This window comes from Centroberyx gerrardi, chromosome 11 (assembly GCF_048128805.1).
Source record: "Centroberyx gerrardi isolate f3 chromosome 11, fCenGer3.hap1.cur.20231027, whole genome shotgun sequence".
Classification (NCBI taxonomy): domain Eukaryota; kingdom Metazoa; phylum Chordata; class Actinopteri; order Beryciformes; family Berycidae; genus Centroberyx; species Centroberyx gerrardi.
The window spans coordinates 17,700,375-17,988,732 of record NC_136007.1 but is presented as its reverse complement, the minus strand read 5'-3'; the positions used below and the strand labels follow the sequence as shown (position 1 = coordinate 17,988,732).

Here is a 288,358-nt window from a genome sequence, read left to right as displayed (position 1 = left end):
AATAAATACTGTCACCAAATGTATAACAAAATAAAGCTAGTATGTTGTTGCTTTGAGGTGCCGCTAAGTATAAAGTATATAGTATTAAGTATGCAATGCAGCATAACCCTCTTTCATCAGCTGATGAATCTGGCATCAAATACAGTGTTGTATGAACTTGAATTGCTGAAGCTAAATGTATGAACGTGTGGGTGTGTGTGTGTGTGTGTGTGTGCGTGTGTGTGTGTGTGTGTATGTGTATGTGTGTGTGTGTGTGTGCGCGCATGTGTGTGTTAAGCAAATAGCTTAGTTACAACAGACAATAGAGACTGCTATCATCAGTTGGCACCAGTCAAGTGACAGGTGGTTGCCAAGCAGTTGGCAAAAAAATTGAAAGTTGCAGAGGAACTATCTTGGTCAAAATCTGCAGTGAGCAAAGCACAACTAATATTTTAGAATAGAAAACATTAATTAACAGCAATATTGTTTTCATCTTTGGCATGAGGCCATTGGCTTTTGCATTATGCATTATTTATTGATAACCACACACCAGTAACCTCATCCTTTATCTTATATCCATCTGGCCAAGAGCTAAGTTCTGCCCCTGGTATGGGAATCAATTTTAATGCCTTCACAAAAAGACTTTGGTTTTATATTATACCAAGAAACGATTGTTATAGTAAGAATGTTTATGTGTATCCCCTTGGTAGGTTATTAAGAATGGTTCTCTGTAGAAAAACAATTTTGCTTCAGTGAAGCTAAATGGAATTTCTATCATTGAAGAGCTTCAACAAAAGGTATCTTTTTAGGTCGCACATTATTATTAAAATGGAATTAATTAAATATAAAGAACTAAAGAAATTAACCCCTCTCACTCTGTTAATATTCTGGCCTATTTTGATCTTGGTGGTTCATTTTTTAAACCTTAACCCTCTAGAATTTTCTCTTTTTTTTAAAAATAAATAAATAAATATAAAGCTATAAAATCTGTGCCAGAACCCTTTCTTGAAGGACTACACATGAGTTAGTGCATAGGACTTGTGGCACTGTTTGCAAAAATTGAGGCATTTGCCAGCATGTAATCAGTACATGGCCCCGTTGAAACAATGTCTGGAGACTGGGTTTTACACAACCACAGTCAAATAAAAGAACAGCTAACTGAATACAATGGTCATGTACTAAGGATAACTTCTTTCAACTTTTCTGGATGGAAATCCATCATTGGAAATCCATCATTGATAAGTCTTGATGTCCACAATACTGTATACATTATGGAGTTAGTGTGATTCCAGCGTTAGCAGTCCTATGTCACGATGAAAATGAAATTTTCCTCAACATTTTAGTGAAACAACTTTTAACGGTTAATTTCTCACTGACTCAACACTTTCACATTGGATCATTATGCTGAAGACCACTAACTTGCATGAGATTAACACATGTGGTCTCTGGTGGTAGACAGCATAGCCATAATATAAGACTTAAACCTCAGGATATTACACATAAAAGTGTTATCCTAAGTACTGCACAGTGTCATTATTGTTTCTTTTTTGAGCTGTTTGAGCAGATATTTCATCTGGGGGGCATTCAGCTCTTGGCTGAGAAGTCTATCCATTGTGCCTTGTCAAACGCACTGACAGGTTAAAGAGCACTCCCAATCACATACATTGGCTCTAACCTGCAACTTGTCTCTGTCTTCTAGGTGAGATTGGCTTCCTGACTGCAGTCCTGGACCTATCAGGAGCTCCCAAGAAGAAGACGGATGAGACCACAGAGTCTACAGTCTGAGGATGCTACCTACCCCACCGCCTCACCATGTCATGCTAGGAAAACACTGTTTGCACCTCTGATGTTAACCTGCCCCCTTCCACGAATCCTCTTTTTGTCTACTTTATCTCCCATAACCCACTGAATTTGTGATCCCTTTCTACACCCAGCTGAAGCCCCAGTGATATGAATAAAAGAGCCCTTATTTTCGACATGTTGTTTTTTCCCGTGAATGCTGCCAGCCACCAAGGCTATGGTGGGAAGCGACGCAACAGTCCTCAGCAGATCTCAGATCATTGTCTGGTGTGGCTCTTGGGCCTAGTCCTACACCTGGCCCTCTCCTCGTGTCAACGGGTTGACCTGAAACACCCCATAGTAACCACTGGCTACGGAAAGCTGCGTGGCATCAGGAAGGAGCTCAACAATGAGATCTTGGGCCCTGTAGAACAGTACCTGGGCGTGCCGTATGCCACCCCGCCTATCGGAGAGCGCCGTTTCCAGCCCCCTGAAGCACCAGGCTCCTGGCAAGAGATCCGTAATGCCACCCATTTTGCGCCCGTGTGTCCCCAGAACGTGCACGGCGTATTGCCTGAGATCATGCTGCCAGTGTGGTTCACAGACAACCTGGATGCTGCAGCAACCTATGTCCAGAACCAGAGTGAGGACTGCCTGTACCTCAATGTCTATGTGCCCACTGAAGATGGTGAGTCTAGCAGGACACAAAACTCTCATATTAAGGATAGGAGGGGATGAAATGACTCTTGGGTCTGTTAAACTGTTCCGTACCTTTTTAAATGGGACAGGGAAAGGTCAGGATAAGAGTCAAATCCCAGGTTTGTCAATCAAGCCTCCTTTGTATCAAACTGAGGAGCAGATTAGTTCTTGGCACTACTGTTTCAGAGTTAGAGGACAGTTTGTACCCTTTTGTTTTTGCTTTTTTATACCCTGGTGCAAATTTCTTTTTGTGTCAACATTGCAGTGCTCCATATGGAGTAGTATCATTTTGATCATCTAGTCAGGATATGTAATCAGAGGATGGAGAGCTCTTAACCTGGGCCAACAGACACCCAGGAGATTACCAAAGAATAGCAGCACTTGCACTCATGTCAGTCTCAATTACTATCGGTTGTTCAGTCAGAGGGTTTTCTAGATTTACATACTGCAGCACAGTCACAGCATGCAATCTTCCTTGTGCCAAAACGTCTTTACCCTATTAAGCAATTAGATACGCTACCACTCCTTTTATGTGCTCACATTTAATTAAGTTACAACACCCTTTCAAACATTTTATTAAATGCTTAAATTGCTTACTTAAATTGTTCTACTAATTAGCTACTGTTAGCTCACTGGCTAGCCACCTGGCGACTCGCGATGTAGCTTGACTAATACTAGCCTATACACAGACCTTTGCATTCAATGTGTTCATTTAGGGTCCGTATGGAGCGCCTATTCTTTTCTGTCTAAAGAAAGGCACACTCGCTGCTATAAAAAAACAGGGAAAAAATGGACAGGTCTGCACACACGTAATGTATGTACAACAATTACAGAAGAGTTCTTCCTCCGAACACTATCCATTCTAACGCTGCCACCACAGACCAGGAAGTGATTATGTCACATTACACGCAATTCAGGAGCTTGGTGTCATCAAAATAAAAGTTCCATGCTATGTCACCCTTGACTGTCAAATATTGAAAAAGCAATTGATTGTGCAAACATGCAAAGGGAACTACAGTGTGATGACTTAGGGGATAGTTTTGTTGATGATTTTGAGGCTTTTTAGCTACCTCTCCAGGTTTGCATTGCATGGATGCTGTGTTTGATTGCTGTAGTTAAGCTATACTAGGCTAAAATTTTAGGAACTCATGTTGGATTGGCAGTGGTTAGTTTAACATACAGCAAAATACAATACATCGGCAAAGAAAATAACCTTGTTTACAGTGTAGGCCTCCTGGGGTAAAATTAGTCTATCAAAGAAACCTCTTAGGCTTGAATCAATCTAGGCAAAAACTTCCACCTTTTCATGGGCTATCTTGGTGCACTTCTTGCATTAATGATCTTGTAGAGAGTATTTGAGAAAGCAGATGGGCAGGTAAAAGAACACAGGATCAAAGTCTAACTTTGGAGGCAAAGCATATGCTACTGATGATAGTAAGCAAGTCTAATGATAAAATGGTGAAAAAAGTCTATGATTAATGGGCACACTTGAGAGTTGCCAACTCAACCAACACATGTTTATGCATTATTGCTGCTGCCCAAGTATGGAGTGTAAGTCTGCACTGGCCTAGATTAGCCTGCTATCTCCCCAACAAAGTGACACATTGTTGTATTTTAACAGTAAAGGTGAGACCACAATCTACTTGGCTGCATTGTGTCAGGATTGTAGATTGTCTATTTCACTGATGAATGCTCTATAGCCCAACAAAAAGATGGAAACAGCTCAATTGTCAGTGGAAAATGTGGAGTATTAATATAAATGCAGATTTTGTTAATGATGTGAGTACTGGAATATTTATTGGGGGAATGATATGAGCAAATATATGAATAGCAAATGACAGTGCAGGTGAAATGTTGTATGAATTGGAAAACAAACCTCAATAAATGATTCTGTTTATTTGCTATTCTTCATCTAGTGAAAATTGGACAAAGGGTTCTTATACAGCAAAATTACATGTTGACTGCTTTACCAGCAGAACCTTTGTGTGCACAGACACACTTTCTCATGCACATTTGCATTCATTCACATACACACAAACACCATTGTCCTCTCTTTCTATCTTTCTCTCTCTGTCACACGCACACAAGAACACACATATACGCACACTCACACACAGATACACTGGGTAATTATCCCAGAAACGCAAGGTTTATGTAATTCCATGTGTACTAAAGAGGGTTACTTATGAAAATCTGTAGAATGAGATGAGAAATGAGGACTACCAAGAACACTGCAGAAATTTGATTCAAAATGGCCAACAGAAAATCCTAGATTAATTGCACTCAGTCATTTTGTTCGCCAAGTGATGAGAACTACCCGTATCATAGAATAGTGTATATCTATAAATAAAATTTGAGTTATGTAGGGCACCTCTCATCTAGCTGCAGAGGGGAGGGGGATATGAGTGAGGCGTATTTGAAGAACGTGAGCTCAGTTGTTATGCTATACCCTAACTACGTCACATGCTCACCCAGAGGATGCTGTAGAGTACCCTGCTTTATTCCTAGGGGAAAAGGAGTGCAAATGAGTGAGACTGATTTCACATGTAGCTTGTCTTCTTGTCAGAATCTGTCACTTATCGTAAGGGGTCACTGCTCACACAAGGCTGATGCTGTCCCCAAGGATATGTTTTGGCTTGTGTATGAGAGAGAAATAGAGAGACTGAGGGAGAGCGGTGTGCCCATGAGTGCCCATGAAATTCAACACACTACATTTTCCATGTATAACAGTTGTGGCAATCCCTCAAATTGTTTACACGGTGTTATGATTTCAGGTGGACTTGAGATTATGTCACATTTACCTGCTTTAAAATGCCTTTAGCTCTCCCACAAATGCAATTTTGTTTGGAAGGCTTTCACGGCTCATGCATATTCGCGATCAGCCGTTTGTGTCCCTATAGTTTCACATTCAAGGCATCGAGATGTGTCACAGAAAAGCCAAGCCACACAACCACCTTTCATCCTCAAGCTTAATAACGACATTCCTCTTGCTGGCGATGAAACTGGTGATTTCCTCAAGCATCTTGAAGAATCTGCACAGCACTTTTCCTCATGGCAAATAAGACACACTTTACACTCGATTAAGAAGTATTTGGTCTCCTACCTCTCTTGAAATTGTCTGCCCTCAGCATCAACATTGCTTTTTCAGCCTGGGTAAGCTTTTTGAGCAAGAAAGTTAGCTTGCTTGCTAGGTGCCAGTGAGTGATGGTCAGGCTGTTTGTTGTATGTGTGTATGTTTGTTTGTGTGTGTGTGTGTGTGTGTGTGTGTGTGTGTGTGTGTGTGTGTGTGTGTGTGTGTGTGTGTGTGTGTGTGTGGTTGTGCGTGTGTGTGTGTGTGTGTGTGCTTGAAGAGTTGATGGCTGCGCAGTGGTGTGCTCTGTTTTGCAACTGGGAGTTGTATTCCCACTTACGGCGGCTGCAGGTAGGTGGGACAGAATGAATTGACAACCCAGATTCATGCGCAGTGTGGATCAAAATTCCTGGTGGGCCAGATCTGGCTCACAGGCCTTGAATTTGACACATTTAATCTACAGGGTGCAGCATTACATGTTATCTTCCCTCTCTACCTTAAGTCATGCCGCTATCTGCTATCCCTATCTTAGGCCCAGAAATACTCTTGCTGAACATATTCTCTGCGTTATTCTTTGGACAAGAAAAGGCACAGCTCCCTTTTCTCTCTGCATCTGTTCACCCCTCCTGCTCACTTCTCCCTGAAACCCTTCCTGCCTCCTCTTCTCTCTCCTCTCCTCCATCTTTATGCAGATGGTGGTAGAGGGGGTCACTGTTCTGAATGCAAATTAGCTCAATGCCCTTCCCCACCAGGCCACGATGTAGCCTGCTACTTCCTCAGCTCAAATGAAATTCAAATAGCTTCTTAGAATAATGTAAATAAAAGAGACCTAATGTTAGATTGAACAGAGAGTTTTACGCTCCCTCTATATCTCTCTCTCACTCTCCTGCTCCCTCTTCTCTAGTGTTCCACCCTCAGTAGAGAGTCTCCTGTGTGACCAGGCTGCTAGGCAAGAGCACTGTGTCACTGCATTCCTATTTCCTCCAGACACTCCTCAGCCAAGGGCCTAAGATCCTTCATTTTTATTGCTGCTAGAGCAGCCATTTACCGTCCTCTTTATTAAAAACCATATTTCAGTTGGCAGGACGGTAGGAGGCAGGGATGGAGCTGGAGGCTGAGGACATGGTGGAAGAGATGGAGGGGAGAGGAATGGGACTGGGAGTGCTGGAAGCTGCTGCCTGGATGTTGGGGGTTGAACGGAAGCTGTGTCTGACACCTTGTCAAGCAGGCAGGGCACCCCAGACATGACATACTGCAGCTTCATCCCGTTTACTGCACTGAGGAAATGGAGAGGGACGGGAGACAGCTTGCACTCAGGCCACTGGCTCACTGAACCGAATAGAAACACTGTTGACTGAGAGAAGGAGCTGCATTAGGTCAAGCAGTACTAGGGCAACCGAAGCTAAATGATCCTGCGTAGCCCATTGGATTTCACTGAACAGTAGCCCATTACATCAAGTGTCAGTCAGGCACTACTGGCAGGTTTCCAAACTGGAACACGTGGAAAGCATGAAACAGCAGTGTCGACAAGCTACGCTAGATCTGCATGATGATTTTTACCCTAAAAAGTGTGTGTGTACTCTCTCTTTTGGCTGCATCCTACCTCCTGCATATGTGCCAAATTCACTGTAGTATTTCTTCAAGATTTGGGAGGACTCTTTGGGGGGGGGGATTTGACAGCAGGTTGATAAGGAAGAAGACAGTGATTTTTCCCATTTCACTCACAAATCTGAAGGTTTTAGGGCCTAGACATTCCCATGAGAATTTATTTGGATGCATATCTTTGGTACATGATGATTCTTCGGATCATTTAGCGGTTTTTCTTCCTCAGTTTCTTCTCCAGACGTCCCAAAACCAACAGATGATCTTGGCCAGGTTAGGCTACAGCAATGCTGACCTTGTCTATAGTAATAAGAGTGTGATTTATCAGTGTCTGCATAAAGCAAAGCCAACAGAACCTCCAGTGGTCATCTGAGATTTAGCCTCCTCTCACGTAACCAGTACAACGCCCATGTAGGGCCTCAAGCGGAAGTCTGGCGGTCCATTACAAGGAGAGACAGTATCTGTTTCATTGGAGCTCTTCCCCATGTATAGCTCCATCTCTTTATTAGGCATTAGTATGAAATTAGAGTGGTCTCCATTAAGCAGTGAGGTGTGGTTTTAGAGTGGTGCTAAGTGGTGGGGAAGTGCTGACTAGGCGGGGGGACTAATGTACCTTTCTATCCATTACCGGCCTGTCTACCTGTCTGCCTTGTTCTACCGACCCAGCCCACCACCAGCTACCATCTACCACTCAACCAGGAGGCCCTTACTGGAACAGGCCCACAGGAGCTCGGGAGTACTGGGAGGATGCAGCAAATCTATTCAGCATCGATCATTTCCCGTTTAAAAGGGAGATAAACATTTTATATCAGGAAACCATATTCATATAGAGGCATGGGGGGGAAATCCGATGTAGCATCCGCCATTTAGGCAGTGCAGTGTGTCCACTTTGTTAATAGATGCAAAGCATTTTAAGCACCATGTGACAAGAGTATATGTCAGTGCACTATGAGGGTGCTAGAGAGTGTGAGAAACAGACATGTCATTAGCACACGGGCAGAGTGATAAGACCCTTGGCAACGCAACAGAGAGTATTAGTTAAAATGGGAGGCTGCATGTGTATGGGGATGTTAATAAAATGCAGCAGCAGATGATAGGGGCACATGTTAACATGCTTTGTGTAACGTATGTATGTTTTGTGTGCGTCCGTATGTGTGTGTGTTTGTGTTATTCGAGCTTAATGACCTTATAGAAGGCAGAATAGCGTGTGTATGTGGAAGGTTAACAGTGACTGAGAGCGAGACAAAAAGCAGTGGTAATTGTGCGCTGATGGAGAGAGCTCCACTGACTGTCTGAAACCAAAAAAAAAAAACAAATTAATGGGATCCTTATCAGTAAGGCTTACAGAGGTTGGCGCACCAGGGCGTTGGTTGGTCACTGCGATAAATGCTTGTTATTGGCTGTACCCTATGGAGCGTTTAACTGGCGTTACCATTAAAGCTTAATGTGGGGCCCCTCTTTGACCTTGGTGAGGGGAATCCTGTCACAAGCCTTCACAGGCAGTATAAATATCGAAAACGGCACCTCGCTGCTTTCAGCTGCAAATGGGATAGGAGAGAGTCTGTACACTCACACTGACGTCTCAAGCTCAATGATATGTCTATGTATGATGTGTGTGCGTGGTCATGTGTATCCGTGAGTGTGTTTGTGTGTATGTATGTGTGTGTGTGTCTACAGTGTTGTTGTGTTTTGACAGTCCAGTCCCTCTGGACCCATCGTGGAGGGCCTACCGCCTGAGGGCTGCAACGCTGTCCTGAATTGGAACAGGCTACACAGTATCTTGGCATTCCTTTCCTTTTTCTGACCAAAAAGAGTGATGGCTTGATTCTTCTCATTGATTTTTCTTTACAAAGCACCAATCTGTCGGGAATGATTGGGAAAAGGGTTGAAGAGAAGTGCCCTCTGGGGTCATTTACAAGGCAGTCCGTGACTAGATCCTTAGCAGCAAAACGGATGAGTTTAGGCTGTCTTTTCAGGACGAGCTGTGTAATCCTTATTAACATTTTGTTTTTAGCTGCACACAGTCGTTTGAAAGTGAGAGAGCAATTATATCTTACGACTTTGCGATCTTTCTCCTTTCGTCCTTTCTTGCTGTGCTTTTTCTTTTTCTTTTTTCTGCAAATGCAATCTTTTTGAATTTTGTCTTTTGTCTCCCCTCCCCCTTTTTTTTTCTTAACCTTAGGTCCGCTCACAAAAAAACATGATGAGTCTACAATGAACAGACCGAGGGATGAAGGTATTTTAATTGCATGTTTTTTCCTCTTGTTGTATTTTTCAAACTCTTGGGGGGGATTGCTATGTTTATGTCTGTATCAATACTCATGATAGGCTCATCATTGTGCTCACACATTACATTGTCTTTCAGGTCCGCATACAGAGAAATAAAGCAGTAAATAGATGCACATTCAGCATTCTCATCTGGCCTTATTAGCATTCTTATCTACCTCCTCACACAGATCCCTCTCTCTGCTTCTCACATACACACTTAGAACTAAAACACATAAATAGCCACATACAAAACAATTGTTCTGCATTCCCCTTGTCACAAAAGCCACTTTTTAGGGCGCCTGCATCTCTGGGGAGCTAATTGACTTTCCATTCTTGGATGCTATGTGGTTGATCAACCACATGCTGATGTTCTGACTATCCTCTGTGGTGCATCACTGAAAATCAATATTCACTCTTCTTACCTGCACTTTTATTCTTGTACAAAAGTCAGTTTTTCTACAAATAAATGAAATGGACTGCTAATTTATTTTCCACCTTATATTATTGGGTATTCGCCAATTCTTCATTTTCAGAAAAAGGAACATTGGAGGATTTCTGCATTTTTCTGCTGTTGCTATAGATTTTCAAGTTTATAACAGCCAGAAGGAGTTACTGTTATTACTATTTGCCAATGCAACCAAAATCTGTTCAATTTTGACAGATAGTGTGCGCGTGTTTCTGTGCGTGAGTGTATGTGCATGCACATATACATTACATATCCATTTGTGCATGTGTACTCGAGCACAGTGCATGTGCATCTCTGTATCTGACTGCATGTGCACTAATTTGTCAATGTGTGCACAAATGTGTTTTTTGTATTTTGGGCTCTGTGCTATTTGGGTATTGAATTCCGTCTTCCTTGCATCTCTAATTGCTATGGTTTAAAAAGAGACAGATGTAGCTAATCCAATTGTGCGGTTTCTTAACGGTGAAAACAGAGGGAAGGATTCATGCAGGATTGTCGAGGAGAGGAGCAGAATGATAGAATAGAGATGAAAGAGAAGGAAAAGCAGAGCACTGCGAGAGCACAGGGGAGGGCAATGAGGGGGAGAGAAGGGAAAAAATAGTCATAATGAAGACAAGTGCATGATGAAATGACATTTATAGAGCTTTGAAAGTGAGAGAGATGTAGAGGAAGAGAGAGTGAGAGGGTGGATGAGTAGGAGACTGGTAGAGCTTGACATTTATGCCGACACCTGATGGATCTTGACTGGATCAGAAGGGCTCGGGTAGGGCTGAATTTCTCACTTAATTGCTCAGGTATGGATCGGGCACAGGTTCCAAAATATTGTTGAAAAATACTATTATTAGCAATTCATCATTAAAAATTATTAGCAAATTTAGTCAGGTTTAGCCTCACAGAAACTATACCCCTTGGGTTTGGGTTTAGGCAGAAATGTTTCAGGTATGTGTCGGGTCAGGCTCAGTCTTTTACAGAGCTTCATGGGATAACTAGGTTGAACTCGGTAGAACACATATTTCCACCAATGCTATGCAATTGTCAAGATATGCCAGTTCCACACGTCGGATTTCACCAAAAGTTAATACCACATTACCAACTTGTTTCACATCAGGGGAAGCACACATTTTCATGACTGTACCTGAAATGGGACATGAGATATGCTGGTTTAAATTCTATCCACTTGTAAGCATTTTAACTGATTATCACAACACCACAGGGCCAATCAGCTCTACATCTGTTCAGTAGCCATTAGGGCTGCACTTCTACCACTGGACCAAGTCTTGGAAAAATTGGCAGGGCAGTTATGTCTAAACTGGAAATGAGCTCTCCAGTGCCCCCATGTTGTTTGATTGGGCCAATAATGGAGGGTTTGCCTCTTCTTATGTTTGCTGATAGGCCACAAATTTTGATGGTGTTACATCAATCCGTTCAGAAGTTATATGCTTTGTAGTGAGAAGCCACACCTACCACCACGCCCCCTTTGGCCAATTGGTGTGAAAAGTTAATCAGTTCTTCCTTGACCCATGACCAATCTTTCTACAAAGTTTCATACAAATCTATTCATAACATCTGCTAACAGACAAACAAACAAATTAACTCCATCGGCGGAGGTAATGCATAAAGGAGGAACAGAGGAACGGAAAAGGACAGAGTAGGCAATTTCTAGTGAGAGGTGAGACATTACATTGACAATGGGGGCAGGGGGTGGTAGATATTGAGGAGGAGAGTATCAGGTTAGGTGGAAAAGAGAGGAGTGAATAAAGTGCCAGTGTTTTGGCAGCAGGCAAGCCGGACAGTGAGGTCCTTGTTGGCCATATAGGCCTTGGATTTGGGCTGGGGGGAAAAACTGTCACCCCCCGAACCCTGCACCCAAACTCTCCTCCGTTTGTACTGAGCACCTTCCAATCGCTGTCACCGTCACAGGGGCAGCAAAAAGAAAATGCTCATACACAGATGGGCATGCAAACACACTAGAGACTTTTAGTTCTTTTAAATATACATACACTACATGCACATTAAAGACATTTAGACATTAAAGTACTTTCTCACACACTCATGCACACCAAACTCACCACCAAAAGAATTTATGTTGATTTTTATTTCAGCTACCTTAGTTTTGGAGGCAAAGATCATAGTTTTTGCATGCTAGTTTTAGTCTTAACTTTAGTTTTAGTTGACTATAATAACCTTTACCTACTGCAACACAATACTCAATATGTGTTATAAATCATCCATTCTCAGAGGTAGAACAACCTACATGCATGAATCCACATGAATGCAAACACACACAGACACACAGACACTTAATTGTGAGTGTCCCAGCTAGGGATGGATATTTTTACAAGCTCACTTGCCTGTGCCAAGGCTATTATTCTTTCACCTGGCTAGTGCACTGCCCATACCCAAATAAGCCATAATTTGAATGGGTTCTAGTGAAGGCGGTATTAAAATGGCAGCTAAATATCGCTGCCGGATTAAAGTGCCCAAAATTCTCAAGTTCCTTCTCTGCCATGGTTTTATTTGTGGTGTGAGCGTTGTCGTGAGAGTGACTGATGACGGCCTGCTGATATGTCACACCCCTCTACTGGCCTGGTAATGCTGGGATAATTGAACATGTTTACATCTCCTGTGGGAAATCAGCAGAGCTTCACAATACACCAGAGAGGAAAAGAAAAGGAACAGAGGGTTGGAGTGTATCACTGAGAGATTCATTTTTAGAGAATTTGCTTATCACATGTATTGTAATACGATCCATAAAAGATGACTGCACGTCTGCGAAGGCATATGTGTCATTTGTTGTGTTCACTTGTGTCTTTTAGCGTGTGTATGTGTGTGTGACTGCGAGTGACGCACCCAAGTGCATGTGTAACCTGAGATTCAGGTGGTGATGCAGGCGGGTGTGCAAATACGTGAGTAGAATTTGTTACCACGGCAACAGGCATTCAGTGAGTCGGTGCAATGGAATGGCTGGTGCAGTTCTATTAGCGAGAGGCAGTTTCCATAGCGACTCGACATCGCAGCTGCCTATGCAAGAGCGTGTGTGTGTGTGTGTGTGTATGTGTATGTGTGTGTGTCTGTGTATGAATACGGTGTGAATCCTGTGTGAATTTGAGTGTTCATTAGCGTACCTTGCAATGTATGACTTGCTTTGTCACATTCTATTTCATGTATTTCATCCGTTCCATCATTTTTTATGGTATGAACCTCCCATCCTTATCTCTACCCCCCTCGGTTCTCTCACGCTGCCCTATTTTCATCTCCTTCTTCTCCTCTCTCTCTCTCTCTCTCTCTCCTACCCTCTCCTTCTCTCTCTCCTCCTGTCTCTCTGTCTCTTTCCCCATCTCTGAGTGCCGAAGCTCATCAGGGTAAACAGATGCTGTGGCTGTTATTTATGTTTCCACTTGGTCTGGCTTTCATACAAATTATCCACAGGCCCTGCACAGCGCAGACGCTCAGCCTAACTGGGCTGCACTGGCAGCTCTCTCAGCCTTATCGCCACGCAGACACTCAGACCATACCACAGACTGTCGAGAGAGAGGGGGCACGCAGGCTGACAGAGTGTACCATAGCAACACACTGTGGGATGGGCACAAAGACTCAGTACCAATAACAGAGAGGGCACAGGAACTGACTGCACCATTTGCTCCACACATGGAGGGGAATAACAGTTTGGGAAGGTACCATCGTAGCGCAGGACAGATGACGGTATCATAACAGAATAAAATATAGAAGACAAGCCCAATGGGGCAGACACATACGTGAAATACTCGCTTCCAACTAAAACGCAGCCTTCTGAAAATGTACCATAGCATCTTCAGGTCACTGGTTGTAGGACAGCAAGGTTAAAAAAATGCTGCATACAATCTCATACTCTGGAAACTGCCATACTTGTAGATATCTGGAGTTGTCTAGTTTAAAAAGGGTGGACTACCTGTTGCCTCTATACCCTCCAGCAGCACAAGAACTCAAAAGATTTGTGTGGAAATAAAGAATTTTATCAAAATGAGACCAGAATGAATGTAAAAATAGTGGAAATCCTATTTTGCTTTCCATGGATAAATAAAAAATTCAAACTGTATTTTTGCAATAAAAAATTCCCGAATTTGTAGGTGTGCTGCTAGCTTTTACCTATGCATGTCTCTGTCTCTCTGTCATGCAGATATCCGTGACCGTCGCAAGAAGCCAGTGATGCTGTTCATCCATGGAGGCTCCTACATGGAGGGCTCAGGGAACATGTTTGACGCCAGTGTCCTTGCCGCCTATGGAAACGTCATTGTGGTCACCATGAACTACCGCCTCGGGGTGCTCGGTAAGTTTGGCGCGTCAAGCTGCGACATCACATCCTGCCGGCGTCACCAAGGACCGGACGCACCGGACGTAAACGATTGACAGACATCGTTTGACGTGCGCTGTTTCACAAGTTTCAAAACCACTGGTTAGAATTGCATTTTGTCACACTGTGTGTTTTTGAAATAGCGGTACAATCCATATATAAAGCCTGCACTATGAATAATAGATACTCTATGAATAATTCCAAATTGAAAGGCATTATGAATTTTGTCCCCTTCAAAATTATAAATCACTGCTGAAATATAACAAAACGCCCAAGGATGGAAATTAAACCCTCTCCTGCTGCAGCCTCCTGTAGTCCATATCGCCTTTAGCCTAGCCTGCTCCAGCCTACTGTCACAAGTGATTTGAATGTCAATTTACAACTGTTTGGCAATATAAAGAGGCACTTTGAATTTTCGACAGAGAACAGTCCTTCATCTAGTAAATTCTTTGGCCGGGGAAAAATATTTTATGTGCCACACACACACACACTGTAATCATTTAAATGTTAAATTCATGTAGCAATTTTTGACATGCTTGTGCATAGGGAGAGAGAACGCATAAGGGGAAGTGGTGGCAGAGTAACAGCGTGCACAAGAGAGGGAGAAGCATGAGTGGTGAGTATCTAAAGGGGCCTATAAGATAGTCCACTGTGCAACCTAAAGAACAAAACTCAAAAATACAAAACAGAACCATAGGCCAATAGGACACAATACCCTGTATTCATATGCTATTGAATATATCAGAAAACCAAATTTCCTACTTGAAGATTTCACATGAACACTATTCAAAGTCGGATGATGAAGTCAAAAAGTCGGACAAAGTTTTGCTGCCCGAGTTTCCGAGTTATGAAGCAGTAATAATCTTTCCACACTGAAAAACTTTTTTGAGTTGTAAACTGGTATTTAGTACTATTTAGTTATGAAATGCAACAACGGCGGTCATATTGTCAACATTTGAGCACAAATGTGCCGGTGTCCTATTTATCTCACTAAACCTGGCTCAGTTCGCCCTCCAGTGGTTAAAATGAGCAGCCGGTGTTCAGTTGGAGATGCAGCCGTGTTCAAGGACATTAGTCCTGAGATACGTCATTTGGTAAAAAGATTTTACCACCCCGAGTATAAAGGTAGATTTGAGACACTCCACCTTGTTCCTCTTCTCACCAACCCGGCCCAACCCCAAACCCTCCTCTCCCTCGCTCTTCACGCCTACTTTCTTGCATTTTTCAAAATCATGCAGTAGGCGGAGAGAAGCTCAACCTGGGTGCAACATTATTCTTTAATCTTCTCAACATGGTGTTGTGTTGTGTCAATCAACTGCAAGAAAACACTTACATATTACACTTTTATAGTTGGCCAGATCCACATCATTCTTTTCAGGACGTTCATTTTTGTTTATCGTTGTCTTCCTGGTTTGATTTTCTGAAAAACAGCATGTGAAAGCAATGCTGTTCAGCAGCTGACTTGGAAGTCCCAAATGTCGGACCTTCCCACCAGCATGTGAACGCACGATAAGAGCCAATGCGTCCCCAATGCGCCCCCAATAGGCAGATAGTGTTTTCTCACATTGTTAAAATTATGATGAAGACCATCACCATGCACATTGAGGTCTACTTAATCCTGAGTTCTTTTCTGTTATCAAAAATGCTAAGACTTTACCAGTTCTATCCTTTATCCGCCGGTATTCACCTTTGCAGCTGGTGGAAAAACACAGATAACAGCTAGGATTTGATTCATTGCTTCAGAAATTCTACACATCACTTAATTCCTTTTGTGTACATTTGGCGATTAAAAACAGAAGGTGCATTTGAAAATGTGTGTCTGTTGCTTTCAGTGTGTTTTTAGATTAAGGCCTATTCTGTTTGTCCATTCTGTTGGAGCTTCACAGTGCTTATATGGCCTGTGAGAGTGGGCTGAGCTGTCTGTATGTATATCCAGCCCTTGTGCCACTGGAAATCAGTGGAGTCAAGTATTTACCGACGCTGTCATCTTTTGGAGGTGTTTGCATACAGACTATCTGTGTCATTCATTGTGGTTGCCAGGTTGGGTAATGTGATCTTGTTTATTGCACCACGCCTGTTTCAACATATCAGAATAATGATAAACAGAGAAATGGGAGTACTTTAGGATGCAGTCCAAGAATTGCAGCAAGCATTAACAGAGGGTAACATGATCCAGACCGTTATTGACAGTGCCAATGGAGAGGCACAGAGACAAGGACAAACTGAGAGTTTGCGGAACGAGGAGCTGAACCTGCAGCTCTATCCTGCCTGATTTGTGCTTGTTATGTGGTGTTTTTCCATGTGCTTTTATAATTTTTTACAGCCCTCAGACAAAGCGGGACCATTAGTGACTTGAACATGAGATTCAATTCACGATTTGAATTCAAGTTTGCTTAATGCACTATTTAGTCATCACACGGCCGGTCCAAAAAAAAATCCTCAGCGGTGTCTGTGTTTGTTTCCTTTCCAGACATCTACACCATGTTTCCAAACAGTAACCTGTCTGATTTACATCCAATTTGTTGGAGTGAGTGTGTAAGAGAGAGAGAGAGAGGCAGAAAAAGAGAGATGTGCTGTTTGTTTGTAGTGCGCTCGTGCATTGTACAGTATCCATGAAATACTGTACATGCACATGCATGCATGCACGCACACACACACACACACAATCACTAAAACACATACAAATAGAGGTACAGAGCGATCCTGCTGAGTGATTATGAGGGATGACGCAGTGTCCTCGATTCCTTTAACATTGTTGAAAATTTTGGTATGTGGGCGAATAGACTGTGCTCTCTCTCTCTCTCTCTCTGTATCTCTCTCTCCCTCTCTCTCTCCCTCTCTCTATTTCTCTCTCTCTTTCTCTCTCTCACTCAGATATGCTTTAAATGGGTTACTGTACTAAGGCGATTATCTTTGTGTGTGCGTATGTGTGTGTGGTGTATGCATGCATGTTTGCCTGTGTGTCCTTGTGCATGTGAGAGTGTGTGTGTGTGTGTGTGCTATTCGATTGTGTGTGGAGCGTGATACATATGAATAATGTACCATCCATCCAAATTTTTAATAGGAGCCCTCTCTGACAGTGTGAATTTGAGTCAAAATGAGAAACACAAGCATACCATATTTTAATAGTTTTATGCTATAATCTTTAGTATTATCCTGTACTTACACACACAGAAGCTTACGCACACCAACCTCATTTCATACTCTGCCTGCGCCTTTAAGAGAGTGATAGGGAGTCAGGAACGAGGGAAGAAGAGAGAGCGGGGAATAGAGACAGATGAGAGAGGGAGAATAGAGAGACAGAGAGGGGAAGGGAAACAGAAGGGGGAGATGGGAACAGTCTAAAAATAAACCGTCAGAAGTGCTTTTTAAATCTGCAGTGATGCAAAGTATTCATTCAAATAAATGTTAATGCAATGTGGCCGCAGCACCCTTGCATATAGGTTTGTCGGGTGCACCTTTAATCCGATACAGTACATTATCGTGCGGGATTCCGGCAAGTTATATACTTGCTGGATTTTCTTATTGATTTATGATATGCCTTGTCATTGTGGAATAAAATGGGTGAATGAGAAGAAAATGTCTGCTGTACATTGAAGGGTTCAGAGGTTTTGGTGTCAGCGAAGATTTTAGATTGCTGCTCCGCTCACCTTCTCCTACCTTCCTCCTGCCCCAGGCCGAGAGAGCCTTCTGATTTGTGTTGCATAGCCATCTGTTCAGACTAATTAACTAATTAACTAATTAATGAACTCTGGGGAAAGGCCCACCATCGTGGGCTCTATGAGAGCGAGAACATTTTTCACCTCGGGAAGAGAGATGAAACGCTTCTTCTAGTAATGTTTCTCTGCACTTTCTAGACAATTTTCTATTTTTATGTGTAAGTAACAGCAACTAGTACTCATCCAAAAGTAACTACTTGCTATTTTGATTAAATCTTCTCTTTTCTGTTGTTGGTATTCACAAATTAAACAGCTTTGTCACTGAATGCTGTGGAGCTATGAATTTAATTTTTTTTTTTTACCATTTACTAGTCTCTTATTGAATTTCTAAAAAGATATATTTACAATCTTGCTAGATAATCTTTCGTGACTAGTTAATATATTTCCATGACTGTTCTGACTCAGAAACAAACACAAGGAAATCAGTCATCACCTAGATTTATTTGTTTTGTGTTTTTACAAAGGAGCTGTTTAATTGTTAAAGCATAATTGCTGACAGAAAATGGGATGCAGACACATGCAGTTTACACAGCAGTATACTGCAGTGCTGGAATTAAAAGGGAAATAGTCAAGGAAAAACGTCTAAAACCATAGGAATTCAGATGATATTGTTAAAAATGAATAGAGACATATTGAGATCATATAGTGTCTCAAGAGATCAGACATGCCAGTTCAATTGCCAAAGAAAGGTTTTGTTGAAAAGAGACGAGTCTTTTACTTCCCTGTGAATGCTGCCTCCTCATCTATCTGACATCTTGAAAGGTTTTGGCTTAGGTTGATAGTAAGCCTCACAAAATTCAAGCTTTATAAATACTTGTTTATTTTTAAGCCTTTTACTACCATTTACTCTCCTCCGTTGGTTCCTTTTTTTTGCAGGAATTCAATATTACTACTACTACTAATACGACTACTAATAAAATAATATTAATAATAATAATTAATAATCTTATAGTACTTTTCTTACAATTACAAAATACCAGGAAAGTACTTAAAGAATATAGAAAGATATGTCAAGGACTGTGCCAGTGTCACAGGCTGATTTATTACATTCTGCTGTAATTTTCATTACACAAGACGGTTGTTGTTGCCTAATCTTGAATAAATGTATTGCCCCATCAAAAACTTTGCAAAATTAATTGTCATAATTGTCTTTGCTGTTGCACTGTTTGCATCCGTTTCCAAGCACAAACCAGAGATTCACTTTCTTTTTTCATTCACTTTCTTTGACAGGTTATTAGCTCGTTGGATTCTGAGGTACAATCCAGTTGGCATGCCCACCAAGTACAGATCAATCAACTTAAAAGGCAAATATGTGCCTATATACCCCCTCGTGCTTCTGACTCTCACAAGCAGCAATTTGTTAATTATTAGAGAACAAATCATTGTACATTTAAAGGGCCATGAAATATTTTTAAGCACAAGTCTATAGGACAATATTAGTAATTATAATCATCCACAGATCTTTAATTCTTCTTAATGGGCCTTAGGAACCGGTTCAAATCGTGGTGCCAGTTCAAAACATTGTTCTCAAAAACAATCCAGTAAGTGTGACATATATTTTCAGCCAGGACAGATTGTCAATTAATTTTAGCCTGCTGCGTCTTTACAATTCAGCTGTCCGCATGTACAAATCAAACACACCTCCCACTCCCTGCCCAGCATTGCAAACTCCCCGCTCTGCAAACAGTTCATGTGCAAACTTCTTTCCCTCTAGTTGCCAATAGTGTACTCAACTGCACTGGCAGCATTGAGAGAACCAGAATGATTTTGCTTTTGTGTCATTCTGAGAGTGACAAAGCAAGGTGTTGGTCTTATTTTGGGCATCAGTCGTCATTTTTCCCTTGACGACTTCCCCAGAAATAGCTATGTTGAAGATGTACTATCATCTGGTCCATACTACAAGGCTGACTGTGATCAGGTTGAACATGATAGACAATATAAACATGCAAAATGAGAATCTAAAAAAGGGTCAGTAACAGAGGAAAGGTTTTCAGCCAATTAGATTCACTTGCAGTTAATCCTATATTTTATGCCTAGTAGTGGAGTTAAGAGGTACACCTAAGATCTGTTTTGCTTAAAAAGATACCTAACCATATGGGGTTTATTCAGTTTTTCATATTCTCGTAACCCGCAGGATGTCTGACAGGTGTTAGTCTAGTGAGAGACATTGCCAGTCTGATAAGAATGCTCCAAATCCACTTTATTGTATGGGTTGGAGATTTCAGGCTCATCAGTGCAAACAGTTGGTAGCCAAGGACAGTTGCTTCCCACACACAGGGAAAGTTCACCTTGAACAAAGACTTATCGGTATATTGACTGAAATTGACACAGATCAGCCTTCCAGGCTGACAGCCAGATGCACAGCTGTACCAATCAAATACAAGGCAATTACTGCATGCACCAGCCAATCAAATTCCATGCTCAACACCTTGAACACTGCAAATGGTGTGCAAACCAAGCCCAAATCGTTTTAATGTAGTTTGATAACTAGTTGAACATCATAATCCCATGCACAGTAGTTACTTTACATACATTCTTGGAAGGCTGGTCAAGGTCCATAGAAGGCCGAATCTAACTACCTTCCACACAGCTGTATGCTGCAAATGTCTGATTTTACTGTGTTTCTGTCTCACAGGCAGATTTTAAATTGAAATAGAAATTCAGAATGAGAATGAATTCTACTGCCTTCCACACAACTTGATGCTGCAAATGCCTCTAAAGTTTATCGTGATGACTTCTGGCCGGATGACTGTGAAATAATTGCATGATATTCAATGATTAAACTGTGCCAGCTGTCTGTTTGTAAATCATCTTTCAAGGCAAACTTTATGTGCTACCTTCTGTTGATGAAGACAGCTTCCCATTCCCCCTCAACTGTCGTACACTAGCTCAGAAGCAGCAACAGAATAGGTGACTGTGCACTTCCATTATCATTTGATAGAAGCTGAAATATGTTTTTATAATGTTAGTTATCCTGTCAAATGCTGTGTAACTTTCAGGTGAAAAAAATAAATCACTTAATCTTGAAATGAAAAGCGGTTTACCTGAAAGAAAAAAAAAGCCCCAGTAGACGAATTGAAAAACAGAATTGCTCCAGCCAGACAACAGTTTTGTCTGGCCTGATTTCTATGCTGAAAATAAGGAGGCTCTTTGGGTCACTGCACAGGGGGTCTGTGTGTTACTAGAGTGTGATTTTTCGGTCATATTTCTAGCTTGTGGATTTTCACAAAGGGCTGCTGTGCAAGCTACTTGCAGGTACTTCATTTAAGCCTATTTTTTGCTTTTGATCAACCGTGGTCCACCTGATTTGTCACTGCATTTTTACATTTTACATTTTGGCTGAGAAAGTATGTTAAAGTATATTTTTGTTTAGTTACAAACAGAGTTCCAGGAGTGTTATGATTTTATAGTCAAATGTACTGTTTTTAAGGACTGAAATTATGCGCTTCACAACGTTTTTTCAAATAAATATAGCTTTGTTGATAGCGGATTTCTCGAATGAATTTGAAGGATCATTTCTCACATGCAGAGCACTTGTAAATGATTGACAGATAATATCCACCATCCCAGTTCAAATGATGCACACCTGATGAGTGGAGGCATTTAACTGCATGTCGACACAAATGTTAGGAACCTAGCTGACTGGAAGGATTTAGGGAGAATGACCATGACCAGAGGATCTATTGTAATTAATCACCATCATTCATGCTAACATTCACTCGTCTAAGCCACAAACTACAGACTCACCAATGTGACTCACTAATGACCTCTACTGTAACCAATGAGTAGAGGCTGCCAGTATGACAGCCACATACAAATCAATGTGCTCATATAATACAATTACTTTGCCAAGATTGATGTCACCTTTTGCTATCACTTGACGAATTAGTATCTAGAATCAATACCAGTAACATCTATATGACTAACAGCTAATTAACAGCTAGCAGCTAGATTAATAGCCAGATGAATAGCTATGTGTCTGTACATATATTAGGATTTGTGGTTGTAATGTAATGTCTGTAAACGACCCTTTTAACTAAGGATGGTAAATGAGGCTTTCAGAACCTTTCAATGAAATGAAGGAAGCATCCAAGAAGCCGCTGAACTCTACCAAACCCTATCCACCTAGTCGAGTTAATAATTGAGTACAGACCGTCCCACTGCTCCCACAATAACTTCACTAAGACTGTTGAACGGCACATAAAATGCTGATGAGATTAATGTACCAAAGAACACAGTTTGTACCACACCAAAAGTAGACAGAAAAGCTATGGATTATTTAAGATTGCAACTGATTTAATTGTGTCAGTTTTTAATATCCTGTGACCTAATGAATGATCATAACTTGCTGTTAACTTTCTTGAAAACCTTTGAACCATCATAGTGTCAGTGTGAAGCATTGTTTGTCAACTTTACATGACAGCAAGGTTTTGTTGCCCAGCTTGGTACCATTTGAATGGATTTTGAGAGTAAAAATTAAGAGAGAGATGAGTTAAGTAATAAATACAATGGAATTGGAAGTCTATGGGCAGTGTACTGAAATCACATTAGTTCAGCAGGAGTAAGCCCAATTACAGTATAATTTCATGTCTAGGTATAGTTGACATGCAGAGTGATACAAAATTGGAACGTACCTGCTAGCAGGTCTTCAGAGTGAACTTCTAATGCCAACAATAAGATTCATGTGAACATTTCTATAATCTAACAAAAATGTGCAAGAGCTGAAGAATAGATCTGGGAAACCACTATCAAGGAATGGAAATGATTACTGAGCATCACAGTGTGACCTTCACAGGACAAACTTTGAAATCATCTTTGAGGCAGTCAGAAGATTCTGGTGAACCTCAACGGACCGAAATTCATGTTCTCAAAACACTCAATATACCTGGAGAACTGAAATTGTGAGTTTCCAGGTTGCAAAAGCAAACCTATAGACTGACAGATGACTGATGTCCTTGAAAGTAAAAGCCTAGATAGAAATGTTTTTGAAGCCTGTCTTGATGTTAGTGTGTGTTTTATGTATTCAAACCTGATCTTACTTTCACCCCCTCCCACCACAATAAATGTTTAACTTACATTTCTGTCTGACTGACATTGGCTGAAATGGATGAGAATTTGTTGGACTTAAACTATATCATTGAATAGATATAAAAGCACAACTAACTTTGTTGTTGATCTGAAGAGTTCATTTAGTATTTTTTTCAATGTATTCTCAATAGTTACTACTCTTTGTTTATAGTATTTCAGTCAGTACTTGTTAAGTTGATGCCCCATAAGTTCCAACTTTTTTTCCATGTCTTCAAGTCCCTTCAAGTCCTTTCCAGGTAGAAAAAATATTGAATTTGTTGAAACATGTTCTCATTAAAACTCACAGTAAACAATTGTTTTAGTACTTGTAAAACACTGTACAATTTAAATGATGGGTTTTTTGTTGTTGTTGTTGTTTTAGCAGATTCAGACAATATTATCGTGACAAATAATCTTAGTGACATAAATTGCAATCTTGTACGCCTCTTTGTGGGATCATCCATTACACACGGATTTGCTAACCTAAAATTTAGATTTGCTTTGGACAGATGAACAATTTACATAGCCTACTATACTGACAGTTATGGGGTATATTCGTTATTTGGCTTGCAACTAATGTAAGCAGGGACTGGGTAGCACTTAGATGCATAGTGACAGCAAATCATGTTTTTTTGGCACTGAGGTCACATTCATATATTACACAATTTATAGAGATAATCTCAAGGTTGCCACACAACACAATGAGCAAATTAACTTAATCCCAGTTTCATGCTATTAGATACAGGCTCATGTTTGGAAGAAATATGAAAAAGAACAGACTGTTAGTCTTACATGTGCAGGAGACAAAGCATACTCTGCGTCATGCACCATCTGCCCCAACAAATATCTGTTTTACTTATACACTGCCTCTCCTTCTGCTTAATTAATTGAATGATTCATATACAAAAGTGTTCTGCTTCTTATCTCCCCATCATTCATTGCTGTTTTTTTCTTTGTATATCAAAAGGCAATCTGTTTCCTCTGTTTTTTGACATATCACCTTTTTGTGTGATGTGGCAGTGAAATTACATAATATGTCCTTCACTATATTCATTTCACCTCTCCATCAGTTAGGATCTGACAGTAGCTTTGAGCAATAATCTGTTTAATACCGGTCTTATGTCTCTGGATGCTTTAGCCCTCTCCTCCTCCCTCTCTTCTCTGTGCTCTGTTCATAGAAATATCATGTTCAGTGAATCACTGCAGTCATTCTGTTCATTCCTGGAAATGTTCCCTACAGATGCATGTTCCCATCGAAGTAGTAAAGCTATCAGATGGCTGACCACGCTTCAGTTCTTAACTGGGGATCAGTGAGTTGTACAGAGACACTATGGTGGACAACAGAACAGCCCAAGTATTTATAGTATGTTTTGAACATATGTGTGTGTGTTGTAATTTCAGGATTAAATGAAATACACCTCAATATTTTTTAAGTATGTCAAGGAGGGTGTGTGGGAGGAACCAGCAGTTTTTTATTTTCAGACGGCCTTGACGGACGACTTCCTATAATATACCGTAATTCTTTTTTTTACGGTTTCAAATTTCCCTCAATCTATTGCTTACTACCCTTCCATTTTCTCCCACCCATTCACTTCCTTCTCTTCACCCTATATCTTCACTTAGAGGTTGAAGACTCTCCTCACAGTTCCTTGGCCGTTACCTAAAGCAAGTGTTGAATATGCATGAGTTCAGCCTCATAAACTGCTGCTCTCAGCGCTAAAGTCAGCAGGAAGCCCAGCTCAGCAGATGGGGAGAATCAGAACGAAAACTTACTGAAAGAGAAAGGAGAGGAGAGGAGGGAACTTGTTTGACTTATCTTCAATGCTGGCAGATAAACCACATTTCCTCTCTTCGTGTCGCCCTTTCAAAGAGAATGAGAGCGGGCGCTAGCTCATGCTAGCATGCTAGTTCGTACGCGCAACCGACATGAGTACGGATTTGAGCGTGTGTGTGTGTGTGTGCGCGCATGCAGTTGTTTGTGTACTTGAATATGTAAGTGCTTGAATGTGTGTATGCAAGTGCTTTTGTGAGTGTGTATCCATATCATTTTGCCTGAAGCTCTGGACAGTTGCCAGGCAACTGTGGCAGACAGCTCAGCGCTCGGCTGGGCAGCTATGAGAGCAGACACTTCCTCATGACGGTGGTTTTGATAAGCAGCCCAGGTCAGCACCGACACATGAAGAGGTCAGATCCCCTCCCTGCGATGATCTAACGACAGGACAAGTCTCACGCAGTACGCATCGACTGGTCAACCAGCCAAATGCAGAGATTTCCAGAGCTAACAAGAGTGAGGCCTCTAGAGGAAGACCACTTCATCACTGAACACACACTGCAAAACATCTCTAAGTCATTTAGTCTATTATTGAGTCCTAAAATCACAATTTTCTTAAAATAAGTGAAAAAAAAAATCTGCCATGGGGTGAGATAATTTCACTTGTTTCCAATGCAAATCAACTTGTTTCAAGAATTTTGTAGAATCAGTTGTCATTTTCTTGAAAGCAGTACAGTGATCTGCCTTATTCTAGATAGTGACATTGGCAGAAATTTTCTCTTGGTTCAAGAAAAATAAGATTTGGAGGCTGAGTATGAGACTAAATGACTCGTTAAGATGGATGTTTTTTGCAGTGCAGATATTTCGTTTTGAGTATTTTTTATTTTACATTACATAGGATGCAGGCACAACACCAAAGCAGACAGAAATAAAGTCTCATGAAGAAGTGTCATGAAGAAGATATATTGTTTTTCCCTTATTTTAAACTTTTATCCCAATGTGCCTCTATTTTGTCATTCCTCCCATTTATCTCGCCTATTCCTGAGCAATTATCTTTGGCAGCTAAAAAGCATTTATTTTATGTCTAATTATGTGCTGCATTTTGTGTTTCTGTTCATTAAATGTGAGTAATGATTACAGGCCAATGAAATGAGTACAAAATGTACTTTGTTAAATAGCGTTCTGGTGTACTTTTGTGATGGTTTAGACTATAGGGACAAACTTAAAAAAAGAAATAACCACCAGTGATAATTAAGGCAGTTATCTCCTTCTCTTATTTCTCAGTGGCGTGCGTTTCTAAACATTTTCCAAACTAGCATGTGATGAAGCGTGAACCAGAGCAAACAACCACCTTGAAAATACAGTTATGATATAAAATATATTCAGCAAAGGATTTGACATTCTTTAATATGATTCTTTATTAAATCAGCCCACAATCAAACACTATAGGCCTTAAAGTGTTGTTAACTGCAGTGTGAGTAGTGGACATATTTGAGTGTGGAATGGGATGTGTGTCACACTGATTGTGCTAGAAAGGTCAATTTGGCAGGTTATCATCACCATCATCATCACCGCCGTTATCATCGTCATCATCATCACCATCACCCACATTATAATCATCAACAGTAAAACTTAATTTGCTGTTCAACCCACTGTACAACTTGCTGACTGCCCTCTTCTACCATCTGTCCCTGTTACCTACTCCCTATACTTCACAGCTCATCTCCATTGTCCCACTTCTCTCCGCCCACCCTTTTGAATACCCTACTTAATTCAGCAATGTGTGTCTTTATCTCTGTGTCAATGTAAATCTGTATTGCGGAAACCTCAATGGATTGAAAACTATCCTGTTACCAATATAAAACACATACAGTATGTTCCCACACAAGCAAATCCACTGAACCGGAATCACTTTATTTGTGAAACACACAAGAATTTGTCCCCTTGGGGTGCAGAGACATAAATATCAACAACTTACATTAGTAACACAGTACATGCTGAATCACACACACCTCACGCACAGTTCAAGGGGACAGTGCAAGATAAGGATAGACAGTAGGCTGTACATATCAAAGCACAAGTATACATTCATCGTTTAGTCACTATGCACATTCAGTCAGCATGTTTACCATCCAGGCTTTTAGCTGGAGTTAAGTATCCAGTTCAAACCACCTTCTATATTAAAGGCCCATTCCACTGAAAAACGCAATTTTCCACCTTTCTGTGTGGTTATGAGGCATTTGGGCTGTAAATTGGTATGAATGAATATTGAAAATCAGGGTTTCTCATATTTTAAATAAACATTGTAGAACCAAAACCTGGATTTGCTCCTCGTGGTTTCAAAATCATTTTAGAATTACGGTAAATATCACTGGTTGCATTTTTTGTCCCCCCTTTCCTAATCCCAGCAACCTAATCACACCACCCTCCTTCTCACCACGCGAGTGTAACGGATCTGTTGTGGTTGCAAGCTAGATGTTATTTTTGAGAAGCTAATGATTTTGTGATTTTACTGCCAAAATCACTAATCAAACATGGCAATCAAAATTTAGGGTGAGCTTGGCTATTTTATTGGCAAGTATCAGTCAGCTCCATTAAGATTCAGTGTCCCTATGCAGTGGACTGGACTGAATTTCATTCAACAGTTTGTGGGTTCGCCAAGTTTGCCAGGTTGACACCTGATGCCATTCCTTCAAACAAATAAGCAGCAATCTGCAAGAAGCCACAACTTTTTATCCCCAATCCCCAATAATATTAGCTTCCACAGGCCTCGTCTCATATGCTAGCGTCCAACATGTTTAACACTGTTTACCATTTACCCAGTGTGTGATTGGCTGTCAACTTGTGAATCAAAGCTCTGTTTTGAACAGAAAGGATACACCCACAGTTACCAAGACAGGCGCTAGATGTAGTGAAAATGCATAGTATTTCTTTAAGTAAGCAGGCAGACAGGTTGTCTTGTGTCTTGCAGGTGTCTGAGTCCAAAATACCGAAGTACCTACAGTGGGCAGGTCCTTATGTGCTGTTTGAAGACACAAACAATATCTATCAGCTGTTAAAGTGGCAATAGGCAAGATTTTTTTGTAAAAATACACTTGTCTTATCCACCTAAATTACAAATTGGGACTGCAGCAGAGAAAAGTTCCCCATCCTCTCTAACTGAGACAGCATAGATTTGTCGTATTTGCCAAAATGTAATTCTGGTACTGGGTATGGTCATAGGTGGGAAATCTGCTCCATGCACAGAAAGCAACAAATTGAAACTTACAAAATACAAAACTTGCTCCTAAATAGCATTGAGCGAGTTCTCAACTCGCGGACTGGCTGGATTAATGAACAATGGGTGAACCTGCTGCCAAAAGATTTTATTTTCCAAGGAGTGTGTAGTTTACTGACATCACGTTACATGATTATTGAAGTCATACAAACGTTCAAAAATTCAAACAGTTAAATCTTGCTGCCACTTGGGGCCGCCTAAGTCCGAGTTTGCCTTGTGCTGCTTTCTACATTGGCATTGCAATTTTCAATTATAAGTGCAAGAGATATTGTGTGTGTGTGTGTGTGTGTGTGTGTGTGTGTGAGAGAGAGAGAAAGAGAGAGAGAGAGAAAGAGAGAGAGATTTTGTAGTGTTTGTATTATTGTGTTGTGGGTGTGCACCTGCTGTGTAACTGTGTGTACTGGAAGTAGGTGAAACATGCCTTCTCTTGCTCTCCGCTGATGAGCTCTCTTAACTGTGCTGAATTTACAGCGTGGGTATTAAAAACGCGTGTCATTGCTGAGTAATTTGGCAACGTTTCCATGAAAGCTCCGCAGGCCTGCAGTGAGTTGGAGCTTCAAAAGTTCCTGACAATGACAGGATACCATCTCCTGTTTGTGGGGGATATTAAAAAAGCAAGAAACGCTTGATTATGTTATCCTGCGCCCCCCGAATCTCTGCCCTGCTCCTCCATTAGCACATAATCTGTAAACTTTCTCTCTCTCTCTGTTTGTTCTGTTCTACCCTGCAGGGTTTCTGAGCACAGGGGACCAGTCTGCTAAGGGGAACTATGGCTTGTTGGACCAGATCCAGGCCCTGCGCTGGCTCAATGAAAACATCGGCCACTTTGGAGGAGACCCAGAGAGAATCACCATCTTTGGCTCTGGAGCCGGTGCCTCCTGTGTCAACCTCCTCATCCTCTCCCACCACTCCGAGGGTAAGGGTCTCTCATTGTCACTGTCATGTTAGTAGTCATAAACCCTGTCCAAAAGGGATTAGCATTACAGGAAAGTGTGGGTAATGTATTTCTTTACATTTCATGTTAGTAATTTCTATAAACAGTCCCCACTGCATAAATCTATAGCAAAAGGAGGCGTTAAGTTTTTAGAATTTTGTCACCCACTCCTTTCACCTACAACGTTAACACAGGAAAAAGTAGTCAAAGCACACAACTAATGTGGAGGATGCCTTGCTGGCAAGTATACACAGCAAAAGCCAAAATGTTCAGTTTTGTTTTGTTTTTTTGTTTTGTTTTGTTATGAAATTACTGTGTAAAGTATAGGTAATTTGGAGCAAAAAAGCGACTGTCAATCTGGACGCTACTAGAATTGACAGATGGAGGAAAACAATAGGTTATTTGTGCTGTAAGTATTACTCACTGGGGACACTGTAATAATCCCAAATAATGTCATTCCACATGGGACTAAAATCACTGAATTGCACCGGCAAAAATTATATTGCCTGACCTTCTCCAGTAAAACTAATCCTATCTGGACAAGGCCATAGACATGGATATTGACTTTGATATCTTTGAATTTGACTTAAAATGAAGAGCTATCTTTAGCATCTCCCGAATTTATCATCACTGTTGTGTGTAGCCTGTATATACTATATATATATATATATATATATATATATATATATATATATAAATACAAATATATACACACATAGAATTATATTATTGGGTTTCACCAATGTATTTGACATTTTTTTTTTTATAAGATTTGAATATTATATAAAGAATATAGTGGTTTGAGGATTGAGTTTTCAACCAAAAACTCAATGAGGTTTCGTCTTATTTCAAAATAAATAATCTCAATTAGAGGAATATACCCTTTAATTGACGGGCAGTTAATTATATTGTGCTCCTTCACTGCAAGCACCCAATGACTGTGTAAAATATGGATTCTTTGTAATTTATGCATGCAAAAAAAATGTTTTTAGTCAAAGAAACCACTGTCCTGCCTCTGTATTTAGCCCATTGTGGTCAGTGATCATGCAATATGGAGTTGTAGTGTAAAATATAAATCACACAGAGAGGAGTTTCTCTGTCTTCACATGTCAGATGTTCCACTAAGCTCACAGGCAGCCACCACTGCTGCAAGCATTCGAGACGCTGATGGAACCTAAACAAGATTTTAAGAGGCACAGCATGACAAGTGTGATCTAAATGAATACGTTGAATATATCATGAATTCTGTTTGGGTTTGTTTTCTTCGGGGAATGCAACAAATATGAGGCTTTTAGGAGATCCCATCTCCCACTCCAAATCAGCCATAGAATTTGATGTAAGGACTTTGTTGAAATCCCTGCTTGGGATGTTTTATACAAACATACAAAGGAGAATCTTGTTAAAATGCAAAAGAATATGATACAGTTTTCTTTCCTATCAAAAACAATCAAACCTGAAGCAGTTGAGGAAATTGCTCTAATAGAGCAGGGAATTCTCCAAGGAGGAGATCTTCTCTGACAGGAGCTTGAGCACAACACTTGAAGGAGGAACGTCAGAGCTTGATCTAGGTCAGATTAGCCAGGTTGTTCCACCTTTTAATAACAATGTGGTGAAAGTGTATTTTATTTTAAAGTTTGAATGGCAGGTCACATCCCTAAAATACCCGCCAGATGTTTGATCACTAATCCTTCAATGTGATCTGGTTTGAAAAGCTCAGAAGATGAATGGAACGGCTCTTTGTACCTTACCTAGAATTCAGATTATGTGATTATTAAAACTGTTAACCTTCTCACTTATAATCTGACTAAAGACGGATAAAAACAACAGTTTTGTAAATTGCATAGAGTCACAGAGTTTGCAGAGGAACACGCGTGTCTGTTTCTCCAGTGGTGTGCTTCTAATATGCTCAAGGACTTTGAGAGTTTGAAAAAGGTAAAAAGGTTAAAAAAAAAAGTAAAACAAGGAAGTGTTGTTCACACATACAGTACATTCCATCAATCACAACAAGAACAGAGTGTACGCCACCAGAGAATAACAATGTACAGCAACATTATTCTTATCTGTGATGAAGTCCTCTGATGAGGACTACGCACAGCTCAAAATGTTTTGTTTTGGGTTTTTTTATATTAAATGTGCTAAGAACAGTTTCTTAGCTATTCTTTGACATCATAACAATAAGGGAATCAGGCAATAGCAGGAAACATGGGTGAAGGAAGGACCCAAGTTCCTTTGGGAAAAGTTCATCTTACATTTAAGCTAAGGCTAAGTTTTTAGATTAGCCCTTACCCATACCTTAAAGGAATAGTTCACCCCAAAATGACATTTGAGTCATTATCTACTCACCCTCATGTCAGGAGTTTCCGTTTGTAGGACCACCAAACACAAAGCAAGTTAGCCGCCATTGTTCAGCCTGAGCCTTCTCCTAGACTACAGGGACATCTTTTTACAGCTCCAAAAAATACATAAATATCCACCAAATTTCTCCAAACAGCTTGTGCAACATAACCCATGTGTTTTGTACCCAAATGATTGCACTGTGGGTCCAAAAGTCCAATATTTACCTCATTATCTCCTGTATTTTCCTCAGTGACAATGCTCTGGTTGTGTGCACACCCTACAGCACTCCGGCAGAAGACTCAGCTTGTTACTGTAGGCTGTGATTGTTGTCTGGAACAAAGCACTGTCAGTAATTCTTGATCTGGTTTCATTTGCACAACCTGGAACTGTCGTATTAAAATGTGTTGAGACAAAAAAAAGAAAATAAATTTGTCAATCAAAACTGTGCTATCCAGAACACAGAAATGCTTTAAGAAATAATGTAACACCATCTAACAAAGTGCACATGATCATTATGCCATTCCTTTTCCCCATATATATGCTCCCCTGGGTTATATAATTTACAAACCTAACACTGGACAGTTAGTGATTCATTCCATGAGTGGAGACCGGCAATAGCCAATAAGAGCCAGGTTTACAGCGAGCTGAGTCTGGCTGTCCGCCTCCATTGTTGTTTTGTTTGCGTGTGATTTACCATCCTTGTCTAATCGTCTAGTGTGAGCATATATGACTGAGAGACAAAAAAATCTGTGAAATCCGCCATTATGTGTGTGATGCAATGCGTTTTGCAAAAGTATTCTATTGTGTCCCCGGCTTAACTCAGTTTGGAGTGTCACTGCAAAGAGGTTGAATACTTATTTACTCAAAATATTTCAGCTTCTCATTTTTAATAAAAAAAAATAATCCACTTTTACATTATGGATTATTGTGTGTAGATTAGTGACAAAAAACATTTGGAATTCAGGCTATAATACCACAAAGTGCAGAAAAAGTCAAGGGGGTTGAATACTTTCTGAAGGTACTGTATCTGTGTGTAGAGGAGAGATGAGATGAGATGAGGAGTATAGCTGGAGCTGCAGCTGAGAGGCTTCTTAATTGATTTCACAGGGAGAGGAGCGGGGGTGGGGCACATGCAGAATGGGGGGGGGGGGGGCTTAATTATTAATGACAGAATCTGCAGATAAAACAGAGGGACAGCAAGCCACTTTACATAACAGTGCAGCAGTGCGTTGTCTCTCTCTCTCTCTCTCTCTCTCTCTCTCTCTCTCTCTCTCTCTCTCTCTCTCTCTCTCTCTCGCTCGCTTCTCTTTATTCAATACAGCCACCAAGCCCACCAGTCATTGTTAACATCCTCTGATGCTGTGTGTAGAGTTGTCACCATTTTATTTATTTTTTTGCTGCTGACTCTTCTTGTATGTGATAGAACCACTTCTTTTTCCAACCCTAATGTTAATAAAGATTTTCTCAGGCTTTGGAAAGCAGCAGGGTATCTAGATGGCATCTCGCTCCATATGTAATACACCACAATTGCTCCTCCTCCAACATATGCATTATTTAAAGTACTCACTCTGGAAGGCCTTGAAGGCCTCATCAGCTGCTAGCAAAAGTGTGTCAGAAGGAAAAAAAAACAGCACTAAACTGAGAGAGAGAGAGAGAGAGTAAGTGATCGTATGCTTTCTGTTGAAGCAATACCCATATACACATATGGCCCTGGTGTCTCTAGGTCTGTTCCAGAGGGCCATCGCCCAGAGTGGCTCAGCCATCTCCAGCTGGTCAGTCAACTATCGACCCTTGACGTACACCAAGATCCTTGCCAAGAAGGTTGGCTGCAGTCAGGGGAACATGGCTGAGTTGGTGGACTGCCTGAGGAGGAAGAGCTTTCGGGAGCTGGTGGACCAAGACATCCAGCCCGCCCACTACCACATCGCCTTCGGACCTGTGGTGGACGGGGACGTGGTGCCGGACGACCCCGAGATCCTCATGCAGCAGGTCAGCTTTGGCTTCGCTCCATTTTCGGAGAAACTCAACCAGCCCCATGTTGCTCATCTTGTAGTGTTTGGTGTGTGGACAGTGGCCTAATATTACTGCTGCATTCTCTCCTGTCCTGACATGCTGTGTGTGTGTGCTGTGCCACCAGGGGGAGTTCCTCAACTATGACATCTTGCTGGGTGTCAACCAGGGAGAGGGCCTGAAGTTTGTGGATGACAGTGAAGGAGAGGACGGAATATCAGCGGCATCATTTGACTACACCATCTCCAACTTTGTGGACAATCTGTATGGATACCCTGATGGTCAGATCCTTCTTTTTTTACATGAGAAATTATTCATTTCACACAGGTCCCAGGTCGACCTAGTGCTTCAATTAACCATGGGTGCCATCATTGCATACATACTCACCTTTATTTCTTGTTTCTACCTAGGTAAAGATATCCTAAGGGAAACTATAAAGTTCATGTACACCGACTGGGCTGATAGGGACAACAGTGACATGCGTAGGAAGACCCTCCTGGCTCTGTTCACAGACCACCAGTGGGTGGCGCCAGCTGTAGCCACTGCCAAGCTGCACGCTGAGTTCCAGTCCCCCGTGTACTTCTACACCTTCCACCACCACTGTCAGACTGAGGCGAGGCCGGAGTGGGCAGACGCAGCCCATGGAGATGAGATCCCCTATGTTTTTGGGATTCCCATGGTGGGAGCAACTGACCTGTTTCCCTGTAATTTCTCCAAGAACGATGTGATGCTCAGTGCTGTAGTCATGACCTACTGGACCAACTTCGCCAAGACAGGGTTAGTATAGTGCCAAATATAGGAGTTTCTTAAAATATCAAGTGCAAGCTTATTAAAATAGCAAGGGATGAATTTCCTTTGTGTGCACTATGCAGTATGTTTTGTCTAGTATGCAAGCACCACTGATTTCACTTACATATTTTTGTACAGTGAGGTTTCCGAAATGCTGCGTGGCCCGTTCCTTTAGCCTGGTGTTGATGATTGGATGAAATGTTGTTTGCTAAGTGACTTTAAGTACTGGTACAAAGTCGGGGTAGTGTAGGTGGATATAGTATGTCTGATAAATGTTGTGAGTAGAGGTGGAGGGATTGATTCCAGAAGTGTCGGGGCCTATTTTAACAAAACATCTGTGTTGGGAGGTGCACAATGACATACCTGCTTTCACTCTCTTCCTCTAACATCCAAGCCAGATTTCTACATAGGTGCTCACCCCAAATAGCACATGGGATAGCTACATCAGATCCTGTGTATTGGTATATTGAGTAATTAGCAATACAGGTAAGGGTAAGTTCATAACTTAGCCATGATTAATAATTCTCAATATAAAAACCGAATAATGTTTTTGTTATTTCTCTCTCTCTTGCAGGGATCCTAACCTCCCAGTTCCTCAGGACACCAAGTTCATCCACACCAAGCCTAACCGCTTTGAGGAGGTTATCTGGACCAAGTTCAGCTCCAAAGACAAGCAGTACTTGCATATTGGCCTGAAGCCTCGTGTCAGAGACAACTACCGGGCCAACAAGGTGGCCTTCTGGCTGGAGCTGGTGCCACACCTCCACAGCCTCCATGAGGAAATCATTAGCTCCATCACCACCCGTTTGCCGCCTGGAGGCACCAACCGCTGGAAGGGCCCTCACAGCCCTGGCGGCCGCACCACCCGACAGCCTGTTATCTCCACCTATCCCCCTGATCCCGAGCCCGATGGTTCAGAGCGACCCCGCTACTCTCCCTTCCCAGGCGAGACTCGGGACTACTCCACCGAGCTGAGTGTGACGGTGGCTGTGGGCGCCTCGCTCCTCTTCCTCAACGTGCTAGCCTTTGCCGCACTTTACTACAAACGGGATAAGCGCCACGAACTTCTGCAGAGACGCCACCGCCGCCTGTCCCCACAACGTGGCACTGCGATGGGCATGGGAGTCGGCATGGGAGTAGTAGGGGCCCCGCCGCACAATGACCTGGCACTGAGCCAGGAAGAGGAGCTTATGTCACTGCAGATGAAGCAGCAAAGAGTGGAGCTGGAGCACGGCACGCCTCTGCCTTCCCGCGGTGTCCATGGAGATCTGGAGCCCCTGCGGCCACCCGTGTGCCCACCTGACTACACGCTGGCCCTGCGGCGGGCTCCGGAGGACGTGCCACTGATGACAGCCAATACCATCACCATGATCCCCAGCACCATCAGCGGCATGCAGCCCCTCCACCCCTTCAACACATACCCCCCTGTCCCGGCCCCCTCCACTACGCCTGTCCCCAGCCACAGCAACAATGCGCTACCACACCAACACTCCACCACCCGTGTATAGGACCAGGCACAACCTCTGCTACCCAACTCTGGGCTTACAGAGATGCACCACACAAACTGCACCACACAAACTTCTCCTCTCCTCTCCTCTCACTATCACCACCCTCTATTCTTTACTGTTCTCTATATGTCTGTCTTTTCTCATTAAGCCCTCAAATAAAGCTGCAGTTTGTAAGATTTTAAGCAGTGAAATACCTCTAAAATGTAATCATGAATCAAGGGGGATTGATTAAAAACGCTCCTTTGCCAAAAGCCTGTCATCATTGGTTACTACTTTGCCCCATTAGAGCACTTTCAGTATCTGGTGCTGAGGTGAGACACCAAAAATGCAGCTTTAAGCTTGTAGCTCTCTCTTAAAGAGGTACAGAGCTGATCACAATCAGGCAACTTGTGTGTAGCTCGGTTGCTTAGAACGCATGTGTTGTTGTGTCAGTGTAAAACTATGTTTAACATGAAATACAAATATTCATTCCCATTCATCGTTTAGCGAAAGGATGATACAGTAGATAGCAGCTTTGTAGGAGGCAACATATGCCCAAACAAGCCGTCTGTCATAAGCGGTGATTTCTTGAAACTTACAAATTGCAGCTTTAAAGGCCCAATCTGGAAATGGTATTTGGTACCCTGTGTTGAGCGCTAATGCCCCACAGCTGGCCTTGTGTTCTGACTTTGAAGACTTTTTTATTTTACTGTGAAATGTACTGACTGAGCTGTGGATACAAGGACTAACAGTATCTGACAGCTAAGCATGAGTTTTAAATGTATTTTAAAACGTAACATTTCTTGTTTACATCTGTCTCATTTACAAATAAATTTACCTGTGCTTTGAGTTACGGCGGGACCTGCGAGTTGTGATTTTCCCATCAGCTAGTCCCACCTTTGGAAAAATTTGTATACCCATAGTTGTTATGTTCAAAACATTTCCAGATTGGGGCTTTAACTGTTGGGCTGTACAGGAAATGACTGAATCATACTCAGTCTGTGGGATGCAACCTGGAATCCAGGCTGCCCATTAGAACTCACTCCATCTCTGCCACACAGGCTCTAACCGTGTCCATCACTTTATTTGTTCCTCACTCACTATCTCTCTGTCTGTATCCCCATCTCAGCCCATACAGCTGGTTCTCCTTTCTCTGCCTCACACTCTTTTCTCTCTGCATCTGCTCTTGTAGCTCTTTTTTATCACATCGTTAACATGATCGCTCCAGTTTCATTTCCATCTCCACTTCTTTCCTCTTTCTCGCAATCACTTCTAGACTCCTTTTTTCCTTGTTGGAGTCTTTTATACAAAAACACAAATGTAAATGATGTATTATTGATAAATTGTAAGGATATGAATGAAAAAAGTGATATTCTGATATCTCGTTTTTACCAGCATTCTTGGTGCCAAGTACTGTGATAAAGTTCCTCTCTCACTGGGGTCCAATGGACCACCTAGAGAGGCCCATCCTGACTCTATCTTACAAAAGGAATTACCATCATAAAAAAGTGCCAACCCCTTCATCTTTCTTTTTGATCCACACACTTTTTTAAAATTACACTCAGTGTTGCACTGTGGCTGGTCTCTTCTTCAAGGGAAATCAGATTCAATATATCCTCGTAAAAAAGAGAATATGAACATTTATTAACTAGTTTGCTGTCTGGGATATTTGCATGATTTTTTTCTAAAGAGTGTGGACAGAGAAGTTTTTTTGTTTTGTTTTTTGTTTTTTTTGTTTTTCATTTTGATTTTCATGTTTTGCCTTGTTTGATCATTGATTTTTTTGAAAATCATTTTCATTTCCTTTTTTTAATATCAACTGCACTTTGTGGTACTTCAAAAGGTATTAAAGTATTAAGAGATGAATATTGTGTAAAACTATGATATAACAAAGAGAGTAAATATTTCCTCTTTATTTTTTTCATTTCCTAACACTGAGGCTGTGCCGCAAACAACCACCAGAAAGACTGATGAAAGCCTTCTTCTTTCCCCCTCTTTTTGCTCTGTTTCTCTTATCTTTGCAGCTGTGAAGTTTGCACAGTCATTGTCTCTCAATCTCACCTGAAGATAGCACTTTTTTTAGTTCTAAAAAAAAAGAAAAAAGACTACTTTACATGAATAGTCTCAACGGTAAAAATGAATAGAATTTTATTCTCCCGAAAACAAGGTTTATGTCTGTGACTGACATTAACCACATGCTTCAAGTGTTTGAAGACTGCCTGACACTTATCTTTTTGTCTGCTCTTTTGTTGTTTCAAGATTCTCCCTTCTACTAGGTGGGAGAGAGGGTAAGGGTAAGCTAGACCGAGGACGATCAAACGGGGAGAAAGCCTTGTACGCGCGTTTCAGATCTTTCGCACAATTGAACACAGAGACGGGTCACACTCTGGACAATAATGAAACAACACTTGATACGAAAGTGACATTAGGACAACATTGGAGAAATGCCGACAGTGATCCAATGGTGATGATGAAATAGCTCCTCAACAGTGATCTGTCAATGCACAGAGGATGCATTCAAAAAACCTGAGTAAAAAAAGAAAAAAAATCTTTAATGACAGACATTACTCATACACCATATACTACAAAACCAAGGCTAGTGGGATTCATTCCTCCTCCTTGTCCTGTTCTGTATCCTGTCTACTCAGGATAATAACACTCTGGACCCAGACTGCCATCCCTCACACTGGACTGGAGAGAGCTGAGAGGACAAAAGAACAAAACCACACATGAAACAAACTGTACATTTTTTAAGTGTAAGAGAACAAACTGGAATTTGTAAATATTATGTTTATTGTTTGGTTCGAGTGATTGGCCAAAATCTTTTCTTTGTGACAACAGGTGCAAGTTTAGACGATTTAAATGATTTTAGCACTTATGTGTATGTTTGATTCTCTTTCATTTTCCTAGATCTCAAGGGCAAATTCCAACAGGTTATGGGCACATGCATACATTTATTAACATACATGAATAATCTGTCAACGAAAAATCACAGCATGGTTGAGGTCAACATAAATATGAGGAATGCTTATGGCTCAGGTTAGCCTAGATATTGTGGTGAAATAAATGCATACGGCTCTTATTGCATATGGCTGTCTAAAGCATAACTTACACATCTGGCACTATCCCATCAATCATGAAGGCAGCTTTTGAGTGAAAAGAGTCCTTTCATTGGTTAAAAAGCCAAAGAACAGCTACAGAGAAAGCAGATGTAGGAAAGGAAAACAGGGAGGATGAAAGAAATGAGGCAGAAAAACAGAGACAGAGCCATGGTTTAAAATGTGCTCAAAACAAACCACAAAAAAAGGAATTTTACTTGTGATGCTTTTGAAGGTACAGTAATTGTTAGTGTCTCACATTGTCTTGAGCATTGACATACAGTGTATAACCCATAATTGGGAGGTTGTGAAATCCTTTGTACTTTTTAGTCTTATTTCAGACTCTATTCATTGTGGTTGTTTTGCTATCTTTTACAATTATGTCTCATGCACATTCTGTTTAAGTCATTTTCTGGGATTATCGACCCACCTGTTTGCTGTAAATTTGAGTTGCCCAGGCTTCCAAAAACAGTGTTACAAAGACAGTATTTTTTGGAAACTATAGGTTTGGGACAGCCAACAGAATATGGAAGCACACTCACCAAGTTTACATGTTTACACTACAGTTTTGATGTTGGCTTAAGGTAAGAAAAAAAAAGAAAACGAACAAAAAAAAAAAAAAAAAGCATTGCAAGGATCCAAATATCTTCTTATTCCAACGTTTAATGCTGGATTGGAAAAATAAAGGCTTGCACCTGTTTGTCTCTATTTTCATTTAGTCTGATTCAGTAACCTGCTTGAAGCTCAAGATACTGTGAGAGAGCATAATGACCAGAAGGGGTTGAAAGAATGAAAGTTAATATTTCTATTTCAAATAGAGGCTATTACACACTGTATGTTGTGTATCTGAACTGGAAAACATTAAAAGACATTCTTAAACAAATACCACCATTGCTTTGCCATTACTGCTCTTACATGGTCAGTGATGTAATGTTAATGATGTAATGTGATGATGATTCTTTTTCTTTTTTGTTTTGGTTTTGTTTGTAAAGAAAGAAACAGTTGATACGGCTCATTAGAATAAGATGTAATGGTCCACATGGGTAAAGAGGGACAAAATGGGGCAGTACTGATAGTGGTTGTTAACAAGCCAATAGCTTAAGAATAATAACAAAAGACAGCAGCTAACACCAAGATCCCTCCATAAAACACATCTGTCTTGGCACAACACTCCCTTACCAGTCATTTGGGTTCATAATTACAGATTCAAATCCTAGAGGGGCTGAAGGAGTAGTGTAGCGTTGCTGTAGTGCGTCTGGTACCATGGTTGTCAATCTAGTCATGAGGATGTTGCATACTTGGTGTTTCAAAAGTAGGTATATGTTTTTGTATACATTATTAATACTCACTGTATTATTCAATATTTTTCCTGTTTCCAGGTACACCTATTATTTGCAGACTATTGAATGTTGAATTATTTTGTTAAAATGGCTTAAGTTAAAAATGACTAAAATTATACAACTTTATTTTTCATTATTATTAAAAATTGTATACCTGCTTTTGAACTTACTGTATAGAAGCAGGTGGTGATAAAGTGTCTTTAAATGTGCGTGGGACAACTGGACTGATGTAGAACAAAATTCATATCAACACATGCTGGGGTGGAACATGACTAATATACAAGCTTCAATCAAAGGGACTGCCAACAGTTGGCAATGTAATATCAATAGTAGTAACAACAATAGCAGTAGCAAATAAATCCAGTAACTTTGTCAAGGTCTGAGGCATTTGAGCAAGACTAAACTCGGTGCTCTGTTACCTCTGAGGATGATGGGAGAAGGTTAGAGAGGCATCCTTTGCAAAGTGTGCTACAGTTCATGTTCAACACCATGTGGCTGGGATAAATCCACTAGACCAATCAATTACCTAATCAAGTGTTAGCTGTAAGCACATTTAGACTGATTATTAACAATGCCCTTTTGGGTTGTCTTTTTTTTTTTTTTTTTTTTTTTTTTTTAATCTAACAGACAATGCAAAGTAAGGGGTCATCTGGATGTTTGAGCCAAATAAAGGGAGTAAAATCTGGTTCATTTTGGACTTTTTCGCTCATCAGGAAAGCTCCCCCAACGCTCGGGTGTTACTCTTTGATTCACTATTGATTGCAGCAGGAGTGTTGCAGAGATGATTGAGCTGACTGACTGTTGTTTTCTGGATTAATCCTAAAGACATCATCAACTCATTAAAACACTAAAAGATTCAATCAGCACCACTCTATGGGTACGGTCGCGTTATAAATACAAATGCATTCATCCCATCCCTTGAGTATGTATGGCTACTCTTCCACTCCACCAAATGGCAGCGAGAGGTAACTGTTTGAAAAATGTGAACTTCAATACCCAGAAATCATGTAATATAACTTCAGTAAACTGCACACAGCACACTCCTGTTAATCAACCTGGCCAGTCAGTGAGGCTTTATACCAAAGTATACTAAAGGGACAAGAGAGGCAAAAGATCCAGTGTTGGTGAGTCCAGCTTTCTATGAACAGAGCACTCACTTGCTGCTGTTTAGGAGACAATTTATTTTTCACTCTTAAGTTCATACCCAACACCAGAATTTCATTTGGGTAAATAGGGCTATTCTACAGGGGGGACTTCAGCATTGCAGCCCCACTTTCAGATTTTATTTTGATATTGTAGCTTTAAACAAGAGTGACAAACTAGAAGATTGTAGTAAAGCCAAACTGATTGCACTCCAAATCCCTCAGAGTTTGATGTATGCCAGTTATACAGCAATATTTGACTTAATATATGCAAGTGAATGTTGCCAGATGATACTAAGTCAACAGAGTAAACCCAAGAGATTTGAAGAATTTTATTGGAACCAAGCATGTGAAGCTAGATAACTAGGAAATGGGGTAAGCATGGCTCACAAGTAGTTTTTTCTTTGTTTAGGAATCAAATATCTCAATGTCCACATATTGATATATTGAGATATTTATTATATATGTTCAATCTAGTCATGCTACTCTTCATTTGTAACATTATCTGCATTGATGTTTGACACACTGTAAAGCACTGACCGATATTGCACACAGTGAAAGGTTACCATTGAACTTTGCTTGTATTGGCTGCAATACCAAATCTAAAAACTACACAAAACATGCTGCAAGCCCTATACTTTATTGTAACATCATAAAGAGAGCATGGTTGGAAACTTGTGTTTTCAAGGAGCACATTTGCCTTCATGTGTGATGATGTGAGAGGTCCTGGCAGCCTTTTCAAAATGCTAACACCAGTTCTGCAGTTTACATCGCTGTCCAAAATAACCTACTGTGCCGTCTAGGACAATGAAAGCCTCATGAAACTTTACAGCCAGAAACTAGAGACCTGAGCCACTCAGAGGATGTAAGGGTTGTCAATGTAAATTCAAGATAAGAGGGGTCTATGTGGGCCATTTACTGAACACCGCAGAAATGGATGATGTTTCCAGGAACTTATACATATCAAAAGTTTTGTATCTTGCAAATGTCATATTTTCTTTTTCAGAGCCACTCTCTGATTCCATTACACAAGGTGTTTAAGTTATCAAAAGAATCATCATTTTAAAGCCTGCAATAACTTGGCAGCACCTCAGTTTTATGAAGGCAAACATCCACTGATTACGCTGTGATCACACAGCTGTTGTACACATTAAATCAACATTATAACAGTACAGCAAATATATTGGGATAAACTGATGCACCCGTCCTGTTGGATAAAACATTTGTGCAAATGCATGACCTTCCATGCATGCAAGCCCTAATGTGGAGATAATTTATTTTCTCATTTGAATAAAATGGTTTGCTACAGATAAATCTATCACTAACCTGTCTTATCATTGGTAAATAGGCAATTTGAGACCAGATTATACCTCTGTTTCACCTCCGCATGATCGCATTTTACACTCCAAATGGGAGATTCATTCTGCAACCTAAATCAACAATTGATTGTTCTTCTAACCTCTTGTTCTTTAAATGTCACAGGTAGGCTACAGATAATTAACATAACAATACAAGTATTTTATAAATCAAACTTGTAAATCAGCTGTGTTTATTTCCAGCAGTCTTGAAACTTCTTTGCAGTTATTTGGATAATAAACGAGACTCCCCTAAAGGAAATATGACAAAGCAAAAATTCAGAATATTAGGTGCATACATATGTTGATGAATTGTTTTATTTCTACATCAATCAGTATACTCTCACAAGCACGATACTGTTAGGCTTATAACAACTGTCCTGTGAAAAACATTGTTTCAGCAAAATGGAAGAATATCTGCACGCTAAATTTCAAGCTCCCAGCAAGTTTATTGCAACGTTTCGACCACCAAGGTCTTGGTCAGGCACTCACCCATGTGCAGGAAATACAAGGTATATAGTCAGACAGGCAATGACATCACCATTACAGTCACTCAGGACAATTAAATGCTATACAGGCTATATTACCCGGAAATGAAGAAAACTATGTAGGCTACAAATATACAATATGTAATATTCTTCAGAGGCATACAACTTCTCAAATTCATTATTAAATTACATATTTCACTTGCCAATGGTTAAGATATGTTACTTAAATCACATGGGACATGCAAGTGCAAACATGGGTCTGGACACCAGGGGGAGGCACATATGCAGACAGGGCATTATCGAATTCCTCATTCAGACCATTAGGAGACATGGTATTGAGATTAGAAATCCAAAAAGTTTCAGGTTGGAGAAGCATTTTTTCTAGGTCACCAATGCACCTCAGTGCATTAAGCCTTTTTTATAATGCTCTGTCTGCACATGTGTCTCCCCCTGGTGTCCAGACCCTTGTTTGCATTTACATGTAAGTGATATACTGTAAGTAACATAATATAACCATTGACAAGTGGAATATGAAATTTATTTTATTTTCAGAAAGTGTGTGCCTCTGAAGAATATTATGTATTGTGTATTTGTACATTGTTTTCTTCACTTCTGGTTAATATAGCCTGTATAACATTTTTGATTGTAATGGTGATGTCATTGCCTGTCTGACTATATATACACCATATTTCCTGCAACTGAGCCTGCTTTGGGTTGGACGTGCATACTCTTCTACTTCTATTTTAAAAACTTTGTTTCCACCATGGTTTTTTTCAGGCACTAATTACACAAGTATAAAGCATTTATAGGTTTCTTTGTTTTTTGTGTGGCACTCATAAAGTGTCTTCAAACAGGTTGCATCCAAATATGTTTTTGTTTTTTTTCCTTAACATTCTTTAATTATTGGGCTAATGCACTACTGGGCTACAGGAAACAGGTTTGAACCCCACTGGGTGTAATAATTGTTTACTCATTGTTTACTTATCATGAATGATGAGATTTATTTCAAAGACACCATTGTTTAATGACTGATGGCTGACAACATTTTTCTTCTGCACTCCACCGAATGACTTCTGCAGATAATATAGCCTACTGTTGGTTTCCCCATATGCAGTGATCAAAGAATAAACTGCCTTCTCCTTCACTAGATGGCAGTGTCTACCTGTAAACTATATAACCTGCAGAAAAAGCCACCTGCAGAAGAAAATCATCCTCTGGTTGTTGGTCGTGTGATGTGTTGTGTACGTCATGTGGAGGGACACTCATATCGAATGGAAGTTAACAAGGAGGAGTGAACCAGAATAAAAAGGGGAATGCAACAGCGTCATACCCCTGCCACTTCATCTTCTGTTGCCATGGAGAACACTATGAAAGAATCTTTGCTATTCACCAATCCAGCCATGTGTTTGTGTGTGTCAACAATTTGTATAAAATATACTTTAAGAGGAAAGATTAAAATCACTTACATTTGTGACAGTTTTGCCTCCACCCATAGAGACAGGAAAATATATATTTTAGGCCGTTTTCTACCTTTAATTTCCAAAGAATTGTGGGAAATCCAAAAAAAGAAATTGGCAGCAGTCTGCACCTGAGCAGATTGGCTGCCAGTTTGGCACAGTCACTGACGTCAGTACTGTATCTTAAATTCAATGTGGCTCAGAAAGCATTTTCCCTGTAGACCCATTGTTTTTTTCTTCACATGTATTTTTTCACTCTCAAAGTCAGCTCTACCACTCGGTTGAGATGTCTGTTAAAGGGTTAAGTAGCACAAATACAAAGTATGCCAGTGAATTTAGTTGTTTTATTCAAAGAACAATTACTCACAACTTCCCACACTTCAGTGTTATAATCCCTCTGTTAACAGTTACACCCCTGTGTGAAATATGAGTCATGGTCTGAAGTTTACGATCATTTGTAGAAGGAAAAACCATGAAAAAAATACAATTTATTTAGAGAACCTAAGTTGAAGAGAAAAGAAGTCAGTACCTTTACAGTGATTGATAGCATCTTTTTTTTCATGGCACAACCAATCATATTGCTGTTCCTTTCAGAATGTATGAGTTGCAAGTGAAACTAGAAATTAAGTGAAATAGAGAATTATAATAATATCTGCATATTTTGTTATGTCATTTTGACCATGACTGGTCAGAAGAAAAAAAATAGCACATGTCATTTTAGTGAAAGTAAATAGAATGTGCACACAGAAGGAGTAAAACCTGGAAAGCTCTCAGATGGTGTGGTGGAGGTAAAGAGGGAGGGGTGAGGGGGAGATGCAGTTATCATAGAAGATCTGAAGGTTCTGGTCAACATCCATATGGTTCTTCAGAAAGATCTCCAGTTCTTGGACCGGCATCTCCTGAACATTGTTGCCTTCCTTGGCATTCTTGGCCAAGGCACCCTGGGAGGGGAAGCGAATGCGAACATCATGAGGTGCGTTGCGGTCATATTCGGTGCAGCAGTAGGCTGACCACACGTCTTCGGGAATGGCCACGCGGTCCTGGTTGTTGCGGCGGATCGTGTTGCCTGTGGTGGTCACTCCAGTGACGATAAACGCGGTGCCGCGGCAGAAGTTGTTCAGGCGGATGCGGATCCGCTCCTCATACTCACGCCAAGGCCCGATGTTGAACTCCCGAATCTCTGGAACCACGTTGGTCAGGCTGTAAGTGGCAGCGCGGTCATGTGCGTCGGACTGGTGCTGGTCTGGGTTCAGGTGACCTCTCTCATAGAGAACCACATCAGAGTAATCATCCAGGACCGCCTGGCTGTCCTCAAACTTCATGTGCAGGTAACCAGTGGGGAAGGGCAGCATGTTCCCATTTCCATCAACTTCTGCCAGCTGAGGAGACATGGAAGAGCACTTAGGATATGTTGGCAAACACAAAGCCAGTATGCCTATGAGTTTCCCCTTCTCCAGTTGCTTTTAGACTGTGTCTATTGCTCTCAGCTGCTGAAAATGCCACCCTACAACCACACAGGCGGTAGCATTAAATTTGTCTCTTAGAAATGACTTCAATTGACTTATTTGACCCTAAAACTCAAACAGAGCATGGGAAGAAAGCCTTTAAACTAAAGGAACGGGTGACTCTTGATGAGTTTAAAGCAATTGTCAGGTCTAGGGAAAATGAATGTATCGGAAATTGTCAGTGTTTTAAGATAATGACCGTGCCTTTTAATTGTACTCCACCACTCACTCTCTCTCTCTCTCTCTCTCTCTCTCTCTCTCTCTCTCTCTCTCTCTCTCATCTTCCTTCTCTCTGTCTCTCCTTGCTTCTCTCGCTTTCACACTCTACTATTCACTATTGTATATTGTCTTATATCCTTGTATCCTTATGTGCTGTCATGTCTGTCTGTAACTTTCTGAGCTGCTGCTGTCTTGGCCAGGTCTCCCTTGAAAATTAGATTTTTTTTTTTATCACAACGGGACTTATATGGTTAAATAAAGGTAAAAAACACTGTCATCAATATAAGCTAATGCATGAAACTTTAAGAATATAATTTTTTCCACATTTGAAAAATAAACTCAAACAATTTATCAAAGGCGAGTCTCTGACCTGTGGCTCATACATCCAAGGGTAGTCCACACGTCTGTCTCCCTCTGTCTTCTTGAAGGTATACGCTGAGTAAACTGGTATGCGTTTTTGAGGGTCATAGAGGGTCACATATCGAGGCTTGTCTGCGTAACGCTGGCAGATCTTCTTCAGTCTGTTCTCACTGATCCCCCGTGGCGGTGTTCCCATGTACAGGGAGTCCTTGCATCTTTCTACATGGTTGAAATCCTGAACAACCGTTGCAGAAGTGTGAAGCACAAAATAGATTAGCGAAAGAGCAAAAACCAAACAACGCCTTGAAATGTTCATGGCGTAAACTTCTCCTCAAAGGCTCCTACTATTCTGTCTGCAAAACATCAATGATAGAAAAGGTGTTCAGTTACGATTTAAATGTAACAGGGCAGATATGCAAAGCAGGGAGAGTATGGCCAAAAGACAGGCTACCTAACCCATGTGGGCGTGGATGTGCAGGGACTCGCATTGCTCCATCCTATTCAACACTTTTAAAATGGTATTGAAGAATAGAGAAGAACTTATATTTAATCCTATATAGAAGAGAAGATAGATGGTTGCATTTATTCCTGAGAAAATCCCCATTCATTTTCCCATTGACAAAAAATAAGACTTTTTACCAGGCAAGAATAAGGCTTAATATCATGGAACTTTCCTATGTTTTTTTCCACAATATGTTTCAGCCGTACTGTGGCCCTTAATAGCAAACCCTGTTCCTTCAGAGGCTGATTCGCTAGAGGTGTTGATCCTTGTAAGTTCGGGGAAATCTTTATTCTGTTTCTCTCATCCCATTATCAGTGAGCTACTGGTGTTATTAGAGTCTAATCTTGAAATAATGAATGAGGAAGGACCTTATTCTGCCAATGAGGATTTGTTCTCTTGACTGCCCGTAATACAATCTCAAATCAGATTATTTCATGTTTTATTGTTACAAATTGCTTGGACCTGTTCTGGTCAGGTTAAGTGCATCATCTCCCTTGGCATTTAGGATCCATGACAGTTTTAGCCCTCAGAGTTCTTGATGGGGTTATAATCTGGCCTTTTGGTTAGAGGCCAACTAGGGTGGCTGGTGTTATATTGATGGTCCCCACTACAGTTAAATGGTGAGGGAACACGGCATTTAATCCTTGACTGCTCAAGGGATGCAGCGCTGTAAATTAAATCTCAAATAAAACACTTGTTCTCTAAGTGTGAACTTGTACCATGTCTTTATGTTACATTTTTGCTTTAGTACCACATGGAATTTGTAGCAATCACTATCTCACATTTCTGAACACAGAAAAAGCAACCTTCCCCAACAACTTGCCCCTGCACAAACATTTTGACCTTCTGGCCTTCTTGCAAGCTCCTACTCCTGCAATGATGTAAGTGCATTAGTTTCCTGCTTTATGGCAGGCCATCTTCTTTAGCTATAACTAGCAAACCACTCTCATGGGACCCTGAAATCTGCTGTGTGGGGCGATTAAACATGGGACATTGGAATGGAACATTCAGGAATATGCCATCAGCCCTTTTTTGGCTTGTCAGTCTCTATCAGTCTCTCTTCCAATTACAACTTTCATAGTACACCGTATCACTACGACTGCTAGACTTCCCTGTAAACTGTAAAACTGTCTGTCACATAGACTTTCATAAATGTGTGCTGTATCAGTGTGGTTGATAGAGCTCACAGTAAAATGTAAAACTGTCTAATCTGTCTCACTGAGGAACAAAAGACCTTCAGTGGCAGGTGTGGTTCAGAGGTGGATAAGCCCATAGGCAAAAAAAAAAAAAAGATAAAGCACAAAGGTTTAACTATGTATGGGCTTTGAACAGAGGCAAAGATTGTATGTGCATATGTGCTGCAGACATTTTCACATCAAGGTGTGTGCATGGCTGCCTGCTTGTGTGCATTGCTATTACATCATCAAAGGCAATAGTTATAGTTACAGGTGTTTTCATTACAATGGAAGCAAACAAAAAACACATTGTTTGTTGATGTTGAAGTTTTATTCAACAAGCAAAAGGCCGATACACAGCAAGGCAAATATATCAGATAAAACAAATATATTTTATGGATTGTGGAGATAATCAAGAATATGAAGATGGAAGGAATCATTTAGACACAGGACACAAAATTGACTACTAGTGATACATTGTTGTATGATGCATCACTTTCAGTTGCTAAATATATGTATACATTGTATTCATTCAATAAACTGATAACAATAATGAAAATGAAATTGCAACTTACTGAAGGTCTTTTATTCAAAAATAAATAGAAAGCTACTGTAATAGTAGCTTTGTCACCCACACAGACCATTTTTCTCACTTCTCTTTCTGTGTAGAACCCCACCTTCCAAAGCTGTTATGAAGTACAAGTACTTTGACTTGCAGAGACGTGAGTGCTTGACCTCTTTTGGCAGAGAAGAATAGAGAGCACCCCCTCATTCCGAAATGCACTTATGTGCTTCATAACATCTTGGCCACATTATGCAAATTCTTATCTCTTTTAGATTAAACATATCGTCTACCTTTATTTCATGGCTGTAGCCACTATTGAGCACAGTGAGGACATGTCCTTGCAAGGACTGCAGTTGAGAATTGAGAGTTTTTTCAGGACTCAGGCAAATAATTTTCTCAGTGTTTTCTTGATTTGGCACATATCAAAGTATCATTTGGCTGGGGTCGAAATCCCGGGCGCCAGGTTGGCCTTGTGGTTACAGCGACCGTCCCATAACAGAAAGGTCACACATTTGATCCCCACAACAGCCAAATGTCCTGTCAAAGTGTCCAAGCAAGACGCTGCTCACTCATTGTCAGGTGCTCCGGATAACAGCGTCAGCTAAATGCCTGCAATGTAAATGAATATCAGTCCACTGGAGTGTCCGGGGAGTTTTCTCTGCTGCTGTCCCATACTGCCTTCTGGTCAAGCGCTCTCTCATGCGAATGGAAAATTGTTTGTCAGATTAGCTGGAGCAACAATCTTTCTCTGCCCTAATAAGTCAGTTTGAGTGATTGAGTGTTGTTATTCATCGCGGGACCAGCTTGCCTCACTGATTTAATCTTGAGTTATGACAATCATAACTTATATAGCTGTGGCTAATGGTGCAGTTATATGATCAGACATTTTTTAGCTGTCAACATTTCCTAATTAAAATTATGCTAACTTGAAACCAAGTGCACACCCACTCAGCTGCCACTTGCCGCTTTATCTTCAACAAAAGAGCAAGAAAGCATTTTACCACTGTTGTCATGTGCAAGGTAGACCGGGCCAATCAGTGTGAGTGGAACAAGGAGCTTATTTATTTATTTATTTATTTATTTATTGAAAATGTATCTTTATCCACAGAAAAAAAAACTACAGTAGTTCCAAGTCTCTGGTTTTTGGTTTTGGAGAGGAATCGTTCTTGTTTCTACTTATTAGACTATCCTAGAAGTTAGGTATATACATAGGATATGTTAAATTATGAAATCCTTTTTAATGGAACAGTTCTTCACAATACTCAGGTGAGTCCTGTGGTAGTCCATGTGACAATAGTCCATGAAACAAGTGAACTTATTTCTATAGCACATTTCAAACAATGATGCAACTCAAAGTGTTTTACAAACATGATTAAAAACATCAAAAGAGAGACATAAAAACAACTGAAAGTATAAGTATAAAAGAATATGTATAAAATGTAGGCTATATTTTAAAGTATAATTATATGGTTAAAAGAATCTAATCACATGCAGCAGTAAGTTAATTTTCTCTTGCATCCTAGAGTTGAATAGTGTTTTTGGTTCTCACTGTAGAGATGGTTAAGCAGCACATGATCTATAAGACATCTACTTAGCTGAGATGGAATGAGTATATCAGATAGGTAAGTAGGTAATTTTAAAATTAGTTCTCGAGCTGATTGGGAGCCAATGCAGTGATTTCAAAATGTAAAATAAAACAAAATAAAAATGTTATTATTATATTTTTGTTGTTTGTTTTGTTTGCCATGTACTCATTAGATGATAAATTGAACCTGCCTGTTAGAGCTACTTCATGGTCTGCACATTTTGAGAAATCCCAGTATTTCTACCTGCAGTATTGTATATCACCCACTTGGAGGCAGTGCAGGCTTGTTTGTTGCATTTGGCTGGAAACTTGGAATATGAGTAACACTGTTGCTCTATGATGGTAAATGTAATTTTTTTTAATCCAACCAAATGTGTGTGTTTCAGGAAAAAAATAATTCTATTCATTTGTGTGTTGTTGAATTTCTATTAGTTTGATGTCTTTAAAGCAGTATAATGAATCCAGTCTTGTTAGGGATTTTTATGACGATAGTCCGGTTGTGCACTTTATGATAAATGGATCAAAACGTTGTATATTCATCTGACAGTATTATACAAGTTTATACATTATTCATCAAGAGTACATTTTGTATTTACAATTCACATTGTGTCTTCGACTTTTTGGATGGTCTGGGCTGTCCAACAGTTCATTTATTTACTTATTTATTTATTGAGAAAACACTTCATTATTTACCACCACATAACTTCATTTCTATTGTCAGAGCCATAATTGAAAGAGTTACTGTGGAAAGAACTGTTAACACATGATTAGTTATTGCTCACTGAATGAGTACTTAATTATTGAACTATAATGTTAAAGTGTTTGTAATGTAAACCATTAGGTCAGCTAACTGTTGCCAAAAACACATAATAGTATTTAGAATTGCTACTAAAGTGTAGGCACTAAATGTTAAAACATCCTGACCACACCATTTGTTCCGTAAGTAGTAGGAAATGCCAAGGATACCAAGCTATTCTATGTGTAAACTAGGAAATATGGAACCTCTGGACCTTCATTTGGCCACCAGGTGGCGTAATTTAGCAGAAAGTCTGGCCTGTGTGAATCTGTCCCCACTCAGTTCTGCACCAAAGCCTGCTGATTGGTCTAAATACCCACATGGGGCTGTGCAGTGGCCAATAGGGTTTGGGTTGAATAGGGGCTGTTGCTATGGCAAGTGAGAAGTGAGGGGCTGTAAGCAGGCTGGTTCGACCATTTCCCTCTCACACTCTCATTTACTCCTCTAGTGTGTATGAGCTCTCTCTCTCTCTCTCTCTCTCTCTCTCTCTCTGCCTTTCTTTCTAACCATGTATCCACTGGCTGTCAGCGCTGCCTGCTTGTTATTGGTCGGTGATGGGTGAAATGAGCAGAGGAGTGACTAGTGGGTTTGCATTTTGAGTCACAAAGACAAGGCCCTCCCTCATGAACCCAGTGCCGTAGCCCCACCTCCCCTGGTTATCCTGTCACCTGACATTTAGAGGCCTGGTGAGCCCAGCCAGCACTCAGCCTGTCTGTCAGCCCTCCTCTGATAGCACTCCCACTCACCTCTCACTTCACCAGAAACATACTGTAGCTAGGTAATTATTTTGTTTTACCAAGGTCCATCAAAATGGAAGGTTCCGCTTTATCAACCAGATGGACGAGGATTTTGTGCATCTAAAATATGGATGAAGGTGGAGTGCAGAGGGGTTTTTTTGTTTGTTTTTTACTTTTAACCCATCAGTATGTATCAATATCAGTAATACTGGGAAGCATATTGGGATGTGGCTATTAGAAAGTTATTGCCTTAGCACTCTTTTCCTTCTTTAAATTATTTTGTTAAACAAGTATGCCAGGCAAGTTTACAATGTCAGTGAATAAATTTAGCCACATTACATTATTATTTTATCAGTCACTAAGTCACTAAATAGCCTAACAGTAATTGTTTCAGCAAAAAGATGAGAGGTGAAACAGAGTTAAAAAACAATTGACAACAGGATTTGAAAATATATAAACAAATACTGAATGGTAAACAGATTATTGTAATATTACAACAGATACTTAAGGCTATAGACAGGCTACATAGAGGCACTGTTATAGGATGTGATCTTTATTTTACTCAAGTGTAGTATAGTTTATACCGAGGTCATTGTTGCAATGTATATTTTTTGGGGGGAGAATATATTTAAATAGAAAATGTTCAGCATTGATGGAAAACATGCCCATATCTGCTTGAGAAAATGGATTCTTTTCCAGCTGTGTCGAGATTTAAAACATCTCTTTTACTGTATTGGCCATGTTCCAACTCTCTCTTACTCACTCATACACACACACACACACACACAGCAAAAGAGGGAGAGAGGAAGGGAAAAAAAGAGCCTCTCCATTCTCCATCTCTCCGTCTGCTGCTTTCCCCTCCTCCTTACTCCTCTGTATACTGCAAAATGTGATAGATAAGAGATCCTCTCCTCTCATTGGCCCGTGCGATGTGATTGGCGGCGTGTTGGCCCGCCCCGTTGGTCTCTGCACATGGATCGGTCTGCTGTGAGAGCCCGAGCATCAGAGAGTGGAGTGGAAACAGGAAGAGGAGGAGAGGGGAAGAAAGGAGACAGAGGAGAGGATCGGGTGAGACAAGGTGGAGAGGAGTGAAAGGGAGGAAAAGGGGCAAAGGCGAGTGGAGGGGTGTGTGGACCAAAGAGCACCAAGAGAAAAAGAGGTAAAACAAGACTGCACATGTGCAACTTGATATGCCATTTTTTCACTGACTGAATTGAAATATAGCCTACTGCATGCAGTGTGTGGTGTGGTGGTGGTGTATACTGTGTGTGTGTGTGTGTGTGTGTGTATTGTGTATGTGTGTTTCTGTGTTTGTGTGCATCTGTGTATGTTCATTTGTGTGTATTTTTTAAACATATCAGTGTGTCATTGTTCTGGACCATCTGTCTTGGCTGAACATGCTGCAGGATGTGTCTGCAGACTATGCTGCACATTCATGCATGAAGCACACGCTGGCACACACACACACACACACACACACACACACACACACACAGAGACACAAGCACACATGTGTACACACATAGTACACTAACACTAATTCGAAATGATGAATGTTGTGAAGAATAACAGTTGTGTTTAGACTCAATTACGATTTGTGGTTGTCTGCAACAGCGTTTGGTCAACATTTGTGTGTGTGTGTGTGTGTGTGTGTGTGTGTGTGTGCACACGCGCGTTGGGAGGGTTTATAGTATATAGTAGTAAAGAGCTAAAGTGTGACCAAGTGCATTCATCCATCCTCATATAGAATAATGTGTTAGATGTGTACTAAGTTATACACTTGTGCTTCATTGAAAGTTCAGCTTGATTCGTTTAATGTATTTTATACAGAAATCACCGGAGTTTTTAGGGCTTTGTTGTGTTTTTATGCCTTTACGGCTCAGGAGCCTTGTGTTCTCCTTGCATAAAATCACTGCCTCAAGCAATTTTGACTGTCTTGATTCAGAGACTCACTCTTGAGTTGCTTAAAATAGGATGCGTAAAGGACATCCTGGGTTACTATGACTAACATACAAACTGCTTCCACTGTATGCTCTCCATAGATATTGGGCAGCTTGGTTAGCAAGAGGACAGCTCAGGCAACCACCTGGACATGCAATTCTAGGTTAACATTCAGCACACAAGCCAAGTGTCTGGCACACACACACACAGACGACATACACACACTCACACACACACACGTGCATCCAGTGCCGTCTTTGAACCTGTTCACCTGGTCCATTGGTATTGTTCACAAAATACATCTTGTACTGTTTGCAAAAGACCCCCCCTCTCTTTTTTTTGACCTTGCCTTGGTACATTCCAGTACCCCTCAGAGGGTTGTGCTTTATGGAGCATACACCGGGAGAAGCCTCCATTATGGAAAGGGAGAAGGGGATGTAGCGGAGGGGAGCGGGGCTGCAGGGATGATGTTATTTTTAGAAATGTGATTGATATTCAGCTCATATGTTCTTCTCTGTGATCGTGGAGATATTCCATTTCTTATTGCTACAGTGTGTGTCCATGTCTGTGGGGTGTGTGAGTGGGTCCAGCTACTGTCTGTCTGTATTGTACATTACAGGTTGCACTGTTGTGAGATGCTTTGTCCCTTTCCCTCCATCTGTTCTCTTCATGTTCCTCGTGTTAGCTAGCCTGGTTGTGGAAGCCACCAGAGACAGGCCTTGTCTGGTGCAGCCCATCCTTCCTTTTATGGTATAGGATCTGTATCCTTCCTGACACACACACACACACACACACACACTACACACTACACACTTAAGGTCTCAACAAGGGATGCACATCTGCAGTGTTTCACTGCAGCTAGCAGGGAGCTCCAGATAGAGTGTGAGGTGTGCTAGAATGTGACAGACTGGAGTTATGCCCAAATGAAAACAAAAATTGGCCTCGCAGGGTATTTTTCTGTGAATTATGCTCAAACAGAGCTGGGAAATTTCACTTTGCATATCCTGTCCTGCTCAGTGTTAATGAATAGTGTTTTCTCTTCACAGAGTTACTATATGAATGCTCCTATTGCAGGCAGACTGAGAAGAGCAAGCAGAAAAGAAAGAAGATAGATAGAAATGTGAAGAATTAGTGAAATTGCCTTTATTGATTATACACTAAATCCTATATACTCTCTCTCTATCTCTCTATCTCTCTATCTCCCTCACTCACACACACATACACACACACATGCAAACACTCCCCTCCTTGCTTGAGGCCTTGCTCCCAGCTCTGGAGTAAATGATATCATCGGTTGCCAAGGATACAAGGACACAGCGTGCAGAGAAAAAGGGAGGGTGAGGCAACGGCAGAGGCATATACATGGACTGAAAGAGAAAGGAAGAGGCTAGGATATTAGGTGTCGAGAAAGAGAAAAGGAGCCTTGTTGAAATAAGTAGTGAAGATAGCAAAGGTAGCAGGGGCAAATGGGGCGGGGCCAAGAAGAGGAAGGCAAGAGAAAAGAAAGCCTGCTGGCTTGTCAAAGGTTATTGGCCCATCCTCCTTCTCTGCTTTCTCTCTCTCTCTCTCTCTCTCTCTCTCTCTCACTCTCTCTCTCTCTCTGCTTTCTCTTACTTCACCTTTCATTCCCCTTTCTTTGTCTAGAGGGGCAGAATTGTGAGAGTGCAAGTGTGTGTGTGTGTGTGTGTGAAAGCATGGGTGAGAGGGAGTGCAAGACAAGGAAAGAAAGGGAGAGTATGACAGGAATAATAGAAGGATGGAGGAGAGATACTTGCCTCACTTTGAAACAATAAAACCTCCATGTCTTGTACATCTGTGGACCAACTGACTGTGGTATTTCCTCACTCTGTCTGCTGTGCTTGTGCGTGTGTGTGTGTGTGTGTGTGTGTGTGTGTGTGTGTGTGTGTGTGTGTGTGTGCATTTGCCAGCTAGCAGGGGGTGAAGATGTCTATTTAAAGGGATCTGAGATTGCACAGGACTGTTGTCTTTCTCTTCCTGACTGACGGCATCATTGAATAGGGACCAGAGAGTCTGTCTCCCCTATTCTCTCAGTACTCATCCACAAGGTAAGATTGGCTATATGGCCACTGTAGACACATGCACGCACAAACACACACACATGCTATTGTTTTTTCATACAAATCTATCCTATCCACACTTGAAACAGGATTAGAATATTTTTTGTCAGGTTAGTCAGCCACACACAGAGGCACAGACAGCTGTGAATGCGAGACATGGCTATCCCTCCCTAGTGACAATGATGACCGGGGTTTCCTTGGTGACAAGAGGGAGGGAGCAAGGCTTGCAGAGCAGATTGAAGGGTGCAGAGTGCGGGTTGAACCAACTAGTAGGTGTGAGCTAATCGGCCACCAGCATTAAAGAATTTAAATCTGTATTTGAAGACCAAAGTATCTTAACTAACCCATCTGTGCAAAAAATAGCTGGCAAATGTGAGAAACTGAATTGTAATTTTTTTGTACTACTACCCAATTTTTAGAAACAAGCTGAACAAAGAAGGATTACATTATGCCCAAATTCTATTTTGTCACATATATGATTTTACAACTACCTTCTATAACACATTGTATTTGTTTTGTCAAATGGACTGAATTTGGGATACTTGACTTAAAAAAATTGGCTCAGCACATTCTTACATACGTGTTGTTAGCGTGCACATACTTTGGCTAAAGTTATCTTACTGCAAAGCAAAGACCAATTTAACCTCTTTTATATTGTATCAGTTGGCCTTGGACTAAATCCAGATGTCTCAAGTTGATCCTGCATAGTTGGGAGTAATATTGGAAGCACACAGCCATTGTGGGGTACAGTCTCTCACTTTAGCTTAACTACTGCTGCAGCAGATTGGAGAAGTAGCCTGAATGCTATTTTAAGCTGCTGTTGATTGACAGCTCCACAACAACTAGGTAACAAAATGGAATTCAGACGTGCAGAAATGTTGTAAAAACACATGATCCATGGTGCTTTTTGCATTATGTCGCTGCAATACAGGACTAGCTAGCTAAGGGTTAAAATTGGGGTGACCGTCTGTTCTTGTCAAAGAAAACAGGGAAATTGCAAAACAGTCTCTTAAAATTTCATGAAAATACAAACTACGTTTTGTGGACACAAATTATGTGAACATTAAGTTCCTCAACTAGCCTACAAACTGGATTATGTGACAATACCATGAATTGAATTATGTGACATGAACATGAACTGCACACGCCATTTTCACCTGTTTGTCACATGAAAAGATTAGCTAACGGTTGAGTTAGCCTAACCCCAACCCCCAACTAAAACAATTTGGTTAAGGTTAGGGTAAGGTTTTGATCATGGTTAAATAAGAAACATTTTATATATTTTAATATTTTCATATTAAACCTTCACTCACAGTAGAAAACTTCATGAGTTGATAATAGAACTTGTCATCAGAGTTGAAGGCAGAGTTATAGGTGACACCCATCCACCACTCCGACCCCAACACCCTTACTTACTTTCCACCACATTAGTTCAATGTCGAATTACTGCCTACTTCTGGTCGTGTCTCCTTCACATAATCCTTTCATGGTGAGAAAACATGTTTTTCTCACTTTTCATGCACAGAGTACATATTTGCATTTTAAGACATCGTGCTCATTTCAACAGACCAGGCTTGACTGAAAAAGTGTCACATTTTTGGTTAGACATAAAGCCTCATTTCACTTTGGTAGATTTTTTTTTTTTTTTTTAGCAAATATACCTTTATTGGGGGTATTTACAAACCAAATAGAGAGACAAACACAAATAGAAACTGGGCACATAGTTCACATATTACCAAACTATTACAATCAACAAGAGATCTCTATCAATACCATTTCACAGTATTGGCCAAAGGTTGTAGCTTTAAATAAGAATATGAGGAAAAAGTTTATGAAGGGTTAGGTTAGGGTTAGGGTTAGACAAACTCTAACAGGCAAGGAAGAAAATAAAGTATGAAAACCAAGTAGCATCTCTACTGTTAAGGGGAAACTATCAAACAAAGGATTCTACATTGGTGAAGAGGCAATTTCAGCGATATCAGAGAAGCCTAGATGCTTAGGAAGATGGTATGATGCCAGCCATATGGACAAAGAGCAGATTTTGAGGTTTTGATATGAGGATTAAAGTGGATATTACCAGTTGTGTAGTGTCTACCATTCAGCTTTATGTGGCAATTGACAGTGTACTGTATGAGATACCCATTGAGAAGTTAGAGAAGTCAGAATTCACTTGTATATTAGGAAATGGCTTGGAGTCCAACACTATCTTAGCAGTGTGACACTGTATGGGAAGGGCCTTTGAGTTACCTTTATCTAGCCTAACAGAGGGTTTCAAATGCACAATAATAAAACTTGACTCTAATACAGACTGAAGCCGGAGCAGTAAGAAGTGTAGCATCTGCTCTAGCAATTGGACGGAAATGGACCCTGAAGAAGTAGTTCACTTAGCTCAATCAGCACTTAGACTCACAGTAAGGTTATTATAGGGCAGCTGCAACAGAGTTGTGAAGCCCTTGGTCTTGGCACAAGCAAACCTATATGGAACAAAGTAACACACTTAGAAAAAGAAATTGGTAGAAACTGGTAAATATAACACCAGGGGGAAGTGGTAAAATGTGCCAAAGCAGTTTTTCAAGCTAAACAGGGACAGTGGATGAGCTGGGAGCGTAAGTGTAAAGAGGAAGAAACATATTTAGAAATAATTATGGAATATGGAGGTATGTAGGATTAAATTCATTAGTTCTACTATCACCCTAAAACAACCAGACCAGAGGTGGAGACCCCATGTCCTATGTGTTTAGATACAAGAATAGATACAAGAAAGAGCAGTTAGGGGACGCTAGGAATTGGAAAATGCGAGCAGACATAGACCAACAACTTACAGTTCTTCCAGAAATAGTCTGCACCAGCCTGACCTGGTACTGTGGTCCATACCCAGTGGGCAGTTTGCTTCATACAGTAGAGCTCACTGTACCATGGGAGGATACAGTAGATGAGACAAATTGAAGGAAAAAGCTTGAATTAGCAGCTAATGCTGAGCAGTGAGACTGGATGGCCAGGAAGCATCTCTGTATAAGATGGGTGCTGTGGCTTTTTAGCCACATCCACTACCAGGTTCCTCAGGAGTTAGGGATTCATGGTCAGGGCTGCGGCACAGGGTGAGAGAAATGGTTCAGCAGCACTGCCCACCCGGTTTTTTCTCCCTTCCTCTCTGTTCTTAAAGTGAGATTGCTATGGTCCTTCATCTTAGTGCCATGTTTTTTTTTTTTATCATTGGTTGGCCACTGGCTGTGGTGGCTGCTGGGTAGCAGTGATTAGAGAGAGGCTGAATGCACACTGCAGCTCTGGCTGACTGATGATATGACCACTAACCAGACACAGTGCAGCGGAAAATACAGCATGAGAAAATAATATCTCTTACAGATAGACAATGTGACACTTTTGTGTGGATGCAAATCACAGACCCATGAGGGTATAAAGCTAATTTATTGTGAGGCCAGCACAAGCAGCAATTATTGTGTAGACATGGTATACAGCGGCCCGTATGCATGTCATTCTCTCTCTCTCTCTCTCTCTCTCTCTCTGTATGTATGTACTGCATAGAGCAGCAATGCACAGAATGTATCACTCTACTCTGTCTGTTGTCCACAGGTAGTTTTTTTTTTTTTTGCTCTTTCAGGTGTGAAGTGGAGGGCTTCCCAGACACAGACCAAGACTGGTAAAGACAGAGCATTTGTATTTGTCTCTGTTCTTTTGTGTGTTTTGTTTTTTGTTTCTGCATGCGCTGTGCCCACCATGTGAAAGTATCCATTTCTATAAACTACATTATGCATGACAACAGAGCTATTTGTCAGCTGCCCAGGAAACCAAGAAACTATGGATGTAAATAGCGAGTAATTTTGTAACCGAGCACTTGTTTTCTCTAACTGAATAGTATTCGATTACTCTTTTTCCCGGTGTGTGTGTGTGTGTGTGTGTGTGTGTGTGTGTGTGTGTGTGTGTGTGTGTGTGTGTGTTATCTGGGTGTGGATTGTGCAAAAGGGGCTGCAACTCAAAATCGGAAGATGTCCCTTTGTACATTCAGTACCTTTTCGTCCAATTCATCCGCATACTTTTCTTAATGAGTCACATTCCTGTCTTACCCTAAGTGACATTCATACAACTCTAAAACAGCCAGCTCTAACCTTTTTAAGGCCTTTTTTAGAAAGAACAATTGGCCACCTTTTAGACTTGTCTTGAAAGTTTACTCTCCTACAATCCTCTCCCTTTCATTCATTTCAAGCACTGTAATCAGACTTTCATCCGTTCCCTGTGAAATCTTGACATGGCAGTAAGATGTAGCAAAAAGAGAGGGAGGTAGAGATGAGGTAGCGATGAGAGAAGACACTGCAGAGTGGAGGAGAGGATATGCAGAGGAAAAGGGAGAAGGGAAGAGGAGACCCTGAAGAAGAGAGCAGGGATGCAGGTTAGAAAAGATATAGAGGAGAGGAGACAGGAGAAAAGAGAAGAGGAGAGGAGGGGAGTGAGGGAAAGAGCAGAGGAGGCAGGCAAGATAGCTTAGCCAGCAATAAAAAGGACAGATAAAATATGACTTCCTACCACTGTACATACCCTGCATTCTTTGTAAAGAAATATTTATCCAGCCTGCACACTGTTTCTTCCTCATGTTTTTTAAACTGATGTTCAAAGTTTTGCTCACAGCTATCACAGCTACCACAGTCACTCTGTGGTAGTAGCACAATTGCCAGGTGTGAAATACAAGAATATTGTATAGTGAAATTATTTGATGATCAGAGATAACAGATTTTTTAAATTATTGCATTTTTACTGAAATACATGGTAAAATGTTGGGAATGCAGGAATGCACAAGAATATGGGTTTGCATGGCAAAAATGTCATTAAGAACCCTTAAACATGCATGAATGAGTCGCTGCATGCAACTGTCGAAATTGTATTTCTGTGTTGCGTTCACTTGCTGCCCCACAAGAATATCACACATTAGAGCACGCAAGTGATTGGGCGTAACTTTGATTGGAGGGCTCTTACTTTAGACCTCAGGCCATGTTTTCCAAATTAAAATGTAACTTCATGTAATGAATAAGCGAGTAGACTGCGAGTGCTGAATCAGCATCCAAGAACTGGAGTCACCTTAGCTCTCAAACAGCTAATCACAGCCAAGGTTTGGTTGTGCTTACATTTAAATTGCAAAATTATTTGGGTTTTCTGAGTTATTTGATCATATATTATACAGATGTGAGAATTATTCAGAATTCAATACTTTGCAATGCAGAGTAGTGAGCATCGTCATTGCATAGCAACAGCAAATGAATACACCGAGGTCTGATTGGATGAAATGGCCAATTTCTGACAATACTCTCTTCCATTTTGTTATCTTGTCTTGTCTTTTTTTTAGTCGTAACAACATCTGTGTTAAACAACATCTCCTTTTCAGGCTGGATGTATCACCCAGCAGAGCTGTACTCTGGCCGTAACACATGGGACTCCTACCAAGCTGGAGGACCTAACAGAGGACAATGGGCTCCCATGAACAGCCGCCCTTGGAGCCACACACACAGGTCAGCAGCACTCTCACACACTTTGTGCTTCTTTATATCACTGTACCAGAGTATTTTTTTCTGTATCTTTATTGTTTAAAATTCCCATTCTTTACTTTTTTGACATTGACAATTCTTGTCATATCAGAGACATTCATACCAGCAGATATGATATCACAATATTTATTGCATGAAAGTGTGAACACGATACTGTTAGGGTGGGACCACCAGTGCTATCAATACAGCAATAATGGACCACTTAGCTGGTGGTGTTGATACCCCCACCGCCGCTCTCATGGGAGAGCCATGTTACTGATGAGGCTGGTAAGGAGTAGGGTAACAACAACGCAGCAACAAAGAGTGAAGTCCAAGGCAGGAGATATACTGGCTGCTTTGTGATCGCATGATACAGAGCAGGTGCATCAGAGGAACGCTTATTTCATGTTTGAGTTTCCTTGTTATAAATTACCCGTTCAACACTTTCATCACCAAGGCTCGGAAAAAAGTGAATACATTTTGACATGTTGTGGCCCTGATGATATTTGCCATTGCTATAAGCCGGTAGGATCAGAAAAGGATGATCCATCATACTACCATCAGCCTACATTTCCAAAAAGACCCGTGAAACTGCAATCAAAGGCGGCATCTTTGGCTCTAACAGATAAGAAAACAGATAAGATAAAAAGGCTTTTGACGCCCCAAGAGTTGAACAATTGACAGGAGCACGCCCGGGGAGAAATTCAAGCCTGGCAGTGTGGAGAAACCAATTCGACCGTGGCAGTGGTGAGCAGGACTCTGCTGACCAAGACTGCGACCGCTTGAACTACTTCCATGACAAGGGTCATTCCCGCAGGTGCGACTCTGCAGCCTTTCTTGCTCAGTGTTGATACAAGATAAGCACCACTCTATGCTGACTGATTAACATCAACTGTGATGAGCATGCTTCTGAAAAGCTCTGACTCCGACTGCAGCTGGGAGCATGAATGCATCTGCAGTTTAATCAAGCAGGACTCTGGTGAATGTAACCATAGCTTCTTGAGCTGCAGCTGAGACGAGCCTCAATCTGGCTTCTCAGGTGCAGCAGTTATGATCACGGCTCTAACGAACATGATTGTGACTGTAGCTTCAAGTGTGTATCTGGTTGAGGCTTTTGGCGAGTATAACAAGTGTGACTCTCATAAAAGAGACAATCAGGATTGGTAAGAGATTCAGCGACTGATATTAGAGCCAGGATGAGGCCAACTTGGTAGCGAGATGTGTCATTGATAAACTCTGAACCCCTAAAGATTCCTCAAAGAACCTTTTCCTCTTAGAGTAGAGCTGTCTTTAAAACCTTTCAAGCGTGAGCTCTGCATATTGCAGTTTTTGCACTTTCTGGAACCCCTTGAAGCTTGACTATGTGCATTTAAGTATAGAATACGTGAATTTCTTAATATGCATTTACTATAAGTGCTGTACACTGCATATTGACAAGCTTTGCATTGAACAACAATCTAGGTTGGTCGGATGTATGAAAAACAATGATACAGCTGAGAAATAGCACCAGCATTTCCCTTTAAAGTTCAAGATTTGTCCTTAATGGGATAATGGGATTACAGCAAGGCATACACATAATCATGTTCAATAACGAAATAAAATACAAAAACATGCATGATTCATTAAATAAAACAATTGAAGAACAGTAGAGTGAATGAAGGGGATAGTGGGGGCATGGAGTGGGGATTATATGTTACAGTTAAGCAAGGTTATGGCATATAGGATAAACTTCAATCTGTTTTATTCAGCCTGTTGTCACGTGAACCTATGACTTGAAGGAAGTGGTTCAAATTCTCACCACAAAGTGTGACCAGGGCGGTGTATGGTGCTCTGGGCTTCTTGTATGCATCAGTAAAGATGGTCTTCTGCTGTTGAGTCAGTTTTTTGTTTTTCCCACTCACATTTCCAAACCAGGCCACAATGTAAAAAGTGAGGATTGCTTCTGTAAGATGTTTAGAACAAACATCAACTCACACCATTCCTAAAAAATATAATCTCTGCTGACCCTTCTTACAAATAGCATCAATATTAGCAAAAATATATTTTACAGTCATTAATAGTTCCCAAATACTTCTAAGTCTCCATGAATTCAATACTCTGGTCATTGATATAAAGTTGCAAATGGAAGTAGGGCTTTTTTCCTGAGATCAAATGCCATAGCTTACTGTATGTTTTGGATAAATTGAGGGGAGGAAGTTCATCACAACACCACTGCACAAACAGCTGGCTGGAATGGCTCATTAAAAAAAAAATCAACAATGCAACATAGAAAACCTGGATCTAAGTTAAAATGAGTCAACGCTTTATTGGCTTAAAATATGTGGCTGTATTTGAAGCAGAAGAAAATTCACCAAATAAAAGCCTAGCATGTGTTCTTGGATTATCCAGATGCTTGTTCAGAAAGCTGAGTAGGGTCACAGTGACCTCTGTGACCTCTCTGCATGGGGTCGAGTGAGCTCTCAGCCATACTCACAAGCTCTTTATTAACGAGCCTTTCAAATGACTTCATGGTCAGTGAGGTCAAGGCAGATCGTCTGTGGTCACTGAGCTCTCGGGAGGATCTTTTGCTTTAAAAGTGGATCTGTTTTTTTTCTATACTGTTAGACTGGCTCCATACAGAATTTTCTGTTCTTGTCTTGAAAGGTTCATCACAGTTCTTGTAATGAAAGGCTCCAAAAGGAACATTTCCTTTTGGAGTGTTGATGTAGGGCCCAAGAAAAGTGATAGGACTGGGTGAGTGACATGGAGCAGCAATAGTTGAAGAGTAGGGAATGGCTAACCTAAAAAGAAAATGTCTAAAAAGAGTCTTTTATTCAAACCAATACGTTTCATCAGGGTCCTATTGCCGAAACGTGGTGGTTTAAATAAAGGACTCCATATTCTACCAACAAGTGTTGCTGGACACTTTTCTTCTGGTTCATGCTTTTGTTTAAGCACCTTGAAGAGCAAAGTAGCTGCAGATCTGTTCTATATTTTGAACCTAAAAATCTGGGAAGGGACAGTGAATGAAACCTCCCCTCCTAAACAGTTATTGTTGAGGTACTCTTGAGTAGACAGTTAACCCCCAATTGCTCCAATGCAATTGCTCAGTAAAAGACTTTGGTTGTACTGGGAAGATCCCAGGTGTGAATGTGTGTAACTGTATCAATGTGAAGTAGCGCGTTGCTGAGAAAGAGTGTACGTGCTCAGCAAACCATACAGTTTAAAAAGAGGGAGCTCCCAGACTTGTTTCATGCTCGCTTGTATTTCATTGCCAAAAAATATATTCTCAGCTCTCACTTGAGACAGTTATATAGAGGTTTTCTGTATGATTGTTACTAAAAACAATTGCCATTTCCCCTTTGCTACAGATGTCAAGGAGGGCGCAATCAATCACATCATCCAACCTCAAGTCATATTTATAGTAGGTGAGTGAAACACCTCAACAGCCCAGTATAAAAGTCCTTGTACTGTATTCTATCTGGTCATAGAACTACTTGAATGGATAGAGAGAGAATGTCCATTAAAATCAACTTGAAAGGCAACATAGCTGGTACCTTGAAGAGCAACAGAACAATAGAACACTTGATAATGCTACCATGGAAATAAGTATTGGTTTTGTGCACAAGTCTCAGATGTGTTATGCTGTGGCATAATGTGTTCAAAATTCCAGAGGCGTCTGAAAGTGTTATGCACTGTCCACACATGAGTGCTCATTTCTCTGCCAGCATGATTAAAAATCTGTGTGTCTTAGATGTGCCAAGTGAGATTACCATGATAGATACTTTTTGCTCATCCAGGTTTTGTGTGTCTTGCGCTTAGGGGGGAGAGAACAGCCAATCATGCCCAGGAAAAGGGTCCTCCGAAGGGGCACAGACTGCCACTACGACCTTGGGACTGCAAGGACCAGCCTTATGAGGGCCAGAGCTGGCACCACAACTCCACACGCTCATTCCACAACCGAGCTGGCAGCCACAGTGATTATCCAACAGGACCGGGAGAACGCTACATGAACTGGGACAACAATGTCAACAACTCCACGGTGAGAGTTGTTGGAATATGGCATACCATTAGGTTCATATTAGAAGGCGGATGTTTTTGCAAGTAGAAGTCTATTATCATTTTAACTTTTTGATAATAACTGTGTATGTTTCAGTATGGGGGTCCTCGCCCACATCACAACAGAGAGCTGCTGTCCCCACCGGAGAGGTGGGCCCCCTCAGACTGCCGCAGGACCTTCCCAGGCAGAATGATAAACCACAGACCAGGGCCCTGGAAACGGCCGGCCCTCCACCAGCGGCGAGACCAGCTCCACCAGCACAGTCCACCCCCCCAGCACCCCTTATCCCCTCGGGAAGAGTGCCCCGCCAAGAGGAGAAGGAACTCTGGCCCTGATCAGGTGATGTTAGTTGACTAAGTACAACAAATCTTGATTCATTCAAAACATATCTGAACAATAGCACCACCTAATGGCAAAAAACAATCCAGTTCAACAAGATATTTTCCCTTGTGCTCTGTTTAGTCATCTCACCCTGGATCAAAGCATTTAGCTTTACTCGCCCATGCCCCATCACCACCTCGTTACCATCGTTGCAACCAGGATGACTGGAAGCCTCTAAATGACAGGGCAGGTCCTTGCCACCACTCTGACCACAGGACCTCACCAACACAGCAACAGGTAAGCTTGTATAACCTGTTACTGACATCAGTAAATTATTACTAAAATTATCATTGCCAGTGATAGAACTTAAATTGACCAAGAAGATTGCTCATGATTGATTTCTATTATATCCTCTTGATTCCTTGGTCTTGAAAATCGCAGGAAACCTCTAAACTGCGAACTGGAGGACAAGGCCTGTATAACAGTAGCCTATCAGGTCAAGGCCAGAGCTGTTCTTCCTCTCACCCTCATCATCCACCACTAACCCAGAGCTGCAGCAGCAGACCACCACACCATGGCAGCAGAGGGAAGGTTGACCGGAAAATCCCGTCTTCACCAGCAGACCACACCCGTGTGCCTTACAGCCGCCAAAACCATCACTACCACTATCAACGGCACACAGGCCACCCTAGAGCCCCACAGCACAGCCCCCTGCTGCACCCTCTGGAGGGCAGGGACAGCCGGGGCCACCACCACAAGCAAAGCACAGTGAGGAACCATTTAATTAAAGAGCATGAACACAGAAAATCATATTGGCAACTGTAGGATGCATAACGTTTTCTATTATACTTACTATCCTTTTATTATCTACAGTGTGTATGGCATGTTTTAAAGTCCCCATGAAATTAACTCCCATTACTTTTACTTCCTGGAAAACTAATTTCTTGGTGACCTCATGCTGCACTAGTAGGCGTAAATATACATTTCTAACCAAAAGAAACATACGATTTTTGAACAATCCCACCCCTCCGCGCCCCTCCCATCAAATAAAATTGCTTTTCTCTCCCCGAATTATATTCCATTGTTTCAGACTTTTGAAACATCAACATCAAAAGCTGTTTCTGTGACATGTCACCAGTCCCAGATTGCTATTAATATTCAAGTTAGTATCATTATGGTTTTGTGTTATTGAGTGTTTTAGTCCAGAGGAGATATCTTGATATATGTCATCTTCACTCCATAGGAAGTTCAGCGCACTAATGTAAGGGGTAAGTTAAGGAGTCCGCCCCTCTCCGAGACCTCTGGTGCAGACCCTCCTCCCTATCCGTCCCTCCACTCCAGCCCCAAAGATGGAAGTTCTACTGCCATCAGTCCTCGTGCTCCTTCCAGTCCCTCTACATACACCACAGCCAATGGGAGAAAAGATCCATCAGTCGTTCATCAGCGGAACCCTGGCCAGATCGCAGGCACTGCTACACTGCAACACAGAGGACAGCAGAAACTCCAGGGAAGCCCCATCCATACTCTTACCCCTAGTCCTACATCTATCGCTTGTCTAACATCTTCCGCTGGTCCAAACTCTGGGTTCCTCATCTCAGAGGTCAAATTCAGGAAGACCTCACAGCCCCTTGGCTCTCGACAGTCCCCACACAACAGCAGATCAAGAGTCAGCAAGCCTGAGAGAGAGTTCGGAGAACACAAAAAACCTGAGTGCAAACATAAGGATAAACAGGGGAAAAAGGAGAGAAAGGATGAAATGCGGAAGATAAACAGAAAAGGTGAGGAGAGAAAAAGGCGGAAGAAAAAAGAGGCCAAAAGGAAGGATGGCTTGAAGATTTTTTCATGTAAATTGGAAGAAGAAAGCTACAAAGCAGACAGAAAAAAGAAAAAGGAGAAATTAGCGAAGGAGGGAAAAAATGAGTCAGGTTCAAGAACTAAAATCACAGAAAAAACACAAAAGCAAATGTTTACATCCCCCTCTACATGCTACTCAGCAGGAGAGGCCAAAACGAGCCAGACTAAGATTCAGACTGCACCTCTGAGGCCAGAGAAGCAAGGCCAGTCTCTGCAGACACCACCCACCCCATCCAAACACAAACACAGGCCGAGGAGCGACAGAGCAGAGAGGACATCACACAGACATCAGGCACCTATAGATACTAAAAATACTTCTGAGAATCTCTCATCCCCTGGTGGAGCTCCTCATCCCAGATGTATTTCACCACACCCATCAGGAAATCACAAAATGTCAGAACAGCGCTGCAGCACACCCAAACTCCCTGTCAAGGAGAAACTAATACGGCCTCTACTCGCTAACACCAGCCCCAACCAGACCAGCAAGAAGCGCCCCATCATCGCATCCCCATCAGAAGGCAGATCAAAAGTAAAGCCAGATGATACACTCCCTCCCCTTTCATATAAAGCCTTAGCACCTCTTAGTACAGCGAGTTCCATTAGCTTAGAGGAGCCCATCCATGGCAAAGCAGGCGGACAAGGAGGGGTCCTTAATGCCCCAGACCTGCAACCTGCAGCTGTGATGGGGAATGTGCTAGAGCTGGGAGACAACCCTGCGGCCAGCCCCCCTGTGCTCAGCTGGCAAGGCTCTCCAGTATCCACTCTGGGAGAAGATGAGGATGAGCTAGATAAGGGAGTGATGAGACGACCCGTCCTCCAGCCCAGTCCCACCCATTGCTTTTCTCCTCCTCATGGAGACAGTGAGAGGGTTGATGACGCAAATAAGGAGCTCTGTGAAGGTAGAATGTCAGATTTGTGCCGTAACGACATGGCTAAGCTCTGCGGTCTACCTTATACAGCTAAACAAGTTTCTGAGGAAGAAGAGGAGGAAGAGATGGACAACAGCACAGACACATCTGGTTCACTTCTCCTTCGTCGGCTTCGCCACCATAAGACGGGGTTGGATGACGTCTTCAAGAGCCTGGCCACGTTTCTGGGTGGCCAGAGGGTCACATGTCGGGGTGGTCCATTTGGACGCCCTCCTGCTAGCACCACAGGAGGGGTGAAGTACTCCTCTTCTCTTGCGCTGGGGCCAGAGATCCAGTGTCAGGAGCATCAGGATTCCTCTCCCACATCAGATCCCACAGCGTCCTCTAAGCCCACCAACCAATCACCAACCCACACTACCTCAGACACACTATTGAAATCCCACAGTCCCACAGATCTCAGTCAGTCTGTCACAGAGAGTCTGGACCAGAAGCAGGAAGAGATTGAGAAAGATATAAGAGAGAAAAGGGAGGCTAGGGATATGGAGATTCTCCCTGAAAGAACAGAGTCATCTCTTTTGTCTGGGTCACTGAGTGCTGAGCTGAGACTGACCACCACACACACAGCCTCTATCACTGGCCTCCTTCCTGTCCCCACCAAGCAAGAGAGAGGAAACAGTGAAAGGATGGGACAGAATCGCGCAGACAGAAAGAGGAAACAAATGATTGAGGATGGGGGATGGGAAGGAGAGGTCAAGATCAAGAGAAAGAAAGAAGAAAGCAGTGTTGTCTGTCACCATCATAAAAATGGAGCAAATGAAACGAAGAAGTTGGGAGAAAAGACTGAATGTAAAACAACACCTGTTTCATCCTCAGTGCCATTCTTCTCTAGTAACTCATCCAAACCGCTCAAAGATAGTATGAAGGACCAGCTTCCTCAGGAAAATCAAAGCCCACAGGGCAAAGACACCCAGAGAGAAAAAGCGCACATAGGGACTGCTGAGCAGGTGACACTAGTAGCAGAGAAGAAGGAAGAGGTCAGTGAGTCAGAAAATAAGATATCCTCACCAGCTGGAAACACAGATACCAAGACCTCGAACTCAACCCCAACCATAACAATCAGTACATCCAAATCATGTGTCCCCACACCAGCGAGTAAACCTCCCTGCTCGTTACCTCCAGTTGACCCCCTCAAGCTGAAGGCGTTGTCCATGGGCCTGTCTAAGGAGCTGAAGATCCACTTGATTAAAGTGGAGAGTGGAGGCAGAGAGACGTTTATCACATCAGAGATGGAGGAGCGAAGAATCCCACTGTCCAAGATCAGCATCGAAAACACAGCCAGCGAACTGATCAGAGCTTGCAAGTGAGTACTGTAGGTCTGACGAAGACACTCTTAGTCCGGGTGTCTCAGTAGAAATGCTGGAGTTATGGATGGAAAATGTTCAAATGGAATTTAAGTCCTACATCTTGATGATTTTTTTTTTCTTTCTTGCTTTGTCTTCTCTCTTCCAGGGGGGCAAGGTTGAAGGGGAAATTCAAGGAGTCATACCTGCTCCCTGCCCTCTCTGTCAAGCCTAACATTAACATCGAGACCCCGATCCCTCGAGACAAGCTTAACCCACCCACACCCAGCATCTATGTGAGTCCACACAGACATTTAATATAGTCATTTAATATAGTATTGAGTCTTAAAATCTTTTTTCAAATCTAAAATCTGCCAGTGAAGTGAGATAATTATCTTCTTTTCTATGTAAATCAACATTTTCAAGAAATTTCTTAAATACAGTTTCTTGATAGCAGCGATCTTCCTTATTCTGCCTTGTTTCTGCATAATTATTGATATAACTACATTAGAAACAAGCGTGATTCCACATGCTCACCCATTGGCAGAATTTTTCACTTGTTTTTGCAGTGTCACATATGTTTTTTTTTTCAACCTGTGTGTTGTTTCTCCAGTTGGAGAGCAAGAGAGATGCCTTCTCTCCAGTTTTGCTCCAGTTCTGCACTGACCCCAAAAACGCTGTCACTGTCATCAGAGGCCTTGCTGGCTCCCTCCGCCTTAGTAAGTTTACATACCACACTCATCCCAGCACAACACATTCATTTCCAGATATTAGGAAATATTGCCTTCCAACATTTTCAAAAGCATGCTGAAGTTAATCGATTCAACTGAATTTATTAAATTCCAGTCCAAATTTTGGGAGGATTAGTAATATGCTGCCATTATTTAGGTTTGTTTTTTGTTTTGTGGAAATTGTGGCCCAAATCGTAAAATCTGAAATTCAGACATAAATGCAGAATATATAAATGCAGAATATCATAAACTCGTTGGTTATGGGGGAATTATTATAGAAGTAGTGAGACATTTGATATTTTGAGCAATTTCTATCATGAAAAGATATCACAGATATCATCACAAGAGGTGTGAGGAGAAGAGCTGGCTTGTACTGTATATGTTTGTGTGTGTGTGTGTGTGTGTGTGTGTGTGTGTGTGTGTGTGTGTGTGTGTGTGTGTGTGTGCTTGCCTTTTCAAGTACGCCAGAAAATCTCATGGATTTCATATATGATGATGAAACTAAAATGCTGAAGAAACAACATATTTCATTTTGCCTTACACCTTTTCAGCAATCGATGTGAGAACGACCACTTTAGAACGAGGCTCCAGATATTTTCCAAACTAGGCAAAAACTGTCTGGGACTGGTTCTGAGCAGTGTTATGTCTTGAAAACTGTCTTTATAATGTAGAATTGGGAAAATTAAAGATTTTATAGGGCCGATTTTATAGGGCCCTATGTCATCGATATTTTAATGAAAACCATCATCTCTGCTCTCTGCTTTCTTTTTCCCTATGTGAGACCTAGGTCTGTTCTCCACTAAATCTCTGGTGGAGGCCAATGCTGAGCATGCAGTGGAAGTGAGGACTCAGGTGCAGCAGCCTGCTGATGAGAACTGGGACTCCAGTGGCTCAGCGCAGACTTGGCCCTGTGAAAGCAGTCGCTCCCACACGACCATTGCCAAATACGCCCAGTACCAAGCCTCCAGCTTCCAGGAGAGCCTGCAGGTAGACATTTTCCGTCATAGCACCCACACGCGCGCGCACACACACACACACACACACACACACACACACACACACATACACAGTACATCTGTGTAATTAATCGAGTATGTAAGTGTGTATGTCAAATTCACCAGGGTCCACCTGGTGAATTTGACATACACACTTACATTCTTCTCTCTGTGTCACTTCCTGACACCAGTCTCTATTTCCACTCTATTCCTAATAGCATCAAAACATACTAGCAGAAAAAAAGGATGCAGAGAATGAATACATTTATCTATTTGAGGGTGTAAGTGCTGAAAAAAGTTCCCATAAGGGATGCTGATATTAGCATTTTAAGTAATGTTCAACATACTCATTATCTGCCTCTGTTGTTTTTGATGCTGTTGGAATAGAGTGGGAGAGAATGGCATACAGTAGGCATAGAATGTAAGTGTGTTTAGCACTTTTTATTTTCTTTGGTATAGCCCATGGTTAACTGTCCTGTTAAGTCTGGCCTAAGTTGTCTCTTACCTCTGTGCTAACAGGTGTTTTACATATTATCCAATTCCAAAGTGGGTCACCCCCAACTTCAACACAGGGTTAGCTGGTCCTGCTGCAGAGCAGAGTTAGCCATGACTTTTCGGGGATATCTCCTGAAAGTCGGGTAAACCCATGGCTACGTGTTGCCAATGTGAAACAGGGTTAGAGTTCTGAATAACAAGTCAAAATCTTGTTGTATATGGGCTATAACGAAATACACACATAGGCCAGGTAAATAAATGATGGTCTATCTCAATGATACGTTTGTCTAGGAACAACCTGTAAAGAGAAGAATAAAACTATAAAGAGGTGATCTTCAAGAGAGAAATGCCCCCACCAAAATGCCTGAAAATTACACACAACTATATACATTTCTCATAGTTTTATTGAGGAAATCATTTAGCTATTTATTTTTTTGCTAAAGTGAGTTCAGTGTCAAAAATAAAGGTACACAGAAACCTTTTTATTTTTTAGCACATACTGTATATTAAAGCCACTTTTTCAATTCAAAAACCTCAACATTTGTTCATGTTTTCAATCCCGTTATTATACTGTGTGACAATTTCCCTTGTCTATGGATTACTTTTTTGGAAAGTATAGACTAAATTATAAACTATGATGGAAATAGATGCCAAACAACAGTTTTAGCAATTCACTTCAATCAAGGTACAAGTGAAATACAGTAGGACCCACATGTCCAACACGTTATGGTTCTCTAAGGCCAGATTTGTATTGCTTTTTAGCTTTGGCCAACCTCTCAGCTAAGCTCATGTAGATGTGTTTATAGGAGGAGAAGGAGAGCGAGAATGAAGAGGAGGGAGAGCAAGTCAAGTCCCCGGACCCATCAGCCAATCCTATCCCAGCCACCACAAAAGCTGGTCCTACGTTAGCCAACAGTAAAGGCAGTCCTACCTCCACTACCAGTAAAGCCAACTCTGCCCCTGTCTGCAACAAATCCAACCCCGTCCAGGCCACCAGCACACCCAGGTCAGTTCATTATTCAACTGTATAAAGAATTCAGTGTTATGAATCTGATGGTAATATTTCTGACTTCAGACTGTACTTTGTTTCCTGTAGCCCGGAGCTGAAATCAGCAGGGAAGATCATTAAATTTGGGACCAACATTGATCTCTCTGATCCTAAAAGGTGAGATCGGTGTGAATTGTTTGATATTGTTAATTTCTAATATCTTTGAGAGCCCTTGTCATCTCACGATGCAACGTGTGTTTTTGTCTAAGGTGGAAGCCCCAGCTACAGGAGCTGCTGAAGCTGCCAGCTTTCATGCGTGTGGCATCCAGCAACAACATGCTCAGTCATGTTGGCCACACCATCCTAGGCATGAACACTGTCCAGCTCTATATGAAGGTGCCAGGCAGTCGCACACCAGGTCAGTGTGTGTCTGACATCACCATCAGGCGTGCAATAGGCCCATTGTGCCAAAGCCGCTGCCATGAATTGAGTCTAATCCTCTACTGAGTCTTGGTTTAGGCCAAATTTCCTTTTAGGAAAGTGTCCCATGGTATATGTATACCTAATGTAGTCTGATTCTAGAAACAGTTTTGGCTTAGAGTAAGTAACTATTTGCAAATGAGCACACATCTTCCTGAATTCATTAAATTGTCTGTGTGTATTTCCCATCAGGTCACCAGGAGAATAACAATTTCTGCTCAGTCAACATCAATATCGGGCCTGGCGACTGTGAGTGGTTTGCTGTGCATGAGCACTACTGGGAAGCCATCAACAACTTCTGTGAAAAGTGAGTGAGGAGGCTTTCAGTGTAATGAGCACAAAATCACTGTCAACGGAGATGCCATTAAGCTGTGTGCGCATGCTAAATCACATTATTGCTGCAAATTGTTTTTCCTCAGGCATGGAGTAGACTACCTAACAGGGTCCTGGTGGCCAGTCCTGGAAGACCTCTATAGCTCCAATATTCCTGTGTACCGCTTCATACAGAGGCCGGGAGACCTGGTGTGGATTAATGCAGGGACTGTACACTGGGTCCAGGCAGTGGGCTGGTGCAACAACATTGCCTGGAATGTGGGACCGCTCAACTGTAAGTCACTAACTAGGTCCAGTAGAAGAAGAGAAGAATAGCAACATAAAACTTGATACTCAGGTCTTGTTCTTTATCTCAAATTACAAACAAATCCATACTAGAAAAAGCAAGCTCTGTTATATTCTCAACGTTGCTTATTGTGCTGCCTACCTTCGGCCGCACCGCTGTCTGTGTGATGTTTGTCCTCTCAGCCTACCAGTACCAACTGGCCCTGGAGCGCTTCGAGTGGAACGAAGTCAAGAAGGTCAAGTCGATCGTTCCCATGATCCACGTCTCCTGGAATGTGGCCCGCACCATCAAGATCACCGACCAGGATACCCACAAGATGATCAAGTGAGATGTCTGTGTGTGTGTACATGTGTGTGCGTGTGTGTGTATGCGTGTCGGCATGCGTCTTTCACAATCCACTCCTCTGTCTTTCTCAGACACTGCCTCCTGCAGTCCATCAAGCACATCCAGATTCTGAGAGAGCAGCTGGTGGCTGCAGGGAAGAAGATCTGTTACCAGAGCCGCGTGAAGGATGAGCCAGCCTACTACTGCAACGAGTGTGATGTAAGTCCCCCTTCCTGCTGGCCTCATTGTCCGTCTGTACTGTAAACCGTCCATGTGAGCGCGAGCGCTGGCGCATGAAGTGTGGACACGTTACAAACAGGATATAAACCGCTGTGTAAAAACTGTGTTTGTGCAGGTAGAGGTGTTTGACCTGCTGTTTGTGACCAGTGAAAACAGCAGCAAGAAGACCTATGTGGTGCACTGTGAGGACTGTGCCCATGCTAAGAGCCCCTCGCTGGCAGGAGTGGTGGTGCTGGAACAGTATCGAATGGAGGAGCTGATGAGAACCTATGACAGCTTCACACTGGTCAGTCTCACTCTCTGGTGTTGCATGGTGCCGGTAATGGCAAAGTATTGCAGTAACTTTGTGAGCAAAGGTTCTATACCTCAGGGTTTTTTTAGAACTGGTACCTCTATCACATTGTTCCACCTCATATTTTCTATATTCAACTTACATATCCAACGTTACAATCACAACGTTTCACCCTGCATCAATCTGCATCATCTTGATGTCAGGTGACTGAGCAAAAAGAGAACTTCCTTATGCATAATAACACATACCACACATCAGAACTGGCCAAACATTTTACCAGAAAATCATTATACAGAGGACTTTAGGTGGGATAGCCTCTTGCCTAGTGGCTGCAGCAAAACCTGTTTAATACATATATAATCTCAACAGTATGTATCCATACTGACCACACTGTATACTGTAGCATCCAGTATGTGAAAAATATCAACATGTATCATGACAATTTCACTGAGGCCCAAATATTGATTCATGCCTGGCGTCATGATGTTTTCATTTTTCAAGATTGGTTAACTTTGCCATCACACAGCATTATACTGTAGTTACTCTACTATTTTCTAATTAGTATATTGGCTATGTCTACTCAAAGCGGGAGAGCAGTGCTGTATAACAGCGTGATAATTTCAGTAATAAATAACTTCTCATCAAATAACTAAATAACTTCTCATCAATCTGTTTAGCTTACTCAGCATTTACAACTAAAATATAATAAAGAATGCAGAAACAATTGGTGTCTTGCATTGGAAGCTGTGCAATAGTGAAATGTCTTACAGTGCAACACTTTTCATAATATCCTTTACTTCAACAGTACCTTCATTGATCTGTTTTAGTGAAAAATGATCTAATGGTTTGATTATTGTTTTAAAAATATGTTGTTTATTATTCATAACATTGTTACTTCAATTTGGCTTTTTTTCCCATGCTATTGCTTTGTAATAAACCTGTAACATTTGCTGTGATATGCAGGGCTGATATTGATAGCACCACAAATATGAACTAAACACAGCAATTATTCACAAATATAACCACAAAATGTTAAACATGGCAAACCACCACAAAGAAAACCAAAATACCACAAACATCTAGGCAAGCAACGACTGCAGAACACCACAAGCAACCACAAAATACTTCAAATAACCACAAAATGCCATAAACAACTGCAAAATATCACTGTGATTGTGGCTGTTTATGTTGTTTAGGTCTTTTGTGAAGTTTTGTGGGTTTATTTGATGGTTGCTTGTGGTATTTTGTAATCCTCCGTTTGTTTAGTTATTAGTAGTGCCTGTACAAGTATAGCCAAGAGGGGTTCTTTAGTGAGATAAACACTTATCATCAGAATAGAGAATGCCCTCAAGCATATTATGGGTTTTTTTTAATAGAGGTTAACAACACATGTGTACTTACTAAAAGGTTTTGGTTTTTTTTCAAAATAGTGCTTTATTCATATGTATAGTATGTAACATAAGAATATAACACAGGAGAACACAAAGAAGATCATTAACTAACTCCCTGGTTACCACAGCATAGCAACCAGCTCTATTTTTCATAAAGCAGGGCTAACTCTGCGCACACACACACACACACACACACACACACACACACACACACACACACACACAGCTTTTGCAAGCCGCCAGCTGAGCTCTGTCTCTGTCTCTCTGTTTTTCCCCTCAGGCTCCATCACCCTTTTCAAAGTGAGGACTCCTCCCTGTTGTCTATCAGCCATAACCAAAACTCCTTCTTAATGGCAGCACAAACGTTGTCTTCAAGGCAATCTATTACTGCAAACACTTTCTGAATCAGCCAATCACGTTTACTCAATATTGTTTACATCACACAATAAGGTATGGACACTCAGCCAATTCAAATAGCTCACTGTCTTCCCCATACCAGCTGCTGATTGGACTTGTGTTTTGAAATAGAATGACTAGACTGGTACTACTCATGAAAAGCATTTCAGATGCGTACAAAAAAAAAAAAAAAATGTGAACACTCCTAGCACTGGGAATCAGGTCATATGTTCAACGGACACTGCTGTGATTCAAAAGCGTCAAGTAGCCGGTTTTGTGTGTTAATTCAGGTACTTTTATGCAAATCCAGTAGAACTTTTTATACCAATCTAGTTATTCTATATGTCCATGAATTTGCTGTGATTCTTTGGTACCAGCAGGGGAATCGCTTCACAGGCGAAGTAGCTGATTGTCACAATGGCATTGTACTGGTTCCTGTTTTGTTTGGTATTCAGGTAAACTCTGACATTTGTAATTCCTGTCTGTATACTCTTTGAGGTGCTATTCCAATCTTATTTATTCTGACTTAGATATTTCAAAAGTTTTACCAGCCTAGAAGTACACCACATTGGCCTTGTGAACTGTATTAAGAGGAGAGGTAATTAGAGGATCAAACAAACACAAATAATGTTTTATGTAAGTATTAAAAATAACGATTCAAGAACTTTTTCAGTTTCTCTAAAATACGGGTTTACTATAGGACTAATATGGTTTCATTCTTAGTTGGAAATCTAGTGTGTAAATGGTGAATTAGGTTTTTGTTTGTTTGTTTTTTTTCATAAGTCCAGCTAAATTGAAAGACCTATTGTCATTTTACGTTTCATTTTTGGAATGGGAATGCCTTCCCAGTTTTATACCTCTTTTTGTTCCTATGTCCTTGTTTTGTAGATTGCAGAGAAGATAAAGAATTGTAAATTGTGAATTAATTTATACAATATACACTGGTGTGCATAGGAGGGGTGCGGGGGGAGTAATTGCCCCTGCCCTTTTTGCTGGAAGTGGCCAAATGCCCTTGTGAGACTGAACAAAAATTTCCAAAAGGGACACACAATCATCTAATGCAAAAGCCAAGGGGGGCAAGAGGAAAACAAATGACCAGACTGCAGGGCTCAATACTTTAATTTCGCCCAAAGGTCAATCCTGACGAGAACTATTATCGGGCCGGGCTGTGGGCACAGCACTGTGCGCTGCCCTGGGGTTTAACATGCTGCCAGTTTAACATGTTGAGGGGCGCACGCCTGGAGGCGGGACCTGACAGCACAGACATCACTACAGACACCTCGTCTTGTTGCTTTTTCAACATATGGGCACATTCATGCTTTGTTGAGGCAGCCTTAAGGGACAAAGGGACAGTCAAAGCCTGGTCAAAGAGGCCTCATTTGGTCATGGCCACATAGTCCAAATTTGGCCTTTAAATGCATTAATTTGTTTGCAGAACATGTTAACTTTTGTTATATACACATAGATTCCTCAGAGTAAGGCTTGCAGAACCATTTCATGGTTACTGAAAATGCAAATCTATTTTACTCTGCTTTCAGTTTCTTTAAAACATTATACAATGGCAGCAAACCTTATACAGCTTCAAAATATATTAAAAAGCTTTGATTGTCATAATTTTCACATACTATATTTTCTTCAATATAATACTTTGGTTTCATATGGTAGGCATAATTTTTATTATAAGATTAAAGATTGAGCCTATATGCTGTATGATCATCATAATCCTTCTCTGAGTCCCCACAAATGAGTACACACAGGTTTCCAAGTGTCTCTTCCTGGGGAAGTCTGACCTCAGGAAGTACCCGTTTTCAGATTTCCCCCTGCCCCTGTAAGTCTGTGCACACCGCTTAATGTATATATTTGTTTTCAGTTGTACTAGAAGACTAATGTAGTTTCAATCTCAATCAAAAATCTAGTTTGTATATGGTCAGTTTTGTTTTTCCACCTCAGTCATCTTTTCTGTTGTTGCTACAATACACCCTTAAAAATATCCTGTTACACTCTACATTTAATTATTGCAATGGGAATTTCTTCCCTCTTTTATACCTCTTTTTGTTGCTAGACCCTCTTTTTGGATTACAGAGAAAATGAAAAATTGTAAATTGTGACTTTATTTATACTGTATATGGTTGTTTTCTTAAATATATTTATTGCATATCAATGGTACTTCACTTGATAAGGGGCTACAAGGTATTTTAAAAATGTACTATGGTCATAACATGTGGATAGGGGAAGTGCAATCAGGGGGAGGTTTAATTTTCATGGTGCTAGACCCCTCCTTGCCTCACTGCCCCTCATTAAACAGCTTATAAATGATGTATGAAAATAAGTCAATGAATACAACTCAAACCAACTGGTTGGTGCTTAGAACCATTTCAGTACAGTTTACCGGTTACATAAATGGAATGATGTCTTTGTACTGTATCTAACGGATAAACACAAAACCTTTTTGAACTTTTTTCCATTGTATGAAATTCATAAAATTGTGAGGCATTAGTGATTTTCTGATGAACATTAGCAGTAGTTGTAATTCTTGACACTTTTGCAGAGACTTTTAGGGATGTGACTTTTAATGGCGTTGAGGTTTAGTTTGTTTTGTGTCTTGTCCTCATAAGTATTATTTGAAGGATGTAATATTGCTCTTCTTCCTCTTGACTTTTTTTATTTATGCTGCACTTATTGTTTCAAAAAGATCTCACATAGAAGAGAACCTGAGCCAGACCTGTCTTAAATCCCTCTGTGATTTTTCTGTGACATATTGTATTGTTGTTCAAGAAAATAAAATGTTTTGATAAATTCTTTGAGAATGCGTATTACCCTTTGATTTCCTTGCTTTTGTATTCTCACCATTTGTCCTCTGGTGTGGAGAGGGCTTGTTATAATTGATTCAGTCCTATCTGCAAGTATTCTGGCAAACACTCCACCTAAATGGAAAAGGTTTAAAACTGAATTTTTGAGCCTCAGGGTCAGCAAGTCTCCTGAAAAGCAGCGGTGGCTGAGTACATTTGCCTTTGACTGCAAAGCAAGGATGTGACTAAAATTTTTCCTATTGCATATGGCTCTCTCACAGTTACATTTGGAAGTCTTGTGCTGTATCGTGCATATTCATGATCACCTTTTTGCATCTCTGTGGTTTTTCACTCAGTGCACTGAGACACACTGTTCTGTCACACAGAAAAAACAATATCACAAAATCAATAGCTCAATAATGGCTTTACCTTTGATACCCATGAACCTGGCTATTCTATGCATCTTGTAGAATTATTGCCTAATGTAAAAATCATTTTGATGGCATTTTGATGGCAGTCACTGTCTCAATGTGAAAATGTGGCCATTTAATTGTTGTTAGAGTAGTCTATCTTGCAGAGAGGGAGAGACATTCAGTCATCACTTTTGGGTTTATTGCCTGGCACTATTGAGGCTCTTTTGGCCTTTCTATTGTTAAGCTGTTTGAAAGTGTATCGGAGGGGGAGAGCGAGCTTGCATACATTTGGCATGCAGTGTGCATGTGCTCTGTGTAGCAACCTGTGTTTCCACCAACAGTAGCTGCAACTAGACAAGCAAGAACAAACTGACAATTCGTAGATTCTTGCTCTTTTCCAATGGCATCCTGCTTCACATTCACACAGTTAAAACATTCTCACCTGGGAGCTGCCAGGTTAGTCTACTGTTGGCCACTGAGAGGCTCCACTGAACCAGTTTGCTCAAAGGTACCATGACAGCAGTTGCTAAGGGAGGGGAGCGCATTACTCATTCAGTTTCCTCACCAACATTTCCCAGCCTGTGGGAAACAAGACTGCTACTCTAGGCTCCAGGCTGCCACTGCTCCTTTACTTTGGTAGTCCAGAAACTGAAAGTAATCAGATTACATCAATCAGGTGAAATCTCTAGTAAATTGGAGGTTTTTTTCTTTCTAGCACAAGGAGAGTGGGCCTTGATCATCTCTCATAATTTTAGGCAATAATGTGTCCCAGATGCTTTGAATGGAGTGACCAAGGTGGGACACACACTCATGTGGAGCTTACAGCCTATATAGAGGGTAGCCAATTTTGAAAACCGCAACTATCAACCTGAAACAATATTTAGCTTACACAAGCAGTCAGGCTACCTCCTGAATTACTCGTGATAGGGATAAACAAGAATATTTTCTCCAGGATGCTATTCTTGCCTGGTTTTTCTATCTCGGGACAGGGGGTTACAGGACATGAGAATGCCAAAATTGCGGAAGCAGGGACACCTCATCTTAGACCAGGGATACAGCAGCGGATATCCTGGTTCCAAGGACAGGAAGACCGTTCTTCCTCTACCAACCCCCCAGCCATTGACATACACACATACTCTCCATGGCATTGGTAATGAAGAATTGACATCCACGCTTACATAAGAAGGAAGCTTAGATTCAGCTCTATCAGTCTTGTAACCCTCTTTTGTTTCCCCGCTCAACAGCACATTCATTTACCCAGAGCGGTAGTGCCATGGGCTATTTTACCACACTTCATTTTTTTCTATGTCCCCACTATTCAAATGCCCCCATTCTCTCCAGGGAGTACATATCTACCCCAAGAAGAAATAAACAGTTACCCAGACCGGACTGAAAAAATGAGAACGCATATCAAAATTTCACTAATTTCACTCTTTGAACTGAGCCCCTCTGGTTTCTTATCAGTCCCATGATAGCCTCTTTTCCCTGCCAAATTAGTCACTGTTCCCCCCATCCTCATTTCCTCATTTTCTGAATGCGGAGTTCTGTTTTTCATCAAAAGGTCAAGGGCCAGTCCTCTGTCATTCCTGCTCCTAAAACAAATCTTCAGCAACTACGGCGTGTACGACCTAGCTGCTGCCCTCTACCTTCTCATTTCAGAGCTCTGTGTTGTGTCTCGGGTTGTGGAGGAGCAACTGGGTGCCGTCGTATCTGAGCGCACTATTGTTCACACCCCCATCATCTATAAGACATGATCTGATGGATGCGGCATGCAATCCGTCTCACCTAACAGTCCATCTGAGTACTTCATGCCTAAAAACAGGTTTATCAGCAGTTTTTAAGCCTTAAACCCCAACGCAAAACAATCTAAGTTGTTTTGAATTTTGGAACCTAACCTTATCAGTCTTTGAAAGTGAAAGACAGAAAGTGGTCAGTGGTTGTGTAAAGTCTTGGGGTCTGGGCAGCACGCCCTGACTCCTCTAATCTATATAAATAAACACTCTCTCTCTCTCCCTCCCCCTGCCTCCCCACTGGGGTTGAGGGCTATCACAGCAATCCTCCACTGCCCCCCTGCCCAAACACTAACACCAGCCTCTACCACAGCCCAGCTAGCTCTCTGTGCGCTCGCATTAGCAGCACACTGCGACTACAGGAACTGAAGCTGATACACACTCACTCACACACACACACACACACTCACTCCTAGCCACTTACACACTCAATCATATCTCAGTCTGGAGTTAGAGTGAGGAAACAGAATGTCAGGAAAGGAAGCGCTACAGCCAGTGGGAAAGCCAAATTTGCCTCAAGTCTACACAGCTCTCTTCTGACCCATTCTCAGTGGTCTAAGGTAGAAATCTGGACTTACAACATCAGGCAAATACCTGATGATTTCTCTCTAAAACTGGCCACAGCACGTGAGGAAAAAGTGGAGAAAATTGTGCATTTAGTTCAGTAGTTAGAAACGCAATCTAAACTTGAATACCGACCTCAAGATCTGGATTTTCACACAGAGAAGACATACATCAAGAGGAAATTCTTGAGATTCTCTTTGTCTCTGACCGCTCACCGTGCTTCAGGTCTTTCAGAGCCTCATCATTTCTAGACGCTGTCGAAGTCTACACAGGAGGAGAGGGAAGAGAAATCACCGGGTTAATCACGCGGTGAGTTAACACACTTCATTGTATTTTTGAAGAAACGCATAGTGAAGAAACACAGGAAAAACATTTCATCCTGATCCTAACTGAAGGGGTTTGTGCCAGCATTCTCATTAAATGTTCAGTTTACTGAAAAATGATGGCATTTTGAATACATTTCTTCACATATGTTATCCCTATCATCTTGGATAGTTAATTTTGATTTTTGAGATTGGACATGTATCTCCCATATCTAGAAACAAGAAAGCTAAAGCTGCCCTGGTGTCACCAAAAGGCAAGTCTTGGAGCTGCTCAACTGACAGTGAATGGGACTCAGACTTTATGTACACACACTCTGAACAGTAATGGTTCTACAAAGTATAAGAAAAAGGTTGTTTAGGCCTGAAAAACCCTTTTATGGTGCTGTAAAGAAGCCTTTAAAAAAACAGAAACCAGGGTTCTTTATTCTGATTTGCCTGTTTATTTGTGTTATTTTCTGTGTTCAGTAACAGAATCCAAGGTGATTTTCTAAGATTTTCTGATTCATACTGGTTACCAGTACAATTGATGAATGACGAATGATGAAGCCCAAACATTAATAAGTTCACAAAGTCAGCCTCCAAACCATTGTCAATGAAGCAGCTCCAGCTTTTGTCTTCTGATGGTATCACATCCTTAGTTTTCTAGTTTCTAGCACTGGGAGAAGTTTGTTCATGTTCTAAAATAGTCTTGTTTATTTTATTTTATTTATTTATTTATTTTAAAATAAATGTTAATCCAACTGTCTAAAATCATATAATATGTATTTATTCTGTCTTAGGCTAGACTTTTTCTTTATATAGCTTCACGATTTAGTGTGCTGATAATGGAGTGAGGCTCTTGGGCTTTAGTGACTGGAAATTTCCTTCAAATGCTGTACATGCTGATGGACAACAGTAACAGGAAAGGCTGTATTTCAAACCCATGAGTTCACTGGGCACTTGGCAAGACTGCAGTCACTAAAACAATCAAGAACAGAATGAAATAGTGGAAGTTGCCCTGTTCTTTTTCTCATAAATTTTGATATATGTGATAAGGAAATGTGTGAAATGAGCGATCATAAAATAATAGTGAGATGAGATGGGAAAATGGGAATGAGAGCTGAAATATAAAGTCCGAAGCTCCTTTCCACTCCTAACATCGTGTAAACAAGAAGTAAATTTATGAAGCAACACCCAGTACGAAATTTCTTCAAATTCAATGTCAAAACATTGCATTGGCACTTAAGATTAGTTGGCTTTATTAGAGTCAGCCAGCTGTTCCTGGCTCATTGTTCTGGGTTGTGGTTATCCTGGAGTTTGGAGGTGGGGTCAAGGCAGTCCATTTCCTCCCACTTAGAGTAGTGTAGTTATCTGTGTTGACTTTCCACACCTTTCACCACATTATTTTAGGAAACCATTACTTAATGGATCAACATTCTTAAGCTTTTCATGATTTTCTTTTGTGGAACTGGTGGGCATGCATGGACAGGGTTTCACTGCAACAACTATTTTAATGCGATGGGTATTCTTATCCTGTTTCAACACCAGACATGAATAGTAGCATATACTTGAAATACTTGGTTCTCCCTTATGAAAGCATAACATTTAAAAATTGTGAAATACAAGTTCAGTTTATGTAGTATTTCCCCAGCTGTACCCCGGAAATTAATCTCATAACCGTTTCAACTGTATGGTTAAAATAGGTCCAGAATTATTGGGTCCATTGTTAATTATGGTGATATTACTATCATGTTAAAGAGTAAGAGTATGTTAATTATAGAACTGCAGAAGCTAGATGTTATTGAGATCAAAACATTGTTTGTTTTCCTGCAGAACAAGACACAAGCAAGATGAGTCTGCCACGGAACGGGACGTTGGAGAAGACGGTATCTGAGCCGGGCCACTCTGAGCCAGGCTCTCCGGGGGGAGCAGGGTCAGGGTCAGGGGTCGTGGTGCCTCCCCCATACTCCCTGGGCAGCAGCGAAGCCGTAGACACCCCTCCGGAGTTAAGGGGCTCTCTGGACTGCTGGGCGTGCTCTGTGCTGGTCACCGCACAGAACCTGATCATAGCGCTGGTCAACGCCGGGTTAGCCAGCATCGTGTTCGGCACCATCCTCACCCCGGCTCTCGTCATGATCATATTCGGCTTCCTGTGCCACTCCACGGTGAGTCATTCAGAAAGGAAGCTTGAGTAATTTTTTTTAATTAACCCTGCAATAAGCGATATCAGACCTTATAACCAATCCTGAAACTATGCGTGTGCTATGTGGAGATTTCACTGAGACATAATGATATAAACCAAAATCCACACAGCAGCCAGCTGTGTTGCTGTTTTCACCTCTTTTCTAAACCTTGTTGTCAAATTCCGCTCCGGAGCAAAGTTCTTCCCGGGCCATTCAATAGCTTTTCAAGTTTTTAAAGCGACCCTCACCCCCTCCCATTCCTGAAAATATTCTTGTAATGGCAGAATCGAAGAAGTGAGATAGTAAACTTAGTAAACTAGTAAACTTGCCACCTACCTCTTCACTTGTCATTGTGGGTCATGTAACCTTCAGCGGGAGAAAGTTCTGGCAAAGCGAGAGGTAACTGGCGACACTTCTCCTCAGGAACGTTTAGCTTTCCTATTAGCATTTATGCACGGTGCTTTGCAATGTTTGTCCTTGATAGGCCTCCGTAGTGCAGTGGCTTTGCTGTGTGTTATTTACAAATGTGTTGCGCTTTCTGTCGCCCTCTACTGGTCAGAAAATGTTGCTTATTTGCAGCTGAGAGATGAGAGAGAACAGATGCAGTGTGAAAAGGAGTGGGTCAGACTAGAAGTTTTGTATGGGGAATAATGAATAGCTGGGAGTAGTTTTGTATGTGTGTGTGTGTGTGTGTGTGTGTGTGCACTCCTTGATATCCATGCCACTATTCATATTCATGCTTCTTTCCTCCTGGTGGTTTCCAGGTGCAGCCCCATGGCACGTCTCTGTATTGTTCAGACCTGCTGGATGACGGCGGCTGCGTGGCTCTGTTGGTTGTGGGCTTTCTGCTGCTCACCCCTCTGCTGGTCCTGGCCCTCGCCGCCTACTGCCGCCTGGCCCGACACCTCCAGCTGGGCCTGTGCTTCATTCCCTACAGCCGCGCCGTCTACAAGAACCTGCCCGCCTCGCACCACCGGGGTGCAGGTGCAGGAGGCTGCTGCGGCCAGCAGGGGGCGGCAGAGAGAGAGGGGAAAGGCAGTGTATGGGTGTAGCAGAGGAGAGGAGAGGAGAGGGGAGGGGGGGTGTATTTGGAAGTATTAAACTGATTGTCAGAGAAGAGTCACATGTCAATTGAATTGACAGGGACTATGTATCTGTTTGATGTCTAGAGTTGGGTTGATATTGATCTGAGTCTCTTTTTAAACAGCAAACTGCTAAATTTAAATGCTGCATGAAGTACTAATAACAGCCATTGTAAAAATTCATTGTATTTCATCATTCATATTGATTGTTTCAAAGTGATATTGCTTTTTTATATTCAACCCTGATATATTTTTACAACTTTCTACAATAAAGTGCATCTTGTACTACAAGTTCAGCTTTGTGTTTTGCATAAAAAATAGCTGGACCCCTAACAAGATGGACTCATAATGGAGACTATTTGATTTAAGAGAGAAGGACGTGGAATTAAAAGAGGAGAAGCAGCTATGTTACTTTATCTGTTTTTGAATAGATTTAATAGGTAAAATATTTGTGCCAATTGCTGATGACTTGTGTCCCATGTTGAGAACATCAATGAATGTAGGCTTAAAGTAAGTCAGTGTATTTTCCAATGGATTGCAGTACTGCTAGTGGTCAGAGTCATCAGAATACCAACAGATGAAATGTTACATTTTGGTCTTGCTCTTATTCCTCAGGCACTTACAATATGGGACAATGTTTCTACAGTTCAGTTGTCCTTCAGCTCTCCAAATAACAGCTTGTCTGCAATGTTGACATTTCTCATTAAAACTCATATGTCCCACTAGTTGCAAGCTGTTTTAGCCAAGGGCAGTTAAATCACTTTGTGATTTTCTCTGACATTTTGATCACTTTGTAACATAGATGTACAATCTGGTTCCTAGATTATCATTTTACTCACATTGCCCATATGTAAATTTCACTTAGAAGCTGCTGCAAGCTAATTGTTTCAGCAAAGATATTACTGGTTGATGGACCTTTTTCAAAGGCCACGAATTCACATTAAACGTGATTGAAATCAGTGATCTGGCAGTCTAAAGTTCCCATTAATTGATACAAATGGTCTCAGCCTATTCTTTGGAGCTGCAGTGTTGAAAACAGTGGACAAACTGTAATATATCCAAACTGTGGAACAGAATTGGTAGCACAAATGAGATCAGTCTGGCTGATGATTTGGTTTTTATTCTAAAACACTTAGATCATGATGCAGATTCTTCATTATAATATGGACCAGTAGTCCATTTTCCCCATCTGTAACTGCATATATTATCCACATAAAGGTATACATACTTAAGGTTTTTGTCCAGTTTTGTGCAGATCATTTATGGTCAGGACATTGTACTGAGTCTTACTCCCATGGAGTTTAGATTTAGTTAGCATTTAATTTTCCACTCTTGACATGTTCAGTTACTATCAGTCTGTTACTTACAGTGGTAAAGGTCAATGTATAGCACAGGAATGACAGATGCCAGTTATTGAAGATTAAACAGTGACTACATTTTCTGACTTTTGCCCATTTGATACATCAGGTCTATTGGAATAACCACATGGTGACACCTTTGCCTGTGAAAATGGGTCTGTGCAAAAAATAGGTCACACAGGAGGATAATCTTCACACTTATGAACATAAATGAATGAATGAAGTGAAATCACATCAATTGGAACAACAGCAGGACAATAGGTGTTGATTTATTGTAGGGGAATATTACCCAGTTAAAGAATTGAGAAGCGTTATTCCTGAGATTTAGGACAGCCCAATCAATATTTGTGAATATTAACCAGATAACTAAGGAAGTAGCCTGCAGATATCAACATGCAAAATATGGAGCAGCTCTGGAGACAACGAAAAGAGACAGGGTCAATGTGAGTCCGCCCAGGAGAATCGTATGAGGATAAGAGTACATTTTGTGATTCAGAACTAATAGTACAATGTCAGAATAAAACCTCAAGCAAGCTGTGGTTCCACAAAATTAGTTTCCCATTAAGATTTTACATCTTGATGGTAGACTACATGAGTGATGGTCAGCTGCTGTTACGAGATCTTGATGTCATCACAGGCTTTGGGAGAGAATTGTTCTTGTTAACAGGCATTGATTTGTCAGTCCGTGACCACAGGGTTAAAAAAAATAATAATAAATAAATAAAATTTGCTATTCCCCTTTAAATCCACTAGGTGGAACCAGAGACATCATCTGGCATCTGAGTCTTACTAGCAAGTAGCACATTAACTTAATTCTGTTGCCAAAATTTTATTCACCACTGCTTCTGAAGGGAAGGAAGTCACAGTGGTGGAGCTGCAAGTATATTTCACGCAAATGAATATGCAGTAAAACCATTTGAAAGAGTTATAAATCCTTTATTCATATATAAATTACACACAAAAGGTCTGGCATGTGTTTGGATAAAACAGAATAATGAAATGTATTCCTTTAATGTGGTGGATAAAACTGCTGGTATGTTTTAATATAGTGCTTTAATAGATCCTTATTTCACATTGAAACTTTGGTTGGTATGACTGTCTGGATTTCTTTGCTTTGTATGGTTATCTGGAATTCCTGGCCTTGATAGAGTTTAGTGTGAGGTTAACAGGGCTGGTTGTTGATATTCATTAATAATTTGTGATGTGGGGCTTTATACAGGGCTGTGAATGCACCAGGAGCCAGGGTGCCACGTCCATCTTCATCCACTTGGCCCATGATTATGTAGTTGAAACCTGATAGAAAGAAAGATTGACCCAAAAGATTGATCAGTGTTATATTTTTGAGCATTTTGGAAACCCTAATGCAAATTGATTTGTGGCGTATGAGTGCATGTGATCTGTAAAGCCAAGAAATCAATACCTCTGCGCAGTAATGGACACTTCTTGCATTGTGACAACAGCTTGACCGACATGGCTTCTCCAACTTGGGTGATGGTTAGTCGACCCGCCTTGTAGGCCTTAATGAGGGAGACACTAACATGGACAGTGCCCCGAGGCCCAGGGGTTAGAGCTGTCACCTTCCCTGTCACCACTGGGGAAAAGGAGGGTTCAGTTAGTATACAACATTTAATTGGTTATGGCGTCAGTTGTGGGTGATTCTTTTGTGAATGGTAGGGAACTCACCGAATTCACTGGCACAGAAACTAATCTTGATAGTTCCATCTCTTTTACATGCCTTGGCACACAGTGGATTTTGAGGGACTAGACAACACACAAGTATACACAGTTAGTATGATACATATAATGACCACACACACACACGCACGCACACACACACACACACACAGACACAGCACACACATAACTTCACTTACCTGGCCTCTTTCCATTTGGCCTCGTGACTACCACCCTCCTGTCCTGGCCTGTGGTGCCTGGTATGCGGACTCTCGTTGGCTTGACTTTTTTGGGTCTGTCAGTGGGCTCTGGGGCAGGAGGAGCCTTATGTGTGGTGATGGGTGGCTGGGTGGTGGTGGTGGTGACAGCGGGACGTTTCGGTGCGATGGGTTTGACAGCAGGTTTTGAGGGGACTGAGCGCGCACCGGAGTCAACAATCTGTGTCCCAGAACCACTTGGGATGCTGGTGTAGCTGGCAAGGAATCCATCAGACGTGACGCTGAGGTCAGACACAAACTGGACCAGCATCACATTGCCATTGGTAATAATGGGCCTGTGGGAATTAGGTAGGTGAAAAGGTGGGAAATTATTAACAGTCAATTAAGAACTAAATGCCAAGAAAATATCAACAGCCATAAAGAAATCCATTGTAGCGTAAGTTGCTGCTACTTACTCAGGAGCCCTGTCGCCACAGTATTTTCCAATTAGACGAGAGTCATCTCTCTCTCCACCGTTAAAGAATGCCACATAGTCAAAGCGGCAATAGCTGTCGGCCTCCAAGACAAACTTATCAAACTTCACCTGAATTACCTGGTACCCAAACATAAGGACAAAAACACAGATATTTGAACTTTAATTGGAATGAATACTTCAGAAACTGTCCTTGTATGGTGTGTGTGCACAAACTGTTTGAAAAAATAACATGTTTGCATGCTGGGAGTGAGTGCGCCGGTGACCGTATCAGGTTCCACAGTGATAAGCCAGGAGCAGCTGATTCCTGGTGGGTATTTCTTGTCTGGCCAGTTGGGTGTTTTGATTTCTCCCTGGGCCTTTGTTATCTTCCCCCCGCAGAATTCTTGGTCTGAAACAAACACATGCACACTCCATTAGGAAAATGAATGAAGATATCAAGTGATTACACTCTAAAATGTGACAGCGTACCGTCTACGTAGGGTTTGCCTCCGCTGAAATAGGCCACGAACCCTCTGCCCTGCGTCTCTGAGTCAGACACCATCTGTAGCATCATGGTGTTGGTCGTGGAAATGAGAGCGCCGGGCCGGAAAGTCCCACAAAAGCGACCCAGCTTTTGCACCATGTTGGAGTTGCCGTTGTAAACATCCAGATAGTCATAGCGACATTGTGAGTCAGCCTCCAGGTCAAAAATGCGGAAGGAGAGCGTGACCACGTTGCCCTCTGGGACCTGGAAACCAGAGAGTTCCTGTGAGTCTGTGGCTGAATGATAGAGTAAGCATTTAGATATGTGGCGGCCGGGGTAAGTGACTCACGGTGATGTGCCAGGTGCATTTGCTGTTTGTTTTGTAGAAGCTTGGAAACCCTTCACTGCCAACAAAGCCAGAGTCTGCAACCAGGTCTCCTCCGCAGTGGAACACAGGTCTGCAAACCAGGAGTGCGGACAGTGAGACGGAGGAGAGGAAGCAGTTATATTAGGCAGAGACAGAGGATATCATGGAGAGTACACGGCAATGACTACTGTATGTCAATCAGACAATGCAATCTTCTTAGTGCATAAGCACATTAAGATACTCGGCCTCTTACAGCCCTGCCACAGATACAGTTTGAGTATTTTGCTTCACTTCCTCAGCAGATTGTATCTAAAGCTCTCAACAAACATGCCTCCTCTTGGATTCCTTGAACTGGTGTCCTCAGATTACCGAGAAGGGATTTGTTACTTTTTCTTTTTGTATTTCAGTGTATTACTTTATAAATTTAATCCTCCTTTTGCCTCTGAGTCAGTATGAAATATAGCCTACTGGAGTAAATCAGTGTAAGTAAACAAGGGTCTGAGTAATCAGACCATCATGCACATGCAACAGAGTGTAGAGATTGTTAACTGGGTATTTTTTTCGCCAATTGAGGTCTGTAAGTAGAAGAAATTTTGCAAGAAGAAACAAAACTAGAAATCAAAGCTTGCCAGGTCAATCCCTAAGCTCTGTAGCAGAAACATGATTTCAGGATGACTTATCAACATAGACCCTTGCTTACTCATACTCATTTATTATAATCATGGACTCGATACTACCTCAAAATAATTTTAATAGCAGAATCACATCTGAATTAAAAAATATACAACAAATTAATGATACAATGAAATACAAAAAGACTAAAAAAAAAAAAAAAGAAACCATAACAATAAATATGAAGAGTCTGGTGATATTAATGGGTTGCAGACATCTAGAGGTTTTGGGTAGGCCTACATACTAAGAATGACTACTCATGGAATAATCTTAATCCATCGCAATACTTTTGGGGACACGGAGGAAATGGAGGAACATGAACAAACAAGGGCTGCAGTTCTTTAACTATTTATTTGATGTGGCTGACAGTACCCACAAATTAAAACTGACAGCTATTTTTAACCTTATAGTTACTGTATCACTTCATGTGGGGGAGCAAAACAATGAAGTGTGTTGCTTTCCAAATACTTGGAGCTCTCTCAGTCTCAAAGCTCATTTCACAGAATGGAAAATTCCCTAGTTCAGACTATTGCCAGCAGAGATACATCGGGCCCATCAATGTACAAGTGGGCCAATAACAATATGCCATTTTACAGTTTGTTGGCAGTGATGACAGCATGAGTTGAAATAACAAAAACATCATAACAGGCCCCAACAATGCAAAATATATCATGTTGTTCACCACCTCTCAGTGTGTATTTATACTCTTATGGGTAGATATATTTATATGCTGTCCTTGTCAGCTGGTACAGGTGAAAATGATGTACCCCAAATTAACTACATAACACTTTGAATAAAGCAATAAAGCTAGAAACTGGGATATATAAGAGAATATCACAAGACCAGAAAAGTGAAGTGATATCAAATGTATTCATCCTCCATGCCCCATTCTTAAGAAAAGAGACATATCATTATTGAAGAAAGAAAACAACAGCATCCATGCTCATCAATATCCAGGAGATCACAACTCAGATTCAATGGAAAAATCAACTCTTTTGCAAAATAAGAGCTCAGACAGGAGGACCCCAGCAGAGTGAGACCTACTGATCCGAGCCAAGATGTCCAGCCAGAGCCAAGCCATTCTGATTCGACCCCACAGGCAGAACCAAAAGCATTAACATCTGTGGCAGCTCTGCCACTGCAGACTCAGCTTGCCTCACATCATGAGCCAGAAACCAACAGGACAACTCGGTGCCCAAGCAAACACTGAGCTGGAAAGAATTCACTTACTGAGAGAGGAAAGAATTCAGAGCATGTATTTTTCATCTTAACGTTGCACACTCGTATGAACTAAACGACTCTATTTTGCTTAAAACTGTCATGAGGAATAGTATCCTGACTAAAAACATCATCACCCAGTCACATGAATGAACACTGTAACTCATGTCAAGAAGATACTGTCCATGGCAAACTTCCCAAATGCATACATTCTGCAAACAGTACTATCTCACCTGGTGTAGTTAGTCTGCTGTTGTTGCCCCTGAGCCCGCGCCCATCCTAAACTCAGACACAGGAACAAGGAGAGACCCCAGATGCAGCCCACACGTGTCATGATGCAGCAGCGTGCACACAAAGCAACAGACTATCACCGAAAAGGGGAGATGGTAGCGGGAGGCGAGAGGTGAGAGACAGGGGGAGGAGGCCACTTGGGAGGGGCGGAGAGAGTGAATGACCGGGGAAGAATGGGAAAAAGGAGTTTGGGGAATGGATAAAGAAACAGACAGAGATGCTGAAAGGACAGCAGCGGTGAGAAAGAGCCATGAGGGGGGATGACGTGAGTGGGAAGGGAGGGGAGAAAACGCTTTAATTAGAACCAGATGTCTCCTCTATAATAACACTGGTTTCAATATAACAGAGAGGGCATCGAGGAAAAGAGGGTAGAGAGGAACTAGCATCAATAGCTGTGGTTGAGTCTTTCTGCAAATAGATTTGCAGAGTTTTTGGTGTGGATTGTGTTTTTTGACAGCAGAAGTTTCTATTATGGCCTTAACATTGTTGTCAGATGATAGAGAAACTCTGAAGTAGTAGTAGTAGTTTGGATAGTGATCAGCTCTAAATGTCTCTCGTCCATCCTTAGAGCCTGGCTGATCGTTAGGCCGGGTGCACAGGTGGAGGCAGAGCCTGAGGCTCTAGAGGCTGTGGCACTTAACAAGTAAGGCCATGCCTCTCCACATTCCAGTGCACAACCTTTAATTAAGTAAACCGAATCATTCTTAATAACATTATTGAGTCGTTTTTATTAATGCACCGTAACCAACAATATATAACGGATCTAATAGGAGCTCTGTGTATGGACTAGACAACAAGTATCACCGGTATCGTAAAACTAATAATCTCCTTCCTCTAACCATATTTCCCTAAGCCCCAGGGGCTCCTTTGGCTCCGTAACATCTGAGCCAGAGAGCTTCTATTTGCCCCCGCAATCCACCAAGGCAGGAATAACACACCAGAGGGGGAAGTGTTCTCTGTGTGTGGAGATTTGCTGATGAGCCAACCCTTTGGCCTAGATTGCTGGGGCCTGTAGAGGGGGTGCTGTTTCAATTATGCTATAAACCGGGCCACATTTAGGGACTACAGAGCTGCAGCACCTTGATCAAAGTCTGGAAGAGGCAGACGGGACAGCCAAGAGTTTCACGTAGCAGCGTTCCTAACAGAGGGATTTTGTTTCCAGCTACAGGTGGCCTATGACTTTGTCTGAGGTTTCCTTAGTTAAATCACCTCAAGGTTTTATAGCCTGCTTGAAATAATGTTGCTGCCACAGGCAAAGACTTGAAAATACATTGATGGGCTTGCTGCTCCTGGTGCGCTGGTGAAATGAACATTCCCTGGTCCTGCTGTGGGGTGTTTGTGTAAAACTTAAGCCCTGATAAGAGGCAGCACAAGCAGGAATGTGGTGACGTGCGCTGTCTGCTGGGGGCGGATGGCGTCTGAGTGCGCGCGACTGCGCCGCTGCAGCCATTATGTGTGGGAGTAACAGTGACCTTTACACTCAGCAGGAATCCAAGCCAAGGGTGTAGGTTTCTGCCACAACTCCTGAAGGATCCTTCAAGTTGGACACACATTCCTTTTTGGAGAGTCAAATGGAGAAGCAGTGGGGGAGTGTGGGGCTGGGTAGAGGCGGAGAAAGACGGGTGAGGACAGGACAGTTTGAGGAAATGTGACAACAGAAAACAAACTTAACAGAATTTGATAGTTGAGAGAGACAGCTGAACAGTTTTTGTAGACAACATAGTGCAAAGTTCGGTGTTTTCACATCTTCCTGATCCAGCAGATCACTGCACTATTACTGTACACGTTACTGTGCAAATAGCTCTCCTATTATGTCTGAGCTAATCTCTCCAGTTTATTACAACACTAATCAATTTGACGTGTGTAAACATGCAAGAGGGAGCAGCAGAAGTGGAAAGCAGACTGAAAACTAGCCCCCTAACGCATGCAGTTGTGTGAACCCATCTGAGAAGGTGACGAACCGAAACTGATGATTTCATAACAATCGTACACCCATCTGTTCTCTGTAATTGTGGTTTCTCTCAAAGGCACTCTCTCCAGTTTGAAAAAAAAAAAAAAAAGATCACAGTCTTCCAAAAACACACATAGGTCGATTTTCACGTGACCTCAGAAACGAGCAGAAACATATGCACAAAAATAAAGATTTGTCAAGAATAATAGTGTCCTGCTATTAATCAGAGAGATCCTGAAACAGCATAACAGATGGAAGCAGGCACCAGAAGGCTCCAAACTGAAAGCATGAGGAGGAATGTTGAGTACATCTACACTGAATGTATAAAACATCAGGGACATCTTGATATTGAGTTGCAGCCCCTTTTGCACAACCCACATCTCAGTTGTCTCAAAGCTTAGAAATCCTTCTCCAACTCGTCTGCTTCTCCTCACCTACATCTCCTCCTTTGTGATTGGTATAGATTTAATGAGAGAAATCAATAAGGGATCATGGCTTTTACCTGGATTCACCTCATCAGTGTGCTTCATGAAAAGAGTAAGTGTCACTAATATTTTGTACATTCAGTGTATGGGTGATGCTGCTCCTGTGCCTAAAGGGCAGGTCACAACATGCCGTCTGGGATTCACTGGACATTGCACTGAAGTCTGTAGACATCACAAGGAAACAGACACACTGTGGTTGCATGTGTTTGATGTTAATCAATAGCTAAAATTCAGCACAAATTTGAACATTTGATCACAACTTAAAGCTATGAGCCGTCCCTGGGTTTTCATGGCAACTGCTCAGGAGACACATCACCATTTGCCTGTAAGTCCAGGGACGGAAATGACAAAGTCTTAGTGAGAAAATCGTATCCTGTTCACAATGGAAACAGCAACACTTAACGTAAAAACATCTGTTTTCCCCAAGTATTAGACAAAAATGTGCTCTCTATTCTCGAATATGAAAAGCACAGTGGAATTGCTCAACTCATTTATCACTGTTGCATGGTTGTTCCTCATAGTTGATGATTTGGTCATTAAAGTTTTAGTGAAAGAAGTATTGTTGCTGCATTGTTGTACCTCACTTTACCTGCGGTTTATACAAGAGCAACAACAACAACAAAGTAATAGTAGTAGAAGCAGTTGTAGTAGTAGCAGTAGTAGTAGTACTGTTATTGTATTATATAGTAGTGATATTGTTGTTGCTAATGTTATTATAAATTGTATTTATATAGCACATTTCAAAACAGAGTTGAGAAGTGCTTTACAAACAATGAGACAGCTAAAAGCCAAAAAGACAATAAAAATGCCAGACATGAATCAAAGACACGGTTACAGAAGAATAAAGGAAGCAGATGCAAAGATATAAAAATAGGTAAAAACACATGGCATGAAAGCCTGTCTGCCAAAATGTTTTCTAAGAAGTGGGTTGAAAGATGACATTGATTTTGTCTAGTGGCCTGGATGGTAAAGGCCCATTAATCTCTAAACTAGACAGAATGGCCAGGAGGGCTCTTAAGGGGTTAAAAGATCTGAGAAGTAGCTTGGAGCGAGACTTAGCCTGAGCCTGAAAAGGTGTCAGGAAAATCTGAAAGTCTTTTCCAAAACTAACAGGTAGCCAATGTATAAAAGCTAGAATACTCTCTACATTCATTTATTCTTGTTCAGGTAAGATTTTATTAGGAGTAGCCTACCTGTAATATTTACATAATTTGTGACATAGCAGTGGGAGCAATGTGTTAATATGAGCAAAACTTTCAAAATAAAACTCCCTCTGGAAATTGACATTTTTAACTGAATAACATTATATAGCTGTTTTTCAGATGTGTGCTGTTTGTCATACTTCATCTCTCTACCCAACTTCAGTATTAATCAAGTATGCAGCATTTAAATGTTGTGGAGCTCTTTGTTCAGGCAATATGAATGTGTTATAAACAGCAGTTCATGTAGTATTAGTAGTGTAGTAATGTAGTATTACTGAACCTTTTCTTCAGCTAGTCACATTTAATTACTTTTAATGTATTTCTAAATCATTTCCAGGCAAATTAAGAACACATCACTCTGAATTGTTGTTTGAGATGTCTTTGGGAAGAGAGATGACAAGCTTTGCCCTTGTGCTGTACAGCCAATCACTAAAAAACATCCCAAATACAAATAATCTGACACTGCGCCAAGGGTTTGAACTATGATTGGCTGACACTTTTATAGCACGGATTAAATATGTGAAGAAAGAGCTTAGTTTTGCCTTGGCTGGCCTTCCTGACATGCAGTGAATCTTCATTGGTTTGGATGTGTGGGTGAGTGGCAGCACTGAAGATGAGCCAGTGAGTGTATTTAAACACAGACAGTACTCTGGCTAATAGTTCATTGCCAAGTTAAAGATCTTGTTCATGCTAAGCTGTTTATATCTTATGCATTCATGCTTCACATCCCAATCACAAATACCCCTGTATACATGAATGAAAAGAATATTTTTAATATTACCATGGAAACAGAACGTCCGCAAACTTTTTCTGCTCAATCCTCACCTTTACCTTCCTTTGCTTGGCTAGTAAAAGATTTCTCATGCATTATTCTGCATTACCCATGTCACTCTGCATACAGAGAAATGTCTGCAATGAAACGATGATAATGAAAAGTAATGTTCATTATGCAAGGCAAAACCCATGAGGCAATTTAACAAGGCACTCATGCAGATATGGAGGGAAAGAGAGGAAAGAAATGCTCAACATAATCATTTGATCCACAAATGTTTGGTTTGTATGTTAAAATATTTTATCTGTAATTTTGGGAACATATTGTAAGTGTGATGATACAATGTATTATATCGGTAATATAGAATATAGTATAAATGCACCATATATTTTTGAAGATGACAATAGATCTGTTCATAAATATGCATTCACTCATATTTATCCATCATGATGTGAACTGGTCAACATTTTTTAACTTTCCATCTTAATGCTGTGCACAGGTAAGTCTAAATTGTTTCTGTGTTGATGGCATCGGTCCACATTCATGCCCATGCACCATAATTGAGCCCACTGCTGTCGTTGTGTAGAGGTGACACCTGGTGGTGAAAACATGAAACTACATGTTGGGTCGTGGCGCTAAATGGGAGGCGGGGTCACACGGTTTATGAGTTAGAGGAGATTGAGGCTACTTGTTAAACGATACACTCTAGTAGTTAGAATGATTACTGTAATGGCGACTGATAGAAAGTGAAGAAAATTAATAAAACGTGGCTTCTTTTTTTTTTATCTTATCACCCTTGCTTGAATCAAATCTTGAATGATTCACCAAATCACTTACCATTTTTTCAGGGTTTGTTTTTTTTTTGGAGGGGGGGGGGCAGTTTTTTGTTGTTTTTTTCTCCAGTTCACTCAGTTTCACCACTCCTTTTCAGTTCACGAGCATTTTTGTCACATTTATTTTTTCACTTATTTTTTCTTATATCTACCCCTTATACTGCAGGCTTATGTATAACAGTGGCAGCACGTAATTGCACGTTATACGCAGTTTTATATTGACAGCATGAGGTTGTTGGCACTTGCAGCCCATAGCATTTACTACTGTAGCTTCTCGCACGTTGACCTCATAGACTGTAAGAGTATTTTATTTGTATGCAGTCCCGTTGTGAATCTTGGACCGCAGGGAAATGCAAGGAAATACAACGAAATGCCAAAGTGGCTCCATATCTACAGTGTGTGTGCTGTGTTGCTCCGTCATCTCCAATAGTCGCATAGTCGCCAGTGCGCAGAATATAGTCTATACCGTATGTTTGTATTTCGTAACATACTTGGTATTTTTGGCTGTTCATACATTATTATCTACGGTCTATGGTTCATACAGTGAATGTGAACTAGGCAGGAAGAGAGAGGAGGGCAGTACATCGCCGTTGGGTTGAGGGTGAGTCACTGAACTGTCCAGGGAGGAGGGAGTCACTCTGTGACAGCCTGGCGTACTACAAAATAAAAGCCCCCTGAAGCGACACACACTGGTGGTTTGTTTTACAGCACCCCGTGGGTCCCAGTATTGTGTGGATTTGTGGATTATATAATAATGTAGTCCAATGTATGGTGTACTACTACTACTACTACTACTACTACTAGTAGTAGCAGTAAAAATAATAATGTAATGTCAGAGGACACTAGACTGCTACAGCCTTTTGCATGTCAGTAGGGCCTAGGTCTAAATCCTAACTTTGGGATAAGGATCTTCTTATAACCTTGGCTGCAAATCAATTTGACTTAAACATTTCTGTGCTCATCATGAATTCAAGAAAAAAACTGTTTAACCACTGCCACTGAATTGGTTTGGAGGTCTGGCTTGCTCTAGTCTAGTATGTAGAATACTGTATAGAATGTCACATCACTTAAAATGAGAATGAATTAGTCCCAATAAAGGATTACTAAACTGAATGTATTGTGTGAGCTGCATGAGAGGTGTAATGGTGCTGCTCTGTGGGAGCTGCTGAATACATTGACATGCAAATCCTGCATAAACTCTCCGGTACCTAAATATAGGCTGTACACACCATCACCATTAAATTGAAGCTGGTGAGTGTAGTATAGATTTTTCTGACAATGTGATTTGAAAAGCCTCATTATTATTGTGACTTCCAACATAACTTGCTTTTTTTGTACTTAATATATCATAGGATTATAATCTTTATGTGGCAAAAAGATGGGAATGAGCGCACGCACATACCATTTGCATTTGTATGGAGTCCTAAGTGGTTTTGTGTGTGTGTGTGTGTGTGTGTGTGTGTGTGTGTGTGTGTGTGTGTGTGTGTGTGTGTGTGTGGTAGGTGGGGGGCAGGGAGTGGGGGTGAGAGGATCTTGTAGGCTTTGAAAGGACCTATTAGCCCCAAGGCCTACTGTAGTCTTAATCGACTCTGGACAAAATGCAGAAGCGTGCCTTTTAATGGCTCCAAGGCTCCGTGTTTTCATCACATTTAGGTGTAATTAGGGTGAATTAAAGAAAAGAAGTTAATCTTTGTACTGATAATAAATTTATGCTTATTCATACAGGTCACATAAGGTTCATAAGAGTCCCAGAATCGCAGTCAAAATTGCATCTGCCCATTGCTGCACACCCACAAAGCACATGAAGCACACACAAAAGTACAAGTTGTCATAATTACTGTTTTTCCAATATACATATATTTCATGATGTTCATCAATATAATAAGACATTGATAGATTTACACTACAATTATTTTATGTACTTCTGTTTTTCAATCAGTTTCCTCTCATTTACGTTGAATCAACCTTGTTTAGTTTCTAATCCCATACCAAATGACAGCACAATAAATCTATCAATAAATAAAGCAAAGAAAAACCAAAGTAAAACTGAGCACATTGCCCATGATCCTCCAGTCCTGTCCCTCCTGTAAGGCCAGACGAACAGGGGCAATATGGGCCTTCATCCCGGAAACCCCAGTCCCAAAGAGAAATCAAAATCTTTCCTCAAAAATAAACGGATTTAAACAAAAAATATATATATTGTAGATACAAACGGCAAATCTGATGTAAACCGTAGAATCATTCTAAGCATTCTGGACATTTGAAGGTAAAAATACTTTTTTCCATTAACTTTTCATTTTCTTGACCTTTACCCATCAGTGCTTACACACAAACAATTCAGTGACATCTGGAGTTATTACTAAATTGATACAAAAGAAAAACACAATATTTGGTTCAAAAATAAAACAAGTTAACGTGTATTAAATAGAATATTGTACATTTATAGCCATCCAGTAAAAGTTCAGGGTCTCAATAGGGTCCCTCCTATTGCTGCATTCACTCCATTTGGGGGTAACAGTCAGTTTGACTTAAGCTGGACCTGGAACTGTGTAGCAAATATTAGGAAGCATTCACCCCTCTGTACTTAAGTGACTGTTGAAGGTTTGGAGTTTTATCCTCATTTAATTCACCTTCTGTTGGTTTTCTGCTTTTTTCCTGCAAAAAATCTATTGACAAAAGCCAAGTTTACACCTCGTAATTGAAACTTGGAAGAGGGAGTGAACGCTTTTTCCAAGTCGGCAACTTGCATTTAGGATTACCGCCATATGACTTGAACGCAGCGTATGTTGAGATCACTGACCAATTCTTGAGGTTGACAATAAAACAATATTCTCCACCAAATCATGTTCCCATCCCACCAAATTAACAAATTACAACAGAAAAAGTGCCACGGTGTTAAAATATGCGCACTTCTTTTCTTACAGACAGTAAAGCAACAGAAAAAGAGAGAGCGCTCACTTCATTTTCGCCGTTGCGGCCAAATTTGTTGAGCACCCTCAGGACAACAGTTTGATTCATGGATAACACAGAAGTCCTACCCCAATCAGTAGTGTTTTTTCACTTCAGTCCACTGTGATGATAACTCCTGCCGGATGGTGAAAATGACCACATTTGAAACCCTACGATATTTTTATATTGCCAGAAAGTCCAATTTTACAGTTTGTTAATATAATTTTTGTCCTCATATATATGTGATAAATTGCTAATACCTTGAACCTGAGGATATAGGACCCCCTACCCCCCAAAACACCCCCATATTACAACACCAAACAATACAGATTTTTTTTTTTTGTTAGGTTTTTCTTGGTTTTTGTCTAACAGCTATAGTTAAAGTTTATATGTCTTTTCATTTTAAAACTGTTGTCAGCACTACGGAGACAGAAAAAGAAGAGTTGTGCTATTATTAGTTACAGGATCATGTGTCTAAAGACTTGTTACAGATTAAAGTAGCTCTTCAGACCTGGATACACACAGCCTTATGTGGGGGCACATTGTATTTGAGTTTTGAAGCATGTTGTCTTTATGTTTTGGTTCACCTTGCATATGTTAGAATGGCACACTTACTAGCCACTATGACACACCGTGTACACAGTGTGTAAGGGTTAAAAGGGCTTGTAATCACGGATATTTGGGATAAAGGTAAGCTTTGAAAACAGAGTAGGATGGTTTCTTTTCATATGAGATTGGATAACCTGTTTCTTTCCACTTGTTTTTGATGGCAATTGGCAGCATAAGCATGAAAATCTGGTCTTTGGTAATATTCTGTAATTTACTTTTGCTCTACTTGGAGGAAATACGGGAGGGGGCATTCTAAGGCAGGGGGTGGGGGTGGGGTGGGGGGGGGGGTGCGGGGGGGACATGGTTTGGGCCCTTCACCTGTAAAAATGCTTTTCTAGTCCTCCCTATTAGAGCTGGTTGGCAGATCGGAAACCTCGCTGCTTGTGTACTTAAGTTGTCATGGAAACAACTTGCCCTTACTTTGAGATTTAAGCGGCCTAATCTGTCAGGATAAACAAGGGATATTCCCAAGACAGGCGGAGCTACTCTAACACACACACGCATGCACGCACACACGCACGCACACACACACACACGCACACACACGTGTGTGGATTCTGAACCAGTGAGTTGAGCAAAGGGGAGCATGCTGCTCTATACAGTTGGTGGGGAAGATAAAAAGTCATGTTGAAAAGAGACAAGGCTTCTAAGGCTTTACACACACTTGCAGGTTTTAACTTTGTTTTGAAATATTTTAGTTGGTTTAGTGGTTCCCATAGCTTTCCAGTGACTGCAGCCTATATTTTCACAAGATGCAAAAGCTATAGAACATACATCATTGGAATGCTAGTTGAAAATTTACTTTCATAAAGCATAGAGGAGAGATTTGATTGAATTGCTGAACTAAACTTGCCATAGGATTGTTTAGAATTGTTTGTCTGTTCTCATCCATTGTAGGCAAGTCTACATGATGTGATAAAAAGGTCCAACGTAAAATGGTTTCACAGTTCCTGAAAGTGCTTTTTGCAGTTTTAGGGAACTTGCAACGTTTTTATAATGTTGCAGTTTGCTAATGTGTACGAGGCCTTAGTGTGACAGAGGATTTGAAAATCCACAAAGCAAGTGCATCATATTGTCCTGCACTCCTATTCAGAAAGTAGCCAAAAAGAGTAGATTGCACAGGAATAGATGCCAAAAATAGTAAAAGAATTGTTTAAGACCAAACCAGTGAGGGCACCAATGAAGAAATAACTGCAATAACAATAAAAGCCTCTCCCTAGTTGCTTGGCAGTGTATAACGCACAGAGCTGAATTACAAAAAACACACAAGACAGAGGTAAAGAGGAGCTTACCGCCCTTGGCAGCAAATGGTACTGATTGCACTCTCCTCTTTACCTATCTGTTTCACACAAAAATATACTATAATATAAATATAATCTATTATATTTAAAAAAGAAAAAGGCCTTAACTATAGGGAGAAACATCGAGACAGAACCACTGCGATAGCAAAACACTCTGGCTAGTTTGTTAGGAATGCTACTATTGTTTGAACAATTGCTTCTCCCATTTCTTGGAATGCTCACTCGTCAATAACCTTTAACTGCTAATCTCTGAATCTAAGAAAGACCCCAAAGTTATCGGATTGCTGTACTAAAACTCTAGCCAACTGTGGATTTATGCCATTTTTCCTCATTAGCCTCTGTCCCTGTGCCTTGATTTGCAAATAAGGCTGAATTGTCTGTTTATGTGCTCTTCATGTGGTGAGGTTTTGCTGCATGAGGATCTCCTTTGGCCAGGCGGTCGACCGGCCAGACAGCGCCATCAAAAACAAGGTTGTTTGTGCATTTTAAACAGATTCCTCTTTTTCAGTCAGCCTCTCCCCCTACACAAACGAAAAGTGTAAGTGTTTGACTGGAAATAACCTTTAATAGGCTAGCTTTTGAGTGATTGGAGACTAAGGCTTTTCTGTGTCCATGTAGGTTATGGACCAGTGAGAATTAACCCCTTACTATATGGAAATTAATGAATAGTCAATTTATACAACAGTACCATTTTAACTCCTGGCATAAGTATTGTTTTTCAAGTCCATATCTACATTATGATAGTAATGACATCTCCGTAGTATAAGTGTAATGTTACAGTAACATCACAGATATTACAAAAGAAAGAAATTTGGACAGATTCAAATTCTAATCCGGTCTACCCAAAACTAACCCTTACAGCTATAAGTATCAGTATTTTCTCTTATGGTTTGTATGACCGATATTGGCGACACTATTTTCACCTCAGGTTTTTTTTTTTTTTTAAAGATACTTACACTTACATGTGCTACATTAAGAGCATTTGCACTAGACTGCAATGAAGGAATGTTTTCGAAATAAGACACTAAGTAAAAGTTTAAAAAAAAAAGAAACATCTACAGACATTGGTCCAACTGTACTATGGCAGTTTTGAAATCATCAGAAGAAATCGGGGTGTTAAAGCATGCTGAGAGAGAGATGAGGGTGGGGTGTTAGAGCAAATATGGCTGAAAGTTAGAGAAACAGAGAAAGAGAAATGACACTCAGATGAAGATGGAAAGGGGTGGGAATGATGATTACAGGGGAATACCTCTTAATTTAACAATTCATGCGTTATTTGAATCAATATTTGTGAGCATGAACAACTCTCTCGGAAAGCCAGAAAGAAGCCAAGACTTGAACCCCTGACAGCATCAAGATATAAAACCTGGAGCTGGAAAATGTGATGGAATAACCTGGGAAATTTTCTAGGGCAATTGAATTTTTGTGGCCCAGAAGTGATGACATTAAAATAGAATAAAGATAGAATAAAGCTCTGTTCGGTATTAAAACACAAAGAAACAATGTGCGGATCCACAAAATCAGTCCTCCATTCACTGTCTATGAAACAGCTCCAGATTTTACAACTGAATGACATTTCAGGTTTCAGTTCTGTTGTTTCTGTCTTATTTTGGACTGTCCTAGATAGGAATAACACATATGAACTCTAAAAATCGATTGGTATTCCCTTGAAGTACCTTAGTTAGTGGAGACCAACTCCATTGTGCAAAGATGCACCAATACTCTATGAAAGACAGAGCAAGAAAGAGTAAGCAAGGGACAGACGGACAATGAGAACATGCAAGATACACACTTTAAATAGGCAGTAGTTAACGCTGAAGCATACGTAAAATTAATACAAAAATTAAAAAATACAAAATGCACGCACACACACACACACACACCTACAAAAACAGTATATATCAGAATAAAACTCTACAAAGAACTATATATCATATCAGTTATGTAACAATTATCGCCAGTCATTGTTTCCTTTTCTATTGTTGCATCGTCACAAGTGTTTGGTTCTCAGTATGGCAGATTAGAAAAGCCAAAAGTACCTAGAAAGGAGACAGGGCCACAGACTCACAGGACAAATATTGACAGGGGTCCAGAGGCGAGGTGGTGGAAGTGGGGGAGCCATGGGGCCCCGAAGGGTTTAGGGGTTTTATATCAAGGCTAATTGGGGGAGATATATAATAAATTCATCATCAGTGATTAATTTTGTCATCAATTTGAGGGTTTTTCTGTTGCAAGGAAGTTGGGTTGAGACTGGGGTAGGAGCAACTCTTCTTAGGTGCTGAAGTACACTGCAGAGAGAAAGAACAGAGGAGTGGTGATGAAAATATGATGAAAATAGGAGTCTAATGCATCAGAACTCACTGAGTGATAAGTCAGAAAAGTGCAGTGCAGCAGTAAAAACATTCTTACATTAAAGGCCCAATTGAGAATCGAAGTAGAGCACCACCTATCAAATCAAGATTTTCCAACTGCTGGCTTTCTTATATTTATTTTGTTGAAATGAACACATTTTTGCTCTCAAACTGATTACCTTAGTTTTTCATTCAATGACTTACAGTATATGATACATGTATTGAATCAGAACTAAGAACTAAGTCATTCTATTGATTCAATGCATTGGTACTGTTTCCAAACAGTGGTGCTAAATGTTCCTGTATTTTGAGTTATGGTGTGATTTTAAATTAGTGGGGAGATTATTTGTCATCAAGTCCTAATCTATCTATAGAGCAGAAAAACATATATATATAGCGTATAATAATGCTTAATCTATGTATGTGTATGAATATAGCTACATTTGATATACACATAAAACAATCATTGACTCTTACCAATAATGACGATGAGGACAATCACGCATATCACACCCAGGATAATCATCATCTAAAGACAGTGGATGTTGAGAAAAAATGTATTGTTAGAAAAGGAGTAACATCTGTGATTGTTTTAAGCCTTTTAATCAATGATGTCATTTTCATCATATAGGTAGATCATCTCCAATTCACTATAACAATACTTACATTTATGTTGTACCATTTAATTCTTGAAAGCACAAATAGCCATCAACCAGGCCAAAGGCAACCTTAGACTGTGTGATGTCAGAGCCAGTTTAGCCCAGAGAAGGTCTGACAAATTTTCAGCATCACATTAAAATGTCGCCTATCTGTATTAGTATTATTCATGTCCACACAGTGTGAGATGGTCAACTGCCAGCTAACCCTACGGTTAAATAAATCACAGCCGGCTCAAACTCTAGCGCTGTCAGAATTTTTGGCATCGTTCCATAGCGTGAAGTGGAGGAGGAGTGCTGGATTCATGAGGGGATTTTGTAATCCAGTGACATCTGACCAAGTGCATATGGTATTACGTAGAATTTCTATCCAAAAAAACCCACTAATGAGACTTCCAATGATAAAATACAAACAACCAACGACATTGATAATGCGATGTCCTAAAAACACGATCCTTGTGAGTGATAAGGCCTTTGTGTGTCCTCACCTTGGCATTCTTCCACCAGTATTTATTCTTCAGTTTTGCAGCGCTGGTCTCAAACTGAGAGGCTCCAGCCTGCAGGGCATCGGCCCTATCATCCAGTTCTGACAGCTTCTGATCACGCTCCAGAACCTTATCAACGTTTACACGCATGATATCCACCACCTGGGGAATGACATGCAGAGCAATGTAGAGATGAGGCGAGAGGTGTGAGAAAGAAGCAGTGCAATCAACTATCAACATGGGAGGACTCTCTGCAAGGATCCGGCAGAACAGTGCGTGATATTTTTGCTTTGTAGTTTAGACACATCTGCCCCAACACAATGGCTACACATTTTTAAAATATATTCTAAAAATATGCCGCAACAATTTTGCTTGCTTAGATGAGGATTAGTTAGGTAAAACCCTCCTAAGGTTTGGAAGTTTTCATGTCCAACCATGGTTTCCATGGCATTACCATGGCAATTTTAGACAAACTTAATTCGAATCAATTTTAGACAAACTCAATTCAAATCCATTCTTAACCAAGAAATATTGTTTTCCTATTGTTTTTATGTGAGCAAGCAGAAAGGACTGAGTTACCAGTAGGTGACTCATGAACAATGTTAAAAACGTAAACATCTACATCAGAGCCCGACAACATGTGACTTTGGGTTTGCAAGGACGTGGACTCACCTCATCCACCTGTGCCTGCGTCTGTTGCAGGCGACGGTTGCTGGTGAGGTTGGGAGGCTGATTCCCTCCCTCTGCAGGGGCGCCAGCGGCTGGGGCAGACCTGACAATGAAAACACAAATACTTAGTAGTTATATAAAACATACCAACCAAGAAAAGGCTTAAAAAGCTGCGATAACACACCATTATAGGCAGAATGATGCAGGATGCTATTCAAGAATTTCATTTTTTTTAGTCTATTTACGCAGCTGCACCTCAGTAACAAAAAATCACCCCACTATTACACAAGCTTTTCATATTAAACAAAAATGATAGTACATAATTTATAATATAATTAAATTTACACATATTCAGCTGAATGTTTCACAGCATTTAACTTTGAAGATAAATGTATCCAATTTTTTCATAATTTTTCAGATTGGAGGACACAGACAAAAAAAGAAGAAAATTTAGCAGTTCATGTATTCACAGATTTTAACATATTTCAGATGTGTAATGTGCTCATAAAAAAATTTGAAAGTAAGTTTGTTCACGTCTGTCTCAGTCCAAAGATCATAATGGCATGGCAAGATCACTAAGTGGGTCACTCATTGTCTTTTTTGTTTGATTTCCAGAAAAGTTGCCAGAAGTGTTGGGAGGCATAGTAAACTGCTCAAATGTATGAATACTGATTTCTTTTGTTCGGTCTTAAATATTTCTGACACAAAATGCAGTATCCCCACAGGTAATTAATGGTGTCTGTCTACCTTGTCCGACTCCTACACAGACTGTTGCATGACATGCTATTATTATTCTATAGAGGGCATTCAAACGTCGGATGTGAGATTCTATGCAGCAGATATTTCATAAGCAAACTTCCACCCTGCTGAAGTGTACTTGAGCAAGACACCAACTCCCTACCAGCTCCAGGTACACAGCAAATTGTGGCATGTTTTCAGTGACAATTATTTGGAGCTGACAAGCATTGGTTGGAGAGTTGTTTGTCCTCTCATAGAGCTGATATGGCTCTGGGCCAGGTGTTCAAATCTATCTTAAAGTGTTAAATTGCCTCTGATGGGTGTGGACTTATATAACCACTGGCACAGTGTTGATTTTCACACTCTTGAGTTAAATTAACACTGATGTTTTTGCTGTGTGGCCGACCCTGCACTGTGACCTCCCTGCATGTGGAAGGGGGCAAACAAAAAAGACAAATTTGGAGGATCAACAGAGCATCGGTTTTGTGATTGCATCCAAACTCTAGTGGCTGTCAGAATGTAATGTAATGTAATTTCAGAAACAGCCTAAAAATGCATCCTCTACTCAACAACATAATTTCTACATTTTACACAAAATATGATTAGATGCTTTCTATAAGGGTGGAGCACCTCTTGAAGAACACTGTGCCGTGTATCATGGTAATTTGCTTGCTGCTTGTTTATTGCTCATTCTTTGTTCACTCACTTGTTTATTGGTAAATTTCCTCACAGTCTGTGGAGTTATGCTGTGATGTGAACAGTACTGGGAGCTATAGGATAATGTTATGGAGACAGGACAGTGTCGGTGGTATAGTGATGGGTATGTTCAGGATGGAAAGCCAAAATAAGTAACATTTCATTGGTTAACTACAGAGTCAAGATATAACAGACTGCCAATGAAGATGCCTATTACTGTATTAACCAAACCTATACCTTTTCTGCTGAACATCGGTAAAGACTGCTCTGCCAAACAAATTTAGGGGTGAGTATCGAGAATCTGGTATAAAATCGGAATCAGAATCAGTTCCAATTTGTAGGATTTGTAAGATTTGTGAGGCTCCAAGACAAATAATTCTAGCTGTCGATGCTGGACAGTCAGGATGAATACATTTCATCGCAAAATAAATCAAAATTATTGCTGATTTGTCATGTCATGTTGCATTGTAGCCTACATATACCTCCCAGTCTTTTGGATGCACTTTGCCTCAATAATGGCTTCAGTGAGAGACTTAACTGAAAGTGCGATTCACCATTGGAAACTGAAAGCTCTGTGAAAAACGCCTCCCTTGATGTTAACACGTACTCTCTGTGCAACAGGACAGACAAATGCACCAGAAATATATATATATGTAACAAAAATAGAGAAACACTTGAATGTGCACTTGATTACCTAAGAATTGCAGTGATTCTGTGTTGGAAATTGAGATTTTTTTAATATTTACCAAGAGTCCATGTAGGTCAAATGAAGCAAAATCACTTTTCCCTTAAAGCTGCATGCTAACCCTGTTCAATCATTCATGCCACTGTTGTTGCTTGCTTAAATCCTAAATGAATCATGAATGAAAACCTTTGAGGGAGTCATGAGAGACAGTTGCTGTAGGTTCCACAGTGAAAACTATAGACCTAAAAGTCTATTATAACTCATGCAGACAAGTCACTGGTGATTTAATCAAAAACACAGAGCACAATGTCATGTAACAGCTGGGCCTATAAATAAATAGACTGGGATATAGATTCATATTTACTAAAAACACATGTATACTACTATAAAGCTATTCTTTGATCATTAGTGTAGGCTATTTTCTTTGTTTTTCCAACATTACAGAAGGAAATGCATTTTGTTATATATGTTTTTTTATACCTGAAATGCATTAGGCTGTAGTTGTATTATCTGAAAATTCTTGGGATTGATAAAAGATTAGACAGATATCACAATTGGCATCGGTATCAATAAAATTCAATCAATGACCATCCCGAAACATATTAGGTATTTTGAAGATCCCATCCCAACCTGCAAGCACCTTACATGTGCTACTGCACTTGTTGAGTTGATTTTATTGCTGGCTTTTTTGTGATTCCCAAAGGAGATTTGAATGATGCAGGCTTCTCCAAAGTAAAGATTATAATGGATATCATCCCTGAAATGCAAAATAGGTACATGTGGTCTGGGTCTTTCATTGTAAGCACCGTTACCACCACACAAAGCAAGCAGAAAAAACAGTATGCTGATAATTATCATAAGAAAATAATAGGAAACACAATCACTTAATTGATTCACTTAATTTTCAACTAAGACATCAATATCTCATCCTACTAATATCACTTCGCCTTAATCTGTATCCATATCAACAAATTAAGCAGTAGTATGCTGATCTGGACTGATCAACTGATCAAATGACCCACAAAGAACATTAAATCTTTAATCTGAAAAATGAAAAAAAAAAAAAAGAAATTTAAGAAATACTTAAAATAGGCATAAATAGGCATATATATTTAATTTTTCATTCAGCATAGAGTAGCTGAGCATGCTTGCTTCAGCATCCCTTACTGCTATCTGGCAGTCCCAGTTAAGAAAATGCTCTATGGAAAGTGAAGTGACTAAGTGATCATTTGAGAGCTTTTACATCTTCCTCGTACGCTTATATAATATAGCTAATGTTGTAGGATCCTTTGATAAGCGTATCATACTTGTGACTACGTTCCTGTACTAGTGTGAGACAAAACTCTGTATAAAGGTCACCTTTAAATGTACACACACACACACACATTACTAATCCTCAAGTGACAACAAATCCTTTAGAAATAGTTCTCTTGATGGTGTTGTAGGTCACTGTCACTTCCAAACCAGCCCGAACACAAATTGGTTACGTAGGCGAATACTCTACTTGTGATATGCGTCACGATGCCTTATTATGCTTCTTTTACATAGATACATCATTGTTGTTAATTCTAACTTAGAAGAAAGTGATTATCATTATACCATTCTGTTTATAAATCAGTCTTCCATTCATCATTAATAATGAATCAGGATTTATTTCCTAATATTACCATCAAGAGTCTTGAATCTCCTATTGCAAACTTTGGGACAGACTTGTCTATATTCACAAACTAAGACTAAACTATTGAACCTCAAAGAATGGATGTATGTAATTATGTCTTAAAGTGGAATCTCTTCTTGAATCTAAGTTTATAATCTCCACTTAAAAAGTGTTTGAATATTCCCAGAAGAGATACCTTACCAAAAAACAGCAATTTGGGGGGTTCTTTACATGATTTTATTATATTTGAATGATTGATTGATTGATATTGATTGCTTTTTCAACAACTAGCCACTGTTAATGCTAAATGAATGGGAGTCACAGGGCCAAAGGGAACCTGTTTCACTTGTCTCAAAATCTTCTTTGTGCAGCAACATGACACTGTTGCCCCATGAATCCCACTCTTTTGACAAAAACAGTCGCTAAATCCGGCTACTGGTTTTGTGCGTGGTGATAACTAGAGACCCAAAATCATTTTCATCCTGTTGCCAGATCACTTTCAGGCCAAACAACTAACTGAATATCACAAAAGTAACAGTAATTAACATTCGATACCAATGACATGAAAGGGCACCCGATGACAGCGCTATGTCACATAATCTGATCTGATATAGACAGTGCTATGGTGCTCATTGGGTCCCTGATTAGGCGTAATAGAGTAGCTGCTAATAGACTGAGCTGGCATGTTGGGTCGGCAGGGTTTCGCATTGCTCTCACTGTGACTACAACGTAGAAGTAAACTAACTGAGTCCACTGCCAATGTCAAATATAGGCTATGACAGCTAAATATATTCAACCCTCTTTCAAGACAGAGCCTATAAAAATAGTCTAGCCCAGTGGTTCCCAAAGTGGGGTCCAGGGACCTCCGGGGGCCTTGACTGGGGAGTTCATGGGGTCACCAGCAAAATGAGCAATAGTTTAATTTTGTCATCATTTCACTTACTAGAAGTAAAAACAATGAGGAAATGTGTAAGGATGACTATTTTGATCATAAGATTCACTGCCCCCACCCCACCTATAGTATAGACAGCTATTCTTTTCTATATTTAATCAAAATTAACAACAAAAATCCCCTCAGATGGGGTTCCTTTGGACAAAATCTTTTCAAATGGGGGGTCCCCCAGTTTAATGCGTTTCTGTTTGGGTGGTCACTGACATGAAAAAGCTCGCTGTGTGTTTTTCAGCACTGGAGAGCGACGTTTCAGCACTGGACAGCGCCACACCAGCCTGGACCAGAAATAGTCTCTTCCCAGTGTCACTACCCGCTTCCCTTTGAGGCTGCAGGACTGTAACCTAACCCACACGGTTGACTATTTATTTCTGACGGTATATCCTGACACAAAGGGCCTATATAATGTCTTTTAAAAGATATGATTGAGCATGACTCGACCGGGCCTGTATAAACGGTGTGAGCCTATACCATGTCGAGGGCGGGGAGGTTCCTTATGGGGAAGATTAAGAGCAAATGCTGGTGACAATTTTACGTTTAGCCCCATTGAGGAAATATCGTTGTCAACAGTTGAATAACATGTCGCGTGTCGAAGCCTGGCTGTTTCAACGTTTAACCGACTGTTGCCTGCTATAGAAAACCTGACAGAGACGAGGTTGTCACGGCCATCTTTCCTGAGCCTATACACTTACACACTTGCATCCTATACAGTCGAAACAACAAGGGACGAATACAGCAATGGGAGATATACATTTTATAGCTTTTAGATGTCCTTGAAACAGCAAACAGCCTAAAATATAGCCTGCTATGTAGCTGTCCGCCCTCGCACGACAATCGACGACATACAAGGCTAGGCTATCCCCACCCCCCGCTGTAGGTTACAAATATCGCGTAAACTAGGCCTAAGCCTAATTCATGGCTAATAATATAATAGTCTTTATGAAGGCCAATGGAGGACACGTCGAAAAAAAAAAGAAAAAAGTTCAACAGGCTGTCTTAATAGGCTGTCTAAAGCTTTTGAAACAGCTCATAGGGCTTGTTCAACATTATGTCCTTGCTGCCTCTACAAATTAGCCTAATCGTTGCCTACGGTGAAGTAACGCACGACTAAAGGGCCTAAAATTGTTTAGTAAAGACTAACGTTAACATCCTTTTTTGTATATGATGCTTCAAATGTAAATTTAATTAGCCTGTGGGCAATTTCACAGACGGCATCCCTTTCAAATCAAACCAGTCCAATCTGGAAAATGCGTGCGTGTTGGCTCCAGTGAAAAGCACGAGGTGAAAAATGGAAGAGACTGGCAAAAACACGGCAAAAAAACAACAACCTTTACCGATTGTTTACCGTGTAAACACCGCAAATAAGGCTTATTTCCTTGACAAGAATAAATCCGATGCTCTCGCCTGCTCCAAGGTTAGGCCAAAGCGTTAGCCTAACGTTACGTTTGGGCTATTCATTATCCAGCAGGCAACTAAGGCTACGAAATTAAATTCAGCATCAACATAGTAACGAGATGGTATTCTTACACCAGTACAATAACCTCAGTATTTTACGCCAAAACCTCACGAGACCATTCCGTTGCCATAAATCCTGAATAACACCTGTCACGAGGATACGAAATTGCAACTCATTAATAACACAGGGCCCCACAAAAAGAACATAAAACGACGTGAAACTTACATTTTTCCTGGTAGAGTAGGCTAGGCAGTAGTGCTGAAATCCGGACTGGAAATGTTAGCGCGTAGTAAGTGGCTGGTAGATTAAGTGGATTGCCTTCTGCGCTCCTCTCTACCCTCTGGCACCCTTTGGTAGGTTATTGTGGCGTTTTCCTGCCTATATAGCCTAGGAGGACTCGCTTGTATTTGCCGCTGAGATAGATAATGTCCCCTCTCTAGAAAAAACCTTTTCCCCTTCCTATATCTACTGTGATGCTGCACCTACAGGCTATTATAAGTGCCCGGTGCCGTCGGAGTCTCTACAGTAATGAAGGTGTAATAAACAGTCGCCTGGATTAGGGGGACAAAGATGGCTCGGTGACGTCAATCGGCGAGTCTCATGTTGAAATGGGTGGCCAGAGACACCAAAGACACCATTTTATTGATCACGACAGCGACGTTTTTTGTCTACCGACGCCGTCATTGTGATTATACATGTATGTTTCTTTCATATGCACCGCGCAACATGGTCACGTTTAGGCTTAAAGCGCTCGTGAGGGATCTTATTTTGGCAGCAAGGGTGCATGTCAACAAAATGGCGTTCTTTGAAAGGGGGTGTGGCGAGCTTCACACTAGGTGCCTGGTTATTTCATAGTAAATATATGGCCAAGGGATGTAGTGGAGGGTAAATCCACCTAAAAACAGGTTACCCACCTTTTTATTTGAGGAATAGGTTTACTCACCTGTTCAGACTGGCATAAATCTGCATAAATTCATAGTAGATATTACAGTAAATGGCATCAGTCTGATGTAGCCTAGTTTACATGAGGATATAGGGTCTTTTAAGGTAGTTCTCCTTCAGAGGGGGTTCTAGAGGTCCCTCTGCAAAATAAGGAATAGTTTAATTTCATTGTTAATAACTCAAAATTATTCCCACAACAGAATAAGAATGAGTGTTATCATAGGTTTCACTCTCACCACTATTATCTCCCCATGTAGTGACAACATAGACAGTAGCACAATTCAATACTAAACTGATAACATCTTATATGGAAGTCCTTGGGACAAAATATTATCAAATGGGGGTCGGTGGACTAATGTGTGTCTATCTTGGTGTCCATGACATGGAAATGTTTAAGAACCCCTGTTTTAAAGTAGAAAACATAAATGAATGCTTTTCTGAAAATATAATTGCTTTTTGTTCATAGTGGTAATGGTTTGTCTCATGATGAGGTCATACTTTACCCACCTTTTTATTTACCACTACATCACTGGGAATGGCATAAAGTACTAGTCTTTGGGAAAGATGGCCTATAACTTATTTTTTAGCTGCCTCTGTAGAAGTATAAGCCTATGCCTTAAGAAAGGATATACACGTTCTTGCTTTTTTAATAGTGCTTTTAGTAGGGTTCTTAGTTTGATAGTGAGACTTTTTTTCATTTTAGCCTGAAGAAACCTTTTGGCAGAGAGGATTCTTAACAGAAGTTTCAAAAAGGATTTTTGTTGCTCTATTCATTTGCAGAGACATTGCCAGAAAGATTGTATGAGTAAATGATGATAATCAGGCTATAGCCTATCTCTGTTCATGTTTTATAGGGTTTGTTGAACTATCAGAAAGCCTTTCATGCTCAAAGAGGCAGAATATTAAATCCCCAACCAAAAGGGTGGCAGCACCTATCACCATAATACATAATCCAACTGGTTTTATCTTACTGCGTGTTATGCCTCGCTTATTTGGAAAAGTTTCATGGACATGTCTGTAACAGGAATGAATAAAATTAATTTAGGGTCTACTGCAGATCATTGACTGGATTATGCTTAGTAGTGAAGGTCACTGCTGCCCTATTGGTTTATTCCGCCCCTTTCTAAATAGTGGGATTTGCAGATGTTTGAATGCTATTTGGGTTTTATACAGTATACCTACTGATAATGGTGCACTATGACCGTGTTGATGATGGGGGAGATTTTTTGTTGTGTATATTTGTAGCCTATAGGTAGCCTATATTGGTCGGGGTGGTAATTGACACTCGAGCAATCCCTAATCAAGTTAAGTAATTGCACTGTGTGACCTACTGGTGCTGTTTCATACCCCTCCAGTCACTCAAACATCCATTGAGGTTCCCCTGACACCCACTATCAGCTTACTCCACATTATGAGTCCCATATGAGCAGAGATCTCACTTAATAAAGTCCCCTCTTAAACCCACAGCTCATCCCTTGCTAGACCAGGAAAAGCTCAGCTCGTTCAGCTCTTTTCTGGGAGTCGTGATTTCAAACTTGTTCAGTGGAAAGTATAATCTTTTCATTCATCTCATTCATTTCATTCAGTTGCCTAACACCCAGATTTCATTGGCAATGATTGATTTGCCTCTACTCTTGGCTCTTATCAAGGTCATGTTTGATCATATTTAATGTGGTGAAATGGGAGTGGGAATGGGAGTGTGTTTGTCATTAATATTAATATTACTATTACTGCCACTGCTACGACTACTATTATTATTACTACATTTAAATATATTTGTATGGGACTCTAAAAACAGTGTAAAAACAATGATAAATAAAAGCCAATAAGTTCAAATATAATGTGTGTTTTTGCAACAATAAAGTGCTGACTTTTTGTAAAGGTACTTATTGTTGTTAGGCCTGTAAAGAGATGCAATATTCCTTTTAATATTTGATAAATTTCCACTTTAGTTTTTTCGGATTTTGAAAATTCTTAAATAGTGTTAAAAACAATCTTGCATATAAATTGTATTCCTCTACAAATATCCAAACTCTTATGAAACCATGGTAGGTGTGTGAACCTTAAGCTCACCTAAACTGATGTATTATCCATGTATGGTTGTCAGGTGATGAAACACTTAATTTGTTTGGTGTGCAGGGTAATCAAACATGTAATCTCCCTGTGTGTATGAGTAATTTCCCCCTCAACCCAATTAAAGGGATAATTAGGGCCAGCTGTTTGAATGCCTTAGATAGCAATCAGGCAATTTGGCCAGCCTTAGTCAATATAAATGTGACAAACTTTGGGCCTAGAGACATATCATGCCATAATCAAAAGAAATTGCTGAAGACCTCTAGAATTTCTAAAACAATTTCTAAAAGTGGAGCTAGAGCTCTACACAAGAGACATGCTGTCCAAATAGAGGAACTTTGACACAGTAGGTCATCCTACTATAATATTTCCAAAGACCTCTCTCCCTCAGCTATGGTCAGTGTTCATGACTCCAACACCAAAAAGACACTGAGGAAAAATGGGAAGGAAAAACAAGCAAGTCTGCATCAGAATATTTGGTTGAAGACCAAGAAATTTAAGGCTTTGCAATAGCCAAGTCAAAGTCCAAACCTTCAGTAAACTCAAGTGAGATGTTGTGGCAGGACCTTAAACAAGCAGTTCATGCTCAAAAACCCACAAATGTCACTGAGTTGAAGAAGCTCTATATGGAAGAATGGGACAAAATTCCTCCATGGTGCTGCGAGAAACTGATCATCTATTTCAGGAAGCATTTGGTTACAGTTATTAGTTAGATAAATAAGTATCCAAATTTGTGTAGTCTGTTCACTCAGGGTTCCCTTAATAGATTTCGGTTGAAGGTTTGATAACCTTCACTGTCAAAATTTTTTTTAAAAAATGCAGGAACTCAGGTGGGAACTACAGCAATGCATATGTTTATGAGATGATAGATAAATGTGAGTGGCTCTGGTTGTGCAGACTAGAGTGCAGACTACACCACATGGTGGTGCCATGGGACAACACCCTCTTTAGTGAAGAGGAACGTTTGATCACCTCTGTGGAGGCATTGTAACTCCCTGTCACACTCTCTGGTAGCTGTTGTGTTGCTGTTCTCCTTCCTGTTCTTCTCATGGTCGGGACCTGGATGATACTGTGGAGGATACACAGTTGTACAGTTGGCCTTCACACACAGATCAACCTCATACCACTACATCCACCACATAGAAAAGAGAATTATGATCCTTGAGTTTGTCTTGTCTGCAGTTTGTCACTCCTAAGAGTTGATTGTAACTATCGTTGCACTGTTGTAACCTACAGTACAGTAGAGCAACCATTCTATGATGTCACTGTGTAAAAGGTGGCACACTGAATTAAGTTTAAAGTGAAATGAGATTTTTTTTTTTCATTTTGTGAATTAATACTGTGGATACTAGTACAATATGTACATACAATGCCATGCTGTTGACCTTTTTTTTCTTATCTTGAATGTCCTCAAGTTCCTTGGAGATGATATTTAACTTCAATGCAAAATGTTCAGCTTTTTTCTTTTTTTGTGTTTCTGATTTCCTTGGCTTTTGTTTTACTTTTTTATTTAATGTGTGGCATTGATTTTTAAAATGACTACACAAACAATATGTTTTGTTAGTCAGAAGTCTTTTTCCACCTCAACAAGCACACATGCACAATTAACTTGTTTATTTGTGTTGGTCATATGACAAATTGACCAGTTTATAGTATTATTATTTATTACTGACATCCATGTGCTTTTTGCATTGTCCTCCATTAACTTATTTTCCACTTCAAAATGCATAATAATTACAGCTAACTCATACATATATAAAAAGATTTTATGTTTGTCTAACATCAATGACGTTTGTATGCATATTAAACTCTGCCATGATATGATGGTGATGCATATGAGACTTGTAGTCTTTCGGTTAACACACAAAAAATATGTTTCAGATGAGATGATGCATCTTGATCTCACCAGGTGAACCAATATACAGCCAGGAAATTCTACACAGCTGTTGTGGATGGAAGTTGTGGACCAATTCATTGTCATGTACTAAGGATGAGGGACAGAATATTAATGTGGAGGATGTGCTGCTAGTAGTGCACAGTTCAGACATGAGTCTTGATCTGGAGGCCTTGAGCCATGACTTCCTCTGAAAGATTAAGTTGAAGACGGACATGAAACCCTTGCCACCGTAAATATTCTGCTCCATGGTGGCCATGTTGATTCTGACTTCAATCATTAATGGGAAATGATCCTAAACAAATGGCTGCTAGTCTTGATTCTTAACAGAGGACGACAAGAAACAAAAGGAGACCCTGCAGAGATTTGAATAATACAAAAATTCCACTCTGACAGGATGAATTGGAGCCATGTAGACAGCTAAGATAAAATAAAGGAAATAATAAATTGGGCAAAATGTCCACATACTGCCAATTTTGCACTGCAGAAGACAAAGCATTTAGAAAATGTATGTCTTGGTTTCATACAATAAAAACAGTGGGTTCGAATTCCAGTTGCCACTTCGCTGTTCAATGAAGTCACTCAGATTTGCTCAACTAGGATCGTTGTTATGTGTTGCTCTCTCCCATGTGGATCTAGTGGAAGGAGGCTTGATAAAGGTATGTATGCAGTGAGGAGATACAGGGGAGCCTGAGCAACACTCTTCCATTTGCTCAACAAGGGCCTGCGGTAAAATGACATTTCTCCTCCAGGCCTCTGGAGATAAGGTTGCCATACGAATAATAGTCAAAGAAGCAGTTGCAACAGAGCAGGGGAATTTTAATTTTGTTTAAAAGTGCCTTTACAGTATCCCATGAGGTATGCAATTCTGATGAGTTGAGACAACTGAGGTTGTCAATGATTGACTGAAAAGTTTTGTGTAGTAGACATTACCGTTCTCTGTATTTTCACATACCACCAACCAACACGCAGAATCTCAATTTCATAACACAATCTCATCATTATAGAAAACAAACAATGAATCCAGAGTCAAGGTCATACATAATGAAATCCTGTCAGTTAAGAGTGGGGATTTCATTCACAGTTGTGGTCCTATTTTGCATTTGCTCACATTCCAACAATCACAAAAAGGTGTGTGGCACCCAAAGTGTCGCTCAGCCACTAAAAAGCCTGAAGCATAAACGTCTTAACAACCAAGTAAAACATCCCCTGGTGAGGTTCTCAAGAATTTGAAATAAACTATTGCTTTTTTTTTTTAATGCATTTGTGCACAACATCTCAGTGACAATTACATGAACCGACAGTAAACCCATACACACCTGGGACATCACTAACTCAGAGGTCTGGTGTAAGGAGTGATATTGCACTGCTTTTCATCAAACAATAAAGGTATTACATCAGGGCCAGACGACTGTCAGTACACCCATGACACAGGCACCCACTGTGGGGTGGAGGTGGCGCGCTCGATGGCCTCTTCCACTCCTTTCACACTCTCATCGACGTCGTTGTTGACAAGAATCACGTCAAAGAAGTGTCTATATGTGGTGAGAATGGCCTCGGACTCCTTCTGGATCATCTGCAGGGATTCCGTCTAAGAGGCAAGACACAAATGAATTAGTGGTTGTGCTGATGAAGTTTGCCGTTTTGGAGATTAATGCTTACCGCTTAAGTATATTCAGAAAATGAATGAATAAGCACCTGGGCAGCTGTGTTGGTGGGCGCGATGAACACCACGAGAGGTGCAAAATCAGCAGTTCTCAAGAGTTTCAAGGTCTGCATTAAAAAGTTAGAAGATTTTATGTTAGATCGGGGAGGCACACTAGACTGAAACAAATAGCTTGCAGAGGGATCTAGTTTTAATCTGATGATGTATGCTTGCAAAAGAAACTGCGGATGCCAACCTGCGGTTCTATATCCAGCAAAGCGATTTTGCCTTGCTCATGGATCTTCTGGATGGTTTCAATTTTGGTGCCGAACATACTTCCCTGGAAGCTGCCATATTCCAGCAGCTCGTTCCCAGAGATGCACTTGGTCATGGCTTCGTTGGAGATGAAATAGTAGTCCTGTCCGTTCTCTTCATCCTTACGCTGGGGCCTGGTGGTGTCTGCGTAGAGACAGAGGTATACGTAGCTCAAGCTTAAGACTGGACAATTCAGCAAATTTTGCTGCTTTCTATAATTAGTAAAGATGAAGATGATGAATCTACTTACGTGGTGCAGGGTAGGCAAATTTCTCAGGGTATTTGGTCAGCAATGCATTTTTGATATGGCTCCTTCCTACACCAGGGGCACCTAAGTGAGGCAAAATTTAAGAAATAATACAATAAATGACATTTTAATTAAATCTGATCACATAGGGCTTAAAATCGGAACCTTTGGTTGCAGTGAAGCACCATCTGTTGAACCACTCTAGCTTTCATTTTTTTCCAGTCTCAAACTAATTCTCTGACTTTTTCATACAAAGACTGACTGTCTGTTACAGCTAAACACAAGATTCACATGTATTTTGAGGCTGTAAAAGAATTCTGTTTATTTGTATGGTTTGGGAACATTGGAATAAAATACATCTGTAATCCAAAAAAACTATTTTCTACTAAATAGTCAAATTCATCAAGAACATGAACTTGATCCTACTGATAAATAAGGTAACTAACAGGCTAGGGAGCTTACCAATAAGCACCAGTGTTTTTCTGTTGAAGGCGGGGAGCCGGACAACCTCCTCATAAGAAATCACATCCAGCTGGTCGAAAACTGCCAAAGGGAGAGTTTGTTTTAGAGAAAGCCATATGAGAATACACTTGAGAAAAAGTCTAGGTAAACACAATTACAGTAATATACTCACTAGAGCTGTGTTTGGCCAGGTACTTGTCTTTGCACTTCTTCTTCTTTCCAAAGGGGCTGCAGGATTGATGGCCCTCTTTGGCTTTGCTTTTACTTGCCAATCTCCTGCAGGGGAAACAGGGGGTTCGGTTGAGCTGGGCCCGGTTCGTCTAAGTCCATCTGACACTTAATATCATCCAAATCAAACATTGCTGGTATTTCATGGTAAGCACAAGCTTATAAAGCAGGAGCTAAGCATCAGACACGGTATGACTGAGCGGCGTACCATTCTTGGAGCTCTGGGGACGGTATGAGTCCAGCGAAGTCAGCAGCACAACTTTCCACTCTGCCTTGCCACCAGTTAGGATCCTGCTTGTTGATGATCTGGATGATGTTGCCGGTTTGAAACTTCATGCCAGCCTCTTTGCATGGGATGAGGTCATCCTTGGCAGGGTCGTAGTCAAACTGGGCCCTCATGTACATCTGCAGGTGAAGAGCACATGGCAGCCAAGAGGAGAGTCACGTAAATCCCCATGTTAGCAATGAACTAACACATGTATATGACAGCTACATGAGTCTTCATTGTAATTTAACAGTTTGCTTACATTTGTAGTTTTTGTAGGCAAAACAAATCACACCTATATTGTTATGGCGGGAGCTAAAAGTTACGAGTACATTTCCATCAGCAAATGCTAACATAAATGACATACTCAAGGAAATAAAAATCTGGATTGGGGCCTCAAACATTTATCTTTTTTTCTATAAATGTTAACTAGGGAAAATCACCCTTAAACAGAATTTACGAGTTCATGTTATGATCTTGGACAGCTCAATCAATATTGTGAACATGAACAACTTTCTCCCACAGCTAGAATCCAGAGAGCGTAGCCTCTAATCTGTCACGTCATCAATCCACCTTCTGGAGCTGATCTGTTCTCAACTTGTCTCAACAAGGTTTTTAACCCAAATGAGGTTAATTTCTGTTCTGAAACAGAGAATGTAAAAGATGTCAGGAAAATCAACCCTAGGTACTGTCCCACATGTCCACAAAGTTGGTGTCTTATTAACCGTCAGTTCAGCAGCTCCAGGCAGTATTGTTTGTTGACGTGGCAGATCAGAATCTCAACTCTTCCAGTGTTTTCCATGTTTTGTGTGTGTGTGTGTGTGTGTGTGTCTGTGTGTGTGAGGTTATGTACATACCTTGACTAAATTGTCTAAGATCATAGGAATAACATATGTAAATTCTTCTCAGGGTAGATTATCACATTGGTTAGTGATCAATTCATGGGCACTCCAGTGGTATCAGTTCACCCAGTGGAGGGGTTTGGGTCGCCAAAAATGATGCTCTTTGAACATAATGGGATTAAAAGCTTTCTAACTACTTCCTAATGGACTATAAGCTTCAAATTAGACTGCCATCACTGACCACACCAAGACAGCAATTATTGCTTAACTGTATTATATATTATTGATAAACTGTATAAGGTTGTAAGATCACTGAATAAAACAAGATTAAAAATATTTTTTTCCATGTAGTCATTTAATTAACACATTCATTTAACTTATATTTAATACACTGTAAACAATAAAATGTCCCAATCAAATCTGAAACGTGAACTTTTATTTTGTCTAATCAATGGCAGTAATCAAGCCAGCAGCTGTTCATATGCCACAGAAAACCATATGAATGGCTGCTGGAGAAAATAATATATTGTGGCCAGCAGATGGCAGAATGAAACACACTAGCAAAGTGTTTCAAGTCAAATTAGCAAAGCTAATGTGAGTGATGATCTTTAAATCGGACCACTAGAGGAAACTAATTTGATAGTCACCTGCGTCTTTCATTGACTTATGGAAGATTCACCTGATAAAGAACAAATTCCTTTGAACAGATGTTTGCAGAAGGAAGGATTGGTAGAGAGAAGTGCCATTCAATCAAGGAACAGCGGATTACTTTGAAAACTTTTCACAGAAGCAAAACGGTCACACCATCAAACTCATCTTTTAACAAAATATATACCAATTAGAAGAGATTATTAGGTCTGAATGGAAAGATCAAGTTCTTGGATTATTCATGCAAATGAACTTGAGTTTGGAAAGAACAAAGAAAAGGAAAAAAAAACAAAGATTAGAAGAAAAAAAAAGAACAGAATAATCATATCGATACAAAAAGGCACCACAGGACTCCACTATGAGTAGGAAGTGCATACTCTGTCGGTCATGTGTTTACCTCACAGGCCCGGGAGCGACTCTGCAGGTTGGGAATGATCTTCATAGTGACTACTCCATTACTTTCTTTCTGCATGTGAAGATGACAATCATTTTACTCATATTTATCCATATACATGCAAAGATTTCATTAAAAATTAGTTTTGTTGACTGTGTTGACCACAACACGTTGTTTTTTAAGAAAGTCAAGATATAGGGTACTAACTTACCAGGATCTTTTGTAGCTGGTCAACAGATTGGTTGGTCACACTTTTCCCATTGATTTCAGCTATTTCATCCCCTTCATGTAAGGAACCTGTAGAGAAGCAGAAACCAGAAGAGGTCTAGTAACACCAAACAGGGCCTTGTTTGTTCCAGTTCAATTTCTATACTGATATTATTAGTGTACTTAGTATTAATAGCTATTGAGGTAGCAGCAATTCTCCTGAGAGATAAATCAAAGGCAAAAAAAAAGCCTTAAAACTTGCTTTTTAAGTTGCTTTTTTTGCCTTTGATTCATCTCTAAAGAGTTAAAAGGAAAAAAAAGAAACAGAAGAGAGATCACAGGGGAAAGGGCATACAAGACAACAATGTATTAAAAGAGGCATTATGATAGGAATAGAATAATTAACAATGATGATGGTGGTAGCAATGAGCACCAAGCAGCAAGGACGGTGATAGCCTGAAGGTCAGCCCAGACCAGCTGGGGAAACCTGGCCAGATAAAGTGAATAACTCATTCTTTCCCTTCCCTTAATAACAATCGTCACAGTGCTGCTCCTCAGCAAACTGCTGGACCTGCTGTAGCTGCTGAAGCTGCTCAATAGAAGACTGGTGGTACTGGGTGAAAGTGTTTGCATGTAAAACACTTGGGCTTTATGTCTCGGGCTTAGAGTCTCCAAGTCTCTGCTGACGTTAGTTGCCAATGTTGCTCAAATATAACACTTTGCCCATTGTTGCTAAACTGGCTGGTGGCCTCAGATATGTAAAGCATTACATTGTATTCTATTGTATTCTATGTATTTTGCAGTGTCCTGCTCAAGGGCCACATGGCTGCTGCTGAACACACTTGCTGTAGCTGGGATCGAACCGATGACCTTTTGGTTACAGGATGGCAACGTCCCGTTGACACTCAAGACGTTTTGGTGCTTAGATTCCTTACCTTGTCTGTGGATCATGCCCCCATGCAATATTCTGGCCACAGTGCACCTTTGCTTGTCGTTCAGTTTCAGAGTCACCCCCTACAGACATAGACCACAGTCATTAAGGAGGAAATTGGTAACACAAATCTGCACAATACTGACAATATTAAAACTGTGCGTGTCTGTGTGTGTGGAGAGAGAAGGACAGACAGAGAGGTTGACGTACCATTGGCTCTGAGGGATTTTTTTCAAACTCTACTTCTCTCATCTTGGTCAACTCTGCGCCGTTCATGTGGCCCGCACTCCCATTGGTGTACACTTCAGCTCCCTTATTCTCATAGGTTTGCATAGCCGCCTGTAAAAAAAAAATATATATATATAAATATTATTATATACTATTTTGTTTCCCACAAAACAAACCAGTTTTGCTCAAAGAGGAACAAAAGAAAACAAAAACAAACTTTGAACTGTTCTTACAATATGATCTGCAAATAATTGTAAAAACACTGTTCCAATGGAGCACAGTCAGATAATGCAGACAGATCAGATTATTATGATATTGGTACTTCCACTAACTGCAGCAAAAGCTTTTCGCTAATGTGTGCCAACAGCTATGTTTCATTTGCAGTTTCAACATATGTTCAAGGTTGAAAATTAACCCAATGTTATAACACCTCATTAACCATGTCCAGTGATCTGCTCCACCCGGTTCATGTGGTCATGGATACCACCACTCTCATTGGGGGATCACATTCAAAGAATAGCATTGATGTAAGGAAACAAATTCTTCTCAGCAAGTATTGTAAGTGATCGATCTTCTGCAGTTCAATCTAGAAACCAAAGACCCAACACATGCGATGTGATGTAATCAGGAGACGTTTCTGGGCCGGCTCCATTTCCGATTACCAGGAGGTCGACTTTGTGGATTCATACACTGTTTGTGCTTTTACACCCAAATGAACCCAAATGAAGAGTTCAAAAGCAGGAAATCCGTCTCTCCAGAAAATTTCCATGGTACTGCCATAATGTCAACAAAGTTGGTTTCCAGATCACTGTCAGTGGAGCAGTTCAGAGAAGAGTCTCCGACATCCCCAGATTAAGAGTCTTACATTTCTCCAGCTTTAACAGAAAGAACTCCTTTGACTAATCAGGACAATGCTGCCCAGTCAGAGGCGTGTAATGTGATTTCTGTTTTGTGGTGGATTTTCATTCTAAATGGATAAATGCATTTACATTTCTTTCATAAATGAAAAATGTATGTAAGTAGATAAGTGGTATCATTGTGTTTCTATTATCACATGTGACTTGCATTTAATCAACTTTCATTTTTAACTTTTTCTATTTCATTTTTTTCGAAGACAAATAGCTATTGTGAGTTTTAGGAATCACTGGGAAGATACAAACTTTGCAATATTCTCTGAAATCATTAGGGCAAGAGAGTCAAACAATAGCAATATACAGTATCTGTCCAGCTTGTCAGATCACAAGCAAACAACCTCACAGGTTGAACACAGCACAAGACCAGTCTGGCAAGCTGCCCAGAATTTGCTAAAGATAGTAAACTCCAAACAACTGGATTAGGACTAAACTGGGATAGCTACCTCTCACATAAAATATGGAACAATAAATGCACAACATCAAAAAGTATAAAAAATAAAAAATAAAAGCTCACTGCTGACATCAGAGACATGATTATCTGCATCAGCGCAATCCTTGAGCATGACTATACAATATCAGCACAACTGCCTCAGCACAAAAATACATTAGCCATTTTCCAGCATCAGCACTACAATAAACTAATAAAGATCATCATCGTCCTCCTCCTCCTCTCATGTAGTCTCACTTGTTTAACTGCAGGCAGTAGCCTAATTGTTTTATTTTCTATGATTCTTTATGGAAATTTTAGCAAATCTTTGGGATTTGTTTGTTTGCTTGGGAGGTGTTTTTTTGGTGAGATAATTGTCTTTCACTATAGTTGGCATGTGCACATTATTGTGACTCCCTTCACATTAGCCACCACACATGTACTTCTAACTTCTGGAGAAAGTAACCTTCCCTAGTAACCTATTTGGAAAACCAGTGTGCTTAGTCATCATTTGGTTAATTGTAGGCAATAATTGTGGTGGAGAGTAGACTCATTTAGACCACTTCAGGAGTTGGAGAGGGGAGTTTACTGAGCAAAAAAAATATATTTGTTAGTGGTGGTGAGTCAAGAGATGACTAAATGAAGGAGTCATAAAAGTCAACAAGTTGTTTTGCTGTGCAACATGATACAGTTATTTACCAGCCACGAGCTAGACAAAATAGACTCTGTCATATCTTGGGACTGTACCAAGCGGGACTGTTTGGACGGGGTCCCTGCTGAACAGATGACATTACATCCTCTGCGTCATAATCTTGCTGCAGAGAAAATCACAGCACTATCTTAAGACACCACACACTGAGCTCCATCTCCTTTGAAATTCAAAGATTTCTTACATGCTGTTCCTAAGGTCTACGGCAGCCCAATCAAAGTCTGTGAACATCAAGAACTCTCTCCCAAACCACAGAGCAAAGAGTCAAACTTTGTTTTCATCTGTCTGAAGTTGCTCCAAAGACAATGAATGGGAGAGTGATTTTCTATGTTTGTGTTTTCATGACTAAATTAACTTAGTGGTGAAGCACAAAGGCATGTGAAAGTACCTGAAAATGTACCATCATCCCCTGAAAATCCCCCTGGTTGATCTCCCAGTAACATTTATCATGTTTCTAAATTAGGACAGTTGCCCATTTTAGTCCCTAAGAATAACAACATCCTTTAATTGAGGGATGTTCCCCTGTAAGCATTATAAACCTCAGCATACAGAGCGAACCAGTGGGTTGTGAAAAGTGGATTTATGCTTTCTTCCCCTCAGCAAAGTGCTGACCCTCAGGACCGAGGAGGAAGTCACATGGTTAAAGGAAACTGACTAAGGTTAAGTCTGAAGGTCAATTAGTATCACTGGGATAATGAATATCTGTTGTACCGCAAAAACAGCTGAGGCCAGCTGAAGAAGATGTAATGTTGGCATATTTCAAACATATGCAATAGACTATATCTCCTGCAAGTTGGTTAGATCTGCAGAAACGACAAAGCACTTGGTTTGGTGTTGTATGCTTTAACAAAGTGATTAAAGGGCAAATTTCAACAGTAATATCTGCTGATCAAGTGTACTTCCATTAAATACACTTGCAAGATGGCCTACAAAAGCCCACGCACAAGACTGTATACTAGCTCAAAATCTTTACAGTAAACAAGCTGCAGCCCACTCAATCAGTCTAACAGAGAGATTACATCAACCCCAAGGTAAAATCCCCCGTCTTGTTTGGATTAGCGCTAAAAGGTATTTTGATTAAACTGATCTCATTATTCTCACGACAGCCTTTGTCAGTTTCAGAAGTTGGGAGAGTGCTGCGTAGTTTGAGGTGCTATCTGGGAAAAACAGCCTCATAGCGTGTCAGAACAAGTCGCTGAATAGAGGAAGACCCTGGCCGGCCCTCCCTTTGTGTCTCAGCAGAAAAGCGTGTTCCTCTGTGGCTTCCCGGTTCCTCTTCACTCACTTTAACAGAGTGTGAAGAGATAAACACATGATTGAGGTGGGCAAAAGAAAAGGTCTTACAGGCAGTTTGGGTGGCTTTGGGTGGTCATTGTCTTTCGAACATGGTTTCCTGATGTTATAAATACTGACCAATGAAAACAGTCAAACTCTGTTACTGTATGAAGCCATGAAGCCCTTTCAGAAGCTCCGTTATAGATTTTAGGTGTGGGAAAAACAGGATAAACAGCAAGTCAAATTTAGGATTTGATCAAGCAGCATGTGATCAATACATTTCAGAATGCCAAGTAGTATCTCTGGATAAAAATAAATACACTGTAAAAAAAAGAAAATCTATACATGTATTGTTCTATCTTTGGCTGTAAATATAGTGTAACCTATCACGTTGTAATCTTATTGATTACATTATAATGCTGTCCCTTTCTTATCCTCTCTAGATAAGATTGATCTGTATCTGCAGCCTAGAAATATTAATTATTAATCCATTTCCCCCCCTAAGGTTTAGGGTCGATCTCCTGCCAACAGACAAAGAATTATTGATCTACCAGAACATTGAAGGGACACAAAAGGAGACCCTCCCTTCATCAAATTACTGTGCGGGTAATGTAAAGACAGTAGGATTTAACTTTAGGCCTTATCAGATGAACTGTTAAACAACTATAATGCTTTTTGCACATGCACCTCCCAACTTTGAGTAAGTATTTGTATAGACTTTAATTAAGTAGCCTAGTTTAACGGGCTGTCGGTGTTGCTAGTGTTGTGTAAAAACAATGATCAAACTTTGGCGTTTTTGATGAGATTAGAAATGATATTAGAAAGCCCCCCGTCGCTGTGCAGTGGCTCAAACATCTGGCACGCCTCCTACTTCCTGTAAGTGGGAAGATGTTAGATGGCCGTCAGCGGCGTCCCGCCTCCAAGGAGCTTTGACAGCGAGATAAGACGGCGAACCCTCAATCTCATGCCAGGCCTCATCTGCCAGCAGCCTGATTTACCTTCACTTTCTGGGATGCTCTTAATGTTGGGACTGTTTTTGTTTTTTTCTTTGAAATTGAGGCTGAGGTCATGAGAAGGATGAGGCACTGCTGAAAAAACATATAAATCACAGTCACCCTTTAGTTGAACTGCTATAGGGAGGGAAACATACACAGGCATGGCTGACTATCTATTTACAGCAGTGTACAGTTCTTTAGCCTGAAATATTTGGGGTGTATATTCTCCAGAGGAGCATAACTCAGTGTGAAGCAGTGCAACACTCAGCCTGCACACTAAAATGGCACACATGCACAGTCAGACTTACAGGGGAAACAAAAACATCCATCAGAAGAATGGGCCTATTCATTTTGTTTATCGTCATGACCAAACTCAAGATGAAAAAACCATAACATAAGTCATCCGAGACAGATTAGCTCCTCTAACATACACACTCCTACACCACAATCAGAAGTATGTGCACTAACAGCACACACACACACACACACACACACACACAAAGTGAAAGACCAGCATTCTCCACTTTCTATTCCCTGTGAGGCACTGGACCAGGTCACTTCACTTACGACACCGATTTCTCAGATCTGCATCGACTTGAGGAGGAACAGTTGGGCAAGACTGGAGCTCAAGGTTACTGAACTGCAAATTGCTGATGTCAGGAAAGGAGTTTCCTCACAAGGCCTCCCTTCTCCATTTCCCACAGTCGCTCAATGCTGACTTATCAGTTTCAGAGAAATAGTTTAGCACATAAAATTGCTATATACTGTTGGCTTTCAAAGTGGGGCCTGGGGATCCTCAAGGAAGGTCCAGTGTAGCTTACCTAGCAAAATCAAAATGGTTTAGGCTATATTATGAAAGAATGGACTGAAAGAAAGGTTAGGTTTCACCCTACCAATCAGTCTTGAACATTATTTGCCGAATCAAAGCCTACCTTATGGTAAATGAGTAAGAAAGTAGCGCTTACTTTGAAGTCAGTTCATTATTTTGTGGTCAGACATGTACAAGGCTTAATGTTTTATTTTAAAACATACCTTCTCATACACTGTAATGAGATCCTTACAATCAAAGTCACTAAACACTTGGAGTTAATTCCACAATATATTAATCTGGCCTTAAAGTGAAAACAAGTCATACATCAATACTTAAAATAACACCACAATATGATGTAATAAAAAATCTGCCCAGGCTCTCCTGTTTCACCACAGTGAGGCCTGGTGACACTAAGCCTTCAGCTGAGGCAGAACTAGTGAAAATGTCCCCAGAAGTACTTTAGAAAATGATTACTTTATTATCAGAATTGAGGCTAGCATTAAACATTTTGTCACTGATACTATAGGAATTGTGCAAAATATTTTCAACTTCTAGGGCTGAATGGCATTTACTATTTATAGAAACAACATCTTATGTGATTAAAGCTGGGAACATCATGGGCCTTCAGGCACGTGATGTGGCCAGCTTTCCCCCCCATCAGTCAACAGATGTCTGCATCTTTGATTTCTTTTTTTGGGGGGGGGGAATGCAGAAGTGAATCTGCCAATGACATGTCTACTGGACTCTACTCAGACTGAAGCTGACCAAGCAATACCGAGTAATGCAGTGGTGGTGGCTGCCTGAAGGGAAACACACAACCCGAGTTTACAGGACTTGACATGACACGGCAGACCTATGCGGCGCACAATTCTTTGTTTGAGGCATGAACATATTAAAATGCTACAAGCTACATTATGACAAAACATTTTACCTGTAGAAATCTTGTCGCACGAACAGAACAAACAACAGTCATGTGTCCCTCTGCAATCTTACCCTCTGCTTCCCGGAAGCAAACACCAAAAGATTTCGGGGGGAAAAACAAGGTAAAACGACACCGTACCTTTTCAGACTTTGGTTTGTTTTGGAGAAGCTGCTCCAGGTACAGATCGGAGAGGGCTGTCCGGACACTGTTGGTCGACTCCAGTGTGACAGCGGGTTCGTTTTTATTGGATTTTAACGTCATCTTTCCCTCTTGGCAAAAAAAAAAAAGAAAGACGAGTGAACCCGATGTGCCCCTGCTCAAGGTCCACCAGAGGCCGCCGGCCTGATAATGCTGAAGGAGGAGACGACGATAAGAGTCCTGACGCTGTGATAAATCACCGCAGCGGGATAAAAGTCCAAGGTTTTGATCAGTAGCAGGTGGGGTCCGGCCACTATCTGCTGCGGGGACACCGCTGACAAAGCAAGTAAACACGAGACTGCCGCTGCTGCTCGGAGGGGCAGGCTCGTGCTGCCTTCACGGGCTCCTCGTAAGCTCGTACTTCCCAGAACGGAAGTCGTAACAAAGTGGACCCTGTAACAAAAAATGTTGTTGTTGTTGTTGTTTTCGGTGGCGGTTGTTCTATTTTAGAGATAAAGCAGTGCAGAGCTACTTTGTGCTGCAGCAACAGAATGAAGAGGAAAATAATGTGCATCAGGTATGTAATTGATGTTTCATGATTTCTGCATATTTCAGCACAGTCTGCACATATCAAGTCAGAACATATGACACTTTTCCTGCTCCATGTGTTTATACATGCTTACATTTATACTTTATTTTAATATATATAATAATATATAATATACACATATTTCATTACATTTCGATTAAACCATATTTAAGTAAGCAGTCGAGACTCTTCAAAACTGTAACTAAATCCATACAAGAAAATAATCTATACTTGCTAATCTATTTTATTGCTTTTATCTATTTCATTTTTTTTTTCATCATTCTCATTATTTCAACATTTTTATAGCTGATTTTATATTCTATTTGTATGTTTGTATTCTATTTTCCTTTTCACTGATAAATCCTATCATTGCTGCTGCAACAACCTAATTTCCTCATGGGGATATAAATAAATAAATACATAATATATAAATAAAGTCTGATTTGATCTTGAATCTTTTCCATAAGCTGTTGAAACGGCTTCCATGCTCTCCGCCCCCTAAACATCACTCGGGTCGAAAATGTTCACTTTCGCCGTCTTATTTACCGCTTTAATTGAACCGTTCATTGACACTCAACATGTAGTCCCATATTTCCGACAGCGCCTGAACGCAGCATTACCGCAGCGTTCTGAGCAGAGCTTACTGTACTAGTAATAGCGTGACGTAGCTTACAGAGCTTACAAGTGGTGAGGAAGCAGGATAATATGTAGCACGACGGAGGTCCCGACTGGCGGTGTAGACCCAAACTGCAGGATAAAGGTGAATTTATAGCTACTTCTGCCATTTGAAAGACTCAATCGTGGATCTCAGTAGAGATGATAACTGTACTCCTCAGAAATGGCGTTTCCTGGATGCAGTAGCAGACAACTCCACTTTGAAAAACAAGCGCTAGTGTCACCCCTTACGAAAGAGAACTGTCCTCTGAATAGGAATATATAGGCTATAAGGATAGCTACTATACAAATTAATATAAGTCACTACAGAAATATTAAAGGAATATTGGAGCGATACTATAGGAGATGTGAAAAAAATGTGATTATGTAACCCATGATAAGGACACTATAAACTCACTATTGAGTAGGCCCAACCTACAGACACATAGGCTATAGAACTAAGTAGCCCAAGAAAAGAGGTAATAAAATAAAATAAAGGTAATGTAAATAATCTAAAAAGATATAGAGACAGTGCAAAAAAATGAAAAAAAAAATGCAAATAATAAATGTAGTTTGTTTATAGTCAACATTATCATTTAACACATTGTGTCTTGTATTTAAGCCATATTCTGACACAAACACACTGTGTGCTATTCCTATCATGTTTTATATCTTAGTTCCAAAAGTATGGCACTGTGTGAACTTATGTTGAACATGCCCCCACTGTGTGACCGTCTCCTGCATCTTTAATAAGTCTGCTGTTTAATTCAGACTGTCAGGCCAATCCTCCTCACTGCTGCCCACACCAGGCAGTGTTTGCTGCTCTTCTCAGTGTGCCAGGTCACAGAGGGGGAGCTGGGGATTAGTGAACAGGTATGGGGCCAGGTAAGCTGCTAGTCCCCAGTGTGAACTACAGAGGGAGTCATCAGACAGGTAAGCAGCAGCCATCCACCACTATTCCCCTCAACACCGTCCTGGGGCCTGTTTCACTAAGCGGGGTTCTTTGGTTTTACGAGCTAACTTTGGGTTTAACCCTGCCGCTCTTCAGTCTCATGACCGGCTCACTTTTATGGTAGGCCTACATCACCCTGTTAACGTAGGCTGCACAGCTAACCTGCTCTGGTGCAGGTTATGTTCAGGCTATTGGATCCAAACGTACAAAAAGCCTGCCTCCATACCAATGGAAAGTCTGGGAAAATGGCATCACCACTCCTAGAGGATCCTGTGGACTCTTTTTTAAATAGCCTAAGCTTTATTGCAAAAATGCCATTCATAAAACCAGATATACTGTATGAACAAAAATATTGCATTCAAGCGGGAAAATGGCTACAAACATTTATTATATCTCTGATACAATAAATCATCAGGGAAAGCAAAGGGCTTCTGCGGTCTCTAACCCTTCTTACTATCTGTTACTTCAATGGTATACCCTTATATATTTTTTAAATCACTCACTCTGGCTATTAGAGAGGGCTTCTAACAGCAGGTAGTTTACATTATTTGACTTGACTAGGCTATATATCAATAATGAATTTAATTTACTGTTGCATATTAAGTGCACTGAAATTCTTTCATAGGATTCCAGAGAGTGATTAATGCATTAGATTGCAACTATAACCCCATAGATAAGGTGGACTTTGTGAATAGAAAATCTTTTCACAGCCTCAGTGTGACCACACAATATTATATCAGTGGAAAGTATATGCCCACTGCACCAATGATGAGGCAGTGCTAAACCTATTTAGTTTTTTGCTGTTATATTTTTTGTATTGCTCATATTTATTCATTATAATATTTTGTTCTTCTTGAGGAAAAAGACATAAGCAAATGTTAGTGATCCATTTCTTTACCATACTTTCCTTTTTTTGTGCTGGAATTGTGGCAGCAAATGTTTACATAACCTCACAATCGTTTACAGTCTACTGTTTTTATTGTGTATTTTTATGTTCTAGTTTATGTGTTATATTGTAGTTCCTCCATAGGTCCTACCATAGACCGTAAAAAATAACGGAACCCTCGTAGCATGGAAAATAGTGCGTCCCTCCCAGAATGCAATGCGCGAAAACATAAGCGCTGCCGCTAGCTGGTCGGAGCTCTTCTTTAAAAGGCTCTTTGGAAAAGTGAAAATCATACCCGAGTAACTTAGCTGACGTCCTTTAATAATTAACCTCGGACATCATCTATAGGCCTACATTTGACCATTCTTTATGAGATCGAAGGATACGAAGTCTAAAAAAGCGACTGCTCTCTGAGTGAAGCGATACACGAATCTACTAGCCTTTTGCAAGTTCTACAAATTGCACGAAGTGACGTTTCTTTTATTCTAACGTTCAGGATTAAGTTAATGCCCGTACAGAGTATGTTTATGGCCGGGGTGTTTCGCTGTTTAAGTGGAAAGCTGCGACCTGCATTGAAACAGGCTCACTGGATCTCTGGACTTGGAGAAACCCGGACACAATGCAGACACTTGCAGAAGATGCACTACAGCAGCGCCACCCATCCAACAACCTGCCAGTTACGTGAACATTGCCTCGGTGAGTTTAATTGTAATGACGACCGTGTTTGCATAGTTGTTCTTTATTACATTTTGTGAGACACATAGCTCGGCTTTTACACCTACTCCCTGCATTTAGAGCTCAGCCATGGAGGCATGTCGATGCGCCTGGACTATGTGTGGCTTCGGGATCACTGTCGTGCCGCCTCCTGCTACAACGCCGGGACAAATCAGAGAAACTTGGATACAGCAAGTGTAGACCTCCGCATTCGTCCGGCCAAAACTAAGGTGGACGATGGCCAGCTCTTCCTCACATGTAAGTCATGATTTTGATTACATGTACACCAAGCCATTCATGAATTGAAGTGAGAATGCATGGTAAAGTCCAATTCAGTTCCTGGAGTTGGAGTTGGAACTGGAATTGGAACTGGAATCGGAATGTCACCCAGCTCTAAGGAAGCAGAATTGGAACTGAATTGGAATGACAGGAAACAGAATTGAATACCATGAAATTCCACTTCTGAGAGGTTGTCTAAACATTATAAATCAAACATTATGAATCAACTAAAAAACAGTTAAACAAATCAAATACATTCAGTCATAATGAATGTATTACGATTACATGTTATGCATCAAATACCACCTGAAAGGTCCCTTAAACATTTTATGATGTTCAGTATTGATGATATATAACACTGTGTAATCTCAGATATGTGGTAAGAAAAAACAAAGAAAACATGGAATTTCACAGAATTTCATTGATTTAAATTCAACTTCCTGAAATTCCAATTCTGTTTCCTGAATGTTTTTTCCTATTTCCAATTCCAATTCCTCAGTTGAATTGGAATTGATGAGTTAATTCATGAATTGAGCCCAACCCTGCTGTACACTCTTGCATGGAAGGTGATGGGTGGGTTCACTGATGCTGGGGAGAGCCTCAAAAACAAACTGTGTTTTTAAGTGTTTTTATAATGTCAACAACTTGGTTTTCATGTTGCAAAACTATATTTCACATATACCTCAGAGTATGTGGAGGGATGTTTCAGAAATAAATAAAAGGCTACACAATAATGAATCAGTAATAAACAAATTTACAAAACTTGGTAAAACATGTATTGTAGGACCTGTAGTACTGTCGTAGAATAAAAACAGCTCCACTTCATTTTTATAATGAAATTATTCAAATAATTAAATAATAAATATTATTTAAATATCTGAAATTATATAAATCATTTAAATGATTCCCCTGCAGCAAGGGAGTATGTAAAGTTTGTGCATACTTAATGATTGTAGTAATATGAGACACTATTTTGTTGATAGTATTATAGAAGAATGGAAAAGTACTGAGTTATCTGCAGCTGTGCTGTAAGACAACAGGTTTTAGAAAACAGGTAACCTGCTCACTTAGAAATGAGGTAATAATCCATGAAGCAGAGTACTTTAACATTCTTCTACAGTACAGTATGTTATGCTCAAGTACTCAACAGCAGAGCATTGCTAGCACTTCACCAAGTATAAAAAATAGGACTTCCATCACAACTTTATGCTATACATTAACATTTGAAATTTTTTGAGGCATGCAAAGTACAGAAGAGAAACTAAAGAGTGCATTTAAGGGGGAATCTGTAGTAAATTAAAATAGAATTGTTGTTTTTTGTAAAATGTCCTTTTCACAACATAGATTAACAGCCATGAAGTCCTATGCAAACTGGAGGTTTTTGCATGCCACCCTAATAATTATGGACTAGTTCTGTGATTATTTATTATTGACTATTTAAAGCATACATTAATAAAACCAATTATAAAACAAGTAAAATAAGTTAAAATGGTAGTTAAATAAGTCACTTTGTAAATTAGTAAAATTGGGACTTGTGTCAAAAGTCTCAATTTATTTGTTAATAAAGGCTTAATCAAGCACAGTATGGAATGCACTTCTCATTCCTTCCACCTCTTTTATAATATTTCTCATTTTTGTATCCCAGGGCCTGATGGTCATGAATCAAAATACGACCTGAGCTGGCTGGCGGAGAACAGCTATGAAGGAAGGAAGCACAGCACCGTACAGCCACGCACCCTGTGGAATTCTGACATCTACATGAATTCAAACACACCCTCTGCCAAATGGGACAAGTTCATGAGCTGTGAGGACGAACTGAAGAAGTTTCTTCAGAACTATCTGCTCTATGGGATCGCTTTTGTCGAGGACGTCCCAGCCACTGTTGAGGCCACAGAGGCAGTTACCCAAAGGGTAGGCCTCATCAGGTATTGAGTCCTGCTTTGTTTGGCCTATGTCAAAGTTGGGGAACTGCTCAGTTTGTCTGAAGTAATGATCAATTATTTTAGATATTTACCTTTACCTTTAAGCTTTATTCTTTCAGACGCTAAATATACTCAGTTTTAAGTTCATAAACGTTGACTCGGCTTGTAGAATTTTGTGCAAACATCGATGAGCCTGGCCTCTGTCCTCTAGATGTATCCTAACCTGAAGAGTTGAAGCGTCATTTTGTTTTTCTCTGCGCAATTTTTCATTCTGTTTTCAAAGTCAAATGTGAAATGCTTCAGGGAAGTAAACTAGAGAGAGCTGTTGTTTTTGTTAACCCAAAAGGAGTGTTCTTTAAATACTTGGTAGGTGATGATTACTCTGTGTGAATGTTTACTGATAACCACTTTTTTGGACAAATGATGGTGAAATGACAGGCCAAAACGTTGCCTTGTGTTACTCAATTGTTGAACAAAAATTGATTCTGTTCAACATGTGCCACTGCTTTCTTCATGTCTTCATGTCTTTCTTGACATCTGCTGTTGGTGCTGCTCATCAACTTTGTGTTTTGTGTGTTACTCCACCCACCAGAGAGACATTGTTTGGGAGAATGTGGTGCTTCACTTCAGATTTCTCCAGAGGAGACACTGCCTACACCAATCTGGCCCTGGACCGCCACACAGACACATCTTACTTTCAGGAACCATGTGGGTTAGTATGGGGACAATATTTATACTCAAGTGGTTATGAATGATCACGTTGACATATTTGTTTGAGTCTAAATGTATGTTGGTAGCCATAAAAAAAATTAAAAGATTATTAAAATAAACACTTAAAATGCATTATTGCCATCTAGGGTGATATTAATGTCATTATTTTTATGACAATTCCAGGACAATGTATTCTTATATTTAATACTTACATACAATATGTTCTTTCATTGACAAATTAGATAGCAAATAATACAACTAGAAAATGTGCTCAGTAGAGCACAGACTTTACAATTACAGGATCATATAGAACATGGCACAATGTTAAATGGCATATGTCACAATCACTGATTAACAGCAGCAGGCATAATAAAAGCTCAATAACTGATTAACAAAATGTGGAACATACACTTACCTTCATGAAACAACAAGAGTAGATAAAGGGCAAGCCTCTGCTTCCCTGCTATCACTTCAGCTGTCATAACAAAGAAGAGGCTTGTTTTACATGAATATGCCACATAAGTTAACTTTTATCCAAATCCCTCAAAAATGGAAGTCATGTTTGAGGAAATGTATCTCTATTCAAATACAGTGAAATATCAGGCTACAATAGAATATGTAACACAAATACATGTAATTTGCAGGTAAAATTCATTTAATGTATCCTCAGAGAAATCCCAACACTAGTACACTATTTTTGTTCTCTTTTTCTGCACACATACAGACCTTGTACAGCCATAATAAATATAATTCTAAACCAAGGTGTTAGAAGGTTGGAGCTGCTCATTTGACAATGAAAACTGTTTTAAGTCACATAAGGTTTGCCAGAACCTTTACATTTATCAGTTCCAGTTGCAAATCAAATAAAGTGAGCTTTGCAATAGTGTGACATCAGAGTTAGGGGGCTTTACAAACACTTTTCTAGTGTGAGTTTAAGTATTGGACACAGTCATCAGATTGAATTGTCAAAAGAATAATATGTATATTAGTGGTCGACCGATATGGGTTTTTCAATGGCCGATGCCGATATTTAGAGAGCAGGGCGGCCGATGGCCGATATATAATGCCGATATCATGTTGTTGTTGTGTTTTTTTTGCATCTGATAAAATACAACAATTTAATAATAATAACAAATGAGACATAAAATTGCTGAACTTAAATGAACATTTATTTAACACTAATGTTATTGTCTGCATTGTCTCTGTTTGCTTAAGTAGATCTGCACTCTGTCTGCAGTGCACTTATTTTAAATGAAAAAAATGTATCAACTAAATAAATGTCCACAGGTAATCCAAAAACTAAACTAACTTTTTCACCACCTTCCAAAACTGTCCCGAAGCATATTTTTGTATGTTTGTTGACAGACTCGGTTACAAGCCAAATAGCCAATCTAAGTGATCAAAGACATTAAAAAATAATAACTTTGTTCACTCGCATTGCACAGCCTGCTCATATCATCTACCAAGTGACTAGAGGTGACAACAATGTGATAGAGCGGAGATTCTGTCCCACGAATCCACTACTATCTCTCATTAAACACTGTGCCAAGTTAGCTTGGTGTATTGAAGCACAGACAAACACACACACACACACATGCGCGCAGAGGGAGAGAGACACACACACAAGTGCAGAAACGTTGTGTTAGCTAGAAGCCCATAACGTTCGTTCCCCAAAACGTTGTTGGCAAGTTGATAACGTTAACGCTAGCTTTCGGACTCCTGTTAACGTAAGCCCACTTGTTGAATCGAGGCTGTCTCTAGCCCATTAGCAAATGCAACCGACTGTAACTAACGTTGGGTATAACTATCAAATCAATCACTTACGATAGCAGATTGTTGACTTGAGACGAGAGGAGAGGTTCATCAATCCTGTCTTCATCCTCTGCCTCAGCTGACAGCAGGTGCTGCTGGCTTTGCCCACTTGAGAATAGTTCTGCTAGCTGGCTATTAATGTTACTCTACTGCTGGCAAACTTTGCGTATGTATATGAGCGCCATTGATGAAGAAAATATGTTTATGTTATGTAACGTGCTTAACAACGGCAGACCACAGGCTCACCAACAATAAAAGGCTTCACAGTTACACTTGCTTACCGTCCCACAACCATCCCAAATGACACATCGAATAAATGTTTTATGACCCGGGCTCGTCTGGGGAGTAGGAGTGGGGGCTGGGGATGCCATACAATAGTTTTTCGAGCCCTGTAAGCTAGTTTAGCTGGTTGAAGGCTTGCTACCGTTACAATTCTCAACTAACGTTATTCGCATTTTCTCACTAAAAGATCGGAATCAATCTAATTATACAGACAGTAAACATTGTATATGTTATTAAGAGTGGCCAATTAAATATATTGAGCTTTGAAAGCTAGGAATTTAAGTCTTACCGTTTTCTCTCAGGTAACGTTACATCCAGCATTGGCACGTTTCCCACTGTTCCACAGCACCCACCACTGACGTTCTGCCCGTGGCGAAATTGACACAAGGGGGAGCGCTAACATTGTTCCACAGCAGCCACACTGACAAGGCTGCCTGCAGATGTGTCTGCAGACATTTTTTGTTTATCGGCCTCGTGAGCGCAGGCATCGGCCGATGCCGATTATCTCAAAATGCCATTAATCGGCCCGATTAATCGGCCCGATTAATCGGCCGACCGATTAATCGGTCAACCACTAATATAAGAATCTAAGAAATATGCACATTTTATTGTCAGTATTTCTATCTAACCATGCAGTTACATTAAATTAATTTTATTTATATTTATACTGACTTTATCACATCATTTATTAACTCAATGCCATTGATTTTTGCCGCAGAGTGCAGGTTTTCCACTGCCTCAAGCATGAGGGGACCGGAGGGAGGACACTGCTGGTGGATGGATTCTATTCTGCAGAAAAAGTGCGGCAGCAGTCGCCTGAAAACTTTGAGCAGCTGGCCCGGGTGCCCATCAGACACGAGTACATTGAGAGCACAGGCAGCCACCGAAACCACACGATTGGAATCGGCCCTTTGCTTAACGTGTATCCTTGGAACAATGAAGTTTACATGATCAGGTATGACAGTATTTTGATTTTGAATGACATGTAATCTTGTGTCTGTGCCACAACGTGCCACATTGTGTACGTTGTCCTTTTGTCTAAGAAGAAAACAATTTTGCAAGAAGTTGAATACTACTTTGAATGTATCTTTTCCACAGATACAACAACTATGACCGTTCAGTGATAAACACAATCCCCCACGACGTTGTTCAGCGATGGTATGCGGCTCATCGAGAGCTGACCAATGAACTGAGGCGGCCAGAGAACGAGCTGTGGGTGAAACTGACACCAGGGAAAGTAAGAAAGCAATGCTTCTTAAAAAGGAATACCACTGAATTTCATATATCTCATTGCCAAAAATCAGAAAGAAGGCGTTGTCCCAAATCTTATGTCAATTTGAAGCTTCAAGAGAATTGAAAACTAATCAGAAAAGATGCAAAAGGTAACTTATCCATAATATTCATGGTAATTTTCTGGGCATAAGGCTGCGTAGAAACTTTAAAGAAACTTATTGTGGATTCACAAAATCAGCTACACATTCATACAGCAGCTCCAGCCTTTACATATTGATGACATCAGACAGACAATTGAGCTTTGATTTCCTCTTTTTTTTTTTTTTAAGAGAAAGTTGTTGATATTCATAGATAATGATAGGGCTGTCTGAGACAACACCTGTGGGACTTTTTACACTCAGTGACACCCCCCTTTTGAATTATTAATTGACCAGCTGTATCCATAACAGATTCTTCACGACAACCAATTAGCTATTAGAATATGATGCAGTTCATGAGACAATACACCCAACATACACACTGCTGTACATCTCTCTCCTGACTATAAATAAGAAATTGTGTCATATTTTTATTAACCATTTATAACTATATTCCACACCTTTAACTTGCACACCAGTGTTCAAGCCTATTTGCAAGCCAACAGAAATGATTTCAAGTCTTTTAAAATTACATTCAAAGATCATTCTTTATGTACTTCTCTCTCAATACTGTTTGCTGGGTCAATGCACATTTGTCTAAGGATTCTCCACTCTCCTGTTTCCATGAGGTGGTTTTCATAGACAACTGGCGCGTCATGCACGGGAGAGAGTCTTTCACGGGCCTGAGGCAGCTGTGCGGGTGCTACCTGACCAGAGACGACATCCTCAACAAAGCTCGCTCCTTGGGTTTGCAGGCCTGATCCTCGATGAGCATCCCTTCACCTCTGTGCCTTTATATACTGTCTGGGGTTAAGCCCCAGTCGGGCTAAGAATCCTCTTCACTCAGGACAATCAACCAGTTTCACTCCTGTTGCATACTGTGTCTCACTCGCTCCTCCTTGTTCACGCCATGAAGCATTGCACTTTCCCCTTTTGTAGATGAAACAGACAGTACAGTCTGCAGGTATTTGGACAGTGACACATTTTTTGTTGTTTTGGCTCTGTACTCCAGTACATTGGATTTGAAATGAGACAATGACTATGAGGTTAAAGTGCAGACTGTCCGCTTTAATTTGAGGGTATGTACATCCATATTGGGTGAACCGTGTAGGAATTAAAGCCCTTTTTATATATAATCCCCCCATTTTACAGAGTACAGAGCCAAAACAACACAAATGTGTCACTGTCCAAATACTTATGGACGACACTGTATATTTTTAATAAGTAATAATTGCTGGGAATATAGGATTGTTGCTAGATTTAGTGATGCATAAAAAGTCAGGTCTGTTCTCAACTATGCATTTCTTATCAGGGTCACGCAGAAAAACCAATCATATTCGGTAAGAAGACTTTGTCAAAACATTTTGTATGTTTTTTGCTGATTTTCGTAGCATTTTAAAGTTTAATTCAGAATTACTTATGAATGAAGACATGAACTTGAACTTTTAAACAATTAAATGTATACATTCTCTAACAGCTTTCCCATTTTTGCTTGTTATTGTTGAGCTCATATAAATATGTGTTCATATGCAATGATGTACTGGAGAATTGGATCACACAGGTAGAAGTCATACGGTGCAGGTTTCCAGGTAGCTTTTCCCATTTTGCCATATCCTGTGACATCATTGGAAACAATCACATAAATGTGTCAGTAAGATTACCCTCCAGATATAATCATTTCAGTACATTACAGTTATGGCCATTGGATCACGTTGAGAGATTGGCAGGCAGGTGTATTAATTATGCATGGGTTGAAGGTCTGTGCACATTCATGCTAATGAGGTTCATAACAGTAACTGGAAGAAAAATAAATCCTAATGCTTTATTCAAAGGTGACTAACACTAAGGTGACAAAGTTTAATTATTTTCTCGGTGACAAATTGCAGAAAAGTTACCGACACGCTTGAGTTGAGCAATATGCCCGACTTTTATGGCAGAAAGTGACAGAGCAATTAAAAAAAGAACTGCAATGTGATCCGAAGTCCAGTGGCTCCAAAGATACAGGTCCAAAGTGTTATGGTGCTATTCAGTAGTGTGGTGTGGACAGGTTTATATGTAGCAACTTCCACCTCTCAAGCTGAATGCACACCTGCTTTTAACATGAACCAAGTGGTGGCTTGATGAATATTTTTAGAAGCACCCATCTACAGATATGATGTGGTTGTAATAAAATTTGCTGTTATAAGTACGTACGTATTTACTAATTCATTGATTCACTTATCTATGTATCTCTACCCATCCATTTATTCTTTCAAATTCTGAGAGAATTGACATCCAGTCTACATCCTGCAAAAGAGTCATTATGACATTATTGTTTGTTGGAGAATTTTTTATACATTATTTTAAGATCTCAGATTGTATAGGCTAAACAAATATTTTTGAGACTATTAGAAATCATAAAGGTACAGCACGGTGGCTCAGTCATGGATGTATTAAACTACTGAAGGTATAAGAGTCTGCACTGCCCTCTTGAGCTGCCAAATCACCATAACTTTGTGGCTACTTGCTCTGCATTGGCAGAAGAGTACCTAGTTTGTTCTGCATTAAATTTATGAGATTAGCAGTGCCAAATATTTGCTTTCATTAAAGAGGAAATAAGTAAGTTTCTTACTGTCCCATAGCACAAAATGGCCATAATATATCTGCAAGTGGTTGATAAGGTTGTTGATCAATGCCAATGAATTACTTGGCAAGGCGCTGAGATTTTAAAACTCACTTTCTGTCCTGTACTACAGAACAAAAACTTTGCCCATTGCAAACACTCAAGACACAATGGTTAGAGGTCATAGGTTACTTAATACCCATATAAAGTTGTAAAAATGTTACATCCAACAGTTTATATCTGCAAATCACTTGAGGTTTTCAAAGCAGTTATGGATCCCTGAGTTTTTGAGGCAGATATAATTGCATCACTGAAGTAACAACAGAAAGAGATATTGTGTTAACAGTGGATGTGGCCAAGTGGCAGCATGTACAGGGAGCAGTGAGCTGTGTGGAAATCCACAGCTGATGTCTGTGGAGCATAAGGATGAATTTCTTTGTAAAAGGAGAAGATGGGCAGTCTTCTCTATGCTAGACAGATTGTTCCTGTACCATTTGCCGGCCACTCATGGACACCAAACTCCTTGGCCCCACTGTGAGTATGCTGCCACCTATCTAGATACGTTATATTGGCATTTAGTGTCCATGTGGAAGAGCCACATGACTGATTGAATGCTGTGCTGGAAATAGGACTTGTAGCCTAATGTCCATCACAAATAGGCAATAATGCTTCATAAAAATACAATTCACAACACAGAAAACCTTTTATTTAATCAGGATACGTGTCACTGCTTGTATGTGTTAGTAAACAATATACTCATATTTCATCCACAATTGCTTGACCGTTCCTATTATCTATCCACTTGAGTGACATCAAAGATATGCAATCAGCGACCATTTCCAACCCTTTCTGGATTGAGACAAGTTAGTTTGTGATTGTCATTAACAGTAAACAAAGCCAGGATTCTATTTCCTATTCCTATTCTTTCAACTATTTTATAATTTGAAAAAAAGATATTTAAATGTATGTTTTTATAATTGGGTTTTATTTTCCAAAAGACCTCGTTACTAATTCAAGAAAACAAAAAATTGTCTTGAGCTTGTGGCACAATAATATTAGTATAACTGTCAGCATTAAGAGGACGGCAGTGATCAACTTATCAAAATGAACCTTTGTATGAAGCAAACTCTCTCCAATTGTGTTTAATTAAGAATGAATGAGTGATAAACATGGTTTGAATGTTACACTGAATATGCAATGGACAAAAAGACTACAAATAGAAATACAATTCTTGGTCTAACACCATGTCAGATTTTTTGCATGCTATCTGTGCTATAGCGTAATTTTAAGTTCAGAAAGCAAATAACTTGACAAATGTCTCTTTACATAAAGGGGAAAAAAAAGGCAAGCATCACAACTTTCTTGATTAAAAACACATGTAACAATAAAATGCAAATTGAAAAAGAAAAACACCAACATTAGCTATGTAATATTGATTAAATTTGTGAATGATACATCTTGAACATCTGTGAACAGTGTTATTCAGACTGGTGACGTTGCCCCAGTTTAAATACATGTTTTTGACGGGCCTTTTTTAAGCTTGCACCTCATCCTCCTCAGCATGGAGGTTGCTGGATGCAGTTGCCATGGGAACCCCATCTGAAGGTGCAGGGGCCTGATGAGTGCTCCTCCTGGTGGAGGGAGAGAGAGTTGATATCACGCCCTTCAACATCAAATCACTGCTATTTGTCACATGCAGTGCAACAAAAGAGAAAATCCAAAATCTCACTTCATCTCACGCGTCTCCGCTGCCTTGACAGGTCTGTACTTCTGCTTCTTCACTGTGTGTGCGATGAACCACACAACCAGGATGATCAGCACACACCCGAGCAATGCTCCGATAACTGCACCGGCAATCACCCCGTCTCCCACCTCTGTACAATGACACGTTTTCACGGCAATGAATGCAGCCTATTTTTATGCTTTTGTTAAACACAGGTGCATTTTTGCATAGATATTCTCAAGAAAGAAAAATGTGACCATACCAGCACTCAGCTCTAGAGTACAAATGGAAAATCCCACCGCGTTTGTGGCGTTACACTGGTACTCCCCAAACTCAAACTGGGATATGTTTCTGAACTCCACTAGTCCAGTTGTAGTAGCTGAGGGGGGAAAAGGACAAATGTTTCTAGAAGGATCAATCAGGGTTGGGGCCATTCATTAATTGAATTGAGAATGGCATGGTACATTCCAATTCAATTCCTGGAGTTGGAATTGGAATTACTGGAAACAGAATGAAATTCCATTAAATTCCATGAAATTCCACTTCTAGGAGAGGTTGTCATTATAAATCATATTCAATTATCAATCAATTATAAATGAAATAAAAGACAGTTAAACAAATCAAATACATTCACTCATAATGTATGTATTACGATTACGTGTTATGCATCAAATACCACCTGAAAGGTTCCTAATATATGATCATTTAGAACACTATGTTTAATCGCTGATATGTGGTAAGAAAAAAGCAAAAAAGCATTTTACAGAATTTAATTTGATTAAATTCAATGTCCTGAAATCCCAATTCAATTCAAATTATTTTTCCTGTAGGTTTCTTCATACACACACTACTCACCTCGTCCCAGTACAGGCCTCCTTGCCTTAGCCTGGTCCAGTTTGATCCAGGTGTAAGTGGGGGTCGGACTGCCTCGCTCACTGTGGCAGGTCAGAGTGACCAGGTGGCCCGACTCCACATCGCCATGGACCGCACAGAAAGGAACAGAGGGCTTTTCTGACAGACCACAGGGACGATACAGTGGGTTTATGATGTTACTTTCTGCAGTAAAGTTAGTCTGGGATATACTTGACATTATGACACAAATATCAACAGTTGAGATTGTTAACATTTTACATGAATTCTGGATTATTACACATTCATAATACTTGAGCAAGAGCTTCATAACGGCTACATGCCATACTCATGAATGCTGAAGCCCAACATTGTGTCAATTCAAATTTTCAAAATAAAAGTCATATTGATTTAATTGAAAAGCATGCCTCAGCTTTAGCCATGAACATTAGTGATGTGGAACTGTTTTTAGAGACTGTTTGTCATGCATACAAGTGATGCATAAGAAACACTATATTGTCTGGAAAAAATTGACTTTATGTACCATGTTGCCCAGAGACCATCAGTCATTGCCATCCACAACTAACCAGTATGAGTCTACTTCAAGGCAGGCTTAGGCTATATGTCGATTACTATACAACAGTCGGTTTCAGCTGAGCAATCTGATTGGTCAAAGGCGAATTCACTGTTCCCACAGTGCTGATGATTCCAATAAAGCATGATTATTAGTTTCTGCCAACTCTTGTGATAAGCAGGGATCTACTTAGTGATCTTTCTTGTTTTTTCCTTATTAGTGTACTCTTATTGAAGAAGACCTTTCAGACAGCACACATGCCTTGGAAGCCATTGTATAAAAGCCATAATACCCATGAGGACGTTCTTTACTGTGATTATTGTACTTAGGTGCTGCTGACGGTGCTCAGCTGTGCCTGGTACCTAGCCCCGTCCTACCCATAATCACAGCAAAGAAATTATTGCTATAATGAATCACATCAGAGTAGCACTTCCCACTGTATTTTAATAATAGAATATTATGATAGTGTATGATGTATAAAGTATCAGTGACGATCAACACATAAAAGCTTACACAAAACAAGTCACAAAAGTCAAATCAAAATGGAAAAAGATTACCATGACAGAAATGTGTCTTATAGCAATGATGATGCACTTTGACAGTTTGATGTTAGATGTTTGTTAGAATATCTGCAAATTGTTAGTTCATTCTTAACTGAACAGGACATCATGTGTCTCTCCATTAGAGATTATAAAGTGCAGGAACGTTGTTGGGAGTGGCCTTGCACTCTATTCCTGGGTTATAACTGAATAATTTCCCCAGTGCTTACTGATCAGTGGGCTTTTCAGTATACTGATTTGAAAGTTGTGCTAAAATGTCTTCTGTATCTGTATATCTGAATTTTTCATAAAGTATTCATTGGGAGAATACTGCTGTATGCAGGAAGTAAAGCTATTCAAATTATCTGTGATTTATAACGGACTGACTACTCTCCTTAAAAAAATTAACACGATTCCATGTAACAGACAGTGATGATGACAATCATTATTGGCCCCATGATGGAGCATGACAGCATCCATACATGTTTATATGGTACTTAAGTATGCATCAGATTTAATCTGGTTAAATTGTCATGTCCGGCAAACATAAACCATAACTCATAAAGGTCCAGGTTCTGAAATACAAGCAGTACGCAGTAGATACTGTTATATATTCTGTATGCAGTACAAGGATTCAGTCACAGTCCTACTCTAATTTCTAACACTGACAATGAGAGACTGCTGCAGTTACCATGGAAACTACTGTGGATACTGAGGCCTGCAAGGTTGTCCTGGTAACTCTGTGAATGGGAGGATTCAGACAGAATGTAATTCCCTGATCACACAACTCAGGGTCACTATTTTAATAGATTTGTTTATGTTACGACAGCGGTAATAGATACAGGATTCTCAGAGGTGGAAAGAGCACTGAGATATTTTATTGAAATTTAAGTACTGTTGCTTCAGTTCAATTTTGCTTAATTCACACTGACAGTTCTTGTTTAAAAAAATGCTCAAGTTAAAGTCAAATAGTAGCTCACTAAAACACTACTGAATTTCTTTCACATAAAATATTTAAAGAGCCAAAAAGACAAATGGGGAAGAGGAAGGGTGTGTCTGGTATATACTGTATCGAGAACAACAAGTGAACCAAAAAAACTATTGCAGCATCAATCCGTTTCAACAAAATGACACATATGATTTTGAGTCTCACTTCAGGCATCTACAGATCTTTGTCAATATACATTTTATGTTACTTTGTGTGCCGCGCCTATAATGAATGAATTCACAAGACAGCAGTTTGTGAGTGATGGCTCAATACTAACCTTGTGTTTTGTCAGTATGCTCTCTCTTTATGATATTAAAGGTCCCTCATCATTCAGTTTTGCATTTTTTTCAATTTGTGTGTTTTCAAATACTTTGTCTTGTGTGACACTATATGGATCATCCACTGTATTGATGAGATGGATAAGATACTGCTGCAGGAGCTACATCAGTTTACATAAAAGAAGATATAAATAATTTGCTTTATCATAGAAACAAATGAATATTGATTACCCAGTTGGTGAACCTCCCTTCCTAAAGCCTTTGAAGTTAACAAAACTTACCAAGAACATGTACAATGATATTGGCCTCAGATTGTCCTTCAACATCAGGGAAGTTGTGAACCTCACAGGTGTAGAGTCCGGCATCTGATGGCTGCATGTTGCTTATCATTATTGAGGCATTTCTGGTTGTGCTGAGGTCAGAGGGGGGCTGAATTCTGTCCTCGTAGGATTTTCCAATCACATCCTTCCCTGATTGATAGTAATAGACCTGAAAGCAAAGGGTCATACATCAGAATAGCTGACACAACCACTAAAAGCCATTTAACAAACACGTATTTACAGTGTCAGTTCTATACTGTTAACTTTAGGCAATATTAAAAAGCCTTCAGTGCAGCTGACACTGTGGTGTGTGAGATGGCTGAGTGTTGCCTTTTGGAAGGGAGGAAACCACTGAATAGAATCTGTATTGATTCAAAGTTGGCTGATTAAAGTTAAAACGTTAGTACATTACAGATCAGACAGCAGATACGCTTTCCTGTGAAAGTTATTCAAATTCAGGAGAATAAACAGAAGTGCTCAAAAATATCACAAACCTAGTAAACTCATCAAAAATACTGAAATTGTCAAAATAGGAAGAGAGCCATACCAGACTTACTTCAGGTACTCTTGCGCAGAGAAGGAGGGTAAAGTTTAAAAAAAAAAGGCATTATTTCAAATTAGGGCAAAAAAAAGACCGGTTTTGACCATGCAGGTTCTTCCTCAGCCTTGAGGAAGACTAAAGGCTTTTCAACTTTACCCTCCTCCTCTGTGCTGAGTGGCTGATGTAAGCCTTGTATGGCTCTCTTCCTATTTTATTCAAATTCAGACTGGTTGTGCTTAACTCCGGACTTGGCGGCACATCAGAAATATTTTAATAATCTCCAGCTCCTGCTTCCTGGGTTGCTAGGTTTTATTATGGTTTAGTTTTGGGGATTTTATATGCAGCTTGTACATCCCCTTTAAAAAGCACCTGCCTTTAATTGTATGAAATTGCGCAGATATAAGGTATCTGCCATAGCCTCAATTAGCATTGCAAATAGGCTTTCAGAAAAGAGATTTGTAGCATCTGCATGTGAAAAATAATAATAATAAAACTGATAATAATAATAATAATACCCATTCTTGACTAAGTGCTTGATTTATTATGTTGGGAAAAATCCAAATAATAATTTAAAAGTAAAAAGTTTAAAAAGACAAGAAAACTTATTTTGATACTTTGTTAAAAGTGAATAATAATCACTCATAAATATCCAGAATAAATCTGAGATATGAATAGGGTTTCGTCAATACATCTCTCCTTATCTCATTTCTGAATCACAGCCTTTGTTGTCTTACCAAGGTGTGTCTGCTAGCAGGCTCTCAAGAGCAACCAGCATATTGAAAGAAGAAGCCAATCTGTTTTTTTCAAGCCCTCTGAAGCCTGGTAATGAAATGTCTTGTTTTATAAACTTTTCTGGGAGTAAGTTGAAATCCTAGATGACATTTTAAACTTTGAATATCCTCACAAAATATTCAATTCTCTCATGAGGTTTCACCCATAAATCCAACTCTAACTGGTGCAATTCCATAATTAAGTTGAATAATATATGGATGCCTGTGAACTCAGTGAGACTGTAGTAAAGATCAGTGATTTGGACCTTTATGGTGCTGAGGCACACAAAGTTACACACCAAGGTACACCAAATGACAATTTCACACAAAGCATTGCATGATCATACAACAAACTGCTGGACTTCGCCCAGATTGCTTTAACCTGGAGAATAAAAGATTTGTTATGTGCTCAGTAAATTAATTTAAATAATTTTGACATTGATTTTCTTAGCATTTACGGAAGAAATCAAGGCATATACCATACCACTGTATCTTAACATGAGGGTTGATATTATGGTACATAGGTTTTGAGCACATCAGAACAAACCTTCATTGAGATGCAGAACATATTTGAGTAGAAACAGCATGTATCTACCTGCTGTGGAGACATGGAGGACGTCGAGACAAAATCCCACTGGGCGGTGAGGCCGGTGGTCTGTTCAATGGTGGAAAAGGTGCACTGGAGTAGGACACTTCCACCCATTGTAACGTTGACAATTTTATGGGGTGTCCTGACTGTGATCAGTTCAACCCATCCTACAAAAAACAAGGAGTTTATCAAGCTCTCGTTATGCTTTGTTTAGCCTAAAACCAAAAACGGATACATAGTTTGTTAAAAGTGCCATGGGTTGAAAACCTTGCCTTACACTTAAAAGAACTTCCTTAAATTAATAATAACAAGAGGAAGAAGCAGAAGAATAGTTACCCATTATGCTTATCAGCACCAGTAAGCTCAATGTGGAGCGCATCTTCAAGTAAATGTTGGTTTACACTCACAGATCTTCTAAAGAACTTAACTTTCCCCACTCTTTGTCTCTGAATCCTTAACGCTTGCAAGCAACACCCAAAGCGCGGACAGTAATGTTACAGTATGATAGGCAAGGTTACAGTATGGTCAGCTAATGGACTGGCTGATATTGTGCATGTAGATAACACAATGTTTGCATATCGATGTTTGCCAGACTGGGTGTGTATACTCTGTTGTTTTTTCAAACCTTTGATTTCACAGTTTCGATTTTTGTCCGTTGGCGGATGAAAATGAAAAACAATCTTGGAGTGCTTGAGAAAACACTAAAGAAAAACTCAGTGTGTACATTTTATATTACATAGATTGGAGTTTCAATCTGTGCAGCCTGTGCTCTGTGTGTGTTTCTGGTTGTTGACTTCATATGGCGGATTAGGACCACAATGTATTATGACACTGATGCTTAATTCATTTTTCAGTACTTTGGCAGTAGTTTAGCTATTGCTCATCTCTCCATCCTCCCTGCCTTGTAAGTCATTCTGGGTCAGGGCCTCTGGCAAAGGAATTAATGTAATTTAATCTCCACCTGGCCTTTATCACTCGCCTCAAGGAAGTGTAAGCCAGAACACTGCAACACTCTGCTTATCTTTGGGGAGTTCACTCCCTGGCGCTGCTTACTTATTAAAGGCAGTTTCACCTTTGTCATTTTGGCGCGCACAGTGTGGAGCACAATGCTGATGGAGAGACAGTGAATCACACATGATTAATTGCCTATAATTACCAGAAGCTGACACAAGTAATTAACAACGTGGAAAATGTTGATCAGCGGCGACTGAAGGGGCGAGGGAGGGAAGCCGGGGATAATGTGGAATCTGGGGGGAGGATGAGGAAGGAGGGGCGCATAGCTCATTAAACAGAAGACATTTACGTGATAGGTTACATGTTAGACTATCTCAGTGTCTAGAAAAGATTTTCTCTGGTAAAACAACACACTTTGGCACCGGTGTGTTTCGGCAGAACTGTACGGTGCAAGAACAAGAAGCAATCTTTTTGTAAATGAAATCTTATCAACAGCATGACTCACACCCATACAAATGACCACATGAGAGGAAACACTCGTAACTGAAACTCCTACAATCAACTCTCAGGCTTTGGTATGAAAACCAAAAAAGGTAAAATGATACCTGTCTGGCTGAGGAACATTTAGGACGAATCAACGCCCAGAAGTAAGTAAATAAGTGATGAGAGAAGGATGAATTGATGTTGTGTTTCTGTTCCGATTCCACAAATGTCAAGCAGGAAACAAAAAGTGAATAAAATCATAAATAATGCATAGATTGTGCATAATTGTAGTTACATTTCGGAGGCAAGAATTATCCATTCTGACATCAACATCAGATCAAAATAGTCTAAAATGACTGATTCCATGGAGAACTCTTCCCTCTTTGTATTGCATGACCAGAGCAATTAGTGACACTTTTGATCAGGGCTGCAGTGTATTCCCATATATATCACTGTATAACCTTTATAATCATATTCCGAAAACATAAAAAAAAAAAAAAAAGACAAAAAAAGACAGACTGGCATATAGTGAACACAGAGCAAACACCATTATTTTATCTACAATTTTAAATGTCACCAAACCTTTAGTGGATGTTATGGAGCCTGTGAGGCACCAAGTAATATAGAAAATAATCTGTAATAGAATCTATCACTACAATTTTGTGATTTTAGCGTTTTCGTGTGCTCACACAAAAACTATAATAATAACTAACTCGCTAAACAAATATTGTGCACACATATTACAAATTCATTATCTCAAAGTAGAGATTTATCATCTCAAAATACTGTCCACCACCTAATTGGACATGTGAAATAGTACAGTAGAAACTTTTCCATCTCATTCTTTGCAATCACCAGCAATCAATGAGTTTCAGCAAGCTTTGAGCATTAATAACTCTTGGTTGAATTTGTATTTGTGCATTTGATAGAATTTGTAAATGGTGGGCATGAATTTCTCAGAACAATGTGAATAAAATGACAATATGAAAATTTAACTACAGACATGGTATGACAAACCACAAAACATACTACCTGGCACCTAGGATTATGGTAAATTATTTGCCATAATAATTGTGTATTTCTGTAATTACAAATAACCTCCATATGAACAGTCATGTACAGTAAGTTGTCATTCTCTGGTTGGTTTATCACTCAACATATTGTATTTACCCTTATTTTACTCATACTAGTGACTCACCAGTTACTATTTTGAATGTGACTGGAGGGCCTATGACCAAGCCGGCCTCCAGCATGCACAAACAAAACAGAAGTTGGTTCCCAGAATGCAATGGGGGTTGTTGGGCCCTCCCAGCCAATCCTGGGCAGAACTGTGTCCTCCTAACAAGGTTTCACCTCTGCCCGTTTTAATGGGTAGAGTTCACACGCACAGATTATTCATCCTACCCCCTAGAACCACTGTGTCCCACACTGTCAACAGACTGTGAGAAGGTTTGAATTAGAGCTGTTGGCTCAGCAAGGGTGAATACATGCTTAAGGTTTGGTAAACTTAACTACAACCTAACTACTGTGTCCTGTCAAAGTCTTTTTTATTGGAGCACCTTGACAGAAAACTGTCTGAAATCAGTGATCACTTGAATTTCCCTTATTTTTTGCTTTTATGGAAACTGAACTTTCTCCTAAAATTTCTTTTTTGTTTTTTGTTTTTTGTTTTGTTGTAGCAGTATAGTTTGGTAGACTATGAGACTGCTGCTGTTTGTCAAGCAGGGCAGGGATGTAATTTGGGAGTTTGCCACCAGATGGCAGGCCTGCCTACTAAATGTTAAGTGTGTGTGTGTGTGTGTGTGTGTGTGTGTTTGGGGGGTGGTGGTGGGGTGGGGGGTGCAGGGAGCTTGAGGCAACCGATGACAACAGAGACAAGAGCGCCACACTCTGTCCTCAACATGCCTCACTCCTCCTCACCCTCCTCCCTTTCTTTCAGCAGCCTCAGAAAAATAGGCCAGACATTTAGCATGACTTCACACTGTCCCTACAGCCACAGAGCATACCACTTACAAAAATAGGGATGGTACACTGCCAAATCACATGTGAGAATAAGAACGCACGACCGCAAACAGTAGTGTGAAACATCATCTGACTTGCACGGAGGAAAAGGTCTCCTTTGCATAGCATTTTTCCTCGCCACTAAAAGCCAAATGCAGTGACACTGAACTATCATCTCGCATCGGCATCAAATGTAAGCATAAAACACTGCTTTGCGCAAAGATTGATGCAGTTGTCTAAAGGAACCTTAAAACAAGTGCGGCATAGGCAGAGTCAGAGGCAACAATTCCTGACATTCTTGTCATCTCTGCCGTTCAAAGTCTGTTATTGGCGAAGGTGCATGCATTGTCTTAAGGAAGGAAGAATGAGACGAGTGGCAGAGAAGGGATGGGGAGTCAATGTACATCAGCAAAATTCCTAATAGGCTTCCAATAGTAGGTTTTAACTTTGGAGCATAACATTCAGTAGGTATCAGCAATAAAAAAGGAGCAAGCACATAGCTGACCCTCACTGGCATGGAGAAGCATTCTGCCTCGCTCTCTCCACAAAAGTTATGACACATTATGTTCTCATATCCACTTTGCTCAATGGCATTTTTGCTAATCTAAAATCTATCCTTCAATGATTGACACTGTCATGGCAGGGAAAATGTCATAATAAATTGAGAAGCAGGCTATTAAGCCTTGGCAGAAAAGCATAATGTTAGCTCTACATATATTTGAGTCGTGATCTCAACAACATTTAACTGAAAGATGACAGCTGGCTAGAATAAGTCTGTATTTTTCAAGCAGCAACATTTCTAAAGTGATTCCCATGGTGCTCTCTCTACCTCTAATAAGAACACTGGAGGGAGAAGACTTTAATGGTCAACACCTCCAAATAAATTAGTTCTTGTGCATTGATTATTATTCATAGGATAATGCAAATGTTGGAGGACGATGACAAGCTCAAACATGGCCAATGTTAGCTATACTACATCAATTAATTGTAATAATTGACTGAGATTGACTGCATGTTTGCATATCTTCTTAGTTCTATTCATTATACATTGCATTTTACATTTTCTCTGGCTTCTGCATGTTAGGGTAATCTCACCTTTAACCGCCCCCACCACCACCCATTTGCTATACCCTAGGTTTTACTAAATGATGCCCCTGGGGGGGTGGATTTAGTGGTTCAGCGATGGTCACATTGCATAAAAGAGCTGTGTCTTAATATTTTATTAGACACATTATGTTTCCACTCTTCTTCATCTCTTCGCTCTCTCTTCAACCCCCAAACAAGAACTCCATAGCAACTTGGACGAACATCCTGAAAATGGAAAATAGATGGACATGCTTGTGCAAAAAGGCCTACCTAAGGGGGCAAGAGACACCAGTCTACAAGAGGAACACGGCTTCACTGGGTGAATAAGAAGTAGGGACATTTTATCATGCCAAAAATGATCATTCTTCTACACTAAAAGCATTGTGTTACTGGTTTATGGTAAACGGCTTACAGATATAACTCTTGTCTGATCCAATGATTGATGATTTTAGTGGACATTTTCCCTCCAGTCTCTCCCAGAAAAAAACAGTTTACAGTAAATCCTTTGGAAACCTTGAATTTGTCTCATTTCTAACAAGGCATATCTTTTCCCTGGAGCAGTCTTTATTCAAAAGTCAACTCAAAGGGATTCCCAAGATCTATCTACATGATACAAGCAGCACAGCTGGTATCTACACCTTTTGTTTTGTGTTATGAGCTCTACAACAATGCAAAACCTTGACATTATTACAATTTATGCAGTATTTCAAGCCTAGCTCACATAAAATATTGCATGATCATGGCAATGAGTGACACTTTTGATCAGAGGTACAATATATTGCCACCTATATAGTTTGTTTGTGGAAGTATAACCTTTAAAATGATATTCCAAACACCTTAGGTTAAAGCTCAATCTCCATGCAGAGTTATGGTTAGGTTCAGCAAAGACAACTGATCAAAAACACGTCCGCGGTAGAAAGCACAAGAAAGCATAAGCCATGAAACTAAAGCATCCGCTGCTTTTTGACCATTTTCCTCTTTTCCTTTTTTTTTTTCCACAGAGGAGCAGCCATCAATTCCTGACCCATGTTAATGCACCCTTTCAATATTTGATGTTTTTATATGGAGTGCTGACAATAGAACACGGAAATGGAGGGCACATTTTGCCGAGCTACTTCAGTGGCTCTGTAACCATATTCTTAACAGAGCTATGCACTCCAATCCAGCGAGAGCCTATCCATGGGAAGACAGATGAAAATACAGGGAAAAGCAGTGGTAGCATTCCTGCCGTGAGGTGTGGTGGACATTATTGTGGTTATCTTTCCTCCATGCTAAACATAACTGTAAAAGATGGCCACAGAGGCGGTGGTACACATTCTTACTGTAATTTTCAGGTTTTTACGTTTTTTCCAAGCAGTCAAAAAGTCATAATGGACACATTCTGATTTTGATTTTCCATTTAAAACAGAATATTTCTATATATCTTTGCAAGCTGGACATATTATTTATATACTTTAGCAAGGTCAACTCACTTGGCAGCATAAGCAAGTGTTGAAGTGCCAGCGATTGAGAGTACATTAAAATAAATCAATTAGGAGAGAGAACCCTGTGTATTAAATCTGCTTTGTATCTGAAGGTGGACAAGTCAGGAGAGAATCATTACTGAACTGGCAAAAGTCAAGGCAGCTAGGGGAGGCTAGGGATCGTGAAATACAAGCAGGCGTACAGTAGCCGAAGACCTGAGCTGATATCGTGTTGCCTCTTTGTTGAGCTTACTGTGGCATGGAAAGATGTGATAGATCAGGTCAACGAAAGAAAAAAGCTTAGATACACTGAGTTAACAGACGAGACTCGAATTAACATTGATAATGGAAATCCAGTGTGCACCCTGTGGAATTTGAGTGCCATTGATCTGTAGCCACATCCACTTGAAGTTTACCCAGGAAGTATGTGGTCAGATTTTACCTCTGGCCATGAAGGACGCTTCAGAACAGAAGCAGCTTCAGAAGCAGCCATGAAAGCAGCCAGTGGCCCTGGATGACGAGAGAGCACAATTTGGGGGCATTTGGGTCCCAAAGCATGGGATCCAAGTATGGCTAGCTGTAACCCCAGTTTATCTGTATGGTGGTGTGTTTTAAAATGCTTGTATTGAGGGCGGTTTCATCACACTGCCTTATAGCCATGATAACGCGGCTAACAAGCAAGTAGCTAGCTGGAGCTGGCTGTCTGTGCTTGGACCAGGGGCATCAGATCTGTAGACATCTGGAATAGAACCAGCAGTAAGACATATAAAACACATCGCATCAAAAAATCCAAACTAACCCTTTCAATGTAAGAAAATCCACTTCATCTGCTTCCTTTCAACTTGCATCTCTATATTGAGTGATAAATTCAAGCATGAGGCACCACTTTGTTAGCATTGCCATGACATCAAAATTAAAAACTGTGATGCTTTAAGCCTCTCAAAAAGGAAGACCAAACTCAGAGATCATCCAAAGCATTGTTTGGGTCAGAGATGCATCAGCTTTGAACTGCAGCTCCATCGTCTCTATGGATCTATATGATGCTGCTGCAGTAAACTCAAAACAGCTGCTTTTGTACCATTTTTTTTTATCTGCTCACAAATCAGTGGCATTGATTCTGTCTAAGTATTAAGGTCCCCTCGATATTGATCAGGTAATTCTCCTGGAATCAATCGTTGACCTTTGACCTCGAATCAGTCCTGTAATATCTAATATCTGTAATTTATGATATTAACAGGGGGCCCAGCATGGATCAAAAAGAGTAATTTTGGCCACTGATCAATTATCTGATAGTAGAGGATAATAAAATCTATACATTTTAAATTTAAATATGGACAATCAAGAAAGAAAGAAAGAAAGAAAGTCAGTACCGTACAAATATTTTTCAGTAGTTTTCAGCTCAATATTACTTCACTAACAGTAGTATTATTACTTCAGTAACAAGAAATTTGTACCAAAGTAATATTTCAATTTGAGCTACAATATTGCAGTTTACAGTCAAAAAAGTCAGTTCTTGTTTGTTGTCATTCTTCCCAAGTGTCATAATTTAAATTCTCTAAAATCTGTACAATTTGCTCTCCTCCTCTTCTTCCCTTTGTTTCCGTCATACTGGGAGGCCCATTATTCCTGCCTTGTACTGCAGTGGCACTTCTTTGGCTGTTTGTACAAACTGCTTTTTATTGGGACTGTGGAAACACATATGTCAATGGAACTCATCCATGTTATCTGGCTTTTTTGAAAGGACATAGCAGCATCTGGCAATGGAGTCTTGTAATAAAGTGTCATGTTGATTTGTTGTTATTGTGTGACCACCTTGTGATTTTTTTTCACACTGTCTCCCGAATTCCTTGGGGTTCCTCAGTCTGTCCCCGGAGACATCTGAATTGCCTTTTGTATCTTACTACTGACAGACAACCCAGGATTCCTAAAACACTTGAAATTGGACTAAATGATACTTTAATTGCAATATTAGGTCATCGTGCTTTTTAGAATAAGCACGAATTAGGCTACATCGTTCTGACTGGCTGCATAGCATAAGGCTACAGAGAAAAAATCCTTATGTGCAAAATGCATTGGTTCATACTGTATGTATACACAGGAAATTTAGAAAATTATTCTCTCCCCCTCTTAACTGTGCTTCAGCATGCCTTTTCTTGTCCCTATGCATCATTTATAGCTAAATAGCTATGTCTCAAAAAAGAACTGATATGGAGCAGAAAAAGGGAACGGGAGAAAAACAAGAGAAAGGTAGGCTGGAGCTATTACTTTAATGCACGCTGCGTGGCTGTTTTGCATGTTAGAGTAAGGCCTACAGTTGCTAACCTAGCTTTTGGCAACCTAATATGTTTTTCACCATTATCGGATCATAAACAGGAGAGGAAAGAGTTAAGTATTTAAGCATTTGAAAAGAAAATATAAAAAAGCAATTATTAGCTAGCTGGCTGGCACAGAATGGAGAAAAGCAAACAAGGTAAGCCCACGTTTGTTTGTTTTTTGTTTGTTTTGTGTTTTTAAGATTCACAATATTATAAATGGCCATATCTGAATTATTTTGGGTTGTTCTGCATTGGTGCCTAACTGTTATATCGTTAGGATCTGGTGAGTTTTATGGGCCTTACACTGTGTGGGGTTGTGATTTGTTTAGGATTTGTCAGGGATTAAGGCTGTTTTTGATACAATACTCCCATTATTTACTGTTGGACATTCCTCCTTTCCTTGCATTCATCCCATAGTTTCCTGATTTAAAGCCTTGTTTTGATCAGATCCTTTATAATGGATTAATACAAATAAAGATTGTCTTATTAAAAATCTATTCCTTCATTTCACAGGACAGGAGGTCCATCAACTACCACTACCAAGAACACAATTGTTATCATACAACAACACCAGAAGCCTCGTGTATAATACTCTGCATAGATTTACCACTACAGAGCTGTGTAAACAAAAAGGGCAAATGCACTTTTATTCTCAGCTTTATAAAACAACCAAGTGTGCAAGTTTGTTATTATAAATGTTGTGGATTATTGTGCATGAACTTAACACCCATACCTCGTCAAACCCTGATTAGCCCCACATAGCTGTTGAAACACCTGAAATATTTGAATACGTTGAAAAATGTATCAGTTTAGCATTAAATTTATCTTTCAACTCATTCAGTCTTGCCAAAAAAAAAGAAAAAAAGAAAGAAAAAGCCTATAGCGATAAACTTGAAAAATCACAGCATTGCCAACTGTGAGGTTGATCACTGGAATGACTGGAATAATAAGTCCAGAAAATTATTATTTGGCACTGCAAGTTAGAGAAAAGTTGGCATTGCAAGTGGAAGAAAACTTAATAAATTGTAAGGAATAATGGCAGCGGTCATTATTGCCATCAAAAGCCAGAAAATCAGAATGGTCATTTAATACACTTCCTCGCCAAAGTCTGCCATTGTCTTCCAACCATTCCAAATCAGTGGAATCACATTGATTTTAATGTTGCCACAAACGTTAGGGCTCAATCCACTGTGGTAAAGTAGGTTAGTTGTAATCGTTACATCTCCTGCTGTCCTGAACAGAAGGTGCAAGGAATGACACATCTTCACTAACATGTCGCGCTGCAGCAGGAACATCAGAACAACTGTATTTCAAATGCATGTAGCTCATATGAGTCAGGATTTCTAAGGCAACAGTCTGGGCAGTAAGGCATGCTCTTATTCAGTTGTATCTATTTTCTCTTGGGCTCTTATCAGTCCATTGCGTATTGAAGCAACATTTCCAACCCTTAGTCATCATAAAACTCATTTGATCTATAATTTGGTGATATAATAACCACTGTAAATTACATCAATCTGAGCAGGCATACAAGGCAGGTGTGTGTTTCAGCCTACATTTCTTACATTAGTCTACTTTTACCATTCGGCATCACCAAATCCTGCACCCAAATCCCTTCAAAAACCTGCATACTGATGGTGTGGAGAATGTGCTCCGGATCACACACCCTCACATCCACTTTGCTTTTTTTATAAATCCCAAATGTTGTGTGCATGCGCATTGTTTATACATGGGGCCCCAGGTCCTGCTCCTGATGACAGCAAAGTATTAGTGTCCATGACTGTCACTGCTCATGAATCATTAATCAAGACTGAGACTGAGGATTAATTAAGGCCATTAGAGTAGGCAAAAAAAAAATTAATAGGACATTCTGGTACATGTTGATTTTGGTTAAAGACAACTTAATCAGGTCGTTGTTTCACATGGGAGTCAAAAGTGGGACAGGGGGCCCACCCAAAGTGATCTTTGCCAAAGGCCCCACAAACCTCTAGTGCTCCAAGTCTATGTGACAAACTGCTCTGGATTATAGTACATTGTTTCTTCCAAAGCATCATCAATGCTTAGAGGAGAATGTGGAAAATGACATTTAGAATCTCTCAGCGGATCATAACTGTTCTGTGTGGTTCTATACAATCTAGTTGTAGTCCACCATCATCCATCTATCACAAGTCTTTGCCAAGTTTAGTGACTGTACTCTGCATGTGTTCACGTCACCCTCACTACCTAAACATTCCCTGCAGTTCAAGACCAGAATGCATCCAGAAAAAACATCCAGAGATAATAACTGCTATACCTTATATAGAATCGTGTCCTGGACCACAGGCAATTGTTTATAGTCTCAACAAATGGTTTCAACTTCATTTGCCCTTCTGTCACAATGAATTAATGATCTAGTACTTTGTAGGTATAGGACTCAAAGTAGAGATATAAGATATAAACTGCCTCAGACGGACCACAAAGCTATATTGTCCAGCCTATACTGTAGTATCTCCTTTTTACTCATTTTATATTTGCCAACAGTGTAAACAATTACCATTTAAAGGATAAGTCGGCGATTTTGGACCTATATATAATTTGTCTCTTACATACCTGTAGTACTTGGACCCACAGAGAATACTGGCTCCTGAGTCAGCTGTCAGTTGAAACGGCGAGTTCTTTTGTCTCTTGCTGCTAACAATGAGTTCAAACAGGGTTTGTCAAAATATCTCCAAAAAAGACATTTGTAGGCTCCACAGGGGAGTTGAGAGCAAACGGAAAAGTTGTGAAGTACATAAATTAATATTAGCTCTGATTTCATGACACAGTTCTGTGTCACAGACTTTCACTAATCAGGAAATCACAGAACTATTTGTCGCTTCCGCAGCACAGACTGCTGTGGGGTGAAAGTGCATCAGATTGTACAATTGCACATGGAGCATCAGTTGGTCGCCATATTGTTTTCACAGACTGGATTTTTGGAGATATTCTGACAAACCCCATTTGGACTCATTGTTAGCAGCAGGAGGCCTAGCAACAGGAGCTCGCCGTTTCAACCGACAGCTGACTCTGGAGTCAATAATGTCTGCAGGTCCAAGTACTACAGGTATGTAAGAGAGAAATTATATATAGGCCCAAAATCGCCGAACTTATCCTTTAATAGTGCCTGAATTGAAAAAGGGGCAAATATTACACTTCTCAGCAGGAGTCACTTTGCGTCTTTATTCAGGAAATAGGGTATGAAAGGAGGTATATTCTCATAAACGCGCAATGTTTTATAATCAAATTAAAAGAAGACACTCTTGAGTTTTCTTACATTTTGTTATCGGACTGTCTTCATATCCAAGTCCTTATCAAAAGCAAGACACCAACTAAGAGGTGAGAGCTCTGACAACAACCTGGAATAGCAATGGTAAATACCTGATTTTATCCTCTTATTTTGCAACATTGTATGCTATTTACCTTTTGGGGACTAATATGACAAAATAAATTAATAAAAAGTCAAATGAAACAATGTAGTATATTAGTCCTCAAAGGGCAAATGAAAAGACATTAGCATTCTTTACTGTATAAGCCTTTATTTGTAAAAAGTCTGTTGTTTGAATGATAACCCTTTTTATACCACATACTTGAACACCTTGTATTTGTAAAAAACACATTTTGTTCAAACACCTAAAAAAGCTGATTGACACTATAACATTAATTTGCACTGACAAAAAAAATACAACTTCATACTACACAAATGTTGATTCCATGAGTACTGATACTCCAAATGAAATCAAACACCTTATTAAACAACTGAATTAAATAAGCGCCCAATGTGAACAAAACAATTACAGTACAAAAACCAAATGCATTTTTCTTCCAGTGCCAGTATATCAGATGAATTACATTTCCTTCGTATGATAAAACAACAACAACAGTAAGAATAACAATCCATAACAAATGCAACAAATACAATAAATCAGAAATGAACATATAAATGAATAAAATAATTTACTAATTCATATTTAAAAATAAATGGGCTGTTGGTCTTGTGTTTTTCTTTCCTTTTTTTTTTTTTGCCAATTTTAAAGTATTGGAAAATCTTTCTTACCTACTGGTTTAACAAGATATTCTCCCTGGTAAAGGCTCTTTCAAAGAGGGAGGTATACTGATGTATAACTGGGAATCAGCACAGCTTCTTGCAAGTATCATCATACAGTAATCGACAACAGACCATAACCAGAGGCAACTTATTAAAGAGAAAATGCAGGGAACACCCACTCAGTGTGCAATCACATGGCTTACGTTCAGATGCTACTGGTGAGCATCCTTTACATCCTTTGTAGTTGAAGGGCGATTGATGTTAATGCTTATGCTGAACCTGATAAAACTACAGCATGCACTTTGTGCATCTATTCCAAATTGCGTGATTTACAGTAAGTACATTTTATAGAGGTACATACTCATGATTCACACGAATCATATAATGTACGTTCTATGTTTACGTTTTTCCTCCAGTTTTACGTACAGTTTGTTTCACAAGATTTATTGAGCTGGCTGTAAAACAAGTGCAATTTGAGCATGTAAACACTGGATCTTTCTTTTTCCTGGCTGTGGAGATGAAACTGATGGTGTGGAATAGAAAAATATGAAAATAAACCTTTCAAAACTTAGGTCATGCAAAACAAAACCTACAAGGTATACAAAATAATGAAGGCGCCAACAAAACTTCTTCCAGCAGCGAGGAGTCTGTCAGCTCTGTACCGGTGTGAGGTGGATGAGGGTTTCTTGCATGGTCTGGTTCACCCTTCCATTAGAGGTCAGCTTCAGCGCTATTAATAACTAACATAACAGTTTTGTGTTCTCATTTTCATCCCATTATGCATGTCTTTTCTGATTGGGAGTGGTGTAATCCAGGATGAAATGCCCGAACATGAATGCACAAGCCATCCACTTGTTTGAAAAGTGTACTAATGATGTTAGAGGATAACATGGTTTGTGACTATCACCAGATTAGAGCCCAGCTGGTAATTATGGGCGGGTTATGGCATGGCATCTGACATAAACATCAGACGGTGTGTTTTGGCTACCGTGAGTCACCAAAACAGCTTCAATGTGCTACGGCACTGGGTCTAGTTTACTACAGAGGCAAAGGATGGCCGAGGAACTGACGAAAAACTGTGAATGTGTGACAGAAAATCCTCTCCTGCCAAAAGCACTGTCGGTAAAGAAGTGGATGTTATAGTTTAACTGCTGACGGTCGGACTGTTTATACTGTTTGGCTTTGCATCAAGATCAACAAAAGGTCATCTATGGTTTTTATTTATATTTATCCAGGGAAGGTTGACTGAGCACATATGCTTTTCTCTAGCAGCGCCCTGCTTCACACTCACACTGTTAAACTTATTCACATCTGGGAGCCGTCCAGTACAAATAAAGTGTTGACTGTTGGCAGCTCCACTGGGGCAACTGGGGGTTAAGTGCCTTGCTCTAAGGCACATTGATGGTTTTTGTTGAGGGAGGAGAGAAAACATCCCTCATAAACGCCATCATGTACTTATCAGTTCTTTCATATAGACAGTATCTATTCTTTATGTACATGGCAATAATTGACAACTCAATTTTTGATAGTTGAAAATCTCCCGCAAACCCCCAGATAAGTTCAGATATGGTGATTGGGAAAGCCATGCTAGATGCCTATTATCATTATTATACTTTTCAAACCTTTTGCCCTGCGACGGGGGGGGGTTTCATTCTGGAGGACACCATCCCATTTGTTAGAGAATGAATTAGGGCATAATCCATAATCTTTACGATAGCAGCGATTAGCTTCAGGGAACCGACGCCATGCTCAGAAATGTGACTGACACCTCCACAGGGCCAACCAGCAACGTCTTCACTGTGGGAGGACTTTATGTTGATGGTTCCATTGTTTTGTCCGTACCATGTATTTCTTGTGTTTCATTTTTTAGAGGTTTCGTTTGCAGAAGTATGCCAATGCTAGAGAAGCTGTCCATGCCATTAGCAGTGAGGCTAGCTGGTATTACGAACTGCCATGTTTTTGTTCATGCATTAAGAACTATTAAGTGAAAGATATCATATTTACAGTACAATTCACATGTAATTACACATATACACTAGAGGCAAGGAAATTCACATTGAAATCAGTTCAACAGTTTTTTTCTCCTCCTCTACTCCTTGAACATATGTGTCAAAAGAAATGTATTTTCACTCTCCTATAAGCAAATATCCTAAAGTAAAGCATAGAACATAAAATCCTCATAGCCTTTGGGATGAATGTGCCAATTTCATGTCCAAAAAGCAGGTAATACATGTTTTGAGTGAAATGGGTTGTGGATATATTTACTGCAAGCATGCAAGGGCTGCTAATGTTTCTCCTGTGTATGTGTTTGGAGTTCATTGAAAATATGCATCAAAATACCTCAAAAGTAAGGAAATATCTGAATAGGCATGTTTGGATTCATTTCTGGGAATAAACTAACCTGAATGAGAAATTTGTACTTGTTTTGTCTTACGTTTAGTTTGTAATATAAAATGTTAGTGCACTTCAGCGAACCACAGAATAGATGGATTAGGCTTCCTTCTGGTCGAACAAATTCCACTGTTTTAATTAAAATAACACTTATGGTTGCCCTATGTCTCATATTTTTACAAACAGTATGTGTGCTCTTCTTGCACTGGAACAAATAGCATCCTCTGGCCTCATAGACTGACTTGATCCTTCATAAAGATCCATCATATTGCCTTTGAACAGTTTGACAAGCTGTTTTGGTCTAAACCAGGATGAAATGTTGCCTTCTCAGAAAGAAAAACCTACCTTTTTCAAGTGTATTATATTATTTTTAGGAACTGAAATTCATTATCCACTAATAGGTACCATCTTCCTTCAGTTTTAATTAATCAAACAGTACTACAGGGCTAGGTCAGCTGAAACGTGAATGTGAATGTGCTGGCACACTGGTAATCACCACCTCACATCTGAAATACACAAAAGTGCCTGAATATCCCTGATTCAGACGCCACTTATTATCCACCAAGATCGTAAATCCTTCTACAAACCACGGGGTATTATATTGTAACTATTGATCTGTGGGAACTCAATCAAGATCTATTCTTCATCTGATTGCAAAAAGCAGATGGCAAAATGAGAACCAAATCTAGTAATGACTAGATTGGAATCTGCCCACTTCTATTAGAAGCTTCCATTACAGTGTGTTCATGTTGGAGTGTCTCAAATGAGCATCGCTTTCAGCTCTACCAGTGGGAAATGTGATGCACGTATTATGAATTAAAACTGGTGTTAGGCATTCTTAAACATGGTGTGATAGCCTACATGTTCAAACGACTGATGCCATTTCATCCCACTTCACGGGAACACACAATGCATACAGTTATTACACACTTTGATGTATGCATTTCAACCACAGCTAACTTCCATAAAGCACCTTATGAAAACCTACACAACATTTGATATGTCAATGGTCATGTGCTACAAAACAATTTTAGCCATGTGTGTGAAGGTTATTGACTATGATGTATGCCACTGTTTCAATTCTCTCTTCCCAGTCACCTATAAGATTGTATGTATTTTCTGTGTGTAACTCAATTGGGTGCAAATTCAGATTCAGTCTTTTCTTACAGAGGGGAAAACATTTAGCCCAGAAACCAGTTTCACAGAATATTTGTCGCTCAAGTACTTTGTTGTGCCTCTTGTTGTCCCATGTTCACTCCTCTCCTAAAACAACACGTTTATTTTCTTCACAATTAAGATTGATTATTATGTATTGGTTATGTAATGCTTTTGACTTTGAAACTGACAGAGAGACAAACAACAAATGACTTCAGCTGCAGACAGAAACATAGAACAGCTCAGTACTTCCTTCTGTTTCTTTGCTCATTTTAGATGCATACATCCCCTGATCATTCCCTTTTCAAAGGTGATCAACTGTTTTTGTTTCCATATGACTAAAATGCATAAAGCATATACAAAAAGAAATACTGATATAGGATCACATTACTATATGAACTTCACTTATGACTTAAAGAGACAAACTGGTCTCTGATCAGTATTCCTTTTTGAAGACACTTTATGCATACACACCCTGTGCTCACGAAGGGAGTGGATATGCTGTATGATAAATTGTTTTGTCTCCTTTACCATCTTCATCTTATTATCCTGCAGCCCCCCTCCGTCTCCTTTTCCCCATGTGTGTGTAAACATGACAATCCCTCTTTCTCCCTCTTAAGTTCTATTTCCCAGCACCACACTGCGCTATTATAATAACCCAATTGCTTTTTCTGCTGTGGGACTCGATGGTATATATGTTGTTCTGTAGGTCTCCCAGTAGATCCTGTCTATGCCTGTCTAGTGGAGACTGAGGTGAAGGCAGAAGATGCTGAAACTCAGGGGAAAGATCTGCACTTCAGCTGCTTTGGCCTTTTCTCTTTCCTCTCTTCCCTCTCTCCTAGATCGTCCATCGGGCCCCACTCCTTCTATCTGCCTCCATTTTTAACTCTTTAACTGCGCTGACATCATCCCCCCCTTGCTGCATCACTGCTGAATCTAAAGCAAGCTAGTTTGAACAGAGGAACCCAGTGCATGTGTGTGTCGCTGAACCTATAAACACATACAGCATGATAATTCAGTCTGCTTTTAGCTCATGCCCTGTTAACAGATTGACAAAAATCAAGGTCCTACAGGGGATGAGCCTCGCAGAGAACAAATGTGTTTTTCTGAATGAACCTGAGCACTGGAAACGCAGCGTCTGGAAGAGCAAAACAGAAAGGTGATATTTATGGATTTATAGGCCTTTTGGTCGTCATTTCAATTCATGGCTATTTATCACACGTGTTGTTTTGTTCCCGAGACTCACCGTATCGCTCCTGATTACACTGATGTTACTGATCCTTGGGGATGTCAACTTCAAAAACAGAGTGTTTGTGGGATGGGATTGATTGAGCAGTTTGTGTGTGAAAGGTTGAACCCCTCTTCCCCCATCTTCTATTACTATCCCAACTAAATAATCAGAATTGCAGCGGGACTGTAATGTCAACTCCAACATTCAGGAAATACTTAACCGAGAGAAATCGTATTCTGCGTGACAACTGGTCAAACTGTGGGCTGATATGTTGACTCTTTTGAATAAACATGTTCTTACATCTTCACTGTGGAATCATCTCAAATCAGTCATGGAAGCATCCCCCCCTTTTTCCTTGCCAAACACAAAGCAGGATATGATGTCGATGAATACTGCATCTAAAGAGCGTGTGAATCAATAGGAGGAAATAAACAAGTACAAGTATACTTTCAAACTATGCCCATGAGAATACCGAATGATAAAATGTACAGAATATGTCTACTTTTTCAAACAATCAAAATGAGTAATGCATACCTTTGACTCTTTATCTAATAATGCCCTAGCTCTAGAACATGTTCTGACACTCTCCGAAATCACAGTATTTTTCAAGACAAAATCATATCTACAATAATCAGCATTTGTTTTTAACCATAATGAAAAATACCCCCCGAGGACGTGTTCTAAAAATAAGATGAGAAGAGAAAAGGAATAGAAGTTTGCGTTGACTCTGGGGCAGGAACGCAGCGGTCTAACATCCCATCCACGAGGCCTTCTAATGGAGACCATTAGGCCAGAGCTGATGTCTGATAAAGAGAACGATATCACTTCAAAAAACCCAAGGAACAACACATAATCCAAACAAGGTTGCTGTACATAGTAGAACCGGAGATTTCCGTGCATGTTATCCATGGGTAATGGGGGTGGGGGGTGGGGGGTGGGGGGGGGGGTGTCAAGGATCTCACTCAGCTGATGCCTGAACAGACAAGCCACCACTGATTTCATGAGCTGCAGTAGAGGATTCTGATTACAATAAGTATCAATAAAAAGTCAATGGGACTCTGAGACATCTTTTCTCTCTCAAGAGCTTTCACTTTCTTTTTTTCTTTTTTTCTTTTTTTTTTTTAGCAAAAATATCATGCAGTCTTTAGTTCCAAAAACCCCATGGCGGGATCTCATGTTTGTTTGTTTGTTTGTTTCAGGAGGAAAAAGAAACTCAAAGCCTTGAAATTCTTCTCTCACAATTATTCTTAAACATTCAAGTCATCCTATTAATACTTTGTACAGCAGAAAGGTCCTTCAGATTTCACACGTGTATATATAAATATAATATATAGAAATATGCATATACATATGTTCAACTTGTATATGTGTATACATATTTTGGAACTGTATCAAAGCCAATTTAATGTGCTCTCAAAATATGGCCCATGATTCCTAGTGGGATGCACATCAATTCACATAGTACAACCAGTAGATTAGGTTGAAAAATCCAAAGGTGATGGGGAAAATGACCCGGGACCACTTGTCAATGGTGCTAACATCTGCCAGATTTGGGATTTTCAACTTGAGCTTGGAGGAGCGTCGTCGTAGCCGGCAGTTGGCCCGGCTCCGCATGGCGCTCCGGTCCAGCGAGTGGTGGCTGAAGCCGTCCCGGGGGGCCATGGGCTTCCTGAATTGGACCCCGGAGCTGTCGAAGGACATGACCGAATTCCGAGAGTCACTGACGCTGCTCCCCACGTCAGAAGGCATCACTTCGTTATTCATCTCCAGCGTGGTGAGGAGGATGTTTCCGTAGGCATCCACCTGTTGGGAGAGAGGAGAGATACTGGGGGTCAGGGGTGAGTTAAATGTCTCGTGATAGCCCCAAATTCCCTTTACTACTGAAGCTTATATTACCCCTCCCACCCCCCCAAGGCTTTCAAGCTAAAGCAAAATGCAGGGATGATATGGAATGTATTTTTTTTTTTGCATGCTTCTTTCTAAATAGTTAACTCATATTTTCTTTTTACAGAAATCTAATAGTGATTTTTCTCTTGCATTAAAGTGACACAAATAATCTGACTTTATTTTGACCGCTGTCCTACAGCTCATATGATTTCTAAATAAATGTACCCCAACTTTTCTTTGTTCCTCGAGATACAGATTTCTTCGCTGTGTAAATGACCTGAAGGTGTTGGTTTGAAACGGCACGGAAATGGAGTCCTTGCAATGTGAAAGAAAAATGAAGAGAACATTAAAACGCCTATAAAATACTGGCAAATAAGCACATTTTCTAAAAATTACACAATGCATAAGACATAAAGTTAACAGGAACAACTTTGAATAAGCATAGCATTTAGTACTTCACACACAAAAACATGGGGGCTTCATTCAGTCTGACCATTTTAGCTTCTACCATTGAACATTTTCAATGCCTTCTCCTGTATTTTGATGTTTTGTCCAATTGAGATGAAAGTTGGAAAATACATGTTAAAAAAAAAACACAAGGTAGCAGAGTGAGAATGAATGAAGCCTACAGCATTAACGTAGACAACAACCTAAATAAGAAATGAGAATGTTTACACCACTGTTGAACTAGATGAGTCGCTATCTCAATGAAAAAGGCTATGCTCAATAAAAAGCAGTCAGTGCTTGAGGGAAAAGCAATGGATGATGGGTGGTGAATGCATATTTGGCTGTGGTGGCATCAGTATGCTTCTGGAAGATTACTTTGGGGACTATATGTGTCAGGCTTTGAGCAAAATGACTATGGCTAGGAATCTGATATGAAAAAGATAGTTGTTTTACACTTGAACTCTGATTGACATGGAGAAGCAGAGTGGAAGAGAGAGGCAGCAGATGAAGATGCAAACCTGTTCCCTCAGGCGCTTCTCTTCGTATCTTGGGCGCTCGTTGTTGGCTTTGTTCAGCCTCTCATTGATTTTCTTCTGTTGCTGGGGGCCCCGGCCAAAGAACACGTAATTTACAAAGGCATATTCAAGCAGGGCCAGGAACACAAACACAAAACAGCCCATGAGGTAGACGTCGATGGCTTTCACATACGGGATCTTTGGGAGAGTCTCCCTAAGGTGGGTGTTAATTGTTGTCATGGTAAGCACCGTTGTCACACCTAAGTACGGCACACACAGAAACAAAGAATTCACAATGAGACACATGTTGGCACGGGAAGTTAAGTCAAAGTTATATTTCACTTTGGTAAAACATTTATTCTTTTTAGCATGCATTCATGAATGAATCATCATCTGACCGAGGTTAGTCCAGTGGTGGCTGCACTATGAAACTCACTGTCATCCGTTCAGTAAAAGGCTGATGTGCCAGAACATGCTCGCTTCTCATAGTTAGGCATATGATCTTTGAATCTGCCACAACTCCATATGGCCAATAAACTATTAATAAGGCTGTATTGTACGATGCATCATAGTCTGATTCAAGTTTTCATCAAAAGAGCTTCAGATGCAGAACTGTAAAGCCTTGGAGAGTATACATATGATTTACAAACATCTTGTGATGGACAGTCAGGTAACTCAAAAACAATAAGAGTTTGCATTTTCCACTGGCATGAATGTATCTCAAAGTTTGATTTTTGTTTTTATTTTCATTTTTACAGAGACAATGCATATTAATCAGCATCATTGTAAATGTGCCAGTATTAGCCAGACGGCTAATTTTCAATTGTTGTTCCTGGGCATTATGTTAAAATAGCAATTAAATATTGGACAGGACACTGTGACAATACTGCAATTACAACATGGGCCATGTAAACACATTAATCTAATTATGTCAATTTGATAAATGTCATAAACATTATAAAAAATATTCAGATTGTGATTGAATCTTGTGGAGTAGTGTGACATTAGTTGTATTATTTGATGGTTGTTAGGATGTTTACATACTGTATATATATACATATATAAAAGGAGTAAGCATGTCTCTCTGTTCTGGGATTGAAACTCATCACTCAACTTGTTGAACTGTCACTTTCAAAGTTACTTTCAGTGTTTACACTCGGTCTTTATGCCTCTCAAGCATTAGAGCTGGGCGACTTCCATAGGCGCAATATGACCAAATGGAAATCATTAATGCTGCTTGTAGCCTATGGGTGTCTGATTGATGCAGTCAGTCAGTAATCACAGTACGAAAAATGCATGAAGGCAGGAGTATTGACAGACCATTCATTTTCCCCTGCTAATGTAAACCGCTTGATGAAATTTTAATCAAAGTAAGGACAATAATTTGACTATTGTGTGCATGAAAATGTAGTCAATGTTCAGTGTGACAGCAACACACTTTAAGTTACTGTGACAATGTGGCAACTTTAAACAACACAGTGGTGTCTGAGTCTTACCCAGGGCCACCCGAGCTGCAGAGGCATCATAATTGATCCAGAAGGAGACCCAGGAGAGGATGGTGATCAAGATGGAGGGCATATATGTCTGCAGGATGAAATAGCCGATGTTCCTCTTAATCCTGAAACTCAGCGACAGCCTTGGATATGAACCTTAAAGGAGAGAGGATGGAGTGATAGATTGGAGAAGTGGAAAGCAGGGAAAACACATCAGTAAAAATGAGAGAAGGGGGAAATGTTGCCACAACTTAAAGAGTTCCAAAGTCTGCACTTTGACAACGCGCAGGGTAGTCATTTCTCCATTTGTTCAGATGGAGCACTTAATTTCCCCAAAGCGATGGATTCCTTTCCAGGGACAAGTTCGATTCCAATTAAACATGGCAGAAAGTCGCAAACACGGCAGATTTTTCTGCAACCCCCTATCTCAGCAGGCAGCTCCAGCATCCCTCTGAGAATTGTCACAGAGAGCTGCTCTGCTTTTCTTTAGCACTTTCTCTGTCCTCTAAACATTACCAAAAGGGCATTTAAAAAGGTGCGTAATTGGAATGCGTGTCTTTACAATACACGAGTAAGGAGAATATATATGGTTGCGAGGTGCAGTAAGTCATTGTACATTTTGCAAGGAAAAATGTCAGCTGGTTGTGGCAAGACATTAATTGGTCTGTTGAATATACTGTAATTCAAACAAGCACAACAATAAGATGCTGATGCAAAAAAGCAATATATATCCTCAAGCCCGGCTCTCTCTGCTTCAGCTATAGTGAGATATTTACAACTATGGAGACAATATAAATTGCCATATATATATATTGTTATATTCCATTCTATATATTCTATCTAGAGTTTTCGTACATGCCTAATTCATCACCAAAAAAAAAAGGCTTAAGATAAGCATGATGGTTTTAATCTAAAAGGCTATCTCCTATGAGGAACACACAGTGACAAATGACCTCATCATCTCCAGGATCCTGTAAATCTTTTAATGAATCAATACCTTAGCATACATATTTCATCAAGTCCGTGACAAACAAACAAGAGCACACCAATACATCCCAGATTAATGGTGGTTAACATTACTAAATGTTAATAAATTACACCTAACTGAAACATGGGAATGACGCTTACATTTTATTTTTGTCTCCCTCTTGGAATTGTGAAGTTATTTATGGGGTAGTAAGGGTCGGCTGAAATGAGATTACTGCTACATTCACCTTTTTCCCCCCCCTGAATTGCTTGCACACTGCTTTTTATTGTTTTTTATAGCTTTGTAAGCTCTTGTGTTCGGGGCGAACTTCCGACCCCATGCAAGATTCCTAACCTAATCAGTGTATGAACAATATTGCTATGCCATTGTCTATGAAATCCGACTATGACAATTCTGCGATTAAAACATGGATCATAGAACTGCAACCATGCTGCATACCACCATGCTCGAACACACACAACTATAGACTATTGAATGCTGAATATATAGAATGATATGTATAGTCTCAAGTAAGTCTTGCACAGTTCCTTTGCTCTGTATGTGAGGTCCTGTTATCATTGTGTGTCAGTTTGTGCTGTAATCCTTGTAAATTGTCAATATGTCTTGGTCACCAAGTCCAATTCCTGTATGTTTATTGTGCATGGTAACTGAAGTGGGTCTGATTCTGATAGAAACGCCTTAATCTAATGATGCTACTTTCAGTGTCTTTCACTTCTGTTTAAACAGTCTGAGTACAAGTTTACCTGTAGTTACTGAGAAATGTGTTTTATACTTCAGTTACACTTGTCCATTTCTTATGAACATGGCCTATGTGGAAATGGCCAGCTACAATCTGCTCCATTAAACAAGCAAATTGTCTTTCTATACTTTCCAAATATAATAATGTTCCCAACACTGACAATGATGGATTTAATGCCCCCACTCACGGTGGAGAGACAGATGCAGAGGTGTTATGATTTATAGAGCGAGTACAGTAACAGTAATTTGTGAATGCAATGGACACGTTCGACCCCGTTAGGTTTTACGACTGAAGGCCTTACCTGTAGTAAACCTGACTTCTCTGGACACCAAGCGGATGTCCACAATGGAGAACTGAGGTAACTCTAGCTTGTCAACCCCCGTCACGGCGTTGTCGCCTCCTTGCCAGAAGAACACTATGTCATCTGTGGTATATCCATCTGTGTCAAGGTCAGGGGGAGTTGGCAGAGGAGTAGAGAGGGGAGTGAAAACATGAGGGGTGTAAGTTCAATGGCAAAATCAGTAGGCAGACACAACCATTAAAGTTAACCATGTTTATATTGAAGCTCTGCTGCAGGAGCATCATGTGTGGAGGTCGGTTTCACAAATCAGAACCTTGTTTACATCTATTCTATATTGCCTATACATTGCCTATTCTATAAGTCATTCAGAGCTCAGCAACCTCACACAATATCAAGATACTTGTGATCTTTATAGGTTGCATACTTACATCCTAAGCAGAAATGAGGGAACCGTGAACAAAAAGATCAGCAGTAAGTTTAATTTCTGATAGTTTTAAATACCCGCAAATTAAAAATGACACTCTGCCCTTTAATGTCACAGTCACTCTATCAGTCCACATAAAAAATAATAGAGTATGAAGCCAAAACATCATACAGTACGTCGCTCTCCGGCACAGCTTGTGAGCAGAGCAAAGCAAAATGAAACTCTGCTCCCCAAGCATGAGGCTGCGCAAACACGTCACTCTATCAGTCACTCATCTTCCTCTCGTCCGCAGAAACACTCTTTGCTCCAAAAAGGAAAAAAAAAAAAAACAACAACTCTGTATTTGCTTCAGGTTTTTTTTTTTTTTTACTATACCAGCTGTAAGAAATATGCCTGTTAACTTCACAACGAAATCCATGCTAGGTATAAGCATCATGTTGGCTTAGGGCAAAACAGCACCAGCAGACATTATCATCATCACGCTATTATTAGACGACCAAGGAGAAAATGTAACTTTCATCAAGCCATCTAGCTAGCTTGATGCTGTCTAACTGGCCTATCTTTGTCTTTACTGCATATTCGTGCAGCACATCGTGATACAGTAGGGCAATACATCCCTTTAGATTGTAGAAAGAATGCTGCTGTCTACACTTCTCTCTCTACTGCCTGCTCATCACTGTTTTTCAGTAACTTTGATTTAATATCTGCAACTTCTCAAATCAATCCTTGTATTTGTCACATGGCAGCTGCATTTGGGGCTGCAGGCAAGCAGGGGATGATGGGAGGAGAAGGGGTTTTGGCAGGGGGGGTTCTGGGTAATGTTTCTGTCAAAACATGCCCATTTGCAGCTTTGAGGGTAGTACTGCAACAAACCGGAGCAATCGTTGAGTGATTCACAATCCTACATACTCCAGACTCAAGTTAAAAGTGTCTGTGCTCCCCACTCCGCTGTCCAAATTCTTCCGGAGCTGCATCACTGCACGCTTTATGGAAAAAGTTATGCATGAATATTTATTAACATGCGTCACTTCGTATTATTCTCCTGCACATTCTCAAGAGGTACAATATAACTGGCAATGGAATTAAGTGTGACCTCAGCGGTAGATTTATGTCAATAGGCTAGTTTATGCATTCACTGCAGAGCAATTTCTCAGTCCGAGAAGTGTTACTACATTTCACATTCTACTACCCTAGTTCCAGACCCGGATGACATTACACTCACTAGGGGACCAGGATTCATTACCTTTAAATCTCTCTCTGAGGTTATAGGGTAAGGAAACGTGACATTGTCCATGAAATTGAAACAACCGGCTGGTCCTTAATCAATCAAATTGATAGTTAATGTGCTCTATTCCCAGCAGCGCAGGGCGTTCCATGAGCATAAATAGCAGATATTCTTGCAACTTTTAATTCACAGCATATCCATATTTCATTCCTTCCTGATGCCCCAAGGGTAAAGACTCTGCAGTTTTATCATGAACAACAACAGCAACAACTATGTGGTATATTGAACGGGCATGTTGATTGATGGGGTGGTCAATGAAAATGATCAAGCAAATACAATTTTTAATTATACCACTAGCATATAATTCTCCTGGACATGATTTATCTAAATTAAAGCCTTTGAAAAATTGATGCAAATCTTTTTTTTTTTATTTATTTAAATGATATTGTTTAATATCATGTCACAGCGGAATGGCTTGTTAACTATTCACCCAGAGTTCAACAACAAAAAGCGGCATTATCTTAATTATACAACGGGTAGGTTCAGCCAAGCAATCTGACTGCGCAAAGATGCGTTCCAGCCATGCTGTTAATTCCCATGAAAGCACCACTAGCCATACTTTATTGGTTTTTATGCCAACAACTTGTGATAAGCAGGGAGCTAGTCAGTGATTTCAGTCACAAATTTTTCCTGTTTTCTCCTTTTTTTATTCTTATGTATGTATACCTCTTGGAAGAAAACTTTTCAGACAATACACCTGTTGGTAACAGCATGAAAGACATAAGTAGAACTACTAAAACTCAGCCAAGTCTCATACCTGTAGCATCACATTATGGTCTTAACCATAATCACTGTGAAATATACCCTCTCAGGTATTATTGCTATATTAAACACTGTTTCTTGAAAGTAAATTCAACAGTGGCTCTTGGTCTAGAGAGCCAAGACGCCTAACTAGCAGTGTTGTAACTCCAGAACAAGTCAAATTTGTCTGCATGAGACAAAAGAAAATGAAGAGGCGAAACAAAATCCCATTCTGTCCACAGTGTTTCAGATTATTAGACAGAATTGAACTTGTTGATCAGTGGGATAGTCTTGCATGGGTGGTGTTACATGAGCAGATAGCTAATACTGTTCAGTGAAAGCCCAGTAACAGGAATGGAATGGAGAAGAGGAAGAAAAAGCAGAAAAACCTGCAGTATGCAATCCTGTATGTGGCTTTTACCTATAAGCCTCCTTTGTTCTACCTTCTCTGATGTTGTTGTACCTGCAAAGATTGCAAACTAGTTCTATTGATTAGAAAACAGAGATCTGAGTTTTTTATAGTTTAAATACACTACTTATTTAGGAATTTAGAATATTGTTCAGTGTTGTCAGCAAAACTCAAAAGAGATGCATCTTCCATTCTTCTCCACCAAACTGACTGAAATCACTGACTATACCATTGTAATTGATTTTGACTTTGTACGTGGTTCTCTATTGTTTTAATGTCTGTGAAGCACTTTGTAACTGTTGTTTCGAAAGGTGCTATGCAAATAAAGTTATTATAAAGGTTATTATTATAGTGTCACAAAACCTTTTTTCTGTTTCTATGACAAAGATCATCTATGTGGCGGCCTTTTTTTTCTACACAAATAATGCACTGCATGTACAGTGGGGCCCATCTGAGAACACCTCAGCCTAGTCATATCAATCAGTCCTCAATGATTGATAGGATCATTTTTGCTGATAAACTTAAAACAATTCTATCCAAAGTCATTTGTGCTGATTCCAGTGAGTTACAAAAAGATGCTATGAGTTTTGTGTGGGGCGCATGAACATGAGTCAGTGTAAATGCTCACAAATATATTGATTAAAAATGACCATTGAAGATAAACATGTGGTGAGTGTGAGCAAATATGAAACTATATCGATTTAGACAACGCATTAGGCCCATGTGATTTATGGGTTCAGAACCATGGCTATGGTCAGGTGAGGGCCCCCAGAATTACATTTTGCTTGTGCCCTTCAGAGGTCCAGGGGTGGCCCTGTCCATCTGTCAGGCTGAGGGAACAGTAATCAATACACATCACCGAGCACTTTGAATGTTTTCTTCATTTGTCAAAGCAGTCATTGGCTTTGGAGTTAACACATGTATAACAAATGGCACACATAGGGACGAGGATGCCAATAATTCCACAAATGGCTCCTTTAAAAGATCTAAATGATCACCTCTGCCGACACATGGTGTTTAAAATGGCTCCAGAGCCGCAGATCGCAGCTTCGTTTCATATTCCATGATGAAATGCTTAGTAAAAAAACACCTAACTACCTCTAATTTTCAGAGGTACCATGCTGTGATTTTAAGGCAGTGATAACTAGTATAAACGTCTCTCTGACGTTCATGTTAAGATGCTTTGGAAGGCAGCTGTAAGTTAAGGGAAGAGGGGTGAGGAGGTTCGTTTATGAGTGACGCATGGGGTGTCCAGAATAGATTCGTTTGCGTTACTCACAGCTTTCGATTTCCAGGGTGCAGTTCTGTTCGTCAAGAGGATACCTCCTCAAGTCCATCATGCAAGCAGCGGTAGTGGTTATTCTGAAAAAAAAACAGGGACAGCAGAGACTTAGACAGTGCCAAAATACATGGGATGAGGACATACGCACTGTTGATAACCTGTCTTTAAAGGCAATTTTATGGCATTTCTGCTTAATTTGATGGTGAAAAGTAGAAGAGGCAGGGAAAGGGCAAGAGAGGGACATGAACTGGATCCAAAAATGCAGCAAGAGGATGGCTGAGCCAGCGGTATAATAAACTGTTATAAAACTTACTCAAGCCATAGCTCTTTAAAAGTCATTATTTTGCAGTTGTTTTGTGAAAACATGGAAGGGGGAGCGGTAGTTCAATAATTCACTAACTAGATTTCTCTTTGTTATTCTGAGAATATTTTGGCAATACCACATTTATTATCTCAATAGGTTTCAATGGAAGTAACGCTGTGAACTAATGCTACTTTGCTGAATCCATTTTGCATTAGGTGTGCTCAAAGACATTTGAATGCAAAATTAATGTAGCACATTAATTTTCTCTACCCGCTTAAACCTTTTCAGGGTCATGGGAGCTGGAGTCTATCCCAGCATGCATTTGGCAGAAGGCAGGGAGACAAGCTGGCCAGGTCGCCTCTCCTGTAAGTTAAGGGAGGGCCAACACAGATAGACAGATGATCACATTCATATCTATAGGCAATTTAGAGTCTCCGATCCACCTGACTTGAATATGTTTGAAATATGAATGAATATGGAAGAGTCGGGCCAGGGATCAAACCCAGGTCCCTCTTGCTGTGAAGCAACACTGCTCACCGCTGAGCCACCAGGATTTAATGTTAATACAGGCCTTGTGACAACCAAATTCATGCTGCAAATTTGCACCCAAAAAAACTTGATGAGGCGGGACCTCAATCTCGTGAAAAACTCTGGCCCTACCTTGAAAATTAGTTTTATGTTCATTTTTATTTTCTCACTGTAGCTTTATCTAAACAGGGTTGCCTTATGATAAAAGAATTTTACATTACTTCCAAATCCTGTAAACATAACACAAACATAACATTGGTTATAGCTGGTTGCAAGTTTATAGTTTATACTCTTTCCAAATCTGAAGAAAAAAGATACCCGTTTGCTTTCTTTAATTCATGCAGGTTTATCCTACTGTATTAGGGAGGCATGAGTTGATGAAGTCAGTGTAAGCCACAACAATATCACCCAAAAGCCCTATCAGCTCTATGCATACAGCTTGGTGATGTTCTGTTTTTGAAAAGGTGAAATAATGATGATTTTGATTATTTGAGTCTAACATTCTTGGGGAGCAATGTGGAGAGTTATTGTCTTTTATTTGGATCACTCTCTGCTCTGCACCTGTATGAGATTTTCTGGATGTGCGTTTTTATTGCTACTTCCTAGAAGTGAATTTCTGCCAGGTAGGTTTATAAATGATGTATGCATAGCAGTATATTCAATTTCAATAAATCCAGTAGCCCAGGAAAACAGCACTGGCCACAAATTATACATAGGAGTCTTTGGCATTTAACGGAGATATTTACTGGTGCAGCACATTTTAGTAATTACATTTGTGCTGTTCATACCAGCTGGTATGTGTTCATCATACCAGCTTTCACTCGCTTTCTGCCCTCCTGTGTAAATGAAATAGAAAAATTAATTTTCAACTCATCATCTCTGTGTCAGAAGCCACCAGCATATTCACAGGGGAAGCTCGATGTGCACAGTTTATGTTGCAGTGCATGTTACAGGATGACGCGAAGTGGTATAAAGATTTACCATTTAAAGCACATTTTACATTTTGGATAAATTATGTATCATGCTTTGGCCAATGCCACCGATGCTGCTACAGTCTGCTGTGTAACAGATTTACATCAACGTAGCGAACAAAGGCACACAAAAATCTACGCGTACAGAATTAGTAATAGATAATGAGCTGTTTGCATTTTGAAAGATATTGCTTAAAGACAGAGAGCGCTTGTAAATTGGTCATGGTGGGGTGAACAAAGTGCTGTCTGAGGGTAATTGGAAAACAAAATATGGTCTACTAAAGTCGACTGGGTCAGATTAACACACAGGCATGTGGGGCTCCTGGGCCCGTGATAGTAGAAGGCACCAGAAGGTTAGAGAAAAAAATAAATAAATAAACAAAATGTGTCACAGCTACATATTTATTATTCGCAATGACACTGAGCTGCATTCTGCTGCACAAGCATTAAGCTGCCCAAGCTGCATTCTGTTCTGCTATACTGTACGTCTCTGCTGTCTCAAAACGCTCCTCTACTGAGAGTGTACAGCAGGGCTGCTACAGATACACAGTATGAGCGGACAACACCATGCTTAATTACATTAATAGGAAATGTCACTTGGCAATCAAGTTTAAAAAATGCATTTACAGCCGATTGCAAACTCAGCTGCAGCTATATTTTTCAAAAGTAGTTATAAAGTAGTCAAACACCAGAAATATCACCAGCAAACATTGTATAGGCTGTATAATGGACAAAGTTGCTAAATTTGCTATGCGTAGTAAAGGTCTGATTTGTATGAAGTGTTGCCACGGCAGGTTAGTCAGTCACATTCTCAGCAGTGATGCAATTAAAGTAAAAACTGCACTCAATAAGCATTTCTTTGCACTGGATATTTCAAGTCAACATTAATGACATAGCCATTAATAACATCTATATCATTCAGAATTGATATGCATATTGGGTGGTATGCAGTTACAGTAACTACTCAATAAGTCTAATCACAACAAAATGTAATATAATGGAAGCTATCTGTCTACCAACACATTATAACCAGGGCCCATCATGCCTCTACCCTACTGTCAATAGAGACTGCATTTAAACTGCCACAAAGGTTCCTAACCAACCAGGATCAAAACGAAGGCATGCCATTTTGGTGTCATCAAGCCGTGATTCCAACTTTGTTTTTTGGGGGTTTTCTTGTTTGTCTTTTACCTCAGTACTGTGTCATGAGAGGAGGTGTTCACAGAGTTGTCAGTCTACACCTGGCTCAATACTTATTCGAGCTGTGTAAGGCCATTTCTCTACAAATCGTACATTCGTTTGACTCGGCACCAAAGAAATAGGATGTGCTCAAGGACTATTAGAAATAAACTGTTATATATCCACTTTGGGGGAAAAAATCACCTTAAATTTGTCATTCAATATCTCTAAAGAGATGAGCCAGCCAGTATTATCATTTTGTCAACCAAGGACTTAACTTGTTGTACATTGACAAATAGGCAATTCCAACAATATAGGAGAAGCCAGTGAAAAGTTTAGTGGGATGGTATAATAGAAAACATGGGAGAAGCAAATAATCCCCACATCACGGCGGAGAGCAGGAGGAATTCAAATTCCAAATGGGAAAAGGTCTAGAAATAATTCAATTTTGGCCCATGCGCCTCCTCAGTGTAGAGAGAAACAGTTTCTACAGTGTGATAGCGCAAAAAATCACAAACTACTCAGAAAAGAACCATCTAATTGACACTTCAGTGCAAAAAGCAGGGATGCCAGACTTTCACAGAGTTTAGAACAGACAGTGATTATTTTGAAGACAAAAAGCAGATTTAGGGGTTAGGACATGGTGTGATAAGAGGTTTAGAGTGCATAGAGAGTCAATGTTAACAGACAAACTCAAGTGGTGGTGTCTACAGGCTCATGTGGATTTTGAGTTACCCATAACAAAGACAGAAGTTGGAGAGAATGATTAGCAAGAAAATGGCTAGGAGCGCCACGCTGCCTTAGCAATGCAGCACTGTATGAGAAGGGGTGTCTGAGGTACTATCTTGTCTCAACGAGAAATTCAAATGTAAGACTGCTAACAAAATCTAAAGACAGAACAGTTACAGGTGCAACACAACACCTGTTGCTGCAGAAATGGTCCCTTAAAGAAGCTATAAGTTGTGCTGACAATTATTTTTTAAGAGTGGGTGCCACTTATTTTTTTAAATAGCAGCAATCTCATTTTGGAAACACTTGATTTTATCATTACCGTATCGGCTAAATCGCAGAAGGTGCACTAAAATGGAGTAAAGAATACTTTGGGACACATATAATTCACTGGAGGTCAAACAACATTGGAAGAATCTCCCTGTCTGCCACCACCGGGCTACTGGAGTGGTTGATGTCATCACAGCAATAACTAACAAGGTAAAGGGTATCAGGAGAGAGAGGAGGAAGGCAGACTATTGGTACAAGGTGCCACGAGGAACTTGAGTTTGAGTTGAAAGTGTGTAGAAAGGTCTGGCAAGGCAAGACAAATGTATCAATAATACTCAGTTTATTTGAATGAGTGAGTATTTAACCAATTAGAAGTTCATGTTTCACTTTAATTCACATGGAGGGGTGGAGCTAAGCAACAACAACATTAAAAAAATCCCATCCAACACGTACCATGTTTTTAGCATTAGTGAACCAAATTGGAAAAAAGGGTAACTACATAAATCTTAACAATGGAGTAAAGATCAACACAACCAACTATCCTACATGAAATGCATGACTGCACACATATTACATTCTCTTGTTTAAAGACCACTAGCATTGTATTGTGGATCTGTAATGCTCCAATGCAAGCTAATGTAAAAGCACATTACAATATAATCCAGAAGATAATTAATGAGAACTTGAGACTGATACAATTCAAATTATTCAACAGAGTTTATTATTCCCACCCCACCCCACACCATAACATTGTGTGTGTGTGTGTGTGTGTGTGTGTGTGTGTGTGTGTGTGTGTGTGCTAAATGTTATTGAAGTGATGCATCTATTCAAACAGCAGTCACCATTAGTGTGTGGCTACAGGTGTTTAGCAGCAGAGCTGTTTTTAAGTCTTTTGGTACAAGTCCAAGTCAAGTCTTAAGTCACTTGAGACAAGTCTCAAGTCAAGTCACAAGTCTTTCAGGGCTTACTGTAAGTATTCATAATTGCAAGTCAAGATGCAAGTCTTTCAGGTCTGTGAATGCTGACCATGCCCATTACAATGACATGGGACCAGTTCTTGTGTTTTGTAAGTTTTCCTTTCAAAGCTTTATTCTATTCTTTTTCTTTGTCGCAGACCTGGCTAGAACATGACATTAGACAGTGGATAACACCATGATAGCAATGATCCCATGTACAGAGATGGAGTGAGCGGATTATTTTTCCGGCTGCGTTCTAATACTACCGTCCCTTGCAGTTGAGGGCTTTTATTTTACAACTTTAATTTTGCTGGTTAACTTGATGCCCACTCACTGGGTTCAGAGGTATCTAACACAAGGCAGAGTCCAGTTTGGGATGAGGTTGGGATATGATTGGCATGCCTGGTGATTGATGACATATGTGGTTTTGATAGTGAATGTCCCCTATCACAAACAAACTGAATGAATGATGAAGTGGCGTATGAATTTGGCCGAGCGTCAGGATACTGTGAATCAGCTGTATAGGATTTAGCAGACATTGATCTGACTGTATTTCCTATTGCAAATGAATATAATGACTCAACTTACATTGGCCAGAATGCAAAAAGACAATCAATTGTTAAACTGAAGATCCAGATTCAATCGAAGCTGTCAGACGCGACAATCCATTCACAGCAACCTCCTGGGTGTGTGTTACATGTATCCAAGCTGCTTTTAAGGATTGCACAATTGGGAAGGACAATAAGAAAGGGAGAGAGTGTGACGGCCGCGGAAACAGGAGACTTACAGGGAATTCTTCACACAAATATTGCAATTATTTCCTATCAGACATTGTTGGACAAAATGGATTACTTGGACAGCTTAACTTTATTCATATACATTTATTCTTTTTTATTTCTTTTCTTGTTTCTCCTGTTCGCCACTTTCATCCCGGTGCAGCTGGACCAGCTGGAGGCTTGGCGGTGTGTTTATGCTTCAAGGCTGTTAGACAACATTTAGGCCTATATCACACACACACACACACACACACACACACACACACACAGACACACACACCTAAGAAGCATGTGACATCCAATTGCACATACATTTTGACTTATTTTACATACATTAGTCTTGAAAAGTTTGACTTGTAAATGCATGCATCTCCAAATAGAAAAAAAGTTCTACGTAATAGGCTAAATATCATTTAAAATGATCCAAACTCATTTTTCGCATTCAATCGGCGGCTTGGCCCGCCGTTTCTCCTCCACCAATTAGAACACGGCTTCGCTTCGCCATTCTAACTCATTATGACCTGACTGGAGGGAGCTGGACTCTACTCTACCAATCAGAGCCTGTCTCAGCTGCACTGATGACATCACAATCAGAATTCCGTGTTTGGTCGCAGCAGCTCAGGGCATAAAAAGCCCCGCTGGAGGTCTTGAGCTTCATACCTTACCACACTGTGTGGTAAGGTATGAACTCCCCTGGGCGCTGGTACAGCTGTTGCGTGGACTGCGGCAAGAGGCTCTCTTTGGGAACCTTTTTACATAGTCGTCATTTCACATCAGTAGCTATTGGACGCTTGATGGGCGTGTTTGGAAACTTTGTCTTATATTAAGTTAATAGTTCACTGAAATGTGTTTCTGAGAGAAATGAGGACCCTGTGAAAACAAGCCTTCAAATGATCGCAATCCTGTCAAAACCGGCTTTTTAAAAAAAAAGTTTTTATCTTTTTCTAGTTAATTTTGATAGTTTGGACCAGGTGGCGTGGCGGCTAGCAAATGCTGTTCGTTGAAGAGTTGGTGGTTGATACGAAGAGGTGCTGTTCACATCCCACTGAAGCCAACCTGCCAACCACTCCAAAGGTGTGGTCTGGCGGTTAGCGATGGCGGTTCGTTGAAGAGCTGGTGGTTGGTATGAAGAGACGTGGTTCGCCTCCCGCTGAAGCAAGCCTGCCAGCCAGTCCAAACAGTTTGTGCTCCTCGTTAGTATAGTGGCTAGTATCCCTGCCTACCACGCAGAGGCCAGACTGGGGTTCAATTCCCCGACAGGGAGGCAAGCTTCCCTGAATTTCCCCAAGGGGATTAATCAAGTGCTATCTTATCTTACCTTATCTTATCTTATCTTATAAGGTTGTAGGCCCTTGTCAAAGTCCACAGTAAGAGCTTTACCAGCGGCTCCAGGGAATGTGGTGGGTGCTGCCGCGGCTGCTCCTGCTGCTGCAGCAGTACCGTTAAGCCAGGTGGTATTAGTCAGTAGTGGCAAGCAACAACACTGCTGCTGCTGCTGCTACTACTACAGCTGCTGCAGCAGTACAGGCCTAGTAGTGGTAGTTCCAGTAGTTCTCATTACAGATATCTGAAATATCTTAAAGTAGCATTTTGGCTAGTCATAATGTAATGAGAGATATTGTAAATTGGCATTTAAGATATCTCTAATTACATTATGACCTGTCAAAATGCTAATTTAAGATATTTCATTTCATTATGACCAGTCGAAATGCTAATTTAAGATATCTCTAATTACATTATGATTAGTCAAAATGCTAATTTAAGGTATCTGTAATTACATTATGACTAGTCAAAATGCTAATTTAAGATATCTTTTATTACATTATGACTAGTCAAAATGCTAAATTAAGATTTCTTTTTTTACATTATGACTAGTCAAAATGCTAGAGGTATCAAACACAAGGCAGAGTCCAATTTGGGATGAGGTTGGGATATGACTGGCATGCTTGATTGATGACATATGTGGTTTCGATAGTGAATGTCCCGTATCACAAACAAACTGAATGAATGATGACGTGGCGTATGAATTATACAAGAGTACGGAGAATATCACCGGTAGATCCTGGACCCTCGTTTGGATGGTGAGTGATTCAAGGCTTATTTCAGGCTTTCAGGCTATGTGACATGCGGTGCGCTTGCGGGTTCCAAAAAGTTGAGATATTTTTATCTCAGGACACCATGGCCTGAAAAAAAAAAAGATGCCTCGCAACGCCTGCGCACCACGACCGCGCCGCTCTCGCTTTTCAGCGCGCCTGCAGCGTGCCCACATTGAGAATAATGGATTTGCCAGATTAATCTCACAGAAAAACGTGAAATGAACACGACATGTTAACAGCAAATTACGTGTTGGTGGAATGTAAAGTGTTACATTTATGTTTTCCCAGCACGAAACAGTTACGTGAAGGAGACACGACTATAAACAGGATGCTCGTCTCTGTACTCTACTATAGCTCCAACCAGCTCCAAAGAAATCTAATGGTCAGTACACTCAGTCACTGTAATTTCACAAACAAAATAAACAACTGGTCAACTAGCCTAGCACCTGAAGAAGAAACATTGGATCACTTTTAATTTACCATTAGCAGTTATACAGTACAGTATAACTTTATCGTCTGGCTGTGGCTTTGGTCTCGTCAGTACAATAAATTATAACGTCACACTCATACAGTTACATAAAATAATCACACAGCAAAAAAATAAATAGTTTTGTTGAGGAGGCTGATTGCACAAGTGACAAAGGATCTTTTGTACAGATTTTGCTTGGCCATTGGCATAAAGGTGCATTTCATTCATTTTTACAGGCTACTCTTAGCAGTTCTGACCATGCATTGGTGCAGTTAGTGCCAACATTACACAACCGCTGAAAGCAGTCTGGAGGTGGATCCCAGCACTACAGACAGGGAGGACTTCAGATATGTGAGCAATAGTTTTTACACCTACACACAGTCTACTCCTGTATCCTTTTCTGTGAGGCAGCTTGCATACCAAAGAAGATCATTGTACTACCACAATGCTATGCCAATAGTTTAATAAACTGAGGAAGATTAAAGAGCAGATTCACAGGAATGGGAAGAGAGGAAGAACACCTGGCAAAAACCCAGCTCAGCAAGGCCACCAATGCTCCAAAGTCCCAGTACAGCGCCAAACTGGAGAGTCAGTTTGCTAATGATCATTCAGGCTCTCAACTCACGGGCAAGCTACAGAAAAACGCCTGTACACCAGACCCCACACTTTCCGGTGACTTCAACTTCTACTATTGAATAACTTTCCATCCATCAGCCTTCAGACCCAGCCTCCTCCCTCATCATCACAAAAATGTTCCCATTGATAGATGGTGCTTAATAGGCAAAAATTCAGCTACATCATCTCTCAACTAAATAAAAATGATCATTTAAACTGGGTTTTGAAAAAACGAAAGTAATTCCAGGGGAGCAGTTTTCCAGATTTGCCTTGAATTTGTGTAATCACACATTCACAATCATGCCTCCCCCCTTTCATTCATAAACTACAAGCCATGGCCACTTTTGGGGAAAACGCTGAGGAGAGAAAACATTCTCTACTGAAACATTAGCTGTTTGATAACTTGCTTCTGCCATTCAATAAATTTATAAAGTTATCAAATAAACCCAGTCTCATTAAATAACTGTACTAATGAGCTGACGTCACACTAGAATAGACCATTTCAAATGAGTATTATAATGAGATATTATTCATGGGACTAAATTAAAAAGTAAGCACCTTGCATTCACATGAAACAGTGTACACTCATCATCATCTGAAAAGGCTACAGCAAATGTAATGTTCATTCATTTTCTTTACCCAGTTATTCCTACTCAGGGTCCTGAGGGGCTCAAGCCTATCCCAGCATGCACCGGGCAGAAAGCAGGGGAACAGGGCACAGGGCCTCCATTCCAACTGACTTGCATCTTTGGATTGTGGGAGGAAACCGGAACACCTGGAGGAAACCCATGCAAACTACTGAGCCACTGTGCCACCCATATGTTAACAAATTTAAATTGTAAATTATGATTGAATATTTACAGTTTAAAATTGATAGGAAAGTGGCCAGCTGGCTATCCTACCATTATATAAAAATATATAACGTGTATGTAGGGTGCACATTTTTCCAACATCTGTGAACATCTCAATAAAAGCAAAATGCTAACTGGCTAAGGCTAACAGTAATTTCTGTGCTGTTAGCATTCTGTGACCCTCTATCAAATCACTTGCAGCTGTCTGACAACAGAAATAGAAATGTATGTCAATGACAACACCTGTAGTGTGTGAAAAATATGTTGAAAATAAGTGATCACAGACAGAGTTGGAGGCCACAGAAAGTTCGTTTTTTAACATTGCTGGCAATGGTGAGAACCGATCTGTAGCCTACGGAAGTATGTCAACCATGCTGTGAAAAGGTCTATTAAAGCCGCTGTAGGTAGGTTTTATAAATTGCCATTTTGTCTAAATTCAGCAAAAGTAATCCCCATGTTGGGTGAACATAACTGAGCAAGATGATATGTCAGAATTTTGGCAATATTGATAGTGCCATTGTTCTGTGATTTGCTTTCAAATTAAATTTTGTGGCTTGTGTATCTGACCAATCGAGGTAAACTTTAGAGTGGGAGGGCTTCACTCCGAGCTGTCAATCATCTTCACACCCATTGCCACTGGCTGGGTGGGAAGTGTGTTCATATTCCTGTTTTCCTTCAAACCTACCTACCACAGCTTTAAGTTAGGGATTAGTCTGGGATTCAGGATTTGCTACAGCAAAATGACGTCATGACACCTAGCGTGGTAATTTTGAAAACTACAACTGCTCTCTGTTGGTTTCATGCCTCTCCCCTCTCAGGGACGGGGGCTGCTTTGTTATGCACAGACACTTGTTGCAGAAGGCTAGCATATTAGCCAGTTAGCTAGCGAACTCTGCTTTCCAAAAGTTGAGCAAACTGTGGCTGCATAGAGCAATGCTACTGTCGAAAATGTAATGGACAACAGCATTTTCAACCATATTTTATCGAGTCCACACTTCAGCCATATTTGTTTGAACAACAATACACTGCGGAGGAGATTTTTGTAAAGGAGGCAAGAACGAGCTGCCGCCACAAGTCAAGCTGCTGCCTCGGGGGAAGGTGTCACTGGGACAGACGGAGGAGCTGGAGAGGCACCGGCTAACAGTGACTAGTGTGGATATTGCACTGCCGTGCCCACAGAGACTGAGAGTATGCTGCAATGAATGGGACCGTGCACAGTTTTTGCTTGAATTCATGGCTGACAAGGAACAGGGATCATTATATGTTACTCAACACCTACTTGTCGACATACACATGTACAGCAGCATCTTAGAAACATTCCTCTGCACAACCAACAGGATTAAATGGGGGAAGGGACAGGCACCAGCAGACCGAAAAGTTCCTTCAACTGGCTACACTATGCTAACTTGACAAATATTATGCACATAAACTGACTGATTCTGTACCTGACCCTGACCTATGGACTGTGCATATCTGTGTACTTGCATGCACTTTGCTATGCTTTATGCTGTGCTATGACTTTTTGCTCAATAACTCTTTAGATAACGTTATTATGAAGAGCTAATATTGTCGTATGTTTTGCGAACTGCGGAGACGTTGCCATTGGCAACAAAGGCTCAGCTTCCGCTTAGACAAAGTATGTAAACTTTCCTTGGGTTTTGACCTAGTCGTACAATCGAGCGCTAAACAAGGGACAGGCATGTTCAGTTCCTTTTTCTCTTTTTATTTACAGTTTCTAGGTCTCATTGCCAACTATCGCTAGGCTAGTCCAGCTAAGGTACCATAGCTATCGTACTGTGCTAAGTAAACAATGTATTTCTCTCCTCTCTTGTCTTGGTTGACCACACCATTTTTGAACTAGCCACACCCTGACATAATGCCATTGGTCTAGAGATGTATCTAGTGCTCAGTGTAGCTCAAGGCATGAATTTCTGCAACCTGGCAACTCTATTTCTCTGGTGAAATTGGTACACGGCAAGGTGTCCAATCTGATAAGCTTCCTGAAATCCTTGAACCCTTTTCTGTTACAGGAGTAAATCATATGGTTTGAAAGTATTTGCAATAAAGTATAAAATCTCACCTTTGTGTGGCTTGTCCTAGTCGTTTTCATATGGATGTCTTAAAAAGTGGCTGCCACTCTGCTACGCGGCGAGGCCCCAACGGGGCTAACGTTTTACAGCTCACAGGGAAGAGGCGTAGAAGAGTGGCAGCCATTTTTAAGACATCCCTATGACACAAAGGTGAGATTTTATACTTTATTGCAAATACTTTCAAACAATAGGATTTACTTGTGTAACAGAAAAGGATTCAAGGATTTCAGAAAGCTTATCAGATTGGCAAAATTTGGTCTGGAAACCTTGCCCAAATTAAGTCAAAGTGCCGCCAAGATTTTGTACACACGTTTTTTTAATGGAACGACTTGGCACTGTCGTTCCATTAAAAAACTGGCACTGGCACTACACTGTGTGGGTGCCAGTCTCAACAGGGCTATTCTGGACTATGTATGGGCATGGTTAAGCGAGTTTATGTCCATTAACCCTCCTGGTGTCACCTTCCTTTAATAGGCTTAGTTATGAAGAATTATGAAAATACATGTTTGCTTTGCCCTACAGATGAGCACAGGTAGATGTAGAGACATGCTATCTTGATTGTGTGTCTGCACTACTATCAAGTACAGCCATCAATGGATGGAATGGGATATTAAAAGTGGTGCCAAATTGGCTTTGGGCAGTCAGAAAGTTTTGCATTTTTTACTTCTAATTTCGATATCTCGCATTAGTCACCTTTCCATTAAACTTGTCAACTTTCTCTTCTAAGTCTATCATCCAAATTTCCTGGGTCTTAATAAAATGGTATGTTATGACTCCCCAAAGAGTTATGTTACCTTTGAGTAGAAATATATAGTTAATTGGATTTTGAACTTCATGCAGCTGCTAATGGCTATGCCATGTCTGCGACTAGTTGGAATTGATGTGCTTTGCTGGGAGACACATCCATCATTCACGTTGATAAGTCTATGTGTGGATAGACTTCTATATCCATCTTAATTGTGTGACCGACACTGAATTATGAATTGCAGTGTTTTGTTAATGGCTGGAATGAAGTAGAGAAAGAGAAAAAATAGAGGCAGTAGACTCCTAACAGGTTAGTAGTGTCTATGTTTCCTGCATACATCCTCACCATGCTGTGTAACCTACATAACGCAAATCCACATTCAGTTTAAACTTCACGCGTCTCTTAAGCCCTACTCCATGCTGGACACTGTTTTTTTATTTTTTTTATTTCACAATTTGGAATTCCCTGTAAAGCGGTCATATTTTTCTTCTCCTTTGAAATTTCTGGCAAAATAAAGGCTGCACCCAAGGTTAGAAACGCATTTTCTGAACTTGCTAGCTGCCAAGCATATAGTCCACTGGTGTCTTATGTAGGCTATAAGGTGAGCTTGGTCTGTAATGCTGTGTATCCATGTTTCCAACAAACTGCCAGTATTTAACACCTACTTGCTGACATGAGTAAAAGGGATGAAGGTTTACAGCTTAGTTAGTTTCTGTAGATCTCAGGTTTTAAAAAAATTGTAAAGTTAGCTACACTTGCTGTGACATTTTCATGCCATGTACACTGTGGGAATGCCTAGTTTACAGGTACTCTTGCGGGACATCAGTGAAGACGGTGGAATTTGTTTTTCATTCCCTGCAATGGTCCTGTACCGGTATCTATTGCCAGATTTGCATTTACCCATAGTCTCATTCTGGGGTCCAGGATCCAGAAAAAGTGTCACCTTATCTTATGTGGAAAACATATTGTCTTATCTTAGGTAGGCCCAGCAAAGATAGGTCAGTGACCCATTTTAGTCCATGGCAATTCTTTTTTGTTACAGGATACATGGTTTTCAAACGGATACACTGATGCACTCCTACAATCTGACTAGTTTAGCCATAGGGTAGTGACTGCATGTACAGGGAATGGATCAGTCCGGGCTCAAAACAAGATCAGTGGGTAAGAAATGAAGACACAGTTGTAAAGCAGAGATGATGTCGGTTTGTATAGAATCGGCTGATCAACACAAAAAACACAATTCAGCACAACCCAACACACAATTAAATCACTAAAAGCTGTGAAAATCAGGTTAATAAATCATGAACACCAGCATCAGCACATTCCACACTGAACCCTAGTGAATGGATGTAGATAGGTGAGAGTCCACAAACCCAGTGCAGCACAAGGTGCAGTAGTGTGTGTAATGTGATTGTGTGAAATGTCCACAGTTCGTATTTTACCACACTCAAGAGTGTAGCACAGCCTGGGATAGATTCAAACAGGCAGTCCTTCCAAGAAAACCGAGGGAGAATATCTTCTGCATTTAAGAAGATCTTCAGGGGTCAAACTTTAGAGGCTTGGCATCCAAATGGATTAAATTGACACTACCACTACTACTACTACTACAGTTATGTCTTCTGTACCTCAAAAATGCTCACACTACCCTTGGGGAGAGTCAAATGTTCAAACAATACCAAGTGCATGCATACTGGAGAGTCATAAAGGTACTAAAATCGCAGTTACATGTAGATTATGCGCTGGCTAATTACTGTGCATTGCTGAAAAATGATCTGGAGGACAGATTCAAGGGGGTGAAAGAGCTGGATGCCACCTGCCAGTTACCCATTACTGCTGTAGCTTATGGTAACAGTAGACCTGTGTGCAGTAACATGGGTTTATGATGAGGTGTGAGGGCTGCTTGGGTAGTGGGCATAGAAATAGTCAGTCTCAGGGCCCTTTATAGTCCCGATCCGAAGACTCAGAAAAGATAAAGACCCTTTTCTGCGTCATATCTCTATTTCTGTCAGTATCTGATTTTTAGAATTTGTAAATAAGGACAGTGCAGTGACAATGTTTTACTTCAAATGATCTAAAACATGTCACCACCACTTTATTTTGTTTATCAAACAAACACATCTCCTTTTTCTTTGCCTCCATCAAACTATTTTATTGTAATGACTACTGTTAAGAAAAGCAGCAAATTGTTGGATGTGAAAACAAAGCATCTGAACAAGCCCCCCGGACACTTTCTTACTTTTAGCAGTCTCCCGGGAATTTTGGATGGGTCCCTCTGGGCACAATCACTGTTGACTGAATTGTCTAGTTTGGTACACTGATGCAACTAGGACATTTAGGTGGTGAGCATTTTTAACATTTTTTTTAGCCTGTCTGGGTCAAATAATCTTGGATTGAATGTACACCTCTATGTCTCAAAAATAGTCCATTTGTCTCGAGTAGCGCAATACCAAATATTACTAGCGGTTGGGGTCCTGACATTTCTGGTGCCCCAGGTGAGCTCAAGTTACCTTAATTGCAACTTATTACTGCCACATGTCAGAAGCACATGTTAAAAACAGCAGGAATCTAGTTAAACCTAATGAACATCCAAACTAAATCACCCTTAAATCTAGCCATATAAACCATTGTAAGCAACTCATGGGTATCATGAGCATGTATGGGTCTTCATCAGTAAACAGTCACCCCTCCCTTGTATCCATCAATTAAGCGCTCCTGTGGGCACTTATGAGAGGGACAATGTTGTTGTACGTTGCTCTAGGTGGCTCTATGTTGCCTATGTGTAATTGGTTTCATCTAGTAGTTATTTCCTCTGTTCTAATATTTAATCAAGTATTTGCTATTTCTCTAGCAACTTGCGACTGGTTTGGGAGGCTACTGTTTCTCTAGAATTCTAGAAAACTGGGGGAACAATGGTAGGAAAAAGTAATATGAAAGATTTTTCCTCATATATATAAAATTCATTTTCAGTGGCTTCTACTTGCTCTATTCAATCTTGCCAGAAATAAAAAAATAAATGAATATGGAAAATGAAGAAGCAAAATATCCACTGGTTTAGTTGTATTTATGAATTTAGAGCACTAGGTTGCCATATTACAAACTGTGTAATTAGGAATTAGTTTCTTAACATATCTCTCTGAGAGACACTTGCATGTACAGTATGTGTTTTAGAGGTGTCAGAGCGCAGGGGCAGAAGCAAGAAGAATAGAAGCAAAAAATAACAATATCGCCATTATAGATGCATTTGTGTATGTATTTGTTAGATCCATACAATTAATATCTCCAGCTGAAACTCTTTTCTAAATGGGACTGATTGTCCTGTGCGACCAAGGATTTATAATGTGATTGCGAAAACGGATTCTTGCGCATATTCAAGGGGGAAATGTTTATGTGAACCACTGCACCATATATATGGAGTGTATGAAATGCACTCCCATATACATTTAAAGATATGATTGTGTATAACTGATTCTGTTTGCGGTTTCCCACAGGCTGATAAGGTGCAAAGTTTATACTGTTCTTACCTCAGCCCATATAAGACAGTGCCATCGGGATGCAGTCGAATCATACGGTTCTTTACTGTCACCCCATGAAGAAAGGACTTCTTGTCATTAAGGAAGTAGGTGTCAGGGAGCCACAGCTGGTCTGCTACACGGTTATCCAGAGTCAGGTTTAGGTTCAGCTCACCATAGGCCAACCGCTTATCTCGCCAACTCTGCTGGAAATACATTGTGATGGTGTAGTCCTAGGAAGGAAGAAAAACTTACATGAGCCCAAAGGCAAAAAAAGCAGTTCACCATCGTTGTACTCCAAGTCATGAGCTACTATAACAATTTTCTAAACAAAATCTGTCTGTGAAACATCATGCAACCTCACCAGACTATTCCTGTGTTCTTTTATTGGTTATTGCCAATGCCTAACCAAATTACACAATTGCATCGCTTACATTGGAGTGACAATTAACAAAAAATGTGGTACCATCAAAAAATAGTGGACATGGTTCCTCCTGTGTTGGGTAACACTAAGTCTTGATTTAGATCACAGGCACATTATTTTATGGTATTATATTGGAAACAATTCTACGTGTGAGTTCTTTAATCAATTGACCAGCAGTACCATCATCAAGGTGGTGTGTTATTAACTGTCATGAAAAAAAAAAAAAAAGTCATTTCAAAAAGGGCAAAAATAAAGACGGGCAACTTTGATAGTGGTACAGTAGCAGTGAAAAAATGTATGCGTCATGAGCCAGAAACTCTTTTTTTTATGACCTCCCATAATGAAAATTGTTTTGCTTTTTACACAAGCAAGATAAAAACTAAAGTGCTGAGCATTTGTAGATAAAGGACATGGAGAGCGAACCAACAAATAAAGCTGAATGCCAAACAGTGGCTGTAATATAACTCTAATTTGATCACAGAGCTCAAATATAGAATCAATGCCCACATTCGATTAAGAATTGATCTAGTGTCAGTGGAATATTTCCCCATCAGCACTGTTGTATAGTATCTAATTGGAAGAAAAAAAAAGCTCAAGCAGAGATATAACCTCTGCCAACCAACGCTTCACATTGCCGCTCTAGTCAAAGCAGTCTACCATCAGGCCCATGAGAGATATATATTATTCCACCAGATTGGCTTCATTTTAAACCCACACAGACCAATAAATCTTTCAAATGACCATGATACCAAACTTATGAGAGATGTTAAATCTCACCATTTGTAGTTTAAATTTGATTAAATTTAATTAATGGATGCGCACATTTTCAATGCCTTTCTAGTTTTACATACTGTATCATCAAAATCAAAAAGTTTGTCTTTGGTCATGTAGGATACAACAGCTCCATTTACTGTGTCGCCATGGTAACAATCTTGTTCCGAGGCAGTAAAACATAAAATGGACTGGGGTTGGGAAATATCTACCCAAAACAAGGCTGAGGGGAGAGACACTGCAGATTCAATAACTACTAAATGACCAACAAAGACGATAAAAATATCATTTTTAATCAAAGAAGTGTATGAATATTCATACTTTAGTGGATAAAACACCACCAATGAGGTTAAGTTCAATTTAGTGTTTTCTCTCTGACAGTATTAGATGATAAATGCTGCCAATTATTTTGGTTTCAGTATAATTATCTTAAAATACAAGTGAGCCATGATGTAGGCTGTCGCTACTTGACTAAGAGCAAATGTGAATGGTTATTCAGCTATACATAAAATTACCTATATTTGTAGAGTTGCCCTATATGAAAAGGGTATTCCATATTTTCCATAAAAATATGTTTGCATCAGATATTAGAATGCAATCTAACTGAAAGATTAACCTTGATAGATCTCCACAGGCATTTTTTTAATGAAAATACAGTATGGTTTTCAAGCAGTTGCAGACAAATATTTAAGTGATGAGACATAATGTGCTCATGGTAAGTCATTCCATATTTTCCTGCAATAAATGCGGTTCAAATGTATTTTTGAAACCTTTTCTGCTTTGTACTTAAAACAATAAACAATAGTAATGAACAACAAATCAATCAATTCTCCAATCAAATTAGTCAGTAAACATAAGAGTGATTTCAAAAATAGACTTGAGGAAAGGCACTCTAAATCAAAATGAGGAGGGTTGAGAAAAACTCAGACTTAAAAACAAAAATATTTTTGACTATGTACTGTCCCCGGAAACTGTCAGCAGTTAAAAGCATGCTGACTTTTTATCTACCTTTTGTTTGAGCCATTAAAATGTTTTTTTCCTCAACCCTCCTCATATTGATTTAAAATGCGTAGTGCCTTAGCAGAAATATTTTAGCTCTTGTGATAAGAGCATATAATATACGTTTTGGCTCATTATTAATGAAAAGTGCACCCAGTGTTCTCACTCTACATCTTAATCTGCAATAATTTACTCATACAACAGAAGAACAACTTTGCACAAGAGTGAATACCTCAAGCAAATCAAGAAAATGTTAGAAACAAAATCTGCTGTGGCTTTAAACAGAGAGAGAGAGAGAGAGAGAGAGAGAGAGAGAGAGAGAGAGAGAGAGAGGAGAGAGGGAGAGAGAGAAACACAAAATAGAAAAAGCTACTCCAACATCTGGGAAGAGTGAGCTACAGTGTGACTGACTGTGTCACATTGAGTAAAATAAAAAGGGAGTGCTAGAGACAAAATGACGCCATTGCTCAGACAGCAGCCATATTGCCTTCTTTAAAACATACTACTCAGCCTGAATTTCTCACAGCTCTCAAGTATGTGCAAGAGCACAAGAATATAGACGTGTAGTACTTCTTGTACAGTGGTTGATAATCTGATTGAATGACCAGTAGTTGCAGATAATTGAAAAAACATCCAGTCAAATTTCAGATTTATTGTGAAAACTAAGGTTCGATTTAGTGAAAAGTTGTTTAATAAGAGAAGGAGCTTTGTAACTCACCATGTTTACTTCTGAGATGGAGTCGATGCTTGCTATGTTGATGCTCATACCTACGATGACTGGAGGACCTGAGGGAACAAATGACACCCTGAAGTCAGATGCTGACAAAAGTACAAAAACATTGTTTCACGCAAGGACAGTTTTTGAAAGCAGTACAATGTCAATGTACAATGTCTGAATAATCAACTGTTCCAAGTAAAGTACATTGATGCAATGATAATAATGCTGTTCTTGCAAACCACAGCATAATTCATGTTTTATTTTAGGACTGTATCAATCTTATGCTATAAATAAATACGTTATACTGTACAAAGCATCCCTAAGGTGCCTATCCACCACCTATACTTTATGCTTACTGTTGAAAATTACAAATTTAACCTTTATGGGAACAGTCCAGCCAATAAACTTTTAGTTTTATTTCCACCAAATAAACAAATAAATAAAAGGGATAGTTCCATAAGATTCTGTGTATTGGTAAATGGTTTGTGTAAAAGTTACAAGGATATGGCTATCCATGGTTAAAAAACGTTAGCTATGGTTTAGCTGTAGCCGTAGTAATGAAGGCTTTTTTGTCTTTTGCACAAGAGTGTCTTGGCTTTCTCTTCTTTAAAATAGACTGCACCAGATGACAAGATTCATAATTAAAAGAAGAACATGCGGTGGGAGATTATGGACATGTTCAAATCTGTTGATGAACGAATGAAAGATGTTTTTAAGCAAACCACTGAACAAATACATACATATGCATACAATATGCGTGCGATAAAGCAAATCCAAATCTGTTGTTGCAATCTGGAGGATGTATGCAAGAAAGAGAGTATGCAAAGGTCATGTGCCCTCTGAAGCACATGTGACAGCACTGCAAACATGCACTCATCGGTACTAATTTCTCGGCTACCAATTTGTGTAAAAGAAGAGGCAGAGCCAACTGTGCATGGCAGAAAGCAGAGTATACTCCAACTAACTGATTGCAGTACATGCTGCAGACATGTAAACAGCTGTCCACATAGACTCACTTACATAGAAACACTCAGCCCACTCCAATATTCAGACAGCTTTGGGTTTACAAGGATAATCCATTCACAGTCCCCATGTACCCGCAGTCAATGTTGCCTACATGCCACACTACAATGGAGGAATGTATCAGGACTCTTCTTGATATTGAAAAGGCTCATTCTTCGCATCACCATTGGAGGAGCCTCCTGCTTTGAAGACATGCTAACCCACAGCAGGCAAACCCAAACATCCCCAAAAAGTGTGACAAAGTAGAGTATCCATTTCTAGAAGTCTTTGTCTAAGAGTCTCAAACTGAAGGAGCATTTCAGTGGCTTTCAGAAAAGCCGAGAAAATATGTCTTTTTCAATCATGTAATCACTAATAACTGACTTACTTAAGAAAATAAACAAATCTAGGGACTTGTTATGGAAATAAGCATAAGCTAGAATCATTATGATATAATGGACTGATATTGTTTCTGCTCAAATAAACCAGGCACTAAACAATATAAAGTGATCTGTCCATTCGACTCTCCCCACTACCTTCACAGACCTTTGTCTCGCCAGATATCTGACATCAGCACCTCTCACTGATCATCTTTCCAAACAGAAATATGTTTTTTTTCCTTGTGAAAAGCAGGAATAGCTATCAAGCTCAGAGGAAGCAGACACAAACTGCCCACGCATCTACCAGATGCTCCCTCCACTCAGACTCCTCATTTCCCAAAGGATAGTCTCTCCCTCAAGAACTATTACGTTTTTTCTTAAAGCTGCACTTGGCAAGTTTGCACAATGGCGGCCCCAAACGGCAACGGGACGTAACTGTTTGAAAACTGCACACAGCACACCCATGTTTACCAACCCAGCCGGTCTATAATGTGTATCAAAGGGGCGAGAGAGAGACAAAAGATCTAGTTGTGAAAAGAGTATAGATAGTGGCATTAGTTAGGCTAATATCTGTGCACAACGTTAAATAAGAGCTTTTTGAGAGTTCTTGGTTTGGGAATATGTACGTTAGGTAAAGAGAATATAATGTTTCAGTGTTTTTTTATTAGGACCATTTGTATGTGCATGCGGGAATGTCAGCGGACTCGAGAGAGTTTCTAATGAAAGAGTTATTCCACTTTTTATAAAAAAGAAGACGTTAGGAGCCTACATCTAATGATGACAAGACAGGAGATGAACCTGATTAGGAGAACCCTCATGACAAGGAATAGATCTTTACCCAACCAACAGGAATTTTGTAAGATTATTCTACATAAATTTCTCACAAAATTTGAATTCCAAGATAAATTACAGTATCCTTTACCTTCATAATGCTCCAAGTCAGGGGCGCTTTACTGATTGGGGACTTCATTATGTGCTATGAGAAAAAACAAAATCTGGAATGACCAATAATCTAGAATTAATTAATAGCCATTGCTTCTGCTTGTTAGCTGGCACTGGAGAGATGTGTACCAAGTTGTTTTCTCAGGCCTATTTCCTGCTCAAAGGAGTGATGAGAGCTATAGCAATCTCTTTTCTCTGAATCACTGGCTTGCAAAATGGTGTTCTGCATAGTGTGTGGGTTTTGTAGACAACAGGCGTACGTCCCGTAGTCAAGTCTGCTGATAGTAGTGTGCATCACTGTAGTAAGTCTCACATTCAGCATGCCAACATTTTTTGTTGCCAACATTAATTGTTTTTTTCAATAATGTCCCTGCTCAATTCTGGGTCTATTAAGTCACTATCAAACTCAAGTTCTTGTCCTTCTTTACCTTATGAAATCTCCATTACAGCTTGCTCTGTTACTGATAAGAAAGAAATAATTGATGCCTTCAATCAGCATTGTATCTTTGAACATGTTTTGTTCAAAAGGACCAATGCTTTAATCACCTACAATCAGAATACCTGTCAGGCCAACTCAAAAATTGCTCCCTTTGCTAATTATGATTCCTTCTTACTATTAGACATGTGTTTGGAGCCTTATGTCAGATTAATGTCAGCAAATCTACAGGAATTGATATACTTGTCCCTGTTTTCTAAAAGTTTCCACCAACTTAATAACTGAAACCATTGCTCAAATCTTCAATATGCTGACACTGATATCATACCTCCAGTAGGATTTGGAAGAACTACACGAGGGTAGTGACTCCAGTGAATCCACTGCTCCCCTGTGGCAAAACTGCGTTATAGAATAAACATTTGAATCCTTGATCATTTCCTGGTTTAAGGTATGTCTGACTAGCTAGGGATATTACCTTTGATGCTTGAGCTTAACACATGGTTCAATCTACCAACACCTTCTGCTTCATATTGAGTCTGATATTGAAACTTTGCTATTATGTGAATGCAATTAACAATGCATTACATGCCATGCTAACACCCAACATGTTTCAAAGCTGTTCAGTAAAGTGTATTATTAAGTGCTCCAGGTAGAGCTGGAAAATCTGAGTGCCACATGCTTTCACCATGTTGACCAAGCTTTCAGACTCTTACCAAGCCTGCCGACTAATTTAATATTTCATTTCATAAGCCTACTCATTTAGGCTCTATTGGATGCAACCAATCAGTATTCTCATATTGCATATTACAATCTTGGCCAAAGCTACTGTTCTCTCATTATGTACATGTATAATACAGAGGTATAATAAACTAACCATATCTATAACCAAATCTGTGTAAAGCCTGACATGTAATGGTAAAAAGCATGCTATTAAAATTGCCATCTGCTATTGGCTGATCTTTGGTACCAGATGATGTCACTTTACAGTACAACAGGTACTCTATATAACCCTAACCCTAAATTTTTTGCACTGTACAGTAGCCCCATTAATTTTACCAACTGTAATTGCTTTACAAGATATACTGTAGGTTGGCTCCCAGAAATTTCACATGCTCGCACATCTAAGTTCCCAAATTCCTTCAAAATTAGGGATTGCTTACTCACAAACAAATCCATATTTTCTTTTGATGATTATTTGAAATGAGTGATTCAATTCATAAAAGTGACCAAATCTAAATTTCAATCAAAAGGGATACAAGACAAAAATATATAGTACATTACGGCTTTACAGGAAGAGGTCCTAATCTCCCACTAACACAAACTCTCAAACTTTATTCTTGGTGAACATTTAAAGACCTCAAACCGGCCAGTTGTTTTCCATGTGCTGGGCCTAAACCTAAAATCCCTGCACTGAACAAACTAAACACATGTCCAGTAATAGTGTCAATGAAGCTCACGTGAGCCAGCTCACAACAGTTTGTATGCCCACTATTCCTGGATAAAATGAGCCAATCCCAAAGAACATTGGAACTGCAAGTCATTTTGGGAAGTCTGCCAACATAATGAAAGACAATCTCTTTGTTCAATTGTGTTTGAATCCTGGTCGGAAAAATCTGGGCGGAAGAGGTGAAGAACTAATGCTCCTCTCCTCCCTCAACAACTACTGTCAAGGTGTCCTTGAACCAGGTACTTAACCCCTAACTGCTCCAGTGGCGTTGCTGTATAATATTGTGGTTATGCGGGGGAGCTGTGGGGGAGGTGTGAATGTGTGTAACTGTATGAATGTTTAGCATATGGCACTGCTGAAACCCAACTGTTTTACATGGATTTTTTGTTTACATTTGTAAGGTCTGTAAACATTGGTCCTTTGGTATTGTGAAATATATTGGGCTCTATAGGAAGCTCTATTTTCCACATGTGCAACAATATATGTGAATATAACCAAAATATAGATGGTCAAATAAATTCTTGTTAGTATCTTTGACACAAACTGATCGATTATTTTCACAGAGGACTTTTAGCGTCTTTGGCGGCTAGCAAAGCACTTTCTGAGTAACGTGGACAGGACATTTATTATGGTTTTCTTTCAGAGATCTTTTTTTTGGTGGGCCTGCTGATTATCAATTGATGTGGGTCTTGGTTTCCAAATGTCTCACATTTAAAATTAGGGCCCAAATTTCATTCTTTTAGTTTTGGATAGCATTAGGGTTATTAATTGTCCCATGTTGTTCACTTTTCATGGATCTGAATCAACTGTTGGGTAGCTTTATATCTTCGCAACTTAACTGTGGATTATTTCAAGGTCCCAAGGTCTCCATCTATATGCTCCTACTTGATTATATGATTCATACACATTCATACACATACGTAATATTTGTTTTAATTGCTACGCTGATGATTCTGGGCTGTATGTGTCTGTATGTGTGTACAGTGATACAAGTTGCCTTCATGCTCTTAAAGACTGTACGACAGACATTAAACTTTGGACGTCACAAAGCTTTCTTCAACTGAACAATGACAGATAGAGGCGTATGAATGCATGTAAAGACAATTGACAAACCTTCTGAGGGTGAGCGGACTTTAATTTGCCAGAAAAGAGCTCCGACAGCGGGTTTGGATAGAGGTGAATTGGTCTTGTTATTTCAAGGTGTATATCTGGGTTTGGATTTGAATATCCATGTTACATCTTCTGCCCATCTCAAAGCAAGATTTCTTGAGCACGAGCAAAACAAAAGCAGCAAGACTCTCACGAGTCGCAGTCTGCATGGCGAGCTAAACAGTGAGTGAGTATGTGTCATTTCTAAGGCTTGACATTAGGGTGTGCATGTTGACTGGTTCGCTTGAAAAGGCACGCTGGTGAATTAGTCCAATCAGCTGAAGCCAGGTAGTTTCCTTACTGAACTTGCGTTGCTCATTAGTTAGTTCTTTGTTTTTTTCAGTTTTGTCCTTGTACATCTGTTTAGCTCACCTGATTTCAAATTTGAACTGTTTCTGAAACCTTCCACTTTGAAAGTCCTTATTTTCAGTTTGAAAGCCTTTCCTTTTCTATTCAGCACAACTTTTCTTATGCAGCATTACTATCACAGAGCACCCTCGCAATCTCATCTGCACAATGTGACAGCCAGAAGCTAACAGCATCAGTGAGTTAGTCACTGGCATTGCATGAGTCTTAAAATATATCTTTGAAGTTCATACAGCTCATACAGCTCATACAGTTCATACAGAAGTGTCAGGGAGGAATCATCAGTACATTTCTTAATTTTTTGGTGAGCACTTTATCTCTGCGCAGGATTGTGTGATACATCGGGATAAGGTGCAGGCAGCTATGGTCCACTGTGCACAGCTTCACAGAATAGACACAGTTCAACATCGTTTGTGCATAGTCTCTCTTTGACCAGAAGAGATCTGCACCAACCTTCATTCCCTGCTGAATCTGCTTAAGATACAGTACTTTGCAAATTTTGCAAATGCACATAAATATTTTTTACAACATATAGAAGAAATTTATATTTTGTTGAATATAATATTATTCTGTCCAAATACTGAAATGGAGAAACAAGGAATAAAGAGGGCTGTACGTCTTTTAGTGATTATTTGATATGGATAACAGTACACTCACATTAAAGGTATGAGTCTGCACTTCAGCCTCATAGTTATTGTGTTTATCAAGTGTAATATGAGTATACATCCAAAACAACTATGTGTCTCGGTCCGGATACTTACAGCATGGAGCTCATTGTATATTCTATGAGCAGAGAGAGGAATGAACACATTAGTACAAGAACGGCCTTGTTTGAAGGGAGAAGCGAATGAAAATGTATTTTCACTAAGCAGTACTTTGATTATTTGAGCACATTTAGCCTATCAGAGCTCTTGAATTGGTGGGTAAAATTCATCAGGTGCGTTTCAGTCACAGAGTCAGAGATTTGCTCTTGTGAAACAATTTGTCTGTCCCGCACACTGTCAACTCACTTGCAGTCTTTTTACTTAGAGGTTACAATGTTTCAGCACTCAGACCTTCATCAGGTAGAACTGCCTTCTTGTTCAGTCGCGTTTAGTGGATTATCTTTCCTACGCACAAGTCGCAAGAATTTTCAGGTGTGCAAGAGCCTTTTAGTTCATGTTGAAACAATTTATCTGTGAAATTTTGATATGGCTGGCTCTTCACCAAACACACATTTAGTACATATTTCAGGAGTGGTTTACCCCAAAAAACGCAGGCAAAACATTTAAGACTTCATATTTGTTATTCTTTGCTATACTCTATAAACACGAACAACTCCCAAAGTGACAATCTAGAAAATGACGACTGGAATCTGAGAAGTCAGATACATGGTGGGTTCATCTGATGTTGGACCAAATTAGTTTTATATTATTAGTGTTGTTATTTTTAAGCTTTGCTCCAAACCCAAAAATGTACCCTTATCCCTGCTAATTATCTATTACAGTTTTTCTCGATCGCTTACACACTATAACTGGGCCTATTAACTAAACATCCCAAACCATAACGCCATCTACCAAAAGACAGACACATTTCCCAAAACTATAAACACCATTCCCCTGTTTCCACACATGATTCAGATTTGTTGAACTTTTTGTGAAAAACTCTACACACAGATCCCTTCATATATCACTGGCTGCACCATGTGCTCATTTAGAAAGCACTGGCATTCAATATCATTAACTCAAGTCATCACAGCTCGAACCCAATTAACACACAATTCCCCAGGTGGAAACACTAAGAGTCAAAATTGTTCACACACCAATCAGAAGCTCAGGATAGATAGATAAAAGGGCCATGGGACAGTTCACTTGTTTTGTGATGTGATGTTCATGAGAATCTCTGGCCTGACCCAGACCAGAGACGGAATGCTGAGGCAGAATAAATGCGATTTCTTTCTTTATGTACAAAATGTTGTTTTTTTCATTGGTTTATATTGGTAAATACATGGAAATGATTTTACTGTATTCTACGTTCTTTATCAGTTGCATATTTTTACAGTACATTTACTTTTTCACTCAATTTCAGTTTATTTTACTACAGTACATTACAGTAAGGAATTAAAAATTTTGAAAATGTATACATGTGTTGTGTCTTTATATTGTGTTCATCATGTAAAGAGGTTGTTCTGGGGAAAAACATAAGCTCCATTATTCATTGCAGTAACAGGTTTTTACGGTAGTGTTTTGAATTGATCTCACCAGTGTGTAATGGCTGTTTTGTAGTGTCTGTGTATTTGATGGCTTTTGTGTGATGTCTGGAGGCAAAGTTTGGTTTAGATGTAAGATTACATGGTTTTGAGTGGAGAGTTTGGTTTTGACATGGAAGTTTGAAGTTTGTGAAGATGAGTGTGCAGTTATGCATTTGTGTTTAGAGTTTGGGGAAATGGAGCAAAATTTCAAGAAATGTGTCTTAGCAATCAAAAAAAACTGTAATAGTAACTGTCCTGAATAATGTCACTCACATGTTTTTTTTTTTTAGTTTATTCTCTGCTCAGCTGTGCGTATTTGTGACATTACATATTAGGGTCAGGACATATTCCCCGGGAGTCTCCAGGGAGACAGTAGTGACTGTTCACTAATACTGTCACAGGATGTAGAAATATGACATAGAGACATATTTCAAAGGTGAAAGTCAGTGGTATTCCTGTTCGAGTACAACAGTGATGGTTGGAAAGTGAATAAAAGATCTTTGTAAACCACTTTGGAAGTGGGAGATGGTGTGTATTTTAGATAGTCAAAAGGTTTTCCATCTTCTGTTGACACAAACGGATGATCTCTGTACTCTTGACTGCATTCCAAGCTCTTTATTTGTGGGGGGAAAATAAGTATTAAAACAGTGATTGTGTGAGACTGACTCAAATCCATAACCATTGCTTAGATGCACCCTATTTCCTCTAAATAGTTCAAAGATTACTTCTTCCTGGGCCTATCCTGGAGATATCGGTTAATTACAATGTTTCTCCAAATACCGGTACTAAAATATTAACCAGCAAACCACTTGACTGGAAAAGCCCATATATCCTCTCTCTTATATTTTGTAATCCTATTTTCTTTTACCCCACTCCTCCCACTACGCTAAATGCCCTGAAGCTTTGTCATATTCCCTGACCCATCTCTTTCTAAAAAAAAAAAAAAAAAGGAAAAAGTAGGGCCATTTTCCATCGCACTTTGTGAAGGCAACCAGTAACAGTTTTCCCCAGAGATGTCAAAGTACATTCGTTCGCAAGATGAAAACAGAAAGCACCAAAATCTCTCTCTCTCTCTCTCCCTCTCTCTCTCGCTCTCCCTCTCTCTCTTACACTCTCTCTCTCCTGCTCTCACTCTCTGCATATGTTGACCCTGCTTTAGTGAAACAGAGGCATCCACTTTGTCACCACAGCTTTCTCAAAATAAAACCGCTACCTGCAATTGCACTTCACGAGCTGAAAGAAAAACAACACTTCTCCAAAATAACCTTTACATCCTCAAATAAGTATTTTTCCGTCAATTGTCAACCAACATTTAACAACACTGTATGGGCAAATGCCTGATATACTACCCATTTTTTCTCCGTTGAATACTGATTTAAAAATAATTCCTGCACACACTAACAACTGAAGATCTAACAGAGTGCTAACATTTTTAAAGATTATGCTCATGGTATATCTGCTTTGTTTGTGTACCATAGACAGAGACAGGAAGGATGGAAGAATGTGACATTTGACAAAGGTTGTCTGCCAGATTCAGACACACAACATCTTGAGTATGTGATATGTGCCAAATGAGTCACAGGGAACCCCCAAAATGCCAGTGTTTTAATTATGACTTACTTGTTTAAAATCAATTTATTCCTTCACTATGTTTTTAATTTAGCATGTATATCCTAGTCATGGCCTCTAGACCACTATTGTCTTTTGGTTTGTTCATCTGTTCAGCCAATTCACACAAAAGTGGGATTTCAGGCACAGAGAGAGAGAGAGAGAGAGAGAGAGAGAGAGAGAGAGAGAGAGAGAGAGAGAGAGAGATGGGGGAATAACAATGTCCAGAGGCAAGCCATATCTTCTCTGTGCAATTACCATATCAACACTTCCCAGTGCTTTCGCAAAAAGCCACTGAATGCTGCGACTTGCTGCTGTTTGCCAACATCAAACTCTGACCTGATCTCCCACAGCAGGAACAACTTCCAACTGCTGTCTGATGGCTGGCTGGATATTGATGTGGCACATTAAAACAGAATAGAGCATAAAAAAAACAGTATAATAAAGTCAGGCTCTGATCTAACTATGCATCCAGTATTCAGTCACCTCAAAGCATGTAAACGATATGCTGATCTTTGATTGTCTGCCAGTTTCCCCTCTTGACTGATCCCAGAGCATCCCTCTCTGCCAAACAGGGCACGGCTCTCGGATGAAAGGAACGGATTCACTCAAATTTTACAAGAAGATATTCTTAAAGTGAAATTTCACTTTGGTAGAACAGTTCCATTTTAGTGTGCATCTGTAGAAGTTCAGGAATGGCCAACCACCAATATTGGCTGCTCTGCGGACCTGTAGTCAATAGTTGATAATAACACGGAGGCAGGAAGGCAGTAGATAGCGAGCAAGAGAGTACTGAAGAATTTGTTGGCAGCTTTGTGGAGAGCAGAAAATCTTAGGCAAAACGGAAGAAAGAAAGAACAGGCTAGGGTAGCATTCTGCAGAAATCCATTTAAATTAGTTAAGGCTATTTGGTAAAGAGAAGAGTGTCAACCTGCAGGAAACAAAGCTACAGCTAGAAGACCACTTAAACAATAAAATAATACAGATAGAGAAAGGTATAGATAGGGCTGCCCACAGATATCCAACCAATTGAAATGATATGTTAGCCACATGTTAGCCACTCCAAGTGAAAGAGGTGAGGAAAGGGCTTCATCAGCCCCAGGGCCTAATGGAGTCCCCTACCAGCCATATAAAAATCACAACATACTGAGATTTCTGTGGAAGCTTATGAAGTTAGCATGGAAGATGCAGTTTATTCCTAGAGAGAAAAAAATCTGTTTAGAATTTAAAATTAGTCAGTTTTGGCTTCCTCAATGTAGAAGGGAAGATTTCCAAAAATTTTATACATTTTCTGCACATTTTCAGTGCAGAGGTTGTTAAGTTACTTAGAAAGGAATTGGTCACTTTACCCAACAGTGCAAAAAGGTGGAATACCAGGCTTGTCTGGAAGCTTAGAGCACACAGGCATGATTTGGCACCAAATTCAGCCAGCCAAGCAGGAGAATCTCCATGTGGTATTTTTGGCCTTCAGTTTTTTTCCAACCATCATCTAAAATCTAGTCAGGGCATATTAAGATATTGAGATGCTCTTCGCAACAGCAGACTTTACTACAGCATGGCAGCATCTGGAGCTAGGCGTCATGGCAGGGCACACAATTTATCCTCTAGCTTTCACTATGGCAACAGAGGCTATCATTATCGTGCATTCACACTGCAAGCGACACAATCAACAAGTCATTAATTTCCTATAGAGCTAAGCTTGTGGAGCTGAGAAAAGTTGGCCATGTTAGAACTTTTCGCGGTCATCAGCCATCAACAGTCACTCAGATATCCACGCTTTCCTGTTTCCCTACTGATGTGATTTCGTTCCATGAACAAAAGTTCCGCCTGGCAAAGTGTAAAATGGACGAGAAATTGATTACAGCCATTCAAAGCTTCCCAGTTCTCTGCAACTGTTTTTTGAAAGACTACAGGAATAGAAAACAATGCTTGGGGAAGCGGCTGCATCCATCGTTGGCGTCGTTGATAAGCTGTCAAGTAATTTTTCTGTTTATTTTCAATTAATACTACCTAATTAGTGCTTGCCAGATAGCTAAGTTAAGTTGTTTAAACAATGTAACGTTATGAAAGGCAATACCAAAGCAGCAAAAATACATGATTTGCCTGTTCAAAACTTTGCAGCTGCAGACCACAACATAGATGCAATCGGAGCCTCTTGCACCGCCCATAGTAGGTCTAACGTGATATCGTCAAAAATTGCGAAATGAACACAAACTCTGAAACGCAGATTAACGTGCTGTGACAATAACGTGGATTGGATTCAGTGACAATAACACAGATTGGATTCAGTGGCAACAGCACGAATTCAGTGGCAACAACACCATGGCATTTTCAGCTTAAGGTTGGCTAGCTATTATGTGTAGGCAACTAAAACAACTTTGATTAAGGTTTGGGTTAAATTTATGGTTAGGCAACAAAAACAACTTGGTTAAGGTTAGGGAAAGGCTTTGGTCAGGGTTAAATAAGTAGCAATAACTTTTGCTAAAAATTGCTACTTGCTAATTGCTGCCTCCTTCACATAACCGTTTTGTGCTGGGAACACAGAATTTTAACACTTTACGTGCCACCAACACGCAATTTGGTGTTAAGAAGTCATGTGTTCATTTCACATATTTGTGTGCAATCAGGTTGAGTAGGTCAGGATAGAGCGACCCATCAATCAAGAGACTCGCAGTGTGAACTCCCTGTTAGGCATCAAAGTGGAAGGTCTCCTCCCACCCATCAGGGCATATATGGACAATGTGATTTGACTACTACATGATTACTACAGCACCTTGTACCCAAAGCTTAACCCTAACCCTAAGATTGCTGAACAAAATGAATGATAACCTAAAGTAGGATGAAAGTTAAGTCAAGGAACATGTCCATCGTTAAGGGGAAACTGGCAACAAAAGGTTCTACATAAACGAAGAAGCAATTCCATCAGTACTAGAAAAGCTGTGAAGAGAAAGCATTCTGACTGAGGTACAAAGTCGCCTTGAATGTTGTAGGGCAGGGACCGCTTGTTGCATGCTTGCTGGTATATTGTTTTCTATTATGTTTGCTGCCATATTGATTTGCTAGCATGTCGGTATATTGGATTGTTAGCATTTGTTTGTAGCATGCAAGTTGATGTATTGTTTGTTAGTAGTATGTTGTTGTATGTTGTTTACTCTGGCTGAAAAGTTAGAAAAAGATATAATCTGGACAATATGGAAATCTACTTTATGACTAAGACAGGAGTTATATATCATATGATGGTATAGCTATTGCACTTGGAGAGGGTCATACATCATTCTCAGCTTGGTGTAATTGTTTGCAACAGTAAGCTTAGTGTACGAAGTGGTTTCTGAACTGCTGAGGGGGCTGTTTCAAGCCAGGGGCTCAGTCGTCTCTTTAGCCTATGATTGTTGGTACAATTCAGTTTGTAAACTGCTGAGTGGGCTGTTTCAAGCCAGTAGTGTCAGCCATCCCGTTAGTCTATAAAAACTACTAGGGTTGACCTAGTGGGTCAGTGGTGTAAGGCGCATACCATGTAACCGCAACATCCTGGGTTCAAATCCGGCCCAGGACCTTTGTCACACGTCACCCCTCTCTCTCTCTCAGTCTTTCCTGTCTCTCTCCACTTTCAGCTGTCTAATAAAGGTAAGGGATAAGCCTAAACGTAGGAAGAGGGTAGTGTAGGTGACTACAACACTGTTTGGTGTTGAGACCCGGTATGGAGAGAGGCTGGTTTGGGGCTGCCAGAACTACTGCCGTGGGCTTAATTCACCAAAACATCTTTGATGGGAGGTGGCCCCTTGATAACCCTGACATGCCCCGCTTTCACATACTCAATCCTGTAACATTTAGATTAGGCGGTTAGTGAATGGTGCTGCCTCTCTGATGATCCTCCACGGTAAGCATTTATGGGTTAGTACATCATTCTTTTGACATCTAAATTGGGCTTCTGTGTGGATGCTTGGCCTGGATTACAGCAGAGGGATTGCAGGATTACGAGGGTGGGAAATTAACAGGGTGGTGAACTTTTTTGATCCACTAGCCACTGTGTCTGGTAGATGCCTAAATTCTACCAGCCACTCTCATTTTTTACCAGCCACTTTTTAAAATCAATGCTAAAGGCTAAATATGAAAAAACACAAGCTAATGCATAGAGTCGACAGTGGGAGCAATACATGGTTTGACTAAGCAGTTAAAACAGCCAGCCGTGCATCTTGCCTTCCCCGTCATGTCGCCACTTCTCATTGAAATACTTTTTTTTTTCCTTTGGCCCCGATGTCTCCTCCTTTGCTTGCTGCAACGCACCACCTCTCTTATTATCTGTCTGCCGGCCTCTTAACTCCAACAATGTGTCGCCACATTCTGCTTCCAGTTTGACAGTCTTATCTAGCCTCAGGGTAGACAAGCTAAACTGATGTAGTGGGCGGTGAGGCTGCCCTATTTAATGTTTTCCTTGGTAACGAGATTTCATATCAAAACAATTTGTGTTGAACCTAGTGTAAGTACGGTTCCCAGGAGTGGGCATGAGAATAATAAAAAGGCATATCGGACATAAACACAGGGCAGTGTGTCAGTGTCACTGTGGGAGCACACTTCGTAAAGGAAAGGCTAACTGGTGATTTTTTTCCCAGTTTGGGCAGACTTTGTTCACTCGCCACAGTGGCTGGCGGATCTAACAAATTTACCAGCCATTGCTCAAAATCACCTGCATTTGTCAAGAAGAAGAAGAATAGAGGGAGACAGGAAAGATGAGGACACTGACATAAATTTGTTGAACTTGAGGAATTTAAACAAATTTTCTTAAACACAGTCCAATGATAATTGCAATTCCAAATCTCATATGTTTAAAAAAGTTTAAAGTTAGTCAAAATGTTGTAACTGTCAGTGTTGTGAACCCTGTTGTGGAACCCTTTGAGAAACTATCCCTCTGGTTTTTAACAGAATAAAACCATTTTAGAAATCCAATCTACTTTCCAGTATAAATTATATCAACTAAACCCAGATTTTAATGAATGCTTTCATTGGTCGTCAACAGTATGTATAGTTAATGAGGTGCCCCTAAGCCTGTCAGACAGTAGCCAGCTGGCTGCTTGCCGAATTAGCCAAAATCATGATGCCTCGATTATGGATTGTCGATGGGAGCCAAACTTACTACACTGCATATTTTTGTTCCCCAAAGATATAAAATATTTGTATGCAGTGGATGGCCCAATTAGAGGGAAGGATCAGGCTCTCACTCGGTTCTACAAGCTTTGTCTACACTGCCCATTTTGAGAAGGAAGATTTCAGCAACTGGAAAATCAAAAAAAAACTTTGTGTTTACTAGTAATTTGATGTTGAAAAAAGGAACAGTACCATTGCTTTTTATGGACCAAGAAGTCACAAACTTAGAGGTAAGTGGCTAACACTAAGAACCTTGTAGGAGAAACCAGCATGTTTGAGAATCCAGACGTCCTCAGCTGGACTTCTTGGCATAGCAGCTAATGGCTAACAGCTAACAGCTAAGGTTAACATCCAGCTTGTTAGCTAGGCAACATGTGGCCTGTGAATGTGAGCATGGCAGCATTTCTTGCCCTAACCCAGAGAATGTCACACCAAACTCCATTCAAAAATCTAGCAATTTAATGTTGCTCTGCTTATTGACAAAAGTAGATACCTAGTAGACCATTACAAAAGCAACTCTTCAATTTTGCATAGATCTAATAGCACCTGTTTCAATGAAATTTCAACTGTTAATGTTAAGAGTTGGTTTCACCTGTTATTCCCACAATCTTGCTCCACTAAAATACACCAATTGGTGTGAACCAATTCTAAACCAGTTCTTAAGATTTCATTGAAATGAAGTGCTGTTTGGTGGTTTATTTACAGTATATGTCAAATTTAGCTGAAGACCCTAAAGATTTGTTAAAGGTTATGTTCTACCAGATGTGTTCCTTAAGCAGCATTAAACTGCCAGATGTTTTTGGAGTTTGGTGTGGCAGTCTCTCCATACAGGACAGCACACATCAGAGCTATGCTTGCCCTGGCATTTGTTAAGGTTAATGTTGGTTAACATTAACCTCATGAAACGCGATATGAGATGTGTCTTCCATTTTCATAATTAGGCTTATTTGACGTTCAGGGAGTAGAGTGGTGTGTGCATGAGTTGCGTGCCAGGGACAGTGCAAAGGAGAGAGGAGAAAGGCAATTGGTGGCTGGCGAGAGCAACGTAGGCTGCTGAAAAACGACAATAATGTGGTTATTCACAACTTCTGACTACTCTCCTTATCTTGAGCATGCATATTATTCTTCATCAGACTACTAAAGTTAAGTGGACAACATGGGTAGAGAGGATGGCAGAGACTGAGAGAAGGAGGGAGAGAGAGACCTCCCTGTTGATAACGCTTGGTTTGTATTTTCTATTTTGCATGGAATTAGGCATTTTTTCTTTCTCAAAAAGACTTTCCTTTAACATTGATTGTACCATGAACGTTAGGCTAGATGTTTCTGCTTTGGACACGATGACGACAGCAACACGCCCCTTAACCTAATGAGATGGCTGAGCATAGAGCGAAGGGCACTGAAGCAGTTCTAACAAATCAGATGAACCAGCAAAACAAGAACTGAAAATATGACACCCCTCACATGAGAAATCCATAGCAGTTTTTTTCCTGGCTGAATTAAAATCATTGCTCAATCAAAGTTTTATAAAACGTTGATGGATTACTTTCATCCCTTATACTGAATATAAATACAACCAGAAGAGGGCAACATAATGATCTTCCCTCACTGCTATCTTCACTAATTTCAAAGCAGATATTTTAAATGTAGCAGCAAAATTATAGGTGCCGAGTTTAAAAAGGCTCCTTAGGGAGGCAAGACTGAGACAGAGTCACAGATAGGGATAAATATACAGTAATATACTATATATAGGAAGGGGTAGCACTGTTTTTTCCCCAACACCAATGATAAACAGTCAGCCGATGCATGAAACATGTAAACATCATGTGTTTTTCACATCACATAATTTTCAGTGTCACAAATGTAATAAATTCAGACTGTAAACATATCAAACTGTACAAATTGCATTTAAAAGGATAGCTTTGTCATGCTATTCCACAGATCCTGTCTGTTGTATAGCCTACTGAAAACAAATTTGCTGGACACCAAAGAAAACACCACTCTGCCTCTTATATAAAAAACTCTGATAATCAACTCATTGCTTAGCAACAGAGGGTTCCATAGCAACTGTGGAGCATTCTCCCTACAATGTTGCAAGAGAAGCATGATGATTTATCCAGTCTTGAGTCTGTGTATCTGCTTTTGTTTTCAATGGCCACTGCTCTCATGAAGCCCCTTTCTCAGGAAAATAAACAAATAAACCAATATGCTGCCTCACACCCAGTGTCTCCCTCGCATCAAATACACTGTCCCGAGAATCATTGGCACTCTTGGCAAACAGTAGCCAAAATGCTTGTAGAAAATGAACACAAGTATGAACATAAGTAGTTGTTCTATCATCCAGAGGCAGCTGTTCAAAACATAGTTAATTTTTAATGTGTTATGACATTTAAGATTACTGGCACCATTATTGACACCCTTGCCAATAATTAGAGAATGTCTTTTTGAATTTATTGCATGACAAATTTCAGTTATATTTGACATGCTTTAAGTATGACCATATTGTTCATGAGATTCATGGTATATTCCGTTGAAATACAAGCCTTCACTGCTGCATCTTGCTTTTTGAAGGGATAATTTACCTTCTCATGTATGCATCAAATTTAATATGTGGTGTAGGATGGACTACAGGTTCTCTTTTGAACTATAGGTACTGAGACTTAGTGGGAGCTGCATCCCCATCAACCTTTTTACCCTGCTTCCACTGTGCATAAAACACACATGCATCTGTCCTCAGAATTCATTAACTTCATAATCTTTATACAAGAGGGTATTTGGGTTCAGGCTAACATACTGCCTCACAGTATTTTGATATTTCATCAGTTATCTACAATACACCAAAGAGAATAATAGCTGACCCTGATGATAACAGAAAGATCTGCTACGAGAGAGTAGTTAAGGATTTAATGGACATTCCAGAGAAATACACCACAATACCCACGGTCTTATCTGGTTTGAAGCAGTAATTTGAAATTTACTCTGCAACATGTTATGGAAGAATGTAATTAGCCTTGTAGCAAAGAGTACAAATAATTGCACCAACCTCCTTTTTGGTAATAGATTGGAAATAAACTCTTTCTCTTTTGTCCCTAAACAATAGTTAATGATTGTGAAAGGGGCTTTCAACCCAAACCTTCATGGTATTTAAACAGAAGAAGCTGTAATGAAAATATTAGCCATTGCCAGTGTTATTCTTGGGCAGTTACACAGTGCTGAATATTTGGTTAATACAGGTATGAAATATTAATAATTGGACTGGGAAATGTGATTTGTACAATGAATAGGAATTGGCCTGACAAGTATTACCTGAGCTGTAAGAAACTGTGAAATCTTTACATGTATTATAATATATAGTTAAGATGTAAAAATAGGCCTAGGCTTATGATTATCTGAACAGTCAACAAACATAACTAATTAGTAAGCACACTGAGCAAAAATAGCATTACAGAAGATAGTATTATAATCTTAACACAATGGATTTGAACTGCTATAATTAAGTTGCATCTCATATAAAGATCATAAGTTTTGCCATGCGAGTTTGCTTCAAGCTATTGTTGTTTTTGTCACTAGACATTTAAACAATGTTAACAGACAAATCACAAGTCGCATCCAACTAGTGAAAGGCCTATTCTTAGTTTATGCTCTTGGAAGCTATCTTGGATGACAACAACACAAACCTTTTCCAGATGCGTATTTTATAGCTCATGTTCAAATATGGAAGAGCGGATAGATAATTTTGTCAATGTTGCTTTGTGGACAAAAAGTTAAAAATGACACAAAGATGCACAACATTTTATTTTTAAAGATGTAGCCAAAAATGACATGCTGTGATTCATGCTTCTTGTAGCATGTAATGAATAACAATCTATAATTGGTCTTTTACATGTGGAGTGTCCTTTATGAAGTGAATTATTGAGCCACTGGAGGAAATGAGCTCAAGGTCTCCTATTATCCATCCCAGTCCTCACGTGGTAATCTTCACGTTTGTGGTCTATAGACCTGTGTGTCTGTCCTAACATATAGGTTGGTAAGTGGTTTTTGCAAACAAGATCAGTCATGCCAAATGTATGGTGCAGCCACTTGCGAGGAAAACATCTACTTGAGTCCTTTAGTCTTTTCTGGGCTGTGATGAATTTATCATGAAGCACGGGGGCTAGGCTTTCGCATGACCTCGCAAGTCCCACGTTTTCAAGTAAAACCCACTCTGTATAGCCTGGATTTTGTCAAATCTTGTAAATACCAACAAGAAATGACATGGATGATACCGTCTGTCAGCTGAGGTGCTCATGAGGCAAAAATAGGAGTCCTTGTCAGTGAAAGTAGTGATCACAACACGTTACGTTTAATCTGATAATGGCCAATAAATAACAGTTTGTTTAAGCTTATTTATCCAAGCAAGGTTTGCTGTAGATGCATGCTCCTTTACAAGAAGACCCTTCTACACATTCATACAGTCACATATATTCACACCTAGGAGGGAGGGAGAAGCTTTAATCATTTACTTTTGCCACCTAGATATTCTGAGCCAGTCAGGGGGTTTTAATGGGTTATGTTTATATATAAATATAAATAATCACACTCCTGCCACTATATGTGAAAACACAGAAGGTGCAATTTATTTTTTTTCCTGTCCAATTTCTCCCTTGACTTATACAGTAAGATTGAGCAGGAAATACTCACTGAAATTGCACTATTTCTATTTGCTTAAATATTGAAAGCAGAAAGACTGCGATGTTTTAGACTTGCTTTGAATTCTGAGAAACTGTGAACATCCTGATGGAGAGTCCACTTTGATGGAGAGTCCCATTAAGAAGTATTGAAATGACCTGGGCAAGGAAGACAGAATCAAACCAATTTTGAAAAGAAATTGTTGCCATTGTGGCAATTTATCCCAAAGAAAACAATGGGAGAGAAAACACTGTTAAAAATATATTTCTCTTGGGGGCGCCCCGGTGGCTCACCGAGTGGAGCGCGTACCATAAGGCTCAGTCCTTCCCGCAGCGACCCGGGAATCCAGCCCGCGGTCCTTTGCTATATATATATTTCTCTGTTATTTGAATTTTATACTTTCAACAAAATTTTTACATTTTACTTTTCATGTTGAGTATTTGGCATATAACTCAGACCAAAACACCCAAATACATTTTAGAATAACTTTGTAGGAATTGAAAATACGCAGTGGAAAATACTTTTTGAGGAGTTTGTGCATGAATCCTCATATAAAATTAATATGATTATTTATGGCATAAGCAGACACAGTTACACCATCTAATTATCAAATGTAACAGTGTAGCAGATAAAAAGCTTTCTTCTGTCAAACCTGCAGACATGTTTGATTATTCTCCATGAAGGTGACCAGACCTTTAGTTATGGAATTAAAATGGTAATTACAAGTATCTTGAAAATGCCATGGTTTATAGTTCTAACTATAAGTGGAGCAGTGCAAAAAAGTGGAGACAAGGAAAACTTTCTGATCTGGACTGAATGTGGTTTTACTGTAACTAAACTGAGATTAGGCCTTTCCACCACTGCCTTTCAGAATTCAATAAATACTCAAAAACATTTCAAATTAATCTTACCCACCCAAAATTTGCTTCTTCAGGGAAATAACCAGTGATATTTGCAAATACAACTTAAAATTGAAATATTTTGCCCCAGGACATCTGAAAATTTTTCAAATTGATATTGAGGTCCAGAACTACCAAACTTACATGAGCATTTAGCCTTTCCAGTACATCAATGGAAGATTGATGTACTAACCAGGTGCAGACCTTTTGTGCTTTTAACCTAATTACAGTAATATGTATTTTGACGTGTGTCAGCTGTCGAGTGCAAAAATTGAGGACGAAGATTAATCAAATGACTCCCTCCGTATAATTACCTAAACTAGAAAGAACTATTTTGCCTGCAGTATTTAATGCCTAGAGAAAGTGTATCTTAACTTCTCAACCTGTGTCAAATTAGATTATTGTTGTGTGCTGCATGCTCTATAGCATTGCATTGCATAAAGGAAAGCCTATGGCTGAAGAGAGCTGAAAGGGGGTCAGGGGGAAGGAGCAAGAGGATGAAGAGGATGATGTCCAGGCTGGGATGGAAGGCACACAAAGGGGGGGGTGTCATTCAGAAATTTCAGTCATGGCGACGTTGTTTTGTCCTAAACTTAATTAAAAAAGTAAAACATATATGTTCATGTTTGACTTTACTCAATGTAGGAATGAAATGGCCAAAGCTCTTAATAATTAATATTTAATTCTACAGTAAATGGGTTCATGTTGGACATTGTATGTTGGACATTTCAGTATAAATGTACAAATGTGCCCAATATCCCCATGGGCATCATTAAAGTTTCATCTAAGAAATGCTGCCCTGTTTTACTGCAGAACAGGCCTATAGGAGACCTATTGGCTCCGCACTCTATAATTTATTCTGTAGTCCTGCTTAATGTTTTTCTTGGGCCTAATTAAATGTGGCATATATTTACAACTTCAGTCATTTAAACTGAACCCTTTCCACATCCATTTATTACTGTTCCAAATATCATTACATAAGTCGTGAAATAGCCTTGGTGTTGTTGTTCAGAAGAACAAAATGCAGTAGCAGTGAAAAACTAATTTCTAAACAACTGTCGGACAAGGGAGACAGGGAGTCTGCTTTTGGTCAACTGTCACATTAGGCATGCTATTAAACTGCTTTTAATTTGCCTTCAAAAACTACTGTCCCTGTTTTCCCTTACATCCAATGACATGTTTCAGGTGCAATCCAAGCCCCAGAGTGCTCAGAAATTGTGGCAACCGAATTTGCGTGCCAGATATTGGTAAACTGGGTGCCAAATTTGAAACAGCTGCCTGTGCCATTCTTTTTATGTGTGGTTATGGTTTGCACCCTTTTTAGTACAGTAGGTCTGGCTCTGAATGCTCATTGCTCATACTTATTTTTCTCACTCAAATGACAAGCATTGCACTGGACTCAATAGTCTGTAACACCCAATTTTAACTAGGCTATATCTTTAAAAAAAAAAAAAGACATCACAGCTCTGATGATCTTAAACACTCGTTTACTGTGCATGCAACGACCTCTTCCCATGTTCAATTGCTTAAATTCATGTAACCAATAAATTATATTACATAATGTTGATAAAATTGTAAAAGTGCTAACACTAGCACTAACACTAGTGAATTATTATAATTAGAACTCATCTTCCACACCTATGAATATATATGGTTAAGGCAACTATGGCTAATGAAATAGCCTCCTGATATATTAGTAATAGCTGATGAATAAAGGTAAATCATTAAAGCAGTTGTGGCACAGGGAGTCATAAAGGACAGAGTGGAGGGCAAGAGAAAACGATGAGGTAAAACAGGAGAACAGAGGCAGTACATCAAGGGAAGTCAGTGGGACAGAGGATAAGTAAAGGTGGCCTCATCTAACCGTCCTATCCTGTCACAAACCACGGACCTGATATATGAAACATACTTAGATTCCACGCTAAAAAGCTGCGTATGAACAAAGGTTTTGAATCTACATACACAGATTTTGTCGGTGAATCATTAAACACTGCGCACATCACCACCGGACTTTTCTCATCATAAATCACAATCCCAAGAGGAACATTTATTTAAAGACTCCAAAAGGGTGAACAGTGACTTAAGCACCGGTGGCGCGCAGTTTTAGTTAAACCTAAAGTCAGTAAATCTGGGTCAAACAGTAACGTTGCCACACGATTCGCTTTATTCACATCATGGCCATGTTTGATTTGTGTCATATTCTGAGTGGGAAAAGCTACGCTGAAGACAGCAAAGCAGATGGAAACAGAGGCAAAATCAACGCCTCATTGAACATAAAATTTAAAATATACATCAAACTTATCCTTCAGCATCGTCAAGAGATGAGCAGAGCTGCGGATGAAGAGTACGTACAGGCAGAGGATGGGAGGTACACAAGGGGAGGTGTGGTTCATGATTTATTCTCATGGCCAGACTGTTTTGAACTAGAATTTAAAGAGAAAGAGAAGATCTAAACACTCTTGAAGTTTCATTCTTAACTCGATGATAAAAGGGGCAGCATGCCCACATATGGATATTTCAGTGGAAATCGTGCCCATGGCAGTAGACCAAGCCAATAGGAAACTTACTGGCTAAGCAGTGTGGAAATGATTCTATAGTCCGACTTTAATTCATTTAATTAAAGGCCTACTTGATTACTGTAAGCATGTCACACATTCACAGTTTCAATCGATGAAATGATTTCCATGCCCATTTATTATTTTGCAATTTATGTTTTCAGAAAATTTGAAAACAGAGGATGGAGAAATTGAGTATATTAGGTACACTATTAAGCTACTTTTAATTTGTCTACAAAAATTATAATATCACCTCTCTTTGCCTCTTCCATCTGATGTCCTGTTTAAAGGGCAGTGTAGCGTGTGGTAATGGTAACGGTGTAGATCCTGGCCAAGAGAGTATGATTTCATGAATGAACTCATTATTAAGACTGACCTATCCACAAATGCACAAAATCTTACATCTAACAACATGTTCATGACCAAGTCCATCATGAGGCTAACTGGCAGAAACCGTATGCAGGCTGCCATTTTGACAAATAAAGTTTAATACATATATGTTTTATGTTTTTTCACTGCTTCTTTTGTGATTTCACAGTAAGAGTGGCCAAAGCATGTTTTAAAAATCAAGACCACCAGAGACCCTACAAAACGCACAATATTCACTCATCAAATTAGATGTATGACTTGCCAACAAACTGGTGACTTGCCATGGCAATAAACATTGTAAAACTGAGTCCTGGGTGGTGCTCAACAAACGTGACGCTGTGCTGGCATGTGAAATACATCATATTTATAGACACAATCTATATGCATGCCATTTGATGTCCTACGATGAATGATAGCCATAAGAAATAAAAATATATCTTGCTTATGTGACATGAACGTTAAGCCACCCAGTGCAGCCTACGGAAATGAGTGAGCAGAGGCCTATAAAATGAGATGCGTGTGGAACAGGGAAGTGTACTTTACTTATTAGACATTTTCTCAACCACTTCACTTATGTGGATCTCACTCCTTAGTACTCTATGCTTCTCCTGCACTGCCATCTAGAGCTTAGAGTTCATTTATTTGCACATAAACTGATGATACACCAAAGGAACAGAGAAGTCACATTGTGCAGGTGAGATAAAAAAAGACACCGAGGGGCTTTAAAAAAACATCTCACCTCAAACAAAACAAAGAAAAAAACAAGATGACAAACAAAAGTCAACGCAACTGGATAACAGAATCTAAATGACAAACTCAAAAAGGAGGAAAAAATAGTATATCAAAAACAAAATGCATAAATGTAAAGTTGGGAAAATAAAATAAATTTACATAGACCTCGTGTAAAAAAAATTGAATCAAAGTGAAAGTGACAGTGTGGTTGTGTGTGTGTGTGTATGTGTGTGTGTGTGTGTTCAAAGAGACAAAGAGAGGAGGAAGGAGAGAGAGGAAGGAGAGAGAGAAAGAGAGAGAGATGGTGTGTTGTGCTACTAAGGGAAAACTTCAAGCACTTTGGCTCATCAGTCAGTTCCTAAGTCTATATTTGAAATGTAGAGGGATGCAGCCTTATTGGCAATGTAGATGTATCTATTCCAGTTGGGATCTTCTGTCGAGTTGATGTTTGAATTTATTAAAAAAAATATATGTCTGGTGTATATTTCTGCTGAAAATGGACAGAATGTTTAGTTGGCGAAAGAGTGGTGCTGTAAAAATGAAGTTAGATTTGTTTTGATATTCAGAGATAGTTTGTGTTGGAGCCATTTGCAGACCATCTAGAGACCGTTCCATTAGAAACCACATCAGCAAAAAAAAAAAAAAAAACAGTTTGCCATGTTGGCACAATAAGAAATGTTCACATCATTTTTTGAACATTTTCATAGCTTTCTTTGATTGAAACCGACCACACAATAAGAGTAGCCAAAGTGTATCTGCAACATCAAAACCACAACGCACCGCAAAAAATCTTAAATAATGGATCGTTTTTTGAAAGCATGCACTTAGAAAAACACAGCGCAGGCCAACAAGCAGGTGCATAACTTCCGTCCTGCTTGTGATGACAAAGGTCAACATTTTGAGCCTCTGGGTGGTGTTGAGGAAGTGATTTACTATCAGTGCTGTGCAGTTTATGTGAAATACATCATACGTGACAAATGAGCTTCATGTCATTAAACTCACAAAGGCTTTATGCGAAACCAGCAGCCACCAGCTATACGCCTTACAAAATGTGTCCAAACAGCTTAACTCTTACATGTCTGTTATGCCAAGTTCCAACAAGCCGTGCTCCATTCCATTTTGAAATCTTATTATTCAGCATGTTCACAGTCAAATGAAAGAACAATAGAATAGCAACTCACAACATATTGCAATCTTGAATCCCAATAGTCACACATAATCTTGAGCATATGGACATGCAATTGCATATGGATTAAAATCACAGTTGAATTGTGAACAGATTAACAATTATCAATAGATGACTGTATGTCCCCAGTGTATATACTAGCCTTTTATGAAAAGAAGAAAAGATATAGGCCAGTACATCACACTTAAAAGCATATTTCCAACCTGGTCTAGTGTAAGAATATCAACTGACAGCCAAACATGTTAGAAAGGACTAGGCAACACTGATAAATTATTATGATGTCTGATCTTAATAAGGCGTGTTCGTATGCCACGACCAGGTCGATCACATTCCCACATTATTGACGTCAACATCTACACTCTCACATCACATTCTTTCCCCGGCTTTGCATGATGCACACCTCGTTTTTTTTTATGTGGAAACCCTATGTTTATACCTCTGGCTGTTGGGAGTTCAGTAATGAGATGGGCTTTTAAGCATGCTTCCTGGTAGTGAGGCTGGCAACATCCATCTCTGGAAGCTGTAAATGACATTTCTTTCCTTGTTTATCTATCCGAAACAATTGGATAGCTGCATCCTGCCCTTGGTCACCCTATCCTGGCCCTGTCAAGGACACACCTCCCATCAATCACTGAAGGTTCAAAATGTGAGTCACCGGGGACTGTAGGAGGAGAGTCGAAAAAAAAAGAAAAAAAAAAAAGCCCTGCATGCAAGATGCCTCACCAATGTCTGACCTAGGATTTTTCTACTTTGCAGTCCACCGTGATGCATTTTGGTGCAATTCTATCAGCGCTTTTCTCTTTCATTTCAAAGTTGCTGAAAACAACACTTTGAATGCGAAGATGAAGTATGTCCTTTCTCCTGCATGCTATCTCTCGCCACCCTTGCCCCCCTCCGCCTGCCTACATACACACCTCATTTAATTCAAATGGAAAATCTAAGTAAAGGGAGAAGTGAAAAGCGCCCACCTTGAGCATTTTTCCTGTGTTTCCGCTGTAATAAATCACTGGGCGTTCTCTCTTCATCAGGATAGATATCACTTCTACATGCCCCAACATCCATCCTGGTATTCTGACACCACACTCCTGTTTTGCGCTGAATAGGCAGTACTTTGAGACTGAATTACGATGGGCTGTGCTATCAGCCCATATGCAAAACAGCCCACCATTTGACATGTGGCGGCACGCAGACTGAGAAGAGATTGTCGCCAATATGGCAAAAGTAGCGACTGATCTTGAGAGAACTACTGTACTGTCGTATATATTCATTAAATGGCTGCTACCAAAACAGAGGATGCAGGTTTCAACCGATGTCTTGCATGCATCAATCAGCGGTCATGTTTAACAGAGTACAAAATTATAGTGTGGGAATTGGTTTCTGTAAACAGCTACTGCCCATATACTGTATGTTAGCAGTCCTTAGTCTATTCTGAGCCTGAGTTTAATACCTTACATACGTTGGACATTCCAAATTTAATATTAAGAAGTGTAGCAGCTTCTTCTATTCACATGTTTGAACTCGCACTTTCATATTTGGTCATTTACATGTCTATTCTACTCACCGCACAGCCTCACTGCATCTGATCTGCAGTTTCATGGCTACATTTACTGCTTTTCCATTACAAATAAGATCAAGCTGCAGCTGGGACTCATTTGGGTCAATGGGAAATGAGATCAGTAAAACCCGGGTTGCGTATGGCAGACAGGGACTGGTGACCATACTTTGATGCCATGGCTGCAGGGTGAATTGGCACTGAGCCGCATCGGAGTGGTAAACTGAGTGCCGCCTATAGCCAGAGATCAGGTGCTTACAGTTATGGCTACAAACTGCCACACAGCCACAGTGAATTGTCTGGGTTTAGCATCCCTGGGCTCCTGGTCCCTATTGATGTACTGGATCATTTAACTGTGAAATGTACGGTAACCGGTCCTTCAGCTGGAATCACTAGATATCAAACACCTTTACAGTAAATTGGGACAAATACCCAGTCCAGACTGAACAGTCTTGAAAGACAGCTGTTCCATTGTGGAGAAACTTCTGAATATGGCTTTATGACATAACCCTGCTGTGGAAGCAAAAAGACCCTCAACCCTTCTGTATACAGAGGTATCTGCACAGGAATACAGACTTTTAGGCAATGAGAACTTTGGATAATCCCCAAACCAATTAGATCATGCTATTTCCATTGTTAATATAATAGCATTTGGTGTTTTTTATAATATTTACAAGCTATATTCTTTATAAGATTTCTAAGGTATATTGCTTCCCTATTAATGATTATCAACCATGAACTGAAGTGTCTCTTAAGAAGAAGTGACCTGCATCTCCCTGTGTTTTCAAACTTGGCTCGCTTCAGCTGTTCAAAGTGGCTCAGAGCAATTAGGCAACTATTTTTGTGCACTTGAACACTCTAAATAAACTCAGACCCCTCTGGAAAAAAACCTAAATCAGTCGACCCTGTGGGGAAGTTTGTCACGTTAGTAGATCCCAAACATATTTTAAGAATACACAGAATGGAACTTGCATTTGTATCTTGTGCTTTGTACTGTGGTGGGAATTATATTTACAGATTTTCTTGTGAACATGTGTCTTATGCTTTTTAGGTGCGTTTGTTCGCTCATGTGTGCGTGTGTACATTTGTTTGTTCGTTCATTCGTTCTTTCGCTCATGTGTAATGCTTTTTGCAATGCTCACTGCTTAGGGGAATTGCAGTGAGCACTGTCTAGGCAGCGCAGAGCCCCAAGAGCCCTGCATACGGGAAATACAGTGTGCACTTGTAAACCAGGCAGTACGGTAGAAGTCAAACAAGCATCAACCAACTCAAGGCTGATTTGAATCTATCAGCTATCTGATTTGAAGGCTAGATTTCAAATCAGACAGCTAACATTTCTAGATAGCCAGGGTGTATTTATAATGGAAATAGCTAGTTCAAAAGCATTGAGGCAAATACCACACAATTTAAGAATTGATATATGCAGCTACAGAACCAAAGCTCAACGACGTCAACATGATCTACAATGTGGAGCTGTTAAATTGACAATGAATCGGATCCTGACTTTGTGGAACATATAGAATGTTTGCGTGAGGTTTTCCACCCCAAAGAGTTTCATTTCACAGAGGTGATAACCATTGTGAAAGAGAAAATGTACCCACAACCCCAGAGAAACCCCTGTGGGTGCACTCACAGTCACCTCTTTCATCTTTTCCATTTCATTCTCAGTGGAGCTATACATTGGTGTGACATTACAGACCTAGGACAGGACAAGCTCTTTTCTCCTCTTTCTGCCTATAAGGGACAGTGGTGAATGTTCACTAACACACCTTGAACAGTAACATTTTACATCTCCACATGCAGCTCTGAAGCTCTTTACTTGAAGCTCTCCAAAATAATTACAAAACAGATTACCATGAGCAATTGACAGCAATCACATGGATTTCTAAAGTGTGCAGGGCTATCTATGCCAATAGACAACACTTCATAAATTACTCAAGCACAGCAAAGACTTCACCTTCTGTTACATTTGCAGAGTCTCCAATTCCTTGTTCATCCTGTTTATGTGCATCTACAGTATGCTCAGTGAAATTCATTCTCTCTCTGGTGCACCGCTGACAGAAACCCATTTAAGACATAAGCTGGTATCATCGTTTATTACAGCATAAAGCCAAAATAATGAAGGATAGTAGCCTTAGAAAGCACCACAGTACTGTATTGTACTGTATTTGCACTGATAATCAAAATTATTTCCCACATTCAACATTGGGAGGTGAGCAAGACAATGTAAAATGCTGACATAATCAGCAACCGTTGCAAAGTAGCTGAATGGTATGCAACAGCCCTATCTATCCTGACATACACTACAAATATGACTCGCAGAGCAGGGCGGTAACACTTTACTGTGCATGAAATCCTGTTTATAACACAGTCATAACACCGGTGTAAGTGCTGCATAACAGCATATTCATGCATACTGATTCAGTCCTTGTCTAAAGCTTTCATTATGCGTTTGTGTAAGACCTACGTCATTTGCAACATAGCAGCGTGGAACAGAGTGGCAATTTACTGAGGGGAGATTTTCAAATAAAAGTCCTCCTGGCATTGACATTTTAACTGAAAAACATGCCTTGGGTTCATGCATTGAGTGGTGATGCTGTTTTTCGCACATTGTCTGCCGTGTGATAAATGAACCACCGCTTTGTATTGCCTACCTTTGCGTGTGCTTTCCACTTCTCTCTGAACTTCTGCTTACAGTCCAAGTTCAATTAACTTGTCTGTTGGTTGTTTAGCTGTTAATTACTTGCTATACTTGCCTTACTACCTAGATGTACAGTTACTGAAACGACATTTGGCAAAATGTATCAATGGTAATGCCACTTATTGGACCTTTGGGTATGTATCCCAGAGCAGAGAGGCTCCTTGTTGCCTCTAAGGCAGAGCAATTGCAGTTGGTGGGTTGACACTGGGGTCAATTGGGCCACCAGACACACATGCCTAGCTTGTCACTGCACCCACCCAATCAGCTAACAGTTGGTCTCTATGTGGGGAGGACAAATAGTTAAACTTGTGATTTCATCAGTTCTAAAGCTTTAAACCTGATGCTGAGGGATCTTCCCCTTTAAAATGACATGTAGTGCGATTTGCAATTTTACTGCAATCAGCAGTATGAGCGAACATCTTGTTAAATAGCTGATCACAATAAACTTTGCTGGTAAGTGTGTGCGTTAATCAGTGGGAGGGTAAATACGCACATTTCCCATGGAGCAGCTCCCATTTAACGTCAGTGGAAAATGCTATAAATAATGGTATGGTTTCCATTCCCAGTCTTGTCAAGTCGGATAGCATTTAGCTGGCTTCTTTATGTCGTGAAAATAAAACATTCATCATGTTGGCTGACAGGTAACTGATAGCAGTCCCCTCTTAAACTATCAAAAAACATTTTACGGTATACATAATTAAATTTCCCTCAGACTGTAAAAAGATTTATTCCTGATCCAGATGCTTTTTCTCTACCCTATATCATGCATTGCTTGAATAATTTTTCTGAGTGCATTAATGAACTTCATCAATGAACCTGCTCTAGTATGCTGTAGCAAAACCCCTATGCCAGCATTCAGTTGGTCATTTAAAAATACATTCTCTCTACAATGACAAGCTCAACCCAGAGTCACCATTTCAAAAGTGCTTGCCTCAGAACCCCCTCCAGACATTTGTCAACTATATTTAGCGAGGGGGGATTCACCCTTATGCTCTCCATGATCAGTGCTAGTGCATGTATGAACATGCAAGTCTACTTGTCAGTTAAAAAGCTTTACAAAGATAATATTTTCCCATCGCAGCATATTTAACTCTATGCATCTATTGAATAGACCATGAAATTCTGAAGTGTCAAGTTTGGATAAATGAGGTTTCAACATGTTCTGTTCTGTGCAGCACAGAAACTGTGCTGGCTGGGAAGGCCTAGCACTTGGTTAGGACTCAGCAGGAAGAGGTGCATGTTCACAGCATTTGTGATATGTCGCCCTTCGAGCTTTGTTAATGGTGGAAGCTGAGATCATAAAACCCATTTCGGTGATGATGACAGCTTGATTTGAAATATGTCCTCCACAAGGACGAATGTGTGAAGGAGGTGACAGCTAAGCTGAGCTCTCTTATCTCTTCGAACTGACTCAACTGCAGTTTTGACTTTTGTTTTTTCTTCTTTTGTGCAAGATCATTACACTGATTTTCCTTCGGTAGAATCCTGAGCAATGCTGCACACTGGTGACCCATGATTCCAGTTCCCATGCACAAATCAATAATGGTGGCAGATCATCCCGCCCCTTCTTCCTTACTGACAGTACAGACCCTACCCACCACAGCCCAAGACCTCTAGCAGCAACAAAAACCCGACAAACAAATGATCTGCTCCAAGATCCTGTGCAGAAACAGATACACATACACAACAGCAGAAATACATTTTTAAAAAATTAATTTAAACCGTAAGCCTTTAGCCAGCATTTGTCTAGCAAAGGTGGAGTTGCAGCTTAAAAATCTTCTACAACACTTTCTGAGAATGTGTGCAGCCTTTTCTATGCAGACCTTAACATGAGATTGCTACTGTACAATTGTATAATTTTGCTCTTTTCGTCCAGCTTTTCTTTGAAGATTGCGCTCAGGGCGCACACATAATCCATAACTTTTGTTGCAATGATTGCCTTGAATATTACAGCACCATAAAGAGAAAGTGCTTTAATCACTGACTCATTTTCTATTAAAATATAATGTATACTGTATATTGCAATGCATTGCAGAGACATCAGTGTGCTCTAAATTATATAATTCTATACTTTGTCAATTCTTTACGCTAAGGTGCCAGTGCTTTCCTGGCACAGAGATTCAATAAGCTGAGAAGGGAATCCTCAAAACCCCTAAACCAAGAGCAGCTTGTTCTTCAACTACAGTAAAAGTTGGTTCTATTGTTGCTGACCCTATCTGTGACTGGGGACTGGTGATAGATCCTGTCACTAACCAGTCCTGCTCCCCTAAGGCTGCTGAAAGTTACCATATGGCTGAGGTAAGCTAGCCATTTCAGTAATATATGGACCCTGCTGCATTAATTCCTACATAAATCAGATGTGTATGGTCATATTTTGTGCAAGTTTTTAAACCAAGCTTGCTATAATCAGGCATTCAGTGCTGCATGAGGCAATGAGTCTGTCATGACAGTACAATTCACAACATCCCAGGTCCGGCAGCTTATTATTGCAGAATGATTATATTATATGACCAATAGTAAGAATTCTAAAGTTTCCTTTTTAAGCAAAGCATTAACAACACACTGGAAGGACGGCCAGCAGCACTAACAGGGTGGAACAGCAAGCGTGGTTGAGTGGAGCATGAGCCTTCTCATGCACAGAGAGGTGCTGAGCAAAGGAGACACTGTGGCTGTGTGCACAACTTGTTTGAACAAGAACTTCAAATCTGAATTATAGGTTAAGCCAATATTGGACATGCTATGCAGCTCATTATTATGCATGAATAATATGAATACACACCAAAGACATGCTTGCCCTTACAATCATCTACATTACATTAAACATTATTAATATCATTATTATTAATATGGTTGTTGTTGTTGTTGTTGTAAAAAAATAATCTACTACAAGGTGGCAACATATCTGTAAATTTGTTGAGAGACTTATTAATAATTATATGGGCCTCTTATGAAACTGATTTAGCTAGGTCGTGTATTTCATTAATCTACTTTAAAAATTAATTCAGAAACATTTTATAGGTCACTTTTATGAAAACCACATTATCATACATCACATCAAAGGTCCTACCATACTAACATAAGTGTTTGTACTGTCTTGAGGCCATTCATCAGGGAAACCGTGTCATGAGTGTTAAAAGGGTTCTACAGTATATATTGAGGTGGGCTGAAATGAGATATTGTCATCTAGGATGTGCACTAATTCTAAGCGCGATTTTATTGTGCAGTCAACTTGGATGGGGAAATAATCCTTTGATACAGAGACATGCATGCTCTTGATTGCCTGTGCAAGTGTGTGTGAGTATGCGTGCATGTGTGTGTGGCTGCGTGAAGGAGAGCAGACCTGGGAGGCAGGAATATGGAAAGATGAGAAGTGAGATGGAAAGAGGGCTACAGAAAATATGAAAACATTGGAAAAGTGCATTTTCTGCAGAAAAAAAGTATACGTTTGCTAAAAACTAGAACAAGATTGTGCAGAAGTTGATTGTGTATGGATATGTTTTGATTTGCTATGAATATGTTTTCCATGTGAAAGCTCTAGCTAGGTAGCTGTTATGCAAAGGATAACGTACAGCTTCGCATCGGGGTCCTGAAGGGTCTTATTTTGCAATAATGACACAGTACCATATCCCGCTTATTATGTGGCTACTTTCCAAAGACATTAATCATTTGACACAAAATATTGATTTAAAATGATTTAATTACAAGCAAATGTAACTAAGAAGCTTCTGCCAAAATATGGTCCAGCAGGACTGCAACCATAGAAACATCTGTAGCTAGCATCCACACTGTAGCAGAACTGTAACCATAGCAACGTAAACAAATTCACTAAGATTGCCTTCAGCCTCTGACCGGCAATAAAAGGTTTCATGCTCCGAATAATATAAATGTAATATTGGAAAAATCTTCCATGTTTCTAACCTGGGTTTGGAGAAACGTCTAACGCGCTTAAGATGAAAACCGCTGACAATGAAAAGGTCAACAATCATGCACATTTATAGCTTTTTTGCAACATGATCTCGTGAAATGAGCATGAACTCTGAAACGCAGATTTACATGCTGTGGACACGAATTATGTGAAAATTACGTTCTGTGACAAATAACACAAATTGGATTCCATGGCAACAGCACAAACTGGATACAGCATTTTGGTTAAGGTTTGGGTAAAGTTATAGTTAAGCAACTACAATAACAGGTTAGGAAAAGTTCTTTGGTCATGGTTAAATAAGAAAAACTTTCGCTAAAACTTAAAATTTGACTCAGTAGAAATCTCCTTCATACAAGCAGGGAATTGAACCGTGGTCACCGGCACCAAAGGCGAAAGCACACACCAGTTTTTCTGCTGTACTGTATCCTTTTAGCCTACTTTTGTATGTGTACATTTATCCAGTACATGATTGTTTTAGGAAATGTGATGGTGGAATAACGTTCGGCCTTTACAGCTAACGTTAACGTCATTGGCTCAGTACGTACCGCTGAGCTCTGTGTTTTGACAGGACAGAAACTCTGATGATAATTTTCTCCACCATGCCGATTCATCTACTATCAATTGATACCAAATTTGATTGGTTGCCGCACTGCATATATCACGCTCATTTGCATTGTATTGACTTGAGCTCAACAAGCTCAGTTCACATCTCGATCTGAATGGAGGCGCTTAGTGAGTCGCTTGCAGGTGTGGCTTCCTCTGTGTGTGTGTGTTCCTTATTTCTCAAGGTACATCAGCTGTTCAAACTCTCAACTTGTCTATTATTATTACTCCATGTATTATTACTCCAAATGCCTCAGGTGTTTTATGTCATGGCGTCCTCCATTGTGTGTAACTATAATCAGGAATAAAACTCTGCCCATACAGCATTTTATAAGATACATAGCCTCGTTCAAAACCTGCATTACACCAACTGAAACGGGATCAAATATTCCAGTAACCGGCAAACTAAAGAGATTATTCATCGCAAATATCATTCCATTCATGTTTCCAAAAAACTAGTCTCTATAAGCCTATGCTACATTTTCATGCATGTACTTTTGGCATCATCCACTTGTTGAGCAGTAGTTACAGTGTCATATCAGTTTAAACTTCATACACAGACATTTCAGAATAGGCAAATTCCACAAATTACTCCCAAACATCATAAATAAGCAAGTCAGTGGCACATGTAGGATAGTGTCATAAAGAGGGGAAATCTGTTTAAAAAAGAGGTAAAAATCACTACTGTTGTCCTTAAATAAGAATGCCCTATTCATTTCTCTGGTTACCTCACTTAATCAAATTCAACTATGCACCCGGGTGATTTGGATTCTGCTTAGTACAGGTTTCTTGTCTCTGGTAGCGCACCACAACCATGGGCTATTTGTTAAGAAGTTTAAGCCAAAGGCAATATTCCAAACAAACAGGGAATAAAAACGGACAGAAATAAAAAAGTCTCACCATTTGCAGCCGATGCATGAGTCAGGACAAAATATCACAACACCCCAGGTTTTGCCATCAAATTCTACAACAATAATAATAACCATAATTACAGGTAGATTACTATTCAGTCCCCCCTTCGACATCCTGAATGGTGGACGGTTGAGAACGCAGGTGAAAAGACGTGCTAAAGCCTGCCATTTGGGTCTGTTGACCATTTTAGAGCTCTGTCACTTGAATTCCAGTTTGGCTCGGAGATCAATGGTGAGGAGAGGACAGGGTCTGAATGGAGTGACTGCAGGCTGGGCTTTTCATGTGGATGTGCTGGCGTTAAGGCCACCGCACATCAGTGAAATCCTATGGCATCACCCCTGGCAACCTGGGACTCTTTTAGACCATTCAAACCGCAGCCTTTTTCCTCCGATGTATACCTTTGAGCTTGTGGGTCTTTTTTTTATTTTTTTATTTCGAATACGGGTGTGGGCCAGGCTGTCGGGAGGCACAGTCAGTGTCCAGCATTGTGCCAAATTAAAACCCTCTTTGTTCACTCTCAAGAGCTGAAGGTCGTCAGCAGTTGTGTCAGGATAGAAGTAGCTGACTGATGTTGGAAATATCAAGACATGATGGACTACAGCTCCCTGGCCTGAGGGAAAGGCATCGCTACTCTGTGCCTGGGATACTCACACTTAAAAACTTGAACCCGCCGCAGAGTGCATTCAAAGGCTGTTGAATGCATCTGTGAAAGAACTTAAAGGTGCAATCTCACCTTCTAGCAACTAACAACAAACTAAAAGTGGATGAGGTTGTTGAAAACATCTTCACAGTTAAACCCTGCCAAGAAAGAGCTAAGTTATAAATCTTCAAAAAAAAAAAAAAAGAAAGAATCCAATCTAGAACCAGAGACCAGTACCGTTCATTCATCTCCCAACAACAGCTTTTGTTTAAATGAATGTGAAATGTTATAGTGATATAAACCATTTGTGGTTCTACATAAAAACGTGTGCCTATTCAAACTTCTACATTACTGCACCACTGTGGAATTGTAACCAACTTTCCCAATAAGTCAGAAAAGGATTTATTCTCTTTCTTTTGATTTGCAAATGAAGGGCAAGCCCAAATTTACCCCTTTGACTTTAATCAGAAACTAAGCATCTTTCACATGTCCTTATGCTTATAATGAATGGATAGTTTGATAATTAATGATAGAAAATTACAGTAGAAGTACTGGGGATGAGACTACTAGTCTCTGTAGAAGAAAACAGGTGACAGCATTTATTTTGATAATACAGAATCCAACTTGAACTTTTGTATTTGGGTTGCAGTACTTATATTCACAGTAATAATTCACAAATCTGAGATACCTTATTTGTGTTTTGAATCCTTATTTGAGTTATATGTGCGTTTATAGCAAAGTGAGTTATTTTCTCTAGTCTGCTGGACTTTTTCGGAAAGTACATATACTGGCCTTTGCTTTGACTTGTATAACTATAGAGCTACAACACAATACCAGTGAGGACATGAATTGAAAAAGGAAAACAAGAGTTCTGTTCAAAGTCACTTCTTTGACTAGTTAAAATTGCTGCCAACTGATATATAGGCACTATCTGAAAAGGCAGAGAGAAACAGAGAGCTGCCATTTGGCAGCACCAGCTACCTAGCTAGCTACATTACTGGAGCAGAGTAGGATGTGATCAGAAGCGTAAACTTTGACTTTGAAATTGTGTTTGTTTGCTTTTGACTGAATTTGTTTTTGTCTTGCTCAATATTTGCAACAGGGATTGAGCTTGCTAGCTGGTACGGCACCAACTGGTAATTCACCAACTCCTGAAATTGGCTACAAATTGAAAAAGCTTGAGTTTGAAATGTTCAAAACTGCTGTTGAGCACCGTGAGCTTATTTCAAAGTCATACAGCATCTGAATAAGAACCTTGTTTTACCAATGCTTCCAATGAATGTATGAAAAAACACTGGAATGGGATGGAACGTATTCGAAAAATAGGACTAGACTTAACCTCAACTATAACACATTTTTATTAATGGCTAACATCAGGCTAACACGTTTTGGCATATAAGCCTTCATCAGAGCATCTGTTTTTGGCAGAGCACCCAACCAGAAGAAGGTTATGTGAGGAGGCGCACCTGCTATACGTTTTTCACTGCTTGCTCTGATTCTCATCAAGTGTGTTGTAGTGGCAGAAGTGACAGGCTGCGGCCTGCAGCCTATTTAAGAGAGCTAATGGTGAACAATGTTTATTTAAAAACATTATTTTGATTCGACACAGTAAACATATAGAGAATAATTGACCGATTAAACATAACTGCAAAATTATGTGTGGAAAACATAACATACTGCTAAATTGTGAAATTATGAGGTCTATTCAATATCCTAAATATTTTCTGCTATTTAGCACTACAGATAAAAGAACAGCCTTACTGCCGCAATCAATTAGGCCACGTGTTGTTCTTTAATCAAATCATCATGATTACATGATTTTGTTTAATGTAGCATAGATTTTGTACATGCAACATGGCTGCATATTCAGACAATAACTCTCCAGATTCCACAGTGAGTCTTGTTGGTGGCAACACACTTTTTTCCTCCCTTAATTTCTGCTTCTGACTTCAGTAAAATGATCTATTCTTGCACTCATCACTCGCAAGCTGCAAGTGGTGACATACAGTACAGTACAAGTCTTTTTTGTGCATAAGGACTAACGACTTACAAGAGAAACTGATAGATATGAAACTGAGATTACAGGTTTGAAAGCCAGCTACTAAAAAAACTGAAGTGATTGTGGCTGAGCATGGGGTGCGTAGGGATTTTGCAGCGATTGGAGGTTACTGGGTTGAGTTTGAGCATGTCGGTGCGTTCCCAGGTGCTGTAGGCCTCTTGCCACGCAGCGCTGTGAGCAGCACTGGAGCAAAGTCCCTTGCTCTTGTTAAATTAACATCACACCACTCCGTGCTCCGCTAACACGCTCCGCTAGTGAAATAGCTCCTTTGTTCTTTTCAGGCAATAATTGTAATAACCGGCCATGAGCTTTTCTGATAAGAAGCTTTTGAATCAATGTGTACAGCAGGAACAATATAGTTGGTGCTGAAATTGATAGCTGTAATCTTATATTCCATATAGGTTTTTAAATTAGAGACATTACTGAGCATGTCAGTCGGTGCTGAGTTATGACATCATCTGTAAGTGACCTTAAACAGACTATGCCGCTAATGATAATGTCAAAGCAATAGAATGGGGAATGTCCTGTGGGTAATCTAAAATAGAGGTGCAATGAAGAAAATAATTTGAGTTGCGAAAAACAATTGCATTTCCCTAAATTTCTCCAAACCTTTCACTCAAACTCTAATTCTTTCTTGTGAGGATGCCAGTATAATCACAAGAGCCTGGTTTGAAATTACTAGCCATGGGCTAGCAGGTTAGTCACAGATCTACACATTTTTATACCATGAACACCTACAGTATGTAGTTAAATAGCTAGAGTAAAAACAATGAACCCAAACAACATACACAACTGACCTGTCATCCCCACTCCCCCTACTTTCATTTATTATCAAAATAACCATTATGTTAATGAGAGGATGTAAAAGATGCACAATTTCCAATAAAGGTTAATGGGGCAAAAATGTCTCACCCTATCTGCAAATCAAATGCCCAGAAATGCCATTATGACATTTTATTGCACGGAGCCCACATGACACCACTAATCACTTACGTATTAAAAAATCAATGAATTCACTATCCCTGACTTCAAGAAACATAGGGTTTGACTGCTTCTCCCTGTGTGTGCCCTACTTCTCGAGGAGCAGCCATCTTCGATATGTGAATAGATGCATAGTAATGACATGGTAGCAGTCACTTCAAAGCCATTCCCTATATTTTGCCACAGGCTAACTCTTCAACAGATTTTAGAGGAATGACTAGTAAATATCATTGTGTTAAAACGTCGACTTGTAAATATCCTGGATACAGGGCTTGAGCTCCAGGAACAGATGTAGTCTCTCCACACGTACCTCCAAAATCAGGCCTTAGACGGATGTCATATCCCTTCAGCAACTTGTCCACGGTGGTCTTGGCCACAGACATTCCGGTGTTTCCAGTGGAGGTGCTGCGGGCAGAAACCATGAGTGTAAGAGCGGTTTTGACGGAAATAATATATATACACATATACAGTATAAAACAGAAAGACTGTCTGATACATATGGCAGAGATATTTTGTGTTCCTGACAGCACACCTACTGTATGCCTAAGCTTAAAATGATGTACTGTGTTCAATACATTAATTGATGCAGGTGTAAGATATGAAAGCCACCTATGAAGAGGAAGCCCATAGATTCATATGGTGGGGCTTTGACCAATGAAAAGGTGAAGTAAAAAAAATAACATAAAATACAAAAAACAGCACCCAACAAATGAAAAATGTAGATCCTTCCATCAGTCCATCTATCGATCTATCTATCGATCTATCTATCTATCTATCTATCTATCTATCTATCTATCTATCTATACTAGTCCCATTTTAAGAAAACATTTATTATTTGTATTTCTTGGTCTTTCAATATCTCAATCTCAATCAATCAGCTTCTATTAGCTATTATTGATGTCAAACATACTGTAACCACTTAATTCCAACTGTAAAATGAGAAGAATTAGTCATTTCAGATTGCTAACAGTCACTGAGAACAATAAGTCACTGCTAGCTGCCCTTAGCGACTAATTCTTTGTATGTTGCAGTCTGTTCTCAGGACTGACTGTGAAATATGTTCGCACTGATGTCCTAAAATATATAAAAAAGCAAACAAAAACAAGACAAAAATTTCCTTATTTTGGATGCAGCCTCATGCTCTTGATCTCTTGCAGGCTGTCTACAAAAATGTACCTGTGTCTGCATTTTTCCCCACCTAGTCCCACCTAACCATGTGGATCTGATCAGTTTATGAGGTGTTGATACGATGACACACCTGACGAGCAACTTAGCAATGTTGGTCATTAGAAAGATGAATGAGTCTAGTAAGCCTATACTGAAATAAAAGCCTTAGTTATACAGCTGACAACGTCCCCACCATATAATAGTATAATAGCCTTCAAAACAGAACAAAAAGCTCTAAAACCACACAGTGCACCTGGCGATACTGGCATTAAAAGCCAGACTGCCACAGTTGCTTTGACTCACTCCTCGGGCAGAAACCCAGTCTAATTCATAAGCGTGCACGTGAATGAGCTCAGGCCATAACACCACTGCCCGTCCTGCTGTCAGGTACGCATGAGGCCTCATACAGGTTTGAGACCGGAGAGAGACGACTTACCCCAAGAGGAATCTATAGTCCCTGCTACTGTGTGACTGACACCTATAACACTGGTGCCGTGACCTGCATCACCTGGCCGAGACCAGCTCTCCAGCTGAGGTTCATTGTTGTGGTGTGGGGAATGAGCGTAGGGGGGTGGGTGTGTGGGTGGGGTGAGCGTAAAGAGTAGAGGAAGTCGGTTAAAAATCACTCCCTTGGTAGAAATACTAGCCTTTGGCTCGGTCAGAGAAGCGCTGTTCAATTAGATCATAGGTAGTGCAGCTGTTCATCAAGCTGGCAAGCACAGGACTTGTGGGTTTGAGGCTGGAGAGCATCATTATGCGAGTGAGCTATAGTCCTTGCTGGCATGAATGACACCTGTAACACGCTCACGCTGTTATGCCACTACATCGGTTATGCTATGTGTTATGGGTTAATGTGTAATCAAAATGTCAAAATGGGCGACCCAGTTCTGGGTGATCACTAACACTTGGTAACCTAAATCTCATGACTGAGGTTGTAGGTTAGTGCAGACAAGGAGTTCTCATGTAGGCCACAGAGGAATACATCACTCTCTGTCTACATTCACAGTTTGGCGAAATAACACAGGGATTGATCAGGAGGTTGTGGCTGTGGTGTTCTAGTGTCTTCAAGGCTTGCAGGGGCTTGGAAATATGCAGTAATTTGTACTGTAAATGTTAAAAGGCCTATAGGGAAGAGACATATTTATTGAAACGTTCAGTTCTCTACACTGCCTCATTTCTTCAGAGCAGTGGAAGATGATGACCTGCTGGGATTATTTTTCCATTTTGATTGCTTTGGTTCTATGGTCAATTTATTATGGATATTAAATTGACAGCATAAATAAGAACATTCCTGTAGAATTGTTAGTCTCGTTATTACATTTTTAAAACAATAAGTAGGCTTAGACCTACTGTACTGTATAGAGACTTATTCATCTAGCTGATTACCATAGCGTGATCTATTGATTGTCGGCTGATTGATCAAATCCTATCATCTAATCTATCAGCGGGTAAGCCTATTGTAGCCAACTGTGGGCTATAATTTTTATATAGGATCAGACTGAAAGTCGCCCCATTCAATACACACATATAGCCTACAAATATCCCCATTTTGATATCGGGAGTAGGTTACGTTTCACAATAGGCTGGATACAGTGCACGCGCATGTTTTTACGCTCGCGCGCGCCACAGCTCCGTATAATAGAGCATATATCGGCAGCAATGTCCCTAATAAGTAGGCCTGGGTACCCCGTTAATGCGATTTCTACATTTCATCCTTTTTATTGAATGGTTATCACGCCTGTTGGTGTGAAAGGTTTTCCAGGCGACGTGTTCTTACCTTTGAATAAAGCAAACGAAGGACAAAGCCGCCAAAGCAGAGAAAATTCCACATAATTTGTCTTCTTGACGACCCAACATCTCCACAAATCCTTATATAGTTTCAATAATCCAACCAATCCAGTGGTCCTCCCGAAAATGTACAAAGTAAAAATTGGCAATCAAAAAAATAATTGCCTTTTAAAAATATCGAATAAACTAGTCTACATCTACGCATGCAACGACTTCATTAAAATACTCGTTTTAAAAACCTCTTAATTGGCCCCCGCTGTTTTCCCAAGCTATGGAAATCCGTGCAGGTCACAGAGCCCCTCGACCAACACCAGAAGATCAGACATCTTGCTCAAAAACAGCGCACACGATACTTTTAAAAGTGATGACAAGTATTCTTCCCCTTAAAAAAATAAAGTCTGGCATGAATGACTTAGCAGCAGCCTCTTGATGATCAAATTGGTAGATGAAATTTCCCAGTCCAAATCTGCAGAAGAGGCATGGTTCCAGCGATGCTCTGGCGCCAGACTATTCCACAATGTGATGTTGTTTAAGATATTTGTTTGAGCTGTAAACGCTGGCAGGCTGCAGGGGAGCGGTGGATTTTTTTTTTAAAAAAAGAAAAATGAAATCTTCATTCCCTTTTTTTTCCCGTTGCTGCTGATGATGATGTAGATCAGCGCAAAGTCACTGAGGGGAAAATGCACATTGAAAAAGCACTGGGTAATATCTGATGCAGACGTCAGAGCAGGCTATATCACTCCTCTGGTGGAAAAAAAATTAGATACCGAGAAATATGGATGGCCCGTAATACGCCAATGTATGTATCACAACATTGGATTTAATATCAAAGATCCCAACCTATTGAAAAGTCCAGTTGTCTCCGCTGTCCAGCGTTAAATGGCGTTTGAACACCTTAATATGATCCGCTCGTCTTCTCCTCGAAACACTGACCAAATGACATAGGTTCAACAGCCGACAGAGGCATGATGAGGGAACCTTTTTTTCTTTTTTTCTTTTTTTTTCTTTTAGGTTTTAGTTGGAATTAAAATAATGTATTGGGGGGAGGAGGGGGACACCTAAGGTGAATTCCTTAGCGACAGCCTATTCATGCGCTGAATTGCCTGTCTATTCTTTCTGAAACCCATTAGGATGCTGTGAGTGTGTGCCGGTGCGTTTCCATGCATTTCTTCCACTTTGCCACATTTTTTAAACACACACAGACACAGGGACAGGCGCTCTCTCACACACACACACACACACACACACACACACACACACACACACACACACACACGCAATCACACCATAAACACGCACAATCAATTTTGTTCCCCTATCATGAAACAGGACTTGCTTTTGCATTTGGAAACACAAACATCCCCACTATACGTGTGTGAAAATTGCTCATATGCACATCATATGCAAGAATCACACAAGCTTGTGTTTTATACAGAAGAGGAGGTTTTCTTCAGGGATCTCTGTGCTGTCCAGTTGCTAAGCAACCCAGCGAGCACCGATGCAGTTGTGGTGTTTCGAAGGCTATGCGCAAAGGCTCATTTAAAGGAGTAGACCCATTGCTGTCACTACTGTGGTGTCAGTGGGACACAGGCAGACATCAACTGATGTACTGTAGAGACATTTCTGTGTTACATTCAAAAAACGACCATTTAGAAGAGAGAGAGAGAAAAAAGAAATGTGGTGTGTCAGGGAAATCACACTCTACTTTTGCCTCATCATCATCATTATTATCATCATCATCATCACTACCATCATCAGGGCCACAAGCATTGTGGCAATATAGGCTCCTCGATCAATCAATATTTTAAAGTGGAATACCACTGATTTTCACTTTTGAAATACATACCCTACAGCGTTTTGATGTGTTTTGCTGAATATTAACTACTGTCCTCCATCGCCAGATATCAGGGAGAGGAGTGAACACCCATTAATCTGTGATGTCACAGCAATGTACAACTGGAGTATGAATTGGCAAAGATGGAAAAGGTGAAAGTGACAGTATCTGGGTTGATTTTCTGGTGAAGACGACATGTTTTCTGGCTTGGACAGATAGCACTATCACAATGTAAAGCAGTGGTCTCCAACCATGTGCCATCAAAAAACATGTGCATCTGAGTTTTCATTCTGATTTCAATCATTAGCACACCCTCAACCAGAGAGGAAGAACTAATCTGTGAAATCACCTGCTGGCTTTGTTTGGAACAAAAACCTGCAACACATGGCACATGGTTGGAGACCACTGTAAAGTGGTCTCCAGCCATGTAAATGTAAAGTTTGCTTGAAGTCAAAAGTTCAGAAAAAACATTGCATGAGTCCATTAAGTCAATGAGTTTCCCATTAGTGCTGAAACAACTAGTCGATTAATCGATTTGTCAATCAACAGAAAATTAATCGACTATATTTTTGATAATCGATTAAACGTTGTAGTCATTTATCAAGTAAAAATACCAAAATTTGCTGGTTACAGCTTCACCAATACTAAGATATGCTGCTCTTCTGTTTCATATCATAAAAAAAATAAAAAAATAAATAAATAAATAAAATAAAAAATTAAATTAATACTTTGGGTTTTATCGGAGTTGGTCAGATTAAGTAAGCAATTTGAAGAATCACTTTGGGAACTTGTTATGGGCATTTGCCATTATTTTTGACATTTTATAGACTAAATTATTAATCAGTTAATCAAAAAAATAATCAATAGATTAATCTATGATGAAAATACTGACACTGCATAAAATATATGCAGTGTCAGTGGGTTCACTTTAGACTGTAATTTATTTTGATAAGAGTCTGGTTCTGGTCTCTAGCTTTGTAAGACAGTTGCTCGTGTTCCCAGATATTAACTGGACTGTCCTAGGTCATAAGCATAACATATGTGAATTTTTAAATAGGGTGGTGTGCCGATTACATGCACCCAAGGACAACAGCACGATTGACTGCACCCTGGCCTCCAGAGGTCGGCAGCTAATGTGACATCATTCGCAAGACTCCTAATGACTTGTACAGTTCCTCCTTCCTGCCTCACTGGACTGAATAGGTACTCCCAATGCACTAAATAGATTATTTCAAAATGAATGAATTGTTTGTGAATTGTACATGACACACACATGTACACAAACAACACACAACACGACTCAATATATGTATATGAGAAAAGTTATTTTAAGTGCAGGTTACATCGTATGAGATCCTTGAAAACCTTGGCAAAGGAATTGTCGGTTCCTGGCTGGTTTGAGTTTGAATCTGGTTTGTTACAGCCCCTATCAGCCAGTATGATGGGCTGGTTCTCTGCAGAGGGAGGTCAAAGGACACTTCAGAAACAGTCAGGTAGTCCTGCCTGAAACCTTATAAACAGAAATATCTTCCATGACCAGTAGGTTGTTATTTTTATTTTTTGGCTAAGTAGAGATGAGAGTTGAGATTCAAGGGTAGAATTTGAAAAGTAATTTTAATAAATCATTGAATTATTGGGAATTCATTAATGATTTATTGATCAATAATATATTAAAACTTTATTTTTTTTTATTTACTTTCTTTTGCCATTAAATAAGCCAAGTGGGCAATTGAAATCACCATGGCCTGACCTGAGAAGGTGGAGTTTTGCCATTTTCTGACAGTGATCTTGATCAGCCACAGGTCTAAGTGTTGCATACTTGTATAAATAGCTTATAAAATGCTTAACTATTATTACAAAGATTTCAATTTCATATAATAATGAATAATAATATAATAATGACACTTGGAACATCAATCTTGGAACACAACTAAAATATTTCATTTTGCTAACTTGCTTGAAAAAATTATAGCCTGTTGCTTTGAAATGTATCACACTGCAGCTGTGTACTGTGTGCGTTCAGTCATACCAAATAATACGAGTTTTGCATGTAGATCTGTTAATAAAAGTTTAATGTATTGTACTGTAATTTATAACATTTTCACTATAAAATAGAGATCTTATACTTATTTAACATAATTTCTGTCAGTTTGCTATTTCTGGTATATAAGTGTAGAGGAAAAGCCCTTTGAGAGACACTGCAAACCTAAATATCTCCAGCAAGATTTGGCCTTTGGCTCCCTGGTAGATATTGTATTCCCCTGTATGGCACAAGAGCTTCTGAATCTGGACCATTAGCAACCAAAATAAGGCGGGTTTCTGCATGTGTGGATGTCAAACAGTAGTGAGTGTAGCAGAGCAGCGCTGCCTAAGAGCTCGACCCAAGATCTTGAAAGCATCGATATCCCTAATGAGAAGACTTGCTTACCTGACTAGTAGCAGTTTGGTATTCAAAATGGGATTCAAAGTTTTTAATCTGAATTATTCGCCATGCAGGGAATTTGAGCTTGAACTAATTATTTAAGCATTCTCCGTTTTTAATCCATCAGTTCATGCATGGGCAAGAGGATTGTTTTCATGCTGACATGCATAAACAATAAAGAGGGGTAGCCCAACTATAAAATATGGAAGATGATTAGGGCCACATGTGAAAAGTTATTTGAATTCTGAGATTAAAGTCAGAATTCTGAAATTAAAGCCAGAATTCTGAGAATAAAGTCAGAACTCAGAATTCTGAGTTTAAAGTCAGAACTCAAATACATTTTTGTGGCCCTAATCTTCTTCTGCAATAACAACACAAACTCCCTACAAAACACTGAAGGCAATCTTTTTCTATAGGTCATGTTGGTGAGAGAGCCTGGGTAGCAGAGGGTCAGTAGTACATATGGGGTGCAATATGGAGTAGGAACTTCTGAGACAGCGTGCTAGATGGATCCCTTCAGCAGAGTCTCTGGGCATGCTCAGTCCGAGCCTTCCTCCGCTAGCCGGTCTCATTCACAATAGCGCTCCCATTCCCAGGGTTACCTGATAACTGCAACTAACTCTAATTGGCCTCTGTGGCAAGGAGATCCAAGCCCCTGAGATGTGCATGTACCATGCTCTTTTTTGCTCGGTTCATATGTTGCATAACACATGTGAGTTACTGGGTCACCCTTGCTCCTCTGATATAAATAGTATCACATGGTTAATGCATTGATGCCTTCCAGTCACTCTCGTGGTCTTTTCCTCTTGCTGTTCATATCTGTCAAACACCCCAATTGACTCAAAGTAACAGGCGATATTAAGTGATGTGTTTAGGCATGTTTCATCATGTTTCAGCCCCTCTTCATGCAACTTGCACTCCTCCCAATTAGAGAGTACAATCAATGGTTCTTATGACCAGGCACGTGCAGGGGGGGGGGGGCTATGGGTGCTTGGGCACCTGCCCCTTTTCCCTTAATTGAACAAAATGCCCCTTCCAATTTAAATTTATTATTTTATTTTAGGCATTTTCCGAATAGTTAATAAATGGTAGCGATACGAGCGAAAATATTTGAGCAACTGCAAAACACAGTGCTCCACAGTGCATTGCCCCTCTCTGTCCTTCTCACATGTGGACGTATCTCTCCCCCCCCCCAAAAAAAAAATCACATACCCTGCAATTATTTCTTAGCATGTAGGCTGTCAATGAATCAGTGCAGCTAATTGAAACTTGGACCAAATTGACTATTGCTAGCTAGTTTGATGCTGCTGCTAATATTGACTTTCTCAGCCCAGTAGCCCAGATACTCTCGTTTGCAAACATTATTTTTTTCATTTTACATATTATATAGTGAGTGGCTGCAAGACGCCCTCGAAAGCAAGAAGGGCGAAAGTAAAAGAGAAAGTAAAGCAGAAGGCAGCTATGGGACTCAAGACAACAGGTGAGAGGCAGAATGGGGAGTCAGACGGTGGCAGGGCAGCTGACTTACCTTCATCATGCAAGGAAAAAAATTGATTTAGTGACTTTATCTTAAAATCTATCCACTAAAGATTGTTACATTTTGTTTAGAGTCTTCAGCTTGTACTATTATGATAGAAATATAATAAGATAATTGAGTATTCTTCACTAAGATATTTATATATATATATATTTTATTTTATTTAATATTTAGCACAGACAGACAGAAATGCAGAGAGATGAGGGGGAGAAAGAAGAGGACAGTGAGACAGAAAGACAAGAGATGGAAGCAAATATAACAGATGAGTAAAGTAAAGGGACATAACAACACCGCATTGCTGCACTCCTAAAACAGAGATTCTTCCACAGACTGTTTGACACTGTAGATGCCCCTTTTTTCATCTGAGCACCTGCCCCTGAAGAACTCTCTGCACGTGCCTGCTTATGACATGTCTATGTATTTATTTGTTGTGTGTGTGTGTGTGTGTGTGTGTTGGGGGGGGGGGGGACTCAAGTTACTTTAACAACAAACACTAATATGGATCGAGTTACTTTAACTATATATTAGTTACTTTTTGGTCATGTTTTGAGTGAAATATGATTGAGGAAAATGATAGCTCAAGTCCGTGCTTGGCAGATCTCACAGTAAAAGGGGTCTTCTTTAGTAGTTGAATCAAATCTGTCTCCCCCTTCTCTCACTGCTGTGTGGAATAGCCGACCAGCACAAACTCCCTGGAGAGACAGAGATTGAAATATTGTCCTGATTCAAGTCTGACCTTGATGACTTATGGCTTGGCTGAAGGAAGAAAGGAATGTGAATCAGTGAATATTTGATTACATTTTCAGTGTCTTCGTACACACAATTTTGCAGTTGGATTTGACTAAACTTGCGTTGCTCTCTACTTATGACCCAACTTGACCTGCTGTGCCACGTTGGAATATGGGAGCTGAGAGTTGGACCTCTTGACTTAGTTAAAGTTAAAATTGGTGATCTATGCAAGCGTGTGCACAGAATGTCTCTGTAAACAGGAGTTCAATGGCACATAAAATGGCTTCAATCCATTTAGGGATGAGGGTGTATATACATCATGTATTGTATGGCTTCCCTTCATAATGATTATGTAGTGTTGTGTGGAGTATCTAAGGCTGATATCACACTGCCAAGCTCTCAGAAAATGAAGGTTCATCTTCAATGTACAACACGCCACTCATTGACCGCGGTGATGAGACTGGAGGCTTTGAAAACGCAAGGCACACAGCTCTGGAGCAGTACCTCGCAAGCAGGCTACCAGGCAATTGTTGCTATGCTACCGTAGAAAACCCAATCAAAGTGCAGTGTGTTGCTCGTTGAAGCTGAACTGCACCACAATGCTCCAAATACTTGTGAGTTGCGCTGTTTACACTCAAACCATAGAAAGCAGAAGGAAAGTGCATGGTAATGCTGCCACTTTGGCTCAGCAGTGTGAACACCGCCTCAGTTTTCCGCAGGGAAACAAAGCAAGCATGTATTTGGGATGTATGTGATATCATTGAAATAGCCAAAATGATGCATCACATGATCAATATGCAGTACTGACCATTTTATGTACATGCTACAGGATAACAGGTGGAGATAATGTTTGAGTTTTACAACCTCAGACAAGCTAAAGACATTCAGCCTCAGGATTTACAGCTATACATTCGGTTTCATGCTAGATTATTAATTTTTCCACTCTGGGAAATAATGAATATTTTAAATCTGAATGAAATTAATGAACAAATCCTGATAGAACATAAACAAGAAAGTCATGGCCCTTGAAAAATCTGGGGAAAAAAAGTAATGATTATTTCAAAAGGTCTATAATGATGACATTAGTTATTACTTTGTCCTCAGTGGCCTGAATTATATTAATTAGACTAAACAAGGGTTAGCAGTGCAGCCAATAACTTACAGCATTGTAACTGAAGGAATACTTTGTGTATCTCATGCATATTGAGGGTTTTCTTTATCATGTTGTCACACCTGCCTCTGTAAGGTATTTCTCATACTGTAGAAATGTATTTGCATGTAATTAATACCACATACACAGCCGGCGAGCAGCCTAACGCACAGTCTACCTGTTCATCCTTCTAAATGAGAAAACCAAAGGCTCACCACCCTCCAGGCAGCACACAACTAACTGACCTGAAACACTCATCTGTCCTCTACACCAGGAGAGTGCACATCTTAAACAGTCACATGGCTCGCTCGCTCCAAAATTAGCATGGGAGAGGCACAACACTTGATGCTAAATAGTTATTGATGGAGGACAAACACTAATACGGATCTGTAATTCTGTCCCTTGGCTCTTCCCCGCCCCTTCATAACTCTCAATGCTTTTCATTTATAGAACTTTTACATTTAAGTACGTACACCCTCATGGCACCTATTGATACAATCGCTATGAATAATTAAGTGTTGGTAAAGGTTAGTCTGCTCAATGGTTAATCCTTATCAAACCAGCAACGGTTTTAGTCAAGGAATAGCATTACCTCTCCTTTTTTCTCTTACCACAACCAGTGTAACTGCAATATGAACCTAAACTGTTGAGGTAGATTAATAGAAAGTGTATGCGTATGTTTGAGTGTGTGTGTGTGTGTGTGTGTGCTTGCTTGTCTTTGCATCTGTGTGACTATGCACATGTTGTCTCTATGCGTTTATTCTTTCAAACTGCAAGAGCTACACTCCAAAGAGACACATGTTTATATTACTGTCTTTCTTCAGCAAGATGGATTTCAGCACGCCATTCATTTATCCTTTATCAAACACTTGGAGTCTTGCTATGTCTACCTGCGAGTCTGACTTAAAGGGGTAAGGCAGACGCTTCATTTGGTCATTCTGTTATTCGTCTGGCTGCCATGACAAAAAAAGTCTAACTCACATAATTTCCTTCTCTTTGCATTCTCCTTATTTTCTATTCCTAAAATTAAACTGTTGAAGCCTGATGAAGCAGCTTGCAGTTCTCTTATTACAATGTAAACAATGACTGTCAAAAGGATGTGCTATTGCCAGTAGTAAAGCAAGTCTGGATTTACTACAATATACCAAATATATGAAGCATTTCATAAATAGTAGCATCTTGTCAAAAATAGCACTGTAGCATCCCTTCCTGTTTTCCTATCTGTATTCTACGTGGGATTTCTACACGGAACTCCTATGAGAAAGGGTTAATGAATTCCTCACACAGATAGATATTGCCATGGAAACAGCTGCGTGACTGCTTGCAGCTTGTATACACACAGGAGAAAAAAACAATGGTGCCAAAGGTATTTTAAAATTCAGCGAGCAGAGGCTTTCCAGTGCACATAGCTGCATTTAAGATTTTTTTTTTTTTTTTAAGAAAAAAGCACAGAGCCACAAAGAGCGAGGAGTAGCCACCTTGCACTCTCACCCATGATCCTCCTCCCATTCTCTATATCAGTCAGATTCAAAGGAATGTGATTGGCATTGGAGATGCATTTGCGATAGCCATGGAGATAATGCATTCACAAATATGAGGTCTGGATGTGGTAGATGGGAAATAATACTCTGCTCTGTCATTTCCTTTGCAATAACAAAGTACACACACACACACACTCAAACACACACATACACACACACACACACACACATGCTAACACAATTCCAGCAGAGAATAATTAATTCACAATATGAAACAGACCTTAGGCAATGTGCCTTGCGGTTGAACTGAATAAAGAAGGAATAGATTGAGGGTTGTGATGCTGCTTACACTCACAAATAGAAAAATGTACATATACACAAGCCCATGCATGGATGCACACACACACATGCATGTGCATGCACGCAAACACACACAAACATACACACACACACACACACACACACACACACATACACACACAGCATTATTAAACACAGTGTTAATCTTTACCTTTAATGACTTGGCTCTAAATGAATAAGTATTTGTTCTTTAAGATCATACAACCCAGAGCATGTTTTCAATGTTTTAACCTTAAGTACAGACGTACAGTAACATGTGCATGTGCTACACTAGTATGCACCATCAAATACTGTGCTGATGGGATAACCTAATCCATCTAGGCACAAAAACATGTCCTTTTAGTGCCATTAGCCATCCCCCCCAATAGCGAGTCAATAGTATCTCGCACTGCCCAAATGGACTTTTATGCTTGAGTCTGCAAATATGACTCTATAGGTTGGTTTTTGCAGCATTCACCACCGGCACTCAGTTGCTGGAGCAAAATAACTGTATTTAGATTCATAAATATTTTGAGATGCATTGAAAAAGCTTTTAAGTCCATAGAGACGACTATGTGGCATACTGTTGCAAGGAATTGTAGTTGCAGGACAGCGAACATACAGCATAGAGTGTTTGGTAAACAAATAAACAAACAAAAAGAAACAGGGATAAATAAACAAATGAGTGAGAACAAACAAACACCTGGCCTCTGGTGACTTTCAGAAATCTACATGGCTTTCTGTCCATTTTGGACTAAAAGGTTCTCATATAGGCTACTTAGCTCTCCCTTCCTCCTCCAATCATAAACAAGACTATGGAATTCTCCCAGGGACTGAAGCACATTCCATCAGCTTGTGTTGTGTCCATTACGCTGTATGTATGTATACCTTCCATTTTGCAGAAACCAACAGTATATTGTTTGGCAACTACAACATTCTTCAAACTTTCTCAATAAGTAGGTTAAAGGCAATACATGAATGTAATTTGCAATTGTAAGACGGACAGTCTTCAGTCATATTCAAAGTAAAACAGGTACAGATGGACACAATCACATCAACTGTTCACATTCACTGCTGTTCCTCTCTATTTTCAGAAATCAGCAAATACAATTAATTACACAAGAAATGTCACATTTCATGACTTGAGCTCAGACCGGTGCACCAGCCCATTCTGTTATGTTTCAGAGCCACGTTAGTCCAGGTTAGTTAGGAAGAGACAGACTTCAGCAATCCCCTCATCACACAGTGGGAAGAACAGTGGTCAAGTATAATTACGCAGCTGTAAGCAGATCATAATTGGTTAATATTTTTTTTGTAATTCCTTTTGGGATCCAATCCTCAAATGGGATTTTTTAAATTGATGAGATTGCTCATTGCTGCCAGAAGTTACAAGAATAGGTGACTATCATAGCTTATCACAGAGGAGTGGAGAAGCAAGTCATAAAGCAAATTAGAAGAAGGTTCTGTGACTTTGTCAGGCAGGTATGTGATGTGATAACCATTTAGGATTATCATATGTGCCAAATGAGCCACGCAGACACTAGTCTTTATAGCTCTTTATAGACTCTACAGTCCTCTCTCTGGAGAGAATGTGTGTCTCTACAGCACCATATACAGGTGCATTTTCCAAGCCTTTCGAACTTCACATCTTCATTTTTCTGATTCTCAACTTAATTAAAAACAACAAATTGTTGGATGTATAAGAGAGAGCATTTCCTAAATTGAAGCTTTTACATTTTCTAGAAATGTAAATTTTTTTGTCGTATTGAACTGTACATAATAGTATGTTGGCTGCCAGAAATCATGGAACTTTGAGGCTGAATGGAATGTTCAAACCCAAATCAAAATGCTTGTAATAGAACAACAATGGAAGATTCTATTTATCATCTTTATTAACAGTAGAAAGGTCAAATGTAATCAGTTCAGTTTATAATCTAATCTCAGTTCTCACTTCTATCAACCTCTGGCAACCCCACCCCCACCCCCCCACCCCCCACACCTCGTGTCCCATGACGGACAGCAGCCTGTAATTGACACAAACAATAAAGTCACGTTTTCATAATGCATAATTCATTCATAGACGGTTAAGCTAGCTAACGAGTAGAGATCTGACAGAAACATCAAGTGAAAAGGTAATATAACACAATGCAATATACTGCAATAAAAATAGCGCTATGTCATTTGCTTTTTTGGCTTGCTATGCCGGTTGCTTGCTGCGACCACCGTCCTCCATCGCGGAGCAGTTGAAAATGCGAGTAGGTGGAGGGAGGAGATTCAAATGTTCGGGGAGCTTGTTTTTGAAAGCCAGAAATCTCAGCACCTGGTGAGTTGAGTTGAGTCATTGGTATTGATCAATAATCCTATCAACCCACCACAGATATATTATGGTCATTATGTGCGATGGGGCAGTAAAAATCTTACTTATTACCCCTTTAATATCAAGCTGTTATTTATTGCAGGCATTATTTAGCTTGATATCAGCTTCTGAATCAACGCAGGTCGTATGCTGATCATGAGCCTCTGAATATCACCATACTTTTCATCATCAGTATCTGTAAATAGGGTACGCAATGCTGAAATTAACATAAATGTTTTGAGTAAATATTTATTTTCCAAAATAAAATCTCCAGGATATTAAGATGGTGAATAAAATGCGAATGCATATAAAATACACGCCAAGTGTGATTTTGAGTGTTAATAAGCTTTTAATTGATAAGCTATGTTGTATTTCTTGTTTTGAATACATGTAAAAAGCTATCTAACCCTTTCTTACAGATAAATTCTATTTTTCTCTCCAGCTGGTCTGTACTATCCGGAAGAAAAGCGCTGCCTTCACTTTCTTTGAATGGGAGCTTGTCTAAACCAGTCAGAGAAACACTAACATTTAAAGGACATCTTTCAAGCCTTTACTAGCCTTGATCACAGTTACAGTTCTATCTACACTGCTAAGTGCTGATTCAGAATCCACCACTCATAAGAAAGTTCCCCAGGACAGCTTGGAGAAAGACTCCTATGGAAATGTGAATGCAAAAAAGTCAAAATGTTCAAAGTGAAATATAATTTTAAGTATGATTTTGAGTATTTATATACAAAAAATACCAAGGTTTACACAAATGAATATCTGATTTAGTTAAACAAATACATACTCAAAGCCTCACCTAAATCCTCATGTTTTCAAAGGGAGCTAAGTACTGTACTAAGTCAAGGTGAAGCAGGGAGTTCCCCTATAGTTAGGACCCCATAACTGAAGTCTTTTGACAGTCACCCCTGAAGGCTAAATGAGTGCTTAGTACAATATGTCAGGGGAAGTTCTGCTCTTGCCCTACTCATATACGTAGTTCTTTTGCACATCAACCTACTACCTTGTCACCTTGAAGGCACACATTTTTCTCCATGTGGAATATTTTCTGTCCCACAGAAAATGCTAGCATGAGCAAAACTAGCCAGGAGACTCCTGTTCTCTTTGCAAGCTATTTTGCTTCAATGTTTCATCACTGTGAAACTAAACTAAACTCCACCGACATGCTCACTGTCTGCCTCGGCCCTGTGCGTGTCAAACAAGCCGTGGCTGATGTATCTTTGTATTTTCATTGCTCACATTTGGGAAAACAAAATTGCTGTGGTGCTTAGAGGTTTTATGGCAAAGAAGGCCTTGCTTGTCTTTCTCCTCAGCCACCATGACCTTCCCATGATGTCCAAACAAGGCACACAACATGAGCTTCTTCATGTCATGACATTATGGACAAATTCTCTTGTCCTCTGGACCTGCTGGATAAAACCCAGCATACAGAGATAACACCTTTTAACAAATTGACCCAGTATAACAGGTGAATATCATCTTCAGAGGTCCTGAATGTTCAGCTTATCGTGACAACTCTTAATTCTGTTAATACATGCTTCAACCTCGCCAGTGTAATGAAGGCTCAAGCTAATAATCATATGTCAGCCCCAGCCCCCCTTGCTATGCCACCGAGTTGCTGAGTGCCTTCATGTGACCTGGCCGGCTGCCCCGCTGGTGCACCTGCACGATTGGCTGGAGGGGGTCTGCTTCTTCCCTTCTCAACAGCAGACATTTATTAACCACATGCCTGTTTTTCCTGACTTTGCCAGAGAGCGAGCCCCGTCCTGGGGTACTCCCAAGGATGCAGTTAAGCTTTCCTTGGCTCAGTTTTTAAATTTAGATGAGATGGAGACTCTGGAGCCTCCTACAGAACACATGCAGGCTGACTGTTTGGCCCCCAAGGCCAACCGTCTGGTAGCAGGCAAACCCACGCGGCCTTTGCAGCTCCTCAGCCGCCCAGCTGGACAGAGAAATTACTATGCCCACACACTCACTGCCAGAGCAATGAGTGTAGCCGCCGCACTCCAGACTAAGCAGGCTGACCTGGACCACAGGCCAATTGCAGGAGAGCGATTGAAGAACACCACCACCACCACCACACCCAAATCTTGTGGAGTGCTGTAGAGTTGAGTGTGGCTTGGATCAAATCCAAGACTAATATGACAGCCCAGGGGCCAGCCCTCCAGGTTGCCTGTTAATAGACCCCCTATGGAGAGGTAGTTGACTGTCCTCCTCAGCTGTCCCAGCTCAGCCACCGTCCAAGCCTGCACCAAAAACCGCCTCTTTCCCCAGGCCAAGGACAAGGTTTCTAAGCCTCCATCATTTCAGAAGCCTCTAGGCCCTTCCTAGCCACCCTTGGACGCCCATCCAAGACCCCCTGGCTACCACAAAAAAGATATTCATGATAGTTGAGCCATCGAGCCAGAGACCCCATAGGAAACACCAAGCTAGTCTAACCAGTCTTTCACAGCCAGAATCTCTCATATCTCTCTCAGAATCTGAACTCGGGTGCACAACAAATAACCTCGACAAGACCACCTAAAAATGCAGATCTCGGTCCTCTTCCAAGTGAACTGTGATGAGGTTTGTTAGGAGTGACAACATAATCTGAACCAAATACAGTTACTCATTTTCACTTCTTCCAAACATAGAAATAGCTCAGGCACACGCCATATGTCAAGACCTATCTTAACACATATGTAGGCCTATTACCTCAGCATAAAAGCACTGGAGGAATGGAGAGACCCACATCTTTTGATATAAGGCGCACTGATGAGCAGAGTCCTGTTTAAAAAAGTGGTGACAACAGATGCCTCCCTCACAGGCCGGAGTCACTGTGCCTAGGGAGGGTAGTGAATGACACTTGGTCAGTGGACCAGAGTGCACTCCAAATAAATTATTTGGAGCTTCTCACAGTCTTTCTAGCTCTAACACATTTTCGAGGGCTAGGTCTGTTACCTGGCCATCATGTTCTGTTGTGCACAGACAAGATGTGCATCAGAGCGCAAATTAACAGACAAGGGGAGCACATTCTTTTCCCCTTGTATTCCTGTCACACAAGCTGTTGACCTACTGCAGAGATTTCCCCCTATCTCTGATGCCCATTCATATCCCAGGAGTGATACATTTACAAGCAGTTCTCCTCTCTTAAGGGGATCCTCTACCAGCAGACTGGAGGCTGCACCTGCAAGTTGTCTGGCAGTTTTGGAAAATATTAAAAGTGGTAAATTGTTTCTTCTCCAAAGAAAATACTTATTATTCATTGTGGCTCTGTGTGTAATTCCTGTGTCCAGGTGAAACTTTTTCCTCCTAACTGTCATCCCATCCCCTGTCAATGATCATAACACTAAACACATTAAAATAATTAGCACATACACACAGGCCCATTTTCCCCATTTCCAAACACAGAAGTAATTTTATGGTCATTTTTTGCCCTTTTTGGAACTGTAAAGAACCAATTCCCATTGATTTCAATTGTTTTGGAGAAGGCTGTTATGGAGCTGCACGCTGTGTGTTATGTGAACATACAAACCGATGTTTCGACTGACATGAGGGTGATTTTCATTTTTGGGTGAAGTATTCCTCTAATTTACCACGTTTGGAGGGTACAATGGTAGCTAAGTTATGTCCACAATGTTGTAGTTTGTTATTGCTTCATGGAATGCTGATGAAGACTGCTGCTTGCATTTTATGACTGTTGCTTAACAATGATTGACAGGATGAGAGCAGCAATATCACTGCCTTCACTTCAAGCCTAAAGCCCTTCACATAAGGACTAATGGGACATGGAAAATTAACCAAATGTTTCTGCATAATTAAGACATTAATTGCACATCTGTATAGACAATAATACAATAATGGAGGAAAATGTTCTATCAGCAATTTTTTAAAAATATCTTTATGGGAATGGTCATGAGAGGATGATGTATAGTTATAATTTTGAAATGGTATGAATGTGTTTTTTTAGTAGAACCATCGCTGAGATGAAAATTTGTTGAATAGGCTGATTTATAAAATAAAAATCTCTCCCAAATGTTTCTCTTTCTTTCAAAAACTGAGTGTGGATTGTACAGAAAAAGCTCCAATAGGTTCAGTCTGTTCTGGTGGGGCTAAAATAATAATTCCTTCAAATAAATTTAAGAACTGACATGGCGATTAAGCAAAATGTCTTCAGATGAATACATAAAATGGTACCAGCTAACCAAACAACACCCATACCAATGGCTTCATCAACCAGATTTATAAAAAGATAAATTGAGAAAGCTATTTTTGAGAACCAGTCATTAAGACAGGTGTCATGAGACCACATCTCTGGGCATCTGTGTTTAAAATTAAAACAAAATCTGTATCCATAATAGTTCCCCTACTTCCTCTCTATTTCTTTACATTTTTCATATGGGCATTGTGACTGGAAGGCATCATATGCAGATCACAGTACAAGCCTAACCACATGGGGACATCATCTGGCTCATCAGATCATAATGCAAGCATCCAGACCTGCCACTTAATCCATCCTGGCATGATTGGATGATACAAATTGCAGTGAAACAACAAGTGTAACTGTAGCCAGCGTGGTCTTTCACACTATGCTAACTATGCCAAGAGCTTTCATGTTCGACACCAACATATGCATAGTCGTAGTGGCATATTGTCACTTTCACTTCCTTCCTTGACACTTTTTTATAGATTTCTTGCTCTCTGCCCTGTCTGCTCCTCCACATAGATAATGAATGGAATGTTGTCACTTTGCAGCTATTGCCCTTGTTAATGGAAGTTAGGCTTTACATTGAAATTGCCAACTCTCAAGTTTTGTCATACCGGGCCAGAGAAAGATATTGTGTGATACTATGGATTTTGATGTATAACTGCCCACACCCCAACCACTCCATCACGACTTCATTGGCTTGGGGGAGAGTCGAGAACTCATTTGATTCCAGTTGATGTTATGGGACCATGTGAGGGTGGTTTGATATTGTTCTGTACCTAAAAAAGAGATTGTACACAGTACCAAAAATTATGACTCATAGCATTACTTATTGTTACTGTTGAGGACCTTTTTCCTCTCTAGAGTGCAAGTTCAGATAAGAAAGAATAGTGCTTTATTTCCATCCATGAATCAGCTTCCTAGGTGAGTTTAGCAAAATTTTGAGATTTTACACAAAGGTAAAATTACTTCACTCTTTTCTACAGGCATTTTAGAAGTGGGATATGAAGTGCAGATGGAGGGGCAGGCGCTAGCCCTCAAAACAAGGTTTACACAAAGATGCATCTACTATATGCTGTATGTCATTTACAGTATGTAACAGAGTTATGAAATGAACTGAGACCAATGCCATTTTAATCTCAGCAATCCGCTGTGCTGTCCATGCCTCATTGGCCACACTTATTGTGATGAGATCAATACATGGATAGAATGGTGTAGGGAGAGGGCGGGTGTTAAACATGTCGCTTCTTTTCCCCTAAAACTGTACCGTTTGATTAATGATTCATTAATTCGACAGGCAATGCCAAACATGGATGGATTACACAAAACAACCACAGACGGTATAGGCAAAGCTAGCATACCAATGAGGAGAGCGAGGGCATATGTAAAAAAGCAGACCAGTAGTGACACCACACCTGTGTTAGAACTAAATCCAAATAAAATGTTAACAAATTACTATATAGAGAAATTCTGTATTCATTCAACAAAAATAATAGCATCCAAAATGTAGCTATTTTACACGCACACACATTACAAACATGCTAAAAGAGTTTAAAGGAACATGGAACACTTTTAACATTATTGACAATATACAGTGACATTAAATAGACAAAGCATATTCTTAATCTGCCACCATATGTATGAAGGTGTAACAAATACAGTGCACTTTAAGTCATCCCCTGCTCAGAGTCATTCAGGTGTGCAGGACTCTGCATTACATACCTACCAATGCAATGTGTGCTTCTTCTTGCTTCTATTAGAAAAGTATTTCTCACCTAAACCTTCAACATCCTTCTACACAGCCAAATAAGCATCGCATTGTTTCGGATGCTTCAAAATTTCAAATGACTCTACAGTTCCTATCCTTTCACATTCCAGTCATGTGACAAAGTCATAATTGCCATTTGATTTTTGACAATTGATAGACAACCAATGCATAAAAAAAAAAAAGATTTGTCATGACAATGCATGTGTAAAGAAAATTCAAGTCGCACACTCTTCTCTTTTCTTTTAGTTTCGTGCTTAATTTCTCTTAACGTTTTTGGCTACATGGCCTTCGTCAGGGTGATGTGGGGTGATGGTGGGTGTGCGTTCTTTTTCCTTAAGTTATGACAATGCATGTGCCCAGAGGTGGTTTGGACCCCAGCCACTGGAGCTACATGTAACACTGCTGGCCTGGGAATTAATATCCCCACAACCTTCATACCATGCATCTCCTCCATTCTGTGTGCCTCTCAGTGTTCCTACTATCTCAATAAAAGGCAAAAACGTAAGGGTTCTCCTTTTGAAAAAGAAGAGAGAAAATCCAGAACTATAGAAATAGTAATTACATCGCAAAGACAGTAGACGTCAATCAACGGCCCGCTAGAACCGGACCAGTACTAAGTGTGTTTGACTCTGTGCCAACCTGCAGCCTGTAGTGAAGGACTTTGGTACCTGATGAGAAACCAACCTCGTAACAGAGAGATAAGGTTACACACGTGTAACCGCTTTGTTTTCCTCTATTGTAGGTTCCCAACAACAACATCTCTTGTGTCTGCCAAGGGTTAAGCTCCTGTAACTCATAATGGATTCAATTGGCTTGACCTACTTTTTTCTAGGTCAAGGTCATGGATTTATGTTCGCCCTGTAGTGTCTTGTTTTTGTTTGTTGGCAGACAATATTTTGGAGCATGGACTTGAGGAAGACTATAAGTCCGTAAAAGAAAGTAAACAAATAGAACAATATCCACAAGAGCCACAATAATAAGAAAAAAGTCTCTAAATAGGATGTTCATTCATTCATAGTAATCAATGCTTTATTTTGTTACATTTTAAAATGCTTACTATACTCAATTAATGACTTAGCATTTAATACTGAAATAAAATTTGAATCATGTAAAATCATTCTTATTCTTTTCATTGTTATTTCAGCCAGGAGTATAACATGCTTTCCATAACAAACAATAAAGTACAGAAAAATACAGAAAAAGCAAAGATAAAAGACATAAGACATATGCAATGGAATGCATGAAAGAAAGAAAACAACACAATGATGAAAGAAAGAATAAAGTCATTAGACATTATTAAAAGCTATTCTATAAAATAGGTTTTTAGCTGAGATTTGAATACCCTTTGATTTTAGTCTGCATTCAGGAACAGTCAAGAGTCGTATATGTTTGAGGACCTATAGGGGCTTGAAATGAGATTAGGACATAGCAACTCAGAAATGTAGTCAGGCACCAGACCATGTAAAACCTATGTGATTGATAAAGAAAAAAAATCAATTCCAAGATTCACCGACATCCAGCGCAGAGAGGCCAGCACCGAGGTGATTTGCGACCTGCATTTAGTCTTCGTCAATAACCTGACAGCAGAAATCTGCAGTCTGGAGCCATGCCACGGCTTGTCGGTTCAACAGCAAAAGAAAAACACTACAGTTGTCATGGGAAGATGATTTGAAAGCATATGACTTTCTCTCTATTGGTAGAAGTCAAAATAGATCTAATCTGTACAATGCTCCGAAATTGGTAAAAAAAAAAATCATGTCTGAAATCTTAGGACTTAAAGACAACCGAACGTTTTCTCTCAATTTAGTTGCAGGAAGATACTTAGATAGAGGCTTAATTCATGAGTTAAAGGACCAAGCGACAACATCATTTGTCTAGAGATGTGTTCAGGGCCAATAACAAGAACCTCAATTGTGTCTGAATTTAGGAGAAAGAAATTTAATTCAAGTAATACCACCAATTTACTGGGATCTTTTGGTTTGACTGAGAGATACCGCTGAGTATCATCTGCATAGCAATGAAATGAGGTACGACGCCATATGAATAATGTATCCTTTGTCACTTTGACAAAGAAAACAGTAGCAGCCCAAGAACTGAGTTTTACAGCACAATACATGTAATTAAGGAAGCAGAAGAAACATAGTCACCAATAAAGACTGAATTTGTTCTGTTTGACAAGTAAGATGGGGAATAGTCTAAGGCAGGACACCAATCCAATTATTCAATCTATTTGTTGGAAAAGCATAAAAAAGCTCTTGGCATCAACTGTGTCAACAGCTGCACTTAAGTCAAACAGCACTAACATTGAGCACAGAATCTGCATCAGTAGCCCCATAAGGGCAGTTTCAGTACTAGGATGTTTACAAAACCAGCCAGAATCTCTTTTTTTTAAATTATATTTTTTGCACCACCGTTAGGAGCTGCTTTGATACCACATTTACCAAAATTGTGTAGGTAAAAGATACTATTGAAATAGGTTTATAGACATTAAAGACTGATCGAGTAAAATAAAAATGCTAAAACAAAGGAGAACTATTTTCAAACAGGACAACCATCTCTGTGCATCCCCACACAAATGCGTGGCCCACCCTTGGAGCAACAGGACCGCCAAGTATTCCAGTCTACTTTCAGCACTTGTAAGATACAACAAGGTAACTACTGTAGCATCAGCTTGTATTTTTTGGTTTTTAAAAAGATCGCTACACAGGCACAAATGCACAATTATGTTCTCATATATTTGGCATATTGCATATTTGGCATCTGTTTTCATTCATAATAATCTTCCTTAAGGCACCTTTTTCTCTACAATCATGTAGACTTTGTTCCGGCCCTAGTGATCCAAATCACACAGACTCCCCAACAGGAACAGCTGCGGAGCCCACACTAGGGGAAAAGAGGTGTGTGTGTGTGTGTGTGTGTATGTGTGTGTGTGTGTGTGTGTGTGTGTGGTGGAGGGTGTGTGGTGTGTGTGGTGGGGGGTGGGGGTGGGGTTCAGCCAAGGGACCTGAGCCATCTCAGAGCAGCTGCGCTACTGTTTTAGAGGTGGCCTCATATAGATGAGAAGTAATTAATCAGGTATAAGCAGCACACATTAGTTTGATATGTCTGTTCATCATTGTCTGAGAATGAAGAAAACAATTGACAGAGCTCATTTAAACCTAGTTCTAAATGCATAAAATTATTAACTATAAAATCATTTAATGTAAACAGATATAGCCACATCTAACTCAATCAGCTATTAAATGAGTTTTTCTGAATTAAGCACACAATGCATATATAATCACACAGTCAATATTACAAATAAGCACATGACTGACTGAGTCTCTCTCTCTCTCTCTCTCTCTCTCTCTTTCTCCTTCTCTCTCTTTCTCTCTCTCTCTCTTTCTCCTTCTCTCTCTTTCTCTCTCTCTCTCTCTCTCTCTCTCTGAGATGGTCAGTGTTGAATTAAGCGCACTTGAAGCCTGATTATGCATTCTTCCGTAATGCAGCCTTCAGTGGCCACTAATTTAGAAACAGAATCTTCCCCAGGGCTTATTTCTGCTTTACTTGGTATATACAAATTCCCATATAGATGATTCACCTCATATTCCAAAGGCATGGGGCTGTGAACTCACGGGCAGGTCCTACTGGGTCAGGGTTTGGACCTCCATATTTCTCCTGGCAGGCCATGCTTTCACGCTGAACCAACCCACAAAGCAGCGCTCCTTACTGCAGGCAAGCCAAGCCCTTCTCTTGTGGTGTCAAACCAAATGTAAACTAATCTGTCAACCTAAATGTGCACAGCTCAGTATTCTGCATGTCTGTGACACCCGAGGGAAGAAACTCATATACTGTACAGTATAAAGCAAAGAGAAGACCAGAGCCAACTAGGGGGCCTGGAAAGCAAAGCACACAAAGAAAAGGATTGTGAAGCACGCTAAAGGACAGAGAAACAGAGATTTGTAGGAAATTACAAGTGCAGATTGTGGTTGTGGGGAGGGTAGGAGAAAAGATTACACTTTGATATTTCCTAACATAAAATATTTTAGTCGTTCATATTGGACCATTATGAGTTGACAACAATCCCAATGTTCAAATGACAAATAGTACTATGTCCTTTTAAAAATCCTAACCAGTACAACCCTACTCCACTTTGGACCAATGCTTTGCCCGTTGTGCTCCTCTCTGTCCAGTGACAGTGTCCTCTAGTTTGGAAAGGCTATTAAAAAAAAAGAACACTGTCTCTGTAAAAATGTTCTGATGAAATGTGCATCATCATTATAATCACCACCATCATCAGCATTTTATCATTTGCATCTTCTTAGACATGAATTCAGTGAGATGCTACACAATAGCAGCACTGTGAGGATTATATCTTGAAAACATTGTATTGTATTTAGACACTTTTGTGACCTATTTTTCTAATTTTTTTTTTTTTTTTTTGTACATTTTTTGAGATGTGTGAAGTATGGCAAACCTCGCCAGTCTCTTGGGTATTTCATGGTTATTTGTGTGTGAAGATCCAGTGTAGGTGTGTAAAATGTGGCACATTTGTGCCTTCTGATCTCATCTGACAGAGTTGGGAAAAAATGGTGGTGACAAAACAGTGCTGATTTGTGCAGATGTGGACTGTCCTGAGGGAGTGCTTTTGCGCACGCGCTTCATTGATTTCCCAACAGAGGGTACCTCTGGAACCAAAGGTCAGAGCCCAGTGCCCTTATACAGATATTCGCCCTTTTAGGGGAATAAGATGTCCACAACACGCAGGAAACTAGGTGCTAGGTGACATCATATTGTCCACACATTACCACATGTGCGGACCGCACGTGACTTCCCATCTGAGTCAGTGACTGATTATCAGTCTTTAAGAGGCACTGTGCAGGAAATTTCAGATGCTTACAGTAAACATTAATTACGTACAGTGTCACAACAAAATGCCCTTGGATGGGTGTTGTACAGGAACACACTGTGATAAACCATGATAAGTAATTAGGGGTGGAGAGAAAAGAAGAGAAGAGGGACACCAGTGCCAAATGGAAATATTTATAACACAAGATAAAAAGCTCAATTTAAATCTAGACTTATAGCTCAGGTGGCAAAATATAACTATTTGTATCAAGAAATTACAATAATTACAGAAATGTATTTCAGGGGAAATTTAGTGACATGGATAAAGAGCAACTCCTCACATAATCTGGTTAGTCCTGTAGTGGGAATACGGCTCTCGGTACTGTTTTCTCTTGTGGTGAAGGCCATCAGAAGCCACTAAATCATTCCTCACAAACTGCCAGCTCAGAAGTGACGTGCAACTGTCTCTCTGCACATTTATCATGCCATTACCACTGAGGGATAGTAAGTAAAGCCAAGGGAGAAAAAAAGGGGAAAAACGTATAAATTTAATGGCATGTGGAATTGATCTTAGTTGTCAGCGGCAAAACATAAAGTACTGTTCATTGGACCAGTAGTTTAATATCATGGCGTATTCCATCATTGTCATTTCTCTGCTCAAAAACATCAATCTGTTTGTGAAGTTGTGTAAAAGGCTTACAGTGTAAAATTATATTTTCTCCATTCAGCAATATTGGTTTCCTTCCTGAATTATATGCAGAGAAAAATTACATAATCTTGTTTAAAACAGATCTGTATTGTCCTACGGTACATAATGTAACAGCTAATAATCATAGTCATTTCATAACATCGTCATTGCTTAGAACAATTTTTGTTTAGAAAAACAGTAAACTGCTGACATGCCCTCCTTGTCCTGCTATTGTAAGTGCTGTTGTACAATCAGGACCTGAAAGACAGGATTGATTTATGAATCTACCTCCTTCTGCCTAGAGGTATTGATAGACCACTCGTCACGCCGCATCTCATTGCCAGTATTGATTGGGCCGTATTTCAGGGTGGGCGGCTATGACCTTAGATACTGTTGCGGATTGCCTGACTGCCACTCACTTCACGTCAGGGGTCACACACACCCCTCACACAACCCATAATACTCACATAAGATCACTCATTATATTCTTCATGAGAAGCACTCTCTCTGATTATCAAGGGTGCGCGCTGTGTAGCCATCGCACTGCGTACGCTTTGACTGATTCCTCTTCGGCTGAACGTAGAGACTTACAAATGTTGCTACCGAATGGAGTGAACAGCAGTCATTTCCACAAAATGCACTATGTACTCCATCAGCAAACAGTGAACCAATAAAGGAGAGAAAAAAAGCCCCAAATAAGTAGCTCTTGTTATGATGAAAAATAAGGCAGTAAGGACATACGGTACTGCATTAAAACTAAACCGCAACTATTCTCACAAATGCAATTAGCTGTGAAATCCAAACAGACTCAGCTAGGCCAGCCCCCAGATACGCTGTCAGAGATTCTCATGGAGATGGAGCTGGTGGAAAAGGCTTCTTTAAATCAGCTCCTAGTAGAAGCATGAGAACCTCAGCAGCCAGTGTTACACCTTCCAGCCTGTATGCACTGTAGGCCTGTGCCAATATCCAAATTATCTTGACCAAAATAATCTTGGTATAAGATATTATCTTGATTAAAAAGATGAAAGCTTTAAAAACAATACTGTAATATGCCTCATTTACTTAAAAACAAATTGATGACATCAATCACAAGACATTTAACTTTTCTTAAAACAAAATTATAAAATGCTGGTTTAGCTTATAGCAACTGTAGGTATAGCTTTGAACAACACAAATAAAAATCCAAATAACAGCATCTAAAAATAAACAAAGTCATATGTGTCTCAAGTGCTACTGGCCTGCATCCACTTTAACTCAGTCAGTAACATGAATATAACATTTATTAGAGCGCTACCGTTTTGGGGACAATAAAACATCAATGATGACAGAGAAGAGCCACAGTTATCGTGGTGGTCACGACCGTCACGGTAATGAAAATTTGTGGCGGTGTCTTAACCGATATTGTTTTACGATGATATGTAGTAATATCGGTTATTGGCCCATCCCTAATGCATGTAAAATACCTATTTATAAAACCGCACTTGTGTGTTTACATGTGCAGGTATGTGTGCCACTAGGCCCGTGCGTTTATGCAATGAAAACGGTTTGAATTTCTGCAGGTTTGGACTATTTGTGCTTTCATTATGTTCCTGTTGGCATGTGTGGGACGGCTCTGGAAGTGTGACAGGTGAAGCCTCCACCTGGCCCTGCTGGGTCCACCTGCTCCCTCGTTGGCAGGTGACGCCGAGGGGGCCGACTGTTGCCATAGGGAACGGAAGGCCGGTGAAAGGGTTTCTTTTAGGGGCAATCTGGAGGACCATGGGTGAGCACTTAGTTCCTCAGGGATACTGGCATCTGTCGGCACTTGTGGACTGGCACAAAAGGCAACACGTAATTAACTTCATTATCTCACCTGCCATTGTTAGTCTGGGCGTTAGCATATTCTTTCATGCTTTAATGGTGTGCAGGCTCTAAAGTGTGAGGGTGTGCATCTGTGCGCTGTAAACCTCAGTGGTCTCGAGTTATTTCTGTCTCCCACTTGTGTTTCCTTTGAGCACCTCCTCCAAACCCCCCACCCCTAACATGTTGGTACCGTTATAGCTCGTATCACTCTCTATACATCTCACTCTGTGTTTTTGTGCACCTAATGCCACTGACTACAGAAGCTTCCAGTGACAGCAAATGTTTGCACTGCCTGAACACGTGACTAGAAGGAATCCCGCAAGTGGAAATGAACGCAGCCTCCCCTCTCTCAAAGAGAAAACGTATGCATTCAGTTACACATGAATGCAGTGAATGGTTGAGATATTTTGATGAAGGGATGACTAATGGCTGGAAAATCAGTGATGAAACAGTGTGGATGCTGGCTTGTTTGGACGGCTGAATTTGATGCACATAGTACTGTAAAAGATCCTGTCTAGAATTTAATTGGGTGAATTGAGTTTGACTTTAACAATTCAAAATTATTTTGCAACTCTAAAAAACACATTGTGAATAAAACAGGGGTCTGTTTTGCACCAAATTGTGCAAAAATTACCAATACAACCAATACCATTGCAAACAAACCTTGTATAGAATCAAAATACATATAAAACTCACATTTAGCTGTCTATATTGCCAGTACATATATAAGAAGCCCAGTGAACTTAAGTGTCAAAATATGTCTTCAGTCCAATTAATCAAATCATAAACATGGCCAGTAGTGTGGCACATGTTTCAAAAGAGGGTGCCGTACCGCAATTATTGACTGGGGAAGATGCCAGTGAATTTGCATTTCTCAGCAGGATCCAGTAAAGGGGAAAAATGGGGAAACCCCCTGAACCGAACAAAGCCCACAGAGATTTTCAGTTCCATGAAAGTGGGCCTCGCAGTGGTCGCAAAACGCATGGCATCTAAATTGTGTCTCATGAGTGAGGCGTGGGTTAGTGCAGATTTACTCTACAACAGCACGCCCATTGGTTCAGAGAGGAAAAGACAGCTCAATCCGCTCCTGGGGGGAGGGGGCTGATGAGGGGTGGACAGCATGGAGAGATCAGCATCCAGCATGGGAAAACCTCACACATTCATACAGCATCTTGAAAGGAAAGAGTGCAAAATACTGACCTCAACCAATTTAATAATAAGATAGAGCAACATATATATAACGCAGGAAAAAAAGACTATGTTAGACAATGAAGGCTTGCAATATAGTTGCCATGGAGATGAGCAAATCTCCCAAGCCTCGTCATTTCTCTGACTCCTCCCGTGAACGCCAGGATAAAAATAGACACGGGCAAAGAACAAAGAGCTATTTTAAAAAAAGGACAAGATGAGTGAAGAAGAAAGGTTGTGGAAAAATGGGGACGTGTATATGAGTTTGTGTGTGTCTGTATTTGTGCGTGTAGGGGTGTGTGTGTGTGTGTGTGTGTGTGTGTGTGTGTGTGTGTGTGTGTGAGCGTGAATGAAATGGTGTGAGGCAACCATGCTTCTCTGTCAAATGGTGGAGCAGAGTGAGTGACAGAACCAGCCTGCTTGTCTGGGAAAGGAAATCCCATGATTACCATTTGGAGTTATTAAAGCAACAGAACTGTGTGAACAGAACCGCTGTCTTTGTCCTCTCCAGCCACGACTGCATCTGTACTGGTAGTGGGTCAATAGAATAATAATAATTATTATTATTATAATAATAACAATACATACGTATCTCTTGTGTGACAAGATATATTTGTATTAGCTTATCATACACAGAGGGCAAAGAAAATGAGGAAAAGATCATTAGAAAGGATTATTAATATTACCAATATTACTACTACTAATACTGCTACTACTACTACTACTGCTGCTGTTAATAATAATAATAATAATATAATAATAATACTGATGCTATTACTACTACTACTGCTACTACTGCTACTAATAATAATAATATTCAGTTCTCAATTCTGATCATACTGTAATACTGTAATAATTGACTGTGATAAGGACCGTAATGTTGATTTTTAAGTTAAGCTTAATTATTTTAATTATTTAATCATTATTTATCATCAATCATTATTTAAAGAAGTTATTTAAACAAGTGGAGCAGATTTTTTTTTTTTTTTTTTCAATGATCAATAGACTCAAGATTTGATATGTTGTGTACTAATCCATTTCTTTGCTATTGCTTCCATTGACATTAACTCTGAAGACCAGCAAGTGTAAGACCACCAGTTCAAATCCCTGGGAAGGTAGATGGGTCTGGAAGTTGTTAGATGTGAGCTGACAATTCCAAATAGTGTGTTCATAAACACAGGGGGAAAACCTACACTCTCACAGAGATCAGCTGATTAAAATGCAACACAAACACTGAAATGCTTCATCGGCTCATGACTGCTGACATGACACCTCACCGATGTGCTCTTTTACGCTCCTGCAGCGGTAACGCCCTGTGGGAGAGCTTTTCTGCTCCCATATGCTGCTTCATATGTGTGCATATACATGTTTTATGCTGACTAGTGAGCCATCAGGAGGGCAAACCTCTCTTGTAGAATGAGATAAATGAGTAGATGCAGGTTTATTCTCTTGACTCGGGGGAGAGTGTGGGCCCAGAGAGAGACCCAGAGAGTGGCAGCTGGCCCTAGCTAACAGGACACTGCTAATGGGACACCCCATCTGCTGCTCCTGTTTTCCTGCCCACCGCCCATCCCAGTGCCAACCTCTGGGCTTCTGGAAAATGTCCTCAGCTCCCCTGCTGTTAGGCCTCTCATCAGCTCACAACGTTATTTACAGCAACATCCACAATGCCCTCAAAATTTGACATTGTAACGTCTAGTGTGCCGTAATGTGCATCAAATCAAATGGCAAAACCGGAGCAAATTTGAGGAGACACAATCGCCTCAAATTCAGATTTAATTCATAGAAATATCTATCACTAGGACTGTCTTGAGGAGGGTATAATGCTCTTTGGCTCACTACCTTGTTATTGCCATTATCATTCTATTCTTCAGCAACCAAAGCCTCATAAAGTCTGTGAATAATAAATACATAGCCTAGATAGATGTACATGTTTCCCCTCTTAGATATGTTCCCCACAACAGAATCCCCCCCTGCACCCACTTCCACCCCCATCCCACCACAAACCACCACCTTTCATTTGATGCCCAGACTGACGGGCATAATGAGGATTGTCTGTGGTGATGATATGCCTTTTCCATTAAGAAGTAAAGAACATTCTCCCCCAAGACCTCTCTAATTTATAAAGTAATGCAAAGCATCACTCTTCCCCCCATAGCATATATAATGGCCTCTTTCTGGTGTGCTGGATTTACTGCAGCCATCACTCAGTTGTCTGCATGCCAGACACCCAGAGTTATGATGATTATCTTGATGTGAGTGCCCCCTCCACTTCCTCATTCCTCCATCCTCCTGCCTGGCTGAGCAACACATGGATCAAACCTGCCTTTGCAGCACCATCTGGTGACCACTGCTGTGATTCAGGGTGCCTCCTCACAGATGAATGAGGAAGAGGGATTCAACCTCTGCTCATGTCTTTTTTTTTCCTTCTTCTCCTTTTCCTGTAATACCAGTCTGATCCTCTGGAGGGTGTCTCAATCCTTTGTCCTCCATCCTTGCTGCTGGTCTGAGGGATTTCATCAACTTCATGCAGACATCCAACAGGAGGGTTCTCTCCATGGGCTGCTTCATTATTAGTGCAATTCCTCTTAAATGTGCTACGCTACACATGGATGTACTCCTCCTTGAAAGATTTGTTATGCTCCTCTGCTCCTATTCTGTGGAACTCCTGGACTCTCTGATTAAACCTATAAGACTACTGGGAAGATTCATTCTACTGGTCTCTAGTCTCTAATCGGAGACCAGTAGAATGAAATTGCTACAATTGTGGAAACAAATAACTACAGTGTGAAGCCACAAAGTGAGCAATCCCATAGGGAGTAGAGTGAAAGAAACTTGAACAGAGTATCTTGCCTAACAGTGCAGTGGAGTTTTTCTCTTTTTCATTTGTTTTCAAATGTGATACAAGTACACCTACAGTACAAAAAGCATGTAAATGAACTAGGGGCAGACAATGAAAGGGCAAAATAGTTCGGACATGGAAGTGAGCAAAACTTTCGGAAGTTTCCTTTACAGTTTTAATCTTTATGGAATATGAATTATTAATAGCAATGGTCCTCTACATGTGTAAATACAGTTCTGTTCTGTATATCAAAAATGTATTAAATGATTAAAGAATGCACAGCTCTTTAAAGGAAAGTGCAAGCAGTCCCACTTTTTTCATTTCCGTTTATTACATTTAAATTATTCATAAAACATTTAGCTGGGAAAGGCTTGGTTGTCGTGATGTGTTGCGAAGTCTGGGGGTCACAGGGTGAACTAGCGGTTAAACAGACCGTCCTCCATTTGGTTCGAGCCTCGTGTCGGCAAACATCCGCCCTGAAGTGTCCATGAGCAAGTCACTGAATCCCCTAATCTGTAGCTGAACCCTGACCTCTGACTTTCCTGAGCGGGGCAGATCAGAAGAGGTTTTTTCTATGGGGATCAATAAAGTATGACATTATTAAACTCGTTTTGATGCTGACTGCTGTGGCACCGATTTTCTAAATAATAAATGAAGTGTACAGCTGTCGGTTTCAACACAAACTACACATTGCCCTTTTAATGCTGTGGACAAAAGAACCAAATTCACACCAAATGTGATCCAGGTGGTGGATTTAATTTTCATCTGACAACATTTTGACCTCATTAGGACAATATTGATTGTCATAATCAATGTATATTAACATCATTGTATCTTGTGTCATCAGCTTAATCATATCTGCTGCACCAGTGGAATAAGTGATTACACATATTGAAACCACCTGAGAAGAGTTCAAAGCAGCATATTAACTACTGTATATACAAGAACATTTTTAAGACATGAGCAATAATTCAAAACCCTGTGTTAAACAACCAAATATCGGAGTGCAGACTGCTTTTCAGTCCCATTCTTGGTTTCAGTGTTGACAAGTTGTTCAGTTTATGGATCCAAAATGAACCTCATATCAACAAGAGTTGGTTCTTATTTCCTTTCCTTCATGGTAGCTAGTTTTGTTTGAGGAGAATATGTTTCTTGGCTGAAAGGAGTCGGCTGCTACCTGATTGTTAAAGTCGCAAAAGCTGCCTCTATATTTGGATATTCTCATTCTGACACACCCCACCACACACACACTTCATCATATAAATTACTTATGTGTTGCTGCATGGAATCAACCATTGGCCAACCATTGTATCAAATCTCTTGTTATAAGGAGATTGAGGAAGTAACGTTTAGTACTGAAGCCGCACTGTGCACAATGCACGGATATAAAGTTTCCTTACAGAATTTCTCCTGAGAAAGAGGTAATTTTAGGGCACTGTGGGGAATCATCTTTTTTCCACGATATCCTGTGGATTATGTGTCTCATTAGCACATCAATTACATTTGTGTGTGACTTGCAGTTTTGCGGGAATTGCATTTATTCTCATGTGAAACTGTCTTGGCTTTTATTATTGTGAAAAAAGAAAGCTATATAAGGAAATGGAATGAGGTGATGATTGTGATTAGAGAAGAAAAGACTTCTGTGTCACTCACAGTGGAGTGCAGAGTTCAGTATTTGTGGGTTGCAGACTTTAGGAAGTCATTGCAATTCAAGAATTTGAGAGATCATTTTAAGAGAGCATTTTAAATATACAGCACAACTCTTTATTAATCTATTATTAGATTATGCCACACAAACACAGTTGGCTTCTTGATGGTGTACCCCATTGCTACCCATAAAAACCTGTGACATGCATTAGATTTTTTGGTCAAGGGTTTGCCTTATTCCTTTATCGGTCAGTTGGGGGTTTCAGAGACATTGGTTGCTGTAGCTATGTATTCATTTTCATCTGTCTTTTCAATAAAATCAGCATTGCCTGGCTTTCACACAAAGAGCACCTAAAATCCAAAATCAGTTAAGGTCAAGGCATTTTCCACAAAAAAAAAAAACCTTAAAATCTGGGATTTTTATGGTGTTCTTCAACCACCAACTGTTGACTACAAAAACTACAAAATCTTCTGGCCATTTCTCAAATCTGCATCACTACTGAGTGATTACAAAAGGAAAGCATTGAATTAAGGTTTTGATTTGTGCTCATTTGCCCAATTTGTCTAAGACAATGACGATGACATAGATCAATAAGATGGCCACCTTCAATTTTCCCATGCAGGAACAAACCCTGTTCCACCAGGCAAACATAGTCACAGCTTAATCCTGGATGTTACTTCTTTATTGAACATAACCTTAAGCTGTATAAAATACTTTCATCAATCTGAAATGAGGGAGACCATGTACATAAAGAACTGTAGTGTTTTAGTTTTGTTTACACTGCGATTTCTTGGATTGAAGGTATTTTCATGCTGACATTTCATGTATTTTTTGCCTGATCTTTTGTAGCATTCTTTAAAAGGAAGTGTGATTATTCAACATACCGGTATCTGTGTGTCTAGTTTGGGACAACACATTTGTCTTACTTGTCAACACAACATACATTAATAACAACATACAGTATGTTGTGTCAATGTGTTTTTATCAACATGTGTTGTGCTGCAAAGTATTAAGAACGTGTTGTCTCAAACTAGACTCACAGATGTGCTAATACAAATGACATTTGTATTAGCTAAACATGAGTTTACATGTATTCTGAAGTTGTAAAATGTGTAACATTTGTAAACACTGATGAAACAGACATTATGTATTTTGAGTTATGATGTTTTGATAAAGATCCATAATAAAGATATAACTCCTCTGAACTGTTGTGAGTATGCTGGAAATTTAAAATATCTAATTAATTCCAGATTGTATCTTTATCTCTTTATTCAACATGGGCCAAAATAAAGGAAACTGGTTTAAAACTATAGACTTAGAAGATGCGTACCTTAATTTCTCCATTCTTGCAAAGTAAAAACAATATCTCCCTATATACCCTACAAATACCAAGCGCCACCGTTTGAGCTCTCTGTAGCTTCATGTGTATTTGACAAACCTAGCCTAAATCAAACTGACAGATTTCCCAGGCCAGCTAAACGCCTAAAATGTAAATGTACAGAGGTGGTGCGAGGGATAAGAAAAATGGATTACTTAGACAAGAGGTTCCCAAAGTTTTTCATATGAAGGATCCTCAAATAGACTCACGTTGGACCACGGAGCCCAATTTGATAAGATATGATTTACTCCAGAGCTCCATTTGTCTCTGCTGTGGGTGGAGAGGTAACAGTGGAGAGAGTGAAACCTCTGATCAGCGAAACTATTTTCTGGGATTGTCTGGGACACGGTCTGAGACCCTTGGGTGGTCTTTTTTAAACACTCACTTAAAACCCCTGGTTCTTCAAGCAGCAGCATTATACATATCAGCGCTAGTCTGTCGCTTACAGTCTCTATGATTTATCATCAACCTCGAGAAAAGCTGTCTCTTTACCACTCAAAGAACTACATTTCGTGGCAAAGAGCTAGACTAAATAACCACCTCCAGTAGAGCTTGACTCAAGAGAGTTTCCCTCTTCTCAGAGAATGCGGTTATTCACACATCTCTTCCAGCTTACACTGCAAAATACTGAGCACTCTAGACTATGCGAGCGTCTGCTAGGCCTGGTGGCTCCTCTCATCACAGTAATTCCCCAGGGGCTTTTATGTATGAGGACGTTTCAGAAATGGGTACAAGCCACGCACATACACCCATCCAAACACTTATGCAGGTTTCTCTGCCTACATCATTTACTTTCTCACATTTCTGCCAGGACTTTTGTGATAAAAGCCTGGCCTTTTCTACCATTTGGGTATATCCAGCTGCTATCTCAGCTTGTCACATTGGTAATGATGGCAAGTCACTAAGGGGCGCATCCTTTGGTTGCTCACTTTATGAAGGGCGCACACACACACACACACACACACACACACAATTTAAAACCAGTGCATAAACCTGTCATTCCCTCTCGGGACCTGCTCTTGGTGGCAGATGCATTATTTGTGGCCTTGTTTGCACCCTCGGACTGGGTGGTCCTCTGTATTTTGTCCGACTGGAATAGCCCGCATATGGCAGTCTAATCAGCCAAAGGGGTACGTGATTTACATGCACTGTCAGTTCACCCCTCCCGCACCACCAGGCGAGACATGTCCAAGGTCACTTTGCACGCTAATCCAGCATATTCTGTCCAGTCTGTCCTATGAGGTGTTGGTTGTTGACGTAAAGACCTTTTTCTCCTCTGCCCTTTGCCTCTAAATAGGAAAGGAGGCTTCATGTCCTCTGCGCCGCGCGTGCGTTGCATACCTACATCACAGCGACTCAGTACGCTTATGTAACCAGCTATTTGTCTACTTTGCTAACCCTGTCCAAGGTAAGCCACTGTCAAAGCAGTCCTTGTTGCATTGGCTTGTGTTAATCAGCAAATAATTACCAACTGTTACTTAATTTCCCAGCTTATTAGCCCTTTATTGGCTAGACATGGTTATCAGGGTTTGTTTTAGCATAAACAGTGGATTGTCACTGCCTCCAAGAGTGCAACTGGAGAATTTTGTCAAATCTCTTAAAATTTCAATAAAAAAAAGAGTTGAGAATTGAACCCAGGTAATCACAGTTGAATGTATACACCCACCCACCCCCGCACCTCCATACCCTTACCTTCCACTGTGCTATTTCAAAGACAAATTCCTGCCTGTTTCGAGTTGCGTCTCTTCTGTGTAATCCTTTTATGGTGGGGAAACGTATTTCTCTCACTTTTCGGGAATGGAGCACGTTATTTGTATTTTAAAACATAGCGCTCAGAGACCAGGCTGTTCTGAAAAATTCCACCTCAGTAGGCAAGGCTTAGCAAGAAATGGGTGGTGGCTCATAGGCACAAACAACAAACATAGCAGACAATGAAAAAGTACCACTTGTGTACCCTCTATGTCTAATGCTATGGTGAGAATACTGAATTTGATTGACAAGAATAAATGAAGCTCCATCCTGATGAATGTCACTATGCTGACTTGCACATGCCCTCAGTGAAGGTGTAAGGTAGTCATGCATTTAAAAGAGCTGAAACTATAAGAAAAATGTCAGCTATGCTGAATGTTTTATTAATACAGCTATAAAATAATAATAATCAGATAAAACAATACAGCTTGATAAGCACAGCAGTCAGGTTTTGTCATTGCCCTTCAAAACATTTAGAACCACATGTATTTTTCATATTGCAGAGATGCAAGTTAGATTTATGATAATCTAAGTAGATAACTATGGTGAGCACACAGGAAGTCAGTATCATAGAAGCTAGGTACATAACTAGGTCATATCTGCGCAAATAAGCACAGAAATGCAATGTTAACCAAGCACATTAAAATCAGGATGCAATGAATGCCATGCTGAGTCAGAGCTTGTCCACTCCTGTATGTATGTCCAAAGTGAAACATAAAATGTGCAAGGTACTTTAAAGTCCCAACCTATTTGCACCTGTGCTGTTAACAGCCATGATTGTCAAGGTATTGGTGAATGTATTACAGCACTGTACACAGCACCAGAATAGGATAGCATGTCCAGAGCACTCAACAGAAAATGTTGTGGATGAGTCCACTGCAGGCCATCCTTCCCAGCCATTCAAGAGCACAAGATCACTCACTGATGACCTGTATCAATGGAGCCAAAGTGAGGCTTTCAGTGACAGGTACAGCTCTCTTCACAATTTAAAAGCCAACCATCATGCTGCTCTCTCAAATCTGGGAAAAGTACAGTGCAAAAACCAGTGTCACATGAGATGGACAAAAAATGCATCCGAAGCAGAGGGAGCAGAATACACAAAAGCTGTTTGCCTAATTCAGTTTGGATGTTAGGTGCTGATAGCAAAAACAATTACTGTGACCATAGACAGTAATTTCCATCAAGTGTTCTAGAGCTACAAGAGCACAAATAATAAGAAAGCAGCCCCAGAATGACATAAAGTGTACCAATGAAAAAGTCTCTGAGTGAACAGGACAGGCCAATCAACCTGCGTGTACAAGGTACAATGATGAGTGAGAGCTTTGCAGTCAGTAAAAGAAAAACACTCACCGCTCCGTGATATACAGTGTTAAAAGCAAAAACACATTGGCAGGGGTTGTGTGAACATAACATAATACTGGTATGAAAATGGTGGCAACCAGTCTCTTTGCCAGTGAAAGAAGGACACACACACACACACACACACACACACACACACGCACACACTAAAATGCCTCAGCTTGGCTCCTCTGCAGTGCTTCCAATCACAGCTTAGTATTCAGGCTGCATTGGCACGCATGATTAAATTATCATGTGTGTTGTGCTCCTGCTGGATCAGTGAAGGTAGTGATACTGTAATGAAGAGTAAAAAAAGGAAGAAGAGGAAGAAGAAAAACGAAAATATATGAAGTCAGAGTTTCTGTACAGTAATGTGAGAAGGAAAAATAGGCCAAGGCTAATCCCCAACATTAGAGCTCAGCATATGATTAGAGGGAGCATATGTTTAGGGGAGCCAGAGTAATTGCATAACCAAGTAAAATGCCATGAAGTCCTAAAAATATTAGTTTATATTATTTACCTGGCCTTTGACCTTTCCCATTTATTTTTCTTACATCTACTGAACTACAAAGCTTTATACACAGTAAAATCTACAGCTTACATGAACACTTCTTAGTGTTCTGTCCTAGTTAGTGTTCACATAGTAGAACCTTGTGGTCATATAGGGCAGCACACAGAGTGTTTGTAACTTTCAGTAAGCAAGGAAAGGTTCACTAGCAATTAATGCATTATTAATAGTACTGAAAGAGCCATAAAGGTTATCAGTAAAATCTTAAAATCAATTGTAAAACTACCTGGCAACCCATGCAGGGATGCTGAAATGGGACGATCCCTACTGAGGTCAGAGTAGAGGGAGTTTCAGCAATCTAGATGAGAAGAGATGAAGGCACTGATAACCTTGACTGAACCACTTAAACCTGCAATAAGCGATATCAGACCTTATAACCAATCCTGAAACTAACGTGTGCTATGTGTAGATTCCATTGAGACATAATGATATAAACCAATATCCACACACGTGGACCAGCTATGTTGCTGTTTTCACCTCTTTGCTAAAGCTTGTTGTCAAATTCTGGTCCGGAACGACGTTCCTCCCAGGGCATTCAGTAGCTTTCTTTTCTTTTTTTAACTAGCTTGACACTTCCCTCGCTGTTTAAAAGCGGCCCTCACCCCCTCCCATTCCTGAAAATTTTGTCATACTGGAGGAATTGATGAAGCAAGTGAGTAAACTCAGTAAACTAGTAAACTTGCTACCTACCTCTTCACCTGACACTGTGGGACATGTAGCCTTCAGCGGGAAAAAGTTCTGGCAAAGCGAGACCGAGATTTCTCCACAGGTACTTTTAGCTTAGCTATTAGCATTTATGCACAGTGCTTTGCAATTTTGTCCTTGATAGGCCTCTGCAGTGCAGTGCCTTTGCTGTGTGTTATGTGTTGCGGTTCCCTCTAGTGGTCAGACAATTCCACTTATTGCAGCTTTATATAGCCTAGGTAGACAGATGACCAAGTTAACCCTGTAGCGGCTTGATGGAGTTAGGTGGACCAAATACTACAATCTCAGATTTGTTTTCATTTACCTGGAGGAAGTTATGGGGTGTCCAGCACTTGATATCTGAAAGGCAAGACTTGAGGCAGGCTAAGCTGCCAGAGTCCCTAGATTTAACCAGAACGTAGATTTGGGTGTCATCTGCATAGCAATGGAAAGAAATGCTATGTTTACGATTAATGTGACCTAAGGGAAGCATGTAAAGTGAGAAAAGCAAGGGGCCAAGACTTGACCCTTGAGGGACACCACACAAAAGATGAGCTGAGGAGAATGAGGCATTCCCTTCCGCAACAGAGAAAGTTCTATTAGCCAAGTAAGATTAAAACCATTCAAGAGTTTTCAAGGCGTTCAAGTGAAATAGCTTCATCAGTAGCGTCAAATGGTGTGCTAAGATCTAAAATAATTAAAACAGAACAGTCACCAGCATCGGCCACAAGGAGGAGATCATTAGTAACTTTAATTAGGGCAATTTCTGTGCTGTGGGGAGCTCTAAAACCTGACTAAAATTTCTAGGCAGTTATTATTGTTTATAAAAGATGTCAGCGGTGTGGCCACTTCCTTTTCTAAAACCTTTGATAAAAAGGGTAGCTTGGAAATAGGTCTATAATTGCTAAAAGCGAGAGGAGTTTTGAGAAGCGCTTGCATTACAGCGTGTTAAAAACAACTGGGGACTGAGCCAGTGGTTAGGGAACTGTGCAAATGTTCTGGAATACTGTCTAAAGGACAGGATGTGGATTTCATATGAGATATTGTTTTCTTCAACACTGTGAGAGAAATGGGTTTGAAATGGCTCAGAATTGACGAAATTACAGGAAGTACTGAGAGATCTTGAACAACAGGGGGAACTGGCACCTGATATTATCCACCTTTTCTTTGAAATAATTTAAAAACTCCTCGCACATATGAGGGGGAGGCATCAGAAATGAGGCTGGAGGAGGGCCTGATGACCGAGTCTATAATCTTAAACCAAACCCTGGGGTTATGGAATATCAGAAAAGTACTTTGATGTGGCATCTTCAAAAGCATCCTGGTTAACACTCATTAGATTCTTTAAAATGTTTAAATTAATTTATTTGAATTTTATTTATTAGCCCTCCATTTACATTCTACCTTTCTGCATTCTCTACAAATGGAACGAGTATGTTCATTTTAGACTGGGCTTTAGATTTTTTTTTTTTTTTTAAGTACCAACAGAGTCAAGGATATGGCAGTCATTGTTAAAGTTGTTTAACAGCTCCTCAGTCTGTATATGTGGATGTGCTACAATAATCAGAGGCAGCAGTGAAGCGCTCAGAGAATCTAAAGGAATCTAAAGAGAATCACAAAGGAGGACTGGAAAATACAAGAGTGGACTGAGGCACAGGGCTTATGTGTGGGGAGAGGAAAGAGAAAACAAAACAAGACAGGGTTAAAAAGAAATAAAATTGCCATGAGTGGTGGCATCATGCCTCCTCTGAAATCTAAGTGGTTTTCAAAAGAGAAAAGAAAGAAAGGAAAAAGAAGAAAAGAAAAGGGAGACATTTACACTTTTTTTCAAAAGGTGAATTTGCAGTCCATGTTAGGTTAGTTTTCAAGGAGACTAGACAGCTATAGCTAATGTTGACATTCTGTTGTCTCAATTGAATTTTAGGGCTTCATTCTCACTAAGCCAACAGATTCACCCCTCACCTGATGACCAAGCTTCAACAGCAACAGAGCTTAGTGTGATGTGAGTTTATTTTTAATGCTGCGATTTTCCTCAGAGTTGAAATGAGTCTCTCAGCAGTATTTTGTCGCCTATCATATTAACAACTATTCACATAGGCTAGATAAACGCTGCCTGTTGTCTTGCTCATGCGTTTCAGTATCTGAAAGCTTTTATGTAAGCTAATTATACACTTACATTAACATAATAACTGTCCCCTCACAAAAATGTGGACATGTTGTCATGTGGCCCAGAATTCCAAGCGGCTGCCCTGTAGGTGTGAGTGCTATCAGCCAATGAGAATAAGCACTCGCAACCAACAGTCTACACACAATGACAATTTATAGCGTACCCCATACTGCCGTAGGATAACCGACAAGCAGTGAGAATTTATAGTCTATTCTGCCATCTTTACTGCTGTAGCAGCATCACTGACAAGGTTGGTGGACTTACTATGTTGCCAAATGAAATGGACTGCAAAATGTCCCTCACTACCCTGAGCAACAGAAACGTTGATGTTGAAAACAACAACCAACCCTTCCAGGTTCGCGCCTGCTTCCCTTAGCTTGACATTACAGCTGCCCCTAGTGGTAGGTGACAGAATTAACTTCCTTGTTTTCTCCCACCTTGCTCAGAGGAAACAGGTGAATTTGAAATAGAAATGGGTTTTTCCAACCAGTGTCTTGTAGTACGACGGCACAGCCACCTCATTATCAGAAAATTCATTCACAAAGATCAAAGGTCCTTAAAAGGTATCATCCGCATAACTGTGAAATTTGACACTATGTTTTGTGATAATTGTCCCTCGTGGGACCATACAATATAAAGACAAATAATGGTGCCAGAAGTGAACTTTGTTGGATACAGAAAGTGATATTAGCCACATGTGATACAATCTCTCCAACCAACAGAAAAATATCTTCATGCTGTAAAGTATTTAAATTAAATCAGAGATGATATATTAAAACATTGTCTTCTACTGTACCAAAAATAGCACTCAAATCAGTCCACAATCTGTACATTTCTAGCAACCATGTTAAGTTTTGGATCATTTAAAGGTCTGGATCATTTAGTAGCTTTAGTAAGGCAGTCTCAGTTCTTTACAGTAGACCCTCAATCATAGGAATTCTTATAATAGCAACAGGGCTATCTTACTTCACAGTGGACCCTAATAATAGAAATTCCTATGTATTATGCTTGATATAACTTGATGTGTGTGCATATTATGTGTGTGTGTGTGTGTGTGTGTGTGTGTGTGTGTGTGAGGGGGGGGGGGAGACAGAGACAGAGACAGTGCACACACACTGCACACAACTACACACGTATTTGTGCAGTGAATTTAGAACATAAAGCCAGCTGCAAAAGCTAAAAGGAAAAAGCAAAAGCATCTTGAAGGATTGCTTTGTGAAATAATATGCATAAGCCTCCATTCATCTGAAAGCTTGGGAGAAGTTTATGAAACTGTTTACGTATTTAGCAGTACTGGTACTAATGAGCTCATTTTGCTAGAGTAGAGTTGTCTCCATCCTAAATGATTAAAACTTTACGTGCCAATCTACAGTGTGTGAGGAAGAAAAAGTCACACACTGGCCCTTCAGTTTATATAAAATTCCCAGTGTTCCCACTGTCATAAATTGATAACAGCTGGACATAATGACATTATAGCAAAAACACCTTTTGAGAATGTCAGTTACAAACAATGTGGTTCAATTGTTTCTATGATCAAATGATAGGTATTTTAATTAATTTTAGTGACAGCCGTTAGTTCTCTTCCTCTGTGTCAGTACTAGTCCCTGTGCACCTGTTCTCAGCAGCCAGTGTGTTGCCATTACATTTTAAAACCTAGCCACAGGTGCCGAATACCGGTATGTGAGAAAATTATATTGAGTTAGACAACTGTTATGCTTTCTGTAGTGCCATAAAACACAGGATAACTAGGACCTATCAAGATGTTGCTTTTGTTGATTTAACCTGCCTCGCTGGAAGCCTAGCTACTCTCTTGACTACACATAGACACACTAGCTACTGACATGACCACACATACATCTGTGACACATGCACAAACACACACATACACACAATTTGCGTTGTGTTTGTAATGCACAGGTTTTGCACTTCTCAAACCAGCATTTTAAAGGGGCACAGCATGTGTGTGTCCACATGTGCATGCTCTGTGTGTGTGTGTGTGTGTGTGTGTGTGTGTGTGTGTGTGTGCTCAAAAAAAAAAAAAAAAAAAAAAGATTTCAAATGCTCAAAATTGTGCCAAGTGTTGCTTTGTCCTTGAGGGTTTGCTGGTGTGATCTGAGTTGTGACATTTGCAGTTGGGCTTTTCATAAAGTCACTAAACTCCTCTGTGTTCAGTGTTACACTGTTTGCTTCGCCTCAGACAAATCCAACACATCCAGGTGACTATTGAAGACTTCAGGTGATTATGGACAAAGGCCATATTGGTCTGACTGTTCCAAATTGTCAATAGTGTTTCAAGGCCATTCATTGTCGTCCAGTGAATTTAAAGGTGATGACCTTCCCATTAACCTCTTCCTACCACCATGCAGATCAATCCCATTGATACCACAGACTATTGATTGTCAGAAAATGGGGTCTAATCAATCAATTTTTTTTTATTTGTTAGAAATAGATCTTCTAAATTTACTGAAAATAGATTATGCCTATTTGAAATGGTATTTCTGCTGCTGATTAACAGAGGCTCAGGTATTATATATGTTACATATATTTTGCACCATTTTGCAAGTTTTTGTTTTTTTTCCTCTTGTCTTTAAAAGACCTGGACCAATCAAAGGTTGTAAGGTTTGTGTATGTATGTTACTGATAGGAGTCTTTTAAGCCATTTATAAAAGAAAAGTGCTTGCTATCTGATCACCAAAATTGGTGATCAGATACTTCCAGGTATGAAAATGATGGCTACAAAATCACTTCATTAAAGCCCCTATGTGTAGAATTTGTATCTGATTATATCATCCTCCAATTAATTTTGATACCATAAAAGTTTGTCAATAGAAAAATGAGACCATCGCGGAGAAAATTGGTTTAGTCTATGTGTTGCTTTCAGTCTGTTCATTCTCTGTGTCCGGGGGTACGAACTGGCGCGAGGCGCCGTAACGTTACTGACTTAACGGCAGAAAGTCAAACAAAACCAGGAAAACAGACGCAGTTTGAATAGTTGCTTAGATTGAACAGCGTGAAGCTAGTCAATATGGCAGATAGTGGTAAGATGGAAGACAAGACTGTAACTGCTGGAAACTGCAGAACAAAACAAGAAGCCTATAACAGAAGAGGCTAAAACAGTTAACAGGGAGCGGGAGGGCAGCGCGAGACCCGCAGCGCCCGGTAGCCCCGCGGATCGATCGGCTTGAAGTTCCCGATCCCCGGCCCCCCGCAACACGGCAGACCGGAGACTCCGGTCAACATACCCCGGGAGCCCGACGGACCCATCGGCGCCGAGCACTAGCTCTATAAGAGGCTAAAAGAGCTACGAAGGAGCGTGACAAAGCACGGTGTCAGACCGACCAGAGTTAACCGCGACCGGGCGTTCACTCGTCGGAGAACTACGGGAGCTGAAGGGGTTTAAGACCGACACAGAGTTGGCTTTCTTTCTCCTACACATGTAAGTGAAATATCAATAAGGGTCTCAAATTGTGTTACCGAAGCGTTTAACTATTTTTTAGGACCCGTGTGTTTATATCTGCGGTTATGTGTATGTTAGTATATTTGTGTAGTCAGCTACCTGTACAGCTACTATGTAACCTAGCCTAGCAAATTAGCTTCACTTGTCGGTACATAGCCGGCTGCCGACAGAGAGTGGGGCTACAGAAGGGAAAGAAACTATCATAGCCACTTACATTTGTCAGCAGACCATGGCATCCCTTCTGTCCAGTGTGTGTGCAGGTTGTAATCGCGTCGTTTAGTCCGCATTTGCCGTCTGGTTCCGACGTCCTGTGTCCGGTTCATGTGTCCTGCCTTCTGCCAGTTTGATTGGCCGTAATCGCCACATTTAATACAACTCCATACTCCGATTACGTTACTTGATTTGTGTTTAGTCAAGTTTGTTAGCGGTAGCATTTTCCATTAGCTGCAGCTCGTAGCATCAGATTAGTAAATGTTGGATAGGCTATGTTCACAATGACAGCGATCCCCCAAACATCTGTTAACTCGAATTCTCACAATAGCAAACTACTTCATAATACAATGCTGTCATTAGGAATAATATAGGAACTAATGATTGAGCTACAGTTATCTGCAGCAGTATTTTGTTTACATATTGTGGCTGTATGAAGCGGGTATCACAAACGCCGCTAAGAGGTTGCAAAGACGTTTGCGACAGTGTCTTTTTTTGGCACTACCACTAGGATTCGCCAAAAGCAACAATTTTCACATCCTACACATAGGGCCTTTAACTTGAATGGTCAACAATGTCTCATTCCCCATCAAAACCAACATCATCCTCCAACCACGGTGTCTAAACAGGGGTGGAGTGGATCAGGTTAAAATGGCCTGCTCAGGAGTTCAATAAACCCAATTTTGCTACCATTGCTATACCATCATACTATAAATTACTATATGTTTTTCATTCTTTGGCTCCCAGCTAGTGTCCTTTCTCTTCAATCAACAGCCACTAGCTGCTCTTTTTCAGCTGCCTCTGAAGCCTTTGGGTGCTGATGAAAGTCCTGGCTACAGCTTCCCAGCTCCCTAAGTAAACTGGTTGAGGATGTGGACAAATCCTCAGCATCCAACTTCCACAAGCCGTTCCCTGTCTTTCCAGCCTCATTGTTCAGCCTTGGCTGTGAGTTCAATGTATTCAAGCTTTTTGCTTCCATATGCCTCATCCAGTGCATTTACTGCATCTTCCCACGGCACAGTGAGCTCTACAAAGTGAACAGATCACTGAGTGATGCATCACAACAGTCTTAAGCTGGTGTTGGCTATCTTTAGCAAGACAGTAAGTTGATTTTTGTCTGCTCACATTTCCCAATCCCTTGTCTACCCTTGCTGTCCTAACTCGTGCACACTCAATAAATCTTTTGTGATTTCGATCATCTTTATATACAAAGTCATTATGATGCATAAGGTTCTCTCTCCTCGCAGGTAAATGATTCATTTCTGTTCATTTACTCTCAGTTACTTCTGCCATGCACTTCAACAATTGGTTATGCTGCCAACTGTATCTACAGGAAGACTAACTTTGCATCCTCTCAGGATATATCTAAGCATTGCTGTGTCTTAACACAGAGGACATGTGGGCTCTTCCCCTCGCCCAGTTGAAGTTTCAGGCTGGTGGTAGCACATTATAAGATGCTCCAATGATGCATCTAATCCTAGACGGCTCCATATTTCAAAGTTCTTTCTGACTAAGCTTCTTCCTCACTCCATTCTCTCAATTCATCCCTTGTTCCTACTTGAGGACACAACTGACAAGGAAACCTTGTTGATGGCAATGGATTTAAGATCTTTTACAGAGTGATTTTTCTTTAAGAAAAGCTTCTTGTAGCTTAATGCCACTCCTTTTAATATTGTTTCTGTGTTCACTTTAACTTGGATTTAGCTGTCTTCATGACTTACCAATAGAATATCTATTGATTGAAGCAAATAAATCATGAGTAGAATCGCAAGTGACATATAGTCATCATATCATTCACCAAACAAAATCTTTTGTGCACATAATATAACAACATGTGCAATTTCCACAGGGATACATTGATAGTCTCTGCACATTTATATATTGGTGGTGCTCAAAAGCTGTATTGAATGCTTAGAATATGCCCTAACTAATTTAGTAGTGAAAGTGAAAGGGTCATACATGAGCGTACAGTATGATTCAAGGATCTTGGGCTGTTATATCTGTATGACTGCTGCAGGAAGCGTTCGCTGGCAGAAGTCATTCTTTTGGGTATTCTCCATCCCAGAAACTTGCAAGCATAGTTTCTGTTTCATAAAATCCACATCACACTGCAAATTCTTTTAAGTCTATAGAGCTGACTGGCAGGCAAGTTCTTTTAAAGAAATGTAACATGGTTGCTCAAACCACCAGGGCCTTTCTGAAGATGTACATCTAAGAAATTGTGAACTTTTTTACTTACTGAAGAATGTTCAAATCTTTTGTTAAGGAATGATACAAATTAAACATGCATAACTTCACAACCTTTCCATTTGAAAAGACAGTTGACAAGCCGTACATAAAGATTGATATATAGCCGGGATAGGTTTTCATTATAAATGAAGGTGGGGGAGACAATGCCTGGGGATAATGTGATAATGCGATAATGTACAAAAGTTTAGACATTCTCGGTGAGGTGGCCCAGTCAACAGCTTGTACACTTTAGGTAAACCACATATAGTTGGCATGAGAGCATAATCAATATGCATCAATTTGATCTGTTTTATTCTGCAATCCCATTGTTAGGATATGAGGAAGCTGCCTCTCATAATTCTCTGTAGGATTAAAAAGAAGCTTGAATAATGTACATCATGTGCCAACATCATTTGCATTTTATGAACATTGTCACTGCAATACCACTTTCATTGGTAGGTGATCAAGTGCTTTCCCTTTAATCTCAATATTAGAAATGTGGGTTATTTATTACGTCCTTATTGTTCTATTTAGCTACAGCTGGTTAATTAGTCACAGGGTAGCTTACAGTTTATTTAGAGCCTGGGATTGATAATGACTTTATACACTGATAAAGCTGTGGGCTGAAGCATCTTAAATTTTTCCTTCTGATAGATTAAAGCATTTGAATGTATTTGTTTTCCTGTTCAGGATTCCCTCCCACCAATGCTATTATTGCAAACTAAAACTGAGATGAAAACTGGGTGTTAAAAAACGTAAACGGAAAGAAAAAAGACTCTGTGATAAAACTAAAATTGACATAAAACTACCTTGTTTACTAAAACTAAAATACAATAAAAATGTATGTGAAATGTTTTTAGTTTTCATCTTTTGGTTTATGTGCAGCATAAACCAGAGAATACATTTTGGGCAGATCATTTCTGGCTATTTTAGCTGAAAGCTAACTACGCCACGAGACGGCAATATCCTGTCAGCCGACTTGTTCCCATGAGCACCTCCTGCTCTCAGAACAATGACACAACTCATGTCGAAAATACTGGAAAACATCACAGTCTCATTTGCTATTATTTTGACCTATATGGTCTGAATTCAGATTGCTGTTGAGTCAGCTAGTGTATTTCATTTGTGCAGCATGAAACCAAGTGGTCCCAACTTTCAGTTAGCTGAGGATGTATTGAAAAGTATAGCTATTGTAGGGTTATTATAGGGTTATTAAAGCTTTGGATTATAGTTTTAAAAATTAAGAAATTAAACAAATTTAAAATTATTTACATACATTTTTCAATACATCCTCATCTAACTCAAAGACGGGACCACTTGGTTTCATGCTGCACACATGAATTGCAATTGTATTTAAATAAAGGTACATTTTTTACTCATTTCATTGGTCTGTAATCACTGCTTATGCACAGCACAGTGGCTCAGTGTTAAGCACTGTTGCCACACAGCAAGGAGGTCCTGGGTTTGATTCTCAGCCCTGGGCCTTTCTGTGTGGAGTTTGCGTGTTTGTGTGTTAGCGTGAGTTTCCTCTGGGTGCTCCAGTTTCCAGTTTCCTCCCACAGTCCAAAGACACTCAAGTCTGGTGAATTGGAGACTCTACATCGCCCATAGGCATGAATGTGAGCATGAGTGTGTTTGATGTAGTATAGTATATGATGTATATGTCGTACACGTATATGATGTAGTATGGTATATGATACGGTATGTAAAGCCTTTTGAGACATGCTCGTGATGAAGGGCTATATAAATAAACGTGACTTGAATCTGTCTGCAGGCGTCCATCGCGTGGGGTTTATGAAGTTCCCTGGTGTGTTATCTTGCTGCTAGACTGTCTTATTCACTCTGACCGGGGAGCTAGGTGTCACTAGATACGAGCTTCAGCCAGTGCAGTTAGATGTTCTCCCTCACAATACCTGCTGTGTTTGAAACCCATTTGTTAAGTGTGGAATCTATATGTTCCGGTAAATTTACTGCAACATATATACATGATTATGTACACTGATGTACATGATGAGGTACGCTGCATTGTTCAAAGCACAATGAAGCTATGATTTGTTCATTACCAAGCAACTGAATCGCAGACTTAGGGCCAATTTGGCCCCAATAGGATCTCAATTTAGCCTCAAAAAATCAGAGACTCAAATTTTTAGGAATACAAAATGCCTAAAAGGTCATACTCAGGAGGCAGAGAACAGAAGAAAAGCAACCAGAAAAGAAAACAGCAAGCAAAAGGGCGAATGTAACATGATTGCTCACCAAAACATTACCTCAACTAGTAGCTGACCATAGTAAAGGTATCTTCAGGTTAGATATTCCACAGATATGTGTTCTTTGAAAAGCTCAGTTTCTGTCAGTGCAGAGGATTAATGAATGACTTAAAGTTATTCTTTTTACCCTCTAATTTTAAACCTTTATTTATCCAGCGAAGGTCGACTGAGCATGCATTGTCTATTTCAGCACTGTTTGATTCACATTCAGTTGCACAGGTTGACACTCTGCCCGGTACAAGCAGTCCTCAGAACCTCCTGGGGCTTTAGTGCCTTGCTCAAGGTGACTGCAGCAGTATTTGTTGAGAGAGAGAAGAGCGTTTCTCATTCACGTCCAGGCTGCACCACTTGGACCGACAATCTTCCAGTCACAAGCCTGCGTCTCCAATCCCGGGGATACTGACATTAGTAGTTGATGGTGGCCTTCAGGTTAAGCATATTAGGGAGATTTTAAAGAAATTAGTTACTAGTTTTATAATTTGCCATCAAGGGCAGATTCAGGGATGCAGGAATACTTTATTTTAGAAGCTGGTCAGGTTTGTTACTGTTCATTTTATGGACAGATTCTGGGATGCAGGGCATTGAGAATAAATAAAATAGTAAACTAACAAATAAATTCCAAAAGCGGATGACATTTTTTTATTAAATGACCTCAAAGGAGACGGGGCATTTGGCATTAGAAATACCTTAAAGATACCCAATAAAGCTTTCTCATGTACTCTGCATTCTAATTTTCACAGAGATAGGCAGAGCATTTATTGTTTCCAAGGTAAAAGCTGAATATTTCTTTACATCATACAACCTTTACAAAGTCCATTTTAAGATTGTTTTCACTGTCGCACTTTTTTGCATCCAGTTTTCAATGTAACACGGCTCAAGGAACCAACACACTCTGGAGAGTGTGAGAGTTAAGCCTGCTTGTCCACAAGTTTGAGACCAATCAATAAGAGGAGTGATTGGTAAACAAATTTCATTACAATTCAAATACAATAGATACAAAGCCAGATTACAGTTATTACCCTCATTGCCCACCTAGCTAACTTCATCCAAGACTAACGGCTGCATTTTTGCTAATTCACATAAAGGTTCAGGCTTGTCGGAGCTGACATGATACCTGAGATCTCTGAGGGTTTTGCAACAAAAGTCTTTCATATATTACTTATGAATATAATGTTTCTTCTTCAGTTTGCTGCTCGTGTGTCTGCATGAGCTCGCCCAAGGCAGCAACAACACCAGGACTGCCACTGTCATGTAGCACAAATGGTTGTTGTTAGAATACATTAGGCAATGATATATTTAGAGAAAATTAGTACTTTGAACAGCATTGTAACGTGTGATGGGTATGTGTGTGCATGTGTACCTGAACATCTTCATTTGACACTTCAACAAAGCTGAGTGTTGCCTCACTTCTGTTTGGTGTCTGAAATAGTTTGGCCGAGGTTTTGATGGAACAAGACAAACTCCAAGCTTTATAAATAGCTGTTAAGTGTTTCTAAAGCATTTAGCATGCCTCTGCCATTTGCCCTCATTTGGTTTGCTTCTAATATGGTTATGAAAGAGGCAACATCGATCTTGGCTTTTCTTGCTTGTCTATAGAGATGAAAAACTATTTAGCCAAAAAAAAGATACATGTAAGCAACATAGACCAGTTGGGCTTGTAGGTTATTAACCTTAATGTGAGCAAACAAGTTGAAGGGTTTAATCCATATTGGGCTTGAAACCCTAATAACATAACTTTCTTAGGGCTTAACGCATTCAAGAAAAAGGAGTCAATGTCACTCTAGAATTGTGCTTTAAAACTGATAAAAAAGATATCAAAATTGCAAAATTGACTACTGCAATTTACAAATACCAAGGGACTGCAACATTTCATGAGGGAAAGGAGTGGTAAATCATATCAGCCATTTTGTTTGGGATTTTTATATGGAAAAAAATATTTTGCCAGCTGTAATACGTTGTATATTGTACATTGTAACACCAAACAAAACAAAGTCAGGTCAGAGACTGCTCACTGCTCATAGGCGCACACACACACACAAACACACACACACACACACACACACAGACACACACCTGGGAGCGGCTCAGTGCCTACTGCTGGCTGCTGAGCAGGGGTTAAGGGTTACATGCCTTGCACAAGGGCACCTTGACAGCAGTTGTTGAGGGAGGGAACAGCATCTCACAGTGCATTTCCCCTGCCCAGATTTTTCCCAGCTTGTTTCTCTAATTAGACTACACCACCCCAAGGTCACAGGGTGGGAATAATCTCTTTTTTTTTTTCTACTACTGCAATGACTCAGATGAGATTGCTATATCACTGTCAGCGGCAACATATAGGCTTGGCATCTCTGTCAGTCGTGGTTGGACCTTGGGCACCTGCGTCAGTGCCGAAACCGCGCAGACCGCTGAATAAGTGGGCCCACTCACGGTGTTATCGCCTGAGAGGTTGATGTGCAGTAACGCACGAGGGGGGGAGAGAGAGAGCCCCTTCCAGCTGTCGAGAGCAGACACTGACAAGTTGGTCGGTGAACAGTGAGCCCTCTGCAATGCCCACCGCATGTCCATGTGGGCACTGGTCTGTGTGATAGCTTCCAGCCTCTGAACCACCCTCGGGTTACAGGGTTTGCCCCTCCTGGCCAGCACCAATCTGAGATGGGTAGAAAGAGGGGGCGGGAAGGTTAGTTTGAAGAGGGCAGGCTTTGCGCGAGGACGGCGATTTCCCTATTATTTCACCGCTGGATTGAAAAAAAAAACAAAACCCAAACCCAGTGGACAATAACAACTGAGGGAGAAA

At 40.1% G+C, this 288,358-nt stretch overlaps 10 protein-coding genes across 13 annotated transcripts; 4 read left to right on the top strand and 6 right to left on the bottom strand.

The window, feature by feature from the left end:
• The first annotated feature begins 1,929 nt into the window (after window positions 1–1,929).
• On the top strand, window positions 1,930–35,605 carry nlgn2b (neuroligin 2b). 2 transcript variants are annotated; one of them, XM_071915218.2, is made up of 8 exons: window positions 1,930–2,446; window positions 9,312–9,365; window positions 14,020–14,169; window positions 28,758–28,943; window positions 33,022–33,287; window positions 33,436–33,589; window positions 33,719–34,085; window positions 34,672–35,605. In XM_071915218.2, the coding sequence occupies exons 1-8, from the start codon at window positions 1,930–1,932 to the stop codon at window positions 35,603–35,605; spliced, it is 2,628 nt and encodes an 875-aa protein (XP_071771319.1). The 2 variants fall into 2 exon arrangements, with proteins under 2 accessions (XP_071771319.1, XP_071771320.1); XM_071915219.1 differs by lacking the exon at window positions 9,312–9,365 and having other exon boundaries at window positions 1,990–2,446.
• Window positions 35,606–44,868: 9,263 nt separating this feature from the next.
• Window positions 44,869–46,892, bottom strand: LOC139924248 (endonuclease domain-containing 1 protein). The gene is made up of 2 exons (XM_071915246.2): window positions 46,559–46,892; window positions 44,869–45,843 (listed from the first exon to the last, which is right to left on the bottom strand). Exons 1-2 carry the CDS (start codon window positions 46,862–46,864, stop codon window positions 45,235–45,237), a joined length of 915 nt encoding a protein of 304 aa, XP_071771347.1. The 5' UTR covers window positions 46,865–46,892; the 3' UTR covers window positions 44,869–45,234.
• Window positions 46,893–61,324: 14,432 nt separating this feature from the next.
• kdm6bb (lysine (K)-specific demethylase 6B, b) lies at window positions 61,325–76,846 on the top strand. Its single transcript, XM_071915245.2, has 20 exons — window positions 61,325–61,443; window positions 64,809–64,865; window positions 65,260–65,464; window positions 65,594–65,836; window positions 65,960–66,115; window positions 66,260–66,586; window positions 67,062–67,644; window positions 67,693–69,901; window positions 70,051–70,177; window positions 70,495–70,600; window positions 71,394–71,599; window positions 72,909–73,108; window positions 73,199–73,267; window positions 73,360–73,508; window positions 73,763–73,877; window positions 73,990–74,177; window positions 74,372–74,513; window positions 74,606–74,732; window positions 74,869–75,039; window positions 76,717–76,846. The coding sequence occupies exons 1-20, from the start codon at window positions 61,325–61,327 to the stop codon at window positions 76,738–76,740; spliced, it is 5,523 nt and encodes a 1,840-aa protein (XP_071771346.2). The 3' UTR covers window positions 76,741–76,846.
• Window positions 76,847–82,127: 5,281 nt separating this feature from the next.
• Window positions 82,128–86,246, top strand: tmem88a (transmembrane protein 88 a). The gene is made up of 3 exons (XM_071915239.2): window positions 82,128–82,697; window positions 84,524–84,855; window positions 85,638–86,246. The coding sequence occupies exons 2-3, from the start codon at window positions 84,541–84,543 to the stop codon at window positions 85,923–85,925; spliced, it is 603 nt and encodes a 200-aa protein (XP_071771340.1). The 5' UTR covers window positions 82,128–82,697; window positions 84,524–84,540; the 3' UTR covers window positions 85,926–86,246.
• Window positions 86,247–88,228: 1,982 nt separating this feature from the next.
• On the bottom strand, window positions 88,229–92,804 carry pcolcea (procollagen C-endopeptidase enhancer a). Its single transcript, XM_071915233.2, has 9 exons — window positions 92,634–92,804; window positions 90,493–90,601; window positions 90,149–90,407; window positions 89,944–90,068; window positions 89,661–89,797; window positions 89,188–89,540; window positions 88,997–89,074; window positions 88,734–88,904; window positions 88,229–88,606 (listed from the first exon to the last, which is right to left on the bottom strand). The coding sequence occupies exons 1-9, from the start codon at window positions 92,732–92,734 to the stop codon at window positions 88,476–88,478; spliced, it is 1,464 nt and encodes a 487-aa protein (XP_071771334.2). The 5' UTR covers window positions 92,735–92,804; the 3' UTR covers window positions 88,229–88,475.
• An 11,106-nt stretch (window positions 92,805–103,910) lies between these two features.
• vamp2 (vesicle-associated membrane protein 2) lies at window positions 103,911–113,440 on the bottom strand. The gene is made up of 5 exons (XM_071915238.2): window positions 113,361–113,440; window positions 106,958–107,057; window positions 106,289–106,447; window positions 105,622–105,673; window positions 103,911–105,081 (listed from the first exon to the last, which is right to left on the bottom strand). Coding segments are annotated over exons 1-5 (330 nt in total). The 5' UTR covers window positions 113,363–113,440; the 3' UTR covers window positions 103,911–105,064.
• A 5,406-nt stretch (window positions 113,441–118,846) lies between these two features.
• mpp1 (MAGUK p55 scaffold protein 1) lies at window positions 118,847–131,029 on the bottom strand. The gene is made up of 12 exons (XM_071915228.2): window positions 130,648–131,029; window positions 124,439–124,567; window positions 124,233–124,311; window positions 123,302–123,387; window positions 123,094–123,162; window positions 121,150–121,346; window positions 120,886–120,989; window positions 120,714–120,794; window positions 120,255–120,335; window positions 119,946–120,148; window positions 119,743–119,817; window positions 118,847–119,635 (listed from the first exon to the last, which is right to left on the bottom strand). The coding sequence occupies exons 1-12, from the start codon at window positions 130,768–130,770 to the stop codon at window positions 119,459–119,461; spliced, it is 1,404 nt and encodes a 467-aa protein (XP_071771329.1). The 5' UTR covers window positions 130,771–131,029; the 3' UTR covers window positions 118,847–119,458.
• A 900-nt stretch (window positions 131,030–131,929) lies between these two features.
• Window positions 131,930–141,787, top strand: tmlhe (trimethyllysine hydroxylase, epsilon). 3 transcript variants are annotated; one of them, XM_071915241.2, is made up of 8 exons: window positions 132,754–132,823; window positions 134,310–134,424; window positions 134,524–134,700; window positions 136,367–136,646; window positions 137,236–137,355; window positions 140,167–140,403; window positions 140,547–140,685; window positions 141,448–141,787. In XM_071915241.2, exons 2-8 carry the CDS (start codon window positions 134,367–134,369, stop codon window positions 141,577–141,579), a joined length of 1,143 nt encoding a protein of 380 aa, XP_071771342.2. In that variant the 5' UTR covers window positions 132,754–132,823; window positions 134,310–134,366; the 3' UTR covers window positions 141,580–141,787. The 3 variants fall into 3 exon arrangements, with proteins under 3 accessions (XP_071771345.2, XP_071771342.2, XP_071771344.2); XM_071915244.2 differs by lacking the exons at window positions 132,754–132,823; window positions 134,310–134,424 and adding an exon at window positions 131,930–131,996; XM_071915243.2 differs by lacking the exon at window positions 132,754–132,823 and having other exon boundaries at window positions 134,183–134,424.
• Window positions 141,788–144,954: 3,167 nt separating this feature from the next.
• LOC139924228 (V-set and immunoglobulin domain-containing protein 1-like) lies at window positions 144,955–150,970 on the bottom strand. The gene is made up of 7 exons (XM_071915214.1): window positions 150,928–150,970; window positions 150,598–150,758; window positions 148,653–148,860; window positions 145,999–146,154; window positions 145,406–145,522; window positions 145,150–145,294; window positions 144,955–145,051 (listed from the first exon to the last, which is right to left on the bottom strand). Exons 1-7 carry the CDS (start codon window positions 150,968–150,970, stop codon window positions 144,955–144,957), a joined length of 927 nt encoding a protein of 308 aa, XP_071771315.1.
• An 18,209-nt stretch (window positions 150,971–169,179) lies between these two features.
• On the bottom strand, window positions 169,180–236,105 carry gabrb4 (gamma-aminobutyric acid type A receptor subunit beta4). Its single transcript, XM_071915213.2, has 8 exons — window positions 236,033–236,105; window positions 197,242–197,309; window positions 194,342–194,562; window positions 178,239–178,321; window positions 174,101–174,238; window positions 172,076–172,228; window positions 170,583–170,839; window positions 169,180–169,533 (listed from the first exon to the last, which is right to left on the bottom strand). The coding sequence occupies exons 1-8, from the start codon at window positions 236,103–236,105 to the stop codon at window positions 169,180–169,182; spliced, it is 1,347 nt and encodes a 448-aa protein (XP_071771314.1).
• Window positions 236,106–288,358: the final 52,253 nt, after the last annotated feature.

What these genes read in the sequence shown, in the direction of transcription:
- vamp2 (XM_071915238.2), bottom strand. An exon ending in CGCAGGCACAGGTGGATGAG is followed by an intron (nt 106,448 to 106,957) that starts GTGAGTCCACGT and finishes GTCATTCCCCAG; the next exon opens with GTGGTGGATATCATGCGTGT. An exon ending in ACTGGTGGAAGAATGCCAAG is followed by an intron (nt 105,674 to 106,288) that starts GTGAGGACACAC and finishes CACTGTCTTTAG; the next exon opens with ATGATGATTATCCTGGGTGT.
- tmem88a (XM_071915239.2), top strand. Translation starts at nt 84,541, where the DNA reads ATGAGTCTGCCACGGAACGGGACGTTGGAGAAGACGGTATCTGAGCCG. An exon ending in GCTTCCTGTGCCACTCCACG is followed by an intron (nt 84,856 to 85,637) that starts GTGAGTCATTCA and finishes GGTGGTTTCCAG; the next exon opens with GTGCAGCCCCATGGCACGTC.
- mpp1 (XM_071915228.2), bottom strand. Translation starts at nt 130,770, where the DNA reads ATGACGTTAAAATCCAATAAAAACGAACCCGCTGTCACACTGGAGTCG. An exon ending in ACAAACCAAAGTCTGAAAAG is followed by an intron (nt 124,568 to 130,647) that starts GTACGGTGTCGT and finishes TTTTTTTTACAG; the next exon opens with GCGGCTATGCAAACCTATGA. An exon ending in GGGCATGATCCACAGACAAG is followed by an intron (nt 123,388 to 124,232) that starts GTAAGGAATCTA and finishes GCTTCTCTACAG; the next exon opens with GTTCCTTACATGAAGGGGAT.
- LOC139924228 (XM_071915214.1), bottom strand. Translation starts at nt 150,970, where the DNA reads ATGCGCTCCACATTGAGCTTACTGGTGCTGATAAGCATAATGG. An exon ending in CCTCCATGTCTCCACAGCAG is followed by an intron (nt 148,861 to 150,597) that starts GTAGATACATGC and finishes CTTTGCTTTCAG; the next exon opens with GTCTATTACTATCAATCAGG. An exon ending in GAGGCCTGTACTGGGACGAG is followed by an intron (nt 145,523 to 145,998) that starts GTGAGTAGTGTG and finishes TTCCCCCCTCAG; the next exon opens with CTACTACAACTGGACTAGTG.
- nlgn2b (XM_071915218.2), top strand. Translation starts at nt 1,930, where the DNA reads ATGAATAAAAGAGCCCTTATTTTCGACATGTTGTTTTTTCCCGTGAAT. An exon ending in GAACAGACCGAGGGATGAAG is followed by an intron (nt 9,366 to 14,019) that starts GTATTTTAATTG and finishes TCTGTCATGCAG; the next exon opens with ATATCCGTGACCGTCGCAAG. An exon ending in TCTGTATGGATACCCTGATG is followed by an intron (nt 33,590 to 33,718) that starts GTCAGATCCTTC and finishes GTTTCTACCTAG; the next exon opens with GTAAAGATATCCTAAGGGAA.
- kdm6bb (XM_071915245.2), top strand. Translation starts at nt 61,325, where the DNA reads ATGTATCACCCAGCAGAGCTGTACTCTGGCCGTAACACATGGGACTCC. An exon ending in AGAGGCCAAAAGGAAGGATG is followed by an intron (nt 67,645 to 67,692) that starts GCTTGAAGATTT and finishes GCTACAAAGCAG; the next exon opens with ACAGAAAAAAGAAAAAGGAG. An exon ending in ACTACTGCAACGAGTGTGAT is followed by an intron (nt 74,733 to 74,868) that starts GTAAGTCCCCCT and finishes GTGTTTGTGCAG; the next exon opens with GTAGAGGTGTTTGACCTGCT.
- pcolcea (XM_071915233.2), bottom strand. Translation starts at nt 92,734, where the DNA reads ATGACACGTGTGGGCTGCATCTGGGGTCTCTCCTTGTTCCTGTGTCTG. An exon ending in CAGCAGACTAACTACACCAG is followed by an intron (nt 90,602 to 92,633) that starts GTGAGATAGTAC and finishes CCTGGTTTGCAG; the next exon opens with ACCTGTGTTCCACTGCGGAG. An exon ending in GCCAAATGGAAAGAGGCCAG is followed by an intron (nt 89,075 to 89,187) that starts GTAAGTGAAGTT and finishes TGTGTTGTCTAG; the next exon opens with TCCCTCAAAATCCACTGTGT.
- LOC139924248 (XM_071915246.2), bottom strand. Translation starts at nt 46,864, where the DNA reads ATGAACATTTCAAGGCGTTGTTTGGTTTTTGCTCTTTCGCTAATCTAT. An exon ending in CTTGGATGTATGAGCCACAG is followed by an intron (nt 45,844 to 46,558) that starts GTCAGAGACTCG and finishes ATGTCTCCTCAG; the next exon opens with CTGGCAGAAGTTGATGGAAA.
- gabrb4 (XM_071915213.2), bottom strand. Translation starts at nt 236,105, where the DNA reads ATGTCTGTGGCCAAGACCACCGTGGACAAGTTGCTGAAGGGATATGAC. An exon ending in TCTAAGGCCTGATTTTGGAG is followed by an intron (nt 197,310 to 236,032) that starts GTACGTGTGGAG and finishes TTGTTCCCTCAG; the next exon opens with GTCCTCCAGTCATCGTAGGT. An exon ending in ACTGTCTTATATGGGCTGAG is followed by an intron (nt 178,322 to 194,341) that starts GTAAGAACAGTA and finishes TTTTTTTTTCAG; the next exon opens with AATAACCACTACCGCTGCTT.
- tmlhe (XM_071915243.2), top strand. Translation starts at nt 134,235, where the DNA reads ATGCCCGTACAGAGTATGTTTATGGCCGGGGTGTTTCGCTGTTTAAGT. An exon ending in TGGCCAGCTCTTCCTCACAT is followed by an intron (nt 134,701 to 136,366) that starts GTAAGTCATGAT and finishes TTTGTATCCCAG; the next exon opens with GGCCTGATGGTCATGAATCA. An exon ending in CAAAGGGTAGGCCTCATCAG is followed by an intron (nt 136,647 to 137,235) that starts GTATTGAGTCCT and finishes TCCACCCACCAG; the next exon opens with AGAGACATTGTTTGGGAGAA.